The sequence below is a fragment of the Anabrus simplex genome, chromosome X, assembly GCF_040414725.1.
Source record: "Anabrus simplex isolate iqAnaSimp1 chromosome X, ASM4041472v1, whole genome shotgun sequence".
Classification (NCBI taxonomy): domain Eukaryota; kingdom Metazoa; phylum Arthropoda; class Insecta; order Orthoptera; family Tettigoniidae; genus Anabrus; species Anabrus simplex.
In genome coordinates, this window is record NC_090279.1 from 201,068,355 (window position 1) to 201,356,712 (window position 288,358).

At 40.3% G+C, this 288,358-nt stretch overlaps 1 protein-coding gene across 1 annotated transcript; it reads left to right on the forward strand.

The window, feature by feature from the left end:
• Positions 1–53,058: 53,058 nt before the first annotated feature.
• On the forward strand, positions 53,059–218,585 carry LOC136885954 (uncharacterized). Its single transcript, XM_067158653.2, has 2 exons — positions 53,059–53,196; positions 214,399–218,585. The coding sequence occupies exon 2, from the start codon at positions 214,449–214,451 to the stop codon at positions 216,825–216,827; it is 2,379 nt and encodes a 792-aa protein (XP_067014754.2). The 5' UTR covers positions 53,059–53,196; positions 214,399–214,448; the 3' UTR covers positions 216,828–218,585.
• Positions 218,586–288,358: the final 69,773 nt, after the last annotated feature.

Here is a 288,358-nt window from a genome sequence, read left to right on the forward strand (position 1 = left end):
AAATATAGTAATAGTAGGAATCAAGATAAAATGAGTACCCAATAGTTGCTGGTGATGGGAAATACGCACACAACAGAAGTAATGAGAGTTAATGGCAAACATCTCTGAGTGTTAATGGTACTGAGAGATTTAGCTACGAACTACAACGGAAAACTTACAAATACATTCTTATAGAGAGGAAATTTGGCAGAACTGTTGTTAACAGGTGAATTCTCTCTTGTGTGAGCATGTGTTAGGCACAGAAGAGGGTCGGAAATTCCTGAGGCGAGATGAGAAAGCTTTCTTTTCCTGTCCGAGAGTAAAGGTCACGAGGAGGAAGTGACGGATCCTCTGTATCATGTTAACAAGTAGAGAATTTTTAGTGAAGAGACAATCCTTCTGGAGATGTAGAAACAACTATTTATCAAATCCGCTTCTGAGCTGCCTTCACAATTAACATTGAATGCAGGTGGAACAATCATTCGAATGCTTTCTTAGAAATACTCTCTCTTTCAGAAACTGTTTTATAGCTATAAGGGCGTGATAACCGAGTAGGATAATCGTTGGCCACCACAGTTCGAATCCCGGCCATTGCATATGAGCAGATATACAGTAAATTAGTTAGAATGCAGTCTCACTGAAGCGAGTAACAAGAATACTCTACCTGCACAACGATTATGCTATGAGTTGTGCATAAACATTAGGGGTGCGGCCTGATAATTCATGTTCTTTTCGCTGCATTACGAAAGAGATGGCTAAATGACAGTTCCTAATAACCAAAGTAGTTTTAATTCCAACCTGTCATAGCTTAGAAATCTGAGGCAAACCTGTGAGATTTTCTAGATGAACTGTCATATACATTTGGTTCATATTCCACACGAAACTACAGATCCCCAGGCTATAATCACGATATCACCAGGCATGTAAATGTAAAAGCTTACTTAGTATATAATAATAAATATACCTGATGAGATGGCCTCGCAGGACGATTGATGTATGTGTAAATTTGCACTCGGAAAATGATGCGTTTGAATCTTACCGTAAGAAAATCAGGCAAATGGTAGGGGAGTGCATCAATATAAATTCAGGGTACTTTCGCAGTCGTAACCCTTACCCATAACATAATCACTGAAGTGGTTCGTTCTTTAAGCTTGTGTGACGTAAAACCGATGATGATGATGATGATGATGATAATAATAATAATATACTGATCAATTTTGAAGACCGGTCTAATTCCATTTGGGAATGTAACGCTCATATTTTTTTTAAAAAAAGGCCACTTAATTTACTCTTTTTACATACAAAAAGTAACTTCAAAAAGTGAAATCCAAATTTTTGTATCGTAAAATCATGTGTTAAATCATTACGAAATTAGACGATCACTCACGGGCATCACAGCAATATTCATTCCTTGTTGGGGCAATCCATCTTGGAATGTTGTTCGAGATTTTAACGCAAGTGTCTGTTCGTTTATTAATAATTGAAATACAATGTTTAGACATTATAATCAAATCCAATATACTGAAACGAATAACAAGTATGCTCTATCCTGCAGAACAGTTCCGTTACGAAATTGGCATAAATAGAAGGGGTAGTAGTGCGCATTAGAACCCCTAAAAGTTATGTCACTGAACATTTCTGCTAAGAAGTTTGCATAAACATAAGGGGCCCAGCCTATTAGAACCGCTACGAATTATGTTACTTTCACTGCACTACAGAAGAGCGAGCTACACGATATTTGGTAGCAGCCAAATTAGCTGGCATTCTAACCTAAACATCAGGGCTCTGTTTATAATATATTGCAGTGCTTGAAATAGAAACATGAAATACGCAGCATACGTATACTTTGTAATTTATACAGAACGCTATACATTGATTTTGAAATCAATGGAACCAAGCGAACTGCGAAAATCAGAAGACTCGAGGTTCGCCATCAAATTGAAGTGACCCTGCCCGTTAAGGTCTCTGAAATTCTGTACTACCATGTAAAGGCACTAATTCAAGTGGACATGGGTTTTGACCCCGTGGTGTGCTGAAGACTTACTCAGGTACATTCCACGACGTTGTCGACTCGTTTCCGGTGCTCATGTTCTGTGCCAGTGCGCGGGTCAGCACAGATAATCACATGACCTGAATACCGGGTGCGTGGCTTCAGATATTATGTGGTCGTCTGCTCGAGCTGATGAGTGGCGAAGTCCGCCCACAATTCAGTGAGGCTATCGTTTAGTCTTCTCTCGCAAGATAGCAGCTTCGATAACAAGTAGGGGGTGAAAACCTCTATCGTTAGGGAAATTCTTCGTAGGGTAACACATTGCTGATCCCACTCCTAATCACAGATGACCATGAGGAGAGAATATTTAAGGCTATTTACCACATCGGCTACGAACTAAATATCGGCCAATCCAATTGACAGTTCGTGTCAGTTTCAACCAATCACGGTCGACTAACAATGAAATATTATCGAAATGAGATTGTCGCACCTGATAGGGATATTTCTGGAAACGATCGAAGGTGATTCGCAGTTGTGTGAGGTTTGTAAGCTAATGCGTAGTAATTAGCGAGACAAATGCAAAGAGATGTTCACATCACATTACTATGCACATAAATTCAGGTAAATTCTTCTTCTTCTTCTTCTACAAACCGCTTTTTTTCCACACGTTGTTGGGTCGCGGGTGCGAACTGTGGCGCACAAGTAGATTTTGCCATGTTATGCGGCCGGGTGCCCTTCCTGACGCCAACTCTATATGGAGGGATGTAATCACTATTGCGTGTTTCTCTGGTAGTTGGTAGTATGGTGTGTTGTCTGAATATGAAGAGGAGACTGTTCAGACGGACACAAACAGCCAGTCCCCGAGCCAGAAGAATTAATCATCTCACCTCAACCTCGACCCGTATCAAAAAGCGGGACAAAGGGGTAGACATACAGATTTGTAACTATTAAGAAACACTAAACATTTTCCAATTAATAAAATGACACAGGAAATAATTAAAATATGTATTTTTGTATTTAATTTATTTATTTTCTAATACACTTTATATCTCATGAATGTTATTTAGACCTACATTTGAAAGCTGGGAAACCTTAACCTTGTGATGTATCTCCTGGGCTTCAATGAAGTCCTTATTGGCTGCAAATATTTTCTCAATATTCACCTTCTTTGCGTTGCTTTTCCCATATTCCTCTGATAACGTTAATTAATTTTGCTTCTCTTCCTAGTTTCTTCCATTCTCTGTTTAGTAGGTTGGTAAATATGTGAGGATCAGGTTCTTTTTCAATTTGACGTACTTCTTTCCCATCTTGTTCTTCTTTCTTCGTTATGCCCAATTTGAACTTTTTAGATTGGTGTGTCGCGTTCCCCTTCTTCATCTTTTCTTCCCAAAATATCTCCCTTCTCCCGTCCTCTATTTCCCAGTGGCGTTTTTAGCTTTTTCCACGAATCTGTGATTTTCAACCAGAATTCCGAATGCTTTACGATTTGTTATGTTATCGTCTGTAGCGTTTATTTCTTGTAAATCCTGGTTAATTTCTTCCAACCAGTTGATCATGACCTTGTTTGAATTGATTACAGTTCTTTTAGTTAATCTACTGTCCATTCTACAGTTGTGACCATAACATTCTAAGCGTCTCTATTCCATCTATGTATGTGTCTCTGATTTTATCTTTTCTTTACACTTTTTAGCAGATGTACCACTTCCATTTCTGAATGACATAAAACGGATTGATTTTCGTTACTTTTCCTCTTAAGGCTTTATTCTTGCAAACTCCAATCAACTAATAAATTATTCCTCTCCTACTCAACTTTGTTAACATTTGCGTCAACGTTGCCATAATTTTGCTTGTTTTACAAAATTCTACAAAAGTTCTCTTGCTATTACATTCGCTCCTTAGTATTTATCTTTCTATATCCCTTCACTCTACGCAATCTCCTATCATTCCTTAATAAATGTATTTCCCATTAGTACCTCATTGCTAATCGTCTAGTAACTTTTTCACCCCATCCACCCAGTAGCCCTCATTTGGTGAAAACAATAATCATACAAAATAAATAAGAATACGCTTCTATATTTGATTTTTATACTTTTTAAAACTTCTCTGTATTCACATCAGAAACGAGACCAAAGTGACATGCTTTCTGGAATGCAGAGATATTAATTATTTCACTGGCATTTTATGTGATATTGAGAAGGCGGAGTTCACTGAATCTGCATTGGGTTACACAGTCCTTTATATAGTCTATGTTCGAAAATGGTCACTCCATGGAAGATGAAGTGTCAGGAAGTGTTCGAAAGTGATAAAATAAGTCTTGAGATTATGATCGACTTATCTACGACTAATAGCTTTACATATGTTTACAATGTGACGTTTTGTTTTTACATTGTTTTGAGAGATGTCTGTGCTAGACTCAATAAAATATTAGTAATTGCAGCCAGTTGCAATAATCTGGCAATTTCCCTACTTTCTTTCTTAATTCGTTTACCTTCCAGGGTTGGATTTTCCCTCGGACTCAGCGAGGGATCCCACCTCTACCACCTCAAGGGCAGTGTTCTGGAGCGTGAGACTTTGGATTGGGGATATACAACTGGAGAGGAGGAACAGTACCTCACCCAGGCTGCATCACCTGCTATGTTGAATGCGGACCTTGTGGGGGATTGGAAAGCATAGACAAGGAAGAGGAAAGGAAGCGGCCCTGGCTTTAAGTTAGGTACCATTCCAGCGTTTGCCTGTAGGAGAAGTAGGAAACCACGGAAAACCACTTCGAGGATGGCTGAGCTTCGAATCGAACCACCTCCAACTCAGTTGACCTCCCGAGGCTGAGTGGACTCCGTTCCAGTCCTCGAACCACTTTTTAAATTTCGTGGCAGAGTCTGGAATCAAACCTTGACCTCCAGAGTTGGCAGCTAATCACAGTAACCACTACACTACGGAGGCGGACTTAATCCCTCTACTTACGAACTGTAAAAAAATCCTTATTCTCTCATACCCATTCAACAAACACATCGTGATTATACTTTCACTGTGCAGAATGACATTCGGGTGAACTTATTCATCTATCTATCAATTTAACTAATTAATTAATTTACCTATTTATTTATTTATTTATTTATTTATTTATTTATTTATTTTTTATTGGAGGCCACTGTGTATGTACGTTCTGAGGCAATTGTGTCATTTTTGTTTTTGTTTTTTGTATTTGCCTTACGTCGCACCGACACAGTTAGGTCTTATGGCGACGATGGGATAGGAAATACCCAGGAGTTGGTAGGAAGCGGCCGTGGCCTTAATTAAGGTACAGCCCCAGCAAGCATTTACCTGGTGTGAAAACGGGAAACCGCGGAAAACCAACTTCAGGGCTGCCCACAGTGGGATTCGAACCCACTATCTCCCGGATACAAGCTCACAGCCCGCGCCTCTAACCGCACGGCCAACTCGCCAGGTAAAACGCTGTATGTTCAGAATACTGTATTATCAAGATAACTTTGCTTATCTATTTTTACCGGGGATTATTATGCGTTCTTGAATTATCTGGAACTCAAATTTGGCTATTTCTTCAATATTATTACTAAATGACGTATCTAGTTAGTATCAAACAATGGAGAGCATTGGCCTTAATAGGTTACGGCAAAAATTTAAAAAACGAAAACATAGCTCATCTGGTTTTTCTCCCGGGATGAGTGAATTAGTCTGTTCACAGTACAAGTGAAATATTAATCAATCAATCAATCAATCAATCAATCAATCAATCAATCAATCAATCAATCAATCAATCAATCAATCAATCAATCAATCAATCAATCAATCAATCAATCAATCAATATTGATCTGCATTTAGGGCCGTCGCCCAGGTGGCAGATTCCCTATCTGTTGCTTTCCTAGCCTTTTCCTAAATGATTTCAAAGAAATTGGAAATTTATTGAACATCTCCCTTGGTAAGTTATTCCAGTCCCTAACTCCCCTTCCTGTAAATGAATATTTGTCCCAGTTTGTCCTCTTGAATTCCAACTTTATCTTCATATTGTTATCTTTCCTACTTTTATAAACGCCATTCAAACTTATTCGTCTACTAATGTCATTCCACGCAATCTCTCCGCTGACAGCTCGGAACATACCACTTAGTCGAGCAGCTCTTCTTCTTTCTCTCAGTTCTTCCCAGCCCAAACTTTGCAACATTTTTGTAACGCTACTCTTTTGTCGAAATCACCCAGAACAAATCGAGCTGCTTTTCTTTGGATTTTTTCCAGTTCTTGATTCAGGTAACCCTGGCGAGGGTCCCATACACTGGAACCATACTCTAGTTGGGGTCTCACCAGAGACAAATATGCTCTCTCCTTTACATCCTTACTACAACCCCTAAACACCCTCATAATCATGTGCAGAGATCTGTACCCTTTATTTACAGTCCCATTTATGTGATTACCCCAAAGAAGATCTTTCCTTATATTAACACCTAGATTCTTACAATGATCCTCAAAAGAAACTTTCACCCCATCAACGCAGTAATTAAAACTGAGAGGACTTTTCCTATTTGTGAAACTCACAACCTGACTTTTAATCCCGTTTATCAACATACCATTGCCTGCTGTCCATCTCACAACATTTTCGAGGTCAAGTTGCAGTTGCTCACAATCTTGTAACTTATTTATCACTCTATAGAGAATAACATCATCCGCAAAAAGCCTTACCTCCGATTCCACTCCTTTACTCATTTCATTTATATATATATAAGAAAACAAAGTTCCGATAATACAGCCTTGAGGAATTCCCCACTTAATTATTACAGGGTCAGATAAAGCTTCACCTACTCTAATTCTCTGAGATCTATTTTCTAGAAATATAGCAACCCATTCAGTCACTCTTTTGTCTAGTCCAATTGCACTCATTTTTGCCAGTAGTCTCCCATGATCCACCCTATCAAATGCTTTAGACAGGTCAATCGCGATACAGTCCATTTGACCTCCAGAATCCAAGATATCTGCTATATCTTGCTGAAATCCTACAAGTTGAGCTTCAGTGGAATAACCTTTCCTAAAACCGAATTGCCTTCTGTCGAACCAGTTATTAATTTCACAAACATGTCTAATATAATCAGAAAGAATGCATTCCTAAAGCTTACATAAAATGCATGTCAAACTTACTGGCCTGTAATTTTCAGCTTTATGTATATCACCCTTTCCTTTATACACAGGGGCTTCAATAGCAACTCTCCATTCATCTGGTATAGCTCCTCCGACCAAACAATAATCAAATAAGTACTTCAGATATGGTACTATATCCCAACCCATTGCCTTTAGTATATCCCCAGAAATCTGATCAATTCCAGCCGCTTTTCTAGTTTTCAACTTTTGTATCTTATTGTAAATGTCATTTTTATCATATGTAAATAATATTACTTCTTTGGCCTTAGTCTCCTCCTCTATCTCGACATTATCCTTGTAACCAGTGCTCAGTGTATCTGTATCTTGCACTTCGTAAATAAATAAATAAATAAATAAATAAATAAATAAATAAATAAATAAATAAATAAATAAATAAATAAATAAATAAATAAATCAATAAATCAATCAATCAATCAATCAATCAATCAATGAATGAATGAATGAATGAATGAATGAATAAATAAATAAATAAATACATAAATAAATAAATAAATAAATAAATAAATAAATAAATAAATAAATAAATAAATAAATAAATAAATAAATTCGCACAATCTACAACAAAAAATGCCTTTCCCCAAACACCAAGATACGTCACTATGAAACAGTTCTGAAGCCAGCAGTTGTATATGCAGCCGAAACCCTGTCTCTCAATGCTAACAAAGAACTCCTTGAAGATGTAGAACAAAAAGAGCGCAAAATTGAGAGAGGAAGTCTACAGCAAAATAGAAAAAAATTACCGACACAATCCGAAAAAGACGGGCACGATTTTATGGTCATCTGAAAAGAATGAACGGAAGAAAGTTAACTAAAGAGATCTTTCACTTTTATGATTCAAACCCCAAAACCACAATTCCCTGGTTTAGAAATACCAAAGGAGACCTGCAAATGCTACATATCTCAGCTGAAGATGCCCTTAACAGAGATCGCTTCCGCAAGAAAATATTGACGAACGGGCTAAACCGAGACGAGCAACTGAAGAGAAGACACGGTGCTCCTTGGACAGAGGAGCGTAAGCAGGCCCACTCACAAAGAATGAGGGAAATTTGGGCTCTAAAGAAGGCCAAGTTTAGTGTCAAATGCAACAAAACGTGGTCCTTGATGGCCCCAGCGAATTACATATATATAAATAAATAAATAAATATTGATAGATAACAAAGAAACAAACAAACAGACAGAAAGACATACACGTATGCAGTGAACATTCACATGTATGGGAGATAAAGTGCGCAGACAGGAAAATTTAAAATGCCCTTAATTTAGTTTCAACAGATCAGAAAATCCTCTCAAAACGATTGTCAAATACCACTCGAATATGTAGAACTTGATAGAAGCCGAAGAATTGAGCCAGGTCATTGACTTATAGGAAGGGAAAGTGTGGGGTGCGCACAGCTATGAATTAATGCGCGCTTCTTCTGGAGCGCCAAGGACAAGGGCCGCGGGCTACACTCGAACCCGGGACACCAGTAATTATATGGAAAGTCGACCAGCGGTGGCCGGCAAGCCACTTTCTAAACAAGTCAGAATGTGTTGTCTGCTCGATAGAGAAGGCCGCGCAACCGTTACACTTAATCATTTGTCATGGCTTCCCCGCTCATCGAATACTTCAATATTCAGCCTCACGTTTGTGCGCTAACAACTCCAAGGCCCTCTACACAGCCAGTGTTTATTCAGTTCCTTTGCAATATTTCTCTACCTCTTAGTCTGGAAAAAAGACCTTGGAATAATTTCCATAGTCAAATATACCGCCTTGGCATGACGTTCCTACAGTACATACTGGATTTGTGGCCATGATACTGATTTTATCTGTTTACAAATAGTGGTTTGCGTAGCAATACGGTGGCTTCGAAACATTTTAAATGTTTTTTTATTTTTTATATCGTGTCAGAGTTACATATAAAGATGTACATAAAATAAATAACCATAAACTGTGCATCAAAGGTTCATACTGCAGTGCACCAGAAATTAGTAACGTCGAGTGAATTCCTTGTCGCCTCAAGCAGTACATGTGGTAGGACAAAGATGAGTCGTAGTCTGCACTTCACCACCGCCACACAAAACAGAATCCACCGAATATCCCCACTTGTGTAGATTGGTCTACCTAGTAACACCTGAGCGCAGCTTATTTAAAGATCTCCAAGTCGTCCAGCACTTCATAAATCCGGCTAGTAATTGAAGACATGCTCGCAAAAACGGTCTAACCCTCACTTTGCTTGAAAGGAGAAAATTTAAGTTTTGTAAATGGAACAAAAAAATTTACTGCATTAATTTTACCTGATGTATTGCACATCAGATCAAAGTATACATTCAGGAAAATCTTTTCATAGCAATTTTAAGTTGTTTTATTGAAAACTAGCGACGCAGTAACTAATTGAACTCAAGGGAAGTTGTATACTCAATGTACATGTGTTAGTTTTATAACATACCTACCTGACTTTGTGAAATGAAAGGAACTACAAATAATAATGGCAACACATTATATAATATAGATTAGGAAAGTGTTGTTACAAACAAATAATACATAATATATCAACAAATGCAATAATGAGGTTGGCCTACAGGTACTTAATCCTGTACCTTCACCTAATTATAATCACAAATATCAAAACATTGATGCACTTCTTCCTCTTGCAGCAGTATGCATGATACACAGGATGTATGTAATCTAATAAGTCTGAAATATCCTTCATTTTTGCAGGAAGTACAAACCTAGGTCTGTCGTACTTGCATGGTTGGTGTTCTATACCGAATGATGGTCTACCAGGTACTTTCTTTCTGAGATCTACAGAATCATTATGAGTACTTGAAAAGTAACATAAATGGATCCTCTTTACTGATTTTACAACATGTAATCTTGCTAAATAATACCTTTTGCTTCGAATCAGAGACTGTTCTTTTCGTTATCTCATCCAGTAAAGGCGAAGCAGTGATAAACATGTCACGTGTCATCTTTACCACTGCAAACGGCTTCTTAACCCCAGTCTTCCTAACAAGTTCCATCCATTGATCTGGAATTAAATTGATGACACTTGCCTCTTTTTCTTCGCTATTAGGCCAAAGTCTCTGTCACATGGCAAATACGTGTGACCTGGCACTAAATATTTATGTTCTATTATATTCCACTCTGGACTAAAAACATCCAAAAGGTAACTAAAGAAAAGTTACAAAGCTACATTTCAGCCCATTTTTCCATTCTGACAAAGGCTCTCAGATTAGACACTCGAATTCTCACCCACTGTATTTCCTCTAAATGATTCCTGCCGATATTAGCGCATGAAGGTATAGTTACTACTCATGTTGCTCAATAGATAGCAGCACCTAACTCACTTTTTAATTTTGAAGGTTAGACAGTTTTTGCGAGCATGTCATCAGTTCTTTACGAGGTGTTTTGCATCGTCCAAGATGCTCAACCCTAGCTCGCCACCAAGTGCTCTTATGGTCCTTGAAGTTTTTGTGTGTTTTTTAAGCACCTTTTGCGTGATATTAACCGTGATTATGCTGGTTGGAGTCCATACAGATGACGAGCTTGGGATTTTAATGATGGATTTTCGCTGAATTTCCGGGAACGGTACAAAAAAGAAGCATAATAAACGAAGACTGTATTTACGAGAAATGGCTGTTCAACTCGTTAAGCCCTGCATTGAGAAGCGTGTTCAGAATACTGAGGGTCTGAGAAAGTCAGTAATTTTTGGTGCAATGTATAAAAGAGTGCAAAAAGCTGATTGTGGCCATCTTCAAGTGCGCCTCTTTGTGGAATATTTCCGCAGTATCTTATCCACGATGCCATTTCTCCCTGTGTCCCGTTGTAATACACATGCTCTACCACGGGGAAGTCTTTTGTGCCCACCAAAATAAAATTGTTAATATCTTTTACTAGAATTAAAATTTAAAAATACAATTATTTTTCTCTGTCCGACTCGTTGGCTGAATGGTCAGCGTACAGGCCTTCGGTTCTGAGGGTCCCGGGTTCGATTCCCGGCCGGGTCGGGGATTTTATTCGGTTGTGATTAATTCTTCTGGCTCGGGGACTGGGTGTATGTGTTCGTCCCAACACTCTCCTCATCATATTCAGACAACACACTACACTACCAACCACCACAGAAACACGCAATAGCGATTACATCCCTCCATACAGGGTTGGCGTCAGGAAGGGCATCCGGCCGTAGAACAGGGCCAAATCCACATGTGCGACGCAGTTCGCACCCGCGACCCCACAGGTATGGGAAAAAGCGGTAGAAAAAGAAGAAGACAATTATTTTCTCTAAGGCTAATAAAAACATGACTAAACTTTATACAATTGAAGTGCCAGGGAAAAAATACTCCCCCAACGCCCCGCCAATTGATATTGCTAGGGTTAATGAATAATGATCAGAAAAATATTATTAAAATACTTGAGGATCAATAACGGAAAAGGCTGAAAGTGCCGAAATATTAAAAACATGTGGGTTTTTTAATAAGGGGATGTATTAGGCCTTGTAAATGTGCCTGAGGTAATTAGTTTAGTTGGTAGGAAGTTGAACAGTCCAATGTGCCCAGCTGAGTTCGGTGGGGAAGGTTGAATGTGCCAGCGTCTCGCGCTGTAATTCTTCTGCGCTGTCCATTGTGCCAATTTGCTATCACTCAGGTATTTTCTAATTTCTGAGCCATTTAATTAAAGAAATGAAATATTTAGAAGTTAAATAGTGTTATGTAATTATACACAATGTATTTGATGTAGTATGCTTGCAACCGAGTTCGGTAGCTGCAGTCGCTTAAGTGCGGCCAGTATCCACTATTATCGGGAGATAGTGGGTTCAAACCCTACTGTCGGCAGCTTGAAGATGGACTTCCGTGTCTTCCCTTTTTCACACCAGTCAAATGCTGGGGCTGTACCTTAATTAACGCCATGGCTGCTTCCTTCCCACTCCTAGCTCTCTCCTGTCCCCTCGACGCCGTAGGAGCTGTCTGTGTCGGTGCGACATAAAGCGAATTGTAAAACAAGTATACTTGCACTTCAAAGACCGTAGGTAATCATGAATCCCTGGTCTCATTTGGTATAAAAGGCTGAAAGTGCCATTGTGCTCCAGAACTCTAATATTGGCGCTTCTGGCACTTTCATCCTTTTCCACCTTTCGTCCTCATTTGTCAATTCAGAGTTAAAATGAGAGTTCGCAATGTTTTGTATATAGGTCTATGCTTTGCTATACAATTAACTACAGACGATGCTACCAAATAAGTGAATCCTAGCAAGATCTACGCTCATGAACATTCTCAAATGAACAACATGCTGAATTTACTTTTGCTGTTTATAGTTTACACTTCGGTCAATTAGCATGAGAGTTCTACAAACAAAAATAGGTTCATTATCGCTGCACCAGCGGCACCTAGGTCATTCATCGGCAAGGTCAAACCAGATACACACTTTGCAATCTGTAAACAACACTCAACTGTCCAACAGAATCAATATGAAGTAAGCAATTTCTCCTTTTCACATATCTAATATCGCGATTTAACGCTTATTTTAATACTAATAACATTAAATTCCTAAGATTCTCATGCCAAAATGAGAGAAAACGTTCATTACATCCTTTCCTTTAAAACAAACATGTTTTCATTGTTGTTTTGGTAATCAGTGCATAGACCGGTTTAATGCAGCTCTCTATGCCACCCTGGCCTATGCTAACGTTTTCATTTCTACGTAATACTATATCGTATATCGAATTTGCTTGTCATATGCCTTGGCATACCTCTACCGTTCTTACCGCCCACACCTCCCTCAAAAGATAACTAAACAAGTCCTGGTTGTCTTAAGATGAGTCCTATCATTCTCGTCTTCTCGTCAAATTTACCCACATCGTTCTCCTCTCACCAATTCGATTCAGTATCTCTTCATTCGTAATTCGATCTACCATCTCATCCTTACCATTCTTCTTCACATTTCTCAAAGCTTCTAATCTGTTTCTTTCTCAGCAAATTATCGTCCATGTTTCACATCCATACAATGCCAATCTCCAGACGAAAGTCTTCAAAAACATATTTCTAATTCCTTTATCGGTATTCGAAGCGAGCAATTTTATTCCCTTAAGAAAGGTCTTCCTTGCTTGTTCTAGTCTGCATTTTATATCCTCCTTACTTCTGCCACCGTTAGTTATTTTACTACCCAAGTAACAATATTCATTTGCTAACCTAATATTTCCTGCATTCGACTGCACTCCATTACTTTTGTTTAGGACTTATTTATTTTCACCTTGCACTACTTCTCCATACCATTCAGCAATTTCTCCAGATCTTCTGGAGACTCAGATAGAATAACAATATCATCGGCAAATCTCAAGGTTTTGATTTCCTCTCCCTAGACTGCGATTCCTCTTCCAAATCCCTCTTTCATTTCTTTACTGCCTGTTCTACGTAAACATTGAAGAGGAGAGGGGACAAACAAGAGCTTTCTCTCACTCCTTTCTGGATTGTTACCTCTTTTTCAAAGCCTTACATTCTTATCACAGCATACCAACTTTTTGTGTAGACTGTAGATAATATTTTATTTAACTGTATCCATTAAATTTATGATGCCGATTCAATGACTGATTTCCTGGCAGGATGCCACTGTTTCCAACTTCCTTAAATATTAAATATATGGTATAAAACGTGTTGAATAGGTGGAATAGGGGAGTAGCTCTCCAGGGTAAGTTAGTGTTCTCTCTTATCTGATCAATCCATCTATTTGCGACACGTCCCCTTGAATTTTTTCCATGAACTCCTCCATGGACAATTCCATTTTTCCACGTCGTCATTCTTCCTGGTCATAATGCGATCAAAAAATTGCAGGAATCTCTGGTATAGAACTTGGCATAGACTGTCTTGTATTCCAAAGTTCCTGGATGGCGAAATCATGTGTGCGACTGTCTGAACAGGATACGTCTCTTGTTTTGCTTTTATGGTCAACACTTCGCATCCATACAGGAAGGCCTACAAGACTAGTGATACTATTACATAATTTTGTTGCTTTCCCTGGTTTATTTTTAGTTTCGCCCATGTTTTCGACATCTAGACATTTCTGTCTGATTATTCTTCTTTCTGTACAGTCCTTTAATAAGTGTACCACTTGTATACATATATTGCAAAGGCTATAGTACATTAACGTTCCTTGTTCTTATATATGAGCGACCGTTTTTTATAACTACCGTATGCAATTGCGATGATAAGTATGAGCACTGGCTTCCTTCGTCTCTTGCCACGCCATCCACAACTTTGGAGATATTGATATTGTGTGGCCATCTCATAGTGAGTGTGTTAAAAATGATTAAGACAAGAGATCAAACTGCCGATTGTGAAATACGGCCCGTGATTCGTTTCTTGAATGCAGTAAATACCGTATTTACGCGAATAATCCCCGCACCTTAACTTTAGGAGGGCTCGTTTTGAAAAAATTACCAACACTGACGCAATTAAAACTCGCACCCCAATTTCGTACGTCAATTTTTTTTTTTTAAATGTGCGGGGATTATTCGCGTAAATACGGTATTAAACCAGCTGAAATTCATCGCCAAGTGTGTGAGGGGCAATGAAAATGGGATCGAATGTTCAATGGTGGTCGCCAACAAGTGTATGACGTCCCGTGGAATATCTCTCATCTCGCATGATTTGTTGAAGCAAAGGTAGGTGAGGACAGGATGTACACAATTTCGTACCTCTACTTGCTCTGGGTGGCTTTCGTCACAGGCGGCGTCGTTCAACGACGAAAGCACACACACATTGTTGCCCCATTGCGACAAGTGCCTTAATAATAATGGTGATTATTTGGAGAAGTATTTTAAGGAGTATAGAACCCATCCAAAATTAGACGTTTTCAAAATAATGTCATGTTTGTTTGAAAATAATATGTTGGTACTTACTTAAAAGAGCCATGTCTCGTCCTTCAATCAACGTATAGGCGACTAACCCCAGACTGATCCATGGTGCACTGTGTTGATGGTTTCCATCTAGAACAATCAAAGAACGTAGATCATTATTGAAAATCGTCATCTAGCAGAAGCTTTAGCAAGATCTGTTTGTTGAGAACTGCTCGATGTCGCATCATTTTACATTGCTTTGGCAACTGGAAAAGAAGATATAACAATGCGGGTATTATTGCAAGGTTTTTTCTGTGTGTCACAGCACACCTTTGACAATCACTTGCCTAGATGGTCGAATATAGTGAGAACTGCACAAGACAGAATATTTTTTTTTTATTTCTAAATTTAAATTTCCTTTACGTCGCACCGACACAGATTGGTCTTATAACAGCGATGGGATAGGAAAGAGCTAGGAGTGGGAAGGAAGTCTGGTGTGAAAATGAGAAAACACGGAAAACCATGTTCAGGGCTGTAGAACAGTGGGGTTCGACCATGCAACCTCACGAATGCAATCTGACAGCTATGTGACCCCTACGTCGCAGCCACTAGCACGGTAAGACAGAAAAACCTGCAAGACAATCAGAGAGGCCTTTGCTCCAAAAGGAGTTGATCAGCCTCTGATGATGACGATGATGATGATGATGATGATGATGATGACGACGTTAAATATGGTAACATGCCGAGAGTTCCAGAATTAATATAGATATAATCTGGAACCTAGGTTGTATTAGTTTGAACTATTTGGCGAATAACTGCAAAATTAAATACAGTAAGTAATGAAAATAATTGTGCATAAAATCAATCAATCAATCAATCAATCAATCAATCAATCAATCAATCAATCAATCAATCAATCAATCAATCAATCAATCAATCAATCAATCAATCAATCAATCAATCAATCAATCAATCAATCGATCAATCAATTAATTAATTAATTAATTAATTAATTAATCAATTCACATATCAATCAATGATGATCAGCATTTAGGGCTATCGCTCAGGTGGCCGATTCCCTACTCATTGTTGAACTGTTTCTTACTTAAATGATTTCAGCCTACATAAATACAACTTCATTATAGACTCGTATGCCGTCCAGCGTTCAGTCTGCAACCCTCTGCGAATCTAATATATGCCGCCACAATACCCTGTTTGTAACCAGTTATGTGGCCTCGTTTAGTTTTATATCTCTTATCTTTAAATAATTAGAAACTGAGTCTAACCATGGTTCCTCTCTACTTGTCCTACCCTTCATTACCGTGTCCATTATTCTCCTCCATTCGCCGCACATGACCCCCACAACGTGAGCCCGTTGATGCGTACAGCTTCACCAAAAGAGTCCATTCCTAACTTAGCCGTCATTTCCTCATTCCGCGTACCCTACTGCCATTGTTCCCACCTGTTTGTACCAGAAATCATTCTGTTACTTCTAACTTCAGAATAACATATCCTGAGTCCACCCAGATTTCACTCCCAAATAGCAAAGTTTGTCTGAAAACAGACCGTTGTAAAGATAGTTGGGAGCTGACTTCCTTCTTACAGAATACTGTTGATCGCAACTGCGAGCTCACTGCATTAGCTTTACTACACCTTGGTTCAATCTCACTCACTATACTACCATACTGGGAGAACACACATCCTAAATACTTGAAATTATCGACTTGTCTCAGCTTTGTATTACCAATCTGACAATCAATTCCCTTAGGTTTCTTACCTACTGAGATCAATTGAATGTTAGAAAGGCTAATTTTCATACCATACTCATTACAGCTATGTTCAAGTTCCAAGATATTATACTGCAGGCGTTCAGCACAATACGCCATTAATACCAAGTCGATGGCAACGCGCCTTGGCATCCTTTGGCAAGGTACTTGTCGCCCGCCTTATATTCTCTAAGTTTTGTAATAGTTTCCTTTCATAACTATTAATTATTTAAATCTCAATTTATTAGTTAAGCAGTTATCATTGAAACATTTGAAACTTCATTATAGTACTGGCTCTAGTGTTCTATCAAAACGACCAGGAACGCCGTGATTGTGCTCTATAGTGATGGGGTAGAGACGGGGTTGGCAAGACTGTCTTACGATAGCATACTGGCCGGCACGCAATTGTCAGTATTTTATGCTGTGACGGAGAGTGCAATATGTAGAATGCAGAATGAGTAATACCAGGAGACGGAGAACTTAGAGAACTTGTAATGTTAATAATGAATGGGAGCAGCAGTTCTGTTTTTTAAATGTAAAAGGTAAGTGTATGTGTGTTTACTTTGTAACGCCAGTGTATCCATCCCCAAGAGGCATTTTAATACAGTTCACTGATCTTCAAACGATAGTTTTCCTGCGGATTCAAAAATAAGAAAAAGAAAATATGGTGATTTCAAAACCAAGTTGAAATCTCAACAGTCAGTTTTAGACCACAAAACAAGCTATCATCAACAATTACCTCCTTTAAAGTTTCTCACATATTACTGAAAAGGAAGAAAATATTTTGGTGAGTTTTTATTTTCATGCTAATTTTTTTTTTTTTTTTTTTTTTTTTTGCTAATTGCTTTACGTCACGCCGACACAGATTGGTCTCATGGCGCCGATGGGACAGGGAAGGGCTAGGAGTGAGAAGGAAGCGGCCGTGGCCTTAATTAAGGTACAGCCCCAGCATTTGCCTGGTGTGAAAATGGGAAACCACGGAAAACCATTTTCAGGGCTGCCGACAGTGGGGTTCGAACCTATTATCTCCCGAATACTGGATACTGGCCGCACTTAAGCGTCTGCAGCTATCGATCTCGGTCATGCTAATTTCAATTTCAATTGTTTATCATTCAGTGAGACTATCATAATAAATAAGATTTTAGGCTTATTTAAATGGCATTCTCCTTCACGCCCTCATGATGAACCTCATTTTTTAATAGCTCTTCATGCTTAAAAGGTTGCCGACCCGTAGCTTAGATCGAACACCTCACTACATTTGAACACAACTGAATCATTGCAGAGAATGAGTTTCATTTCACTTTTATGGTCTGACTAACACTTAAACAATTTCAAACATTATTGCCGTGTTATTTTAATAATAATGTTATATGTTTTACGTCCCACTAACTACTCTTTTACGGTTTTCGGAGACGCCGAGGTGCCGGAATTTAGTCCCACAGGAGTTCTTTTTACGTGCCAGTAAATCTACCGACACGAGGCTGACGTATTTGAGCACCTTCAAATACCACCGGACTGAACCAGGATCGAACCTGCCAAGTTGGGGTCAGAAGGCCAGCGCCTTAACTGTCTGAGCCACTCAGCCCGGCCGTCTTATTTTAAAAGCATAAGTTTAGTCGTATATAATGAACTCTTCTCCCTGACACTTTTAAATCATTTGAAAGAGCTTGGGAATTTCATTCTTCTATATAAATAAGAATCTTGGAGCGGGCTGGTGGGTTTCCTGGGTAGCATAAATCCTGCGGAACAAAATTCCGGCACGTAGGCGTTTCCGAAAACCGTCAAAGCAGTTAGTGGGACGTAAATCCAATATTATTATGAGGAGCACAAAGAAAAGAATTCTTTCCTCTACTGCTTCTGAGAAGAAGGAAGGAAGAAAGAAGATTGAAATCGTTTGATATGTGGGTATGGAAGAAAATGGAGAAGATCAACTGGCAAGACTAATTAAGGAATGAAATAGCATTGGGAAGAGTAGGTGAAGAAAGGACGGCAATACTGGAAACCATTTAAAAGAGACAGAAAAATCGGTTAGGTCACTGTTTATGAAATAAAAGTTTATTAGTACAGGCTGTACCTGGAGGTACACCTCAACCCCGCGCATTCAAAAGAAGCGCCTTAATGAACTCTATCTATCCAAAAAAATCTGAAGTTGGGACTTTAACCAGAAGATGTCACTACTGAAGTATTGAGTAATTGTGTTATTGTGAAGCTGCCTAAACTGACTGGATTTATTTGCTTTGTGTTTGCTTACTTCAAGAAGTTTGGACATTTCTCCATAGATGTCACTACCCAAAACTGTGGTCATGCACTCTGGTGCAAGGTAAAATAAGTTGTTACTGAAAGAAATTTTGTGTTCATGGGTTTTCTCTAGTGAATCAACTTTCATTTGTTTGTCTTATATATTTCAAGCTTCGCAATACTTCTTTATCGTCCCGCCACTTTTGAAGCTAGCCAATAGGAATTTTCCGTAATTATTTTTCAGCCTATCACAGGTTTCATGTTTGTTCTTTGGGTGTAACTTTTGATTTAACCAATAAGATTGAGAGGGTGTATCGCGTATATAAGTCGCGGCTTTTCTCGCTACCTTGTTTCTTGATCGCCGTATTTCTGAGTGTGTGTTAAGACAGGAGGCGGGGCGCCTAACTTTTCGCCAGGCAGACCAGCAGCCAAGGTAATGAGCACCAGACTTATTTTTCTGTAGCTAACTCCACAGACTTACACGAAGGGAATGTTCTAATTTCTAATTATGAAACCTTTTCCTAAAATGTAAATTTTTGTCAGCTAATGTAAAAGTTCATAAAGTATTTAACTGTAAATCGGGGGATAGAGAGTGCGTTCCCCTCTCGAGTTCCCCTTCAACTTGGTTCGAGGTGACTACGACTTTGTAACTGTTTTTCTTCTTTCCTGTAATACATAAAATGAACTTTAATTCGAGTCACCTCAGAGTTTGAGATTAGCCTCTGCATGTCTGACTCGTTAGCTGAATGTTCAGCGTACTGGCCTTCAGTTCAGAGGGTTCCGGGTTCGATTTCCGGCCGGGTCGGGGATTTTAACCTTAATTGGTTGATTCCAATGGCCCGAGGGCTGGGTGTATGTGGCGTATTCAACATTAGAAATCATCCTAGGTAGAGCGCTCATCTTCACAGACATGCAGGTCGTCTACTAGGAAAAGACCTACACCAGGCCTCTCCGGAGGCCATACGCCATTGTTATAGCCTCTCCATCATCGGGTCGAGAGCCCAGGCAGGGTTTTATATTAAAGTTTCTGTTTTTATGTTTCGGGCCATTAATTTAACCAATTCATTTTCCACAAAGGCCCGGTAGGTTGGGTACTAGATACCCCTGTGTACTAACGTTTGTTAAGTGGATATTGTACCTAGAGAGCTCAGAGATTGTAAGATTGTGACGTAATGTTGCCTTGAGTAGGCTGTAAGAAATTTGTTGACGTTTGAGAGAATGTAGCTTTTTTCTCTGTTTTCTGAATCCAATTGCAATATTGAGGCGCGCCTCTGGAAGGCTGTAAGGTGTTGGAGCAAAGTGATCTTAAATTAGAATATTCCGGTTCTTGTCTAAAATTGAGATTTTGCAGAATTTTTGTAACCTGGATCTGGTATCTCAGAATTTGTTAACTAAGGGCTTGAAGCCCCAAATAGGTAAAATTCCCTTACCTTGGGTTTTCCTAGTTTCAAGATTTATATTTGTATCTGTCATGTTGTTATGTTCACTCAGTGGAAAAATTTGTTAAGTTTGAAATTCTAAAAGAAATATAACCTTTATTTTAAGTATTAATTCAATTTTTGTTATCGTAGTTGGAGCCATTCAAGCCCACACCTTCTTTCACCTCTCTGCGTTCCACAGATACCCCGGAACACACGCATTGGAAGGAAAAGTTGCAGGCAGAAGGTTGAGAGGAAGAAAGACATAAGAGACAGTGTGAAAATTAGTGGAAGATACTGGAAGACTTAAAGGATGGCAGAAGACAGATCGGTATGAAAAATGCATACGAAAACCCCGATGATAACTACTTCAAATATTGCTTGATGTCTTTTATTTTTTCTCTCATTTCTAAACATGCAAAGGTTAACTTAGAAATTTTGAGCCGAGAAAGATGATGATGATGATGACGATTGCTGTTTAAAGGGGCCAAACATCGTGGTCATCATTCCTCACGGGAGCACAAGAACTCCTTACAAGAGAATGTTCAGCTGAAGGAAGGCAACACCACAGTCTACAGATGTATATCTTTTAAACAGCCCAAAAGGAGTACAAGTGGAACATTTATGATACACTTCCAGGTTTACAATATTTATAGCCGATACTAGTGGCAGCAGTATGACGTATGTGTCTCGCCCTGGTGGCAGCATCACGAATGATGACGTGACAAGAGTGTATCGATGTCCCCGCAATGCAGATACGGGCTATTTCCAGCTTGTATTATTACATGATATTATGGGTGTCGCCTTCTCAGCCATTGGTTTCAAATTGACGTATATGACACTTCGACACAGACAGATCTTATGGCGACGATGGAGCCGGAAAGAGCTAGGAATGGGATGAGCTGCAACAGTGGGCAATTCGCTCGGCTCATCTTAACCCAAGAAGGCGCTAGGATGGACAACTTTTATTTCCCTTCCTTCCCTAAAATCTCTACCCGCCTTTTGGGTGGGGCTGCTAGAATAACACCCGTGGTGTCTCCTACCTTTCGTAAGAGGTGACTAAAACGGGCTTAAAGGGCTCTGAACATGGGAGCTTGTGTTGGCGACCACGGGGCCCTCAGCTGAGTCCTGCCATTGCTTCCACTTACTTGTGCCAGGCTCCTCATTTTCATCTATTGTACCCGACCTCCCTTGGTCAACTCTTGTTCTTTTCTGACCCCAACGCTATCAGAGCATTCGAGACCTAGAACTGTTTCATTTTCACGCCCTTCGTGGCTCTTGTGTTTCTTTGGCCGATCTCTTCATTTTTCTAATTGTCAGGTCCCTTCCATTTTTTCCTCTCTGTTTTATTGTTATACAGAGGTTGGTTGCCCACTTGTACTTCATCTTAAGACAATAATCACCACTACCACTAACATCTCTACTGCTAGCTGTCAGTTAATGTTACGTACACCTCAACATTCCTCAGTAAATGCTGAGTAGAAGGGGTTCGATTCCCACCTCAGCCATCCTCGTAGTAGTTTTCCGTAATTTCCCACTTCTCCAGGCAAATGCCAGGATGGTAGCTTATTTAAGACCACGACCGTTTTCTTCCATCCTCCTTGTCTACCCGTTCCAATCTTTCCATCTCCCCAGAAGGCCCCTGTTCAGCATAGCATGTGAGGCCGCCTGGGCGAGGTAGGGTCTTCCTTCCCAGTTGTATCCACCCGAACCAAAGTCTCACTAGAGAGCTGGGATCCCTCCCTGAATCGGAGGGAGAAACCAAACCTGGAGGGTAAACATATTAAGGAAGAAGAATACGCCGAACTTTGCGCTCATGGATCGTACAATAAACCAACAACTACGAAGAATGAAGATAGAATTGGGGTAATTACGGTAAAGCGCACCATTCACGATATTTCGTGGTTTATTGCATAAGTAGATCCTGCATGATGGTAAATATCATTCAATGTTCGTGATAATTAGTTTGTTACGTAACTAATGCGGGTTTATGACAGTCTTGTGCAACGTCCTGTATCTAACGTGGGCCCGCGACCCTCCCGGGAGCGGGAGGAGGCCATGACCGGCGAGCTTCTTTCGTAACGCGTACAGGTGCTCTTGTTTAGTAGCAGAGAACATTTATCAAGGAATAAATAAAACTGTAAGGAAGTTGAAGAATGTGTGAATATGGCGGACTGTTGAGGAATATCACCAACGTGACATCAATTATTATTTCTTTTACGAGTCCAGTTTCGAGCTAGAATAATAATAATAGTAATATTTAAAGGCCGGATTTTTATGCAGTATCAGGTTAGACTGCAAATTAATTTGGTTAGTAGGAAGTGTCGCCCACCCGCTCTTCCATAATGTAGCAAGAGTAACATAAATTATAGGGGTTCTGATGGGCCGCACCCCTATTGTTTATGCAAACCCCATAGCACAGTCGTTGTGAAGGCAGACTATACTTGCTATTCGCTTCAGTAAGTTTGCATTCTAACCTATTAATGCATAAACATCCGGGCTCTAATAATGGAGGAGTTTGGAACTGACAAAAAAAAACGAGAGAGATCATGAAACTAACACTGACGGACACCATTTTGGAAGTGAAGTTCTTAGGAGAAATGTCTACACCGTTTGAAATAACGAGAGGAGTCAGACAAAGAGACGGATGATCCCACATCCTCTTCAACGTTCTGGAGAAAATAATGGAAACCTGGGAAGAAGCTCTGAAATTGGAAGTAATAAGTGGAATACACCTGGGAAGGAAGGACGGAACCTATGAATCAAGGGGTTTAGCTTTTGCAGATGACTGGGCCAACTTAGCCAAAATTGACAAGAGACTCAATAGATGCTGGAGAGCCTGCATGAAGTATATGGAGAACAAGAAGCAAAGCGAGAAGTTGGAGGTAAAATATGGCATGACAAGTTCAATTACCTGGGTGAGTGGATCCAACCAAACGGACTGGATAAAGAGGCAAACAAGGCAAGAGCCGGATAATTAGATCTGGCCTACAAGCTAACACAGGACAGGTGTAACAAACGGGCAATATCCTACTAGACCAAAACACAGCAATAAAACCGGAAGGATTGTACGCTTCAGAGTGCCTGATTAAATATAAAAATGGGAGCTGCAAGAACTCGAGAAGAAGGGAAGGAAGATTCTCGGAGCACAGGAGACTACTGATGGGACTTGGAAGAAAAGGAGAAATGAGGAGCTCTATAAGTACACTGAAACATCACGGACACAGTGCGGAAAGAAAGGCTTCGATTGCCTCCTCAGCCAGCCTCGAAGTGATTTTGCGTAGTTTCCCCACTTATCCAGGCAAATGCCGGGATGTCAGCTAACTTAAGGCCACAGCCGCTTCCTTACCTCTTCCTTGTCTATCCGTTCCGATCTTCCCATTCCCACACAAAGTCCCTGTTCGGCATAGGAGGTGAGGCCACCTGGGGGAGGTACTGGTCTTCCTCACCAGTTGTATCCCCGACCCCAATATCTCACGCTATAGGACACTGCCCTTGAGGTGGTGGAGGTGGAAACCCCACTCAGTCCGGGGAAAATAAACCCTGGACGGTAAACATATAATGAAACAATAATAATAATAATAATAATAATAATAATAATAATAATAATAATAATAATAATAATAATAATAATAATAACGTTTGGCTTCCGGAGAGGCGTTGTGCAGATCTTTTCTACTAGATGCCCTATAGGCGACCTGCATGTCTATGAGGAAGGGGCCGTACCTGAGATGATTTCTAATGATGAAGATATCACAAAAACCCAGTCCCCGAGCCAGGAGAATTAACCAAAATCAAACCAAACCCCATAGCACTACAACCCTTGAAGGGCCTTGGGCTACCAAGCGATCGCTACTAAGCCCGAAGTACTGCAGATTACGAGGTGTCGTGTGGTCAGCACGACGAATCCTCTTGGCCGTTATTCTTGGCTTTCTAGAATGGAGCCGCTATCTCACCGTCAGATAGCTCTTCAATTCTAATCACGTAGGCTCAGTGAACCTCGAACCAGCCCTCAGGTCCAGGTAAAAATCCCCGACCCAGCCGGAAATCGAACCCGGGGCCTCCGGATAAGAGGCAGTCACGCTACCCCCACACCACGGGGCCGGTGGAGAATTAACCAATTAAGATTAAATACCAGACCCCACCGCGATTGGAATCCACTACACGACACCCTGGACCGAAGCTCAGCACCCTTACCATTTACCTATGGAACTGGGAATAATAATAATAATAATAATAATAATAATAATAATAATAATAATAATAATAATAATAATAATAATAATAACTCCAGCTCTTTTTTTGAATGGTTAGGATACTGGTCTTTCATTTAGAGGGTCCCGGGTTCGATTCGAGACGGGATCGAGGATTTTAACTGCGTCCTTCGACTCGGGGAATGAGTATTTTGTGTTTGTTTCAACACTCGTTTTCGTATCCACAAATAAATTAATAATCGTACGCCTCAGCTTCCATGACGGGGCATTAAACTTTGGCACAATTTATGCTGCCTGGGTCTCAATTTTTAGGTTCCATTTCCCCCCAGCAGATGGCACCGTAAACCAGATTTATTTTCTTTCCTGGCAGTCTATCATTGAGATTTAATATTTTTGTCGGGTATGAAATGGAAATGGCGTATGGCTTTTAGTGCCGGAATGTGTCCGAGGACTTCGGCTCACCAGGTGCAGGTCTTTTAATTTGACTCCCGTAGGCGACCTGCGCGTCGTGATGAAGATGAAATGATGATGAAGACGACACGTACACCCAGCCCCCGTGCCAGGGCAATCAACCAATTATGGTTAAAATGCCCGACACTGCCAGGAATCGAACCCGGGATCCCTGTGACCAAAGGCCAGCACGCTAACCACTTGGAGCCGGATTTTTTCCGGTAAACACCACATATATTACCACCCCCACAACAATCCTGAGGGCCATGGCGCCCTCTGCTCAGCCCGAAGGCTTGCAGATTAGGAGGTGTCGTGTGGTCAGCTCGGCCGCTGAAATGGCGTATGATTTTTAATGCCGGGAGTGTCCGAGGACATGTTCGGCTCGCCAGATTCAGGTATTTTGATTTGACGCACGTAGCCGACTTTCACGTCGTAAAGAGGATGGAATGATGATGCAGACTACACATAAATCTAGCCCAGAAAAATTAACCAATGATAGTTAAAATTCCCGACCCTGCTGGAAATCGAACCCAAGACCCCTTGACCAAAGGCCAGCACGCTAACCTTTTAGCCATGGATTCTGCCGCTATTCTTAGCTCCCTAGACCGGAAATGTGTCACCTGAGATCTTTTACATGCCGACATCTTACAATATGGGGTGTCGAATTGGCTTTTCTTCCACCCTTTCACAATCCAACTTCCTCCACTGGGTTTGAACCTGCCAACTTTGAATTCGAGGACCAAAGCACTATCTCTGAAGAAGAAGTTTACGGCTACAAACACTTATTTGTTTTTAAATATTGAATGCTAAAGAATGTGATAATGTTTCCCGAGAACTTATTACCTTTCAGGTTTTATAACGAACACAATAAAAAATCTCAAGCTGGATTCTGACATCAAACCGAATGTCGTTCTTTCTTTCTTTCTTTGCTATAAGAAGCGTATCCTATAAAGCGAACGAATCGCCGTCATTATTACGAGGCAGAACGGAAATTATATTTAGAACGTACAAAGAAAAGAAGAGCCTCCTGCGCAATTAGGTAGAGACACAACACGCACGTCTGGCGCCGTAGCATGGCCCTCTTTATTGCATCGTCCTGCCGCTATTTACTGTTATTATGGAGTGTGAACTGCACTTAACGACGTCCGCGGTGCACTTTACTACATCGTGTGAGGTATTTTTATCCGCTATCTTTGTTTTTCTTCCTCCCCATCACTTTACGATCTCCAAGCCTATCATCCCACACGGCATTTGATGCTTATTTGAGTAATCTTTGCAATCTCAGTATTTCAAGCCGAGCTACGGACCATCAAGTCTGCTGTGGGGTGGTGTGAACACAACAGAGCAGGCTGCATTGAACACAATCAACGACAAGCACAATGTCCAGCTGCTAGTAAAATCTACAGCAGTTGTTGATGAATATTGAATTTTCACGACAGCATTGTAATCGAAACAGACTTTCAACGTATTAGGTCGTGTTGCGTACATATAGTACGTGTTGAAAAGATGTTAAGTACAGAACAAAAATGGCCAGCTGGACACCAGTGGGATCCGAACCCACAACCTCCCGATTTCGCGTCGGTTGCTCCACCAATTGAGCTATGGTGGCCTAGGCCATCTTTGTTCTGTTTGAAAGGATCTGAGCTACAGGTCTGGCACTGCTGCTAGCACACTGTAGAGTGCGTTTAAGTCGCCCGTTGTGGGGCATGTCAATGAATATTGAATTTTCACGGCAGCATTGTAATCGAAAGAGACTTTCAACGTATTAGGTCGTGTTACGTACATGTAGTACGTGTTGAAGAGATGTTAAGTACAGAACAAAAATGGCCAGCCGGACACCAGTGGGAGGTTGTGGGTTCGGATCCCACTGGTGTCCGCCTGGCCATTTTTGTTCTGTACTTAACATCTCTTCAACAGGTACTATATGTACGCAACACGACCTAATACGTTGAAAGTCTGTTTCGATTACAGCAGTTGTATTCAAACTTTTGGTTGGATTACCCCCAAAATTCAAATGTTTTAATTTGAACCCCGCGAAGTATGAGTACATTGCGATCATACCAGGAATTATTGTTGGTGGATGCCAACAGTGGCGGTTCGTGCATGAAGGGCTTTTGGGAGCCGCCCGACGGCCTTTTCAAAAACATTTATCGTTATTTCACTCTGTAATTGATTACATAAAGAGGTGGGCAAATGTAGCGAAGTCGAACTTATAGTGGTGTGCTGTTCAGTTATACAATGGTATCTTTATTATTTCGGCTGTAAACATTTTGCTTTTCTATTTTCAGGAAAATGGCAGCGGCTTTCAGACCGTGGCCGCTCGAGGTTTTCTCTTTAGTCGTGAGGCGTTCGGACTGTGGCAGCAGAGTCCTGAGCTGGTCCCGCACTTTGCGGGGTGCGGGAGGAGCCTGTCGGCTTGTCAGGGGAAGGAAGAGCGGAGGCGGGTGTAAGTGCTGAACGACGGAGCCCTCAGCACATCGCTAACACTTTGCAATGTACCTAGGCTTCTCCCCCCCCCCCACACGTCATATATTAACTGTTGTTAGAGATTAAGGTAAGACCGAATCTCGCCATTGTTAATTTTGTATAATTTATGTTCTTTTTTCTCAGAAACTGCTAAAGATAAATACATTAAATGTTTGCAGTATATTCCTCAACTCTTACTAAGTGCTGGGATCTACAATCGGAACTGTGGTTCAATAAATGTGGGAGCAATAATTTTTTTATTGAAATGATAATTCTAATTTTAAAAAAATCATGAACAATAAGGCATAACTCTCAAAGTATTAGTCGCAATGACCTGATTGTAGATCCCCAGCTCAATTGTATACACATTAAGTACCTGTCAAAATTTCATGGTTATACATTGTATAGTTTTGAAGAAAAAGGAACATTTATTGAGATGTTTTTTACTTTCAAGAAAATCAACTCCAAAGTTGAAGGGTGAAAAAAGTATCTTAAAAGTTACCCAATACGTTTTCCAAGACCAATTAGAAGAATCCAGCACCATAATCTGACTCTTCACTGGCTAATCTACTCCTTTTTTTCTTCTTTCTTGCTTCCTTTGTTGCCAGATTTGCCGCAATTTGTGCCTTTTGCACCCTTAACCTGTCAAACACTTTCAATCCAGATGCTGTATGCTTTCCCATCTCTACTCCCAGTTCTTCAAGAACCTTAAGTCTGCCTGAATTCCCATGATTTAAGGTTATTACAGCATCTGAGACCCCTAACTTTAATGTATTATATCCCACAAACCCTCGTCCAGATGATATTACTAAAAAACTGAAAGAAATGTGAAACCACAACAAGGATTTAATAAACATATAACTTTATCGCCACTTATTTGTTTGTAAACAACAGTAGGCAAACATCTTAGAGCGCAACAGTATAGCCAACTTCCGGAACTTTAAAATGAGCCAAACCACAGCCTTCTAGGTCAAGAAGTTCCTGATATATCAATGATTATACCAATCGATGCAACATGAAACGAAAATCCGTGTAGTGTAGATGTAAGTTTAAAAAATAATTAAAAATACTTCTAGGACGAATTTCAATATAAATGATACACCAAAATGTTCGATAAAGTCCAAATTGTAACATAAGTCAATAAACGAAAAAAGTCATTTTTATCAGATTTTGGCGTTGGGTCTTACCCTTAATTCCAAAACAATGAATTCCTTTATAGTGACTGTTTACACAATTCGGAACTATAAAGAAGCTAAAATAAAGACTTAAAATGTAACCATAACGAGACGGCGCTATTTGTAGTGTGATCAAATTGTTAAATACGTTTTCATGCTTTGAAATTTGAGCAAGGAGAGAGAAATTCGGGAGTGCACTGATTATTTGTTTTCATGAATGTTGTTATTATCACTTGTGATTGTGATCAGTGAAACAGTACAGTGCCATAGTAGTCGGGATTGCATTAGCTGTTGGCCTGTTAATGTGTGTGCATAAATGCCATTGTAGTGCGGTTAACTCAATAATTAATGTTGTAATGCAAGCAGATTTCTGTTTAGCTAGTGCCATCGGATTATTATTATTATTATTATTATTATTATTATTATTATTATTATTATTATTATTATTATTATTATTATTATTATTATTATTATTATTGTTACGGATTATAGTGGTTGTGCAGAGCTGAAAGAAGGTGCGGGGGTGAACAGGTCTCAAAATACGAAATTAAAGTTAAGATAAAATTTAACAAGGTTATATTTTCTTTTCAAAATCAAGAAATAACAAATAGAACAGGTACTCAGTAGCCGAAACACAAATCGATAATGTATAATTACAGAGTTACAGAATTTGGGCTCCGAGAGCCAGACACACAATTCTTGAGCTATAAGCCCAACCTTACTATATACAGAATTCAACAAAGGGGCCGAAGATTCCTATCATGCCCAAGAGCACTTGCTCCCAATTACACAGTAAAGCCTCCTCGAGGCGCGCAGAAAATAAAATTTTAGAAAGAGCCACCCGCTCGTAAGTTCAAGCCTATCAAAGGCCACACCAAACTCCACTTTCAAGTTGTCCTCCAAGGACATGAAAACAGGGGTAAAAATACCCAACCTACTGAGGCCTATTAAGTAAAGAACCAGGTCAATTATATGGCCTCTAAAATACCAACTTGAGAGGAGGCGTTCTTGCACTCCTAATACACTTTATATAAAACCTACTTGGCACTAGGCCGTTACTGCAAGGGCTAATCCCATACTAGAGAGGTGACTTATAGAAGGAGACAATTTACATTACATTAAGGAAGAAACGGTTGAGGAAATAAGTTCACCTCAACGCAACATGTGTGGGAGCTCGAGAGGGTTAAGCACTCTCTATCCCAATATGTAGTTTAAAAGATAGAATTGATACTAAGTGTCTTTACATTTAGGGGAAAAGTTACATGGTAGAAAGGCTTCGGACCCGCCCCGAGAGTTAAACTGCTGAGCTAGCCAGAAAATAAGTTATTAAGCGGCCATTACCTGGTGGCTGAACTGCTGCCCGAAGAAAGAGGCGCTTCCCGCCCCCTGCTACGTACTTTACACACTGATAGATGTTACGGAAGTGGCCCGGAGACCCGAAAATCAGCAGTTTATATACCCTCGTGGAAAGTTCGAGGCGTTTCAGGAATGAGAACACCCTCCCACAAGAATTTTATTGGCTAACAACGAAAACCCCTACACTAGATGAAGAAGAAACACATTATTGGTGGAAATTAATTACAGAAATTTCTTATTGGTCAAATTCAAAACTGGCGGAAAAAAGGGTTAATATTGCCAACTTAAACAATAACTGAAAGAAATTTAACAAAGAACAAACTTATGAATTCAAAATTTCTCCAAAAACACAGTTCTTTCACTTCGCACTAGGGTGCATAATTGTAGTCCTTCAGTAGTGCCATCTGGAAGAGAATGTCCACACTTCTTACTACAGGCAAAACAAAAATACATCGAAAACGACCCAGTTCAGAAACTTCAAAATTTACAAGTAGTGACATCTTCTGAGAAACCTGAAAATTAACACAGCAGATAAAGTTCAGACTTTCTCCAGTAGAGGAGTTTCAACTGGCGCAAAGTTTGAATTAGCGGGGTGGAGGTGTACCACCCGGTACAATTATTATTATTATTATTATTATTATTATTATTATTATTATTATTATTATTATTATTATTATTATTATTATTATTATTATTATTATTATTATTCATCTAAAAATATCGTGGTGCTGGTCAGTGAAAACTCGACCGATAGGGGAGGGGAAAGAGATGGCGACACGGCCCTTCCAGAGTAAAATGTCACCAACCGCCACTTGATGCCAAATAAACAATAATAATCATCATCATCATCTTCCTCCACAGCTTATCCCGCTTGCTCAGGGTCGACAATTTAAGGTCCCATTCCCTTCCTGACACCACGGGATTTTCAATTGAAGACCCCAGGAATCAAACCCTGGTTGCCGAGATGACAGCCAAGCAGCTAAACCACTACACCAACCTGTTCCCAATAATAACAGTAATACCTTGTACATATATCGGAGAACTTCTCCTGCCATTTTCATTGCTTAATGATAGCCCAGTTATTTGCCCATTGGAGTCTTCTGTTCCCTTTTCAGGTAACGCGACAAGCCTTCACAAGGCAGATGGAGAAATTTGGTTTTCTCATGAGTAGAATTACGAGGTATCCATTGCCTGGAAACAATGCACCTAGTCAATGGGAGTTGCAAACTGACCCATACAACCTGTGACAATGAAGTTCGGTGAATGAAGTCTGAACGGTCGAACCGGCAACAATGGCGACGCACAACGCTGCACCTGCGTAGCAGCAGGTTTTGACCACCTGCTCCCAACGTTGTTCAGTTGAGCATCGTGTGTATGCCGTGTAAGACCTGTTTGACACAGTGCGTTGGATCTGAACTGCGAACAGGAACATGACAGACCAAAAGATCAATGTACAGTTTTGTTTTAAGCTTGGCAAGACACCGAAAGAAACGCTTCCGATGCTGGTACGTGTTTATGAAGATCAAGCACTGTCCCTGAAGTGTATGTACGAGTGGTTCGCCCGTTTTCGAGGAGGCCGGGAAAGTGTTTCTGATAATCTCCGTAGCGCAAGACCAGCGACTGCCGTCAGTGACGAAAACATTGAGAAGGTGAGGACATTAATCATGAACGATATGCGATTTACTGTGGGCATGATAGCGGATGAACTGGAGATTAACCGTGAATCCGTGCGACAAATCGTTACCCAGAAGTTAGGGAAGAGGAAAAAGTGTTCTCGTCTTGTGCCACAACACTTGACTGATGATCAGAAGCAGGCACGTTTAGAGGCTTCACAGGATTTTGTAGAAACGGCGGATGCGACACCAAATTTCTTGAAGTGTATTGTAACTGAGTATGAAACCTGGTGTCTCACGTACGACCCTGAAAAAAACGGCAAAGCATGGAATGGCGTTCTCCGGCATTCCCTCGTCGGAAAAAGGTCACAGCCTATTCGCGCGACTCAAACTCGCTTTGAAAGGAAAGAGATTTGACGATATTTCTGCCATCCAACGAAACGTGATGAGGCTTTTGAACACCATCTCAAAGGAAGCCTTCTAGCAAAGTTTCCGGGACATGTATCGCCTATTTCAGCAGTGCATAGTTATGGGAGGGAACTATTTCAAAGGGCAGTAAGGTCACTGTCGTGCATTGTTCATCTATGTTGATAATACAGGACTTTATTTTATCTTCGTAGCCCTTGAGACGACTTCGCATACCACATATAACTGATGTACATAAAGTGCACCCGTCAGCGCTCCCTGCAGCCGGACAATGGGGCCAAATTGTGAGCATAGAAACGCCGCCCACACTAGCAGATAGCCTCCAACCCTCTGGACACAACCTTGTTAGCACGCAGGTTAAATAACTTCATGGGGCATACGCCACGCTCTCACGCGCCCTTCAGCTCGATACAACGGGAACCGGGATTCATCGGACCACACCACACGCCGCCACCGTTCCATTGTTCATTGCCGAAGTTCGTAGGCCCATGCACGTCGTTGAGCTCTGTGTCGAGGTGTCAGCAGAGGGACAGGAGTTGGTCGTCGGATGGAGCAGTTGCCTCCTTACAGTCCTGGTAGAAATGGGTTCCTGACCCCAATCATTAAACTGGGCGGTGATCTGACTCACAGCAGCCCGTCGTGCACCCGTGTCCGTGTGGCGGTTTACGCGGGTGTTAACATTCTCCCTACAATATTGATGATCCATTCTCGACACTGTTCACCTCGCAAACCCGAATTCGCGAGTAATCTCCGCAATACTGTGACCCATGCGCCGTGAGCTGATGATCATCCCATGATCAAAGTCGGTTATCTCGCGATGTGTTGCCATCTTCACGATACTGGTGTCTGTGCTGTGCTGCGCTGCAGCTAGCCGCAACACTCAGGTGTCATACACGGTGCATTGTCTAAGGGGACCTGTATATACAGTGAATACATATGACGCCGTGTTTTGAACGAGTTTCCACTGTCCTTGACTGACATTTCGTCTAGGTCGCGGCAAAGCCCCTTAACACATGTTAACGCCACCAAAGGCAGCATACTTTATTTCTGATAATACGTATTTATGTCCATACAATTGTGTGCTAAATCAGCAAGTATTTTTTTTCGGACGTAGGTCAAGATGCTACAATTTTCTTTCAATTTAACGGAACTGTTTATCTTTACTGTGGGTGGAGTGAAAGGATGCATTATCTGTACCTCTACGTGTGGAGATAGGCTACTAAGAGGGGGGACAACCAAATATTCTTTACCGTGCAGTGGAGAAATTTACATCTATCTTTTATTTCCTTGAGAGCTCTTGATACCTTATTGCGTAAAGCCACCTTTTTTGTGAGTTGTTACAAACACTTTGCGTATACGTTAAAGGAATCTTTCATTTGGTTCGCTCTCAATACATAAAAATTACTAATATGGCTTAGTTTATTAACTCAAGGTTTTCCGCCACAAATATTAATTAACAATTTGATTGATGTCAGTTTCGACAGCGCGTGGTAGTAGCACTCAATGGTGCAACGGCTCGTTTGATCATGTGTTTACGAGCGCCGTGACACACATTGTAGCCGTAACTTGGAAGTGTTATTAAGCTCTTGCTAATGTGGAGTGTTAGGACGGCCGAATGTGTCAAGTAGTGCTGTGATCCAATCAGTAATTTCATTGGGTTAGACAACATAACTAGTTTGCAATCTAGTTTGCAAATCCGAAACTTTGTTCAGGAACTAACCAGTATGTTGATTGGATAAGTCAACAGAACTAGTTCGCAAATAGTTTGCGAATACTAAAACATTGTTCACGAACTAACCACTACGTTGACTGGATAAGTCAACAGAACTAGTTCGCAAATAGTTTGTGAATACTAAAATATTGTTCACGAACTAACCACTACGTTGATTGGATAAGTCACCAGAACTAGTTCGCAATCTGGTTTGCAAATCCGGAATATTGTTCACGAACTAACCAGTACGTTGATTGGGTAAGTCAACAGAACTAGTTCGCAAATAGTTTGTGAATACTAAAATATTGTTCACGAACTAACCAGTACGTTGATTGGGTAAGTCAACAGAACTAGTTCGCAAATAGTTTGTGAATACTAAAATATTGTTCACGAACTAACCAGTACGTTGATTGAGTAAGTCAACAGAACTAATTCGCAATCTAGTTTGCGAATACTAAGACATTGTTCACGAACTAACCAGTACGTTGACTGGATAAGTCAACAGAACTAGTTCGCAAATAGTTTGCGAATACTAAAATATTGTTCACGAACTAACCACTACGTTGATTGGATAAGTCACCAGAACTAGTTCGCAATCTGGTTTGCAAATCCGGAACATTGTTCACGAACTAACCAGTACGTTGATTGGGTACGTCAACGGAACTAGTTCGCAAATAGTTTGCGAATACTAAAATATTGTTCACGAACTAACCAGTACGTTGATTGGGTAAGTCAACAGAACTAGTTCGCAAATAGTTTGCGAATACTAAAACATTGTTCACGAACTAACCAGTACGTTGATTGGGTAAGTCAACAGAACTAGTTCGCAAATAGTTTGCGAATACTAAAACATTGTTCACGAACTAACCAGTACGTTGACTGGATAAGTCAACAGAACTAGTTCGCAATCTGGTTTGCAAATACTAAAACATTGTTCACGAACTAACCACTACGTTGATTGGATAAGTCAACAGAACTAGTTTGTAATCTGGTTTGCGAATACTAAAACATTGTTTACGAACTAACCAGTACGTTGATTATAAGTCAACAGAACTAGTTTGTAATCTGGTTTGCGAATACTAAAACATTGTTTACGAACTAACCAGTACGTTGATTGGGTAAGTCAACAGAACTAGTTCGCAATCTGGTTTGCGAATACTAAAACATTGTTTACGAACTAACCAGTACGTTGATTGGGTAAGTCAACAGAACTAGTTCGCAATCTGGTTTGCGAATACTAAGACATTGTTTACGAACTAACCAGTACGTTGATTGGATAAGTCAACAGAACTAGTTTGTAATCTGGTTTGCGAATACTAAAACATTGTTTACGAACTAACCAGTACGTTGATTGGGTAAGTCAACAGAACTAGTTTGTAATCTGGTTTGCGAATACTAAAACATTGTTCACGAACTAACCAGTACGTTGATTGGGTAAGTCAACAGAACTAGTTCGCAATCTCGTTTGCAAATCCGAAACTTTGTTCAGGAACTAACCAGTATGATGATTGGATAAGTCAACAGAACTAGTTCGCAATCTGGTTTGCGAATACTAAAACATTGTTCACGAACTAACCACTACGTTGATTGGATAAGTCAACAGAACTCCTTTGTAATCTGGTTTGCGAATACTAAAACATTGTTCACGAACTAACCAGTACGTTGACTGGATAAGTCAACAGAACTAGTTCGCAAATAGTTTGCGAATACTAAAATATTGTTCACGAACTAACCAGTACGTTGATTGGGTAAGTCAACAGAACTAATTCGCAATCTAGTTTGCGAATACTAAGACATTGTTCACGAACTAACCAGTACGTTGATTGGATAAGTCAGCAGAACTAATTCGCAATCTAGTTTGCGAATACTAAAACATTGTTCACGAATTAACCAGTACGTTGATTGGGTAAGTCAAGAGAACTAGTTCGCAAATAGTTTGCGAATACTAAAACATAGTTCACGAACTAACCAGCACGTTGATTGGGTAAGTCAACAGAACTAGTTCGCAAATAGTTTGTGAATACTAAAACATAGTTCACGAACTAACCAGTACCTTGATTGGATAAGTCAGCAGAACTAGTTTGCAATCTAGTTTGCAAATACTAAAACATTGTTCACGAACGATTGACCTGTACTTTGATTTTAGATATTTTCATATCTTTAAATTTAATGTATTCCACCGATTTAAAAATAAATTACGCTATTGAGCTTTTTCTTTATTTTTAATATACCAAGTGGGCTGCCAGCGCCGTAGTGTCCACTTGTAAGCGTTCCGCATGCACAAATGCCGAATTGGATGTACAATAACTGCTTTTCACAGGGGTATTACTGCCAGCAGAGAGGTTACGTCAGAATATGAAGAGACAACAACCGGATGGCCGCTCGCAGCATGTTCCTGAGCGCTACCCGTCTAATGCAACCTCTTGCGTTAGTAAGGCTCGTTTTCGAACGGTATGTAGTAGGCTGGTATTTACTACAGTAGCACTACAGTTACCGTCTACATATCGACAATGGCTGATGTGTTCAACAACGAGGAATACAGAGACTTAATTTATTTTATGGAGAATCTGGCCGGAATGCAGCCGAAGCTCTCAGACTGTATGCACAGGAGTTTACAAACAGCTGCCTGCCTTCTACACACGTATTTCGCCGAACAGAGTTGCAGTTAAGAGCTAATGAATCGTTCAAGACACACACAAGTAACTCTCTGTTAGAGTGGAATGTCTGTAGGTGTGTATTTTATTTTCTGCGTCTTTGGCGTGTTTACAAATGCACTCTGTTCCAGAACGATGTAGTAAAATGGCTGCAATTTGTTTCCCATACAGCACATTGTAGCGCTCCTTTGTAAACCAGCGAATAGGCATCCCATGCATCACTAGTGCATACGGGACATTGTAATTAGAAAGTACGGGGTTGGAGGGCCAACTGGAACATTTCAGAATTACTTTTACTTACAAAGAGTTGATATTAATATACGGCTTGCGTTTGCGAAGTAGTTTTGTTTTCCCATTCATTAATGATCATTTCTTCAATTGCCTGCCAGTTGTAATCTAACATGTTTGCTATGATTTCTGGTACAAAATATATCATTGGTATTTCGATATCTTAATACGTAGATTTTCACAACCAGTAAATGACATCATAATACTTAATATGGGGATATTAGGTCGCGTATTGACAAGTGTCGCTCCATAGTAACTAGACTCAAGATAGAGAGACCGTGTTAAAAATATAGTTCATTCCATGGCCTCGAGTTGGGGCATAACTGAAAATGAAAACCTACAACCTGTTTTCCAGTCATTGACCGGGTCAGGGATGGAATGAATGAAGCAGATATAGGCTATTCCCAGTCGATTGGAGCCCTGCAAACGAAGCAGACGTGTGTGCGGAGTGCTGAGTGTTGTGGAGTAAGCATAGAACTCTACCGAGCGGTCATCGGCCGATGGAACAATCGAATAAAATATCAGGTATGTATGTTTAGTCATCAGCCCGAAGGCTGGTTGGATCCTCAACAGCTCCGCCATCAGCTGTCATAGATGGCCTAGGCATCACTGGAGAGGCGTACTAGGGATATGAGGAGTGAGGTAGTTTCCCATTGCTTTCCTCACTGAGCCAGAAGTTGCTATTACATATCAGTCTGCCAAGCCTACTGAAATGCATGCACCAATCGACCCTATGAGCAATAGTTTCACACCATTCATAGCAGGGACTGGCTGCATAAGGAATGGTATTACTAGCATCACTCATACCTCAGTCACTTTCATATTGTCAAAGCCAAGGATACGACAGAGACAGATCAATGAAAGTAACAAAATTGCTCTAGCCTATACCAGAAGACATAGTGCACTGTAAACACTAGGTCTTGCCAGCAAAGGCACAAGTGGTTTAAAATGTGATATAAAATACTCTGAAATCGTGCTGGCAGCGTTAGTGATTGCTGCATTATTAGTAATTGGAGGAGTGGAAAGCAACCCTGGGCCACTGAATTGGGAAGATATAGCTAAGATCAAGGAGGTGATAAAAGAGGGCAGCCAAACAGACAGAACGAGGGACCTCATTATGGCACAGAATAAAGATATTCAGGATATGAAAGACAGCCTTCGGGGTGATATGGCAGGTATAAAAGAATCTCTATAGGCTATTAGTACGATGGGGTCGCCACTCCCAAAGTGATTTATTAATGAGTGATAGATGCTATGAAATGAGAATGGAGAATGTTGCTGGAATGAAAGATGACAGGGAAAACCGGAGTACCCGGAGAAAAAACCTGTCCCGCCTCCGCTTTGTCCAGCACAAATCTCACATGGAATGACCGGGATTTGAACCACGGTATCCAGCGGTGAGAGGCTGACGCGCTGCCGTCTGAGCCACGGAGGCTCCCTTGGGGCATAACTAAAACTTTGAATTATTAAACATAATGCTGGGAGTGACCCGAAGTTTCACCAGGCATAAATATTGGAAGGATCAGGTAAGTCAACTAGGGAGTCGTTTGAAATTTTTAATAAGGTATGGGACACACGTATAAATTTATCCATTATTTTTTTTTTATCGCAGGGGTCCTTGAAGCATGTTTGTGGCTTTTACGTTAACAATTCGGGTAAACAAATAAGTCATTTACTAGTATTAAGTGTTTGAGTTTGACGCCTCAACTGAAGTTGATAGAATTTCCAGGAGATGGCAAATAAGACTTACTCGAGTGGACGAAGTATTCGACTCATCACATCGCTAAACAAGGCTCGGATGTATGTAGCCTCATTTGAAAGAATTGACATGTAATAAGTGTATTTTAATGTTGAAAATATGTCTTAGCAGACAAAATAGAGCATCCTCGTACCATAACAAAGGTAACATTAAGCAATTTCCTGCCGGGATGAGTGGCTCAGACGGTTCAGGCGCTGGCCTTCTGGCCCCAACTTGGCAGGTTCGATCCTGGCTCAGTCCGGTGATATTTGAAGGTGCTCAAATACGTCAGCCTCGTCTCGGTAGATTTACTGGCACGTAAAAGAACTCCTGCGGGACAAAATTCCGGCACCTCGGCGTCTCCGAAAACCGTTAAAGAGTAGTTAGTGGGACGTAAAGCAAATAACATTATTATTATTAAGCAATTTCTTCAATTGTGCCTAAAGTTAAAGGGGGTAAAGGGCCCGGAATTGTTTCAAATTATGAGTCATAGATAGTTCTATCAAACTAAAAAACAAATTTACAAATTGACTTTGGGGCTAAATTCAGTTGCGGAAAAAAATCACTTGTTTCTTTACTCGTTTTCTCTTTCATTAAAATCTGAGCCAAATTACATAATTCTTTATGTAATATATTCCTCGGTTCAATAATCCCAGGCGTTTTTTTTAATTTTTGAAAAATGTCCAAACCGAATTTAATTACACGAAAGTAAGTGAAACACTGCATTGACTCACATTAGCGCTCGTAGTGGTAAAAAAGGCAAGCTGCTAATCTAATCACTGGATAACGATGATTAAGAAAAGGATTGTAATTTTTAGGAATAAATAAAGAATATATTCTCATATTTTATTATTTTTTATTTACCTAAAATTCGTAGCTCATATCCCCAGGATGTTTTCAACATTGAGTTGCTTGCCTAAAGTGGTGGAACTGTGGATTTTTTTGTTAAACAATGACAGTCATGATAATGATGATGAGGATGCTTGTTTGAAGGGGCTTAACATCTGGGTCATCGGCCCCTAATTGTACGAAATGTAATGGCAATTTTAAAGTAAAAAAATCATCTACTGACCAGGATTCAAACCGTGATGACGAAGAATGAATGGATATCAATTTAAAACAGTTTGTGGATCCGACACGCACTGCCCTACTTTCCCAGAAACTAGCGTTAAATAATAGTATTACTGACCAAGGAACCGCTTCTAAAGCACAGTCCTGAATCGATGATGCCTGTAATCTAAAGGGGTTCAAAATCCAGGTCCCCGGCCCCTCATAATGGTACTTATCGCTCGAAAAGTAGAACCGTGGTATTTGTCATGTTGCGGTACTAATCAAAACTAGCGTGGACTCGCGGTATTCCACACATTATGGTACAACTCACAGGTAATGTAATGCGCATATGTAACACAGACCTATGGCGTTTTTCACATTGCGGCGCCATTTACAAGCAACACAAATCTATGGTGTTCCTCACATAGTGGGTACAAATAATAGGCAAGGCAGAATCATGGTGTCACTCATATAGTGGTAATAATCACAGGTACTGTAAAACTCCCCTTGATTGACACACTGTCGCTACTAACCACAAACCTGTTGTGTACCTAACATAGTGGTACTACGCGCAAGTAAAAGCGACCCATGGTGTTCCCCGCGTGGTGGTACTAATTACAAGTAGTCTCATGGTTCTAAGTCATTCATCCCTTGGTCGCCCCTTTTAGTCGCCTCTTACGACAGGCAGGGGATACAGTGGGTGTATTCTTCGCTTGCGACCCCGACCCACAGGCGGTTGTGTGTTTGGTCCGCGAGAGCTATTTTATTTCGCTCAAGTCCGCCGGCAAGCCGGTTAGGACTCCCCTATTCGCCACCTGGGACGCGCCACGTGGGAGAATCACCTCTCCCCCTGCTACGCCAGCGTAGTAGGTTCGTAGAAAACAATGATATTGTAATCGGAGTTAATTTAAATGAAGTTACCTTTGCACCTTGTAACCGATCTTATAACGACATTATTATTGTCAGGAAATGGAGGTAAGCCCATAGCATGCTTGTCTAGATGGAGTTCACTGCTTCAGGCTTTCGAGCTTATATAAAGCATTGCGTCGATCCATCTCCGAGAAACATATGCAGGGGGTTTAGAGAATCTCCTGGCATAAGAACTAGGAACTACACTGGATCATGTCGTGGAGAAAGTTCCTAACGTAACAATGAAGATGATGGTGTACCACAAGGCTCTGCTACATGCAACGAAAGATAAAAACAGTCTTCCGCAATGTTAACATCAGGCCAGGAAAGATAGACATCACGAAGGAGTGAACATTGGTGCGCTAAATACGAGAGTTCCGTACAAGCATTGTGTATGCCTTTCAGGTCATCAACACTCCCCCTCTTGTCCGTTCCCATTCATCACATTGAGACCGCCTGGTGGTCTCTGATAGCTAAGGCATCACGTCTTCGAATCCCGTTGGCGGAAAAAGTGTTCAGCATCAGAATGATGTCCGGTAGGCTTGGAGAGGTGGTGTTATACAATTTCTAATCACAAGATTGCGTGGCAAACACGGGTTCAATTCCAAACGTCTTCGCAGGTCGAAAGAGTGAAAGACACAGAAAACTACGTACCTACTACTACCGGGCTGAGTCTCTCAGACGGTTGAGCCTTGAGCTGCTGACTTTCTGAGCCCAACTTGGCATGTTCGATCCTAGCTCAGTCCACTGATAATTAAAGGTGCTCAAATACATCAGTCTCGTGTCCGTAGATTTTTCGGAACGTAAAAGAACTCCTGCGGCAAAAAATTACAGCAATTAAGCATCTCGGTATTTTCATTATTATTATTATTATTATTATTATTATTATTATTATTATTATTATTATTATTATTATGTCCGACTCGTTGGCTGAACGGTCAGCGTACTGGCCTTCGGTTCAGAGGGTCCCGGGTTCGATTCCCGGCCGGGTCGGGGGTTTTAACCTTAATTTGTTAATTCCAATGGCACGAGGGCTGGGTGGATGTGCTGTCTTCATCATCATTTCATCCTCATCATGACGCGCAGGTCGCCTACAGGAGTCAAATAGAAAGACCTGCACCAGGCGAGCCGAACCCGTTCTGGGATATCCCGGCACTAAAAGCCATACGACATTTCATTTTCATTATTATTATTATTATTATTATTATTATTATTATTATTATTATTATTATTACGATGGTACTGAATTAGAGTGTAAAAATAATTAGCCAAGGGATTTGTTACAACGTACATCTCCAGTAATTTTAACCTTAAACTGGGGAGATCCTTGATTCAAAACTCGACAACAAATTTAAAGATGGCTTTTATCCGTGCTTTCCCATTTTCACACAGCAAAACCCCATGCCTCAACTTTATTAAATGACAGATAGAGTTGTAAAATACCGCAGTATTTTACTTAGTAGAGTAAGAAGCAACCTTTCTTACCGGTATGTTTAGCTTGTTGCCTGCAGATGAGGCGATCTCATATCTATTGATTGCATTGCAGACATTTTAAATTCATCTCATATTCGATTTTTCTAGTGTGTCCAGATCCATGCCTGAATTGTCAGCGTAGTTACCTTTGGTTCAGCGGACCTGGGTTCGATTCCTAGCCTGGCTGGTGATTATGTTCGTGTTAATACAAATCTTCCACTACACACATTACGCTATCAACCACCACAGAAACTCGTGATAGTTAATATATTCCTCCACATAGGGTTGGTGTCAGGAAGGGCACCCAGCCATAACACTGGAACACATCAGCAAGTGTCACCCAGGAAGCCGAGAAAAGGCCAGGAAGAAGACTCGATTTTTCTACAAACCGGAATGTGTAAAGTTCTGGAAACTGAGTGGGGGAATAGAAACGATGACTTAGCACAGAACAGTTGTATTCCATCACAATTCTTGTAAATCCCTCGGCCAAGTCGAGAATCGAACCCCGGACCCTATAAATCAAAATCACTAACGCTGACCATTTTTAACCAAAATTACAAATAAGAGAAAAATTAATAGTTGCACTCTATGCATGTGAAATGAAGTTTAATCACAGCCAAGTCATTTTTTCAAGTAAAAAGTTCCGCTCCAGTGCTCCAGAAGGCCCCACGTTTGATTCCCGGCCGGGTTAGGGATTTTAAACTTCATTAATTAATTTCGATAGCTCAGGGGCTGGGCGTGTGTGCCGTCTTCATCATTAGAAATCATCATCGGTAGGGCCCCATCCTCATGAAGGCTCAGGTCACGAAAACGAGTCAGCTCCAATGACCTGCATCTGGCTTCTTCTGAGGCCCCATGTCATTAAAATTTATCAAGTAAAAACAAAAATGTCCGCCTCTGTACTGGAGTAGTTAGTGCGATTAGCTGCCTCACCCGGAAGACGGGTTCGATTCCCGGCTCTGCAACGAAATTTGAAAAGTAGTATGAGGAATGGAACGGTGTCCACTCACCCTTCGGAGGTGAACTGAGTTGCGAAGTGCTCGATTACCGCCTCAGTCATCTTCGAGGTGGTTTTCCGTGGTTTCCCACTTCTTCTTCAGGCAAATGCCGGGATTGTACCTAACTTAAGGCCACTGTCGCTTCCTTGTCTAGGCCTCCCAGTCTTCCCCCACAAGGCACTGTTCAGCATAGCTGGTGAGGCCGCCTGGGCGAGGTACTGGTACTCCTCCTAGTTGTATCGCCCGACCAAGAGTCTCACGCTCCAGGACACTGCCCTTGAGGTGGTAGAGAAGGGATCACTCGCAGAGTCTGGGGGGAAAACTAACCTCGGAGGGTAAATGGATCAAATAAATAATAAAAACAGAATTCCTGTTAAAAACACTTTGTTACCATACACAATATAGTACCAAACAATAAACGGGTTATAGAACCTCCGTTGCTCAGGTGGCACCAGTGGGTTCCTTGGTTCAAATCCCTGTCACCTTGTGAGGTTTATACTGCAAAAAGCGGAATTGGAACAAGTTTTCCTCCGGGTGCTCATATTCTCCATGCCATCTTAAATTGCAGCAACAATCCCCAATATCATTTCATCTGTCAGTGAAATCATTGCCCCAGAGGAGTGCTACAGACTTCGGTAGCCGGCGCTGTCTTCATCCTCGTCACTAGATGGGGACTTTATTCATTTCATTTCTGTCTGACTCGGTTAAAACTGCAAACAGGCTGTGGATTCTCATTTTCATACAATTATTAATATACGGACTATTGTTGTTGTTGTTTCTTTTACGTCGTACGGACACAGATAGGTCTTATGGCGACGATGGGACAGGAAAAGGCTAGGAGTTGAAAGGAAACCATCTTCAGGGCTGCCGACAGTGGGATTCGAACCCACTATCTCCCAGATGCAAGCTCACAGCCGCGCACGGCCAACTCGCCCGGTATTATTATCTTACGATCTTCCATTGCGTAAACAATGTTCAGCCGATGTTTAACTAGACATCGTTTAAAGTTTCAATATTGGTTAGAAAATGGAGATTGAAGTATCTTTCATGCAACTCTTTGCTTGTCGCAACCAATGAAATAAATAATAATAATAATAATAATAATAATAATAATAATAATAATAATAATAATAATAATAATAATAATAATAATAATAATAGTAATAATAATAATCATTTGTTACCCCACGTCTCTATTCTACTTAAAGTTACCGAACCGGTAGAAATCAAGAGCACGGCTCTAATCACAGCCCGTCTCTATGTTATCACAGCGTCGCCAATTTCCTACCTTTGCTACAAACAAGGAAATGAATTGTGACAGCTGAACAGATTAATGCAAACATTTGTCACGATACCCGGAAGTGGATGGTACTGCTGTACTTCCGTTCTCTCGCGACCTTGTGGAGAACACGGAGTGGCACAAGGACGTATATTGGACGATATATCGGGGGAGACCTTCATTCACCGCTCATCTGCGGGTCGCAACAGTGACCTTACGGGCCTGGGGGTACAGCAGTTGGTAATTTTGGTAAGTAACTTCTTGGAGAAGGTTTTGTTGTTCTACTGACAATACGTCCTTGGAGAACTCGCTACCTTGATCTTCGCCTGACATCCAGTCCCACGTCGCAATGGATACAGCTTTAGGGGATCTAGAAAAGGCATATCATAGTAGAGAGAGAAAGTCTCCTACAGAACACATTCCACAGAATGAAGTCACTCCTTTGGGAAGACAACTTCAATCTATTACGTCGATCATGCACCTATTTTGTATGGATCCCTTCTCGCCACTAACATCAGGCTGCGGTGATAAGAATTGGACGCTACGGAAACGAAACAACAGTCCAAAAAGGAGTGAGACAAGGTTGCAGTTTGCCTCTGCTTCCCTCCATGATTATATGGAACAAACGGTAAAGGAAACCAATGAGACATTTGTAAAAGAAATCGAAGTTCAAAGAACGGAAATCAAAACTCTGAGATTTGCTGATCATATTGTTATTTTATCTGAGTCTGCAGAAAATCGGGAGAAATTGTTGAGTGGTAAAGACACACTCTTGGAGAAAGTGTACAGATCAGAAATAACGCAATGTCTATCGGCCACATACGTGGACAATATAATGTGTTTTCAGTCTCATGCGGGGACAGTACAGATTCTCCTTCAGATAATCGTCCTGTATCCATCCTACCACCCTTATCCAAGGTGCTTGAACGTCTAGTTCATACACAAGTTACTGAATACCTTACCAAGCATTCCCTCCTTAATCCCTTTCAATCCGGCTTCAGGAAAGGACATAGCACTGCGACAGCTTTACTACGAGTGACAGATGATATTAGACGTGCAATGGAACAACGGGACGTGACTGTACTGACATTATTAGATCTCAGTAGTGCCTTCGACACTTTCAATCCTCGATTACTACTGCAGAAACTTCGAGAGCTAAATTTTAATAGTGTATCACTTCGTTTCTTTTCACCTTATCTTGAAAATCGCCGGCAACGCGTGACAGTTGGAATTTTGAGTTCAGGATGACAAAGTAAGACCCTCGGTGTCCCTCAGGGGTCAGTTCTAGGACCACTTATATTTATCATCCAAATTAATGATATATCAAAAGCTCTTAAATTCTGCAAATTGCAAGTGTACGTGGATGATGTACAGATTTACTATCATTCAAAACCGAGTGATATTGATACTGCAATTACTAAAATAAATTCCGACCTTCAACATCTTTGTGACTATGCAAATAAAAATAGTTTATTAATGAACCCAAATAAGACTCAAGTTATTATTATCGGTACCAGTAAAACCCTACATTCCCTCAAGCAAAAGGACATCTCCCCAATAATTGTAAACAAGAAAATCATACCCTACTCTACTTCAGTGACTAACTTAGGAATTATTATGAATGATACCCTAAATTGGACTCAGCTGGTGATAAGCACATATATCAAAGTACAATAATGCTCATATCCCCTGAAACTGTTCGCTAATGTATTCTCTGTTCGAATTACAGTACAAATAATTTGCTCTCTGATACTACCTATATTTGACTACTGTGACACTGTGTTGACTGAAATAACCTGCGACAGTAACAAGAAACCGGACCGGAGCCTGAACAGCTGCGTAAGATATACATTTAATCTGCGATATGATGGTCATATATCACCATATTATAAGGAGCTGCCGTGGCTCCGAGTGCACCAGCACCATGAACTTCACATGCTACAACTTCTGCACAAAGCACTCTCCACTAATACTCCCGACTATTTGTCCTCATCTTTTTCTTACCTCTCGTCCTATCATGAACACAATACAAGATCTGGCTCCTCTCTTGCCATTCCTGTAAACCACACTGCTGTGTACAACCGCTCCTTCATAAGCTCTTTATCTAGGTCATGGAATTCGCTACCTGCGAACGTTAGAGACAATCCTTCTCATCGCACGTTTAAAGTGGCTTGCCGCGAGCATTTGCTGGGTAGATCCCGCAGACTTGCTGGATAATTGCTGAGTGAATGAAGGAATTGAATGAGTTGAATGAATGGATTACTGTAGTCATATAATTTAAGTGTTCCTTATTTTGTGTTTTTTAAAGTTAAGAATTCTTTCATTATTATTATTATTATTATTATTATTATTATTATTATTATTATTATTATTATTATTATTATTATTATTATTATTTGTTTTATTTGTATTCGAAATTATAAGTTATGTAAATGTTTACTCATCTAGTGGTTAAGTGTAAAAGAGGACCTTGAGCCCTAACTTCGCCACCAATAAAGGCATTATCTGTCTATCTACAAGGTATTTCAGCAACATTCCTGGACAATACAATGCATTATGCTATTTGCTTTAAGTCGCACCGACACAGATAGGTCTTATGGCGGCGATGGAGCAGGAAAGGTCTAGGAATGGGAAGGAAGTGGTCGTGGCCTTAATTAAGGTACAGTCCCAGCATTTGACTGGTGTGAAAATGGGAAACCACGGAAAACCATCTTGAGGGCTGCCGACAGTGGGATTCGAACCCACTGTCTCCCGGATGCGAGCTCACAGCTGCGCGCCCCTAACCACACGGCCAACTCGCCCGGTCAATGTATTATGAGCCAAATATATGAACAATATGCCTTTGCTGGCAGGACCTAGTGTTTACACTGCACTATGTCTTCTGGTAAGGGTTAGAGCAATTTTGTTACTTTCATTGATTTGTCTCAGCTTTATCCTTGGCTTTGACAAAAGGAAAGTGACTGAGGTATGAGCGATGCTAGTAACGCCATTCCTCATGCAGCAACTTCTGGCTCGGTGAGGAAAGCACAGGGAAACTACCTCACTCCTCATTTCCCTACTACGCCTCTTCAGTGATGCCTAGGCCATCTATGACAGTTGATGGCGGAGCTGTTGAGGATCCAACCAGCCTTCGGGCTGAGGACTGAACAAACATTCGTGGGCAATATAAAGAATTTTGAGTTTCATACGAGGTCAATAAAAAGTAATTGAGCCACATTCCTTGATAATGCAATATACTATCTCCATATTCTTGCACAATGAAATAGATTTTAGCATCATACATGGACAATATCATGTTTTTAGCCACAAATAGACATTCTTATCCTCGACTATTTCCTTCTTTGACCACTATCTTTCATTTGAAAATGAAAACCTACAGCCTGTTTCCAGTCATTCGACTGGATCAGGGATGGAATGAATGAAGCCCCCATCTAGCGGCGAGGATAGGAATTGTGCCGGTTGCTGAATCCTTGGGCAATGATTAATGACTAACAGATGAAATGAAATGCTATTGGAGAGCGTTGCTGAAAAAACGATAGTGAAAACCGGAGAACCCAGATTAAAAACCTGCCTTGGCTCCGCTTTGTCCAGCACAAATCTCACATGGAGTGGCCGGGATTTGAACCACGAAACCCAGCGGTGAAAGGCCGGCGCGCTGCCGCTTGAGCTACGGACGCTTCCCATCTTTCATTTAGTGGTGTAAATGATTTCCTTTTCTTCTTTGCCTCCTCCAGTGATGGAACCGCTAAGGTCTATTAATTATTCCTCTGAAATAACAATCAAGGTCTTTCAGTTACCAATCACAATATGACCTACGGTCGTAGTGAAGATGCGTCCATGACGTCACTCTCTGCAGGTGTGTGTCAGCTGAAAGGTGCTGGTCTAGCTAAGGTCAAAGAGAGTTCATGGAGGTCTTCCTGTCCCACTGAAGGTCGCTAGAAGATTGTGTCAGCTGCCAAACATCACGTCTTTCCTCTAACATCAATAGCGAACAATCAGCATTATTTTCGTGTAAGTCAGGTCGGTCATCCGGCTTAGTTTTTTGTTGCATGTTTACACAGGTTGTGAGGGACTTCGCTACTGACTGATCCTTCTGCGAGTTGATGTCTTCTTCCCGCCCTAGTTTCAGTCTAAGGGCAGGTGATACTGGAATCACACGGTGTCGAAAAATCTTGACACTGAAAGACAGCTAACATTCAAATCTACATGATCAGCGTTTGTTTTGCCTGCGTCGCTCCTAGTTTTTCAGCGTCTGTGGATTTGTGTTAGAGTGTCGGCCTTCAAATCCGAAGATTGCAGGTTCAAACCCAGCGGAAAAGAAGTAAATTCAGCATTGGTAGTCATATGATATTGCCATGTAAAAATCTGTAGCGAAATATTCGGTGTTCATCCGACAAAATTAATTAAAACTCAACCAAAAGTCACCCAAAAGAGACACGTTCCTCTGCCGTCTGCCGGAGTAAAACAGAACGATAAAATTGAAACACAGGCAGTCTAAATGGCATCATATAAAACATGTTTGCAACATGGCAGTTGAGGTCATTATGATTATGATTATTATTATTATTATTAGTATTATTATTATTATTATTATTATTATTACTTGCGGACCCTTGGGTAAATAGTCAGCGTAGTGGATTTCAGTTCAGAGCGCTAAGGGCTCGATTCCCAGCCGGTCCAAAGATTTTAACGTTAAATTGTTAATTCACCTATCTCGGCGACTGGGTATTTGAACAGTCCCCAACATTCCTCAAATTCACACAACACTGTTCTCCATACAAGGCAGATGGTGCCCACCCTAGTCGGTGGGGTGCCTCACGAAGTTCTTCTTCTTCTCCTTCTTACTGTCAGACCCACAGTGTACGGGTAGCAGGCCTGATTCCTACTCGGAAGCGCTGGGTTCGATTCCCGACCAGGTCAGAGATGTTTACCTGAGTCTGAGGGCTGGTTCGAGGTCCACTCAGCCTACGTGATTACAATTGAGGAGCTATCTGACGGTGAGATAGCGGCCCCGGTCTAGAAAGCCAAGAATAACGGCCGAGGGGATCCCTCGTGCTGCAGGCCTTCGAGCTGAACAGCGGACGCTTTGTGGGCCATGGGGTTTGATTTTTATTATTATTATTATTATTATTATTATTATTATTATTATTATTATTATTATTATTAAAAATGAATTGCCGTGTGGCCTCCGGAGAGGCCTGGTGCAGGTCTTGTGATTTCACTCCCGTAGGCGACCTGGGCGTCTATGAGGATGAAATGATGATGAAGGCGACACAAACACCCAGTCCCCGTTCCAGCGGAATTAACCAATTATGGTTCAAATTACCGACCCTGCAGGAAATCGAACCCGGGACCCCTCTGACCAAAGGCCAGCATGCTAACCATTTAGCCATAGAGCCGCACATTATTATTATTATTATTATTATTATTATTATTATTATTATTATTATTATTATTATTATTATTATTATTATTATTATTATTATTATTATTAGACGAGAGTCGTGACCAGAATAAAAATCCAGTACAGGGGATGAGACTGCGAGACACGGTCCTCCAAGGAGACAATAACGAGAATAGTCTCGATAAAGAAGAAAAAGAAGAGGAGAAGAAGCAGTATATTATGTGTATGAAATCAAGAATTGTGCAGAACTAGTTGACAAAGGAGATGGTGAGGATGTACCAGGCTAATCCAGTCGGAGTAACAGCAGCTCCTGTCGTGCTGTTATAGGTCAGTAAGGAAACGAGAAAGCTTGTGGGAAAAGAGGAAGTGGTGTAGAGAAAGGTCCCCCACTGTGACTATTGTATATCACCGTTATTGTGTGTTCTCAACACGGTATAGCGCAGTCTTAGACCTGAGAATAGCCTTCTCTTAGTGCAGGTTCAACTCTGTCGTGGAGAAGCGATAGCTGTTTGGTGCCATTACCGCAGGCTTCACACAAATGTGAGATTTTCAAAATAGAAAAGTCACTTGGTCCGCGTCTGTGGTGTAGTGGTTAGTGTGATTAACTGCCACCCCCGGAGGTCCGCGTTCGATTCCCGGCTCTGCCACGAAATTTGAAAAGTGGTACGAGGGCTGGAACGGGGTCAGATCAGCATCGGGAGGTCAACTGAGTAGATGGGGATTCGATTCCCACCTCAGCCATCCTGAAAGTGGTTTTCAGTGGTTTCCCACTTCTCCTGAAGGCAAATGCCGGGATGGTATCTAACATAAGGCCACGGCCGCTTCCTTCCCTCTTCCTTGCCTATCCCTTCCAATCTTCCCAGCCCCCCGCAAGGCTCCTGTTCAGCATAGCAGATGAGGCCACCTGGGCGAGGTGCTGGTCATCCTCCCCAGTTGTATCGCCCAACCCAGAGTCTGAAGCTCCAGGACACTGGCCTTGAGGCGGTAGTGGTGGGATCCCTCGCTGAATCCGAGGGAAATACCAACCCTGGAGGGTAAACAGATAAAGAAGAAGAAAAGTCACTTTCCATTTCACATTCCCGCAAGGTGGGAAGTTCCATGGTTAGGATCACGATATCAAGTATCATGAAAAACCAGCCAACAAATTTGTTCTTACTTCTTCTTAGTTCTTCTTCTTCTTCTTCTTCTTCAACTTTTTCTTTCCCTACCGCTTTTCCGATTTGACCATGTTCCACTCCCGTACAGGAATATTGTGCTGAAAACACACCGATGTAACAACAGTTTCGTCCGGGAGCTGACTTCATTCTTACAGACTGCCGTTCATCTCAACTGCAAGCTAACGGTATTGTCTTAGTTACACTTTGATTCCAACCTTTAAATCATTCAAGAAGAATATCTAATGGATAAGTGAAGGTATTGAAATGTGTTTTTACAGAAGAATGCTGGAAGTGGGATTGGTAGATCAGGTCACAAATTGAATTGGTGGCAGAAAAACGAGTTACCGGCATTTCACAAGGAGAATACAGAAATTCATAAACCATATTTTGAGAAACCTGAGACTTCAGTTATTATTAAGAAGTGGTGAGGGTAAAACAAATGGGGGTACACCAAAGTATGTGAATATCATGTTAGAGTAGACGTATGAAGCAATGCTTATGTAGAAGTAGAAAGCCTAGAAGAGGACGGGGTGGCGTGGAGGGCTGCATGAAATTGCTCTATGGACTGATGAGCCAAACAACAAAGAAAGCGAGTTTTATTCATGAACTAATGTCCTAATGCTAAGATAACATAGATTCCGAAGTGGGAGAGAGGAAATCTCTGGATCTACTGCCGCCACCATCGCTGTAGACTACAGCCTGACGGGTAGGCAACCTTCCACACACTTAAGCAATGAGGGTGAGGCTCTGCTAGGCACTTCCCTTGGCATTGGCTCCAATGTGAACGGTGCAGAAGTGGGGGCTGGTAGGGACCACATATCATTTTCAATTCATCCTTCCTTGTTGTTTCTTCTTCCATTCTTTCCAAATTCCTTCATTATTGCACTATCTTTTATTCTTCCCTCCTTAGACCAATCTGGACAGGGATTCCTTTTCATTCTTCTTTGGAATTCTTCCATTTATCTCTTTCCATAGATTCCTCTTCCCATATTTTATTTCTTTCTAAATCTTTCCTGACCTCTTATATCCAGCTTCTTGTTGACATTTTCTCCTAAAAATACTTAGATATCTGTTTCACAAATCCGTTGTCAGTTCTATAAATATGTCCAAAAATAATAGCAGTCTCCTTTCTCTCAGTTTTCTATGTTCTTCTAGTATAGTTACCAATTATTATTATTATTATTATTATTATTATTATTATTATTATTATTATTATTATTATTATTATTATCGAGCGTGTTGGCCGTGCAGTTAGGGGTGCGCAGCTGTGAACTTGCATTCGGGAGATAATGGGTTCAATCTTCAATGTTGGCATCCCGAAGATGGTTTTTCGTAAATTCCTAATTTCACACGAGGCAAATGCTGGAGCTTTACCTTCATTAAGGCCACGGCCACTTCCTTCCCACTCCTAGCCCTTTCCTATTTGATCGGCATTATCTGTGTCGGTGAGACGTACAGCAACTTGGAAAAAAACTATTATTATTATTATTATTATTATTATTATTATTATTATTATTATTAGCCAGTCCTGTAGTGTGGAGATAGCATGCTTGTCTCTTATTCCAAAGTCATGGGTTCGTTTCCCTGCCAGTTCAAGGATTTTAATTTTGGAATTTATTCCTTTGCTGACAGCTCTCACCATTGTTGACAGTTTCACTAGTTGAAGATAAGAAACACCTAACACTACCATTTGGAGATAGGAGTAATGAATGTACTCCGTTCATTCACAACACCACCACCACAGCGTCTCCCATTGGCGCTGCTGTAGGCTCAACCTGCCTTGGCTTCTCGAAGCAGGCAGGCAATATTGTTTTCACCTACCTCGCACATCTCTCCAGCGTTCGCGCATGCGCGGTAGCGTCATCAGAGTCACAGTAGCCTACTTTACGTCTGTTAGTAGCGCGCAGGTGGAATGAAAGGTGGTGGGGGGAGAAATTCCCCTTCGAACAGTTGTGCGTGTTGTAGCGTGGCAGACAGGCAGTTGAATGTGTTGATGTGCGCCGAGTGGTTGTCGCTATAGTAACGTACAAGCCGGCTGCAAGTATCAGGCGGTTTTTATTACGCAGCAATTAAATTAGGCCTGCTTCAGTGTTAAAATTTCATAACCTAGAAGACTTGTTATCAATTCCCCTTGATAATATTCTTGACTATATAATTTGTGTATATTGTAAAAGTGACACGCACAATTTTTGACATTTCATAACAATAATAATTATTGGATAATTACACGAAAATGTGAAGATGAAAAGTGGAGATATTCCTTTATTTTACTGACATGAAGTGAAGTGTTTTATATCGTTATTTCTTTTAAATTTATCAGTGATGTGACTCGTTTGAGGATTTCTATACAGTCTAACTATAGAAAAGAAATAGTGCTTTCGGGTGAAGTTTGTGGAATACAACTACGCTGTGCCAAGGACACATTCAAACGAAGATTATTTTTTGGATACGACATCCTTTCATCCTATAAGGTAAGAATATTTCTTTAGTAAAATTTTAGTATAATTTAGTGATTGAAACCAAGTAAATGTTTTGTTTTCCAGCTAAAATTTGGAAAGCCTAGTTCTGGAGAACTTTCCAAATATCCCTTTGCATTTTTTGAAATATTAAACATTTGGCTTTGAAAATGATTGAGGATGAAAGAGACAAAATAAAGAGAAAAAGTGTCTTTTGCTTAACATATCTGAAAAATGACATTAAATCACAGTATATAGACGAAATAGGAGGCTTCTTAAACAGTTATGGGAGGAGACATTTTTCATTTGGAAATCGTCCCATAAGATCTTGCAAAATACTACTCTGTAGTCTACTACTAATCTTTTCTTCACCGGGCGAGTTGGCCGTGCGCGTAGAGGCGCCCGGCTGTGAGCTTGCATCCGGGAGATCGTGGGTTCGAGCCCCACTGTCGGCAGCCCTGAAGATGGTTTTCCGTGGTTTTCCATTTTCACACCAGGCAAATGCTGGGGCTGTACCTTAATTAAGGCCACGGCCGCTTCCTTCCAACTCCTAGGCCTTTCCCGTCCCGTCGTCACCGTAAGACCTATCTGTGTCGGAGCGACGTAAAGCAACTAGCAAAAAAAAAAAAAAAAAATCTTTTCTTCTTTCTTAATCTGTTTACCCTCCAGGGTTGGTTTTTCTTGGGAATCAGTGAGGGGTACCACCTCTACCGCCTCAAGGACAGTGTCCTGGAGTGTAAGACATTTGGTCGGGGGTAAAACTGGGGAGGAGGACCAGTACCTCGCCCTGGCGACCTCACCTGCTATGCTGAACAGGGGGCTTGTGGGGAGGGGGTGAGATTATTGGAAAGGATATACAAAGAAGAGGGAAGGAAACGGCCGTGGCCTTATGTTAGGTACCATCCCGGCATTTGCCTGGAGGGGAAGTGGGAATCCACGGAAAATCATTCGAGGATGGCTGAGGTGGGAATCTATCCCCCACCCCATACTCACTTGACCTCCCGACTTTTCAAATTTCGTGGCAGAGCCGGGAATCGAACCCGGACCTTCAGGGGTGGCAGCTAATCACACTAACCACTACACCATAGAGGCGGACACTAATAAGATTATTAATAATAATGTTATTATTTTTACGTTCCATTAACTATTTTATCCCGTTTTCCGGAGACATCGAGATGCCCGAATTTAATCCCGCAGGAGTTATTTGCCGTGTCAGTACATCTACTGAAACGAGGTTGCGTATTTGAGCAAGGATCGAACCTGCGAAGTTGGTGTCAGAGGACCAGCGCCTCAACTTTATAAGCCACTCAGCCCGACTTACGTTTCTCTAATCAAGTTGTACTAGTATTTGTACGAGGCAACGAGTGTTTTGTTTTGAATGCCAGGTAAAATTTGGAAAGATTAGTTCCGGAGGGCCTTTCAAGTGCCCCTTTGAATTCTTTGAAGTGTTATACAATTGGCTTTCAAAATTATTGAGGCTCAAAGATATACAATTTTTTTTGTTGCAAGAATAGACATAGCCCGGAAAATGACAATGAACTGCTAATCGTAAAGCGTAGACAAAATAGAAGGGATCGTAAAAGGTAACTGGGAAGAGATTTTTTTTTTCTTTTGGACATCGTTCTAAATGATCCCTTATATTTTTTAAAGATTTACAAAATTCTACTCTATACACTTCTGTCTTTGTAATAAAACTAATGACAGCTTCTTTGCACACGTACAGTTAAATTAATAATTCAGAATCAGTTCTCTTCTTCATTTCGCTAGTGGTTTAAAGCTGCTCTTAACTCAGGTTTTTCGGTGACGATTGGTCTGGATATGCCTAGGATAGATAAGCAAGCGGTATAGTCATTTGCCTGGTACAGAAATGGAAAACCACGGAGAACTATTTTCAGGTATGTCGTTGCCGAGGTTCGAACCCAAATTCAAGCTTAGAGCTACGCGACTCAACGCAAATATGTATAAATATTTTAAAATCATCTCACCCTTTCAATCGTGAAATTAGTAGCGATTCGCCATAGTTTAGTAGTGGGCTCATCAAGTGTGGCCATACAACTGATGAGCCCACTGTTACTCTGGGGAGAAATGCTGGTAATTTCACAATTGAAAAGTGCTAAAGATCTTAAAGGATTTTACCATTTGCAGTCGGTGAAATTCAATTATGGTTTCCTTCTAGGAAATTTATGTTATACGGTGAATATTTTGCTAAATAGACATAGGTCTAACACTCGCAAGAGACTACCAATCATTGTGCCTAGACAAAATATGAGGGCGTAGAATGTTTTGGGGTGAATTCATTCCTCGTTATTACAATGTAATCAGAACAAGAAACTGGAAATCGTGCCGGGATGATCCCTTACATTTATCACCGATCATATAAACCCTGCTCTGTCTACTTCTGACTGTAATAAGATTGATGGCGGCCAAGTTCCCTACTTAAATTTAAATGTGTAATTCGTTATTCAAAACACACGCACCCAAAATTGCTTTAAATATTTGTATAGATCCACTGTGCAATCAATTTTGTTTAGGTGACTAGTCCATAGATCGGTTATGAAGTTCTTCATTCCAACCTATCCTTTGCTAACCTACTCATTTTTACGTATCTTCTCTTAATCTGTTTATCATAGTCATGCCTCGGTCTTTTACTAATGTTCTTACTGCTTACATTTCTCTCAAAAACTGAGTGAACAAGTCTTTGATTTCACAAGTTGTGTCTCTTTTCCTGCCTAATGTTAGTTAATACATTTACGGTAGATATGTATATTATTTTAGTCTCTGCTGTCGTCACTAAAAATTCGAGCACCCCATTTTTTAACACCCTGTGATGTTTATACCTACAAGCGATGCAAATACTTTGGTGGATGTTAGCGCGGACCATTTTGAATGAAAAAGTTTCTGTACATGCCTATCCCATTCTGAGATCTTTCCGAGTGAGAGCAGTTTGAAGGTTCGATTGTAAAATGACCAGTAAATTAAGATAAAGTCATTAGTCAAAAATCAAATAACATATGGACAGCAGTTACATTATCTTTCTCTATAATGTGGGTAGCTAATTCCTTCCCAGACGGAAACACTTCGCAGGTCTCCTAATGGGTCTATAAATTACGAGATGAGTTGAATGTTGCAATCAAGACACCTTGATCTACGATCGCTTCTATTTACTTCGGCCAAGCTTCACTGTTTCATACTTCCTAGCTCTGACTGTCTTCCAGTTTGAGATTTCAACGACTGTAAGTTTACTGCCTTTTCTTCCTGTTACGTTTGATACTAAAATATGCTGATGTTCTTGCCGTTCTGCTCTTTTGAAACAAAAAATTTACAAAGAAAATGGCAAGTAACAAGGACGTTCGATGGGCGTACCCCTTATGTTTATGCAAACCCCGTGGCATAATCGTTGTCAAGGTAGACTATACTTGCTACTCGCTTCAGTAAGTTTGAATTTCTAATCTATCAATGCATAGAAATCCGGGCTCTAATTATTTGTCCTAAATCAGGACACGGGGCCAGCAGTAGTGCGAGGAATCTGAACCATTGACACATACTTGTCCATTTGGCAAAGCTCACTTACTTTGATTGAAGGCGAAACCTTAGCGGTTGTGGCGTCAAGCCAACGTTAAACACCCTCCACTTACAGGCTCGAGCAGGCTTATTCATTCATAAATTCTACGGAGTGATTTGTGTTACTATGACGTCTGTATTGTGGATTGTAGAGAAATAAAATCGTATCTCTGAAAAGGGCAGCGTCATAGTATTGTAATGGAATCCAAGTAAAGGATTGTGCAGAACCATTCCGAGTATATGTGAAGTCTGTCTGTTAAGTCTGCTAGACGGAGGAAGGCTGGGTCCTCAAAATAGCATCATCATAATATGTTATGCAGTTACACAAGAACACCTCAAAAGCCAATGGTGATGCCATAATAAGGAATGCAAGGCATAACGAGAAATGAGCTGTTTTGCCGTTCCTTTCCTCACATAAGCAAGCATAGGATAATAATTCACGTTATTATTATTATTATTATTATTATTATTATTATTATTATTATTATTATTATTATTATTATTATTATTATTATTATTATTATTATTATTATTATTTCAAAGATAGGAACTAACTTTTCACCTTGTAGATTTCGTAACTGTCAAACAGGACATGAGTAATTCGACTGATGTTTCAAGTGATCATTTATGACATTTTCAGTACCTTTCATTCTCTCTCTCTCTCTCTCTCTCTCGTTAATGCAATTCTACTGCGTTACATCACTTTCTGACGAGGTTATTAAAGCCTAAGGACATCGTTTTCTGGGAGCTTCGTGTGAAATATCAATTCACTATCGGGCATTCGAATGCTTAGATTGTATTGAGAGTTGAGAGACTGTGAAAACTGAATAATCAGTTCAGTTACACATGTACTGTTACGAAATATGCAAGGTAATGTCATACTTTGTATAAATAAGAATGCTCGTATTTCTTTTAACAAAGCAGCGTCACTTAAAATTGGATAAATATCAACTGGATTCCTCGTGGTACATTTGACGATTACATTGAGGCTTCTTTCCTATATTCGGTATGTTCATAATAATAATAATAATATGGCCATATTTTACACTCTCTACAGTGTGAATCCACTGCAGGAGAAATACTGGACGGTAACAAAAGATGGGACAGAAATGAGTATTCTCTGTACACATTTTAACACCAAACTCCTCGCTCGTAGGCAACTTGCATGACACTCGCGACAGACGTTTTGCCTACCATTTCATCGAAACGACACCTACGACGCAAATCTTCATCTTAGTCTGTTCCAGTGATAAACAAGCTGACAATAAATAATTTTAACCAGTCGGATTTCCCATTTCCTCATTAAACTGCCATAAATATTATGATATCGGCTCATGATTTCTATATTCGATATATTTAAGTCGTGTACCATTTCATTGTTATTGAATTGCGAGGTATAGTGGTGGTTTCACTTAGACAAACTTAATTCGTGCCCCATTGATTATTATTAAATCTGAGGGATATAGCGGCGGCTCCCATATTCGATATCTGTAACTGCCCCTCTATTTGATTTTGATATAAACTCCGGGAGAGAGAGGGTACTTCCAATCTTAACTGCAGCCCCACTTGACTGTTACGAACGTTGCAACGTAGAGGGGTGGTTCTTGTATTAGACCATTCAAACAATCAATCGTCGGTATTGTTATACCTGCGTTTCTCTACTGTGCGGTAAAACTTAAGTCTTGTGATTTTCCTGTGCGCTTTAGGTCAAGTAGTTGTAAACTTGCATTTGGGAGATAGTGGGTTCGAACACCCAAAGATATTTTCCCGTGGTTTCCCACCTCCACATCAGGTAAATTCTGGGGATTTACCCTAATTAAGATCCCGGCCGCTTCCTTCCCAAACGTATTATTAGTGTGAAAATGTGAAACTACAGAGACTTATTTTCAGGGCTGCCGACAGTGGGTTCGAAACCACGATCTCCGAAATGAATATGAAAGCTGCAGATACAGACCGTCACTCTTATTCACTAACTTGTTCGTCGCATTCTTCTGAAGATTTCAGACAAGTTTTCTTCTTTCCAAGGAATTTCACTTTAGATGTCATGTTCGTGAGGATTTGAGGGATCAGTTATCTGGTCTTGCTGTTCACCCTTGAGTTGTTTTAACTGCCCAACAAGATCTCTCAATCCACCACAGAATCATATCGCTTCTTAAGGATAAGATACCTTTGTTGAATCTTTCTTTCTTTCTTTCTTTCTTTCTTTCTTTCTTTCTTTCTTTCTTTCTTTTATACTTATTTTCTTTCTTAATCCGTTTATCGACCGGGATTGGTGTTTCTCCTGGACTCAGCGAGGGATCCCACCTCTACCGCCTCAAGGGCAGTTTCCTGGAGGTGAGACATTTGGTCGGGGATACAGCAAGGGAAAGAGGACCAGTACATCACCCAGCCGGCCTCACCTGCTATGCTGCACAGTGACCTTGGGGGAGGATGGGAAGATTGGAAGGGATATATACAAGCAAGAGGGAAGGAAGCGGCAGTGGCCGTAATTTAGGTACCACCCCGGCATTTGCCTGGAGGAGAAGTGGGAAACCACGGAAAACCACATCGAGGATGACTGAGGTAGGAATCGAACCCCCCTTCTACTCAGTTGACCTCCCGAGGCTGAGTGGACCTCGTTCCAACCCTCGTATAACTTTTCAAATTTCGTGGCAGAGACGGGAATCGAGCCCGAACCTCCGGGAGTGGCAGCTAATCACGCTAACCACTCCACCACAGAGGTAAACGTTTATCATTATTATTATTATTATTATTATTATTATTATTATTATGATTATTATTATTATTATTATTATTATTATTCCTGCGTTCCGGCCTTCTAAGGACCACGTTACAATTTCAATTGTTCCTCCTTAGTTGTTCTTTCCTTTTCTTCCAGTATTCTTTCATTGTTTCACTGTTTCTCTTTTTCCTGTCTTCCGTCCACTTTGTGCCTGTTTTATTTTCCTTCCTCCCTTGGAATCCTTCCATTTGTAAGACTTTCTTCCTAAAAATCTTTCTTTCCAATAGTTCTTCTTCTCGTACGTTGTTCCTTACCAGGTCTTTCTTGACTTCTTGAATCCAGGTGGTAGTTGATTTCTTTTCCCAAAGGTACTTGAAGATTCGGTTAGTTAGTCTATTGTCATCCATTCTGTAAATATGTCCAAGAAATAGCAATCTCCTTTTTCTTATTGTTTCTGATATGTTTTCTACGTTCTGGTAAATTTCATTGTTACTTCTTAATTTCCAGAACTCTGCAATTCTTATAGGACCTAATATTTTCCTTTATTATTATTATTATTATTATTATTATTATTATTATTATTATTATTATTATTATTATTATTATTATTATTATTATTATTATTATTATTATTATTATTATTATTATTATTATTATTATTATTATTATTATTATTATTATTATTATTATTATTATTATTATTATTATTATTATTATTATTATTATTATTATTATTATTATTATTATTATTATTATTATTATTATTCCATGTTTAGTCGAATTCGGCTTCTATTGGTAACACTGCTTTCGTAAGACAAGGAGTTCTGACGGCGCTAAGATATTCGCTGTTTTCAAGTCAGGAAGTACTGTAGCTGTGTCATGAAAAGGAAAGCAAGTGATAAAAGGTGTGGGTGACATTAATAGACGTATGTGACATTGAGCCTTGATCTAATAAAAGATTGTCGGGCTTACTTCCTGAACGGGAGCTCGTGAGTTCGAAGTCCGTCCTCGGCCATGAAAAGAGGTGCCAGCCAGCCTGCTTGAGTGGGTGGGTGTATTGGTAGTGCTATTCAATCTGCGGGCAACGAAATCACGATCTATATTCATAAAACCTATATTGTTCGAGGTCACTTGGCTTAATCTGTTATTGTCTGGATCTGTCTGGAGAAAACAGCGACAGTTCCTTTCTTCATATATAGGCTATGGACACTTAATAATAATAATAATAATAATAATAATAATAATAATAATAATAATAATAATAATAATAATAATAATAATAATTGTGAATATCGCAATACTTCCTTTATTGGCCGTATGCATTAAATGCGTATATTACTTTTTGGCTAGTGGCTTTAAGTCGCACAGACACAGATAGGTCTTATGGCGACGATGGGATAGTAAAGGCCTAGGAATCGTAAGGAAGCGGACATAGCCTTAATTAAGGTACACCCCCAGCATTTGCTTGGTGTGAAAATGGGAAACCACGGAAAAACAATCTTCAGGGCTGCCGACAGTGGGATTCGAACCCACTATCTCCCGGTGGTTGCAAGCCCACAGCCGCGCGGCCCTAACCGAACGGCCAACTCGCTCGGTCGTATATTACTATAGGCTATGTTATTACTGTTACCCGCGGCTTCGCTCGCGTGGAATTCAATGAAACGTGCAGGAAAATGAAACCAATTTCTACGTCTATAATATCTTCAGTTTTCCAGATATAAATATCCTCATAAAAATAATTCAAATCCCTTTCACTTATTTTCGCCCGCCTTATGTTGATTTTCCGAAAATAAAAAAGCGTATTTATTTTTTAAAGAGATTCCAAATACCAGTTTCAGCGTCTATAATATGTTCAGTATTTTAGGTATAAGTATTAACATAGAATGAATTCAAACCCTCCGAAGTCCTCTTCAAACCCCACCCCCCTCCATTAAAAGAATTTTCCGAATACGAAAAATACGACTTCCTTTATTTTTAAAGGAGTACCAAATACCACTTTTTATGTGTGTAACATCTTCAGTTTTTTAGTTATAATTCAACAACGTTTTCACTTACTCACCCCCCCCCCCCCCCGTGTGGGATTGTCCGAATATTAAAAAAATACGTATTTCTTAACTTTTAAAGCAGATTCCAAATACCAATTTTTAGGTCTGTAAACTGTTAAGCTTTTGAGATACAGATATAGTCATTTTAACAATTCATCCCCAATTTCACCCCGTTAGCAATGGAATACCACAAAACCTCCCTTAATGTGCACCTACACTGTAGTTTAAATGTTTCCCCAAAATTTAATTTCTTTACGTCCAGTAGTTATGGCTCGGCGATGATGAATCAGTCAGCCAGTCAGCCAGTCAGTCATGTTATTTTATATACAAAAGAGTATAGATTAAGGGGCTTTGAAGAAAAAAGAAGAAATTTATTTGTTTGATACACACATTATATTATCTTCCTTACAACTATTTTTCTACCACTACATTAAATATTATACTTAAACCTAGCTGTGTTTATGTCCATTCTACACATCGTCACTTTTTTGTCTCAGGTGTTTTAATACAATGCTACATGTTCTATCTAATACACACATGTATCTTACCCTTCATTTACTTTAGTCAGTGCTTATTTCATTCCTTTGGCGTCCACCTCTGTGGTGTAGTGGTTAGTGTGATAGCCGCCAACCCTCGAGGCGCGGGTTTCATTCGCGGCTCTGGCACAAAATTTAAAAAGTGGTACGAGGATTCGAACAGTGCCCACGCAGCCTCGGGAGGTCAACTGAGTAGAGAGGGTTCAAAATGTTGGGATGGTACCTAACCTAAGGCCACTTAAGGTCACTTCCTTCCCCCTTCCTTGTCTATCCCTTCCAATCTTCCTTTCCTCCCCCCCCCCCAACAAGGCTCCTGTTCAGCATAGCAGGTGAGGCCACCTGAACGAGGTTCTGCTCCTCCTCCCCAGTTGTATCCGCCGACCAAAATGTCTCACGCTCCAGAAAACTGCCCTTAAGGCTTCAGAGGTGGGATCAACTCGCTGAATTCGGGGGCAAACTAACCCTGGGCGGTAAACGCATTAAATAAAATAGAAAATAAACAAGTAAAATACAGAAAAATCCACTGTTTATTCAATTATTTTACACTTGTTTGGAACTCTTTCTCCCTTTCTCTTTTCGTTTTATATTCACTCCTCAGATATTTAACCCTAAATGAGTCATTCTCCCTACATGCTCTCAATAGATCCGCCACTTCCATTGTTGCCGCATACAATGTAATCATTCTTTGCTTATTTACTTTATAACAACTTTTGGATAATTTCGGAGAATTCCCAAAAATATTATTTTGGTCTTACATTCTACCTTGATCATCTGCTTCTCAGTACTTTCACTTTAATTGTTACTTTCTTCCTCACATTTCTTATCTTCGTTCCGAATCTCTTTCTCCCAACACTCTCCCATTCCCATTCTGTCTATTATTCCTTTCACTTTCATTACCCCGTAATCATCACATAAATTTCCGACTCGTTGGCTGAATGGTCAGCGTATTGGCCTTCGGTTCAGAGGGTCCCGGGTTCGATTCCCGGCCGGGTCGGGGATTTGAAACTTCATTGGTTAATTCCAATGGCCCGGGGGCTGTGTGTTTGTGCTGTCCCCAACATCCCTGCAACTCACACACCACACACAACACTATCCTCCACCACAATAACACGCAGTTACTACCTACACATGGCAGATGCCGCCCACCCTCATCGGAGGGTCTGCCTTACAAGGGCTGCACTCGGCTAGAAATAACCACACGAAATTATTATTATTATCACATAAATGTATCATCACTGAAGTCGGTAAGCCAAATTCAACATTTCCCTCCAGTTTCCTATAAAGCGGCTTTGAACACTAAAAAATAATATTCACATTTATTTTTTAAATTCGTCTGATACATTACGTCTCCATCAGTTTCCATGCTGAAGTTCCCAGTAGTTTATTTCAGAGATTTGCATTCTAGTTGTACTGTATGCTCCAGTCAGATCATTTGGCGTGCTGTATGAGCACAACATAGTTTTGCACATCGGACGATGTTTGCTGTTTGAGTTGTATTTCTTTCGTCTTACTCGTTGGCTGAATGGTCAGCGTACTGGCCTTCGGTTCAGAGAGTACCGGGTTCAATTCCCTGCCGGGTCGGGGATTTTAACCTTCACCGGTTAATTCCAATGGCTCCGGGGCTGGGTGTTTATGCTGTCCCCAACAAACTCACACACGACACAGAACACTATCCTCCACTACAATAACACGCAGATACCTACGTATGGCAGATGCCGCCCACCCTCATCGGAGGTTCTGCCTTACAAGGACTGATCTGGCTAGAAGTAGCCACACGAAATTATATTATACTGCATATAGTATTTCTTTCAAACTTGATCAATCAAATTATTCTTTGACAATTTCGCAATTCAATTGAATGACTCTCTTCCAAATTTTGAAGAATTCCAATGTACCTATTCTGGAGGATCGACAAAAATGCTCACACTTTATTAAAAGCTGAATGGGCAACAGATGAATAAATCATCGAAAATATCTATAATTTTAAGAAATTGAACTTGTGTTTTTCTACAATCTGTGTTCAGTAAGTTAATACCATGGTGGTGTATCCTCTAGATTAAAATTTCATCTTACTTTGGGAGATATTTCGTGGGATTTTTTTTTTTTTGTAAAATATGGAAACAAACTTTTAAAATTCCATTGGCAGCCAATCACATCATGCAAAATTGTTATTTTTCACACCCTGGAAAACACTCGAAGATAGAGTGTATGTGGGCTAAATTTGAAGAAGATCACTTGAACAATGACATGAAAATAGGTTCCTTCCCCGCGTACTGCGTGGCTTAAGACTTGGCGTCATTTCCTGGCACGACGGACTATCTCCTTGTTGGTGACATGGTTTTCCAACATTCTGCGATATTTTATTCTGAGTAGATTTGACACGTTTGCGAGTCAGTCACCATACGTTTCGTTTTATTCTAGATACCAGAAATCAATTGGGTGACATGTTGAATTTATATAATAATATAAATAATAGCCGGATTGTAAATAATGGTTACAGCTCTCTTCATATGTTATTACTAGTGCCCACACGTTTTGGCATTAATAGGTTGCAATGCAAATTTACTGAACCGAGAAACAAGTATACCTGCACAACAGTTCTGATATGAGATTTGCATAAACACAAGGGGTTCTACGTATTAGAACCCATCGAAAGTAGGCTACTCTCGCTATATTGAGGAAGAGTGGGCTAGTCGATAACTACTAAAAGCCAAAAAACTTTGCATTCTAATCTATTAACAGCGTAAACATCTGAGGGTATTTAGGGATTGTATAAAGAATGCGAATGAGAGGGCATATTGGTCTCTGGTAAGACCCCAATCGGAGTGTGGTTGTAATGGGACTTGATTCGAGAGCTGTTAAAAGTCCAAATGATTGCAGTTCGAGTTGTTCTGGGTGATTTCCAACAAAAGAGTAGTGTTACCGAAATATTGCAATGTTTGTGCAGGGAAGACTCGGGAGTAAGGAGATGAGCTGCCCGACTAACGGAATGTTTCAAGGGGACAGTGGAATATTATTAGTAGACGAATAAGCTTGAGTGAAACTTTTACAAGTAGGAAAAATCATTAAATGAATATAACCCAGCAGAACAAATTGGGACAAATATTCGTTTATAGGAAGGGGACTAAGAGATTAGAATAATTCTACAAAGGGAGAGGTTTGTTAAGGGGCTTTAAGATGGTAAAAGCGGAATTACACATATTCGATTCCCCATCACAAATTCGTAAAATTTTAAAGCGTGATTTCCATTTCCGGAGGTGCACCTTTCCCTGAGGTTCACTCAGCCTATACCAGGAACGAGTACCAAGTTCATTCCTGAGGGCAAAGGCTGCCGGGTGTAGAGCTAACCACTTTACTCCACGAAGTGCCTAAGTTAGGGATAGTGGAAGCCTTTACCTTCCACCACTCCAAGGGCCTTCATGGCCTGTACGGAAATGACTTTTGACTTTGCTTTCATAAATTTCCAACTTCTTTCATATCTTTTAAGGAAAAAGGTAGGTGAACAACAGATAGGGAGTCTGCCACCTGGGTGACAGATCTAAATGGTGATTAATTGATTGATTGATTGATTGATTGATTGATTGATTGATTGATTGATTGATTGATTGATTGATTGATTGATTGATTGATTGATTGATTGATTGATTGATTGATTGATTGATTGATTGATTGATTGATTGATTGATTGATTTCTTACACGTATTTTATGGAGTTCTAAATGTTCCGTTCAACAGAATTAAAAGCTTATACATTATATTAACTACGTTGACACTGAGAAAGAATAGATTCATTATTTCGATGGCCTAGAATGAAAACCTCGTATCTCACAAAGTTCTTCCTATCCATTATTTCCCTTAAGATTGGTTACGCCTCCCAGCCACACGTGAATATGCAATCCATCAGAACGATGTACGTTGTGTTCTTTATTCCTATGCCGACGTGTGAAGGAAAATGAACCTTACCGTACCGTACTATAGGAAAGTATGTCTGCGTGACGTATTTACTAACTCTTAGAGTATAATTCTTATAAGGTTCATTTTCCTTTACGCGTCAGCATAGGAAAATAAACCCAACGAACATTGTTCTGATGGATTGCATATTCATGTGTGGCTGGGAGGCGTGATCAGTCTTAAGGAAATAATGGATAGGAAGAACTTTTTGAGATACGAGGTATTCAGTCTAGGCCATCGATTTGTACATCGTATATGTCCTGCCAGACAATGGCCGTTCTTTCTATTCTTCAAAATTTCGACTCTATCCGTTGGGTTTCAGAACACACCCTTCTTGGGACAGGATGTCCTATATTTCATCACTGATCCAGAGAGAATACAGCGAGCTGTTACTTTGAGCAAGAAGTTCACTTACCCTGTTTTTAACAGAACAAACATTTTCCGCCGTTCTAATTGTTGTTAAACACCCTCCGCGTTTCATGAACCGCTATGATACACCGGCTTCCTTATACTTTTTTTAAATGCATAAAGTATACGGTACTTTCTCTGTTCCCGGAAGTTCATTTTACTTATCTTCGCCAAGCGCCTGCCTTAAGTGCAGTCATTTTATTATGCTGATGATGTCCGTGAGAGGGCACGCCTTCTGAAAGTGAGAAAAGAAATTGAATAATTAGATTAACAAAGGAAAGTTTATGATTAATGGTCGGGTGAGTTGTTAACATGGGTATTAGCCATAGCGGTGGTGGCGGTTATTGCTGATTTTGTTATTGTTCAGTTTTAGGATAATAATAATATTCATAATAATAATAATAAATAGGAAACGACAACCTTTAGGAAAAAAACTGCGGGAATGAGGAATGCGCCGGAGAAACTCCTCAAGTTGCGCAACATCTCGGTTGAAGAGCGATAAAGGAGAAGTAGGAGACTAAAGGACATCTCGAAGAAGTCCAAGGAAAATTCTAAAAGTGGTACGAGGTCCACATATCCTCGGACACTCCCGGCACTAAAATTCATACGATAAATAAATAAATAAATAAATAAATAAATAAATAAATAAATAGTCATCCTCTGTGGTGTGGTGGTTAGTGTTATTATCTACCACCTCGGAGGCACCGGTTCGATTCCTGGCTCTACCACAATTTGAAAATTGATACGAGAGCTGCAGCGGAGTCCACTCAGCCTCGGGAGGTCATCTGAGTGTAGGGGGTTCGATTCCCACCTCATCCATCCTCGAAGTAATTTTCCGTGGTTTCCCACTTTTCCTCCAGACAAATGCCAGGATGGTACCTAACTTAAGGCTACGGCCGCAACCTACCCTCTTCCTTGTCTATCCCTTCCAATTCTCCCATCCCCCACAAGGCTCCTGTTCAGCACAGCAGGTGAGGCCGTCTGGACAATGTACTGGTGCTCCTTCCCAGTTGTAGACACCGACCCAAAGATCTACAAGACAGAACATTGCCCTTGAGGCGGTAGAGGTGGGATTCCTCGCTGAGTCCAAGGGAGAAACCAACCCTGGAAGATCAACGGATTAAGAAAATAAGAAAATTTATAAATAAGTCCTTAAAGAGCTTCAGATACCCCTTTATCGTACTGAAGATATCCGGAAGTCTGTACATCTGAGCACCTGTAGATTTAAGTGCAAGTTCCTGAAGGAATTCTACTTCAAACAGAAACCTCTCTAAATTTACATTCTGCGCATTTACGTATGTCTATCACCCACGCAACGGGTCCTGTGACCTGTCACATCCCATGCACATGTTCCCAGTTTACTGCAAGAACCGTGATAACTCTAAAAGTTTTTAAGACATTAAGATGAAATTTTGCATGCATGTATATTTCATAGACAAGAAGACGACATAGTAGAATTATTGAGATAGCTTCATTGGTCAATTTAAAAAATATTTTCAAATGAAAATTAATTAAAAAATTACTACTTGAAAATAACTTTATGAAAGAATATGTATACTTGATGGACTTCACTGATTCTAGTTTATGTTGTAGCTTTAACCTTTAAAAATTCATACCCTTTATATTTTCCTCAGTTGTAGCATAGCAACCAAGCAGTGGGACTGCTGTACTAGAGAAGGGCCTTGGACTATTTTAACCTTCAATGACTGGGTATTGACCTAAGCGGAATACATAAATATTGACGTGAAACAGAGAAAAACAAGTTAATATCACTCACGTCAATTACGTTAATGAGATAATTATATTTAATCACCGACTTAGTCAATATATTCCATTGAATTAGTGATTCACAGTCTAATGACATGCTGATGGATTTCAGAGCGGCACCTGCAAGACACAAAGATTACACTCAATCTTGAGCAGTGATCATTTTCTTAATGGTTCCGCGTCGTTCATTTCTTCAAAACAGCGTCCCGTTAGCACAGAGACAGTAAGCACCATTAAGTGCAATTCACATTCAGAGTTACGTAAAGGGAGCCGCAGGCAAGTGCGTAAAACAAGTGAGTGGTGTTGTTGAGCAACTTCACTGCATGTCATAGGCGGTGCTTTTATGTCCTAAATTCTCCCATTGTCCTCCATCAACTTTATCTTCAATACTGATAATGACTAGAGTCTACAGGTTTAGGTAGCAATACGTTAGAACGCCAACTAATTTGACCAGGAGGAAGTGTCGCCTAGCCTGCGCTTCTCTAGTGTAGGGAGAGTTACATAACCTCAAGGGAGTTGTAATAGGCCGAGCCCCTATTGTTTATGCAAATCTCATAGGAGGACTGTTGACTGGGCTAGTATACAGGTCCTTGGTACGCGCTTCGGTAGGTTTGCATTCTCATCTATAAATGCCTAAACATCCGTGCTCTAATAACAGTCATCATCGTCATCATATTCTATTGTCGCCGCAGCCATAGATGTCTGTCTATCTTGAGCCAGACTTTTCTACTCAGCGTAGGTGTTGTAGTTCATCCTCAGAACCAGGTTCTAGAAATATTACCCTATGGGTCATCCTCTTCCTATTTTCCCTTAAAATCTTCCTTCATTGATATTACAAAGGAACTCCTCATGCCGCAGAATGTGACCAATAAATGTTATTCTTCGTTTTTCATTTTCACTTACGAGACTCTCTTTTTCTCCTACCTACCCAACGACTTCGGCATTGTTCTTCATTTCAGTCCAAGTTATCCTCTCCATTCTTCTCCATATCCACATTTCAACTGCCTCTAGTCTCGTGTAATGTCCAGCTTTCGCAACCGTACAGAAGCACGCTTCATACAAAGGTTTTTGCAAAGGCCTTCCGAGTTTGAGCTTCTATATGTCTTGTTGGCCAGCAGGTGCTTTTTATCTTGGAAGGCTCTCTTTGCCATCGCTATACTTTTCGCGACTTCTGATATGCTCCGATTATCTCTCGTGATTAGGGTTCCTAGGTAGCAAAACTGTTTCTCTTGTTCAATTTTACCAAGGCCAATTTTGATGTGTGGATTTTTTGGATTTACATATTACCATGGTTTTTGTTTTCCTTGCATTAATTTTAGGTTGCATTTCTCTAACGTTTCTGCAAATCTTATGGAATGTTTACCATTAATTTTCACCCCAGTTGTTTTCTCTTCCATGACTTCGATGAATATATTGAAGAGATAAGGAGAGAGTGGGCATCCTTGCCTAAATCCTCTGCCTATTTTGGCATGTCTCTTTGCCCCCATTGATTTCGAAATCAATCTTCGATAGTGTATAAATTTAGTATGAGGCGTCTGTCTTTCAAATCAGTTCCTGCCTTTTACGTGAAGAGGAAAAGCTGTTTCCAGTAATAATAATCATTGTTTTATGTCCGACCTAAGTGCTAGTTCTTGACAGACGCCGGGTGTCGGAATTGTGTCCCGCAAGATTTATTTAACGTGCCGGAGGTCAAGAACAGGGAGTTGTTACTTGTAAGGGAACAGCTCTGTATTTATTACGTTCTGTACTGCACTGACAAAACAGATTCAACAACATGTGACAAAAGTGTACGCGTTTCATCTGAGGATTGTTGCATTCCTCTGTGTCCTGTGTTGTACGTTTTGGTTATTGCATACTACAGGCTTTTTCACTGATATGAAGGTATTTCCACAGAAACAAGGATGATTGGGGTAACAAACCAAATAAATCATAATTACATTATAACTTTGTAATGAGCCATCGGAAAGCACTGGTCCCTTATGGGGTGGGGAGGACCACCATCCTTAAGCAACCAAAACTGCGATGTTTAAATATTGTTAATTTAAAATTAAACTTTTTATATTTATAACAGTGCAAAATGTTCGTTGATATCTCCAGTACGTTCGAAGTTATCACCAAAAAACCTGAAACCATGTCACCCAAGCAAGAACCGTTTCCCTGATAACTAAAACCCGGATTTTTATGCAGTAACAGGTTAGATTGCAAACTAATTTGGTTAGTAGGAGGTGTCGGCCACCCGCTCTTCCGTAATGTAGCAAGAGTAACATAAATTATAGGGGTTCTGATAGGCCATACCTTTAATGTTTATGCAAACCCCATAGCATAATCGTTGTGAAGGTAGACTATTCTTGCTACTCGCTTCAGTAAGTTTGCATTCTAACCTATTAATGCATAAACATCCGGGCTCTACTGATAACTAAAAGTTTTTTTAAGATATTAAAATCAAATTTTTCATGCATGCATATTTCATAGAAAAGAAGAAGTCAAATTTTAAGAAAATTTTCAAATGAAAATTAATGAAAAATTGACTGCTTGAAAATAACTTCATGAAAAAATATTTGAACCTGATGGACTTCATTGATTCTAGTACATGTTGTAGCTATAACGTTACTAATTACAATAAAAAGGAATCATAGAAAAATATTAATATGTTTGGATATTATTATGGAAATGGAAAAATAGTGGCCATGTTACACCGCCATTTTGAATAATCAATATCATTTCTACATATGTAAACATATTATTAAGAAATAATGTGTTTGTTATCGAAAGTTTCTTTTTAGTATTCATTTCCGCTGCTGCGGAAGAAAAAGTTTACACACCTCATTTATCTGTGTCCAGAGCTGTAGTTCCCCCTCATAGCAATATCATCACCTCTAATGTCGTGGCCCATAAAGCAAGGTTAATGATCGTGGAGGCAGTGGCAGCACGTTGAGCGGTACAGTAGATATGTCATATTGCAGGTGCACACATGTCTGCAGTGTGGCCTATTAATAGGCGGTCGTAATGAGAATTTGTGTGCGAGTTTCACAAGCAACTTTGTCCTCGAGCTTAAAACAAGAAACGACATATTAATTTCACAACCGGCACGTGAAGGCAAGTTCGGTAAAGATTTGCCTTTTTAAGAAGTTCGTGCGATTGAGGTTAGAGGGCAAACTTATATTAATTTGCCTTACTAGGTGCTGGAACACTTTTCTTATCACCCAGTTCTTTACACGTATATGTAGTAATTGTAAAACGACCTGTGTTTTTCTACAGTTCTAATAACACGTAACTGATAATGCCCTTCCTATCCACTATTTCCGTTAAGGGGGCACCTAGACGTTTAAACATAGAAAAATATGGATATGCAGTCTAACAGAAATTGAGGAAATTGCTTAATTTTACGCTTTTTGTGCTATGGGGACCTCTACTTTGTCTGTTAAGAAATGTTTTCAGCATTAAAATATTAGACATTGGGGAAGTATAGAATCATGGACTTGTTTCGGGGTTAAGAAGACAAGAGTCAAGTACAGATACTTTGGTTGTTTCCCTCTTAGTAGCCTTTTACGACATGAAGGAATGTGTAGCATCATGATCTACGTCCAAGAATATGCCAGCTGATCAAGCACACAGCATTCTCATGCATTGTCACAAAATACTCGCTGATTTAGCACACAATATTTGCATGACATGTCACAAAATACTCGCTGATTTAGCACACAACATTTCCATGACATGTCACAAAATACTAGCTGATTAAAACACAACATTCCCATGGCATGTCACAAAATACTCTCTAATTTAGCACAGAACATTTCCAAGACATGTCACAAAATACTCTCTGATTTTGCACACAATATTTCCATGTCATGTCACAAAATACTCCCTGATTAAAACACAACATTTCCATGCCATGTCACAAAATACTCGCTGATTAAAACACAACATTCCCATGGCATGTCACAAAATACTCTCTGATTTAGCACACAATATTTCCATGCCATGTCACAAAATACTCCCTGATTAAAACACAACATTTCCATGCCATGTCACAAAATACTCGCTGATTAAAACACAACATTCCCATGGCATGTCACAAAATACTCTCTGATTTAGCACACAACATTTCCATGACATGTCACGAAATACTCGCTGATTAAAACACAACATTCCCATGACATGGCCAACGGCCGTAGCCGTGTTGAAACACCGGATCCCGTGAGATCTCCGAAGTTAAGCAACATTGGGCGTGGTCGAGAAGTGGATGAGTTGCCACGCGCTGGTGGTGGGGGTAAGGGAATGGAGGAGCGGAAAGGAACTGGCCACCCTATCCGGCTCAGGCACACCTCTGCGGAGGTTCGGACCTGCCTTCGGGCAGAACACACCCTTACCTTTACCCATGACATGTCACAAAATATTCGCTGATTTAGTACACAACATTCCCATGACATGTCACAAAATACTCGCTGATTTAGCACACAATTTTATGGCCTTAAATATTCGCAAGATACGTATTATTAGAAACATTCTGCTGCCTTCGGTGACGTCACCGTGTGTAAGGAGCTTTGCTATTACCTGGACGAAACGCCAGTCAGACAGTAGAAACACGGCGCCACTTGTATGCAGTGTAATAATGTGAGGAAGAAGGTGACGAACACTGGTTGCCTGGTTACCGCACTGTCTGTTTTCTCTCAATACTAATTCGAGATAGACCACCAGCCCAAAAGTATATCCATTTTAATTTAAAATGAACCCTACATGGACTATTATTTTTCCTGCTGGTTACGTTACTATTCACAAAGCACTGACAGAAAAACTAGGTTTTATACGAAGGTCATCGAGAAATTTAGCTTCCCTATTTAAAGGAAAAGACAACATAGTTACATCAAAAATCTCTATTGTCACCCGATAAAGAAATATTGGAGCTATTTTTCGATATAATCTCCAGCAGAATTGAGACACTTGTCATTTCATGGGATCAACTTTTGTATGCCGGTGTCGTAGAAGTCTGCGGCCTGGGAATGGAAGCAACGTGTAACATTAATCTTCAGCTCTTCGTCCTTGTGAAAATAATGACAGGAGGAGAGGAGTTTTCCGTGGTGTAGGGGTAGCGTGCCTGCTTCTTACGTGGAGGCCCCGGGTTCGATTCCCAGCCGGTTCAGGGATTTTTACCTGGACCTGAGGGCTGGTTCGAGGTACACTCAGCCTACGTGATTAAAATTGACGAGCTATCTGACGGTGAGTTGGCGGTCTCGGTCTAGAGAGCCAAGAATAACGGCCGAGAGGATTCGTCGTGCTGACCACACGACACCTCGTAATCTTCAGGCATTCAGGCTGAGCAGCGGTCACTTGGTAGGCCGAGGCCCTTCAGGGCTCTAGTGCCACGGGGGAGGGGGGGGGAAGTTGCTTGAGGTGCAAGAAAAGATTAATATCACTGCGAGCAAGATCAGGACTGTGCGGTGGATGATCAAACACCTCTCATCTGAACAGTTGCTGAGCGCCGAGCATTGCCATGGATCAGCACAACACTTGTACTCAGCATTCCACGCCTCTAGTACTAAATGGCCCATTGCAATTTCCGAAGAAACTTGATTACAGACCGAGCCTCCAAGCGGCGGGAGAAAGAATGCGAGCCACTGTTACTACGCTACTGACACCAGGCGGGACTTGTCCGGCCGGTATATGATTGCTACGTCATAGATCTGTCGCGCATGCTCATATTTCCCAGATAAATACGTTTACTTTACAAGAAAAAATAGGGAAACTTAATTTCTGATTGGCCTACGTATATATAGGTAAGATGTCAAGGCATGGTACGGTTCAAGTCTTGTCTGAATGGGCCCTGACCTAAGACATCGAAAACAGAAATGGAATCACGTTAGCTGTATGTTCAGTGATAAACACTTGGGAGATTACAGCGGTACTTATCTCGTTGGCACAAATCGATGTAAGGCAGTCAGCAGGTGGGAGCGATGTAAATGGAATTCGTGACGAATCTGACGAGATTCAGTAAACGAAACGTGTGATAAGTACAGATGAAATCACATTGCGCTGGCTGAAGAGTTCTATTAAGAGCAAGAATAAGACTAACTAGGTCAAGAACGCTATTTATAACGCGCGAAAATTGACTTCTGGAACAAGATGGATGCTAGTGGGTATTATTGAAGATGTTATTTTTCCAGGACTGACACCTCTCGGTAAGGGCTGGTACGACTTTAGAGAAAGGAGATGAGCAGATCGACTAAGTGGTATGTTGCGAACTATCAGATGAGTGGTGGCGTGGAATGACATTAGTAAACGAATAAGTCTGTGTAGTTTATTTAAAAAAAGAAAAGATCACGATATGAAGATGAAGTTCGAATTTAAGAAGACAAATTGGGACAAATATTCGTTTATAATAAGGAGAATTAGGGACTGGAATAATTGAGCAAGGGAGATTCTTTTAAAGTCTAGCTAAACAACATATAGGGAACCTGTCTCCTGGATGACTCCGCCCCAAATGCTTATTAGCGGTGATTTATCGAACGCGGCTTCGAATAACCAACATTTCGGATAATAATAATATCATTTTGAGAAGTTTCTGACGTTTTAGGTGAAGGTAAATTAGTACATACACAATGTTAACAAAGTATTTTATAAATCGAAACTCTGAATTTCCTTCTCCGTCTTTTGCGTAAGCCACAAAAGAAGAGAGTCTCACTTACCTTCTGATTTTGTTTACTCGTTAGCCCTTTATGAAGCATGTTCTTCAAACATTTTTTTTTTTTTTGCTAGGGGCTTTACCTCGCACCGACACAGATAGGTCTTATGGCGACGGTGGGATAGGAAAGGCCTAGGAGTTGGAAGGAAGCGGCCGTGGCCTTAATTAAGGTACAGCCCCAGCATTTGCTTGGTGTGAAAATGGGAAACCACGGAAAACCATCTTCAGGGCTGCCGATAGTGGGATTCGAACCTACTATCTCCCGGATGCAAGCTCACAGCCGCGCGCCTCTACGCGCACGGCCAACTCGCCCGGTCAAACATTTTCTTCTTCATGTTTATCTTATCAGAAACAGTGGAAACGACAATATTTAAATCACCTGGCACAATACGCAAAATCTCACCATTTTGCTGCTAATTTTTCTTCTATCGTTATCAGGGCCCGTTTCTGCTTTCTTTACGTGACGCACAATAAATAATAGTCGCAACAAAGTACAAATACCACTGCACAGGCTGTTACTAGCGCAGTGATGAAAGAGCCAAAACAAACTGAGATGGCAGTAGAGAAGGGAAAGAGGCAGTCAAGGTCAGAGTCCACGCATTTGTTACTCATCCTCTTTGCCATATAAAGCCGGGCTTTTTATGCAGTAACATGTTAGATTGCAAACTAATTTGGTTAGTAGGAAGTGTCGGCCACCCGCTCTTCCATAATGTAGCAAGAGTAACATAAATTATAGGGGTTCCGATGGGCCGTACCCCTCATGTTTGTGCAAACCCCATAGCGTAATCGTTGTGAAGGTAGACTAGTTACTTGCTTCAGTAAGTTTGCATTCTAACCTATTAATGCATAAAAATCCGGGATCTAGTCATAACATAACACAAACGACGTTTCTTTAATTCGTTTGAACCGAAAATATATATATTTTTCGTTCGTTTAAGTTGAGGATATTTCTGTTAAAAGTGCTTCGGTTAGCAGAGGTTCTACTAAATGACTTTATTACTTTTATGCTGTCTATTTTACGTCGCACCGACACAGATAGGTCCCATCGATGGGGTAGGAAAGGCTTAGGGATGAGAAAGAAGCGGCAGTAGTGTTCACTAAAGTACAGCCCCAGCATTTGCCTGGTGTGAAAATAGGAAACCACGGAAAACCAACTTCAGGGTGCCGACAGTGGGGTTCGAACCCACTATCTCCCAGATGCAAGCTCACAGCTTCGCGCCCCTAACCGCATGGCCAAATCGCCCGGTTTTTATTATTATTATTATTATTATTATTATTATTATTATTATTATTATTATTATTATTATTATTATTATAGTCGATCCTCGATATCTCGAACCTCGATATCTCGAACCTCAATTGCTCGAATGTTCAGTATCTCGAAGTAACTTCAATTTCCCTGCCTTTTGTCCTATTTTTCATGTGTATTTATTTCACTATTACTCGAAATTCGGCTATACGAATATCTCGAAGCAAACGTTTACTCCCTTGAAGCAAAAAACACTCTGTAAGTCGAATTTTGTACAACATTAACTGTGCAATACGGCATTTGTGTTTTGTGAGGAACAGTTAACAAGTAAAGAAAGGATTGCAGTGATACTGGGAGCTAATATGAAGGGAACCGAAAAACAAACTTCTCAGTGATCGGAAAATCGGCGAAGCCTCGCTGTTTTTTTGGGTGTGAATTAATTACCGGTCACGTACGAAAGCAACCCCCCGAAGTCGCGGATGACAAGCTCCATTTACGAATCTCGGCTGCGTGGTTTCAAACCTACATACAGAGTCAGTCGAATATAAATGACAGTGTTTCTTACAGCAATAAATGTTGCTGGAAAGTATGTGGTAGAAAAGAAGGTTAACGGTAAAATACAGAAGGGACTAACGAATTTTTTTCTAAGTTGTTAACGAAGGTATGTTTGTCTCACTACTGTGTGTGCTGTATTCTATCTTCTAAAAAGTTACTTTAATAAGGGTCATAATTAAAGCGATGCCGCAACATAGAGTTAGTTTGTATATTTTTAAATACTGTGAAAAAAACACTGTATTCAGTATAAGCTCATAGATACATGCGCTATATATTCTCTATACCTAGAAATGTCGGTAACTTGAAATAAAATTTAGCTCTCGAGGTGATTTGAGATATCCAGGTTCCACTTTATTATAATCATCATCATCATCTTCTCTTTGATTGGGTCAAAAAGTCCTCCATAACTTTCTTTCTGTTTATTTACCTTTGCCGTACATATTTTCGGTATTCCTCTCTAGAAACAGTGTATTGACGGAAGCTACTCGGACATGGCCGGCTGTGTGTAGTCCGGTTGGCAAGTGTGTCATATCTGAAAGTCCGCTGGAGAGCTGCTCATTGCACTGACCGGCCAGCCAGAGCCCCCTGGCAACCGGCTCGTTCCATTTCGATACACGGCCTGAGGTGGAGCGGCGTTCTTAATAAACCAAGCCTTCACTGCCTTCTCAATCGTGCCCGTTTGTTTACAAGAAAAAACTAGCCTTTTTGTGGTTGTTGTTTTGGCAGACACTGTGATTAAGTGATTTGAGCATCGTTGGCTGTTTTATCAATTCAGATATCTCCACAAAAATATACCTTATTAGCTGTTACCAGCGGCTTCGCTCGCCTGGATTTCAAGGAAACATGCAGGAAAATTAAACCAATGTCTACGTCTGTAACATGTTCAGTTTTCTGAGATATAGTGTAGATATACTCATTTTAAAATTTCACGCCCCTTTCTTCACTCCCCTTAAGTGGATTTTAAGAATAAAAACTACGTGTTTCTTTATTTTTAAAGAAGATTCCAAATATCAATTTTTATGTCTGTAACATCAGTTTTCGAGATATATGTATCCTTATAAAAAGAATTCAACCCCTTTTTTCACTTATTTTCGCCCCCTTAAGTGGATTTTTTGAAAATAAAAAATATGCACGTTTTTAATTTTTAAAGGAGATTCCAAATACCAATGTTCATGTCTATAACATCTTCTGGTATTGAATTATAAGTATCCTCAGCTATTTCACTAATTTTCGCACCCCTTCCCACGTAGATTTTCTGAAAATAAAAAAATACGTGTTTCTTTATTTTTAAAGGATATTATAGGTCTGTAAGCTTTTAAGTTTTTGAGATATACTCATCTAAGCAATTCACCCGTATTTTCACGCTTCTTAGCGACGGAATATCCAAAAATCCTCCCGTAATGAGTACCTACAATGTAATATAAATGTATCCCCAAAATGTAATTTCTTCAAGTTCAGTGGTTGAGGCTCAGCGGTCGGTCGGTCGGTCGGTCGGTCGGTCGGTCGGTCGGTCGGTCGGTCGGTCGGTCGGTCGGTCGGTCGGTCGGTCGGTCGGTCGGTCGGTCGGTCGGTCGGTCGGTCGGTCGGTCGGTCGGTCGGTCGGTCGGTCGGTCGGTCGGTCGGTCGGTCGGTCGGTCGGTCGGTCGGTCGGTCGGTCGGTCGGTCGGTCGGTCGGTCGGTCGGTCGGTCGGTCGGTCGGTCGGTCGGTCGGTCGGTCGGTCGGTCGGTCGGTCGGTCGGTCGGTCGGTCGGTCGGTCGGTCGGTCGGTCGGTCGGTCGGTCGGTCGGTCGGTCGGTCGGTCGGTCGGTCGGTCGGTCGGTCGGTCGGTCGGTCGGTCGGTCGGTCGGTCGGTCGGTCGGTCGGTCGGTCGGTCGGTCGGTCGGTCGGTCGGTCGGTCGGTCGGTCGGTCGGTCGGTCGGTCGGTCGGTCGGTCGGTCGGTCGGTCGGTCGGTCGGTCGGTCGGTCGGTCGGTCGGTCGGTCGGTCGGTCGGTCGGTCGGTCGGTCGGTCGGTCGGTCGGTCGGTCGGTCGGTCGGTCGGTCGGTCGGTCGGTCGGTCGGTCGGTCGGTCGGTCGGTCGGTCGGTCGGTCGGTCGGTCGGTCGGTCGGTCGGTCGGTCGGTCGGTCGGTCGGTCGGTCGGTCGGTCGGTCGGTCGGTCGGTCGGTCGGTCGGTCCATGTTATTTTATATATTAGGCTATATAGATTTCTAAGCCCTTCGGTTAATGGCGAATGTCTTCAAGACGTGTATAGAAATTAAAGTTGGAACAAGTATAATAAATCAGTAATCTCTATATGCGGGGATGTATCAACTATAGCGTGTTTCTGTGGTGATTTGTAATATAATTGAAGATGTGTTTAAGGGGAGACGTGCTCGAAAATGAATTGGTATTTCTATATTGTCCGTATCCTTGGCATTATTTGAGTTAGAATCATGAAACTTTTCACAATGATTTTAAATACATTGTTCTTAGCTATCGTCCGGCCTTAAGGTGCAGGCCCATCATTTGCCTGGTGTAAAAATGGGAAACCACGGAAAACGTCTTCCAAGCCTGCCGACGGTTGGATTCGAACTTACCATATACTGAATGCAAGCTCGCAGCTGTGCGACCCTAACCGCGCGGCCAGCAGGCTCAGCCTTAGACGTTAATATAAGGAAAGATTAAAATATATAACATTGTTAACGTCTAGGACAAAATCAATTCTCTTTAGTTGTAGCAAGAGTCAGATAATAAAGAAGCATAATGTAATGCATGTATCAAATTTATTTAATGAATTTCAATGCTCTCTCCCCAATTTCATGCAATCCGTAACCAGGGGATGGATTCTATACGGAATGATCTTCATTGGGGTAATCATATTAATGAGGTTTGTGTATCAGGCCTCTTCATATGGTTATGAGGGTATTTAGGGGTTGCAGTAAGGATGTAAAGGAGAGGACATATAGGTCTCTGGTAAGACCCCAGTTAAAGTAAGTTCCAGTGTACGGGACCCACACCAAGGCTACTTGGTACGAGAACTGGAGAAATCAAAATAAAAACAGCACGATTCGTTCTGGGTGATTTCAAACACTCCAGTATTCTTTTAAGAAAATGTTGCAAACTTTAGGCTGGGAAGTAAGGAGACGAGCTGCTTGACTAAGCGGTACGATCCTAGCTGTCAATGGAGGAAAGGTGAGAACTGAAATTAGTAGACGAACAGGCTTCATTGGAGCTTTTAACATAATAAGAAGTTCGAATTCAAGAGGAAAAATTGGGGTAAATATTTATTTATAGACCAAGCAAGAGACTTCGCGGTTTGGGACATGTAGCTCTCAGCTTGCATTCCCCCACTGACGGCAGCCCTGAAGATGGCTTTCCGTGGTTACCTATTTTCACACCAGGCAAATCTGACTGGGGCTATACATTAATGCTGAAAACATTTCTTAGCACACAAAGTACGGATCTTCATATTACGAGAAACGTAAAATTAAGCAATTTTCTCAATTGTTCCGAAAGTTGAAGGGCTAAAGGGCCCTGGAAGGCTTCAAATCATGAGTTTTTTAAAAAGTTCGAAAATCACTTCTTTTATAAATGCAGTTCCGGAAGAAACAGATTAAGATCTCTCGTTTCTTTACTCGTCTTCTTGTTTAATGAAATCCTAGTCAAATTAACTTACTTAAATAACTACTTCCGTAATGTGTTCCTTGTTTCAATGACCTCAGAGCTGGGTCTGTACCTTAATTAAGGGCACGGCTGCTTCCTTCCGATTCCTAGGCCTTTCCTGTCCCGTAGTCGCCATAAGACCTATCTGTGTCGGTGCGACGTAAAGCAAATAGAAAAAAAAACTCAGGCATTTTTTTTTAAATGTCTACACCGAATGTAGTTATAAGGCCTGTGAAACTCTGCATTGACTCACATTAGCGCCCGTAGTGGTAGAAAAGGGCAAACTACTAAACTAATCGACCAGATAACGATGGTTAAGGAAAGACTGTAATTCTTTCTTAATCTGCTTACCCTCCAGGGTTGGTTTTTCCCGGCGAGGGATCCCACCTCTACCGCTTCAAGCGCAATGTCCTGGAGCGTGAGGCTTTGGGTCGGGGGATACAATTGTAGAGGATGACCAATACCTCGCCCAGGCGGCCTCACCTGGTATGCTGAACGGGGGCCTTGCTGGGGGTTGGAAAGAGTGGAAGGGATAGACAAGGAGGAGGGAAGGAAACGGCCGTAGCATTCAGTTAGGTACCATGCCGGCATTTGCCTGGAGGAGAAGTGGGAAACCACGGAAAACCACTTCCAGGATGGCTGAGGTGGGAGTCGAACCCACCTCTACTCAGTTGATCTCCCGAGGCTGAGTGGACCCCCTTCCAGTTCTCGTACCACATTTCAAATTTCGTGGTAGAGCCGGGAATAGAACCTGGGCCTGGCAGCTAATCACACTAACCACTACACCACAGAGGTGGACTATTATATCTTAGTTTGCTAAAATTCGTAGCTCATATCCCTAGGATGTTCTCAGCATTGATTTGCTTGCTAGAACTGTGGATCTTTATTTATAGGAAAAGGAGTAAGGCATTAGAAAGATTTATCAAGGGCAATGATTGATATATTTTAGAGTGATATAATTATAACAACTGAGACAGTTCTAAATGCAGGTCAACGATATTGAATGCCTGATCTATTGTTAGCCTCTTTTACTGTTATCATCTTATGCTATCAGATCTTCGTCCCTTATTTTATAATCTATGCCAGGATACGTGCTTTTCACTGTAAATCACTGTAATTCACTCATCTGCTATTGACACATTGACCACGCACCTGCTGCGCTAGGAATAGAATCGTTGTTTATAAACATTTGCTATCCCATAACGGTAGATCCCATGACTATGTCAGAGTGCACACATAAACACTATTATCCAGACGGACATGCTCTGCGCCCGAGAATTAAGAAGGCCATGACAACAGGTAGCGTGACGGAAAAGAAAACAAGCGAACTACGATGCAAGACGAATGAATTCTCGACGCGTCTTTAAACCCGACTGTGAGTATTTCACTTAGTCATTCTTCTCTCTTGGAAATAAAAAAAATAGAACTAGTATTGCCTGGTTCTTTAGATTATTGAATTAGTGCTTTAAATATTCTTACCACACCCGTAGAGTACTGGTCAAAAGATGAAGATTATATTCGAATACAGTTAAACTTGCTCAAAGCGGAATCTCAAGGGACAACATTTTTTTCGAAATAAGACAAGTTTCCCCATTACACAAAACTTCGTCTTTTTGCCTTAAAACACCAATCATGAGTACTGCTACACAAAACACGACATATCATTCAGAAATGTATATTACGAGTATTTAGAACTTACCTCTAACTGCCTACGCATGACACTCGATTTTTAGTTAAATGAAAATCCACAGCCTGTTTCCAGTCATTTGAGCGGGTCAGGGACGGAATGCTTTTAATTTTATATGCGGCCGTGGCCGTAATTAAGGTACAGCCCCAGCATTTGCCTGGTGTGAAAATGGGTAAACCACGGAAAACCATCTTCAGAGCTGCCGACAGTGGGGTTCGAACCTACTATCTCCCGAATACTGGATACTGGCCGCACTTAAGCGAAGGGACGGAATGAATGAAGTCCCCATCTGGCGGCGAGTGTAGGAATTGTTCCGGCTGCCGAAGCCTGTCGCACTACTCTGGGGCAATGAATAATGACTAACAGATGAAATGATAACGGAGAGTTTTGCTGGAATGATATATGACAGGGAAAACCGGTGTACCCAAAGAAAAACCTGTCCGCCTCCGCCTTGTCCAGCACAAATCTCACATGGAGTGACCGGGATTTGAACCACGGAACCCAGCGGTGAGAAGCCGGCGCGCTGCAGCCTGAGCCACGGAGGTTTATTTGTTATCTATTATTATTAATAACAGTATGACACACAGCATGTCTTATCAATCCGACACTATCACAACACAACATTACACTATTTCGCAACACTGGATACAAGCTCCTTAAACTTATATCCACCATAAAACACTATAGAGTACTTCACAACATTAAGCTTTCTTCCACAGATCCAACCAAGCAACTTGTTTCCTCTTCTTTCTAACCGTGACTTTCTGAATGTAGTCCTATGGTGAGTACATTAGTTCAAGATAGTAATGGCAAATTTCTTTATGACACAAATGCTCTGAAAGGGCCTGTTCGTAGATTTGAATATTGATTTGATCTTCATTCTCTTGCTCGTCTCCTTCTTTCGTTTGCTCCCCTTTCTCGGCCTCTCCCACTGGTAGAAGAGCTGTAGCTGATTCGAAATTGTGATGTGTCGTAATAAGTTGTTCATCACATCGAATAAAGTTCTTTGTTTCTCAAAGAACGTTTCTTGCTTGACACAGATCGATTGCCGATACCTTTTCAAGCGCTTCATTCGTTCCATCATTTATATCACTTTACCTGTTTATCTTACAAGACGGATTACTGGTCTTTCCCTCACAACAGTTCAGAAGTGTCCCTGTGAAGAAATAGAAAGGCAGGTGCTCTGATGGTAGGGATATATGCTTCATTTTGTCCACACAATAACATTCATTATATCAAAGTAAAGCGAAGTAAAGCAAAATCACCTCCGTACAGACCATGAAGGCCCTTGGAGGAGTGGAAGGTAAAGGCTTCCCCCATTGTTAACCTCGGAAGCTGATGGTGTAGAGTGGTTAGCTCTACGCCCGGCCGCCTTTGCCCCCAGGAATTAACCTGGTACTCATTTTGTTGTATGATGAGTGAACCTCAGGGCCACATTCACCTCCGGAAGTGGAAATTTCTTTTCTTAAATTTTACGACTTCCTGACGGGGATTCGAACCCACATCCTTCCGGCCAGGCAGCCTCTATTCGTTATATCAGCAGCAGCAATGCACAAATATTGTACATACGACTGCATCATATCGTAATGTTTTGCGCATTATAAGAGCAGATTTTAAAACATCATTTCATTAGATACATTCGTTTCCATCTCAGCGTTGAGGAGATTCCGCCTTATACAAAAGTAAGGACAATATAACGTCACAACGTTTGCTGGGACCAAGAAAAAATTATGCAGTGGACAAGTTTCCGCTTTATTCAAGTTCTGCTTTGAGCAAGTTTTACTGTAGAATGAAATGTCACGTAGAACCTAAACATGTACCAAAAAATATTACGATTTATCTCTGAAGACTTGTATTTAATTGTGTATATTTTCCTCGAATGCACTAAGTTTAGGTGAGTATAGTAGGAATTACGAATGTATAAAAAGACAACGAAAAACCGAACCAGCCTGTGTTCAGTACATAGCGACGTAGAAAAGTTACTGCGTGATAGTTAGGGTAGAGTGGGGTAATTGGGTTGTGTGCGGTAACATGCTATGGTATGAAACTAAGTTTCAAATTTACCATCTTTTAATGGAAATTTTAAAGCCCAACAATTTTATTGTGAAAAGCATATCACTGCAAAAATCTTACAAAATCACGCGGAACAGATACAACAACAACAAAAATGTATAAAAATGCAAAACTGTGACACTACAACATAGTCATCAGACCGTAAGCACTTCATGCAACCAAAGCCCTGATAACTGGCGGTATCTCACAAATGAAAAACATAGGAGAACAAGAAAGGAACATGCTTCGAAAGATTCTAGGACAAAAATACTAAAATCGACTTTGGATGCAAAATAAACAACATAAAATTTACCTACTCACTGAAAAAACGAAGAAATAATAATAATAATAATTCAAGCTGGTAGCCGATGGACAAGCAGAGATCAAGAGGACATGTAAGTTCAAATACCTAGGCGAATGGATAGAGCCCAATATCTCCGAAAAGGAAGCCTTCGAGTCATTGGCGAAAAAAAAATGGAAACAGCATATCAGTTAACCCCAAGGGCATGCACAGCAAGAAATCAATATCGCTAAATGCCAAGCTTAGACATTACTGCGTAGTCGTTCGACTGTAAGCCTGATAGGCAGCAGAGCAAAGAAAAGGTCTTACAGAGAAACTCGAACTCAGTGAGTGAAAGAAAGATTCTGAGAAAAAATAGAGTCGGTGATTAAATATGATGGAACAACTTAAAATCTACACACACATGAAAAAGACCTGACGTGATGTGGAAAAGGAGGATTACAGATTATAGTCACAAAGCATGAATGATATTGACAATCAAGAACTTTACCTACTTTCTGGAAATGAAGACAGGTTCACGGTGGTGGGTGGAAGAGCCAATATTCGGTAGGGTATCCCCCTTAAGATTAAACTTTAAGACCACCAGAGTTTCCAAGGAAAGACTAAGCATAAAACAGGCAAGACGTGGAGTGAAAGAAGGTTGCAACAACATGGGGAACGAATGAGATGTTACTTGGGAAATGTTAATGCTGGAGGAAGAAAACAATTGGATTAAACGTGGCCCCCAGCTGGCCAAAATGACAAGAAGAAGAATAAAAATAGACTCACAGACAAAAGGCAGAGAATCACTGAAACACAAATTGAAAGTGAGCCGAGATGTCATTAAATTGAACTCCAGAACAACTTGTTCTGAAGAAAGAAAGGAAGCACTCAGTGACAAGGTGAAAGAAGTGTGGCGCCGGAGAAAATGTCATATAGAACAAATGTGTTACTTTCCTCGACCTGTCTCAGTCTTATCCGTGGCATAGACAATACGAAAGTGACCGAGGTATGAGCGACGCTAGTAATACCATTCCTTATGTAGCCAGTCCCTGCTATGAATGGTGTGAAAATGTTGCTCATAGAGTCACTTGGTGCAGGCATTTCAATGGGGTTGGTAGACTGATATGTAATAGCAACTTCTGGCTCGGTGAAGAAAACAACGGGGAACTACCTCACTCCTCATTTCCGTACTACGCCTCTTCAGTGATGGCTAATCCATCCACCACAGCTGACAGCGGAGCTATTGATCGTCAAACCATCCTTCAGGCCAAGTACCGTACCCAACATTGTCTACGTGTAATAATAATAATAATAATAATAATAATAATAATAATAATAATAATAATAATAATCGCACAAGTCAATCACTAGGAAGGGATAGATAACATAGCCGTTTTAAGAATTTCTGTATAAAAACCCAAATTTATGGCAAATATATAAAATGCTCCCGAATTTCTAATAACAGGAATTAAATATTTCGGAAAAGATGGTTTAGAAAAAAATCCACTATAGAAGAAAGGATACACAAGATGGAAAAAGCGTACGATAGAACTAGGAATATCTACAATACAATGTGTTTATCTAAAAATACTATAAAATAAAACTGTACAGCACAGGAGTCAAGCCGGAATGCCTATAGGGGTGAATGTCTAGTACTGAATAAGTTAGAATTATACCATATATACTCAGTCCGCTGTGGAAATCGGAGTAATCATAAAATATATCGTAACATAGAAAATATAAGAGAAACAATACGGAAGAGGTGAATGATATTTTTGGGAAATTTGTACAGAATGGATGGAAACAACAGGTTAACCAAACTAATCTTCAAATATATTTCCTAGAAGAAGTCAGGGTCAGCCTGGCCGAGGTGGTAAAGGCGTACTCGGTTCACCCGGTAGGACATGGGTTCGATTACCCGTCAGGGAATCGAAAAATTTAAGAAATAAGATTTCCACTTTCGGAGGTACACATGAGCCCTGAGGTTCACTCAGCCCACACCAGAAATGAGTACCAGGTTAATTGCTGGGGAGGAAGGCGGCCGGGCGTAGAACTAACCACTCTACCTCACCAAGCGCCGAGGTTACGGATAGGGGAAGCCTTTACCTTCCACCATTCTAGGGGCTTCATGGCCTGTAGGGAGATGACATTTTTTTATTTACAAGAAGTCAACAGCAACCGGGATTCATGACGTCAAAAAAGATTTGGAAAGAGACAATATAGGAGAGGAAGAAGGAGAAGCAACAGAGCGAGAGAGAGAGAGAGAGATGTTTAGAAATAAAATGTTAAAAATGGAAGGTGTGCAAGATCGAAAGAGAAAGAACGCAGACTGAAAACGGTCCGAAGAGAGGAAAAAGAGACATAGTAAGAAGATGGGGCCGATGACCTAGATGTTAGGACCCTTTAAACAACAATCATCATCATCAAGCAAGATGAAGGAGTATTGGAGGAAGAAGATAATAATAATAATGTTACTTGCTTTACGTCCCTCTAACTACTTTTTCGGTCTTCGGAGACGCCTAGGTGCCGGAATTTAGTCCCACAGGAGTTCTTTTACGTGCCAGTAAATCTACCGACACGAGGCTGACGTATTTGAGCACCTTCAAATACCACCGGACTAAGCCAGGATCGAACCTGCCAAGTTGGGGTCAAAAAGCCAGCGCCTCAACAGTCTGAGCCACTCAGCCCGGCGGAGGAAGAAGAGTAAACAACAAAGGATGAAGGATTGTATTTGGTACGTAGTGTAAAGAACCCCCTAACGAAGAAAGAATGGTCTCAACTACGGAGCTGTGCCATCTACGGCGCCTGCATACCAATTTCGACTCTCCGATTGTGCTACTATCTAGCAACTAAATCGGGGATTTTACAAGAAGATTCCTGTGCGTGAGTTCATTTAACGTTTTCAGGTGACAGTTGAGTCGCTGCCAGAGATCTTTAACTGTGTCAAAAACTGTGACATGAAGTGCCATCGAATTCCACGATACGGGAACCGTGATATGGATACACAAAACAGAAATAATTATTCCAACCTTCAATGAGGATGTGGAGTCAAAAACCAAATCTCTGTTGAACGGAAAAGTGTAGAATCATGGTTTTGTGTTTGGGTTTAGAAGCGCGAGAGCGAGGACAGGTTCCCCTCTTAGTAGCCTCTTACAACAATTCATCCTTTCATTCCATCCCACAGGGAAAATAGATGAGTTCCGATAAAATGGAAGATAAATTAGTGTATCCATAAATGAATTGAAAGAAAATGGAAGTCATTCCAGACCTCGTATATATAATACTGATGATGATTAAAGCCCGGATTTTTATGCAGTAACAGGTTAGATTGCAAAATAATTTGGTTAGTAGGAAGTGTTGGCCATCCGCTCTTCCATAATGTAGCAAAAGTAACATAAATTATAGGAGTTCCGATGGCCCCTACCCCTAATGCTTATGCAAACCCCGTAGCATAATCGTTGTGAAGGTAGACTATGCTTTCTACTCGCTTCAGTAAGTTTGCATTCTAACCTATTAAACCAAAAAATCCGGGCTCTAATGATAATTCTTGTTGTTTAAAGGGGCCTAACATTTAGGTCATCGGTCCCAAATGGTACGATATGAGACGAAATGCAATGACAATTTAAAAGTCCCAAATTCATCCACTGACCACACCTCAAAACATGATGGTGGAAAATGAAAGGATAAATATGAATTTAAAATAATCAGCGGAGCCAACTTACAACACTAAAAGAAAAATAATTCCAAAATCGATCTCTGCCTAGAATTCAAATATATGACAATGAAGAATGATTATGAACTTAAAGTAATCAGTGGATCCGACCCCCAATGCCTCACATTCACAGAAACTATATTGGAAAATTAGTATTACTGACCAAGGATTGCTTACAAACCACAATTCTGAATCGATGATTCTTGTTATCCAAAGGGGTCCAAAATCTATGTCAACGGCCTCTCATAATGGCACTTATCGCTAGTAAAGGAGAACCAGGGTATTTGTCATGTTGCGGTACTAATCAAGAGTAGCGTAGGCTCACGGTGTTCCAAAAATCATGGTACTATTCACAAGTATTTTACGTCGCACAGGTGACGCAGACCAATGGTGTTTCTCACATAATGACGCCACTCGTAGGCAACGCAAACCCATGGTGTTCCTCACATAGGTGGACTAATCACATGGGCCCGAACTATCCCATGGTGTTCCGCACACAGTGGGTACAAATCACAGGCAATGCTGACCAACAGTGTAGCTCATATAGTGCTAGTAATCACAGGCAACGTAAGCCCGTGGTGTTCCGCATATAGTGGTACTAATCACGGGGACTCTAAACCCATACTGATCCACCCACTATTGCTACTAATCACAAACCTATTGTGTACCTAATATAGTGGTACTACTTGCAAGTAAAGGCGACCCATGGTTTTCCCTGCGTGATGGTAATAATAACAAGTAGCTTTATGGTTCTAATTCAATCATCCCTTTGTCACCCATTTTAGTTACCTCTTACGACAGGTAGGGGGTACCGTGGGTGTATTCTTCATCTGCGTTCCCCACCAACAGGGGGTTATATAACACTAATCTAATTATTATTATTATTATTATTATTATTATTATTATTATTATTATTATTATTATTATTATTATTATTATTATTATTATTAGCCAGCATGGTGGTGTAGAGATAAAATGGCTGTCTCTTATTCCAAAGCCCTGGGACGTTTTCCGTTCAGTTCAAGGATTTTAATTCTGGACTGTGTAGCAGAGCGTGGTTTACTTGATACGAGATTTTCTCAAGGTCTTAGTTACAGGAAGAAAGCGTACAGTGAGAAGATGACGCTACTGACCTAGTGTACATAGAGGAACCCTGGTTGCCATGGTTACAATACTCTAGGGAAATTGATGACGTAATTCCAGATAGATCAAAAACATATCAATCTTCCTAAAAAAGGTAAGACTCTCAATGCTGAAAATACCCTATGGATGTGAGCTACGAATTTTAGGTAAATAAAATATAATAAAATATGAGAATATACTATTTATATAATCCTAAAAATTACAACCTTAATCATCGTTATCCAGTCGATTAGATTAGCAGACTGCCTTTTTCTACCACAGTGAATGCACAATTTAACTTAAGTCTGGTGGTATTGAACCAAGAAAGAATTATGTAAATAGGTTATTTTCACTACGAATTGAATCAGAAACGAAAACGAGTATAATATAAGCGGTTTTAGGCTGTTCTTTCGGAACCGCATTTAGGCCGGAAATGGTTTTCGAAATTTGTGCTTTTAGTTTGATAGAGATTTCTATGACTCACAATTTGACACCTGACCTGGCCCTTTAGCCCCTTAACATGAAGATCGATCGCCTGTTTCCAGTCATTCAACTAGTTCTGGAATAGAAGGGAATGAATCCCCATCTAGCGGCGAGGATAGGAATTGTGCCGGCTGTCAAAGCCTGTCGCACTCCTCTGGGGCAATGATTATTGACTGACGGGATGATATTGGAGAGTGTTGCTGGAATGAAAGATGACAGGGAAAATCGGAGTACCCGAAGAAAAACCTCTCCTGTCTCCGCTGTGTCCAACACAAATCTCACATGGGGTGACCGGGATCTGATTGTATGAATGCGACATTTCCCGGATATAAACATCATAAGCCTATACATAATGTACTGTTTTTATTATTATTATTAATTATTTGCGTATGGATCCTGTTGGATCGCGCATTACATTTATGATTCGCCTTTCTAACAGACCATATTGCTTTCATTCTTCCACTGTGTGCCTGTTTTCTTTCCTCTGACCACTTGGTCCCCGATCTATTAGGGACTTCATGTAAATGTTTCTGTCCAGTATTTCTGATGGTTCTATCTGGGCCTTTTCCAGATCATTTTTCACATCCTGTATCCATGGTACGTTCTTCAGTTTTTCAGTATATGTCAAAATCTTGTGGGTTAGCCTTGAAGAAAACAGTCTGTGAACGTGTCCGTAGAATTTCAGTCTGCGGCAAGGTTAGACAGTCTTTCCGTAGCTTTGCGTGACTTGAGTCTATACCCTTCTTCTTTTTTCTCTGGGCCCAGAATTTTCCTCAAGATCTTCCTTTCCTCTTTCAGGATGTTTTCCAGATCACCTTTATTATTAAGTACCAAGATTTCACTTGCGTACAGCACTTCAGGTTTAATCACCGTATTATAATGTTTGATTTTTGTATGTATGGACATGCATTTCTTGTTGTAGATGTCACGGGTTCTCCAATATGCTCTTTTGAGTTTTTGTAATCGAACTTTTTGTGCTTCCTTTTTCCAACCCTGTTGGTTCTAGGATCTCACCGAGATATTTAAAGTATGGAACTCCTTTGAATGCCCATATTTTGTTTGTTTTATTGAAAACATTTCCTAGAAGACAAATTGGGGGTACCCGTACTGCGAAGAAAATAAAATTAAGCAATTTCCTCAATTGTGCCGAAACGTGAAGAGCTAAAGGGCTCGGAAATTTCAAATTCTGAATCTCGTATAGCTGTATCAAACTAAAAAACAAATTTCGAAAATCATTTCCGGCCAATTCTCGAAAAAGTACCAAAAATCGCTTGTCTTAACTCGTTTCCTTTTCTTCTATTCAAATCTTATCCAAATTAACTTATTGACATAATTATTCCTGTAATAGCTTCCTTGGTTCAATACCCTCATGCGCTTTATATTTTTTTTAAAGGCCACACCGAATTAGTTATAAGGGCTTAAGTGAAACAATGCATTGACTCACATTAGCGCTCGTAGTGGTGGTTAAGTGAAACAATGTATTGACTCACATTAGCGCTCGTAGTGGTACTTAACTGAAACAATGCATTGACTCACATTAGCGCTCGTAGTGGCTCTTAAGTGAAACAATGTATTGACTCACATTAGCGCTCGTAGTGGTGCTTAAATGAAACTCTGCATTGACTCATATTAGCGCTCGTAGTGGTGCTTAGGTGAAACAGTGCATTGACTCACATTAGCGCTCGTAGTGGCTCTTAAGTGAAACAATGTATTGACTCACATTAGCGCTCGTAGTGGTGCTTAAGTGAAACTCTGCACTGACTCACATTAGCGCTCGTAGTGGTGCTTAGGTGAAACAATGCATTGACTCACATTAGCGCTCGTAGTGGTGCTTAAGTGAAACTCTGCATTGACTCATATTAGCGCTCGTAGTGGTGCTTAGGTGAAACAATGCATTGACTCACATTAGCGCTCGTAGTGGTGCTTAAGTGAAACTCTGCATTGACTCATATTAGCGCTCGTAGTGGTGTTTAAGTGAAACAATGCATTGACTCACATTAGCGCTCGTAGTGGTGTTTAAGTGAAACAATGCACTGACTGACATTAGCGCTCATAGTGGTGCCTAGGTGAAACAATGCATTGACTCACATTAGCGCTTGTAGTGGTGCTTAGGTGAAACAATGCATTGACTCACACTAGCGCTCGTAGTGGTGCTTAGGTGAAACAATGCATTGACTCATATTAGCGCTCGTAGTGCTGCTTAGGTGAAACAATGCATTGACTCACATTAGCGCTCGTAGTGGTGCTTAACTGAAATAATGCATTGACTCACATTAGCGCTCGTAGTGGTGCTTAACTGAAACAATGCATTGACTCACATTAGCGCTCGTAGTGGTGCTTAAGTGAAACAATGCACTGATTCGCATTAGCTTTCGTAGTGGTGCTTAAGTGAAACAATGCATTGACTCACAGTAGCGCTCGTAGTGGAGCTTAGGTCAAACAATGCATTGACTCACACTAGCGCTCGTAGTGGAGCTTAGGTGAAACAATGCATTGACTCACACTAGCGCTCGTAGTGGAGCTTAGGTGAAACAATGCATTGACTCACATTAGCGCTCGTAGTGGTGCTTAACTGAAACAATGCATTGACTCACATAAGCGCTCGTAGTGGTGCTTAACTGAAACAATGCATTGACTCACATTAGCGCTCGTAGTGGTGCTTAACTGAAACAATGCATTGACTCACATAAGCGCTCGTAGTGGCGCTTAAGTGAAACAATGCATTGACTCACATTAGCGCTCGTAGTGGTGCTTAACTGAAACAATGCATTGACTCACATAAGCGCTCGTAGTGGTGCTTAACTGAAACAATGCATTGACTCACATTAGCGCTCGTAGTGGTGCTTAAGTGAAACAATGCAATGACTCACATAAGCGCTCGTAGTGGTGCTTAAGTGAAACATAGCATTGACTCACATAAGCGCTCGTAGTGGTGCTTAACTGAAACAATGCATTGACTCACATAAGCGCTCGTAGTGGTGCTTAACTGAAACAATGCATTGACTCACATAAGCGCTCGTAGTGGTAGAAAAAGGGAAACCCGTAATCTAATCGACTGGATAACGACGAGTAAGAAAAGGAATGTATTTTTTAGGAATAAATAAGGAATATATTCTCCTAAATTTTTATATTTTAATTTACCTAAAACTCGTAGCTCATATCCCTAGGATGTTTTCAACATTGAGCTGTTTGCCTGAATGGCTAGAACTGTGGAGTTTTGTTATTGATACTAATCACTCTGTAAGATATCCTCATAGCGTGTGTTAGCTGTCTTACTTACGCTTGCTTGTGGACTCAATAGGGGGCTGTGATCAGCTGAGAACCTGCTAACCGGGTCAGCATCTCCAAACACTTTCAAACGGTGCAGACATACCACTCCACCTGTTTGAGGAAGGTTAACTGTCATTAGAGAGTTGGAAAGAATCTGGAATTGTATCACATACTCAATGCAAGGAAATGGTACGTTAAGGAAGATACTTGTTCACGTTGCGGATAAGGAAAGGGAGGAAGGTCTTACTGTCAAACAGCGTCTCAGGTTGACAGACACTGGCATGCTTGTCACTGAAAGACACAGAAATGTGAAATCATGTATGTATGTATGTATATTCAGTCGTCAGCTCTAAAGCTGGTTAGATCCTCAACAGCTCCGCCAACAACTGTCATAGATGGCCAGGCATCACTGAAGAGTCATACTAGGGAAATGAGTAGTATAACTGCAGCTTTTAAGAACAAATTTCTGACATCGCAGTTTTTTTTAAAGTTACCATATATCTCCAGCTGTTGCCGAACAATGACATTCGTAGTACAATTAGTTCGTCTAGGTTTTATGTAATGTGCTACTCACAGGTCCGAACGTGCTACAACAGTACGTTCAGGCGCAGTGAGGAAAGCAACTGAAAATTACCACACTACTCATCATTAGGGCCCAGAAGTATATGACGTAAATTTTTTAGAAATATGCAAGTATTTATGACTTCAAAATGTATTAAAATATGACAATAAATATGACATGAAAATGTTTTGGTCACATTTTGGAAATCTTCAAAATTTTACCGCTGTTTAAATTAACACTATATTGAAAATATACTTTAAAAATCTAGAACATACACTAATAATAAGTAATAATATTAATTTTTTATTATATATTTTGAATGTATATGCTTACTCATTCCAAAGGTAACTCTCGACGCTGCACAGAATGAAATAAGGGGCACATTTTGATGGGCGATCAGAAAGAATTACAATAGTAAATTTCATATATTTGAAAGTTTTCAAATCGGAACGATCTTCTATTTTCACGGAACATTGTTACGGGAAAAAAAAGATCAACATTGCAGGATGTTATTGGGCCATATTTGAAGCATGTCATATCATTAGAGTTCAATTGAGGCTCACCTTTCTGTCGCTTTCTATACAGCTTACCCTCCTAATTCATATAAATATATATTTCTAAGAAGGATAATGTAATAAATAACAGACAACAATTAGGAGGTGTGAAAAATCCGTCTTAGAGACGTCTGCAAGCACGTATGCGAAAATAGATTTAAAAGATAAAAACACGAAAATTCCCAGGGAAATACAACCATAATATGAAAAATTACCGGAAAATGACAAAAAAATTTTTTAGAAGAGCCAAAATATAACTTTATATGACGCGTGGAAATTGCATAATTTTAATAATAATGTTATTTGCTTTACATCCCACTAAGTACTTTTACGATTTTCGGAGACGCCGAGGAGCCGGAATTTAGTCCCGCAGGAGTTCTTTTACGTACCAGTAAATCTACCGACACGAGCCTGTCGTATTTGAACACCTTCAAATACCACCGGACTGAGCCAAGATCGAACCTGCCAAGTTGGGGTCAGAAGGCCAGCGCCTCAACCGTCTGAGCCACTCAGCCCGGCTTTGCATAATTTTCGTCACCTTAGATAAAAACATCTTAACTTGTATTTTCGATGGAAATAATTCAAAGAAAAGCAATGACACGTCATAAATATCTCGGGTCTACTCATCATATCTTGTACGCCTCATTACAGCGCCAGCATCAGTTTTTTTTTTTTTTTTTTTTTTTTTTTTTTTTTTTTTTTTTTTTTTTTTTTTTTTTGCGGATTGCCTGTAACTGCTTAAATTTGTGTGGTAATTTTTGAGAATTACGTCCGTAAACAAGGAAAATCCAGTGATACTAATATGTACAGTATAAATCAAATTCTCTCGTCGGGCTGAATACTGTATCTCGGAGGGGAGCGCTTGCCTTCTGCCCCTACTTGGCAGGTTCCAGAATAATAGTTCGTGTGACGTAATGACAACAACATTGTTACTATATTCTTACATTGTTAGATGTCCGACTCGTTGGCTGAATGGTCAGCGTACTGGCCTTCGGTTCAGAGGGTTCCGGGTTCGATTCCCGGCCGGGTCGGGGATTTTAACCTTAATTGGTTAATTCCAGCGGCACGGGGGCTGGGTGTATGTGTTGTCTTCATCATCATTGCATCCTCATCATGACGCGCAGGTCGCCTAAGGGAGTCAAATAGAAAGACCTGCACCTGGCGACCCAAACCCGTCCTGGGATATCCCGGCACTAAAAGCCATACGACATTTCATTACATTGTTAGATTAAGGCGACACTCCGAATATAAAAATATGTATGGCTTTTCAGGAAACATTGTGGGAATGTTACCTACATAATAGTAGAGGATGAATGAATGAAAACCTACAACCTGTTTTCCAGTCATTGACCGGGTCAGGGATGGGGTGAATGAAGCCCCCAACTTGCGGCGAGGATACGAATTGTGCCGGCTGCCGAGACCTGTCGCACTTCTCTCAGGCAATGATAAATGGCTGACAGATTAAATTAAATAGTAATGTAGAGTATTGCTGGAATGAAAGATGGCAAAGAAAACCGGAGAACACGGAGAAAAACCTGTCCCGCCTCCGCTTTGTCCAGCACAAATCTCGCATGGAGTGACCGGGATTTGAACCACGGAGAGAGGGTGATGCGCTGCTGCCTGAGCCATGGAGGCTTCCAATAAGTAGAGATACCACGAATATTTCTTACATATACAAATAATAGTTTTTCCAAATTTCTTTTTATTTTGACACTTTAATTCCATTTTTTCACGAAATATAATTAACATGTTATTGTAATTTCCAAAAGCACTACCTATGATTTTCTGTACATAATTTATATAAGGAGTTTGTGTAATTTTTAGTTCTAAAATTGTTGACTCAAAAATACCTCCTACTTGAAAAATATCTTCAATCAAAAATTCCATAGGCAGGTTTGTTAATATAGCTGCGATACATATACCAAACGAATTTTGTTACATTTGGTAGAATATTATGGGAGAAAATGGGATTTAAATATAAAATTGCAATTGGCAGGCAGTGTATTATTAGTGATAAATTGTTTGAATTCAGCGGAATAACTTCGTGGTAAGAAAAAAGAAAATGAGTCCTTTCAATTTCAGTCAAAAGAAAATTTCACCAGAATGGCCAAAATATCGATTTTTTTTTTCTCCGTAGTGTCGCCTTAACTCCTAAAATGTCTTATAAATAGGTTTAAAAAAGCGAAAATATACAAATGTCGGTAAGATTCCCTGAAGAATGCAAATCAACAGAAGACGATTTTTAATAAAGAAAATAATACAGTCTGTTTAAGAAAAAAGAGTCCCATATTCCTACAGGAGGCCGCATTGGTCAGAACTAGAATAAACGTTCCTATCATTACATGTCCAGTAACCAGCACCTGTTGAGATGTGGGTTATTTTACCTGTGATGAGAGTATGTGTAGTAATCGGTAGTAAAGGCTGTTTTCACTTGATGTTTATTATTCACTTATGATTGCTTGTGTTTACAGTGCACTTATGGGAATACAACAGCCGTGACCTTAATTAAGCTTCACCCCTCTGCATTTGCCTGGTGTGAAAATGGGAAGCCACGGGAAACCATATTCAGGTTGCCAAAGGTGGCAATCGAACGTACCATTTCCCGAATACCCGCTCGTAGCTAAGCGACCCTAATCTCATAGCATAGAAATCTACACTCCACTTCTTTTTTCTCTTAAAAATTATTAGCCGATAACCACAGACCTCTTTTTTTAGTCAATGCTGTATCTCGAGTAGTGAAGTCCTGTAAAATCAGAATATCCTGATCGTGAAATGGCGTGTTATTTCACGCACGTACTTTCCAGTGATACCAGAGTAAACATGAATATTAATAAGACTGTGTTGTATTGATCGTGGTTATTTCCTACCCACTCATTGGATTCAGAAAATAAAAAAAAAGGAAAATAAAAGACTAATGCTGTGGGCGACGTTATGTCGATGGTGTGTTGTTTCGGACAAGTTCCGTTGCCATAGCGACGAGAATAACAGTGTCGTCATGGCCCCCTCTTGTTCGTGACAGGAGAGTTCAGACACATTATAGTGTCAAAAGTGGCGGTTGTGAGGCGGTGGTGATTATTTTTTTTAGGGGAAGTACAACTGGGCAAGCATTCTCTATTAACACTAATCAGAGCAAAAAATGTCCACCTCTGTGGTGTTAGTGTGATAAGCTGATAAGAAATACGAAAAGTGGTACAAGGGCTGGAACGGGGGTCCACTCAGCCTGAGTAGAGGCGGATTCGATTCCCACGAAGTGGTCTTCCGTGGTTTCCCACTTCTCATCCAGGCAAATACCGGGATGGTACCTAACTTACGGCTCTCTTCATTGTCTATCTCTTCCACTCTTCCCATCCCCTCACAAGGCCCCTGTTTAGCATAGCAGGTGAGACTGGCTGGGCAAAGTACTGGTGTTCCTCCCCAGTTGTATGCCCCCACCCAAAGACTTACACTCCAGGACACTGCCCTTCAGGCGGTAAAGTTGGAATCCCTCGCCGAGTCCGAGGGCAAAACTAATCCTGGAGAGTAAACAGATTAAGAAAGTAAGAAAAGAAATAAGAAGGTGTCGAATGAGAAGATTCGTATCCAGAAATACAGTGGCGTCGTGAGAAAGTTTTTCGTGTATTAATTATGTCACATCTATTATCTGACACAAACATTTCATTTTAGGTATCAAATTGGCAACACCTCGCCGTACCACCACCTGTCAGTATTTTCGTCATTGATTATTCTATAAATCAGGGGCTGCACAACTGTTCGCTAACACGAGGACTTGAACTAGGGACCTTCTTATCACGCGCCCTGTTATAGCCGGTGAACACGGAACAGCAGCTGCCATCGTTCATCTCGGATGCTATTTTGGCTCCCACACCAGGCCATGTGCACGGCCCCCTGTAGTCGTGTGTAATAACTAAAGCCCGGAATTTTATGCAATGGCAGGTTAGACTGCAAACTAATTTGGTTAGTAGGAAGTGTAAGCCACCGGCTCTTCAATAGTGTAGCAAGAGTAACACAAAATTGTAGGGGTTCTGAAGGGCAGTACCCCTACTGTTTATGCAAACCCCATAGCATAATCGTTGTGAAGGTAGACTATAATTCAGTAAGTTTGCATTCTAACCTATTAATGCATAAATATCCGGGCTCTAGTAATAACAGGCTCCCGCGTACCACGGAATAAATAAATTTTATGTCATGCCATGACGTAATTGACTTCTTTCCGTACCAAAAAATCAGTACGGAAAATTGCACTTTACTGCAAACACCTTGCGCACTGTATTATTAGAAACTGTCTCTGATTGATTGAACTCCGCTTTACAGTAACATAAACACATAGCCGTCTCCAGTGCAAAACATCAGTTTCTCTTCAGCCATGGAAAGTTTAAGTGCAACTTTGAACGTTTCAAAATGAACATTGCAGACGTTTACAGTGGAACTTCGATATATCGACTTACCTCGCGAGCTAAATTTTATTTCGTGGTATCGAAATTTCGAGATATAGAGAATACCATTTTCGAGCATGTATAGCATATTATTGAATCATATGTAACTAAGGGCTTATACATGACGGAAGTGCGATAACAGGTATAACTTGAAAATAAAATTCTCTCAGCCATGTGTAACTAATGCAGATACCAAACTCGAATTATTATTATTTTACGATCGAATTATCATTATTATTTTACGATTATTACTGTTATTATTACTTCTATGTATAGCTGTGAAGTGTTACATTGTGTTGTGTGTGAGGTTATGTCATGAAACATGCACTGCATATAGACATTTACACCAGTTCCGTTAATGTAAATACCTGTAAATTAATATGATAATTTATTCTTACTTGTATATATAAATGGTAGTCCATAATTGTGAAACATACTGTAACTTCCAAAATGGTATTGAGAATATTCTGTACACTATTTCTATGTATTAGGCACTCTGGAATATTCAAGAAGGGAGGCTTTTTTTTAACGTGTCTTTCTGGAAACCTGGCCAGGATATATATAAATAGCCGAGCTTGACGGTGAAGTTAGTTACTCCTGAGTTATTGTTTGGAAGTTATTGGTTGACGAGTTATGGTTTAACAAGGAATATATACTTGTGACTTCGTGACATGCGGTAAACGCAGTCTCCATATTGAAGTGGCATGCTTGTACGCAGTCAACTGTTTTATTTGTTTTCCAAGGTTGTAACCTCTATGTGCTGTGTTATTCAGTTGTTTTTAATAACAGCACCTTTGTTGATATCCTCAAAGTGAACTGTTTGTTGTGATTCGGGTTGTGTGTGTGCGTGTTAATTTGTAAATACGTGTAAAAAGATAATTGTACCAACTGATAGTATCTAGTGTCCATCTTTGTGGATACGTTAAACTGAATACATTATTTTTAACGGTATTTAAAAATATACAAACAAACTCTATTTTACATCACTTCAATTATAACCTTTATTATACGTAACGTTTTAGAAGACAGGATACAGCAGTGAAACAAGAAACATACTCCGGTAACAACTTTGGAAAACGTCCCTTACCCTCTTCTGTTTGTTACTGTTAACCTTTCCTCCCTTCACGTTGAAACTTCTCGTCAATACCACGCAGCCGAGATTCGTAAATGGAGCTTGTCATCGGGACTTCGGTGATTGTTTTCACTTTTCAATTCCCATCATATTAGCTCCCAGCATCATTGTAAACCTTTCTTTTCTTGTTAACTCTTCCTCACAGAACACAAAGGCCAGATTGCACAGTTAATGTTGCACAAAATTCGAGTTGGAGAGTATTTTTTGCTTCAAAGGAAGAAATGTTTGCTTCGGCGAGAAATTCGCGTAACAGAATTTCGAGTAATAGAGAAATAAATACACGTGAAGAATAGGACAAACGGCCGGGAAATTCAAGTTACTTCGAGATACTCAAAATTCGACTAATCGTGGTTCGAGATATCGAGGTTTGACTGTGCCTTGTTTGGAAGGACAAGATTCGATCTTGAGTATCACATGAACAGTTGTAATGTGAAACTCTCAAAGCCATTATACTATATGTTTATGCAACCTTGCTGCTACAAACAGTTCCCAAAGTTCGTTCGTTATATCTTCAAAAATTTAGTTTCCTAATTTTGTGCCAAGGACCAATAATTACTTGAATAATCAAAAGTATAGCCCTAATAAACTCATGTAAAATAGGGTTCAAACTTTTAGGATATTAAATAAATAAATAAATAAATAAATAAATAAATAAATAAATAAATAAATAAATAAATAAATAAATAAATAAATAAATAAAAATCCACAGCCTGTTTCCAGTCATTTAACCGGGTCGGGAATGGAATGAATGAAGCCCCCATCTAGCGGCGAGGATAGGAATTTTTCCGTCCGCCGAAGCTTGTCGTACTCTTCTGGGGCAATGATTAATGAATGACACATGAAATGGAATGATATTGAAGAGTGTTTCTGGAATGAAATATGACAGGCAAAACCGGAGTGAACCGGAGAAAAACCTGTCCCGCCTACGCTCTGTCCAGCACAAATCTCACATGGAGTGACCAGGATTTGAACCACGGAACCCAGTGGTGAGTGGCCGGCGCGCTGCCGGCTGAGCCACGGAGGCTCTTCAATCAATCAATCAATCAATCAATCAATCAATCAATCAATCAATCAATCAATCAATCAATCAATCAATCAATCAATCAATCAATCAATCAATCAATCAATCAATCAATCAATCAATCAATCAATCAATCAATCAATCAATCAATCAATCAATCAACCAATCAATCAATCAATCAACAAATAACGTAAACACGGATAGTCAGAGTGATCATGAATCAAGGAACACCAAACTTCAATTTGTTGAAATTTGCACCGCCTGATTGCAGCACTGTAGTTCAGTACTCATCTGCACAAAAACTGGCGTATCTGCATTCCCAGTTCAAGTAATTTTCCGGCATCACAGTAGTGGCCAATGTAAGTTAGAGGTTAATCCATTTCCAACAGATAAATATCACATATATCATAGTATATCATAAAGTTCATATACGAAAGGAGCTCAATATAAAAAGCAACAATTTTTTCTCTAAAAGCAGGTTGGTTTTAATGAAGATTCAAATACACCAACCGATTTGCTACAATACCCTATTTTTCAACATGATCTCCATTCAATGCCTTATGCCTCCGCAATGTGAGGGCCTTTGTGCTTGCATGGTACCACTCGACTGATCGATGTCGGAGCCTACGTCGTGCTGCATCGATAACTTCCCCATCATCCACGTAGCCCTTCCCGCGGAGTTCATCCAAACAGATGAAGTCAGAAGGCGCGAGATCCCGGCTGTGGGGTGGATGAGGAAGAACAGTCCACTGAAGTTTTGTGAGGTATTGCGTTGTCATGGAGAAGGTTCGCCGTGCCGGGTCTCCGTAGACATTCTGCAAGCGCCTCTGAATATCTGTGATGCTCTGGTTTTCGGCCAAAAGAAACTCTATAACTGCTCTCTGATTGGTACGGACCTCCGTTACAAACGCCATTTTGTAGCGCTGCCACCTATCGGAAGTTAATGAAACTCTACGAGACGAAGAAGGAATATTCAAGGATGTCCCAAACAAAATTCCATTTTTTAAAACCTAAATTGGCCGAGAAATGAAATGTCTTGCGTTATGGATTGAACGCACCTCGTATGTTCTTTCTTTCTTTCTTTCTTAATCCGTTTACCCTCTACGGTTGGTTTTTCCCACGGACTCGGCGAGAAATTCCACCTCTGCCGCCTCAAGGGCAATGTCCTGGAGCGTGAGACTTTGGGTCGGAGGAATACAACTGGGAACGAGGACCAGTTCCTCTCCCAGACGGCCTCACCTGCTATGCTGAACCGGGGGATGGGAAGATTGGAAAGGATAGACAAGGAAGAGAGTAGGAAACGGCCGTGGCCTTAAGTTATGTACAATTCCGGCATTTGTCTGGTTAAATAAATTTCGTGTGGCTATTTCTAGCCGAGTGCAGCCCTTGTAAGGTGGACCCTCCGAGGAGGGTGGGTGACATCTCCAAGTGTAGGTAACTGCGTATTATTGTGGTGGAGGATAGTGTTATGTGTGGTGTGTGAGTTGCAGGGATGTTCTGGACCCTCCGAAGAGGGTGGGTGACATCTCCAAGTGTAGGTAACTGCGTATTATTGTGGTGGAGGATAGTGTTATGTGTGGTGTGTGAGTTGCAGGGATGTTGGAAACAGCACAAACACCCAGCCCCAGGCCATTGGAATTAACCAATGAAGGTTAAAATCCTCGATCCGGCCGGGAATCGAACCCGGGACTCTCTGAACCGAAGGCCAGTACGTTGACCATTCAGCCAGCGAGTCGGACATTTTTGCCTGGTAAAGAAGGTGGAAAACCACGGAAGACCACTTCGAGGTAGAGATTGAACTCTACTCGGTTGACCTTCCGAGGCTGAGTGGACCCCGTTCCAGCCCTCGTACCATTTTCCAGATTTCGTGGCAGAGCCGAAAATCGAACCCGGAGCTCCTGGGGTGGTAGCTAATCACACAAATCACTCACCACACAGAATAAATTTCGTTAATCCAGGAACAGAGGACCATGTTTATGACTCTGGTAGTTTCGTGGACAGTTCGCTGCTTCAAATAACACTTGTTATGTTTTATTGCAGCATAACATTACTCTCCATGTATATATATCTTATATCTTTCATAGCAAGACACTAACGACAGAACAAGGAAACGTCAATGTATGGATCAAAAATGGACCATTTGCGTTGCTATAAATCAAAATTATTTACAGTCAAATTCATTTAATTCATTCATTTAATTTAAAATAAAAATGAAATAAAATATTACACTCAACAGCCACGGATACGAGTTGTAGAAGGATACGTTATTTCACACTTCTCGAACAGAGTAATGAATATTTTTATGTTCGAGTATTCTCGTATATTGGAAAGTTGGATAATTATTCAAATAAGTTGATTACCCAACGTAAATGCATAAAACATTACTAAACAATTACGCAGAATAAAGAACAATAAGGAGTAATTGCCGAGAATGACAAAATAATCCAGCAAAATAGAAAAAAAGACATTAAAAGAAATTGAAAAAAATGACGACAAAATGACTTAATAAGTACGCATATATATGTAATCGGGGGCCATGATTAGAATTTATGTGTAAGTTAGCTACATGTATGATGCACCATCATAATTCCGACACTGTTTATGAGTTTCATTACCAAAAGGAACCTTCTTGTCAAGAACGGGCAATTCCCCTAGCGCGCTTGTAAATCAAATGACAAGTGTTATTTTTTTATCAGGGTTTGAGCAGCGTGGGATGCAAGCTCCTGCGGAAGTCTCCACCGCACTCACGTAAAAACTTCCCCTCTTCCCATTGTCCGTGAAATTATGGGAGCCATCTTGCTCACAGAACTGCTACCGACATGATAATCTTATCTTTAACATTAACATTATCTGCATACGGCTTCTTAATGAGTTATAATGGACTTATAATGAGGAGGCAGGCACGCATTCAGCTTTGTTTACATCGGAAATAAATATTTATAAACCCATGGAAATATTAATCGAGTTAACTCTAATTTATAAAATATACAAGGAAAGTTACCAAGGACTGTGATAGACGAGGCCAAGGCATGAGTATGAATATGATAGAGGAGGCCAAGATATGAATATGGCCGTGGTTAAGAAGGCTAAGATATGAATATGGCTGTGTAGAGAAGGCTAAGATATGAATATGACTATCGTAGAGGAGGCCAAGATATGGACATGACTATCGTAGAGGAGGCCAAGATATGAATATGGCTATGTAGAGAAGGCTAAGGTATGAATATGGCTATGTAGAGAAGGCTAAGGTATGAATATGACTATCGTAGAGGAGGCCAAGATATGAATATGGCCGTGGTTAAGAAGGCTAAGATATGAATATGGCCGTGGTTAAGAAGGCTAAGATATGAATATGGCTATGTAGAAAAGGCTTAGGTATGAATAAGGCTATGTAGAGAAGGCTAAGGTATGAATATGACTATCGTAGAGGAGGCCAAGATATGGACATGACTATCGTAGAGGAGGCCAAGATATGAATATGGCTATGTAGAGAAGGCTAAGGTATGAATATGGCTATGTAGAGAAGGCTAAGGTATGAATATGTTAGAACAAAGATGACATGAATATGACTATGGTAGAGGAGGCGAACATATGAATATGGCTATGTAGAGAAGGCTAAGGCATGATTATGACAAAACAGATTGGACTATTGTCTACAACGATTTTGTAGAAATGAAGAAAATATAGCAAATGAGTTAGTGGTATAGATTGATATATCTGAGGGATGTGCCGATTATCGACATTCAGCTATGTATTTCTCAGCGATTTCTATTCGTGTGCTAACGCGGCCTATATTGAACATTACCTGAGCCAGTACCTGGTAGAATGAATTGATTGGTTTGCTGGGCACATCTTAATGGCTTCCTGTATCTGTGGTATGTACGTCCATTCAAGAAGAAGATGGAGAAGGCTGCTTGGACTTGAAGGCACAAGTTCAAACCTAGTGTTCCTGGTTCGCTTCCCGGAATCTTGCCGGTTGGCCTACAAGCCTAGACTAACCTAGACTTGTTATGGCACGTGTTCTGGCGTGCTTGATCGACAGTTGACGGACAGACCTCCGCTGAATTACGGCGGTAGAGTGTTCTTGTGTATTCCTTCGTCCTACGGTGAGAGCAACGTCAGGTCTTTGCTGAACACTAGCTGTATCTTAGGGGAGATCACAAACTGTCTATTTTCCTTATCAAACGATCAAAATGTACTGTTCCATATTTGACGGCTTAATGTTCATAACAGTTGATCGTGTGATCTTACTAGGAATATTCAAAAAATATTCTAAAGTTCGGAATTTAAAAAAAAATCATTACCTGCTTCATCTTCTATTCTTTCCTCCTTCTCTACTACTAGTGCTAATTGTTCTCGTGTTAAACCCCGTACTCATTCTTAATCTTCCTTTTCCCTTTCTCATCCTATTTCTTCTTTTACGCTACTTGTTCTTATGATTATCCTATTTCTTATTTTTTGTCTGATTCTTTTTCTTATCCTAATTCTTATACCTGCACTATATATAAAGCTATTTCTTGTTTTATCCTATACCTATTGTTATCTTGTAGTTCTTATCATATTTCCTATTTTATCTTCTAGTTCTTATCATATTTCCTATTGTTATCTTCTAGTTCTTATCCTATTTCCTATGGTTTACTTCTAGTTCTAGTTTCCTATTGTTATCTTCTAGTTCGTATCCTATTTCTTATTGTTAACTTCCAGTTATTATCCTATTTCCTATTGTTATATTCTAGTTTGTATCCTATTTCCTGTTGCTACCTTCTATTTCTTATCGTATGTCCTATTTTATCTTCTAGGTCTAGTTTGCAATTGTTATCTTCTAGTTCCTATCCTATGTCGTATTGTTACCTCCTAGTTCTTGTCCTATTTACTATTGTTATCTTCTACTTCTTATCCTATTTCCTATTGCCATCTTCTCGTTCTTAACCTATTTTCTATTGTTATCTTCTAGTTCTTATCATATTTTCTATTGTTATATTCTAGTTCTTATCGTATTACCTATTGTTATCTTCTAGTTCGTATCCTATTTCCTAATGTTATCTTCTAGTATCATCCTATTTCCTGTTGCTATTTTCTAGTTGTTATCCTATGTCCTATTGTTATCTTTTAGTTCTTATCCTATTTCCTATCGTTGTCTTATGGTTGTTATCCTATTTCCTATTATTATCTTCTAGTTCTTATCGTATTTCTTATTTTTATCCAATTTCATTCCTCATCTTTATCTTATTTATCGTTCTGTTTCCTGTTCTTATTTTGCCCTATTTCTTATTCCCTTTATTCTTACTTCCTTTACTATATTTTTTGTCTTCATTTTTTTCTTTTTGTTACTTGGTAATCGGCGCAATAACACATCGAAGGTTCTCGGCGAGGCAAGGGTAAGAAAGGGCTAGGAGTGGGAAGGAAGCGGCCGTGGCCTTAATTAAGGTACAGCCACAACATTTGCCTTCTGTGAAAATAGGAAACCACGGAAGACTATCTTCAGTACTGCCGACGGTGGGATTCGAAACCCACCACCTCCCGAATGCAAGCCCACAGCTGCGTGCCCCCAACCGTGCGGCGAACACGCTCGGTCCTTTATTCTGTTCTCCGTTAGCAACGAGCTCATTAACTTCACTTCTATGTCTCTCACCATGAAATCTTAAATAAACTGAATCTGACCGTCTCCACCCTGATCTCCTTCTGGTCCAAGTCTGTTATTCTCCTAAATAACCTACCCTCCTCCATTCACCTCACATGACCCCACCATAGAAGCCGGTTTAGGGGTAAGGCTTCACCCATCAAGTTTATTCCTAAGTTAAGAAATAGGATAAAACCTAGAAGATAACATTAGGAAATAGGATAAGAACTAGAAAATAGTAACAGGATATAGGATACGAACTAGAAGATAACAATAGGAAATAGGATAAGAACTAGAAGATAATAGGAAATAGGATCAGAACTAGAAGATAAAAGTAGGACATAGGACAAGATCTAGAAGATAACAATAGGAATCTTCTAGTTCTTATCCTATGTCCTGTTGTTATCTCCTAGTTCTTATCCTATTTCCTATTGTTATCTTCTACTTCTTATTCTATTTACTATTGTTATCTTCCAGTTTCTATCCTATTTCCTATTTTTATCTTCATCTATCAAGTTTATTCCTAAGGCTTTATCTCCTCATTTCAAGTACTCTCCTGCCATTGTCCGCACCTACATCCACGTGCCATCATCCTCCCTACTTCCTTGTCTGTTTTCTCCAGCTTAAGGCATCTTTAGTCCACCCAGCTGTCATTCCCGTACAGTAAAATAGGCCTGAAAAACAGAGCGATGCAGGGAGAATCGCATCTGAGAACTGACTTCTTCCTTATAGCACACTATTTATCGCAACTGCGATCTCCCGTCATTAGCTTTGCTACACCTTGTCATACCAAAATTCTAAGGTATTTATTATTGTTACGTAACAGTGACTGTCCCTCATACTTGGCAGCAGCCCCAGCCAGTTCTACCTGCTCCACATTCGAACGCTCGCCTGGAATTCCAAACGAGTACACGTTACGTCTTGGCTTTGGTTCTTACAACAGAACACAATGTTATGATCTTACGCGGGCTGAATAACTACCTGTACTTTATAGGCTGCAGGACTGTGCGGCAAGACAAGTGAATATCGCCACGCGGGGCGCTGGTTACCGTAGTTACGGGGCCCCATAACACTGGCTTGTTTAATAGAAATTCGTGTGCTCTGTCGGTTATCCCCTAGCAAGAGATTCCATTGAATATGGATGAAGGTCACCTGAAATTAGCGATACAAAATCTGTGACCCAATGTTGCCTAGCAGCCTTGAAGACTGTGATGTGAAGTATTCATGGATGGCAATGACTTAGATACATATTATCAAGGAGGGGCCATAGAGTAGGGCCTACAGATGGTCGATGTGATCTTGCAGGCTGTGATGTGAAGTACTGATTGATGACCATGACTGAGAGACATATTATCAAAGAGGGGCGTTAGAGTACAGATGGTCGATGTTATCATGCAGGCTGTGATGTGAAATATTGATGGATGGCCATCACTGAGAGACATATTATCAAAGAGGGGCGTTAGAGTACAGATGGTCGATGTGATCTTGCAGGCTGTGATGTGAAGTATTGATGAATGGCCATGACTGAGAGACATATTATCAAAGAGGGGCATTAGAGTACAGATGGTCGATGTGATCTTGCAGGCTGTGATGTGAAGTATTGATGGATGGCCATGACTATGAGACATATTATCAAAGAGGGGCGTTACAGTACAGATGGTCGATGTGACCTTGCAGGCTGTGATATGAAGTACTGATGGATGGCCATGACTGAGAGACATATTATCAAAGAGGGGCGTTAGAGTACAGATGGTCGATGTTATCATGCATGCTGTGATGTGAAATATTGATGGATGGCCATCACTGAGAGACATATTATCAAAGAGGGGCGTTAGAGTACAGATGGTCGATGTGGTCTTGCAGGCTGTGATGTGAAGTATTGATGGATGGCCATCACTATGAGACATATTATCAAAGAGGGGCGTTAGAGTACAGATGGTCGATGTTATCATGCATGCTGTGATGTGAAATATTGATGGATGGCCATCACTGAGAGACATATTATCAAAGAGGGGCGTTAGAGTACAGATGGTCGATGTGGTCTTGCAGGCTGTGATGTGAAGTATTGATGGATGGCCATGACTATGAGACATATTATCAAAGAGGGGCGTTAGAGTACAGATGGTCGATGTGATCTTGCAGGCTGTGATGTGAAGTATTGATAGATGGCCATCACTGAGAGACATATTATCAAAGAGGGGCGTTAGAGTACACATGGTCGATGTGATCTTACAGGCTGTGATGTGAAGTATTGATGGATGACCATGACTGAGAGACATATAATCAAAGAGGGGCGTTAGAGTACAGATGGTCGATGTGATCTTGCAGGCTGTGATGTGAAGTATTGATGAATGGCCATGACTGAGAGACATATTATCAAAGAGGGGCATTAGAGTACAGATGGTCGATGTGATCTTGCAGGCTGTGATGTGAAGTATTGATGGATGACCATGACTGAGAGACATATAATCAAAGAGGGGCGTTAGAGTACAGATGGTCGATGTGATCTTGCAGGCTGTGATGTGAAGTATTGATGAATGGCCATGACTGAGAGACATATTATCAAAGAGGGGCATTAGAGTACAGATGGTCGATGTGATCTTGCAGGCTGTGATGTGAAGTATTGATGGATGACCATGACTGAGAGACATATAATCAAAGAGGGGCGTTAGAGTACAGATGGTCGATGTGATCTTGCAGGCTGTGATGTGAAGTACTGATAGATGGCCATCACTGAGAGATATATTATCAAAGAGGAGCATTAGAGTACAGATGGTCGATGTGATCTTGCAGGCTGTGATGTGAAGTATTGATGGATGACCATGACTGAGAGACATATTATCAAAGAGGGGCGTTAGAGTACAGATGGTCGATGTTATCTTGCAGGCTGTGATGTAAAGTATTGATGGATGGCCATGACTGTGAGACATATTATCAAAGAGGGGCGTTAGAGTACAGATGGTCGATGTGATCTTGCAGGCTGTGATGTGAAGTATTGATGGATGGCCATGACTATGAGACATATTATCAAAGAGGGGCGTTAGAGTACAGATGGTCGATGTGATCTTGCAGGCTGTGATGTGAAGTATTGATGGATGGCCATCACTGGGAGACATAACATCACAGAGGGGCGTTAGAGTACAGATGGTCGATGTGATCTTGCAGGCTGTGATGTGAAGTATTGATGGATGGCCATCACTGGGAGACATAACATCACAGAGGGGCACAAACGTCGACATGATCACTGAACGATACAACACAGACGCTAGTGTTTGGCGGACTCAACTTGTGTGTGTTGCCAGGTTAATGTCAGACGACCAAACTGACGTATGTGTCAAATTCGTACGCGGCGTAGAGTTCGCTGGCGCCATCTCTTAGTGAAACCGGAAATGACTTATGCACACAACTGGTAGAAGGTTCTTTTTATCAAAGAGGCCTCATTTCCTCACACTCTAGAGAACTGATTTCTTTATTCGTGGTAGTTTCGCAGGTCCTGAGTCAGTTTTCCGCTTTCAATTCCCTGAATCCTACACTTGTCCACTCCCCATTCCATGCAGGTCTGTCTCTCTCGAAAACGATTCTTTCCATGCAAATAAATTATTCGTTGTCAATTTGAGTTTAAGTTTTGAAAGACATACTTATAAACATTTCATTTTCGCAGAGGGAAATTTTAGACCATTTCTATTACCCTCTATGACCAAATACATTATATCTAGTAAGTAAAATTATTTCTTGATTCAGAGTAGTTCCTAGAGTTGGGCAAGGTTGCAGTATTTCACTCTCATTGCTCATCGTCCACTTTGATCTGAATGTATAATAATGGCAGAGTTCGCTTCAGTTGCGTAGTAATGTAGCAAGCATTTCGGCCTATGCAGAAGACTGGGTCTTGATGACAGACTGTGATGGTGCACTGATTATGATGAGAAAATTAGCATTTTCAAGACCAAAAGTGATGTCTCTCGGCCATTTGTGTTGTGGAATGAAATTTGTAAAATACGTAAATATCATTCGTGCATAAGTTATGCTTGTATCCAATAAAAGTGAAATTGAGTTCTTCAGTGTTCAAACAATGCATTTGAATTATATTTCCACTGATTAATTTTAATGAAAATCCACAGCCTGTTTCCAGTCATTCGACTGGGACAGGAATGGAATGAATGAAGACCCTGTCTAGGGGCGAGGGTAGGAGTTGTGCCGGCTGCCGAAGCCAGTCGCACTCCTCTGGGGCTATGATTAATGAATGACAGATGAAATGAAGTAATATTGGAGAGTGTTGCTGGAATGAAAGATGACAGATAAAACCGCTGTACCCGGACAAAACCCTGACCCTCCTCCGCTTTGTCCAGCACAAATCTCACGTGGAGTGTGATTAATTTTAATATATTTTAATATGTACCTTCAGTAATAGCAGAACATATCCATAATTTTAAGAAAAATCAAAAGACGCATTGAATTTTCGATTGGACAAGGGTAACTAAAATAGACTAAGAAAAAGGAAAAATAGACACCCCCCCCCCCCCCCCGAAGAAATGAACCAATTTTGTATAAATACGTCTGCCAGTCTTGACCAATCCAACAACATATGTCAGTAACAATGCCCTACCATTCCCAAGCCTATCTCTCTTCGACACTCCGTTATATCGACCCAATTAAAAAAGACATTTTGTTTTAACTTCCTGGCTCTAGTAAAGACATTACAGTCTTTGGAGTTACCTTCTGATCCCAGCTCTGCACCTTCCCAAACTAGCTGAGATATGACATTTCTACGTCATGAAAGACATTTCTAATGGTTAATTTATTAACTCTGCCTGCTGTCATGACTTTTGATTTGTGAGTCTTCACGTTTCTGACGCGAGAAAGTAGTGTTGCCATTTCTGTTTCATCCTCAGTGATGAATGCACAGCCATCCGTATATTGGAGATCGCACAGTATTTTCTCACCCTCAAACAAATATCTGCCATTCAATCCATCAAATGCATTTCCCTTGATGTATTTCTGAGAGATATTAAAAGAGCTTTGGCAAGCATCTTTTTAACCTGAAATTTCCCGTCACGTTGTCTTTAATTTTGAAGAATATTTTGGGCTTTATATCCTATATTCTGGTATTCGGAGAAAGACAGATTTTGTCCCGCAGGCGTTCCTTTTCACGCCGGTAAATCTACCATGTTGCACTGTCTAACGAATCCAGCCCTATTCAGAGAGTAAAGAAGAGTATCAAAGTGAAAGCAGAAAGGATCATTATAGCGTCAGAATTGAGAGTGTACGTTCAAAATACCTGTTATGTAATATTTTATTTTTGACTGCGAATAACGTCTTTAAAAAACACAAACTAAATTATAAATAATCCAAATTGTTCTCTATGAATTACGTATAAAACAAAACAGTTCTGCTGTTCCTACATGTTCAGTTACTGCTGGCTGGTCTATTGTCCTTCATTAAAATCTTCATTACGTTTCCTATTCTGTCAGTAACAGCACCAATGCCGCCTTCCAGTTCACATTAATTTGAAAGCACATGAAGAAGAGGACGGGACAGAGAAAGCTAGCAATTCGTCTCGTCTGCAGGTGACCATCACAACATCCGTAGTAGAGTTTCTTCATAAAGAAATGAAAGCTATATGTCACGAACAATAATATAACAGAAACAATAAGAAAAAAGAGATTTGAAATTTATGGACATATCTATAGAATGGATGATAACAGATTGACAAAACAGATATATTCAAGTACCTCAGGGAGAAAGGTCAACAACAAGCTAGATACAAGATGTTACAAAAGATGTAGAAAGAAATGAAATACGAGAGAACTATGGAAAGAGAAATTAAAAAAGAAGGTGTTAAGAATGGAAGGATTCCAATGAGGAATGAAAAGGTACGTTGATGAAGGAATACTGGAACGAACGGATGAGAAAACAGCAAGGAGGGATGAATTGAAATTGCACATGGTCTTTAGCACGCCTCATCATAAATAATAATAATATAGATGGTGGACATTTTTTCAATCCATTTTTCCCAACCTATAATTCATAAGTAATTTCCCGAATAAATACGTATCCCCAAGAAAAAATCGTCAGACACTCGTTCCAGATCCCACTATTTGGGCGTTACCCCTTCATGTTTATCTCTTTGATCCTTGTTCTTATATATACCCATTAGCCACCACACCATACCTCTTACTTCTCTATTCGTAAAACTTTCTTTCATTCTTTATTGACATTTTTTCTCGATAATTTCACATAATTCTAATAATGTTCTTTTAGTCTTACATTCTGTCATAATCATCTGCTCTAATCGTTACTTTCTTACTCAGCTTCTTATCTTGGTTCTAAACCTCTTTAATCCAACAGTCTGCTATTCCTATTCTGTTATTCCTTCACTTTCATTAGCCAGTATTCATCATTGAAATGCTTCATCTGATATTGAAAAGCTAAATTCAAACAAATGCCTATTAACAACTTATCTTCGGTGAAGTTGAAGCAAGTCTTCTTTCTCTGCCATTTTTCCCACATTCCGATGGAGTCACTGATGCGAACTTTGAATCCCATGTGGACTTGGCCTAGTTTTACTGTTAGATAACCTTCATGACACCATACATTCACTATTCGGTGTTTCTGTGCTAGTTGGTAGTGTCGTGTATATTATGATTAATACCCATTTCCCGAATCAGAAGAAATAATCAGAAATCTCGAACACATGACCCTCTGAAATGACTTGACCATTCTGCAAACGAAACGGGGTTGAACTAATAGTCTACCTGTACCACATATTATTATCTCTACATATAAAATAAGAGTTTTGTCTGTACATTGCTCAGAATTTAAAAAGAATTGTATTTCTGTATCGGTCGTGTCCACAGTAACAAGGAAATGCACGTTTTAATTTTCCGTAATGTCTGTCTGTCTGTCTGTCTGTCTGTCTGTCTGTCTGTCTGTCTGTCTGTCTGTCTGTCTGTCTGTCTGTCTGTCTGTCTGTCTGTCTGTCTGTCTGTCTGTCTGTCTGTCTGTCTGTCCGTCTGTCCGTCTGTCCGTCCGTCCGTCCGTCCGTCCGTCCGTCTGTCCGTCCGTCCGTCCGTCCGTCCGTCCGTCCGTCTGTACGTGTATCACGAGGAAACGGCTGAAGAGAATTTAATGACAACCGATATGTAAAGTCGGGGAATAAGTCGCTACAATCTAGGCCATAAATAATTTTATTCACGCTAAGGGAAATGGTTGTTTAGGGGAAGGCATAATATATAATACTCAAATATTTTTGTTATTAGTGGTCCTATCGATAAATACTACATACCGTAAGTAAAGTTATATAGTATTCACTCTCCGATCTACGCTATAAATATTATAACATGCCCTAATATCACAGAGTCGGAATAGAATTAAATGGGATGACCTACAATATAGAAAGCTCATAAAATTGATCAAAAATAGCATTTCAATGACCGTTGTTTGTTGTGATGTGCTTTGTGCCCTCTGCTGCCACTCATCTCCGATAGGTGGGATTACTGCTTTGTAATGAGCAAAACAGCCTGCTCGACTATTGGCGGGTTGTAGATGGGGAGTTAGATCCCCCTCTTCTTTAGCATGCCATTCCTCTGGTTAATAAATTTTCTGATACTACTGGTACGTAACACACTGGTTCATCATTGCATTCTTGCTATTCAATCCCTACTATGAGCCACCTATTAGAATGAGCATTGTGCACATTTAACGGCATAATGGCAGAGAAGTGTTCGTTCCAGCACTGAAACTTTGGACTGATCGTTAAAAGTCAGAAAATGTGCAGTTTTTCATTTGATCGAGATTTTTGTATGATAACATTGCTTTTAATCGCTGCATTCCTACTGACGTCATTGTAGTGACCTATGTTGACTTCAATTGGGACAATCTCAAAGACAGTCTTTCAAAGAATTCCGTAGCGAAGCACGGGTACATCAGCTAGTTTAAAATATAATAGAAGAATACAGTCGAAAAACGTGGACATTTTTATTAAAACTCATGAAATCCTGTTATTAATGTCGATCTTCATAGAATTGGCAGTAATAATTTCACGTATGTGCTCTGCCAAAGGAGTGTTTTTATCATGGTCTCTTGGTGAAGAAGGCTGCTCAGCCACCTGTAGAGCCTCACTCGCCGCTCGTTGAAGAAAGTAGGTCTGTGTCTCTCAGGGCTGACCATAACTACGGAGCGTGGCTTCTTTCAGACTGTAATCATAAATAATAAGGGACCTAGGTATGCGCCTTGGAGAACACCGGAATGCCGTTACGTGGTTAGCCATATTGTTCTGTAGTTATTTAACGGACAATGGCTAGTTCATATCATTCTATGTAGAGCATCCCGCTAAACTGAACGACTGCCTTACTGCCCTTGCCAAGTGCAGTCTCTTAGCAACTAACCCCGTTGCTAGGCAACTTCCCCACTGTCGTCAACATGCAAGTTTATTGCTCTTAATGAGGAATAGATTTCTTCAAAGGAGCTCCTAAAAACAGCTTATCAACAGCCGTATGTGTGTAGTCTGCCATGGTCACCATTATAATGTATAACTTCAAAGTGTGGGAAAATAATCCGGTTCATATTTTACGTATGCCCGCCTCGTCTCCATGATCGTTAAGTCAGTATGGTCTGACATCGCGGTTAGCTGGTTCGAGTCCGATTCGTGGGAAAAACAGCCAGAAATCTAGCCCTTCAGGCAAGCAACTCAGTGTTGAATACATCCTAGGGATATGAGCTACGAAGTTTAGGTAAATACAATATAATAAAGTACGAGAATATATTCTTTATTTATTCCCAAAAAACAATCCTTTTCTTAACAAACCGTTATCTGGTCGATTAGATTAGCATGTTTTCCTTTTTCTACCACTACGAGCGCTAATGTGAGTCAATGCTTTGTTTCACTTAATCTCTTATAACTACATCCAGTGTGGACCTTTTTCAAAAAAAACCGCTTGATATTGAACCAATGAAAACATTACAGAATAATTATAGAAATAATTCAATTTGACTAGTTTTTTAATAAAAAAGAAAAGTAGTAAAGAAATAAGCGATTTTAGGCTGTTTTTTAGGAACTGCATTTACCGAGCGAGTTGGCCGTGCGCGTAGAGGCGCGCGGCTGTGAGCTTGCATCCGGGAGATAGTAGGTTCGAATCCCACTATCGGCAGCCCTGAAGATGGTTTTCCGTGGTTTCCCATTTTCACACCAGGCAAATGCTGGGGCTGTACCTTAATTAAGGCCACGGCCGCTTCCTTCCAACTCCTAGGCCTTTCCTATCCCATCGTCGCCATAAGACCTATCTGTGTCGGTGCGACGTAAAGCACCTAGCAAAAAAAAAGGAACTGCATTTACGCTGGAAATGATTTTCGAACTTTGTTATTTTTAGGCTGTTTTTAGGAACTGTATTTACGCTGGAAATGATTTTCGAACTTTGTTATTTTTTAGTTTGATAGAGCTATCTAAGACTCACAATTTGAAACCTTTTTCGGGCCCTTTAGTTCTTCAACCTTCGGCACAATTGAGGAAATTTTGTTAATTTACGTTTTTCCTAGTATGCGTACTCCTACTTAGACTGCTAAGAAATGTTTTAACTATTAAAACTTACCATCAGAATGTTAACCGCCAGGGTAGGAGAGGTGGGGGTATATAGTTCCTAATCACGAGATTGCATGTTAAAAGTCTACGTTCTATTCCAAATCTCTCGTATGGGCTCATATCGTGTGAGGACATATTTCGCTGTTGCTGATTCTTACGTCATATGGAGACGTTAAGCTTTGAGCACCCTTCATGTTATTCCACAAGAGTAGGCAATGTGCCGTCAACGGGTTTCACCTTCTTCCTATCTCACTAGCGTATCTGCACAACAGTAATTTCTGCTGTGAGTTATGCATAAACATTAGGGGTACGGTATATTTGAGCCCCTATAATTTATGTTACCCTTGCTGCATTATAGAAGAGCGGATGGACGGCATCTCCTTCTAACCAGATTACTTTGAATTCTAATCTATTACCGCCTAAATATTCGGAGTGTAGTACTGACATTCACCTCTGAGGCCAAAAGAAACTACAGTAACTCAGTGACGAATGATTGAACACAGAAATATATGAATATCCCAAACCGCCCATCATCACAGCCTGTGGGCTCGTACTGATGTGTCCGAGCATTAGAACATGCACGTATAGCATATCCTTCGTTTGAATTTTGTGAACGTTAAACACAAATAATTATTTACTAAATAAATAACATACTAAAAATATTAGTCGTAATTACGAGAGTTCAATATATAATACAACAATTTGATTTTCTAAAAGTAGGTTGGTATTAATGAGAATTCAAATACATCAAGGTATTCCCCAATCCTTTTGCTAAATAACCTATTTTTCAACATAATATCCGTTCAGTGTTAAGTCCTTACGTCACCGCATGTGAGAGCCTGCCTACCTGCACGGTACCACTGGACTGGTCGATGTCGGAGCCTACGTCGTGCTTCATCGATACCTTCCCCACTATCCACGTAGTGCTTTCCGCGGAGTGCATCCAAACATACGGAAGTCAGAAGGCGCGAGATCCCGGCTGTGGGGTGGATGAGGATGTATGGTTTTAGTTTTTCCGTTCCCGTCCAGCATCACTGTAACCCCTTCTTTACTTGTTAACTGTTGCTTCAAGGGAGGAAATGTTCGCTTCGAAAAATCGACAAAATTTTGAGTGACAGAGAAATAAATACACGTGAAGAATAGGGCAAACGACCGGAAAATTTAAGTTACCTCCAGATACAGAAAATTCGAGTGATGGAGGTTCAGCATATCGAGATTCGACTGTATTGCGTGCTTGTGCGGTGATTTGCAATGTGATGTGGTGTATATAAATGAAGATAAGATGAGCACGCCGTCTATACCGCTACCTGGAGGTATTCATCAGATGGGATTTGATCCTCAGCCAGGCCGAGAAAAGAACAGAATATTTTGTGTCGATAGAAGGGAGAGTAATTTCTGCGAGATTATTGTCGAAGTAGCGAACAACCTGAATCATAGATAAGGCTTTTTGCGAATGATGTTATACGATATGGATTAGTAAATAAGTTCCATGATTGTGACTGACTGCAGAGAGACCACGACACTGTTGTGATATGGACAGCAGACAGTGGTATGATGGTAAACGGTATGAAAGGCCGGGTTGGGTGAAAGTCTTTTTCTTTTTTCTTTTCTTTTTAAACAGCCATATTCAATCGTTTCTACGATTGACTTCTTTAAGCCCGAAGCAAGGTAGGTTTTCATGAGGTCTCTCCATCTGAGACGGTCTTGAGCGATGTTCTGCCAATTGATCCCAGTAATCTTCCGGATGTCTTTATTCCATCTGTCCGGTGGTCTTTCCCTAGGTCTCAGATGATCTTTCGGACTCCACTCAAGCACTCCACCTACCATCAGTTCTCCGAGCAACATGACCTGCCCACTGCCATTCTAGGATAAACACCCATTCTAAAATGTCACTGACCTGATGTAATCTGCTCTCTTCCTGTCTTTCTTCGTGAAGCCTAGCATAAATCGTTTCATAGCTCTTTGGGTTGTTCTGAGTTTTTGCTTAACAAACTCGCTCAATGTCCAGGTTTCACAACCGTAAGTCAGTACAGGGAGAACACACTAGACTTTGACCAGTGTGTTCTCCCTGGGTGGGTGAAAGTATCTTATGAGAATTCCTGCAAGTACTCAGTTGTTAAAATATCTTCATTGGGGTATTCACATTAACGACATGGTAATTTAAGGTTACAGATCTCTTCGTATAGTTATTATGAGGGTATTCAGGGACTGTAGTGGTGCCATCGCGATTGCGAATAGCTTCGATTGTGGACACCCAATAACAGTCTCGATGTGCCTCGATTGCAGACACTATTTTCTACAGATAAGGCTTCGTGAAATCAAGCATCTCTACTGTACTTTTATAAATAGTGCAAGTGCGTAAAGGTTCATTGTTAGCAGCCACCGGGAGTGGATGGCCTTTTCGTTTTGTGTGTACAGCATCTTGCTTATTTGCGAGGTAGGCCTGCCGTGTGGCTCAGCATATAAAGTTAAGGGCAGGAGGTCGGAAGACCCACGGACGCCATCAAACCTTACGGTTATCCGTTCTCGACCTTTAAAACAATGAAGACCTAGTCCTATTATTAGCCTTTTCTTCTTTTTTTGGCAGAATAACCGTTTGCACTCTTTAAGAAGTTTGTCGTTTTTACTATTAATTATTTACGTATAAATTTAAGCTTAAAATTATTTCTCATCTACAAAATTCGTCATAATTTTAACCCGCGAGTGGTCGCTATATGAGATTTTCTCTCACATTATTTTTATTGTGATATTACTTCACAGTGATGAAAGGGAGGTGACTGTTCCCTCTTCTAGCTGAGTTTATAACTGTAATGAGTAGAGCAATTCACATTTGAAGGGTAAGCACCTCCTTTCCTAGTCAGAACAAAGGTTCCTATATGACCGTGCGTACTGCGTGAGGGTTTCTCTCATCGCGCGACCAATGGCGTTGGTGTTATGTTGAAGTGGAGCGGAAAACTTACTCCTGTTGTACGCGTTAGTATAATGAGCACTTCTTGTTTTTGAAAATGTTATTGTGTTCAGAAAACCTGCTTTTAACGTAAATATTATTAGATGTAATTCATGTGTGAAATTTTATTTTTTATAACTCCAGGACGGAAGTTATTTTTATGTACAATGCATATCTTATTTTAAGTAGCAATTTGTGTCTTTAATAAACAGCTAATCATTTCATATTTATGTCCGGCTCCATGGCTAAATGGTTAGCGTGCTGGCCTTTGGTCACAGAGGTCCCGGGTTCGATTCTCGGCAGGGTCAGGAATTTTAACCAAAATTGGTTAATTTCACTAGCACGGGGGCTGAATGTATGTGTCGTCTTCATCATCATTTCATCCTCATCACAATGCGCAGGTCGCCCACGGGAGTCAAATAAAAAACCTGCACCTGGCGAGCCAAACTTGTCCTCGGCACTAAAAGCCATACGCCATTTCATTTTCTTTATTTCATTTTTATCTAAAATATATAAGGTAGAACTTGCGTTTCATTTCAGTGGTAAATTTCAGCCTTACGCCCTACAAAAAAGTGAAAAGTGTCATATTTATTTTAATGTGAAAGAAAGTCTCACGCGCGACCACTCGCGGGTTAAATACGTACTGCTAATAATACACTCTTATTTACAACATATGTGTTTTGATCGAACAACACTTACTCCATTGTGGGGACTAATAACGTTACGTCCAAAACTCGTTATTTATTTTACAAGTTGGCTTTTAGAATTAACTATATATAAAAATTATGAAACTAAAGTCAGTCCGTACGGCCATTCTATCCGGTCGAATTCCTTCATTTTTAACTGAAAGGTATACATGCACAGATTTGTCATCAGGAACTATAAATCACTTAACTTCCGCCTTCCTCAAATTATTTGATTTTTCAATTTTTTTCTCATTTTCGTTCTAATTGAGGTACGCAGTTTATTTGGTCTAAAAACACTCAGTGGATGAAGCGATTTCTTTAGAGATAACAACTACTTGAATTGGTAGATTCTGAGAAAAGTTATGAGTACATTTGTCTCCATGACGAAGATCTTTGAAGGACTTTTTAACAGTTCGGCGCGTAGTGTTGCTCCAAGGAACGTTTCATTCAATTTCTTTGTGTGATGTATTTTCAAGTGTTTTGTTGACATAATATTACATTCTATTACCACAGCAGATCCTGTGCTTTATTTCATTGACTCGAAACTTCGCAAATACATCCGTGAGGATAGTAACGAACAACACCAAACTTTGTACATTGCGGGCGGAGCCAGCGGGAAACTGCTAGTAAAATGTTATTTACAACCACCTATTCAATAATTTACTATATACTCATTGGATTATAGTATAATCATTAAGTATCTTAAATAATGGGACACGTTTCGTTCGGCATAACGAGCATCATCAGGCATTAATGCACAGGGCCCTGAGTTTAAAATGAACAAAATAGTATTCTCATATGAAATGAGTAATCGTGACGTACTAAAAGAGTGATCATCAACGATCAACACAATATAAATAATAGACTTGAGATTGTAACAAGATATGTACAAATTAAAAACAAGCATTTATCGTGAAATGCATTAACAATAACCAATCTGAAAATTAAAAGAATCATGGGGTTGTTAAAGTATGACATTAGACGTTGTGAACATTAAAATATACATCAATGCGTGAAGCGTGGATTAAATTAAGGAATTAAGGAATTCCAACCTTAGACGGTTGAGGCGCTGGCCTTGTGACCCCATCTTGGCAGGTTCGATCCTGGTTCAGTCCGGTGGTATTTGAAGGTACTCAAATAACTCCCGCGGGACTAAATTCCGGCACCACGACGTCTCCATTATTTTTTTGCAGTAAATCATATTTTTATTGACCATTAGTTAGCAGATTATAAACTAGTTACAAATATGTATCATAAACAGTGGCGTATCCTGGAATCTCCACTGAGGCATGCAACTAGTAACCATGCAGTTAACACAATGTATTAAGTAAATTTCAATTCTACTCACCCTAATTACATGTAAGTGAACTCGAGCCAAACAGTTTTACTGTAAGTTCCTGGATTGAACGTGCGTACACAATTCTTGTTTTCTATTTTTAAATTTACGAGAGTCCGCCTCTGTGGTGTAGTGGTTAGTGTGATTAGCTGCCACCCCCGGAGGTCCGGGTTCGATTCCCTGCTCTGCCACGAAATTTGAAAAGTGGTACGAGGGCTGGAACGGGGTTCACTCAGCCTCGGGAGGTCAACTGAGTAGAGGTGGGTTCGATTCCCACCTCAGCCATTCTGGAAGTGGTTTTCCGTGGTTTCCCACTTCTCCAGGCAAATGCCGGGATGGTACCTAACTTCAGGCCACGGCCGCTTCCTTCCCTCTTCCTTGTCTATCCCTTCCAATATTCCCATCCCCCGCAAGGCCCCTGTTCAGCATAGCAGGTGAGGCCGCCTGGGCGAGGTATTGGTCATCTTCCCCAGTTTTGTCTCCGACGCAGAGTCTGAAGCTCCAGGACACTGCCCTTGAGGCGATACAGGTGGGATCCCTCGCTGAGTCCGAAAAGCCGAGGGAAAAGCCAACCCTGGAGGGTAAGCAGATTAAGAAGAAGGAGAAGAAGATTTTTTTGCTACGGGCTTTACGTCGCACCGACACAGATAGGTCTTATGGCGACGATGGGATAGGAAAGGCCTAGGAGTTGGAAGGAAGCGGCCGTGGCCTTAATTAAGGTACAGCCCCAGCATTTGCCTGGTGTGAAAATGCGAAACCACGGAAAACCATCTTCAGGGCTGCCGATAGTGGGATTCGAACCTACTATCTCCCGGATGCAAGCTCACAGCCGCGCGCCTCTACACGCACGGCCAACTCGCCCGGTAAAGAAGAAATATACGAGGAAAGGTAGAGGTCTCCCGGCTTGAACTATTTGAATCTTTTCATCAAACGAACGGCCAGTAAACTGATTTACAATTATATCCGTTTTAGACTCATCCATCGTTAATACCACAATAAGCGCAAAATATAATAAAAGACCGAAAACGACGAATAGCACAGGAACAGCACACACAGAATGAACTCACTAATCAGCAAAACACACAATGAATTAACTCACTAGTTAGCCACAACTGAAGCACTGGAGGAAAGTCACCTCAGTGGCATTGGTCAGTTTCGTCACGTTGGGTTCTCGCTGGGGGATAATCTGTGGGTCCCGTTCGCTGTAAACATGTCGACTTTCTCCAAGTTGCTAACAGATGGAAGAGGGTAGCACGGGTATGGGGTGACAAATTCTGACCAAGTTTCAATTGCAGCGACATCGTTCGGAGGGTTTCAGAACTACGTCTGCCACCGAATGCAATTTTAAGATTGAATGCCTTGCATCCTAAACTCCGCCATGCTGTCTCTTTCTTCCTAGAGAGGAGTAGACGGCGAGACTACACCAGCACCACACGTAGTCAAGCAACGGAACTAGTACAGTTGCGCGGACCTTTTGAACTTCTGAGAGATTAAATCGTTAATATTTGACTTAAAACAACCTAAAATCGTACATCAGATAGTTCTTTGTGTTATCATAACGCATGCAGTGAATGCCTTGCATTCAAGGAGAATACGCCCCTGATCATAAAACTCTGCAAAATATCTTCATCCAAATATCAATCATGTGGCCATCCATTGTTTGGATGGCAATTAACCGCTTGGAGAGTGCCGCATTACGTTATAAAAATATGTTCGCTTCTATGCACTAATTCGCATCCGTAATGTACTAATTCTCATGCAGTACAGTATGCTATTTCCAGTCATTCTCGTAATTACAGGTTTAATAAAATATTTGAAAAATAACCGTTACGCAATTTTATGTATGATATCACACATGCTCAATCATTATATCAGCCTATTTATCTACATTACAAATTGTTTAACTATATTTTGTTGTATTCCACTCTTATGCCTTAAAAGATAAATGAATCAGTGTGTTTTCATTCCGAAGGGTAACAATTCTCCAGGGAACACTACTCAGATATAAATTATATAAACCTTTACTCTACAGAAAATGGCATTTTAGTAGTGAAATGGATACAAGTTAAATGTTCTGTAGTATTTAAGAGGAGATAGAATGGTTATTTTGAGATATAAAAGTGTATAAATTAAGAATGTATTCAACGAAAACCAGCCCCGTCGTGTACGAGTTGTGTGCCTGTTTACATTCTCAGCCAGGCCACATATTTTAATTCTAGACTGAGGACTAGAAGGTGGTTTCTTCAGCCCCTTTTTTAACTGATTTATTTACAAACAACAGTTAATAAATAGATAATACTTTCCAATCATTATTGATTGACAATTTGTCGATATTCCGTGAAAACCTCCGTGAAAACCGTACCTAATGTTCTCGCAGAAATTTCAATTTTTCATTTTCATTTGTTGCTATTTTCATTTCTGTTGATGTGAGAGAGATAGTTGAAATTATTAACGTAGTTTTCTCTAGTTGATGTTGAGAGGTCAGCAGTGTTTGTTAGTCTTAAAACAAACAACTTCTTGGGTATGAACATCAAAATAGGCCTTACAGTAAGACCTGTAATCTCTCTTGTAAGCAACTTCTAAGAAAGTGCAGGTCAAACACTGCTTTTTCACTCAAAGTCAAGGTTGGTACCGATAGACTGCTATGTTGAAGATAGCCCAGGGGCAGGCTCTGTTTCCTTATGGCCTCTCTAACTGATTTACGGACTATTGTATCCGTTATTACAATGCTCATAGGAGACTTCTACAGGTTCTTTATGCTATTATAAGAACCGTTTATGCAAGAGCCGTTAAACTCCCATACCGTTTATTTAAAGAGCACTTCTTCCTCTCGGGAATATGCGGCTAATGTGATGACTAGAGCCCGGATTTTCATGCAGTGACAAGTTAGACTGCAAACTAATTTGGTTATCAGGGAGTATCGGCGACCCGCTCTTCGATAACGTAGCAAGAGTAACATACATCATAGGGGTTCTGATGGACCATACCCCTACTGTTTATGCAAGCCCCATGGCATAATCGTTGTGAAGGCAGACTATACTTGCTGCTCGCTTCAGTAAATTTGCGAACCTATTAATGCATAAAAATTCGGGCTCTAATGATGACCCTCCCTCTAATAATAATAATAATAATAATAATAATAATAATAATAATAATAATAATAATAATAATAATAATGTATAATTTCAATTATCGGACTTTACAGAGGAATTGTCATTTATCCGGGTATCAACTAACAGTGGTCATTCTAACCTATTAATGCTTTAATATACAGGATCTATTGATTACTGTTGAACGTTTCAGTTTTGTGTGATTCAGTAATGGTTCTGTGCACTTTGAATTCTAGAGATGTATTCACCGTTACATCCACCCTTAACAATAACTATGACCAGGACAGAGTACACACATGCACCATACGACTGTTGATAACATTCTCCATGTACCGCTTTTGATCATTTACATCCTTTGAAAGAACGTATTCTTGTGTTAAAACTAACAGAGATGTTCAGTTCAAAAAGGAATATAACAGCAGTGGGTTTAGTGCAGTTCCTTGAGGAGCACGGCCGGTCGGAGACCTCACATTCCTGAACCGCTCACAAGTTGAATGTAGAATAAGCGCTTGTAAATTTGATGTAAGCAGCTTACTGCCATCTCTCATATCTCTGGTTCTCCAGAGGACAGACAGATTGTGTTATGAACCTGCTCGCCTGTCACCTGCGATCACGTGAACACTCCGTTCTCGTAGGATCTGCCACACTGTATGATTGATGGCATTCCTCTAAAGGGGACAATTTCTGCTAGAACGGGTCAGATGAAAAATAAAACCACTACTAATCTAAAGAAATTTGACTTAGAATAATCGCGTAATTGAACAGCGCATTATTGAATTAATTTTATTTCTATATCTCGCTCAAGAGGAAGGGAACCAGCAAATGGTCACCATTCAAAAATACATTTAGCATACTAACGTCAAATATTACATTTAAATGATGATCACTGGCTAATGAAAGTTAAAAGGATGCGTGAAAAATAAGAATGAGACATTACGGAGATAAAGAGATTCAGAACGAAAATAAGAAGAATTTATTTATTTTCAAAATCTTCCTCCACTCGGAAGCTTCCAAAGACAAAGAATACAAAAAGAGTTTTATTCAAAAATAAAAAAGTAAGTAAATTATGCCTCATTCTGGCGAATATAAGTGGTGCCTGAGTATCAAAAGAGTCGATGAACTCTTTGGTACTGATGATAAAAGCCTTCATCGGTTCTATCGTATTGTACTGTCCCTCTCGCACAGATTATGAGACCCCTCACTTCTATGTCGTCCAGTTCGTATTTATTCTCATAATACGGCACTGTAGGCAGGTAGATAGACTTCTTTCCAGGGTCCACTTCATCTGGTTGGTCGAAGTGTGTTTCAAATCTTACTGTGGGCTCTAATATATATCCTTTCTACCCTTTAATTGCGATCATATCCATCTTTTCGTGCTGCCATTTGCTCCAATGCCTTGAACTTCCTCATGCACTTGAAATACCTTCGCACGGAGCACCTGTGCTATGAATGACCTGATGTTGTAATGTCTAATGTTTCGAAGAGCTCCACCGAAGGCACAGGAACCCAAGACGTGAGGTAATGTTTCAGGCTTACTACATCTTCTGCAGCGGTTACCATCATGAGTGAAAGATATTGAGAAGCAAATGATTATGACAGAATGTAATACCAAAGTAACGCTATCAGAATTATGCGAAATTATCGAAAATTGTTCAATAAAAAAGGTTTACGAATAGAGAAGTAGGTATGGCATGGTAGCTAAGGTATGAACAGTACTTAAGAACAAGGGTCAAACGGAGAAAAATAGCGAAATCGTTGGTTTTTATGTGGAGAAGCAGTGGGAGAGGCTCATCTATTGAGAGTATGTAGGGGAACGTAGAGTTAAATATCTTAGTAGTGAAAATAAAACAAAAAATAGAGAATTCCATATAATTGTAAAAGTATTTGATGAAGAGTGGGTTGCACCAGAAAACAGCCAATTCATTTCTGTATTTTCTGTATGGCAGAAGAAAATGAGCACTAACGAAACTAATGAAGGATAGGATACATGTGTCTCTTGAACATGTAGCATTGCATAACATCTAAGGCAAAAAAGGAAAAAAGTGTGATAACTTATAGAACGGATAAAAACATCTTCAGGTTTAATTATAATATTTAATGTGGCAATAAACAAATAGTTGTAACAAAAATCTAATGCATCTATCAGATAAATGGATTCCTCTTTAACCAATTTCAGGTGATCCGCAACTAGGGGATTGGAATTTTCTATTCCAGAAGTTCTGAATGGTCGCCTATCTCAGTCCTTCCTTACTTCCTCGTCCACACTTCTCCATCTTTGGCCTTTCTATTGTTCTGCCCGTGGGGTTCCATTTTTTATCTTCTTTCTGAACGGAGTTTTCCTCACGAATATTGTTGTCAAGCTTTCCCCCCTTTTCTTCGCCTTAATCTCCGTATCCTTTCTTCCTCTTTTGCTCTTTTCCCCATATCTTCCAACTTGAAATTCTATTTGGCCACCAAAAGTTAAGCAGTTTATAAAATTATGATGTCTCCTTTGCATGCACCGTTGGTGTTCCTCAAGGAGCTGTAATAAGCCCACTAATGTTCTATTCGTTTTTTAACTCTGCATCGTTGTTCGTTTTATCTTCCATACCTCAAATCCATACTCACGCCATATGATAGCAAAACTTCCTCCATGCAGGCCTCGAAGGCCCTTGGAGGGGTGGAAGGTTATGTCTTTCACTATCCGTAACTTCGGCACTTGCTGGGGTAGAGTGGTTAGTTCTATACCTCGCCACTTATGCCTCCAGGAATTAACTTGTTACGGTACACGTTTTTGGTGCAGTCTGATTGAACCTAGAGCTATATATCCTCAACAAGTGTAATTGAGGTCTTTTAATAGTAATGCGTTTTTTAATGAGTTGTTTTTCTGGTTAATGGAACCTTAGTTCTCTCCTTTGCGAACTTGAGAATCGTATCACCCGTATGACTTCGGTGTAAAAAGTGATGCATAAAATAAAATGAAGTTTGCATCATAGTATGTTCCAACGTGTGATTGGATTGTGATGCAATGAATGCTTCGAACTCTGCTTCATGACATAGATGTAATCATTCTCTGAAGATGGTGACATGAGAATAATGATGATGTTACTAACTTGTTATCCCTTTGAATTAAAAATAAAAATGCAGTACTTTTAAAAAGTTCAGTACAGTAATGAGGTGATTCCTTATCATGTAGGTAATTACTTTGAATCACTGTATATATTTTGTTACTGGCGAGGATACATATGAACCTTTGCAGTTTTTCCATAACCGACTTACATAAACACCAAAACGTAATATTATATACAAAAAATGTAAGTACTTCTTTATTCCCTGTGAAGAAATAAGAGTACAATTCTTTTTTCTTTATTTTTCGGCTTCATGTCAGGGAGCTGAATACGTGCTCGCCCTGGTGATCCTATCAGTCGAGCATGCCTCGGCTAGAAGGCACCATATTACTACGTAAGGCACTGCAAACAACAAACGACTGATTCGCAGAATTTGAACGTGGAGCTTCTACCGTCTGTAGAGGTATTTAGTTCCTTTTCCGGGTTGAACCGTGTTTTTGTTTTCTGTGCATGCCGTACAATTTGCCGACGTTTCGAATACATTGCAGTATTTTTTGTGAAGGCGAGTGAAATACCTCCTCTCGATCGGAGGTAATCAGTAGTGCCCGGATTTTTATGCATTAATAGGTTAGAATGCCAACTTACTGAGGTGGGAAGCAAGAATAGTCTACCTTCACAACGATTATGCTATGGGATTTGCATAAACATGAGGGGTACGGCCCATCAGAATCCCTATAATTTATGTTACTCTTGCTACATTATGGAAGAGCGGGTAGGCCGACACTTCCTACTAACCAAATTAGTTTGCAATCTAACCTGTTACTGCATAAAAAGCTGGGCCTTAGTAATCAGTCTCCCAAGCACTAATCGACTGGTTCAATCCGGAACAAGAACTAAACAATAACTAATTAATTTCGTTCTTACCAATTTGCCCTATCGACGATGGCAAAAGTACTTTAGAGCTGTCTCATTCTAATATTCCTAGAAAGATACCGCAAATATCTGTATTTTTAATTTAACATTTTTCTTTCTTTCTTGAGATTATTCGAGTTATTGCTGGGGTCGCTGACGTCATCTTGGCTCAATTTTTGTTTTGGCTGAGGGTGGGAGTTAAGATCGGTTGCCCTTCCTGACGAAAAGTGATTCTTGAGATAAAAACCTTAACCTAAGATTGAACGGGATTCCAACCTGACCCTTCCGCGTGGAAAGCTAGCAGCTAAACCACTGAGTTAATCACGCCGGCTTTATGTAATATATTCCTTGGTTCAAAACCCTCGGCCGATGTTTGATTTTTGAAAAAAACGAATGTAGTTATAAAGGTTTAAGTGAAGCAATGCATTGACTAAGATTAGCACTCGTAGTGGTAGAAAAGGGCAAACTGCTAATGTAACTGACCGGATAACGATGATTAAGGAAAGGATTGTAAATTTTAGGAATAAATAAAGAATATATTCTCATACATACATGATCATTATAGACTGTTATACCTCTCAGCGTTCAGTCTGCAAGCCTCTGTGAATCTACTAAACGTCTCCACAATTCTCTATTTGCATCCAGTACTGTGGCCTCATTTAGTTCTATACCTCGTATCTTTAAATCGTTAGAAACTGAGTCTAACCATCGTCGTCTTGGTCTCCCTCTACTCCTCTTACCCTCCATAACAGAGTCCATTATTCTCCTAGGTAACCTTTCCTCCTCCATTCGCCTCAAATGACCATACCAGATAAGCCGGTTTATGCGTACGGCTTCATCCATCGAATTCATTCCTAAATTAGCCTTAATCTCCTTATTGCGAGTATCCTCCTGCCACTGTTCCCACCTGTTTGTCCAGCAGTCATTCTTGTTACTTTCATGTCTGTTACTTCTAACTTATGAATAAGATATCCTGAGTCCACCCAGCTTTCGCTCCCGTAAGCCCGCTGTCACACAGGGCATCGAACGATCAAGAGCGACCAACTGGCATCGAGTACTAACGACTAAATTCATTTACCTTGTCACACTGCTCATCGATCGAGAGGGATCGACTGCACGGAAACAGCTGATATTCCCGCCCAGTACCGTACAGGCTACAGACGTATTCATATTCACGGGAGAAAAAGAATGTGTTGTGAAAGCGATAATTCGGGTGGAAATATGATTCTAACCTATGAATATATTAGGAGAAAGGAAAGAACCAGACGATCGCAGTGGACAAGGTAAAGAGCCATGGAGAATTCCACCAAAGTGTGCCTTCGTTGTGGAATGACGAAGAAAAATTCAGGAACTAGTACCGAATGTTCATCAATAATTACGGTATAAGGAATTAGAGGAAAAAATGTAGTCACTAATAAATATCAGGCAAACAAATCACAGGAAAAGTATAAGTTCTGAGGAAAGGCTGACACTATCGTTAAATTCAATTTTCACAACGATTTTTTTAGGTTTAAAGTCAGAAGTGATGTTCACCTCCGAAACAACTACTGTATGTCCGTGGCAAAATAAGATCAAATAAAGGATTAGTGGCAGGTACATTTCCTTGCATTCTGTAGGATTCTAATAAAGTATTGATAAAAAAGGACTGAAAACGGTTATGTAGCCTACATCAATTTGAATTCATAATTTGAAGGTGCTACAATGACCAGTGGAAATATATTTATTTAGGCCTACAGGTTTCTGGACATTGGTGACTCATACAGATTTAGGATTGCTCACAATACATCAGTGGATTTGTTCCTATTATATGTGATGCCATTCATAGAGCACTACAGCCAGAATTCTTGACAGGGTCAAAGTTCCAACAAAAGCCTCACAACAGTGGCTCATTGTACTTCAAATATAAGACTAATACCATTTATGCTTATTTGTTTTAATGATGCTGGATCTTGGAGCATAATTACTGTCTTTTCAAATGATATTTTGAGGTGTTTATTAGATGGAGGTTAACAGCTTTTTTTTTCCATACCACTTGGTGAGATCCCACCTACCAAAACAATAGACATATCAAGAAATGCTTCCAGTCAAAATTTACATTACCTAATGTAGAAATAATGTGTCAAGTTTCATTACAATCCTGTAAATAATTTTGAAAGAAAAAAAATGCACATATGCTCTGAATATTGTGAAAATGATAAAAGTATTGGAGTTCCTTACACTGTTTCTCTCCCTCATGATCCTCTGCAAATCTCTTGTTGCCTCTCCTCTTCTTTGTTAATGTGCCATGTTCAGAATAGTATCATATTGCTTTCATGACAAAGATGTTGCTGAATTTCTGTAGGCCTACTGTGTTTTGTTCAAAGAATCTAGGTCCATATCCAAACTTTGCAAGAATGACAATCCTGTCTTAATTTATATCATTGAAGACTACAGCAGCTTCAAAAGCAGCTAATTTTACCAAATGGCTGTGAAGAAAGATTGTCTATGGACATCTCTTCCAAAGTAAATTCTCTTTGGGGTTCTGTGTATTCACATATGTGTACATTTCTTGAGGAGTTCAGGTGAGGCTAGTGCTCTACACTAGCTTAATAACTATAGGAAAAGCTTCTGGAATATTGTTCTAATAAGTTGGCAGTGTAATAGACTGATACTTGTCACAACTACATGTAAATTACACACAAGATCTTGTTTATTACCCTCATCACTAAGCATAAAGTACTGTCCCCCCAAACTTTGCACTGGCAAGCTGCTCTAATTGCTCACTTGACAATAATAAACCAATTAATATAAATCCTGCACTTCCATGCAAGTTACTGGTAAACTCCTTGGTACAGAGTAACAACTTTTTCCGCAAAGGTCTGGTAGGACTCTCTTTCTTACCTCAATGTTGATTTTGCCTTTCTGTGTATTGTTCATATGTAACTTCTTTACTGATATGAACAATACCAAGCCTATCTATCCATCCTGAAATACTTTCCTTATGAATCAGTTCAAGGAAAATGAAAACTTTGCCTTCAATTTAACCCAAAATGAGAACCAAACACTGCAAAAAATAATAGGTGCTAATAACAAGCACCTTGCCTTCTATTTTTAGAAGTGAAGAGTGTGCCTTTCTAACAACTAAATACTATTGCCATCTATAGTAAAATGTTATTTAGGCCTGTTGCTCAGGTGGTAAATGATTTAATTTTGCTATATCTTACATTGCCTGTCAAAACTGTTTGTAAATACCAATTATATAAATTAATGTTTGACAGAGTAGGGTGTATGGGTCTTTTAAGATCTTGGATTGACTTACAGGGTAATTAATCTACTCAACCTTTTATTACAAGCATGTAACTGTCATATGGATATGCTTTTTATAAATATGTACATGTTCTGCCATCATATCCCCTTAATATCACATCCCACAAAATACAGTTTTTTTTATGTTGTAGATTAAAATCTACAAAACTTTGGTAGAAACACCTGTCAAAATAGTTACAAATGAATTTTTCATCTTTGTTTTTCATTGTTTATATGGATCTACAGCACAAGAAATAAAATAATCGGTCTACCTTGATGCCCCCTGTAGGCCTATATGTTATTAATAAATTATAAGTACGGTAACAGACATGAAAGTAGCGATTGCTGGTGCAGACAGGTACCAATGGCAGGAGTGTACTTGGAATGAGGAGATAAAGGCTACCTAAGTTACAAAGGTATAAGGTGGCAGGGAGGGATTCTGTCAGGTATAACTCTAGTAAGAATTTTGTCCTATGCATACGACTTGGTCTATTGAAACTGTGCAATCTAATATCTTGCAACTTCAAAAAGGATGCAATGAATATGACATGAAAATTAGTCGTTTCAATTCTAAAGTGATGGCAGTAGGGAAGAGTAGTAGAACTGAATGTCAGGTTGAGAATACAAAATTGGAACAGGTAGATAATTTCAAATAGGTATTTAGGATGTGTATTCTTCCAGGATGGCAGTATAGTAGGCAACATTGAATATAGATGCAGTAAACCCAATGCAATGAGCTTGCAGTTGTGTTCAACAGTATTCTGTAAGAAGACAGTTAGCTCCTGGACAAAACTACTCATGTCTTTACACTGGTCTGGTTTCAGACCACCTGTGCTGTACATACCTAATGCAATGAGTTTGCAGTTGTGATCAACAGTATAGGTACCAAAAGAAGGAAGTCAGCTCTTGGACAGAACTATCAATACGCCGGTCTGGTTTCAGACCACCTGTGCTGTACAACTGCTTACTACATACACACAGAAGGGACCTACTACATGTATTTCAAAATACTCCTTTCCTTGTAAACCATACATGTTCTACCACATAAAATATACAAATTAAGATGTTGTAATAATGCTGATAATTTTAAAAAATTGGAGTTAAGGTTCTTTCCCATCAGGTGCTAATACACATAACTCACTGAGGATTCAAATAAATATTGATAGATAAGTAGTCTATAACAAAAACTGATTTAATTAAAAAAGTAGAACATTTCTCAAGAACATAAATTTTATTTGATTCTTTCTTGATCTAACACTGTATACAACAGTTCCTGAATTTTAACTTTGAAAACCCTTCGACCTAGTACACTCATTCTTTCCATGTCATCACAAAGACACTAAAAAATAACACTGATTACATTTTCTTTTCAGTTTTCAGTATCTTTTCTAAATATTCACTTAACACATCACTGTCACTGTCACTTTCACATTTCTGTTTCTTTTATTTTTAACTGCTGGCAGAGCTGTTTGTGGAAGCAGAAGCCACTGGACTGGAAGTTGAAGTCCCTTCAGTAATTTCTGATCTGTAGGAGTAAGACCCCTCCAACACAAATTATTTCTGCTTCCTCCTCCTCTATTTCAGCTTGGTGAAAAGGCTCTCACACATCAGGTGCCACTTCCATAGATGTGTTTGTTACAGAACTGAAAAAAATGAACAACATATTAATGCAATTCTTCTAAATTGGAGCTATATTTTAGTCTGGACACAAGCCTTCTGCTTAAGAAATTGTTACTTTCAATAATTATTTTAGTAAGATGATTGTTAGGTTGGATTATATTATATTACTTTCAGTTATATCTGATAAATTAATGAACAGATGGGTGGAACTTATGGCCTACAGACTGAATCTTCCCCTCACTCTTTCACAACTATAACACTGGTCTGTAGTGTAGGCCTACTTTTAAAAATAAATATTACAGAATTGTACCTTTTTCCAGCAATGAAGAGTTCCAGAAAGTTGAGAGCATTGAAGTAGACCCATGTTATGTTTTCTGTACAGCAGAACCTGGGAGGAGAGGGAGGATGTTATCTCTCCAAGTTCGATATCCAGCCTTCAGAATTTGCCTTGTTTTGGCACAACTTTTTCCTGAAACAATGAATCAGAATATTGTGACATATACATGTAGTAGGCCTACTTATGGCATAGGCCTACACTTATTTGTCATTAAAGCGAACAATGGTAGGCCTATTCATTTCATTAGGTACCGGTACGAGATGGAGGTTAGGAAAGCACTGCTTATGTTTTCCAAACATTTCTTCAATTAAGTTACAAGAATGATAATTACTAATTCTCCTAGTATAACTTTTTTTACCAATCTATTCCGTATAATATATTTTATCAATAAATAATCTAAGATAACACTATTCATAAGATAATCGTAAAAATATAATAAGTACTTACCAGTTTTTGTCCCAGTTCTCGACGCTATAGAATGCCATACAAAATTCACGGTCTCCCAATTACTATATCCAGGGAGTCTAGGATTATACACCACTTTGTTTTCATACACTAAGCAAATTAATCTTTCGATTTCATCAACAGATGACAATGTTGCGTCCGCCATCATCGAACGACTGCGACTGAAAAACGGACACGTTTGTTTTCACAAACCAGTCGATCTTCATCGCTCGTAGTTGATCGCTGACGATCGATGCTGTGTGACTGGTGCCACTGCCCTCTGTAGGTTTGTTTTCTTAGTCGGTTGATCGCAGTCGTTCGATCGAGCCTGTGTGACAGCCCCCTAAAGGAAAGTTGGTCTGAAAACAGACCGATGTAAAGATAGTTTCGTCTGGGAGCTGACTTCCTTCTTACAGAATAGGCCTACTGTAATATTCTCATACTTTATTATATGTTATTTACCTAAAATTCGTACCTCATATCCCCAGGATGTTTTCAACATTGAGTTGCTTGCCTGAAGGGCTAATTCTGCTTTACGACGCACAGACAGAGATAGATCTTATGGTGACGTTGGGATAGGAAAGGGTATGAAGTGGGAAGGAAGTGGCCGTAGCTTTAATTTAGGTACAGCCCTAGCATTTGCCTGGTGTGAAAATGGTAAACTACGCAAAACCATCTTCAGGGCTGCCAACAGTGGGCTTTGAAGCCACTATCTCCCGAATTCAAGCTCACAGCTGTGCGCCCCTAACCGCAAGGGCAACTCGTTCGGTGTTACAAATTCTGCCCTGCCGGGACTCGAACCAGCTAACCACGGTGTAAGACTTGCAACCGGAACTATCTCGGCCACCAGGTGGGCCACCCATTGAGTATGAATACGTAAATGAACGGTTACGCTTGCCTAGTGCGTTACGTGAATTGGGCCGTCCGGACCTCCTTTGTACGGATCATTGGTTCCTCACTCGTGGGAGACAAACCAGAGCGTTGAGCACCAGGAATCTGGGAGAAGCTCCTCTGTGGGTCAGCAGTGGTTTGTCTTCAGTTCGGGACAATTGACTGGTTTGACGAGCGAATCATTCCATTATTCAGACTGACACTTCAAATGAGGAGAAGTCAGTAAAATAAAATTTTTCTTTAAACGAAGAAATCTTGTTTTGGTTGTGGTGCTCATTTATCCTTCTCTTTTTGCTGTACATATCCTCTTTCGTCTCCTTTCTCTAACACACTTCTGGCCCTCATCTCCCTCACCTACACCATTCTCTCTCTTTCCTTCCTCTCGATTCTTCCGTCTCTCCATTCTTCCTTCTCTCTTTCCCTACTCTCCTTTCTTCTCTCCCCCTCTCTTTCTCCCTCTCCCTACTCTCCATCCCTCTCACTTTCCCTTCTCACACTTTTCCTTCTTCCTTCCTTCCCTTCTTCCTTCTTCCATCCCCTTTCTTCTATTTCCCTACTCTCCACTCTTCCTTCTCTCTCTCTCCCTCCACCTACTCACCCTTCTCTATCTTCTCCCCTCTCTCTTTCTCTCCCTCTACTCACGCCTCCCTCTCTTTTCCTTCTTCTTCCTCATTCTCTCCCTTCTTCCTTCACCGTTCTCCCTTCCCTCTTCCCCCTTCTTCTTTCTCTCCCTTTCCCTTTTCCCTCTCTTCTTCATTCCTCACTTCTCCTGTTCTCTCCCTTTCTACTTTCCCTTTCTTCTCCCTTCAGTCCAGAGAGACCTGAGTTCAATTCCCCTCCGGGCAGAGGGTGTTACCTGAGTCCGATTAATTCCTCCAGCTCGGGGACTGAGCGTTTGTGTTCGTTTCGGTGCATATCACACTGGCAATCACCACAACATGAAGCAATAGCGAATACACCACTTCACATAGGTTTAGCGTCAAGAAGGGCAACGGGCCTTAAAACTAAGCGAAATTCGCGTTAGGAGCTTCGCCAGGTGACTGAGAAAGAGGCCAGGAAAGAGGAAAACTGTTATTATTTTACCCTAACTGCTACTCTTCCAACCTAGCACTGAAATCATCAATGATATTCTTCTTCTTTTCTTCTGCTCCCGAGGCAGGGGAAGTTAACCAGACACGGATAAAATCGCCGTCCAGGTCATAAATCGAACCCAAGACCCTCTGAACCGAAGGCCACTGCGCTGATAATTCATCGAAGATCATTAGAATGGTAAAAACAGGTCGACGGTGAGTTACTTGTTTAATAGAGCGTTGAAGTCTCCAAACATTTTCATTCGAAGTCCATCTTCATCAGGATGATTTTCGTTTCAGGAAGTGAAACAGCGTTATTATCAGTCTAGCACACTATAATTTGAAGGAGGAAGACGTAAGGAGTAAATATGATTTCCAGAAATCGGCAAAAGAGGGAAAATGAACATCTTCCAAGATCTCGCATACATAAAACTGTAGTGCTTGAAAATAATTAGCCGTGAGAATTCAGATTTGAATAGTATTAGTACATTAATTGGAAGCAATACAGCGCTCGACCGGGGTGTAGTGATTGTAAACTGTGATGTGAGCCCTTGAGACAAAATTAGAATATTACTTACTGGACGAAGTATGGAAGTTACTACTCGTTTGTGTCAATTTGCTTAATACTGCAGAAATGTGTCGATCGATTTTGAGCAGAGCGGTTCGACAATACTTCACAGGATGGTTAGCTGATTTCCATAATTAGAGTACCGCAATCAGTTTTAAGCTGCTTAATGTTCTGTGGTATAACACCTGATTTCATAAAGTTTGGGGAAAATGTTTACATCAGTTCCTAAACGTATGGAAAGGATGCTAGATGTGGACTTGACGTGGAGATTTTAAATGACATCATTTTTTTTTGCTAGGGGCTTTACGTCGCAGCGACACAGATAGGTCTTATGGCGACGATGGGATAGGAAAGGCCTAGGAGTTGGAAGGAAGCGGCTATGGCCTTAATTAAGGTACAGCCCCAGCATTTGCCTGGTGTGAAAATGGGAAACCACGGAAAACCATCTTCAGGGCTGCCGATAGTGGGATTCGAACCTGCTATCTCCCGGATGCAAGTTCACAGCCGCACGCCTCTACGCGCTCGGCCAACTCGCCCCGTAAATGACATCATGAGTACAACAGTTGATATGATAGAGTTTTAATATGGATATGTTTTGGGGGAGCCGCCGTGGCTCAGTGGATAGCTCGCCGGCCTCCCACCGCTGAGTTCCGTGGTTCCAATCCAGGTCACTCCATGTGAGATTTATGCTGGACAAAGCGGAGGCGGGACAGGATTTTCTCCGGGTACTTCGGCTTTCCCTGTTATCTTTTATTCCAACAACACTCTCCAACAATTCCTACTATGCTCGCCGCTACATGGGGGGCTTCATTCATTCCATTCATGACCCGGTCGAATGGCTGGAAACAGGCTGTAGATTTTCATATTCATATGTTTTTGGACTGGGGTCTATCTTGGAATTACCGATACCATTGTTACCATGGTGACCAGTGCTCGTCATCTGTACGTTGCTATAAGAACGAGTACCTATCGTACTTAGTGGTGATTTGAACATCAATCTGAAGTCAGCACCTTGTCCTTGATGTGTAATACGATCACCCTCGAATTAAACAATGACCCAGCCACACCCACTACGAGGAGTAGTACGATCAGCCCCCACGTACACCACTTTAAAACTCAACAGTACGTTACATATCACCGTCCATTACTGAGTATAGCTAATTTACATTAAAGTGTAAATACACTTTTCGTTCATTCCATTAGTATTATATCCCTTCCTTCACGAGAAATACTTCATTGGACCTCTACTTCCTGTACTCGATTGCAGACACCCGTACATTTCCTCCAATACACGAAAAGGCATAGAGTCGTGCTTAGGTTTTTGAGCTTAGAAAAACCCAGAGAACAAGTTCATATCCAAAAAATGTGCGAGTGTGGTGTTTCTTTTTCTCTTGGTTCGAATGGGCTTACATTGGACCACTCTTGTTCTACTGTTGGGCTTCGGTCTTTGCCCAGTATTCTCTCAATTTCTGAGGGTGTAACTCCTTTCTCTCATCTGTCCAGGAGGTCCCTTTCTTCCGAGGATTTTCCTGAAATCCATGGACTCATTTCAGGGCGTGTAGAATAGACCGTCTATCTTGAAGATCTGATGTTCCTAGTTCTTCAATGTCCTTCTCAGATTCTGTCAGCCACGTGGTACCAATCTTCTTGTTCTGCCAGAAGATGAACAGAGGATTGATCAGGCTTTTGGGAGTCAGTCTTACTGTGTGGCAATAGAAAGCTACTCTCCTTTTCCCAGAATAATCACAGAGCCTCTACTTATCTTCGTAGAGCTCGGAATTGTGCCGTCTATGGAATTCCTCATCTTCTTTTACCAGACCTAAGATCTTCCTGAGAATTTCCTCTCTCTAACTTCCAGTTTCTCCATCAGCCCTCTTCGGTTCAGTGAAAGACATTCCATGGAATACAGAGCTGCTGGTCGTATGACTGACGTGTATTGCTCCAGTTTCATGTTGCTTGACAGGCATTTCTTGTTATATGTGTTCTTTATGCGGTGTTTATTTTTCAACTTAATCCTCTTTCCCAAACCATTTCCTAATCTCTCCATCTCTGTAATGTAACGATTATTAAGCTGCCGTCTTCGGAGGCTTAGGTGCGATTCCTGTCTATGCCACACGGCGCGGCGCGGCTATTATTAAAGTTAATTTCACAGTCCAAATTGAGAACAGAAACCTACACGGAAGACAAGACAAGACAGCGTTTATAGGTCTCAGTAACTAAGCATCAACTTCCGAGATTACTGTTGTAGACGAGAGAAAATTTTAATTCCCTCGCGGCTTTCTTCCTCAACGCGCCACACTTAATATCTGTCTCTGGTAGAAATTCCTGTAAAATGAGTATTTTGTCTTACTGTATACTTTCTCTTCCATGCTAAAATAGTCGCACAAAACGTGCTATTTGTCGAAGCTGGAGAATGGAGTCAGCAACATGACGGTAGATTTACTGACACCTCGGCGTCTCCGTAAACGTTAAAAGTGGTTAGTGGGAGATGAAAAAGAAAATGTATTGTTCATTTTATTGATGACAATAATAATAATAATAAAAATCCACACTTCTAGACCTTCAGGCAAGCAACTCAATGTTGAAAACATCCTAGGAATATGAGCTACAATTTTTATGTAAATAAAATATAACAAAATATGAGGAATATATTGTTTATTTATTCCTAAGAATTACAGTCGCTTTCTTAATCATCGTTATCCCGTCGATTAGATTAATATTTTACATTTTTACCACTACGAGCGCTAACGCGAGTCCGTGCATTCTTTCATTTATTATTTATTATTTATTTATTTATTTATTTATTTATTTATTTATTATCCATGAAAAAGCCCTACTTTGTCTAGCATATTAGCGCTGTAGGTTATAACTAGTTTCCTAAAATACAAACAAACAATACAACATTTTTAAAGTGATTGATTACACACACAAATGAACTAAACTGGGGAAAAAAGGAAAAACTATTCTTAATTTTTTTCTAAAATAAACTGCATAAACTTAAAAAAATAATTCAAACAACAGATCTTGTGAAATATCATAGAAATAGGTTTGAATAACGTTACTCTACAACAATTTAAGTGTTGTTCCAAAATATACCTAGCTTTGCTGAAGAAGGGGCACTTAAAAGATAAGGCGAGCTACAGTTTCTTCATCTACACAAACACAACTGTTAATACTACAAATTTTAAATTTATATAAATACAATTTAAATTTTCCGTGACCCGAAAAAATTGAGTGCTAGTGAAGTTTGGTTTCAATAAAATGCAGTCCAAACGGTTCTGTACCGTGGGAAAAAAATTGTACTTGTAACTTCACACTTATTACTTGAGTTCCACAGCTTTGACCATTCACTGATTGTTAATTTATACAATTTACGTTCACTTTTGATATAGGGGCTCATAAAGCACATAAATCCAATTGTAAAATTGTGAATTAAATAATAATAATAATAATAATAATAATAATAATAATAATAATAATAATAATACCGAGCTCGATAGATGCAATCGCTTAAGTGCGGCCAGTATCTGGTATTCGGGAGATAGTGGGTTTGAACCCCTGAAGATGGTTTTCCGTGGTTTCCCGTTTTCACACCAGGCAAATGCTGGGGCTGTACCTTAATTAAGGCTGCGATCGCTTCCTACCTACTCCTAGCCTTTCTTGTATATCAACTTGTAAAATTATAATAATAATAATAATAATAATAATAATAATAATAATAATAATAATAATAATAATACCATAATGTGCGTCTACAAGAAAAGAGTGTGCGGTTGGGAAAAGAAGATGACATCTACCCCTCGGAGGTTCGCGTCCTAGTTAGAGGTTGCGTTTTCTCGCTTTCTCCTGCTAACACAAGTGGCCAAGGGTTCAGAACTTGTGTGACAAGTAGTGTGGTGATCATGCCGTCTCTCCGGGAGCAGATCTCATCGGCAGGGTTTAGTTTAAGGTCATGTCGGAACAAGAGCTACTTGATCCTCGTGACGTAACCCTTGCTGTGATATAACAAGGTCAGGGTGACCTCCTCAAGGTCAACACCACCCACAATTATTAACAAGCTGATGCACAGTATTCCGCTGTTAAGTTTCAGCTCGTTGAGCAGCAGACATGGAGTATAGCTATAATTGAGTAATGCAGGGTTTCAATTGTAGCTTGTTAGGAACTTCCATAGCTGGTTCATTTGGAAGAAGAAACTTGGCTAGTGCCTAAGAATAGACAATGTACACACATGCATTTCTTATTTGCTTCCGATTTTTTACGACTTTGGACGATTTTGGACGATTTTGGATGACTTTGTACTGACGAGGAGAACCCGCTAATTGCAGCCTAACAACCCGATTTCCAAGAAATTTCGCTCAGCGAAATAGAGTCCGAAATAAGCGAACATACAGTATGTTACGGCTTATCTGTAGACACTCGATCGTGTCCGAGAAAATGACGGACGAAATTTCGGGTTGCCCTCGTGAGAAAAACGCAATGGATTCCTGACCAAATACGTCTCATTTTCCCTATTTCCCAGAAATTCCTCATTCTTGAATATTTCTTTGCTCCTCGGATATTATCTTCTTTTTTTTTTTTTTTTTTTTTTTTTTTGCTATTTTGCTTTATGTCGCACCGACACAGGTAGGTCGTATGGGAAAGGGAAGGCCTAGGAGTGGGAAGGAAGCGGTCGTGGCCTTAATTAAGCGACAAAATTCTGGTACCTCGTCGTCTCTGTAAACCGTCAGAATTGTAGTTAATGTGACGTAAGAAAAGTAACATTATTATTAGTTGTCTGCACCTAAGTTTCACAAAAGTATAGAGCAACGTAGGTAGCTAGAAATCTGTCTTCTAAACTGTGTTAGCCATGGTTGAATGTACTACGACTCAATGCGGGAATCGAACCCGGGACAAACTGTAAGGAAGCTATTATGTTTATCCCTGCATTAAAGCTGTGAGGTAGGTTTCCTGATTGCGAGTCGTCCCTCTCTCCAAGAGATATTTAGTCGTTATTTTACGAATAATATAATGAGGAGCACGTTATCTAATATGTCTCTCCCCTTGGAGAAACGACTAATCCTATTTCAACCACCACATGTTAGGATATATTTTCGGAGACCTCAACGCTAGATTCAACAAGTAACTCGTCTCTGACGTTTGTACGCTTACCATGTATGGAGACTGCAATGCTGGGGTGCAACGGTAGCTACTCCATGCTCACTGTTAACACAGGGCAATCTGATAATTATTAGGTATGGGATTCAATTGTGTCATGATCGTTGTTTCAAGGGACAAACGAATGATATTATTGGGCACTGGGTTTTATTATAAACTGTGAAATGCGCTCTTCCGGATCACATTCAAAAAGACAGCTCGTAAAAATCAGAATAACAGTGGAGGACATTGTAATGAAATACCGGTAATGGTATACAACAGATAAAAACTAGCTTAGATAGTGGCATCATGTGAAGAGAATGGAGAAGGATGGGGTAAGGAAAAATGCACGTAGACCTGGAAGATACTGTATATACTACATCTTGAAAGATTTCAAGGTAAGATTTATGGAAGCAGAAGCCACGGTTTAACCTATTTACATCTGAGTACGGGACATTTAAATGTCTCCCTAGATCCGCAGGATGGTCAAAGTGACAGCAGTGTATGGAAATTGAAGTAACTTCGACAATTTTCATGATAATCGTTTGAAATATAAATATCCGCTACTTTCGTTATGAAAGACTTTTCCTTCTCTGGTGGTTGCTAAAAAAGCTAATAATTATGGAGCATGTAATATGGCTTGAAATGTTTGATACAGAATGTCGTCCCACATATATTACATAACTGCTTCGTCTCTTACGGATTCGAATTGGTTTAATTGTAAGCTTGCATTTAGAAGATATATTTATTGTCCAAGATTTTGGCACCCCTATAACCTGCGTGGTGGCGCGAATCGCTCACTCTTCAAGCCAGCCTTGCAAGGCGGTTATCTTTAGAGTGTCAGTTGCCACTTCGCTGTAATCCTGTGATCATGATTCCTATACCAAACCTCATCGAGCGAGCTGACTTGTTAGCTTTAGAGAAGATCACGACGTAACGTGATCCTACTCTTACTGACAGATCAGAACATGTTCCTCTTCAAGAACATATGGCAGGTACTATTATCTGTGAAGCGTTGCACATTGCACCGTTAACCGACACCTTTCTTGGATGTAACTTTCTCCTCGCATCCTCAGCCCTCCTTACAGCTAATATCCGTCTGCAGAATAAGCTCTTGAAGTTCCACCTAAGTATAGCTGCTAGCAAAAAAGCAAAAAGAGGTATTCTACGTCAAAATGCAAGGTGTTGATGCACTTGCCTCCTATGACTTAGTTGCCCCTTTCATATCGTTATAATATTTGCAGGTTATTTCGCTATACTTTCTGAAAACCTAACAAATGCAGTAATATAAATCAATCTCTTGGAAGAAATAGCCAACAAAAGAGGTTTGATAATCTCTGTAGAGAAAACCAAATTTATCACGGAAGTAGGGGTGTAGCCATGGGGGGGGGAGGGGGGTGTTCTCGGCGTTAGAAAACTACGCCCCACCCATGGAAATTTTAGAAAATGAAATAAAAAGAAACTGGCAATAAACGAGTGAAAGTCAACTCAATGTGTTGGCTCTTTTGAATGCTCAGAGACATAATTGTAGAACCAACAGAGCTCTTGAATCTATTTTCTAAGAAGCCTTGAAAGTTGGATTTTAGATTGTAAAACTGAATATACCAGTCACTGTAAAACTGTTGACGTGCATTACATGGTTCTTGTTCAGTATTTTAATGTAAGATACTGCAATATGAATATCATAATTCACTTGTACCAGTGTCCATGCTGCATGCACCCTTACGCACTAGCATTTTGATAATGTTCTAGGCCTATCGCCAGTTTGTAAGTATAAACCACCTTCCCCCCTCCCCCGCCGGTATTGGTCGACTAGAGAAAGTGAAGAAATTCAATATATGAGAGAGACAACTCAATAAATTGGCTTAGAAAATCTGCTAGAGAATAAAGGACACGTATGATTTTACTAAGAAATGTTACAATAATAAGTCCTTATCCAGAAGTCTTAAAAATTATTAGAAAAATCCTGGGTGCAATTTATTAATGGAAACAATAAAAGAAACATACTGTTATTTTTGGGGCATATGTTTAGGATGGATGAAAGCAGATTAACAAAGAAAAATATATTCAAATATATTTCGGAGAAGAAGTCAAGAAATATCTGGAACAAAATAATATAAGGGAAGGAAAATGAAACAAATAGGTATTTTTAGAGATAAAATATCAAATATGGGAGGATTCCAAGGCAAAATGGTAAAGGAAACTCATACAAAGTAGTATGAGGAGAGAAAGAAGGAATGCAGCCAAAAGAGATGGAGTATTGGAAGGAAATCAAGAAGAATCATGGAAGACTGACCAATTAAAAATTAGCATGTAGTCCCTAGCAGACGAAGATGTGAAGAGAAGGAAATAATAACAGAAAAAAACAAAATTTTTAACAAATATTTGGGATGCACCAAAATTTCTGAAAACAGATATTGGCCAAATAGAGAGGGTAAAAAAATTCAAATATCTAGGGGAAATAATCCAAGAAAATGGTTTAGAAAAATCTGCAGTAGAGGAGAGGGTACATAAAATGGAGAGAGCTTATGGTGTCACCAAAGATATCTACAATAAAAGATGCCTATCCAAAAATGCAAAAATAAGGCATTACAACACAGTAGTGAAGCCAGAATGCCTATATGCAAGCGAGTGTCTGGCATTAAACTATAATTTAGATAAGCTAGAAATACTAGAAAGGCGAATCATGAGGAAAATATTAGGCCCACAAAACACAGCAGAAGGTTGGAAATTACGAAGTAATGCTGAAATATATCAAAAAATAGAAAATATATCAGATGTAATGAGGAAAAGGAGACTTATGTTTTTTGGACATTTATATCGAATGCAAGATAGTAGATTAACCAGTAAGATTTTCAGATATTTGTGGAGTAAGAAATCAACGACAAGCTGGGTCAACGAAGTAAGAAAGGATTTAGAAAAAAACAATATAACAACAGAAGAAATAAATAATAGAGAAGGCTTTCGGTTAAAAGTATTGAAAATAGAAGGATTCCAAGGTAGGAAAGTAAAAACGACTGGTTCAAAGTGGTCTGAAGACAGAAAGAAGAAACATAGTGAACAGATGAAAGCGTACTGGAAGAAAAGGAAAGAACAAAGAAGAAGGAATTGAAATTGGCACGTGGTCCTCTGGTGGCCCATTCGAAAGAATAATAATAATAATAATAATAATAATAATAATAATAATAATAATAATAATAATAATAATAAAAACATCATCATCCTTTCCCGTCGCATTGAAAGCCGCGAGACTGGCATTCATCCAAACGGATCATTTTTCATTCGATAGAAATTATTTGTTTTGCTTTTCTTTGCTACATTCTAGTTGTATTCTCTCGCTTCCTTTCCGTTTTTCTTTGACGTGCGAGAGAAAGAAATGGACGAATGTAAAGTCAGCTCAAGCGAGCACGTGAAGAACGCTTTTTGGTGGAGTTTCAGGGGCCCGAGGATTGGTGTATACTCCCTGGCACGTAAGCCTATACACTAAGGGAACAACCTTACACTTTCCCCCCTGTTAATACTGGAGGTAGTGATTTTTCGTTATTTTCTAACTGTTGGGTTTGATTCAGTGTCGCTAACCATACAGTTTAGGGACCCTACTCACCGATACGACGTCTTACAGTTACTGTTAATCTGGCACTATACAGTCATGGTTCATTACGTGATTAGCGAGAATTACGTATTGTCACTGTCGCATTGTTAAAATCACTGGCGCTACATTTGCGGGTATAAATAAAGGATATTTTCTTTTTCCGTAGAATTGTGGCATGTTCAGGAATAATGCATTTAATATCGTAGTTGGTTTGAAATGACGAACGCAGCATTTTATTAATTACGGTCTTATTTCGTCTGATACTTACGTATGCTATTCGTTTAGGATGTCTAAGAGGAAAGAAAAATCTGCGGAAACACCTCCGAAAAGGAATGCGGTATCATTTCCTGTACAAACATCAGTTCAGTTCAAATGGAATGGAACTTCATTGTGAACCTAACCTAACCTAACCTAACCTAACCTAACCTAACCTAACTTGTCTTGTCTTGTCTTAACAAAGGTGAAAACAATGAGTGTATCCTCCTAATTCACTACATCATATATTCCATCATTAGACGGAATAATCAAATTCAAACACGTTTCGGCTCGTTTAAGCCATCTTCAGTGAAAAGGGGGGGGGGGGTTGAAATAATTTACATAATACAAGCTAAAATGCCACATAACATAATGAAGAAACAAATAAAAAACAAAAGTGAGCCTAGACGGAAACAAAATTAGCACAATATACAATATTTACATCATTACGTGGAGCAAACATAACTGAAACTAAAAACTGTGTTAACCTAAGAACAAACGAAATGAAAACAAATGATACAGATGGAAATGAACAATAAGTGCGCATGGTGAGGTTGCGGACCTCTTAGTCTACAAAATATTGGTTTTGTAACAATAACAAAACAGGTTGAAATCACTGTCGAAAATTCTTGTCACGACTTTGCAGACTTAACCTTTGTGTATTCTCATTGACTTACGGCATATGTACATGTAATATATTTGCTTATGTGTATTATTACAGTGTGGTTTCTCTTCAAGGGGCTGCCTGGCCGAGGCGGTAAAGGCGTGCTCGGTTCGCCCGGAAGGACGTGGGTTAGAATCCCCATCAGGAAGTCGTAAAATTTAAGAAACGAGATTTCCACTTCCGGAGGTGCATGTGGTCCTGAGGTTCACTGCAGCCTACACCAAAAATGAGTACCAGGTTAATTCCTGGGGGCAAAGGCGCCCGGGCGTAGAGCTAACCACTCTACCCCATCACGTGCCGAGGTTAACAATGGTGGAGGCCTTTACCTTCCACTCCTCCAAGGGCCTTCATGGCCTGTAGGGAGGTGACTTTGCTTTGCTTTGGTTTCTCTTCAGGCTGACCAACAATAGCACATTTTAAGAAGGGAGTTGAATTATTTACACCAGGCAAACATTGAAGAATATGGTTACAGTAATGCGTATAGGCTATCAAAATAAAGGCATAAATATATGATTAAATTATAACAAGGAAAGCATATAAAGACAGGCCATACTTAGACACTACAAAACAGTCGTATTACCAGAAGCATATAGTATGCGTCAGAAATGACCACAATTGGAGCATCACAGAAACAGAAAAAATTAAACGTACAATTCTCAGGATAATATTTGGACCAATACACTGAGATGGCATATGGATGAAACGACCTACCGAAGACCTGAAACGCAGACTAACTCTCTATGGGCACATACAGTGAATGGATAACAACAGACTTACAAAGGAAATCTTCGATGTAGTAAACAGTTCAAGCAAGAAAAGAAATTGGTATCATGAAACAGAGGAAGATTTAAGGCAGGTGGGGATCAACAGGCAAATGATAGAGGAGAGAAAAGAATTCAGAAACAAATTTAGGAATACAAAATTTATAGTAAATGAGAAGAAGAAGACAGGAAAATTCTGGACAGAACAAAGGAAACAGGAGCACAGCCAAAGGATGAAGAGATTTTGGGAAGAGAAGAGGAAGAAGGGAGAGAAGTGAAAATTGTGTCATCATGAGATATTCGAGTGCAAACACTGTCCATAAGGGCAAAAATGATTTGAATGAATGAAGATTAAATTGAGTGAGGGTGACATAGAGATTTTTTGTTTTGTTTTGCTATTTGCTTTACGTCGCACCGACACAGATAGGTCTTATGGCGACGATGGGATAGGAAAGGCGTAGGAATTGGAAGGAAGCGGGCGTGGCCTTAATTAGGGTACAGCCCCAGCATTTGCCTGGTGTGAAAATGGGAAAACAATCTTCAGGGCTGCCGACAGTGGGGTTCGAACCCACTATCTCCTGGATGCAAGCTCACAGCCGCGCGCCCCTAACCGGACGGCCAACTCGTTCGGCGAGAGAGAGTATATTTCCTTAATTCCTCACTAAGCTTGAAAACGACGTAATTATGAATATCTTCACCTCCATTAGTGATATTTACATTGAGGTTAATTCGTTTGATAGTTATGTCTCGTTCTTTCAATAGGTAACTAGTCAAGTTGGCAGCAGTGATGAGGCAGTAAAGAAAGGGAATAGGGTGGCGATATTTGCCTTACGAGCCGGGGAGTATACCAGTGCAATGTGCAGCCCTGGCGTTGGGCCAGAGAGAGAGAGAGAGAGATTTGTGTCCAGGAAGCTCCCAGCCGGGACGTAACAGACATACCGGAAGTTTCGGCCGTTGCACATGACGACAGAAGCCTTGCTTGCGTCACACGAACCACGTGCCTCGTGAATCAGCCGTCTCCTCTGGGAAAGACTCGTAAATGATACGGGAATATCGTTTGTCGTTATTATGTTTCATAGCCGTGTGAGTCATGGCCAGGACACCTGTCCTTTTGTTGTTCTTATGTTGGCGAGGTTCGGGTCTGACGTTGAACTTCAGTGGCTGGCTTACAAGATTCGGTGGAATCCTTTTTTGTTCAATTAATTTAATTAATATTCAAATCAAATCAAAATGAATTCGCGTCAACCATCGTTTCAAACAGAGATTTCCGTTTTTATTTATATTTTATTTCTTAACTATTTGTTGTTTTTTTTTGCTAGGGGCTTTACGTCGCACCGACACAGATAGGTCTTATGGCGACGATGGGATAGGAAAGGCTTAGGAGTTTTAAGGAAGCGGCCGTGGCCTTAATTAAGGTACAGCCCCAGCATTTGCCTGGTGTGAAAATGGGAAACCACGGAAAACCAGACTATTTGTTTTACGTCGCACAGACACAGATAGATCTTATGGCGAAGATGGGATAGGAAAGGGCTAGTATTTGGAATGAAGCGGCTCTGGCTTAACTAAGGCACAGCCCCAGCAGTTGCCTGATGTGAAAAGAGGGAAGTAGGGAAAGAAACATATTCTGGGGTGCACCGACATCTTCCAAATGCAAGCTACAAGCAATCCACGCAGTCACTCGCTTGGTTCTTCTTCTTCTTCTGCTTCTTTTTATTATTTTTGAATTGAGCCTCTAGGGACTGCGTGTTAACAACCAATCTCATTTTCAGTGACCGTGTCTTGTTCGTCTGCCGGCTTTGACGTCCTGCCAGTATCTCTTGAGCCCGTCCATCACCGCCTCCTTCAGCTCCTCTAGTAAAGGGTCTCTCCGTCTTCTGGGTTCTGTCTCCACCATACAACCCTGAGATCTTTTCACCATCCTTCCTGTTATTGTTTTTATACTTCCTAATGCTCACCTCTTTCAGATCTTTCTCACACTCTTGGAACCGTCTCAACTTAGATGCCTTTGGTTTTACAATCTTCTCTTTCTAATATTGTTGTTGTTATCGGTTTCATCTTGCTGTATATTTCTTTATTGGATTTCCGTTGAATCTTCCCGTCGGCCCATCTGTTGCCTAAGATCTTTCGTAGTAGCCTGCGTTCTATTTTAAATAGTTGATTCACTTCTCTTTTTATATTCATGTACAGCGTCTCAGAATCATATAAGCAGCGCTGTAATGTCTTGATTTGGCTCCGAAACTCAGCATCTTCTTATTATAGATGTTTTTAGTCAACTGGAACGCTCACTCTAATTTCCGGATGCGGATATTGGTTGCTTCTTGTTCTAGCCCACTCTCTCGCATTACTTCACCCAGATACTTAACATTCTTGCGTCTTCCAACCTGTCCATGGTCTGTTAACATCCATTCTGGACCATCACTATTTCGTCTTCTCAAAGGGGATTTGATTTCTTAAATTTGATTTGATTCGTTGTTCAACAGGCATTTCTCCCTACTTACAGAACATTTCCATTTCTTACTTCTAATGTTATAAATAATTTACAATAAAAATTAAAGTATGAACCTAATACTATACTTATGAACTATGGGCAGTAGTAGGTGTGCGATTCAACTTAAATTTGTCCTAAAATATACATTGCTGATCTAAATTAATCTAAGGACTAAATTATTCATGGTACACAAGTATGATACTCTATTTAATTTATGTTTTCTCTCTGTGTGGAGACACTCTAAGAAGACACTCTACCAAGGGCGCCCATACCTGGGGGCAAGGTGGGGCCGGGGTCCCCCTCTAGCTCTCAGGGAAAGGCAAAAATCTAGTGTAGTCACCTGTATTCCTTTCAAGAAAATGATTTAAAAGTCAGTATTACGTAAAAGGGGTAGTACCGTCCCCCACCAACAGGCAGGGGATACCGTGGGTTATTCTACCGCAGAATACAAATCGCCATTTATCTTACAAAATATTAAAATTACTACGTACCCCCAGGTCTGGGCCCCCCTCTAGAAACTGTCATATGGGCGCCCATGCACTCTACTCGTGAAATATGTCTACGTTTGGCACTTTATTAATTGACTGACATATTCAGTTTAATGGTGAATTCATATGGTGGTTTGTGTTCGACTTTTTAATAAAGAAAGTTAAATTATTTCTGTTACTTCCAAACGGTGCATACAGGTTCATTTGGTGGAGTAACTCTCGGTTATCTGCTTTACCTTTGAGAATTATATGTAGGTATTTTACACTCGCTAATGTCCTCCTACTATGCAACTTATCTATCCCAAAATTTGTTATTAAGTCACTATATGCCACATATTTTGCGCTAGTTTTAGATAAACAGAAATACACATACCTTTGAACACTTTCTACATCTTTTAAACGTTTATTACATGATGGATTCCATACTACATATGCATATTTTATTTCTGTCCTAACTAGTGAATTGTATACCTGTATAATGACTTTGATATTTTTGAATTTGTTTGTGTTTCTCCTATAAGCTCTACTTACAGCGTCTTACTTTCTCTGCTGTTTCATTAAGAAGGTTTAAGTTCCTGATTGCTGAACTCATGCTGTTGGCAAATATGGCTAAGTCATCCGCAAAAGTCAGACAATCAACATACACTCCTTTGTGTTTGGAGCCTAATCGAAACCGATCTTATTTTCCTTCTTCTTCGCGCAGCGATTTTCTCCATTCTCGTATTACCTTTTCCAAGATACAATTGAAAAGAACTGGAGAAAGTCCATCCCCTTTTCTGACCCCAGTTTTTAACTCGAAGGGCTCTGAGGATTCATTCTTGAATTTTACCTTTGATATTGAGTAGTTGAGAGTCTGCTTAATCAAGTTTCTGGATGTAGCATCCACCCCAAACTCTTCCAGAACATTCAATAACGACTCTCGGTCAGTCCAGTCGTATGACTTTCTCAAGTCCACAAATAGGCCACATAATATTCAAACCTCCCAGTTATCTTGTATCTGATGATGATCTTCGGATTGAGAATTTGTTCCGGAGAGGGATGACTCTTTCAGAAACCATCCTAGTATTCCCCAATGTGATTATCAAGATGAACTTCGATTCTGCTTAGGAGTGCTTTAGAAAGCACATTTATTATTATTATTATTATTATTATTATTATTATTATTATTATTATTATTATTAAGCATGTTGTACACGATCAATTTTGTCAAATTCAAGACTTCACTTGAATGTTCAGTACTTCACCAGTTTAATTGTCAAATCGCTTGCAATAATTGAGAAGTCTTGAGAAGTCTTCAGGACCCTTAGTTTGAACATGTTCTAATCCAGGGCCTCTCAGGTTGCACGCACCTGGTGCATTTTCTGTGCACTGTGCAAAAGACGGCTTCGCTTGGCTGAGCAGAATGCAGACCCCGACTCCTCGATTTGGAGCAATAGCGCTGTCTCTCTCTTTCCCCACGCCTGTCTCCCCCTTCCTCCCTTGTTCCGCAGTGCTCCGAATCCGAGCTGAGTTGAGCCGAGCTTACCTGAGTAGCCCAGAGACGAAGCGTTGGTCCGAGCCGAGCCGAGCCGAGTAGGACCGACGCACTGTGCACAGGAACTCTGCGCCTCATTTGCACGTGTGAGATTGTGGGCGTTTGAGAGTCCCTGTTCTAATCGATCAAAGAATTGCCAGGTCTTTGACAGAATTGACCAATGGAATTCAAGCATTGATGGTGCGCGTTATGCCGCTAGGCATGCTGGGATTGCCAGAAATCCAAAGAACAAAAATTGCTTCGTCTTCATGACCAAGGGATGTTGCGTGTGTATTAATTGCTAAGTATGAGACACATCCCTCCCTATATTCAGCGTACTCCGTGGAGTATCACAATAAAATGAATGAAACGGCAGCTTACGAGGAGATTGCAAGAGAAATATCTAAAGGAAGTGGACAGCTTTTACGGTAATCTATAAGTAAACACTGTCAACAATGATCGATTTATGATTATCTTTGCAGATTATTATTATTATTATTATTATTATTATTATTATTATTATTATTATGGAATTCCTAATATGTTTTCATATAATAAGATCTGAATTTCCGTTGCTTAGCTATTACTTTTATTCAATCTGAGTAAACGTAATATAACAAAACCTCTGAAAGAAAAGATGTTATGGTAGTAAATAAATTGGAAAAATTACGTTGAAGATAACACATTAATAATTTCCCCATCTACATTATTGCTTATTGCGCATTTGTCTTCTTTTAAAGAATATATCTCCAGAAAGTCCAAGAACTACAATTGCTGTTTGCCTTTCCTCAATATTAAAAGAAAATGCTATCAAACCTTCAGCAATGTTGAACAATCTTCGACAAGACTTGTCGATTTTTCTTCTAGGTACTGAAATGAAAGAAAAATCCACAATTCCAACCCTTCAGGCAAGTAACCCAATGTTGAAAACATCCTAGGGATGTGAGCTACGAATTTTAGGTAAATAAAATATAATAAAATATGAGAATATATTATTTATTTATTCCTAAAAATTAAAATCCTTCTCGTAATCATCGTTATACGGTCGATTAGATTAGAAGTTAGCCTTTTTCTACCACTAAGAACGCTAATGTGAGTCAATGCAGAATTTCACTTAAGCTCTTACAACTATTTTTCAAAAAATTAAAAAACCCGTGAAGGTATTGAACCAAGGAACACATACAGAAACAATCTGTAAATAAGTAAAATTGGTTAGGATTTGAATTTAAAAGAAAACGAGTAAATAAACAACTGATTTTGGGCTGTTTATCCAAGACCCCCATTTTTAAGCCTTTCCGCCCCCTTTAGACCTTCAACTTTCGTCACAACTGAGGAAATTGCTTAATTTTATGTTTTGGGAGCCTTATCTTGTCTGCTAAAAAGTGTACAACAGGCATTTGATGAGACACAGTTCCAAGAGGTGTATATCTCTAAGACGCACAGTGCAGATTTGTTACCGTCTCGGGTAACGGACTGGGAAGCAGGGGCCTTGGGCGAACGAACTAACAGCAATCTTTTGTTTCGTTCATTTAAAGCAAGCGGGATTTATGACTTGTTGTTTGTACCGTTGGCGTGTTCCATGGCCCTCAGGGAATCCTCAAGAGTACCGCGTTGTCATTCACAGTTGGCATTTCCTTGTCATCATGAGTTTCTAAGGCTTCTGTTCTTGTTTAAATAGAGCGGTAACTACCTCAACCTTTGACCAAACAGCGGGTTTTCTGGATACATAGCGGGCCATGGCCTATTACAGTTTGAAGCCTTTTGATTAGAGAAATTGAATATGACAGCTATATGAGAAAAAAAACATTCTTAATATTTTGCGCCCGTAGTTTAGTCATTGCGGGGGAAAAAAATAGGATTTCTGTCAGCTTCAAGTGAAATATAATTGATGAAAAATAAAGTATACAAACGGGCATCGCTGATATGGTCATCATCATCATCATCATCATCTACTAAAGGCACTTCATTGTCGCTGTAGCAACATGTGACGATCTTCTGCTAGCCTTTATACCAGTTCACCGACGGAGTTCCAGATGTATGACATCCCTCGTCGTCTCCTGTGTCCCAGTACTTTACCCTCAACGATGGTTTGGAGAAGAGAGTCATGTCTCAGTACGTGTCCAAGGAACTTTGTTTTCCTTTTCTTTATCGTGCTTTCTCTTTTTGCTAGTTGCTTTACGTCGCACCGACACAGATAGGTCTTATGGCGACTATGGGACAGGAAAGGGCTAGGAGTGGGAAGGAAGCGGCCGTCGCCTTCATTAAGGTACAGCCCCAGAATTTGCCTGGTGTGAAAATGGGAAACCACGGAAAACCATTTTCAGGGCTGCCGACAGTGGGGTTCAAACCTACTATCTCCCAAATACTGGATACTGGCCGCACTTAAGCGACTGCAGCTATCGAGCTCGGTTTATCGTATTTAATAAACATCGACCTTCTATTACGTTCCTTAAAACAAGGTAATTTGTTTTTTATCCATCCAACTTGTTTTTGTAATTCTTCTCCAAAACCCACATTTCTCTAGCCTCAAGTTGTGTTTCTTCCTGCTTCCCTAATGTCCAGGTTTCGCATCCATACAGTAGCACACTCCAAACAGAGGTCTTGAGGAACTATTTTCTGGTGTGCAAACTAGAGTGGTTGTTTAGCAATAAGTTTTCTTATTTCGCAAGGCTTGTTTTTGCTACAACTGTTCTTGATTTCCGAAAAGGACCTGTTATTAGAGGTAATTGCACTACCGAAAATAGGAAAATTGTGTGAATTGTTCTATCGATACCGTAATACTCGTAAAATAAAATAAAGAATAAAGAGGGGAAATGGGTGAAAAATATTGAATTTAGCGTTCCAAATTAAGATGAACCTTCTATAAGGAAATTAGGGGGGAAACAAGGTAATGATAAATTATACGAATTTCGCATGGCTGTTACTAGACTTGTAAGACAGACCCTCCCCTACGGGGAATAGGAAACTGTGTTGCACTGTGACCGTGATATTCCCTATCTTGAAGTCGTTTTCTTGAGCACATTTTCTTATGTAGATCTCGTTTCTTGTAGGTTGGGCCACCGAGCTGGATAGCTGCAGTCGCTTAAGTGCGGCCAGTATCCAGTATTCAGGGATAGTAGATTCGAACCCCACTGTCGGCAGCCCTGAAAATGGCTTTCCGTGGTTTCCCATTTTCACACCAGGAAAATGCTGGGGCTGTACCTTAATTAAGGTCACGGCCGCTTCCTTCCCACTCCTAGCCTTTCCTTGTCCCATCGTCGCCATAAGACGTATCTGTGTCGGTGCGACGTAAAGCAACTAGCAAAACAAAAATGTAGTTTGGGCCAAGGATATCGCGGAGAATCTTTCTCTCTTTTTGCTCTAACAGCGATCGTACATTTCTGAGAGAGGATAAGGCATTGTGACCCATAGAGAAATGCCAGCTTGACGACAGTGTTGTAATGACGAATATTGGTATTTAGAAAAGCAGTTGTTGTTATTATTATTATTATTATTATTATTATTATTATTATTATTATTATTATTATTATTATTATTATTATTATTATTATTATATATCTTCCGGCTGATTTACAAAGTCATCTCCATTTTTATTTACTCTGGCTGCTAAGACCTCTGTTTCTAGTCCTTTTATTGGTTTATTGTTTAATATTAGGTGTTTAGGAAGCCTCCGTAGCTCAGGCGGCAGCGCGTCGGCCTCTCACCACTGAGTTCAGTGGTTCAAATCCCGGTCACTCTCCATGAGGTTTGTGGTGGACAATGCGGGGGCGGGGCAGGTTTATCTTCCGAGTACTCCGGTTTTCCCTGTCATAGTTCATTCCAGCAGCACTCTCCAATATCATTTCATTTCATATGTCAGTCCTTAATCAATTCCCCAGAAGAGTGCGACAGGCTTTGGCAGCCGCCACAATTACTATTCTCGCTGCAAGATGGGGGCTTCATTAATTCCTGGTCACTGACTGTAAAATAGGTTGTAGCTTTTAATTCATTCGGTGTTTACATGGGTCGTATTGTATTTCATAGAATACATTATTTCATTCTTTTCAAAGGATATCCGCAAAGCTGTTTGTTCTGCTATAGGTGTTACAGCGACGATGGGGTAGGAATGGGCTAGTAGTTGGATGGAAGTGACTGTGGCCTTAATTGAGGTACAGCCCGAGCATTTGTCTGAATGAAAATAGCAAAATCATGGAAAACCACTCTCTCTCGAAGGCAAGTCATCATCACCATCATCATCATCAGGAGCAACAATGGATAGGCAGGAATAAACGTGAATATGCAGACAATTCGCAGTCAAATAGGACAGGACAATCGACACAGGCTTCTGGGAAAGAAGATGGCAGAATGTGCACTTTGTTTAAGAATTTTGATTTTGTGTAGTAGCATATCATTGATTACAACATTGCATCACACTGTGCTCAAATTATTTCATCACAATTGCATCCAACTTCATTGGTAGTATCACGCCGGTCTTATAACAGATCATACTCACCAGTTTCAGTGCAATCGGTCTGAGACAGAGCGGTTATTTCTTTCCTTGCTTGTACTGCTCTGCATGGTATGTCCTCCTTGCTATTTTACTATCTAAATAACAATATTGATCTACTTCTTTTAAGACTTAATTTACTAACTTGATATATCCTGCATCCTCAGATTTCGTTCGACTGCACTTCATTATTTCTGTTTTGGATTGATTTATTTTCACCTTGCACTCTTTCTCCAAGACTCTATACCGTTCAGCAATTCCTGCAGAACTTTTGCAGACTCTGATAGGATAACATTATCATCGCCAAATCTCAGAGTTCTTATTTCCTCTCATTGGATTGTGATTCCCTTTCCAAATTCCGCCTTGATTTCCTTTACTGCCTGCTCTATATAAACATTGGAAAGGAATGGGGACAAGAAACAGCCTTACCTCACTCCTTTCTGGATTGCTGCTTCTTTTTTCATAGTTGTTGATTCTTATCATTAAAGCCCGGGTTTTTAGGCAGTAACAGGTTAGATTGCAAACTAATTTGGTTAGCAGGAAGTGTCGGCCATCCGCTCTTCCATAATGTAGCAAGAGTAACACAAATTATAGGGTTTCTGATGGGCCGTACCCCTCATGTTTATGCAAACACCGTAACATAGTCGTTATGAAGGAAGACTATATTTGCTACTGACTTCAGTAAGTTTGCATTCTAACCTATCAATGCATAAAAATCCGGGCTCTACTTATCATAGCAGACTGATTTTTGTACATGTTGTAGATAATAATCCTTTCTCGGTATCTGATCGCGATTACCTTCACTTCTTGGCAACAAAATCCACAGTTCTAGCGCTTCAAGCAAACAACTCAATGTTGAAAACATCCTAGGGATATGAGCTACGAACTTTAGGCACATAAAATATAATAAAATATGAAAATATATTCTGTATTTTTCCTAAAAATTACAATCCTTTTCTTAATCATCGTTATCTTGTCGAATAGACTAGCAGTTTGCATTTTTCTACCACTACGAGCGGTAATGCGAGTCAATGCATTACTTCACTTAAGCCCTTCCAACTACATTCGGTGTGAATATTTTTCAAAAATTAAAAAACTCCGGAGGGTATTGAACCACGGAATACATTACAGGAATAAGTATGTAAATAAGTTGATTTGGCTATGATTTGAATAAAAAAAGAAGAAGAGTACAAAACGAGCGATTTTAGGCTGTTTTCCGGAACAACATTCAGGCCAGACGTGATTTTCGAAAATTGTTTCTTTAATCCAAGATTCACAATTTTAAAGCTTTGCGGGCCCTTTAGCCCCTCAACTTTCGGTACAATTGAGAAAATTGCTTAATTTTACGCTTTTCGTAATTTAGCGACCCCTACTTTGTTAAGAAATCATTTCAACATTAAAATGCCCTGCTCTCGTCACACTCTCCCAAAGTATTGGTATGAATCCATATTTTTATATTCTAAATGCTATAAAATAGAAAATAACAAAATTTTTATCTCTTCCCATCAGAATGTTTGATTCTCAGTACTCATTGTTGTGTAAGCCCTGCGGCTGACTGGAAGTGGAAATCTTGTTTGTAAATATTTCAACTTCCTGGCGGAGAATTGATCGCGTGTCCTCGTGGATGAACCAAGTACGCCTTTTACTTCTTCGGCTAGGCAGCACGTCTCACATGATCACTCCGATAGAAATAATCAGGTGTGTTTTTAATTTCTAAATGGACACTATTTCCGTGCGTCATGTCAGCGAGAGTTATTATTTATTGACTCCATTACACTGTCGGATTCATCTTTCTCCTTTCACATTTTCTCAGATTGTAGTCTCGAAAACTAATGAGAGGGACAGGTTTCGTTTAAATAAATACGTCTTGTCGTGAGAGGAAAAACAAATGACTCAGCTGATGCGTACGAATTAACGGCTCTCCTCTCTCTTTTGTTTTGGTGTCGTGACGTGGCCGACCAAGGCCCCCCAAATACAGCACCACTAGCTGGACCTATGATCAATAATTGCTCCTTACTCCAAGAATGTCTTTGGACAGATTCATTATTGCCTAAAGCGTGTTTATACATTTCTCACGCAGTTGTTTGATTGTGTACTCTTAATAACTCAGCACATTGTAATCATTCACTGTAGTTTTTTCTATTAGAGTTAAGGTATGCGGGAAAACAAATGACACTCAAATTATTGCTCATCTGCTTTCCGCTTTTCCCTAGCAACGAAGTGTTTATTTATTAATACAGGGTGGTCACAGACAATGTTGAACCGGATATACAGTACCTAACAAAAGTTTAAGTCCACTAGCGAAAATCGGTTAATGAACTCCTGGTCTTAGATTTATTGAACGAATTGGTCTGCATAGTGTTTTGTTGTTGTTGCTGTGGTTTGAGTCATCAGTCCATAGACTGGTTTGATGCAGTTTTCCATGCCACCCTATCCTGTGCTAACCCTTTTAATTCTACGTAACTATTGCATCCTTCATCTGCTCTAATCTGCATGTCATATTCATACCTTTCCTACCGCCTAAACTTCCCTCAAAAACCAACTGAACAAGTCCTGGGTGTCTTAAGATGTGTCCTATCATTCTATCTCTTCTTCTCGTCAAATTTACCCAAATCGATCTCCTCTCAGAAATCTCTTCATTCGTGAATCGATCCATCCATCTCACCTTCAGCATTCTTCTGTAACACCACATTTCAAAAGCTTCCATTCTCTTTCTTTCTGAGCTAGTTATGGTCCATGTTTCACTTCCATACAATGCCACGCTCCAGAAGAAAGTGTTCAGAAGCATCTTTGCTGATCCCTATATCAATGTTCGAAATGAGCACATTTCTTTTCTTAAGAAAGGTCTTCCTTGCTCGTGCTAATCTGCATTTTATCTCCTCCTTACTTCTGCCATCACTAGTTATTTTACTACCCAAGTAACAATCATCATCTACTTCCTTTAAGACTTCATTTCCTAATCTAGTATTTCCAGCATCACCCGAATCCCATCGACTACACTCCATTACTTTTGTTTTGGACTTATTTATGTACTCCTTACTCAAGACTCTGTCCATACCATTCAGCAATTTCCCCAGATCTCCTGCAGTCTCAAATAAAATAACAATATCATCAGCAAATCTCGGGGTTTTGAATTCCTTGGGATTCTCTTGCCAAATTGCCTTTGACTTCCTTTACTGCCTTTAAAAAGAGGGGGGAGGGTAAACTTCAACCTTACCTCACTTCATTCTGGATTGCCGCTTCTTTTTCAAAGCCCTCGATTCTCATCACTGTAGACTGATTTTTATACAGGCTATAGATAATTTTTCGTTCTCGGTATCTGATCTCGATCATCTTCAGAATCTCAAATAGGGTTTACAAACGCTATGTATTTGGGCTTGTCTGCATAATACGAGGGCTGTTAAAAAAGTATTGGCAACGTAGTCCAGACACTCACAGGAGATCGGGAATGGCGCAACTAGGATATGGGAGTGGTCAGGTGGCGCTGTTGTTGATGAGTAATGTGCATTTGAAGGCCATCCAGTTGGGAGTGTTGTTGCTGTGTGGCGTTGAAGTGAAGAGTGTCAATTTCAGCTCTATAAAGCATGTTTTCAAATGGTGATCAGATCAGCGTTCGTGGATTAAAATTAAGGTTGCCCGTGGCAAAAATGCATCAGAGTGTTGTCGAGGATTAGTTGAAGACTGTGGCGGGAATGCATTACCGTATAGGACGGTTGAAGGGGGGCTCAAGGTTTTTTCGTTTCGGTCGCAGTGAGACTGCGGATTTGCAACGTACAGGTCGGCCGTCCATTCCTCACGACCAAATTCAGTGGACTGTCCAGGAATTATCTGTTGAGGTTGGTCTCAGTCATCAAACAGTGTGGCATATACTGAGGAAATGTCCTAACATGGGGAAAATTGCCCCCCGTTAGGTTCCACATCAACTCACCGACGTACAGAAAACGCACCTGTATGCACTGGCTGGCATCCACCTGGATAGATACCGCAACAAAGGAGAAGCATTTCCCCAGCGTATTGTCACCATTAACGAGCCTACGTGCCTGAATTAAAGCGTCAATCGAATGAATAGCGTCACCCATACATTTCTACAGGAACCCTGTCGGGTGAAGCTTATGCTGATTGTGGCATACAACTGCGAGGATGTTATTCTTAGGCCTGCTGTACCTGAGGGACAAACCGTCAACAGTGGCTATTATTGCCGATTTCTGGAGCGACATCCACGTTTATTGCGAGAAAATCGCCATATCGTATTGCAACGCTTTCATTGGGAGTGTTGTGTGTGTGTCCTCCGCGCCTGCAATCTCCGCAGCCCGCCCGACACATGATTGTTTCCACAGACCAAGAGGCAGACTGCAGTGCGCTGACATGATCGTCGGTGACGTCAGCCAGCGCTATAAAAGGAGCACCGTTTCTCGCCTCTCCAGGACTCCTACAGTGTCCAACGACCAGACTACACCGCAAGTCAGACACGGAGGCACCCTCTTAAAAATGTGCTCTGAATAGGTGGACTGATTCCTGGCCGTGAGGTTTCACCTCTGGACATTGTCTCATTCATCCTGCATCCCGTAGCCACGCCGAGCACCCATCCAAGCATTCTGCTATATATGAATATTAGACGCAAGTTCCTTGCAAGTAATGCGCCTCCTGTTAGCATTCTGCTAATACGAACTCTCTCTACAAGTTCCACTTGTTATTATACATGACCGATAGTTTTCGACTATCAAGAATATTCTCTCATTTGAACAGACTGTCTCATCAAGACAAGATTGAATGTATATAGGAATCTCAATTTGTAAATATTATTCAGGCCCTCAGCCTATTACCTTATATTAACAGTAAACGTGTGCAACTCAACAAGCTTCAAGAAAAGTTTCGATCTATTTCATGTACATATTGTATAAATGTGTTGAAGCAATAAACTTTTATGTTGTGCCTTGTATACCAAGTTCCTTGTATACAAGAGGGAGATCTTGGAGCACCCTCTGTATTCACCGGACATGAGTCCTTGCGACTTCACCTGTTTCCGATTTTGAAGGAATCCCTCCGAGGGCGCCGAAATTCTGACGAGGCATGTGTACTGCGCTACGAAACTGTCATCAACAGCCTTGCCAACGGTTCCCCAACAGCTTCCCGACATTTGGCACAAGGTAACAGGGGTTTACTTTTTTTTTTTTTTTACAATTGGCTTTACATCGACACAGACAGGTCTTATCGTGACGATGGGACAGGAAAGGCCTGGAGTGGTAAGGAAGCGCCCGTGGCCCTAATTAAGATACAGCCCTAGTATTTGAATGGTGTAAAAATTCGTAACCACGGAAAACCATTTTCAGGGCTGCCGACAGTGGGGTTCGAACCCGCTATCCCCCGGATGCAAGATCAAAGCTGTACACACCTAACCGCACGGCCAACCCACACGGTAAAGGTAATGTAATGTAATTGTACTTGTTAGTACCTTAAATATTGCGTACTATCAATATTGCCATGACTTTATTTCCAGTCCTCGTATGTTGTGCCTCGTTCGTGTTAATGTATACATTATGAACAACAACAACAACAACCTTTGAAATATCGAATTAAGTTTTAGAGTTATAATTTTTGAACATTTTAAGAACCTAAACAAGTACCCCATTTTTCGGTGTAAACACCATTCTGTTCACCAAACTACAGAAGATATAGGGCTACTTTATTTTTAATAACTATTCAATAGGCTGCATATTGACATAAAAGCCGAAAGATGAACGTATCATAGGGTCGTTTCTACTGGGGATGATTTTTTTTAAATTTCGAACTTAAATAATAAAAAAATACCACCGTATTTCGAAATGCCTGAAAATCTTTGGAATCAGCTACCATCACCGAACTTCAACTCTTTATGTAATACATGCTTCGCTCGACAGATCGCAGGGGTCGATGCACGTTACAGATGGAGAATTATCGCTGACTGGCCTCTTGTCTTTGAGATTTCAGTTTCCGTCTGAATTCCGAAGTGAGTGTCGTGAAAAATGCAGAAAAACAATGCTCGGTGATACTTTCATCTTTCGGCTTTTATGTCAATATACTGTCTGAGATGAGTACCATTATCTGAGCGACACCGTGGGTCTGCGTTGCCTGTGATTAGTACATCTATGTGGAGAACACCATGGGTTTCCGTTGGCTATGAGTTGCGCCATTATGGGAGAAACACTTTAAGTCTGCGTCACCTGTGCGACGTACAGTACAGTACCATTGTGTGTGGAACACCGTGAGTCTACGTTACTTTTCATTAGTTACTTTACTAGCGATAAGTACCTGGATTTTGGGCTCGCTTTAGGCAACAAGCATCATCGCTTCACCATTGTGCCCTGGGAGCAGTCCCTTGGTCACTAATACTAATATTTTAAGATAGTTTCTGGGAAGGTGGGGCATTTCAGATCAAATCCACTGATAGCTTTAAGTTCATAATCCTTGTTCGTCGTCGTCTTTTTGAATTCTAGTCAGTGGATCGAGTTTTGAATTACTTTTAATTTTCAGAATTTTGAGTTGGATCTGCTGATTATTTCAGGTTCATATTCATCCATTCAATCTTCACGATCACGTTTTGAGATCTGGTCAGTGGATGAATTTTGGACTCTTAAATAATCATTATATTTCGTACTATTAGGGGCCGATGACCTAGATATTAGGCCCCTTTAAACAGCACCATCATCATCATCATCATCATCAATAATTTCACTCCATTTCAATCACCGTGCTTATCTCGTTTCACGCTACCACGTCTTAAACATATTTGAAGGAACATTCTTTCGCTCTCCCTTAATAACTCCGCGTGATGCTCGAAAGCTTCCAATTTATGTTAGAATTAGTGTGGCATTGGGAGGAGGACAGCAGCCTCCCTCAGGCGATCCTCCACTCTACCGACATGTAGACACGCGCTGCGTTATTCCTCCTTTTTCTTGAAGCTTCTCTTGTTTCTCAGAAAGCGTGTCTATGGCAACCGACCACGACCAGAGAGTATCAGCTGTCGACAGCAGTGGATTCTTAGAAAATACTCACTAATAATAATTGAACAACATTTTCTGGTTAGTAAAAAAAGAAAAGAAGTTCATTTACTTCTCTTCCCGGAGTAAGTGGGTAATAAATAAGGACTACTCTCCAGTTCTTTGCATGTGTTGAATTTTTAAAAAAAATAGTTACACCTTTTAATTATTTGCATGCAATATTCCTTTTTCTCCTTTAAGTTAATTGAGATAATCTTTTTGTTGTATGAAGGATTAGCTTAAGATTGAGGGCACTGAACGGGCGGTGTTCGTTTCAAAGAGAAAAGACATGCAGTGACCTGAGGGTTTACATTATTATACTAGTTCACACCAAGTTGTATAATTGTGTGGCCCCACGGGACTTTGAAAGTATGCCGCCATCGATCTCGTGTTAATTTGAATATATCCTGAGTCATTGTCCGTTTATCCTGTCCGTATGAATTGCCAATGACACCACTTATCGGTGGTATACTTTTAATTTGAGGTTTTGCGAGAGATCATCAGATAACCATAAACGTAGCACCATAACAAAATAACAACAAATCGAGTCAAATTTACCTGTCGGAGTGGGGCGGTACAACCGCGGTATCCCCTGCCTGTCGTAAAAGACGATTTAAAGAGCCCCCTGGTAATGAAATTCGGAGAGTGGGTTGGCGATCAGGCTCCTCAATTTTACCTATCCTTTCCGACGTCCGTTGGCCGACGTTTGCTCCTTTCCGAGCCCGACGGTATTTCTTTGGCCGATGTCCTGATCTTTCGAAGTGTTATTCCCTCTGATTAGTGTTATATAAAGGATGGTTGCCTAGTTGTACTTTCTCTTAAAATAATAATCACCACCACCATTGTCTTATATGTTTCTCGGTCATTAATGTCTTTCAGTGGTTAAAAACTTCAGATCACCGCCAGCCATAAGACATAGCCTGCACGGTTGCTAGGTAACATTGTCTGACCATCCATTCACATCTTACATCAGAGCCTGCACGGTTGCTAGGTAACATTGTCTGACCATCCATCCATACCTTACATCACTGCCTGCACGGTTGCTAGGTAACATTATCTGGCCATCCATCCATACCTTACATCACAGTCTGCACGGTTGCTAGGTAACACTGTTTGACCAGCCATCAATTCACATCTTACATCACAGCCTGCACGGTTGCTAGGTAACATTGTCCGACCATCCATTCACATCTTACATCAGAGCCTGTACGGTTGCTAGGTAACATTGTCTGACCATCCATTCACATCTTACATCACAGCCTGTACGGTTGCTACGTTACACTTCTGTCACACATTTTGTTGCAGTTACACTATTTCGTTAACCAATCTTTTGGATACCCCGAAGCTCCAGGACATATTTTTATCAATATACACCTCAAGAAATGTTTTGGAATATTGTAGGTTTGAGCACTGTTGTAAGTGGTAGAGAGAAAAAGTATGCACAGAAGTAATCCAGTTGCTTGTTTACAATACAGCAGCTATCGCTATCTATGGTGTGTGTTGAGTCTGAAGTAAACTATGCCATTTCAGGTGAAGACTGGTAGAAGTATATACAGTGCGTGATAGCTTGAGAGAATGTACGGATTATGTAAGTTTAGTTAAGGGTGTCTAGGTACTTACTCTGCATGTATACACGGTGTAACAATATTGTAAGGCACACGTTCAAGACACATTCCTCACACGTAGAAGAATATTTTTTCATTGCCCGCCCTGAGGGGGTGGGTGAAAGTTACGCTTTCACCCTGGCTCAGACGTAGAAGAATGAAGTATGTTGCATGACATGGATCCGGAAACACTTTACTGCCATGGTAGAACTAATTTTACAGGACTCTAAATGGTGCATTAATCATTGGAAACACAGAAACTCTCTCTCACATGAAGTAATGAAGCGTTGGTATATGTATCAACCAGCAATCACGTTGAATCCTAAACGCTACGAAGGAGAGAGAGAGAGAGAGGGAGATACCAGAAAAATAATGTGTAATGTGTGATGAAGAATGAATGGATGGATAGCATTTAAACTAATCATTGGATCCGACCCAGAAACTATTATAAACAATAGTATTACTGACCAAGGCACTACTTCTAAAGTACAATCCTGAATCAGTGACGCTTGTAGTCTAAAGGGGTCCAAAATCCAAGCCAACGGCTCCTCATAACGGTACTTATCGCTAGTAAAGTAGAATTTTTTTTGCTAGTGCTTTTACGTTTCACCGACACAGATAGGTCTTTAGGCGACGATGGGAGAGGAAAGGGCTAGGAGTTGGAAGGAGGCCTTAATTAAGGTACAGCCCGACCATTTTCCTGGTGTGAAAATGGGAAACCACTGAAACCCATCTTCAGGGCTGCCGACAGTGGAGCTCGAACCCACTATCTCCCGAATACTGGATACTGGCCGCACTTAAGCGACTGCAGCTAGCGATCTCGGTGAGTAAAGTATAACCATGGTATTTGTAATGTTGCGGTACTAATCGAAAGTAGCGTAGACTCACGGTGTTCCAAACGTTATGGTATTATTCACAAGTATTGTACCTCGCACAGGTAACGCAGACCTATCGTGTTTCTCACAATGGTACTAATTTCGGATACTGAAAACCCACAGTGAACCACTCTCTGCTGCTACTGATCAGAAACCTATTGCATACTTAACATAGTGGTAATACAGGCAAGTAAAGGCGACCCATGGTGTTCCACGCGTGATGGTACAAAACACAAGTAGTTTCATTGTTCTAATACAACCATCCCTTGGTCGCCCATTTTAAGTCGCCTCTTACGACAGGCACGGCATGCCGCGGGTGTATTCTTCATCTGCATTCCCCGCCCACAGGGGATAGTATTGGAAGAAGTGTGAAGTAGGGTTGTTGTATGTCACCGACACATTTTTCTCTTACCCACATGTAAGATATGGAACGCTCCTCCATCTGTTGACTATATTTGGAAGCTGGGGAAGGTTAGAGAATCAAATAGTATCTAGGAGGGAATAGTATTCTTCGGTGGTCGAAGCAAGTGTATACTCTCTGTCTTGACAGGTAGTAATCAAACGTGGCTACAAGCAATGACATTACTAAAATAAAAATCGTATATCAGAATATTAATGAACGAGCTGTTACCCACAGCTTTTCACTCGCGAGAATTTGTTACGTTGATAAAAATTTTGATTCCTCGCTACTGCACTAAGACATTATCTGAAAATCCCCAAAGTATTAAAACTAACAGAAAAATTGCATTTTATCTACGCCAGAACCTCTTTGTAAACCACATTTGTGGTATTGCTTTTTGGGGCGAAGATGACCAGGCTACTGGCAGAGCTAAACCTGGTCATGCGACATGGAACTCAGCGTCTGAGAAACAGTCCTTTTAAGTCCTCTCTTAATACCGATTTTCACATCTTAGTTTTTGAAATAAAGGTATCCTCATCAAGAGAATTCAATTCCTTCTTCACTTATTTTCGATCTCCAGCTAAAGTTGATTTTCCGAAGACAAAAAGTAAGTGTTTCTTTACTTTTAAAGGGGATTACAAACATTAATTTAAGTTTATGAGATATGCTGTAGATATGTTCATTTTAAAAACTGCCCCACTCTTTGACTGAGTGGTCAACGTTGAAGTCTTCGGTTTACAGGGTTCAAGCTTCGTTTTGTTCTTTGTGTCAAGGGGCCTAAAATGAGCTTTGTCTCGTCCTTGTATGACAAATTCGACTTCGTCTATATTGGCCTATTTTATATCTTCCCCCCTCGACCTGTGGCCCTGCTCCTGTTGTGGTTGGTAAAGTGGTGTGTTGAGTGAACATGAAGAGGAGAGTGTTGGGACAAACACAAACAACCTGTCCCCGAGCGAGAAGAATTAATCAGATGCGATTTAATTCCCCGACTCAGCCCGAAATCGAACCCGGAACCCTGTGAACGGAAGGCCTCAACGCTCACCACTCAGCCAAGGAGGAGGAACAGTTTTTAAAATGAGTATATCCAGAGTATATCTCATAAACTTAACATGCTAAAGACGTGAAAACTAGTATTTGTGATCTCCCTTAAAAATAAAGAAACAGATACTTTTTGTTTTCGGAAAATCAACTTAAGCTAAGAGATCGAATATAAATGAAGAAGGGGTTGAAATCTCTTTATGAGTATACTTACATCTCAAAAACTAAAATGTTACAGATGTTAAAATTGGTATTTGGAATCTCCTTTAGAAATAAACAAAATTCTTTTTTTTTTCTTTCGACTTTAAAAAGGACTGTTTCTCACATGTAGAGTTCCATGTCGAATGTTCAGATTTAGCTCTGCCAGTATCCTGGTCATCTTATCCCCAAAAGGCAACGCCACAATCGTGGCTTACTAAGAGGTTCTGGCGTAGATAAAATGAAATTTTTCGCCGAGTTTTCATGCTTTAGGGATTTTCAGATAATGTTTTAGTGCAGTACAGATGCCAAATTAATTTTTATCAACTTACGAAACCATCGCGAGTGAAGCCGTGTGTAAAAGCTAGTTGTAGATAATCTCGCTGGAGCTGATGTTGCTATGGTTACGGCAGTTAATTCCTTTTTATCCGATTCCTAGAGCAGGGGTAGTGTGGTACCAATATCTCCATAACGGTTGGTTTTAGGGCCTTGAAACACGGTACCGAGTTTTGTTCTTTGCGTCTCGTCCTTGTATGACAAATTCGAGTTCGTCTATATTAGCCTATTATTTTTATAATTTTTATATCTCCCTCCGCCCCCCCCCCCCCCCGAATTGTTTTGAAAATAAAATACAGCCCATGTTACTCACTGGCGAAGTAATTTTTAAAATCGCTTCACTAGTGTTTGAGTCTATCCGTTACAAACAAATATACACATTTTTCCTCTTTATAGTATTAATATAGATGTGTTTATCGCATAGCAACCTGCTAAGTACAGAATGTATTGCGGGTTAGGGTAAGCGTTCGCCTGCAATTATTGGAGTGATTATTTAATGATTTAATTTTATGATCACTCAAAGTTGGGTGAACTTAGAGACTTATCAATGAGTCATGATTCACCGGTAGGTAATTCCGGAGAGGATGAAACAAAAATGAGGCAAATCGGTCCAGTAGAACAGAATGTATTGCGGGTTAGGGTAAGCGTTCGCCTGCAATTATTGGAGTGATTATTTAATGATTTAATTTTATGATCACTTTTAATATATTTATTTTGTTATGTTCATCAGATAAGTTGGAGTCTGAAAGGAAGCAGTTATGGAGCAGGGGATCACCTCATACCATCCCATCATTTCCCATGAGTTGAAGTAGCAGTTAATAGAAACACACCTTTTTGTCTCTCGAGGCTGTGTGGGCTCTGCTGTCGCCGAGTGCATTAATCATTTCTTCCGTTCTATTGTCGCTAAGTATATTCTTCCTCGCACACGCATCCTTCATATTAATAAGCCACTCACACGTATGTATTGTTCATTAAGCCATTCACTCATTCTCACAATCACTATTCAGATTCTTGTCTAGGAGGACAAAGAATAAATACATATTGTCTACTCTGTAATTGCCTGATAGAATCTCTTAGCAACTACTGTTATTATCAACAGTAGTCGGTTTGTGTCAGTTGTTAATTTACGGCCATGGAATGTGTAACCGCGCTGTGACGGAGTCAAGGCCGGCTAAAATGACTCGTATCTAACGTGAGTAGAAGAATGAAATTGATCCTTATTATGAAAATATATTACTATTACTGTTATTACACAATATATGCGCGAGTACGCCCTTTAAATACTACACAAAATACTTAGAGGTATGCATTTGCCTTCTTTCGTGCCCATATCAATCAATCAGTCACTAAATCAATCATACAAACATCAATGATCTGCAGCTTGGGCTGTCGCCCGGGTGGCAGATTCTCTATCAGTTTTTCACCTAGCTTTCTCTTAAATATTTTCAACGAAGTTGGAAATTTATCGAACATTCCATTTGATATATATATATTTGCTATTTGCTTTACGTCGCACCGACATAGATAGGTCTTACGGCGAGGATGGGATAGGAAAGGCCTAGGAAGTGGAAGGAAGCGTCAGTGGCTTTAATTAAGGTACAGCCCCAGCATTTGCCCGGAGTGAAAATGGGAAACCACGGAAAACCATCTTCAGGGCTGCCGACAGTGGGGCTCGAACCCAGTATCTCCCGATTACTGGATACTGGCCGCACTTAAGCGACTGCAGCTGTCGAGCTCGGTGATATTTTATTCTACTCTCTCACTCCTCGTCCTATAAATGAATATTCGTCCCAATCTGTCATCTTGAATTCCAACTTCATCTTCATATTATGATCTTTCCTACAATTAAAAGCTCCAGTCACGCTTATTCTTCTACTTATATCATTCCACGCCAACTCACCACTGACATCTCGAAACATACCGCATAGCCGAGCATCTCGTCTTCTTACACGCAAGTCTTCCCAGCACAAAGTTTGCAACATTTCCGTACCACTACTCCTTTTTCGAAAATCTCCCAGAACAAATCGAGAATCCTTCGATTTTTTTCCAGTTCTCGTATGAAGTATTGCAGGTGAGGGTCCCATACACAGGAGCCATATTCTAACTGCGGTCTTACCAGAGACTTATACGCCCTCTCCTTTACATTCTTACCACAACCCCTAAATACTCTCACAACCATGTGAAGAGATCTTAAAGCTGTATTAACAACCTCGTTAATATGATTACCTCAGTGAAGATCATTCCTTCTATTATAATGCACATAACTACTATTCTTAAATTGAATAGTGCCAACGTCAATAATAGCGTTCCCGAGCACAGTGGTACTTCCACCCGTCTCTATCAAAGAAGACCAGGAATTACGGCCTTTAAAGTGCAAGCATACTACATCCAATACATATTATATAATTACATAACAATATTTAGCTTCTACAAATTTCATTTATTTAATTAAGTGGCTCAGAAATTAGAAAATATCTGAGTGATAGCGCACTGACACAATGGACAGCACAGAAGAAATACAGCGCGAGACGCTGGCACATTCATCCTTTCCCACCAAACTCAGCTGGCCACATTGGACTGTTGAAATTCCTACCAACTAAACTAATTACCTCAGGCACATGCACAAGTTACCACGATATGCAGCATGCCTAATTCACCCCCTTATTACAAAAAAACCCCACATTTTTCATATTTCGGCACTTTAACGTTTTTCTATGATTGGTCCTCAACTATATGTCACCATTTCACCTCCTGGCGATGGAACAAAGTTTCTGAAATGCGTGTAGAGTAGAACATCTAAAAAAATTGTGTGACTCGTAATAGTTTATATTAACCGGTCAAGATGCTTTAGACAATTAATCGAACCGATTAAAATTATAGTGTAGTGAAGGAAGAATAGGGGCCGATGACCTTCGATGTTAGGCCCATTAAAACAACAAGGAAGAAAAAATAACTATTTTTCGTGGCAAAAGACCTGGGTATTGTATTATTATTTGCCATTTAGTGTGCTAGCCTCAGCTACTGTGTGAGGGACTGGTCATTAGTTCATATCTTTCTCTTATACTATTGTAGTATATTTTTGGACCTTAACAGAACACAGTCAGGCGGAATAATGGAAATGATGTGGGGAAGGTATTTGAAGCGACTTTCATTAAGAAATTTCCAGGAATTTTCAGGTAATGTGAGAATAGGCAGATACCAGTTGCTAGAAAGACACAGCAGAAAATGTGACAACTTAAATCTCAGTTCGTGTGCGTTTGTTATACTGCAGACAGTATTAAATCCGCATTCAGTGTTTGTGAATTTCATTTACAAATACGGCTTATGAATCAATGCATTTTTATTTATATTTTTGTAACCCCTCAGTTTATGGTACACTTAAGAGGTAAGTGGAATATACTAGAGTGTCTTCCATTGAGTAATCTCTGACAATTTTATACATATTGATCCTTTCCAAAGTGTACCTGCATTTATTTATTTCTCTACCAGTTCGTTTTCTCAGTCAACGCTGGGGCACCTAAAAACGTATCCACAAAGATGTACACGAAATGCTGTCAGTTGGTACAGTTACTTTTATTCGCATACACTACCGCTCATTAATTTCAATACACCCTGGTATTTCAGATTTAAAACAAAAATCAAACGTTATTTCTCACAAAAGATAATTAAATTAACTTACACATATATAATACAATCACAAACATTATATTTTACTTTCATCAAAGTCTCCTCCTTTGGATTTAATGACTGCCTCACAAACTCGAGGCATGCGGTCAATCAGTTTTTGTAGGTATCGTGAGTCTATATGATTCCACACATCCTTAACAATATTCCAGAGATGCTCCTTGCTGGATATATTAGCTTCCTTGACACGTCTGTCCACTTCGTCCCAGACAATTTCAGTGGGATTACAATCGGGCCTTTTGGACGGCCATACCATATCTTTCAGTACTTTCTGTTTTTCCTTTGATGCAATGTAGTTCGTACAGTATTCTGATCGATGTTTTGGGTCATTATCCTGTTGTCAAGTGAACCCTTTCCCTATTAAGCGCAATCCACTTGGTACTGCATGATACTGAAGTATGCGGTGGTACTGCTTCTGATCCATACATCCTTCTATTTTCATAATGTCGCCAACCCTATCTCCAGCAAAACATCCCCAAACCATAATAGAACCTCCGCCGTGTTTAACTGAAGGTAGAACACACTGCTGGGATACCCTTTCCCCTACGAATCGGCGAACAAATTTTCTCCTTCTGGTTCCCAAAATCTCGAACTTCGATTAATCGGTGAATAACACTTTCGCCCACTTTTCTGATGTCCAATTACGATGTTTTCTAGCCCATTCAAGACTCTTCTGTTTATTTATGGGCCTTAGAAGGGGTTTTCTTGTTAGACACATCCTTTCAAGCCGGCTTCAATCAGTCTCCTTTTCACTGTTGCAACATATATTTTTGTCGTATTCATTTCTACCAATTCTGCACGAATTTGGGGCGCTGTTTGGAGTCTACTTCTCTTACTGGTAATTCTGATATATTTATCATTACTTTTAGTTGTTTTACGAGGTCGTCCTGGTCGTGGTATGTCCTTATTGCTACCTGTTGTCTTCTGGCGGTGAAGGATGTGTAGGGTGTATTGCACTCTCCTATAGACGCACTACACTCTTTCGCAATTTGGCGAATAGATAAACCTGCTTGGCTAATTGCTACAATTGCAGCACGTTTTTCTATGGATATCTCCACTCGTGGAGCCGTACTAGCGATGTGCACACTTCAACTGTCACGAAGGAACTGACATGCAGGAACCACATGTTATGTATCGTAGCAATGTTTGCCGTTCGCTGCAGATATCACATCACTACAGGGAACAACAGAGATGCACCAAATGCGGCGTCCGTCGGCAAATAGGTAAACAAACATATCCGATAGGTACACAACATTGGTTGTTGGGTACTATTGTATCTCAATGACCACAAACAAAAATCATGTCATTTATACAACTGTTGTACTATTCCTTTGCCTTTGCTTCCTCAACCGTACCCACGGTATTAGACCTTATCTACAGAGAATGAGATGTCAATTATTGGGTGTATTGAAATTAATGAGCGGTAGTATATATTCACACATTAGCAGACACATAACCTTAATCACAGTATCAAAACACTTCAGTTCAAGTATATCAACAAAGCCGCCATTATTTAAAACAACTGAATAGCACAGCACATAGAGGTTACAATCTTGGAACACAAATAAAATAGATGACTGCGTACAAGCATGTCACTGCGTTTACGGCATATCAAAGCAACAACTCTCTTCCAACAACTACCAATGACTAACTTCAGTAACTCACTTCACCTTCAAGATCATTTCTTTATATATATGCCTGGCTTCCAGAAAGATACGTTGCAAAAGCTACGTTCTTGAATATTCCAGAGTGTGCAATACATAGATTACAATGTATAGAATATTCTCAATCGTTTTTGTCACCTATTACCATTCTGGAAGTTACAGTGTGTTTCACAATTATGGACTACCATTTATATACTGTATACAGGTAAGAATAAATTATAATATTAATTTACATGTATTTACATTAACTGAACTCATATGAATATGTATATCACTTGTTTCATGACATAAACTCACAAACAGCGCGATCATATCGTCCGTACATATAACTTAACCATGTAAATAACACTAATAATAATAATAATCGTAAAATAATAATAATAATCACGATCGTAAAAATAATAATAATAATTCGAGCTCGATATCTGCATTAGTTACCCATGGGTGAGAGGACTTTGTTTTCAAGTTATACCTGTTATCGAACTTGCGTCACTAATAAGGAAGCCTCTGTCCTCTAATATAGAAACTGAAAATACGAATAAACTAGTGAAGTGGATTGTGCAGGATGGCAGGCCACGTTGTTCCTCATCGTGGTTTCGAAGAGGTTTTGCAAGTAGCTCTCATTTATCATTATTTTCTCTCTAGAGACACGGTAAAAAAAGAAAGAAAGAAAGAAAGAAAGAAGGAAAGAAAGAGGGACAAGTTGTATGACGTAGAAAGGTCGAATTATTATATGAACCGAAACTATGTAAACCCGATTAAAATTCGTTTAACCGATCAAAGTTCTTAATCGATCGATAGCTCTAGTTTATATTATTACATACAGAATACACTTGAAATGATTGGCTTGATTAGTTTCAGAGCGTGCAGGTGTAATTCTTGCTCAAGTCTTCACACATTACTTTAATCGCTGAAGTTATGTTTGCATTTTTAATTTTTATTTTTGTAATCCCTCATTTTATGGTACACTTAAGAGGTAAGTGGAATATACTAGAGTGTCTTCCATTGAGTAATCTCTGACAATGGAAACCACTCTCTCGCGAGCGCACACACATACACACATTCCATTAAGTAGAGTCTGTGATATTCAAATCAGCCCACATGAGTGGGAGGGAGGGCCATGGCATACCTCGCTACGCTATGTGCAGAGGGCTTAGAAAGCAGAACGTGCCAGACGGTGTTTCGACTTCACGCTACAAACACTGCAAGAGTAAGGAAAGACTGGACGATACAATCATTGTAGTACGCAATTTTAACGAACCTCGAAAACTTGTACATGGAAAGGAAAATTTTAAGAGGATTTTAGTGTTTGGTTAGAGCGCATACATCGCCGAGAATATGTAACTTCCTATTAAGTTTAGTGTCTCATAAGAGGACGCCACCTGTCGCTAGAAAAGTTCACAGTTCTAGCCCTTCAAGCAAGCAATTCGATGCTGAAAACATCCCAGGGATGTGAGCTACGAATTTTAGGTAAATAACATATAATAAATAATGAAAATAAATTCTTTATTTAATCCTAAAAATTATAATCCGTTTCTTAATTATCGTTATCCGATCGATTAAATTAGCAGTTTGCCTTTTTACTACCACTATGAGCGCTAATGTAAGTCAATGCATTGTTTCACTTAAACACCACTACCAGCGCTAATGTGAGTCAATGCATTGTTTCAATTAAACACCACTACCAGCGTTAATGTGAGTCAGTGCATTGTTTCACTTAAACACCGCTACGAGCGCTAATGTGAGTCAATGCATTGTTTCACTTAAACACCACTATGAGCGCTAATGTGAGTCAATGCATTGTTTCACTTAAACTACGAAAATATTCGGTGCGGACATTTTTAAAAAAATTAAAAAACGCCTGAGGGTATCGAACCAAGGAACACATTACAGGAAGTTAATTTGGCTAGGATCTGAATCAAAAAGGAAACGAGTGAAGAAACAAACGACTTTAGGCTGTTTTTTTTTTCGGAACTGCATTTAGGCCGGAAGTAATTTTAAAAATTTGTTAATGAATTAGAAACCTTTCCGGCCCTTTTAGCCCAATTGAGGAAATTGCTTAATTTTACGTTTTTTGTAGTACGGGGACCTATGTCTTGTCTACTAAGAAATGTTTTCAACATTTAAAAAAATTGAAAATCTGAAAAGTAAATTTCATGAAATAAGGCTTCAAAGTTCTAAATATGTGACGTCACACGCATACTCTGTTACAAGATGGCGCTGTGTTGACTCGCGCGCTTAGTTGGAGGTTTGCTGTCGTTGTGAATAAATCGTGGCCAGTTTCTAAAAAGTAAGTCTACGAAACTCGCAAAACTCTGCGGCCATTAAAATAGTGACAGGCTACCGCCAATTGCTTTACCATGGATATGTTGTTGGGCTGTGGGTGTATCTGGAATTAGCCCGGGCAGAAAACCGACAGTGTGGTAACCTGGCAACCAGTGTTCATCATCTTCTCCCTCGCGTTATTACACTGCCTTTCCCACTGTCTTTGACTGACGTTTCTTCCAGGTCACAGCAAAGCCCCTTACACACGATAACGTCACGGAAGTTATCAGAATTATTCTAATAGTACGTACCTTGTGAATATTTATGGTCATAAAATTGTGTGCTAAATCAGCGATTTTTTAACATGTCATGGAGGTATAATGTGTTGGATCAGCTGCTATATTGATCGTGAGAGGCTACTAAAAGGGGTACTACCAAAGTATCTGTACTCATTCTGTCGTCGTTTAAGTCTAAAATCACATTAATCATTCTATGCATTTTCGAGTAGCGAAAAAATGTACCTATATATTCCTTTGTTATTTTACAAAACTGCCTTCCAAACGAGATAGCCCCCGTAGGACTCAGTAAACTAACATACATTTTATGTAACAGCCATAACAAATATTTGGATTGAGATGGTGATTTAAGATTTGGCCGGATTTCTTCAGCACCGTCGCGCTAATCACATTTCTAGGACACGATGGAAAGTCGAATCTCTTCCTAAAATCTTCAAGAAAACCTTGAGCTCCCAGGAAAAGACCACAAACCTCGTTTGACTCCAAGTTTCATTTGAATGTCCCCTTGTATTCAGTTTCATATATTGTTCAGGGAGTCACTTCTTCCTCTAGTACAGGATGTTGATTAAACTGTATTGTGCAATGCGCATTGCCAGTATATGCATGGGGGAATCCAGAAGCAATTATAAGTAATAGAATATACTTAAATATATTGTTACGAATAAACCTCCATCTGTTTCATTACTCCAATTTATTTCAGGATAACCCAATAAATGCACGCGCGCACACACACACACAGAATTCTAATTAACCACGAATAGCCAAACGTACTAATTACTGTCTGTTTACAAGTCTCTTTTCCTTACGGCACAGCAGGCGGTCCAGTCCGTTGCTATTCCTGCGGACGCTTAATCGTTAATTTCACTTACCCAAGCCCAGTCACCACATAAGCAGTTGTGTGTAGACAGCTGAATCTGAACACATGGCTACGGGTCATTGAACACACGACGACTGTTCGTTGGTTCGACTCCACAGATAGTCCAGTAATTCACACAGTCACATGCAGCGAACAACTAAACAGCTCAACAGTACTCAACAGCAGGACGATACTCACAACAGCGAACATTAACACAGGTCTATTTATCCTCGCGCTCACGATAGCGGGTTTCCTCGCTGGTTCTCGGTGATCCTCAGTTCACAGTGTTACACGAACACCCGTTCTGTCGTCTCCAGTTCACGCACTGGACTCTCCAACACCACGACAACAGCTCGCTTGCAGGGGCCTTGTATTTATACCTTGATGTTGCGCCACGAGAATATTCAAGGTACGGCTGGAGATCGAACTTTCCTGACGTATCTTCCAGAAATTGCATGGAGGAGCAAGATGAAGAAAACAATAGAGAAGGGCCGTGGCATGTCCTCGGGCGGGCTGAGAAGTTCCCCGAGCTGACTTAGTCATCCCCTTTCAGGTAATACCGAAAGGGCTGCGACAAGACTGGAGGTCTCTCGAGCATGTAACAACATGTATAATATAGTGATATCCATCTTAAATATCCACAATGCTCTTCAGGTTTGGAATCTAAAGGATTAATTTATCTTTGAAGACATTTTCTTGGTTTGCCTTTGTATTCTCTTCATTTCCCAACTGAAATATTTTTCGGGGATCCACAATCACACCTCATCCTCCGAGTTGATCCATTCAAGGCAAGGCAGGAAATTTGCTCATCTACTGTGCGGCCCTTCTTCCTCAGGGCGTCAGCTATCTTTGACCTTATAATGTGATGACGTGAAAATATGCAGACGGGTTTTCAACTTGCTGCCTATAATACTGGTTTCACCATGCAACTCAGCATTACTGATTTATCGGAAGCAGAGCGCAAATGATCAAGTCGCATTATAGCTGCAAAATAAATAAATAAATAAATAAATAAATAAATAAATAAACATTTTTTCTTTTGAATTTTTAAATACTTTTCCGTTTCAGGTCAACTGAAGACTGTATAATGTAATAGATCCCACAGTTCATTTTGATTTTTCCACAGTCAGAAGACATTAATTGGGAAAAGAAGCTGATCTTTTAAAACGACCATAAATTATTATAAAGATAAATATCTTGAGTCCACTACGCATGCACATCCGTAGCTTAAATTCTGTTTGGTAAACAGATCAATGTACAGATATTTTCCCACTCTAGAAAGCGAAGAATAACGGCCCAGAGGATTCGTAGTGCAGACTTCGTAATCTGCAGGCCTTCCGCCTGATCAGCGAACGCTTGATAGGCCAGGGTCCTTCGGGGCTGTAACATCATGGGTTCATGCAGACACTTCATTTCATTCATACTTTCTTCCCTTCTTTCTTTTTTTCCTTACAAAATACCGTTAGCTTTACTACACCCAGATTCGCTTTCACTTACTGTACTAACATAACTTGAAATGATTCACCTGTTCCATTTCTATCCTTATAGTTCTCTTACCAACTGACGTAACTTTAGTCTTGGAAAATTAATTTTCATATAATAACAGTAATGCCAAATTATCTTTTGGGAAATTCAAATTATCATAAATATATGTCCTTCAATATTTCACATCACAGTCTTCAAGATCACATCGACCATCTATACTGTAACGCACCTCTTTGATAATATATCTCTTAGTCATGGCCATCCATCCATACTTCACATCACAGCCTGCAAGATAACATCGACCATACATATTCTAACGCACCTCTTTGATAATATGTCTCTCAGTCATGGCCATCCGTAAGTACTTCACATCAGAGCCTGCAAAATCACATCAACCATCCGTACTCTAACGGCCCTCTTTGATAATATGTCTCTCAGTCATGGCCATCCATAAGTACTTCACATCAGAGCCTGCAAAATCACATCAACCATCCGTACTCTAACGGCCCTCTTTGATAATATGTCTCTCAGTCATGGCCATCCATAAGTACTTCACATCAGAGCCTGCAAAATCACATCAACCATCCGTACTCTAACGGCCCTCTTTGATAATATGTCTCTCAGCCATGGCCATCCATCAATACCTCATATCATAGGCTGCACGGTTGCTAGGTAACATACCGTCACACCTTATGTATCGCTAATTTTCAGATTTCCTCGGCAATAACAGATATTTATGTTCGTAATAAAAACGTCATTTATGTGCTTCCACTCAGTATGCAGGCTCGCGTTCGCTACCGGCAGGCTGTGTTCTGACGTGTTATTATTTCCATGTCGAGTTTCTCAACGCCTCCTTCATGTACTCCACTCCCGCTTGTCTTATTTCTCATCCAGAAGGCAGTGACCTACCGCAGGTTAATCTGACGTGCAGGCGGCTTTGGTCGGTTCTTGTAGTAATGGTTTTTATGTTCCCAAGCGATAGGTTTCTTTTAAAATATGTGAAGCTATTTTTAAAATTCAGAAAAAGAACAGTACAACATCATGGACTTTATTAATATTTTAAAATTAGTTAACAGTAAGTTCCTGGTATGTTGATTGTTTTCTTAGCCTGAAATGCATTTAAAATTATAGTTTACAGCAAGTTCGTATCGTAATTGAAAATCAAATTATGTAGTGCTTTTTTAAAAATGAAAGTAAGTGTTTATTACAGAGGAAGCATTAAAGCAGATGATAAGATGATTAACATGGGGGAGACGTGGTATTTAAAATGTGATTCTCTTGCTGAGGTCAGTGATCTTACAACATTATCAAGTTGATGGCTTTGAAAAATTATGATTAGTCAGAATGTCATAAAAACAAGACTGGACACTTCGCCTAGTGTCCACGTCCCTGACAGCCAAGGTAACGTATTGACATTGCTGGTAAAAATAGTTAATATCTCTGGAACTATACGCTTGATTTGCACCACAACAACAAACCCAGCTGTCCTAATTAGAGCAAGGTTCAAGAAGGCCACAAAGAAAATGTGGAACCTCTGTTATGACTACCGTAATTGCTAGTTGACCCAGAGTTTATTAGACATCTATTTTGAATATTATTCATGTTGTTTTAAATCCAGTTTTGAGCACATCAGTGTAACATTGGCCGCTAAGAAGAACTCTGGAATCCTTACATAGTTTGAGTTAAAAGAATATACACAAGATCCTTGTTTGTCCGGCCCTCATTAATCCGGATATCCGGTTTATCCGGATCGAAACTTATTTAAAAAAATTACTTGTACAGTATTTCTTTTACGAAACGAATGGACCAGGGTGTATTTCAAAACAACAAGCGGTTTTACAGAAAGCATCTGCTCAGCAAGCTGATTAAAGAAGAGGGGGAATATGGTGTAATTTCAGTACTGAAAACAATGTATGAAAGACATTATTTGTATGATCGCAGCTGTATGGGATCAAGTTAGTGAAATGTCTTGGAAACATCTCTGATCATCTATCTGTGGATCTACCACCCGAGGTTTGTGAAGTTATGGACAAATTTGCACGCATTTCCGGATGCCCAGACGTAGATGAGAACGACGTAAATAACTGGTTAAAAAATGACTGTAGTTCCGGCTACGGCATAATGACAGGTGAATAAATTGTTGCCTCTTGTTCTTCGGCAGGTAATGAAGAGAGCGATGGTGAATTCGAAAATGAAACCGGAGCTCCATCAGAAGAAACAATGACTCATGGAGAGGCAACACTGCAGCTGGACAAAGTGATGGCCTATTTAGAATACTTAACTGAAACCACACCGGCAGAACTGATGTTAGTAAAAGGTCTTCGTGATCGTGCTCCACGCAAACGCTATACAAATGTAAAACAGAAATAGCTCACACATTATTTTAGTGCATAAAACAGAGTCGTAAATGTAAGAAAAGTGTTCTTTTATTTATTGTACAACTGAAAAAAGTATTACTGTACAATTATGTTAATAGATTATATAACATGTACTGTAATTTTTTTTTAATTTTTCCGGATTTTCGATTATCCGGATCAGTTCCGGCCCCACTTAATCTGGATAACCGAGGTTCTTGAGTACTAGTATTAAGTGGCTGGATATCGCCGAATTCTTAGCGAAATATTCAGCGTTCGGTTCAGATAGCATCAACGTCTGTTCCAGATCGGAACAGACATTTCAGCCACTCTGCAGCACTACAGAGATGTCCTAAAAAGAAGACAAAGTTTCCACCAGCGGAAGATTATTATTATTATTATTATTATTATTATTATTATTATTATTATTATTATTATTATTATTATTATTATCTCCTCGGCTCACAAAGCAGCGCGCCGGCCTCACACCTCTGGGTTCCATGGTTCAAATCCCGGTCAGTCCATGTGAGATTTGTGCTGGATAAAGCGAAGGCGCGACAGGTTTTTCTCCCAGTACTCCGGTTTTCCCTGCCATATTTTATTCCAGAAACACTCTCCAATATCCTTTCATTTCATCTGTCAGTCACTAATCATTGCTCAAGAGGAGTGCGACAGCCTTCGGCAGCTGGCACAATTCCTTTCCTCGCCGCTAGGGGGGGGGTCGTTCATTCCATCGTTGACCTATTTGAAAATGGAAAGAGGCTGTGGATTATTATTATTATTATTATTATTATTATTATTATTATTATTATTATTATTATTATTATCGTATTATAAAGATACAGGTTTTGGGAAGAACCGTTTAATTATGCATATATAACCTATAATTATATATTTTACACTTTGCTTTACGTCGCATCAACACAGACGGATCTTATAGCGACGATGGGATAGAAAAGGTCTAGGAATGGAAAGGAAGCGGTCGTGGCCTTAATTAAGGTACAGCCCCAGCATTTGATTGGTGAGAAAATGGGAAACCACGGAAAACCATCTTCAGGGCTGCCGACAATTGCTGATTCAAATTTCATTGCCGGGTCGAGTGGCTCAGCCGGATGAGGTTCTGGCCTTCTGACCACCAACTTTGCAGGTTCGATTGTGGCTCAGTCCGGTGGTATTTGAAGGTGTTCAAATACGTCAGCCTCGCGTCGGTGGATTTACTAGCACTCTAACTCCTGCGGGACTAAATTGCGGCATTTGGTCCTCTCTAAAATGCTTAAAAATAGTTAGTAAAACATAAAAGCAAATAAAATTATTATTATTATTATTATTATTATTATTATTATTATTATTATTATTATTATTTGAGCATTAGTTCATAGATTGGTTTAATGCGGCTCTCCATGTCACCCTGTGCTAAACTTTTCATTTCTATGTAACTCCTGCATCCTACATTTGCTCTAATCTGCTTGTCATATTCATACCTTGGTCTACCCCTACCGTTCTTACCACCTACACTTCCTTCAAAAACCAACTGCACAAGTCCTGGCTGTCTTAAGTTGTGCCCTATCTTTCTGTCTCTTCTTCTTGTCAAATTTAGCCGAATCGATATCCTCTCACCAGTTCGATTCGGTATCTCGTAATTCGTCATTCGATCTATCCATCTCACCTTCAATATTCTTCTGTAACACCACATTTCAAAAACTTCTATTCTCTTTCTGTCTGAGCTGGTTATCGTCCATGTTTCACTTCCATACAACGCCACACTCCAGACAGAAACAACTTTCCAATTGCTACATCAGTGATCGAAGTGAGGAAATTTATTTTCTTAAGAAAGGCCTTGTTTGCTTCTGCTAGTCTGCATTTTATGTCCTCCTTACTTCTGTAATGGTTACTTATTTTACTACCAACTAGCAACATTCATCTACTTGCTTTGAGACTTCATTTCCTAATCTAATATTTCCAGTATCACCTGACTTCGTTCGACTCCACTCCATTACCTTTGTTTTGGTCTTAATAATAATAATAATAATAATAATAATAATAATAATAATAATATTATTATTATTCATATTTCAGGTTAGACGAAGGAGTAGTCAAATTTTCCTGGTCGCCATAAGACCTATCTGTGTCGGTGCGACGTAAAGCCCCTAGCAAAAAAAAAAAATTTCCTGGGGGTTTCTTTTGGGGCACAGCTGTACCGCGGAGAAGCGTTTCAGAAATTTTTAGGAGTACGAATTAAATTGCGTACTCTGCTTTCCTAAATTTCCATATATACGAAGCAGTAACCATGTCTTCTTGCTGATTATTTCATCTTTAGAGCAGTTATCCAATTATTACTGCTTTAAAACAGTACATGTACAAGTCTGTAAATTAGGTTGCGTGACTTAAATTGCTACGCGTCTTAACGCATGCTTTTAGGGTGGCGCCATTCAATTGTCTGAATAAAAGGCACTTTAAAAACAATTCTTTTTATTCTCATAACTCTGCTTAGTATTTGCATAGAACAAAGCGTGCGTACCGCTACAAATTGTTAGTGAATGCTAATGAAAAACAATTGACGGTAATTGCCGTTGTCATAGATACACACTCGCTGAATGTAAAAAAAAGGTAAATATTCATGTCGTCCGCTAGATAGTTCAGCGACCTGCTGATGTTGTTGTTGTTGTTGTTCTTGTAATCTCTTTGCACTCAATACATCATCAGGCTATATACAGAAGGCCATGGACAAAAGGCAGTCTTTTGTTTTCCCCCCTCTTCATTGTGCGCACTTTTCTCCCACGCACACCACAATATACACCCACCCACGGTTTGTTTGTCTGGATATACCAGTTGGAAGGTCATTATCTCCAAACAAGTACCTTGCTCTTTTTGAATCTCTCTCCTTTTTTTCTTCTTTTCAACCTTCATTATATTTCCCTCTCTGCTTGTTGTCAGTGTATGATATCGTAACTTGCGTTATGAACAGTGACGACTCTTGAAGTTTGGAGATAGGGGTTCACATTCTTTCACTTAAAATATGTATAGCATTAATGTTGATTTTTCCCCATTAAGGAGACCGATTTCCTTACAAAAAAAATCGATTTTCGGAATTATTGTTAAAAAGACTCCAATCATTCTATTATCAGAAAATGGCAGAATATATCCAGTTCCGCCAATTTTAAAGGCCGTACGGACATTTTAAGGGGCTGCCATGTGCGTGCCTTCGCCAAGCCCACCTCACAGTTAATTCACCTGTGGGTATCTCATGCCTGATGTAAGAGGCGACTAAAAGGGGACCCAGGGGCTCTGAACTTGGGAGCGCGGGTTGGCGTCCACAGGCCCTTGAGCTTATTCCTGGCATTGCTCCTCATTTTCATCTATTCTATCCGACCTCCCTTGGTCAAATCTTGTTATTTTCCGACCCCGACGGTATTGGAGCACTCGAGGCCTAGGGAGTCTTTCATTTTAACGCCCTTCCTGGCCCTTGTGTTCCTTTGGCCGATACCTTCATTTTTCGAAGTGTTGGATCCCTTAAATTTTTCCCTCTGATTAGCGTTATATAGAAGATGGTTGCCCAGTTGTCCTTCCTCTTAAAACAATAATCATCACCACCACCTCACATTTTATCGCATATTATGTCTGTATTTTGCCGTTTCCGTTTGAATTTGGCTCCAAGGTTTGACAAATGACAGTGATATGGCGTCAGCGCTTTACGATGTTCCACTCTTTACCTCATAATCTTGAAAAAATAACAGGCGCATTAAAAACTTCAGACATCTTTATCTCATCTTTCATTTTTCAGTGCTTTGCTTCGTGCGAAATATTCATGTGCTACAGATCTTGTCTGATTGATATGAAATTTTCAGGAGTTATATTAATATCTTCAACTAATAAAACATACTTATAAAGAATTTTACTTGTTGATTGGAAGCAACGTTACATGCATATCATTACACCAGTATATTATTTTTACATAGAAGTTAGTAAACCAGAAATTCAAAGGTTTCTAGTCTGATAAATATTTCAGGAGTAATTCATTTTAAGTAAGTTATGTTTACTATGTTAACAGCATTATCAAATTTTGAAGTCATAAAAACCAAAATTGTGTCTCAGGGAACCTTTTTCAGTAACTCGTAACTAGAGCCCGGTTTTCTATGCAGTAACAGGTTAGATTGCAAACTAATTTCGTTAGTAGGAGGTGTCGACCACCCGCTCTTCCATAATGTAGCAAGAGTACCATAAATAATAGCGGTTCTGATGAGCCGTACCCCTAATGTTTATGCAAACCCCATAGCATAATCGTTGTGAAGGTAGACTATACTTGCTATTCGCTTCAGTAAGTTTGCATTCTGACATATTAATGCATACAAATCCGGGCTCTACTCATAACTAAATCAAAAATAATAGTAATTGAAGAAGATTGAATCAACCCACTGCTTTGAAATTTGTTTTAATAGGTCATATTTAATTCCTGAATGTGCTCACAAAATTTCATGCCGGTATCTGCAAAATTGTAGAAGTTTAAAATTTTTGTCATCCGTCGCCTTTATGTTAAACAAACATAAAATTAGATTCTGAAGATAAAACAAACAAACAAGCCAAAAACGTAGAAGTTATTGGTATTGCTGCTGAATATTCGTAGCGAAAAATAAATAAATTTGAGGCTTAAGTATTCTACCAAACTATTTACCTTTACGGGATGGACCTGATAAATGGTCAGGTGCGGTATTGGCCATGATTTCAGGTAGTTGTTTTCTTTTCCTAATGCAAGACTTGAAAATTTTGTGTTCTACGGAACCATAACTATTTTCTGCCGCTATGAAACGCACTGTTACAAACTTACGTAAGATATATTCGCAATAACACTGGGTTTCACAAATAAACAGAAATCTACACCACAAGAAAGCAACATTATAACTGCTAGCGAGAACAATTTTCTTAGAAATCCATCGGGCAGTTTTCGCCACCCTCTTTTCAAAGTTCACAAGTTGCAAGTTTACAAGTTGCTTTACGTCGCACCGACACAGAAAGGTCTTATGGCGACGATGGGATAGGAAAGGCCTAGGAGTTGGAAGGAAGCGGCCGGCTCCAATACACTTAAGGCCAAGAAAGCTGAATAACAGGCAGTATTCTTCCTGATTGCTTAAGTAAAATAAGAGAGCGAACTTAACAACACCATAAACTCCATCATAAGACAACATGCCTACGTTTTTACATCGTTTTCTCTCACCCCCAAGAGCCTAAGTTTAATCGACCATTTCAAAATTAAATATTTCCACGAAACACCAAATAAAGACACCAATTCTAAAAAGGATTATTTCTAGCATACAAACCAAAAAACCGACACTTTTACACGTTGTGTCACAACATCGCAAAAATTTGAAACAGAAGTGCCCAAATACTCCTTTACACAACTTCACAAACTACTTCTTAAGAGGATGCGTTAACGCGCACCGGAGACGAAAAGAACTCGAGCACATTGCCCTCTACTTTAGGAAAGGCATAGGCCGAGAAACACTGATGACAAGAGTATATATAAGAAAATAATAAGCAAGAAAATAAGTGACCTCTTTTTGTGGTGGCAGATCGTTCAGTAAACTATTGAACATAATGAGACCCTGTGTGTGGTGTACGATATCGATACCTGCGTTGTTGCCCGGTTTAGAGAAAAACATGAGTTCCCAAATATCTGTTGGGATAGCTTCAGCCCAGTAGCATTGTCATTGGCTCCTCACTAAGACGGTCGGGCATAGAAATAACCAATAACCAAGTTATTCCCTGTAGTGAGGATAGTGGAAGCCTTTACATTCTACGCTCAGTACATTGCCATAAACAATGAACCAGGCATGAGACCCCACCGTGCTCAAAATGCATGTATCAGATAAACATTGGACATCCACCCACCTATATGCCCACGTCTCTCCTCAGTCAGTTACCTTGGTTACGACTGAACGACAGCATGCGACTACTTTAGTGTTCCAAGTGCTTTCTGAAAACACTCCTGCAGATTTCACTGCCTGCTCATTACTTTGGTCAGGCCGTAACACTACGAATCCTCTACAGTGAACCACAAGATATAACAGATGATTCACTGCCACGAGCTGGTGAAATGACGTTCCTAATTACGTTAGGGACATAACATCTGAACAACAACAATTAAAATCCTCCTGCCAACGTCATCTTATAAACACTTTCAGTCTAACACGCGAGTGTGAATGGGTGCCTGAATGAGAGTGAAAATCGTTCTTTATTATTTAGAGCCCGAATTTGTATGCATTAATAGGTTAGAATGCAAATTTACTGGAGCGAGTAGAGAGTATAGCCTGCCTTCACAACGATTATGCTATGGGGCTTGCATAAACATTAGGTGGTATGGTCCATCAGAACCCCTATGATTATGTTACTCTTAGTACGTTATCGAAGAGCGGGTGGCCGATACTCCCTGCTAACCAAATTAGTTTGCAATCTAACCTGTCGCTGCATAAAACTCCGGGCTCTATTTATTATCATATGTTACAGAATGTAGTTATGTAACTTATAATTTAGGTTCTCAAAAGTTTACATATGATTTACGTCACTGACATTTTCATTTAATTGTATTTTACTTCACGCATTAACGTTACCGTAAATTACGTTTTCTTGCTTATATAATTAGTAATAATGATCTTATTAAGTTATACGTTTATATAGTTAATAGTTTATTGTTTCTGTTTATGTAATTACTCTGTTCATGGGATGATAGTAATTCATGGAGATCACTGAAAGTACCTAGGTATCAGTATAGAGAATGGTCTTCATTGGGGTAATCATATTCACGGTGTTGTAAACAAACGTTACAGATCTCTTCATATGATTATGAGAGTATTTAAGGCTTGTAGTAACGCTGAAAAAGAGAGGGAGTATAAGTCTCTCGTAAGATCCCAGTTAGAATATGGTTCCAGTGTGTGGGACCCTCATGAGGATTACTTGATTCGAGAACTGGAAAGAAATCCAAAGAAAAACAGCTCAATTTGTTCTGGATGATTTCCGACGAAATGCTGCAAAATATGACGAAAATATTGCAAGGTTTTGGCTAGGAAGACTTGGGAGAAAGGAGACGAGCTGATTGACGAAGTGGTATGTTCCGAGCTGTCAGTGGAGAGAACGAGTGGAATGTCATTAGTAGACTAATAAGTTTGAGTGTAGCTTCTAAAAGTAGGAAAGATCACAAGATGAAAATAAAGTTGGAATTCAAGGGGACAAATTCAGGTAAATATTCGTTTATAGGAAGGGAAGTAGGGGATTGGAATAATTTATCGAGAGATTTGTTTGATAAATTTCCAACGACTTTTAAATCATTCAAGAAAAGGCTAGATAAAAATCTGACAGGAAACCTGTCTCCTGGACGATTGCCCTAAACGCAGATCAATGATGATTAACTGATATTGGCTATCATTATCATTATTATTGCGTAACTTCACTTCTTAACTCTCCTATTGACTGTCGGAAATGTGATATAAAGGTCATCTTCTACGTGAGATTGAACCATATTCTATTTTCTCATGAATAGGCTGTGGCTCGTGATATTCTATAGATCTGACAGGAGTCGTTCCTCTTCACAAACAATGCACTCTACCTCTCATCCTCATTATTTGTAACACATTAAATAATTGCAGTAAGTGTTTCTCCCTTCCTAATTAAGGAGTCTGCATCTTATTCTCATAAGAAGTTATTTCTTCAAGTGAAAGAATCCTCCCGTAACATGTGTAATGTGTTAGGATACACCGAACTTTCACTGTTCGCATACTTTCACCCCAGCGTCAAAAATTGCTTTCACAGCCGCAGCGTCTGTCTGCGTTATTAAAATAGTTTCTCTCCGGGATATCGCTACCATGTTCATCATTAAGTGATGTTCACTTCCTCCTCGCCTGCCTTTTATTTGCAGAAACGTGAGACTATTCCGAGAATAAACATCCGAGACACATGGGGTAAAATTACCCACCCCTAGGTTCAATTTTTGTAACGCATATACATAGAAATAATACCAATTGAATCGGTCGGTGGAGGCAGGAACTACGTCCTTTTACTACGTATTCAGTGAAATGAAAAACTGTATGTCCGCGGAAGTTCATCCATCTCCTGCGGCTTCGTTGTCTTGTTGGTGTGAAATACCATCTTCTGTTAATAGGACCAATAGGTGTAAATGGAATATTAAAGAACAGGTTTTTTTAGAAATAGCCAGCCGTTTTCTTAAATCTAATAATTAACCGTAAGTATACCCATAGTTTATTATAATAATACAAGAAACGCGCACACTTGTGCTTACAAATGTTGCTAAGAATTACAAAGTTGGCTTTCTGAGATTTTTTTCTTTGACCACTTAATGGCGTGGTACCTGTCACAGTATTCAGTGCATATCTCACACACACATTCACGACTTGGTTGATGGAATGTTTTAGTCCTACAAAACTCAGGACAGCTATGTACAGCTAAACCTGTGATAACGTATCCAAGTGGTTGGTTAGATTGTATCCATGTTTTCTCCATAGTTGCACTTGTGGCGTAGAATTCTGGCCATATTTCTTCTCTCTTTTGTTTCCTTTTTTCCAGTAATTTTGACCAGTTTACTCTTGATGGGATTGAGAATATTCGTCATAGGTCCTCCATTAGAAAGGTTCCCCTTGCGAGTTCATATGCGACCCTCGATGGGGCAAATTCGGATAGTCCAAGTGTAATTTTCAAAAATCTTGAATTCACACTTTCCAATGTCCTGAGATCTGATAAATTGAGAATTTCCCAGGTCAGTTCTATGCCATAACACAATATCGGGATAATATTGACTTCTAGAAGTTTTATAGCGTTGCTTAAACTTAATTGTCTGAGATTCTTAGTATCAAATATTGCCTTGGTTGCTGCTACAGCTCTCTCCTTAGTATGTACACGGAATGATTTAGATGTTGGTTGTAGGGTCACTCCTAGGTATCTGAAACCGTTGACAATTTTCAAAGGTTTTTCTTCGAAACGAATAGTGTAATTCTCTGTAGTTCTTCCACCTTTCCTAAATATCCATAGTTTATTTAAATCCTCTAGAATTTACGCCTATTTCAGGTTGTAAGTTTCACCAAGATAAGAAGTTCTCGCAGTTGTAATTACAGTGCTGACCAGGTGAAAGTACCGCACGGGGTTCACTGTAAGTACGTAGTGTTAAATATTTTCATCGGGGTAATATCATTACCCAAGTGCTAAATAAAAACTACAGACCTCTTCATTTGGTGTTGAGGGTGTGTAGGTTGCAGTAGGTATGTGAAGGAGAAGGCTTATAAGTCTCCATTGTAGTATAGTTCCAGTGAATGGAACCCACACCAGAATTACTTGACAGTTTTGCTATGAAATTTGCATAAACGTTAGGGGTCCGGTCTACTACAACCCCTAGATGTTATGTTACTCAACGGGTCTGTTATCAGTTATCAAATTTGCATAAACATTAGGGGCCACCCGTTAAAACCCCTAGAAGTTACGTTACTCAACGGGTCTGTTGTCAGATTTGCATAAACATTAGGGGCCAGCCGATTAGAACCCCCTAGGAATTATGTTACTCATCAGGTCTGTTAAGAGATTTGTATAAATATTATTGGCCAGCCGATTAGAACCCCTAGAAGTTACGTTACACAACGGGTCTGTTATGAGATGTGCATAAACATTACGGGCCCGGCCTATTAGAACTCCTAGAAGTTATGCTAGGACAATAGCTCTGTTATCAGATTTGCATAAACATTAGAGACCCGTCCTATTAGAACTCCTAGAAGTTATGTTACTCAACAGTTCTGTTATGAGATTTGCATAAACCATAAGGGCCCGACCTATTACAACTCCTAGAAGTTCTGTTAGGACGACAACTCTGTTATGTGATTTGCATAAACATTAGGAACCCGGCCTGTTAGAACCCCTAGAAGTTATGTTACTCTTGCTACATTACGACACCTCCTACTAGCCGAATTAGTTGACGTTCTAACTTATTACTGTCTAAATATCCGCGCTGTAATAATCACGCACGTTGTAAAAAGAGCACCTGGGGAGGGGTAAACGCTCCGCGCGACTCCTTGAGCGTAAATAAGAAGTCAGTATTACTGAACTAAGAAATTGTTCTGAACCACACTAACAATTCACTGAACACAAAACTCGACATCAATCAATCTGAGGTACAAGTGGACTTTAGTAATCAATACCTGAAGGTATTAGAGTTCTCTATCAACTTAGTTCATGATTCCTCGGTATGAAGCGAAGCTTCGTCATGTTTCCCGCAGAAATAACAGGCGGACATGGTTCGTGTCACCACTAGGTTTACCAACTCTCACTGAAAAGACATCCGAGCACAGACAGTGTGTCACGAGTTTGTTAGAGATGGAGTAAGAGTGCGAGGTGCGAATATGTGATGGTACCGCACCATTTTTATTTTTAATATACACCTAATTGTTAGGCAGTAAGGTGTTAGAATTCAAAGTAATTTGGTTACCAAAAAGCGTCGTCTACCCTGTTCTTCCGTAGCGTATGTAGCGAGAGTAACATAAATTTTAGGAGTTCTAATGGGCATAACCCCCTGATTATTATGCAAAACTCATAGCATAACTGTTGTGCAGACTAGTATTTATTCGTTACTCGCTTCAAACTATTGCTCTCTCCAAGTAACAAAATACACTGCGCCTTATTGAAAATTGATTACTGTATCGCTCTACTCAAGATTTTTCCTTTTTTTTTTTTTTGGCTATTGGCTTTACGTCGCGCCGACACAGATAGGTCTGGTACATTTAATCAATCATTGCCGAACGAACAGAAACGCTTTCGCCTACTTTTAGGCATTTGAAGACTACAATAATTTTTACTATCCATTACTGTTTCTCGGTATCCTCCGTGGCTCAGGCGGCAGCGTGCCGGCCTCTCACCACTTGGTTGCGTGGTTGAAATCCCGGTCACTCCATGTGAGATTTATGCTGGACAAAGCCGAAGCGAGACAAATTTTCTCCAGGTGGTTCGCTTTCCTCTGACATCTTTCACTCCAGCAACACTCTCCAATATAATTCCATCTGTCAATCATTAATCATTGCCCCAGAGGGGTGCGACAGGCTTCTGCAGCCTGCACACTTCCTATCCTCGCCGCTAGATGGAGACTTCATCCATTCCATTCCTGACCCAATCGAATGACTGGAAACAGGCTGTGGATTTTCATTATTGTTTCCAGAAACTAACTAACCGCTCGCTTGTATTTCGATACCTGGAATGATTTAAAAGAGAAATAGAAGTTGTAACTTGACACAACATTGGAGAGTTAGTTGTCGTATGTTCTTTTCTTTCGTGGATTAGGGGCCGATGTCTTAGATGCTTTGGCGTCTTTAATTAACAACCATCAATCACAGCTCGGATGTTTTGGTAATCTGCCATAGAAATCGGTAGATATCTCGAACAAAGTCTAGCCTATCAATGTGTGGATGATGGATATCAGCATGAATGGCAAGTTGGTGGATTTTTCAAGACATTTTTTCCTTCATGAGAGTGTTGTATCTTTGTAGGTGTGATGGAGGAATACAGCTTAGTATTCAAATATTAAACAAAAGTTGATATTTAGACGGGCAATCGATTCTGAAATCTGTGTGATACAATCCAAACCTTTCAGTTGTAAAACTGTAAGAGGTCGTATTTGCAGTCCTCAACCTTGGCACTTACAGGAATGGATAACGTGTTGCACAGCTTTCATATAATCCGATGATCGGCTAATCACGATAAAGTAAGTTCCATAAGAAAGTGGATATTGAGGTTATGGTCGTCTACGGGTCAAGTTTGTGGTCACCTGTGGGTTGCTAGCTTATGAGTTGTTAATACATCTGGGGCACGTTCGCTTGTTTCATGATCGATAGAAGCCTCCTGACACTGATACAGAATGCGTTACAAGATTTCGCTCTCTCGCAGGTGGCATGGCCACCTGTGATGAATCAACACGCATAATTCTCAGCGCAAATGGGCGGGGAAAGATGCTAATGTTGTTAAGTCTGAACTGAGGTTCCAAATTTACTGCCAGTGACACACACGTAGTAAATTGCTCGCGGTAATGTATCTCGTGCCTGTGTATACAGAGTGTAAAATAAATATACAGCCAAAGTATCACACAGAGAAGAAGAAAAGTAGAGTCTCGTTAATCCGAACTAATTGGGACCGGTGTCTGTTCGGATTACGAAATTTTCGGATTAACCGGAAAATATTTTCTAATAATAATGTTATTGTTTTTACGTCCCACTAACTACTCTTACGGTTTCTGGAGACGCCTAGGGCCATTTTCTCTCGCAGGCGTTCTTTTACGTGCCAGTAAATCTACTTACACGAGGCTGACGTATTTGAGCACCTTCAAATACCACAAGACTGAGCCAGGATCGAACCTGCCAAGAAGGCCAGCGCCTCAACCGTCTGAGGAAAATAGTTTCTATAATACAGTACAGTACATACTGTAATTTTAAAAGGCCATTATTTAGCAGTTACATTAATAAAAAAACTGTATAACAGTACAGAGGGTAGTTACGAACGACTAAAAATAGATTAAAACTTGTCTCCTAAAACTGCTAAAATACGGTAACGGGTTACACTAGTCTCATATTCAGATGCCGCGGCCGCCTAGAACTTGCCGTACGCTACGTCGAGTAACACTCCGCTACTACGCCCATTGATGTGATGTTTTTGAGATTTTGGTTTAACACTGCATCTTCGAGTAGGTCCCAATCACTACGGCAAAAGAAACTAACAGACTTTGTAAAGATGAACGCGAAGTGATTGATGGTTTATGAAGTGTAATTATGTTTACATTAAGTTATTCTAGAAAAATATGACTAATAAAGTGCAAGTAAGTCTTCATTCTATAATAGGTTCGTTAATTTCAATAAGGGGAACTTAAAAAAATGAATATTTCAGTTCGGATAAACCGGACTTTCCGATTAACGGGGTTCGGATTAACGGGACTATAGTGTATGTTATATGGTCATGGGTCCGAAAACGCTTTATTTCCATGTTAGAACTCATGTCCTACGCAGTACACTACTACTAAATGTTTTCATTCCTCCCCTGAAGGGGGAAGGCGGACCTCTTTTATGGTGACGCCGTCTCTCAGGCCAGGAGATTTGTTACGGTAAACAAGATGCTCGGAGAAGGTGAGCGGATTGGCAGCCGTGGATTATACTAGGAACTGTTCCGGCATTCGCCTTAGTGCAGGAGAATGGAAAACCACTGAAAACCATTCTTAGGACAACCGACGGTGGGAACCATCCCTTCTCCGTCTCCTGAATACAGAGAATAGTGACACTTCTGATTATATTTACGTCGAAGTTTAGCCACCATCTCCATGGTGGTGAGAAGGGGTGAAAAGGAAAATGTCCCAAATGACCGAGATTATGTATGTGTGTATGTTCCAGCGTAGCTCTCAAACAAACTTGGTACACATATGACTTACTATCTGGATAAAAATACTGCCAAGGTACAAAACCCCTAGCACCATTACGGTTGGGGGTTGAGAGGGAGTACCATGTAAAAATAATCGAAAACTACCAATAATATTGTTGAATCTTAGGGTCGCAGAGATGATTTGTGACACTCTTCATGTCGTTTAAACTCATGTTTAGCCACCATCAGCACCGCAGTAAGGACAGAGCTCCACGCGAAACAGAATAATCTAGAACAAGCAACGATAACAGCTGCTCAGTATTTCGAGCCGAGATATGGGCCATCAAGTCTGCTGTGGAGTGGTGTCAACACTATAGTACTAACAAGGGAGCATTCCATACTCGTCACTGCCGATTTCGCTCAAATTTATAGAATATGCAGGGCTTGGCTAGAAATGAAAGTACCCGAAGTAGAAACTCCAGATGGCCAAGCGTATAAAAAAATAAAAATTAAAAATATGTTGACACGGCTCTCGCACCGTATAACCCACTTACGTTAGTGCGCACGCCGAGCAGTTGTTGGCGTATCGGTAAGAGCTCGGACTGGTAATTCGATGGTCGTGCGTTCAACTCCCCGTGTGGAGACTGGTTTTTTCTGTCAACTTTTAAATTATTCATTTTCCAATTAAGCAAAGAGGTGAATAAATCATTTTAGTTATGTATACGCAAAAGGCATAGAAGAGGTAAAAATTTGGGATTTAACTGTCAGACTTTTTTCTACCTGCGCCCAAAAATCTATTGCTTGTATACATCCGCCAGGAGCAACCTTCACTTGTCAGGTGAAAACGAATCTTACATCGAAACGACTATTCACGTTTATGGAACATTCCCCAAGGAGGGGAGATGGCCAATAAAGGAGGAAAAAAAAATTCTGTTTGGACGCTTCGGGAAAGTTCGCGACTCCAAATTTTCTACAATTATGCACTCATTAAAATATGACATCCTATATGCATTTTGCATACATCATCATCATCATCATCATCATCATCTGTTTACCCTCCAGGTTCGGTTTTTCCCTCGGACTCAGCGAGGGATCCCACCTCTACCGCCTCAAGGGCAGTGTCCTGGAGCTTCAGACTCTTGGTCGGGGGATACAACTGGGGAGTATGACCAGTACCTCGCCCAGGCGGCCTCACCTGCTAAGCTGAACAGGGGCCTTGTTGAGGGATGCGAAGATTGGAAGGGATAGGCAAGGAAGAGGGAAGGAAGCGGCCGTGGCCTGAAGTTAGGTACCATCCCGGCATTCGCCTGGAGGAGAAGTGGGAAACCACGGAAAACCACTTCCAGGATGGCTGAGGTGGGAATCGAACCCACCTCTACTCAGTTGACCTCCCGAGGCTGAGTGGACCCCGTTCCAGCCCTCGTACCACTTTTCAAATTTCGTGGCAGAGCCGGGAATCGAACCCGGGCCTACGGGGGTGGCAGCTAATCACGCTAACCACTACACCACAGAGGCGGACATTTTGCATACAAATAAATAAAATAAAAATAAATGAATAATATAAACATTGAAAAAAGTATTCTCCACAAAGGGAGTCGAACCCACGACCATCGAATTACTATTTCAAGCTCTTACCGCTACGCCAACTACTGCTCGGCGTGTGCGCTAACATAAGTGGCTTATACGGTGCGAGAGCCGCGTAAACATTATTATTTTTATTTTCTATACGCTTCGCCATCTGGAGTTCCCACTTTGGATACTTTCATTTCTAGCCAAGCCTTGCATGTTCTATAAATTTGAGCGAAATCGGTGGTGACGAATAGGGAATGCCCCCTTGTAAGTTATTCGTAGGATGCCTTGAACGCAATCAACGACAAGCACAAATCCAGTAGCTGCTTCTATAAGATCTAGAGGACAGCAGTGCCCCCACATCTGACACACCGGTTTTCCTGGAAATGAAAAGGCAGACATCTTCACAAAAGCAGCCTCCTCATCCAATGTAGAAATCACCTACAACAAATCACCCCCAAGCTATACAAAAGCCCAAATCGAAACACATCTAATAAGACAGTGGAAGAACCCCTGGACATCAAGTACAAAAGGGTCTGTCAGAAGATAATTATTTTTTGGCGACATATATAGCCGACTCCCGTGCCCGAATTCATTCTCACTCACTTTCTCTCCGGCGATAAAAAGTTTAAGTGCTATTTTGAGCGCTTCAAAATTAACATTGCAGGCGATTACTTGTACTTTTGTGGATCATAACAAACGGTGGACCATTTACTGTTCGACTGTGCCGCGTTTGGAAGGACAAGATTCGAAGTTGAGTGTCACAGAGACAGTTGTAATGTGGAACTTTCAAAGCCATTATACAATCTGTTCAGGAAATCCTGCTGCTACAAACAGTTACGTAAGTTTATTCACCACATTTTCAATAATTTAGTTTCCTAATTTTGTGTCAAGGAAGAATAATTTTAAAACCTGATCAAAACTATAACCCTAATATACTCATGTACAATAGGTTTCAAACTGTCAGGATATTTAATAAATAATATAAGGGTAAGGGTGTATTCTGCCCGAAGGCAGGTCCGAACCTCCGCAGGGGTGTGCCTAAGCCGGAGTTTACGTACGGTAGAGTGCCCAGTTCCTTTCCGCCCCTCCATTCCCTTACCCCCTACCAAAAGCGCGTGGCAACCCATCCAAAGCTTGACCATGCCCAATGTTGCTTAACTTCAGAGATCTCACGGGATCCGGTGTTTCAACACGGCTACGGTCGATGGCTTTAATAAATAAATAAATAAATAAATAAATAAATAAATAAATAAATAAATAAATAAATAAATAAATAAATAAATAACTCTAAAACTAAAAAGTAGTTAATAAAATATCAATAAACTTCACAACTAAAAATCTATAAAAATGACTCCACGTAATTAACAGGTAATATAAATCCCAAAAGTAGACATTCAAAAAGATGAGGAGCAACGCACGTTACGTGACCTATTTAAGGCGAATACTGTGGGGCACCGCTGGTCCTCCAGTGACATACGAATCTTTACAGAACACAAACACAGATAGGTCTTATCGTTACGATGGGATAGGAAAGGCCTAGGATTGGGAAGGAAGTGGCCGTGGCTTTAATTACGGTACAGCCCCAGCATTTTCCTGGTGTGAAAATGGTAAACCACGGAAAACCATCTTCAGGGCTACCGACAGTGGGGTTCAAACCCACTCTCTCCCGGATGCAAGCGCAAAGCTGCGCACCCCTAACAGCACGGCCAACTCGCCTGGTCTTTATAGGAATTAGATTGGATTTATTATATTCGACAGTTCCAGAGGAACCAGGATGTACATCTGTTCATTTTAACCTTACCAGGATAAGCCTTTTATACTCCCCTTAAGGGAACGGGGAAGTGTTAAACTATAGAAAAATGTAACTTGCGATGTTCAGTTACATATCTTAGAAAATTCCTGAACGTTCTTTTGATATATTCATAATACATTCATCGTTACTTGGTGGAAATATGAAGCTTCTATGTTTAATATTTTGTGCCATAAATAACATTATAAAAATAATATTGTTTCAAATGTTGTTAAAAATTCCCTCAACTGGTGTGCCTTTTTCTGAGAAAATACTGAAATGAGACCAAAGAAACCTTGCATGCATAATATCTAAACCTATTTTGAGTTGATGAATTAAAATCATTACCCTATTGCATACAGAAAATGAGAAACCATAATTTTTGTGTCCTAGTTGAAAACTGAAAATTTATGTAAAATTTCTAGTGCTCTTCAAGCTGGCATCCATGAACTAACTACGATATCTCATTAAATTTACTTCCACAAGCAGATCTATATACTGTCTAAGAGTCTACCAAGTTTCAAATACATTGATGTGATAGTTCCTGAGAAAAAAAGCACATAAAATTTCTAAAAGCCAAAAAGAATTATATTCAGCGTGCAGAGGTGTCTTTAAACCTAGTTTTATTGCCTCAAGTATAACGTCAGCGCAATAACTGATACACCAAATTCCTCAGGGATGGTTGGAGATTTTTTAAGCTCATTACGAAATTTGTAAATTTTGAGCCTATCACACCTCCCGATTCCCCTAATACAATTCGTTCACAGCGCATACAGAAGATAAAGTGCACTGTAAACACTAGGTTTCGCCAGCAAAGACATCCGGGTAAGAGCACGGCTTTGCTATCCCTAGCTCGAGGGGCTGGTTTTTCATTCCTTAACAAACTATAAATAGTTTCAATAATAGGAGTACGCAAATGATTGATCTAGGCAATAATGAATGTCCTTAAACCTGCCAATGAAAAGATTGTAATTCTAGATTCTCTCATGTGGAATATCCTTGAGAGCGCATTCAGTTACAAGAAATAAAGTTTATCTGCACAAGTAACACAATACATAATTAATTTGTGTGACACAGCTTTGTAGCAGCTGTTATTCCCCTTCACCGTGTGCGGCACAAGCACTGTACAGTACGTTGTGGTAAAAGAGTGACGGCCCCAGAACGGATCCTTGAGGAACTTCTCCGCAGTTTTATATGCAGTAATAGGGCATACATTAAAAACATTTCAAGTGTGACACAGCTTTGTAGCAGCTGTTATTCCCCTTCACCGCGTGCAGCACAAGCACTGTACAGTACGTTGTGGTAAAACAGTGACGGCCCCGGAACGGATCCTTGAGGAACTTCTCCGCAGTTTGATATGCAGTAATAGGGCATACATTAAAAACATTTCAAGTGTGACACAGCTTTGTAGCAGCTGTTATTCCCCTTCACCGCGTGCAGCACAAGCACTGTACAGTACGTTGTGGTAAAACAGTGACGGCCCCGGAACGGATCCTTGAGGAACTTCTCCGCAGTTTTATATGCAGTAATAGGGCATACATTAAAAACATTTCAAGTGTGACACAGCTTTGTAGCAGCTGTTATTCCCCTTCACCTTGTGCGGCACAAGCACTGTACAGTACGTTGTGGTAAAACAGTGACGGCCCCGGAACGGATCCTTGAGGAACTTCTCCGCAGTTTTATATGCAGTAATAGGGCATACATTAAAAACATTTCAAGTGTGACACAGCTTTGTAGCAGCTGTTATTCCCCTTCACCGTGTGCGGCACAAGCACTGTACAGTACGTTGTGGTAAAACAGTGACGGCCCCGGAACGGATCCTTGAGGAACTTCTCCGCAGTTTTATATGCAGTAATAGGACATACATTAAAAACATTTCAAGGGATACACAAAATTCTAACAGATGTTTAATATCAGACCCGGCTGACGTTTTACTAGAAAATCATCGAATAAGAAGAAATTATATTTCCTCTTCTTGTACCATATCCTCATTGAATGTCGGCTGTCATCAGGGCAATCTGATTCTTGTCCTCAGCAACTCGGAAAAGAGTGGGGGGTACTGATCCCATACCATTCTCGTAGATTCCACAGCCAAGATATACTCCTTCTTCCCCTACTTCTCCCTCCTTCAGTTTTACCCTGTAAGATAAGCAGAAGGAATGCACCTTTATCATTACGTATGATATGACCAGAGTACAGAAGTTTCTTTTTTTTTTATGTTGTGCATGACCTCTAGATCTTTGTACAGTGTTACGTATTCTGTCAACTCATGATATTCTGAGCAGGCGTCGCGTCGGTAGCACCACATTTCAAAAGATCGAAGTTTTTTGGGGGTGCTCTCTGTTAGGGTCGAAGTCTCGCCACCATAAGGTAAGACAGGAAATGCATAACACCGAGGTAAACGGAGATGGAGATTGATCTTAAAGTCCGTGTTAGAGAGGAGTTTGCTCATTCTTTTGAATGCCTGTTCAATTCGGGACCTAATTTCAACACCGTTGTGTTTAGTGGTATTCTCTATTATTCCGTTCGTGCGAAAATTAGTTAGTTTCGTTTTATTTCAGATTTGTGTTGAACTTCTCTCAACTCAGTTAGATTAAACGATCTTCTCTAAAGCTGAGATTCAGTTCTTTTAACAATTATCAATATCACTGGTTTCTGTAGTGATAATATGATGTACTGTTGTCCTCACCCTGAGTCAGTACAGCTTTTTTCATGAAGCATTTTAACCATATACCAGTTCTCATTCTATTCTTAGTTTCTGGCTGTAACAGGAATCAAACCCTAGCCACCGAGGACGGCAGGTAATAGAGATAAATATTACGCCACGACAGTATTAGGTCAGTCTGCAAACTAACTTGTTGAATAGGAAATGTAGCCTAGCCCGCTCTTGTGTCATGTAGAGACAGTAACATAACTTTTGGGGGTTCTGAGAGGCCGAACACCTGATGTTTATGCAAATCTCATAGCAGGACTGTTATCCCTGCTAGAATATACTCGTTATTCGTTGGACACAAATTATATGGTTAGTTTACACAAAATTTTAAATTATATTTTAGAAGGAAAATCGGAAATGATTTTAAGTTTTAGGAATCTCTCTCCTCTTAAAGACATGTAGACTCGACACCGGCATATTTTAAGGCACGTTTTGTAGTTTCATGTCTAGGAAATTATATGTTTAATGACGCCCACCTTTTAAGAACTAGAACAAAATACAGCAGAACCGCAATAAACCGCCATGCTCGGGGATCTTCCAATGCCGGATTATCAAAGTCTTTTTTTAAAAAACTTGTTTAAACAAGCGTATATAAATAAAATCTATTTAACGTACAAAAACGAATAATTGTTATTTATTTTGAACACGCCAGAAGATATTACAACATCAAATAAATAAAAGTATGCAGTACTGTAAAAACAAACTTGAATCTAAAATCAAATATAATACTGAATGAAATCACTGTAAGCCACAAAGCTTTAACAAAGTTCAATACAAATCATTTTTGAAGGCCTGTTATGAAATCAAATAGCATCACTGGTTTGAAAAACCAACAACAGGATAATTTTAATGAAATAAAAATATATTAATTAAATTCCAAGGATTTGGTACAGTTCGACCTGAATCACTGTCTGATGATGTCCAGGGCGTGGAACATGTCGGACTGGTATCTACCACTGATGGGATAGTTTGAATTTTCTTCTGAGCCCTTTCAAACATTGTAGGGATGTTAAATTTTTTTCTTGAATTGAGCTCTTTTTTTGACAAATATTATTTTGTATAATTTAGTGTGGAGTTTCAAACAACGTCGTATTGTTGGTTTCTCTCTGAGAATATCACAAAAGTGTCTTAAGGTTTGCGAAGTGTCAGCCCAAGAGAATTGCGTCATACGGCAAAAATCGATCTCTAATGCGTGCTGGACTATCGCGGACTTACTGAACATGCGTAACATCATCTATCGATCTTTAGTCATTCCAGTCCATCTCTCCACCCAACATACCATCCGTCCGCTTAATGCAAACAGCATCAAATCACAGTCAAAAATTCACATTTCTGCCATAGGTTTAGAAATAATTTTCACAGAAGGTATTGAAGGCATACTTTGAGACATAATTATTGTTACTCAATTTATGGTACCCACAATAAAGACTTACAAGTGTATCCAAAAAGAATTTCACTCCCTTACTGGACTCTAAAAAATAAAATATCATTCCCCTCAAAAATGTAGTGCTGTAATGCGTCCGTTTTAGCTTCTGTAGCATTTTAGGAAATTTAAAGGTGGAGTGAATTTGATTGCTCTAATTATTTTAGTGCGTGAGAAAAGTGTACGTAAATATTAAATAGTGTTAGCTGAGGAGGAGGAGGAGGAGGAGGAGGAGGAGGAGGAAGAGGAATGGTGTCGCCATATTTAAACAACTTAAATCACAGGTTTTTTCCAGGGACATATCATTTTCTTTATCCAGTAAAGTTTTACTCTATTTAAAAAGTGAATAAACACAATTATTTTTTACATGACTGTTTGCGTCATTATATCTATCGATTATCAATATTCTGCAGATATTGACAGATTCCCTATCAGTTGTTTACCTAGCTTTTCCTTAAACATCTTCAGGGAACCTGCTATTTATTGAACATTTCCCTTCATAATTTATTCCAATCATTTACTCTTCGACCTATAAATGAATATTTGCCCAAATCTGTGCTCTTGAATTCCAACTTTATCTTCATATTATGCTCTTTCCTACTTTTAAAAGCTCCGCTAATGATTATTCGTCTAATTATGTCATTCGACACCATCTCTCTCCTGACACCTCAAACATACCACATAGACGAACCTCTCGTCTTCTTACTCCCAAGTCTTCCGAGGCCAAAGTTTACAACATTTTAGTAACACCACTCCTTTGTCGGAAATCATGCAGAACGATGTACTATACTCTAACTCCGGTCTTACCAGAGACCTTCGCGCCCTCTCCTTTACATCCTTACTATAACCACTGAATACTCCCATAAACATGGAAAGAGATCTGTACCATCGTAACGTTGCAATCAAATCTGTATGTGCTTATTCATACATAAATCAGCTCCATTGTTCGATTACCTGATTAATGAAGTCTGGGAGAAAATCCATTTCCAGTTGAATGTGATGTTTTTGGTATTCCTGACACTTGTACTTGTTAGGTGTATGGTATCCCTCACAAGGTTTACTTGATTCTGGAACAGAAAGAAAAAAAGTTTTATTCTGGTGATTTCCGACAATGGAGTAGTGTTACGAAAACGTTAAAAACTTTGCACTGGGAAGACTAGGAAGTAAGGAGACGAGAGCTTGACTAAGCGGCATGTTCCGAGCTGTCAGTGGAGAGTTGGAATGTATTGACATCAGCAGACGAATAAGCTTGAGTGGAGATCATAATATGAAGATAAAGTTAGAGTTGGGGACATAATCGTTTATAGGAAGAGGAATAATTTACCAAAGGGGATATTTCATATATTTCCAACTAATTTCATATCATTTTAAGCAAAGATCAGGTAAACGGTAGCCAATTTGCCACCTGGGTGACTACCCTAAATGCAGATTAATATTGATTGATTGATTGATTGATTGATTGTGATTGATTGATTGATTGATTGATTGATTGATTGATTGATTGATTGATTGATTGATTGATTGATTGATTGATTGATTGATTGATTGATTGATTGATTGATTGATTGACATGGAGTTCACGAAACTCTATTTAATTTAGCAGTTAAAGCAATGTTACTGTACAAAGTAGAAGATGGATTTGTAGCATTGGATGTAAATTGGTTACACGCGAAATTTATTATTCTAATTGCAAATATATATATTTTTTTCTATTTCCTTTACGTCGTACTGACACAGAAAGGTCTTATGGCGACGATGGGATAAGAAAGGTCCAGGAATGGGAAGGAATCGGCCGTGGTCGTAGTTAAGGTACAGCCCCAGCATTTGCCTGGTGTGCAAATGGGAAACCAGGGAAAACCATGGAAAACCATCTTCAGGGCTGCCGACAGTGGTATTCGAACCCACTATCTCGCGGGTGCAAGCTCACACCTGCGCGCCCCTAACCGCACGGCCAACTCGCACGGTATTCCAAATAGACAGCTAGCCCAAAACCATACCCATGTTAAATTGAATGGAACCTACTTTTGTGCATCTAATTCGAGATGGGAATGAAATATGAAGTAAAACGTTAGAGAATACAGGCAAAATGAATTATATCTATGTAGATCACACCAGTATCTGACAGGCACAGAGCGAAACGTTCCTTGTTAGCAGAACAGCGCGACAGACTCTTGTCCCAGTGACCCTGTACTTAGCGCATCGCTAATCACACTCACACATACTCAGCTAGAGCAGTAGGCTCTGGCGGAACACAGACCATGGCCTGCTGGTTTCTATTACAGAAGACCACCAAGTCCTTCATATAAGTGCTTTTTGTCCTCGTGCTTGCTTAGGGTAAACAAAAATGTTGCGCCGAAAAGAGTATTTCGTTGGTATGTAGACAAACAAAATCAATGCAGACCTATATAAGTAATAATCCCATACATTTGTATCAGAATATGTTTTACAAAGATGTGAAAGGCAATGTAACCAATAAGAAAGTACAAAAGAAACAAGGGAATAAGAAATGCTGTCCGTTTTAATCACATTCACTTATACTGATCCCATTGTTGGACTAATTTTCAGTATTTCAAATGAAATTATACATAGTTTAGATCCACAAGCCTCTCCATTTTCTTGCACACCCGCGGTTACAATCAAGAACTTCGTTGACCATTCGAATAAATGAATGAATGAATTAAATACTGTTCTCACAGGTAACCACTAACTGGAGAGAGAGATTCTGTTCGTTTATGCAATCATTACTAACACTTGAAGTTCGTTTTTGATAATGTAAAATACTTCAGATAATCAAACTAAGAAAAGGTTAAAAAAAAATGTGTCTCTCATAAATCCTTCTTGGCTGTATCTTAATAATAAGTCAAACGTAGACTTTTGAGGTAAATACTAGATTTTATCTAAGCCATATACAGTAGTCTGTGGCACTTCCACGTGGAATTCCTTACTAACAGTTACTTGTCTCTTGTCTGTCTTCACGTTTCTTAGATTTACTTTCTCACATTCCTCTGACAATACTGTATTACATAGTTTTACTGTTCTCCCTGGGTCTTCCATTCTCTTTAAAATGTAAAGTTGAGCTTCATTTACAATTTAATATATTTCCGATCTATATATTTTTTCTACTTCTTTGCAGTCTTTTGTAGGTGTGTACTTTCACATGTTTATTCCATAAAACACATTGATTTTATTTACTTTCTCATCTTATTACTTTATTCTTATCTACTCCAGTTAACCGTCAAATTATCTCTGTTATTTCCCTTTTAGTTAATATCTAGATCTTTATTGTCACATTTTTACTTATTTTACAGAATTTTACTGGTGTTCTCTTGATGTTACATTCTGCCGTTATTGTCACTCTCCCCGTGTGTTTCCCACGTCGGATCACCTTCTGACACAATCTCCTGTCATCCGTTTATAAATTCCTTTCCCAGCTGTATCCCGTTCCTGTGTCATCTAAGTAGTTCCTTCACCCCATCCACACAGTAATTAAAACTGAGAGGACTTTTTCTTTTGGTGAAACATATAACCTGCCTTTTCACCCCTTATTATACCATTATACTACTGACAACTGTCCCTCTCACAAAATTGTTGAGGTCTTTTTTTTGGTAACTTATTTATAACTCTATACAGTATAACATCAACCGAAGAAAAACCCATATCTCTTATTCCAATTGTTTATTCATATCATTTATATTTACTAGTAAACACAGTGGTCCAATAATAGTTGGAACAGACAATGCTTCACCTACTCTAATGCTCTGAGTTCTGTATTCGGCGTTCCGCAAGGATCAGTTCTTGGGCCGATCTTACTTTAGTCCTACTTGCTATGAAGACAGTTTATACTGAGAAGAAGTGAATAGAAGCAACACTTGCTACAACTTTGTTGTTTACTATCGGCCGAATACCGCTCCAGTTTGCACACTTACTTCCGATATGGCTGTTTGTTTGAACTGTTGCCCGTGTTTTCATGCCTGAACCATTTTCGTTTACGACGCCCATGATTCGTAAATCGTTCTGGAGCTTCAAGTACTTCAAGCATTGGATCATAAATTTTTATTGGTGTTCCTTCCGTGGTACAAAGAGAGCTGCAGCACCTAAACAGCGTGCTGATTGCAGTTAGGATTTGGTCTGATTCACCTTCCCCACCTCCTTGCTTGTCTGCTTGCCAAGACTACTACAGTCGAGATCAGTGGTGCCAAACTTTACAAATAATTAGCCACCCTACACGTGCTCCAGAACTCAACTACATAGGGCAAAAAAAGCGGCACCCTAACGTTAATAACCTAAGAGTAATGATGGTGATGAAAAACAATAATAATAAAAATAATAATAATCCGGGGTTGATAGCTCAGACGATAGAGCGCTGACCCTCTGACCCCGTCTCAGTACGCTGATATATGGCAGAGAGGAAATACGTCGGCCTAGTTTCCGCAGATTTACTGACACGTAGAAGAACTCCTATGGGTCAAAATTATGGCACATTGGCGTCTCTGGATGCTAGTTGCTTTACGTCGCACCGACACAGATAGGTCTTATGGCGACGATGGGACAGGGAAGGGCTAGGAGTGGGAAGGAAGCGACCGTGGCCTTAATTAAGGTACAGCCCCAGCATTTGCCTCGTGTGAAAATGGGAAGCCACGAAAAACCATCTTCAGGGCTGCCGATAGTGGGTTTCGAACCTACTATCTCCCGAATACTGGATACTGGCCGCACTTAAGCGTCTGCAGCTACCGAGCTCGTTCGTCTCTGGATGAAAGCCGTAAAAATAGGTAGATGTACGTCATCATTGGTTGTTCTGCCTATAGATAGATAGATAAAGGATGGGTGAACCCTGCCTTCGCAGGGCTCCACACGTAGGTCTGTGAAGACCCTTTGTGTCCCTTAAACGGGTTTGCCTAGTCCAGACCTAGTGCTCCTATAAAGGATACCAGTGTCCGGATGTTGGCATTCCTGATGTCTTCCAGGCTCACGAAATGTGAGCCAAGGTATCGATGTCTAGTGCTTGCAAGAGCCTCACACTGACATAACACATGCGCGGAGGTCTCCTCCTCCCTACCGCATCTTCTACACATCGGATCCTGACTGATTTTCATGATGTGTAGGTGTCTCTGTAAGGTATTGTGGCCTGTCAACAGTCCAACTACCATTCGCATTCTGGTCCTATTCAAATTTATCAGGACCTTTTTATAACTTTGGCTAGGCCCTTTGATAAGTTCACGTGCCTGCCTTGCTATAGTTAACCTCTTCCAAATGTCTAAGTGAGACTGGTTTGTCCACTGGGATATTACCAGTTTCACGCTTCGGAGTGACACTCCCAGGAAGGGCTCTGGTCCTATAAAAGGACCTTTTGAGCCTTGTTTCGCTAGTTTGTCAGCTTCTTCATTTCCACTGATACCTGTGTGCCCAGGGACCCATAATAGGGTAACTGAGCTAAATTCACACAGCTGATCTAACATCCTTTGGCATTCCCATACCATTTTTGATGTTGTTTTAACTGCACATAGTGCTTTTAAAGCTGCCTGGCTATCGCTGCAAATAGTGATACATCTTCTGTGTCCAGGCATTTTCCGTATATATACAGCACAGGCCAGTATTGCATATACTTCGGCCTGGAAAACAGTAGCGTATTTACCCATAGGTAGGGAGAGCCTTGTCTTAGGCCCCCAGACCCCGGCGCCTGTGCCCGTCTCTGTCCGCGAGCCATCTGTGTACCATGTACAGCCCCCAGACCTAAGACGGGCCCCAGCATCCGCGGCCCACTCCTCCCTTGTGGGTATCACCACTGTGAATTTATAGTTCAAATTAAAGCTAGGCTTCATCAGGTCCCCAATCATCATTGTCATATGGCAAGTCTGGTGAAGCCTTGTGAGAATAGAGGCATGACCTCTATTCGGATTCTTGAAGGACCATCCTCCGAGTGACCAAAGGCGGTAGGCACTCATTCCCGCTATTTCCTTAACATATAGATGTAAGGGGGGAAGACCTAGGATGGCCTCCATTGCACATAATGGTGTAGTATCCAGTGCCCCTGTTATTCCTAGACACGCAAGTCTTTGGACACTGTTTAACTTGGTGGTCACAGTTTTACTCTCCGAGCCTGGCCACCAGACTAAAGATGCATAGGTGATCGTGGGCCGTACAATAGAAATATAGAGCCACTGGACCACCATAGGTCCTAGGCCCCAAGTCTTTCCAACGGCCCTGCGACAGGCCCACATAATCTTGCGAGCCTTATCCACCTTATGGTCTATGTGTTTCTTCCAGCTCAGTCTTGCCTCAAGGATTACCCCTAGGTACTTAACTGAGGTTGTCTTAACTAATTTTTTCCCAAATAGGAAAGGCTCTGACAGTCCGTCTAGCCTCTTCCTCCTGGTAAATACCACGAGCTCCGTCTTGTCGGGATTAACCGACAAGTCCGTGTCGTGGCACCATCTTTCCACCCTACGTAGGGAGCTCTGTACGAGCTCTGAGACCGTACTGGGGAAATTTCCAACCGCCATCAGGCTAATGTCATCTGCATAGCCTTGGGCGTAAATTCCTCCAACATTTAACCTGGTAAGTAGTTCATCCACTACCAGACACCATAATGTTGGTGATAATACTCCTCCCTGTGGACACCCCCTGTCTATATTAGCTCTCAACATAACTGCGTTGAGGGTAAACAGAACTTGACGGCCCTGCAGCGAGGCCATAATCCATTTTATGAGCATCCTGCTCACTCCTCTTCTCTCTAGACTAAGTTCTATGGAGCCCAAAGATGTGTAGTTAAAGGCCCCTTCTATATCTAGGAATACAACCATAGCAAGTTGCTGCTGATCCAAGGCACTCTCCAGCCTAGAAACTAGCTGGTGTAGTGCCGTCTCAACCGACTTCCCTGGTTGATATGCATGCTGATGAGGATGCAGGGGACAGTCTCTTAAAACTTTCTCCCTGATATGTCTATCCACTAGTCTTTCCAAGGTCTTAAGAAGAAAAGACGTTAGACTGATGGGTCTATAATCCTTAGGTCTAGTATATGAAGACCTTCCGGGTTTAGGTATATATACTACCTTCGCCTGACGCCACAAGGAGTACACGTACCCCATAGTGAGACAGGCTCTAAAAATTCTGACCAGGTATGGTATAAGGACCTCACCCGCTTCCTGAAGAAGCGCCGGGAAGATCCCATCCATTCCTGGGCTTTTGTAAGGGGCAAAAGATTCTAATGCCCACTTCACCCTTCTGTGGGTAACAATCTCTGCGGCTTCCTTCCAGCCACTTCTATCGGGTCTGAAGGATCCGCTCGATTCTACTTCACTATTCGTGACTGCTGAACCTGGAAAGTGGGCATCAAGCAGTAGGTTCAGGGTCTCCCTCTCTGTGGATGTGTATCCGCCCGAAGGTGACTCCAGCGAGCCCAGCCTTGCCCTTCCATCCAAGGTTAGAATTTTATGAAGCCTTGCCGCTTCATGTTGACTTTCAATGGAGTCACAAAACTGTCTGCAAGATTTCCTAGAAGCCTTTTTGACTTCTGACTTATACCTTCTTTGTGATTCTTTATAAGAATCTAGGCTTTCTTGATCCTGAAGTTCCCTGTATTTATTCCAGAGCCTTCGTGTGTTTCTCCTCAGGTGTTCAAGATAACTATTCCACTTGAAACTTCCTGTTGCTCTTTTTGCCTTAACAACTGGGCAGTTTAATTCATAAGAGGTAACCAGTAATCTTATATTACTTTGTAAATCTTATTCATGTAGTCTTTGCTCGCTCACATTCTTACTTGCTGGTCGTGTCTTTCTGTTAATCTCCAGACCTCACTGATCCATTTCACGGGAACAGAACTGCTGCGAGGAAGACAGGTATAGCCTTTACGAGGAGTGAATGACTTCAAGACGATAAAGTTGGTGAAAGTCGGTCATGAGTTTCGAACTAGAAACCTGTGGTGTCTTCTCCCATTGTTGTGCGTATGTGAATATTCTCTTTAACAAGGTCGTTGGTTCCCAGCCTCGTTCCCACACTGTCTCGTCCCGTCCTCAAGGGTGGCGTTGCCACGCGACAATAGCGACGGGCCTGGCCTGGAACCCTGCGGGACTCTTAATTTTTATCATTCTTCATTCTTGAAGGATTCATCTTATCTCATGAGTGTTTAGGTATTTATCTTATCGGTTCGTGGACTGTCTTGCTCCCGTCTGTAACTATTCCAGATATTCCACAGTGCATTCTATTTATTTATTGTTTTCATAATCATATAAGACCTACCCAATACCATAGTAATGCGATGCACTTGTTTCCGACTGAGTATCGCATGACTGTTTGCATTTAACCATTCTTTGGTTAGTCATTTCTGTTATTCCCCTTTTGTTTGTTCTGTTGAATAAATTTGTATGCTTTAAATAATTTTAGGACACTTTTTAGCCATTATTTTTCAATTTCCTTTTTGTAAATGAACTGGGCGAAATGATTTTTTCCTAGTTGTTTTACGTCGCACCGACACAGATAGGTCTTACGGCGACGATGGGACAGGAAAGGGCTAGGAGTGGGAAGGAAGCGGCCGTCGCCTTAATTGAGGTACAGCCCCAGCATTTGCCTGGTGTGAAAATGGGAAACCACGGAAAACCATGTTCAGGGCTGCCGACAGTGGAGTTCGAACCTACTATCTCACGAATACTGGATACTGGCCGCACTTAAGCGACTGCAGCTATCGAGCTCGGTCGAAATGATTTTCATCAGATAGTAGAACACTGGCCTTCTGAGCTCAATCTGACGGGTTCGATTCCCGCTCAAACCAGTAATATTTGATGATAATAAAGCAGTACGTCTGCTTCATATTGGTAGATTTACTGGCAATTAAAACAACTGACGGACAAAATTCTGGCATGTTGGTGTCCCCGAAAACCGTAAAACTAGCAAGGGGTACATATAACCAATAACATTATTTTAACGTGATTGTTCGGTTTCCTGTATCAGTAGACATCTTAATGGCTTTCGGTTCAGAAGGTGAGTGATTCGATTCCCGGGCGGACCAAAAATTAAAACGCGCTTGGTGTTAAATCGTCTATCTCGCAGTATCTGTGTTTGTGTACACATCACACTAGGTTTGGAATTGAATCCAGACGCAATCCAGCAATGAGAAATTGTATACCACAACATCCCCTACCCTGCCGGCGAACATTCTGAGAGTGAATTTGTTTTCGACCATCGGGACTCGAGATCTTAACGAACATAGCCACCTGGCGGGCTATATGTTTAACCTTCTTCTTCTTCTTCTTCTTCTTCTTCTTCTTATTATTATTATTATTATTATTATTATTAATATTATTATTATTATTATTATTATTATTATTATTATTATTATTATTATTATTATTATTCAGCTGTTTTTCCCACGCTTTTAGAGTCGCGTTTGGCTCTGTTTTAAGGTCGGATGCCCTCGCTGTCGCTAACCCTATATGGAGGAATGTAATCACTATTGCGTGTTTCTGTAGTGGTTGGTAGTGTGTTGAGTTGTCTGAGGATATGAAGAGGAGAGTGTTGGGACAAACCAGTCCCCGAACCAGAAGAAATTAAAATCAACGATCCGGTCGGGAATCGAACTCGGCATGCTTTAATCCGAAGAGCAGTCGCGTGGCCATTCAGTCAAGGAGTCAGTCGCTACATGTCTAATAATAAATGGAATTGTTAATTGTACAATTTGTACATGGAACTATCTTTCTTTTCCCTTTCTTAATCTTTTTACCCTCCAGGGTTTGTTTTTCCCTCGGACTCAGCGAGGAATCCCACCTGTATCGCCTCAAGACCAGTGTCCAGAAGTGGCCTCATCTGCTATGATGAACAGGGGTCTTGTAGGGGGACGGGAGGATTGGAAGGGATAGACAAGGAAGAGGGAAGGAAGCGGCCGTGGTCTACTCATTTGACGTCCCGAGGCTGAGTGGACCCCGTTCCAGCCCTCGTACCACTTTCGAAAGTTCGTGGCAGAGCCGGGAATCTAACCCGGTCCTCCAAGTGTGGCTGCTAATCACACAAGACAGAGGCGGACACCTGGAACTATACAAAAGACAATTCGTTCTTCGGCTTGATACTTGCTTAACATAGAAAGTCTTTCTTTCAAAATTGCCAACAAAATTGTTTTATCAAAATACAGACAACAAATAAAATAAATAAACTATAATTTGATTGTTGTTCCAGTAACACAGTCTAATACTTTGCTGTACTTATTGTCCCACAAACACATTTTTCCTCAGTAAGTCTCATATTTAGTGCATTAATATGTATTGGCTGTCAACCATCTGACCACTCCGTACTGCATTGAATGGGCTGTCTTCGCGGCATATACGAAAACAACAAATCTACAGACCAGTCGATGATACCTTCTCTAGAACTTCAACTAAGAGATTGTTAAAGACTAGTTTTGTGTCTAATTTAGCCGTGAAATGTCTGTAATACACCACATCATTACCTGTGTCTACTGGGAAATTATCAGGGAAGATGTTGAGTATCCATTATCTTCTTCTTTGTTGCCGGTCGAGCTTTCTCCAGCTTGTCACGACAACTTTCAGACCTTCTTTACCCGGTCTGCGCATGATTAAAGTGAATTAATTAACTGGCTACGTAGAATGTGTTTGGAGGACACACAATGTAACCTTACGGATCTTAGTTAATTGAAAAGGAAAGCCAAGAATTTGGTTGAGAGCTGAGCATCTTGTAAACGAAACCAATGTCAGCGGACAATGACATTCGGTCCGAAAAACAATACTGTCAGCTGTGTCGAAACAGAATGTGGCGTTCTAAAACTTCGCGCCATGGGGCCTACCGTGGTGACTTCCTCTACTGGACATCAGGCCACGCTCAAGGGAGATGGTGATGATTGAGAACATTTTAGACAAGTTGAGGTTATCCTCGATTAAAAACTAAGACTATATAACGTTGTATCTTGGTATCAGAACATAAAAGGCAGGGAACTGACGTTGGTAGGAGTACATGCAATTTTGTCAGCGCATGGTACAAATTTACTTTCTGCTTTGAGTATTTTCTACAAGCCAATATTAGGTGATGCAGATCTCCAATCTCACCCGGATCTGATGGACAGATGGGCGATACAATAACATTACTTCTAAGTAAACGGCTTGGATAGCATTCGTGTGCAAGCCTCATCCTAATGATGGAAGTAAGTGACGTGTCTTCGATTAAGAGACAAATACCGAAACCATTTTTTACGTTGGATGATAGATTCATTGCTTGCGCAGTGGGTACCTTTCGATGATGACATGTCATGGAAAACGCATATTACGAACATCACTCAGAAAATATTCTCTGCATTGCACATGCTGAGCGGGTATAAATACTTATTTCCTGAAAAACTAACAAAAAAAATGTTGGTAGAAGCTCTGGTTTTCCCTCCTTTCGACTGTTGTGACGTGATTTATAGAGACGTTGGGTGCAAGTTATTGAGCAGATTACAACGTGGTCAAAATGCATGTGTGAGATACGCCTGTAACCTACGGTACTATGACCATGTAACTCCTTCGTACAACCACCTATCTTGGCCCCGACTAGAAATCCGTCGCACTGTTCATACCCTATGCCATCTTCATAAAATCATTCATTCTTCACAGCCATTTTACCTTACTTCATATTTCAAATACCTACCTTCTTATCACAGTCTTAACACCAGATCTACTAATAATTCCATCCTTGCTTTACCTAACCATAGATCTACCATCTACGATAAATCATTCACGGTAATTGCCTGCCGGGAGTGGAACCTCTTTCCCGAAAGTATCAGAGGGTTAAGCGCTATTCGCACTTTCAAGGAAGCTCTGTGGAGACATTTTATGCATCAGTAAGGTTCATCTTTAAACTTGATGCTGCTACTTACTACCATTCTATTGTTATGGATGTTCTGGTAGAAGATTAGTCTAAAATTTTTACCTGATTTGTTTTCCAAATGTTATTAAATTTTATATACTACCTCTTTTTACAAGAAGGATATTAGTTTTAAGAATTTATCCTTTTATTATACCTACCTTATTTCATCTTGATTTAACCTTATCACTCATCATTCTCATACAACTATTAACTTGATTAGTATTAAATCTATTATTGTAAGTAATACAATGTAATATATGCATATTTCAGTGCCTGGGTAGATGAAAGAGAAAGCTCGAAGGCCTTAATCTTGCCAGGTAAAATAAAATATTACTAACTAACTACCTTTCGTATGTATATAAATGAGAGTCATTAATTACGCAGAGGGAATATATAGAGTTGACATTTTTCATAACTTTGTTATTAACAGTGCAGAATTTTTGTTGAACATAAAATTCATCGCCGAAGTGTCCGACTTGCGGGTGCATCATCTGTTTATTGTACACGTTCACGCACATTGGCACATGAGACCTCGCATTTAATAAGAATATGTGAGACAATAAGTCGAGGCCTAATGTTGAAGCAGTAGTGCAAACTAAATTTGGCTGGTAGGAAGTGTCGTCTACCTCGTTCTTCCTTAATGTAGAGAGAATAACACAACTTCTAGGATATTCCCATACGCCAAGCCCCTAAAGTTTATGCAAGCCTCACAGCAGAACTGTTGAGTAAGATAACTTCTAGGCGTTTTAATAGGCCGGGCCCCTAATGGTTATGCAAGTCTCATAGCAGAACTGTTAAGAGACATAACTTGTAGAGGTTCTAATAGGCCGGGCCATTAATGGCTATGCTAACTCAGAGCAGAGCTGTAAGGTAACATAACTTGTAGGGGTTCTACTAGGGCGCCCCCTAATATTTATGCAAATCCCATAGCAGAACTGTTGAGGAATATAAATACTAGGGGTTCTAACAGGCCAGGGACCTAATATTGGAAATATCATAGCTAAAAATTCTCCGGGGTACAGCATACCTGTTACTGCTTGTGCAAGTTTGCATTTTTACCTATAAATGCTTAAACATCTGGGCTCTAATCGTAAGTTAGAATCATCTGGGAATCCGGGGGGGAATACGCTATACCATTAAAGAATCTACTGGATTGCATTGATATAATTTAGCTCCGACAGAGACCTACAACAAGCTCTGGATGTTAATCCTGGAAAAACAAGCAATGTTTCACCATGTCTGCCCTATCTGTCAACCAAATATAATATTCATTTTTAGTCAATAGGTTGTCTGAGGTGTCTTATTTGGATCCAGCGGTACCTTGCCGAAGAGCTCAGACACTATCCTTCAAATTTTAAAAATTCCTTTTTATGACATACAGAAAACCTTATTACAAGTCATAAGAGTTTCTTTGCAAAATACACAGTTGTAATTTTACCTGAAATCGTAATCTCCTTACGATGAATTTTCCAGAAAAGAAAGGATGGATGATTTACTTTTAATGCATCTTACTACTATATCAATCCATTGTTAGAGGTTATTTTTCAGTGCATGACATTGTATATTTCAATAATAATCAATTGAATTTTATATTTTTATATGTAGAAATGTATTTTCTAATTTTCCATTGCTTCAGTTCCATATATCTTATAGAAGTTTATTTCTTCTTACATTCAATACTGTTGTAATTGAAGCTTTACTCTGTTAAAGACAATAAATAAACAAAACTACAGCCGAATGTTCACTATAACCGAGTTCACTCTAACCGGAGTTTACTTACAGAGAAGGTTGATAACATTTGACTCAGACCTCTAAAATACATGGCAGTTCAAAACTATTGCAGATAAAATGGTAATATAATGATTTTTAGATCTTAAGTAGATTTAAAAATCCAGCTGAAGAATTTTGGACACCTCCCATAGATAACCCACAATAAGCATGTTTAATGTTGTGTCTTCATCATTCGCTATTGTATCACTTCAACATAGGCAAAAGTTTCGACATGGAACCACTAAAGTGTTACTTTAGTCAAGTACTGAGTTTCAATAGACTGCTACTGTAGGCATCACACTGAAGATGAAATTAAAAATACGATGTATCATAACCATCTCTTCATTGTTTATTAGTTTTGTTCATATTTTTATATAGAAAAGTGATACGATTTATTTTCTCTCTTTCAGGATTGGGCGGTTAAGGACCGCACCATGCTGTGGTGACGTCGCCACTTCCCATGATGCAACAGTGTGAGGGCGTGCTACTCGGTCGGGAACCAGTGGATGGCACAGTGAACGCGTCTTCACTTGCCACGCTGATCCGAACCTTGCTGGCGTCCAGGGAGCGTCTGTGTCGCAGCGTCGGCACCTCCAGCATTTATGGTGAGCGACGTCGCTTTACCATAAGATGTCGCGACGGCATTGAGATCATCCCTAGCAAGACGGCGAACCGTCCCAGGCGGGTGGACGATGAAGGCTTTGAATCAGATGACGATACATCTTCGACGAAATCTGCAGCATCTTTAGATGATACGATTAGCACTTCTTCGTCTTGTTGTTTCGTTGATGATCATGTTTTTAAATTCCCAACTAACAGTAATAATTCCTCCAGAGGTGTAACCAATTCAACATCGTCAACTTCGTCGGTTGCGACGGACAGTGCGAACAGTTCTGGTGCGTCCGACACGGATGACGTCGACACGTCGGCGTCTCCATCGCCGTCGAGCGGAATAGGATCGGTATCAAAACTAGTCCAGTCCCTCAGTCTATTTCAGAGTAGATCAGGGGTAACTGGAGCGAACAAAGACAATCACGAAAATTCGGAAAGCAAAGCCAGTGAATCATACTCCGTGTCCGATATAGCATTTTGTCACACTGATCCGTCGTTCCCTAAAGTTATCGTGTGGGTGGTTAAGAGACGTCGTTTGCAAAGGCTATCAAGCACAGGTTCTGAGAATGGCGGTCTGGAAGCGCTAGTGTTCGAGTGTTTGAACGAAAGAGGACTCAAAAAGATCTATTCTAGTTATCAAGAAGTTAGCCGTAGGGCTAAGTTAGATCAGTACAGACATCCCCACAGACGGAAAGATCTGTATCCTAGCAACGTCACCCCACAGTCATACTCGCAGACCCTGTACAGTAGTAAACACTCGGAAAAGGAAGGCTCTCAGAAAGCGACGATACTTTATTCATCCTCAGCTTCAAATGAGAGTTCTGAAGCCTCAAAGTCTTACGCTTCCAAAACAACGACATCCTATCGACAATACAACGATGGCAACAACAATGCAAAACCTTATGTTCATCTTCAAGATCCACCTTCGAAAAACTTTCTGACGTCTCCTAAAACGCTGCCTAAACCAACATCAAGACCGGCATCTCAAGTGGATGATGTTGATGCAACTCCCCTTTCAGTGGCGAATAAATTCAATTTAGTTCAGAGAACGGACGGAGATGGAGTCACTCACATAGAGGTTGCCAGAGGAGTAGTGCAAACTTCAGTTCCTACGGATACCGTTGGAGATCCTGGGGTTACTTCTAGCATTATCAGCATCAGCACTCCGGATGTTGGGAATATGCTATCTTCGGCCACAGGATCTCAGAAGTCGAAACTGTGTAAAGAAATTGAAGGAGTGATAAGGAGTGATATCGACTCAGCAGGAGGAGTAAGACGGGAGCCTACTTCACGTCAAAGAGAGCCGGCAATTCTGGTCATGAACGGGGGAGCCGAAGATGTGGCAGGGAGTGAACTCCACAAAGTCTGGTCTCCTCCTAAGGTAGCGGAAGAGGAGGAAGATGAAGACCAGTTAGATGTCATCGTGAGTGAACCACCACCGCAGAGACCGGAGCGTCGAAAACACTTGAAGAAGAAGTCGCCCGCACCACCACCACCTGTAAGTGCGAGGCCATCTCCCGACCTTGTCGTGGAGAATTCTAAACGCCTCCACATTCCTAGCAGGTCTGAGGTGTTCTTGAAGAACCAGCAAAACGGTCAACAGAAAATTGTCCGCGGACAGTACATCAGGGTAAATGTAGACCAGCCTTCACAGCAGCAACAGCAACAACTAGGTGTTCCTATGCCAAGAAGCAGTTCTCCTTGGATCTTGAGCAATGCCAGTGGTAGTTCCAAGATGGTAACTTACTCCTCTCCAAGTTGGATACCACTGTCACCTCCTTTGAAGAGCAGCAACACCAGCAAACACGAACACCGCCGAGTTCTTGACGACCTCTTCACGTTGCACTCTAGCGGGCAGAAGCAGCACCGTAGAAGTCGTAGCAGTGGTGGAACTGGGCGGAGTAAAAGTCCTCCTGCAACTCGCAGACCTATGGCATATCGATATATCGACGTTGGTAATCCTCCATCTACAAGTCATACTAACACTCTGTCGAACCGTTTCTTCGGCTTATCGCAGAAGCTGAGGGATATTGGGAGTTCATCTGCTGGTTACCCTTACGCCACGACTGGACGACGAAGAGTGGGCGAGGATGATGGGCATCTGTCCTCGAGCGACTGCAAAGGTAACCTCAAGAGCGTAATAAAGAAGGGGAAGCGAGCAGGCGAATACGTGGAGCCCAAGAAAGTGACGTTTAGTGCTTACGCGACTGTCCAGGTAGTGGACTGAATAACGGACTTGTATTCTTTTATATAACACAGTCATTAGATTGGGGAGAATCAGTTGCTGCTGGGATAGAATAATACTGAATCTTGCTTGAAACACACAACCATCTTGATCTTGATTCAAAGTCACTAATTAGGACCAAACATTTATGTATTATAGATAACAGACAGGGGCGGTGATTTTTTCGGTTAGCCTCTTTATTCGGAATGATTATAAAAGGCTTGTACTTTCCTATTTTAATTTTTAACAACATGAAATCAACGTTTTTTGTGCACGGTAAAATGCGGGATTTTTCTCAAAATCCTATTTATACTAAAATGATGCAAAATTGATTATATTTTTAAATAAAACTTTAATTTAGTTTTATATTTCTCTTCTGGAAACTTTAGTTCAGGAGGTTGTTCACCCCTGTAACGTCATGCAGAATTTAGCAGAGAAGCTCTACATTTACATAGGGGCCAACTAACACTGTAGAATGTGCTGAAAGGCATTTCAAGTAAATAAAATTTAATATTGTAAGTGAATAGAAAACGGATGTTTAGGCAGTAATAGGTTAGAATGAAACTAAATTTTACCAGGAGGAAGTGTCGCCTATCCCGCCCTTCAATAATGTAACGAGAGTAACATAACTCCTAGGGGTTCTACTATGCCGGGCCCCTAACGCTTATGTAAATCTCATAGCAGAATTTCTGAGTATCATAACTTCCAGGGGTTCTTATATGTCGGGCCCCTAATGTTTATGCAAATCTCATAACAGGGCTGTTGTCCAGGCTAGAGTATACTTGTTAGTCGCTTCTAAAAGTTTGCATTCTAAACTATAAATACCAAAACATCCAGCTGTAGTGATAGAACGCGAACGACGGAACAAAATATTCGGGTATGTTCTATCATTTGCTTCAATAGTACCACTGATTCATGAACATGATCAGTTAATTTTGTATGTTTTATCATTCTAAATAATAATAATAATCAACTATCGTGTGCAGGCATTTTATTCGACACTATCTAGGCTGATTTTGTACTAGTACCATTTAGTTATTATTTTTATTTGTTATATTTTAGCCTACATTGCTAAATACAAAATGTTAAATATACAAACAAAGGATGCAAAATTTCTATTTTAGAGCTCTAAAAAGTCATCGCCCCTAAAATACGTACTTCTAGTAAACTTCGCACTTATGTTTTTCCTTATGACAACTAATTACACAGTCAAATTTTGTAGAGTCCAAACTGAATTAGTAACCTCACTAAAAAAGGACCAAATCTCCAAAGTTTTTCTCCTTCTTTTTCAAATGAAATCAATCTGTAGACATTAATAACAAATACCCACTTTTATAGTGAAGAGACATTCAATGTTACCATGCACTGAGATGGAAAGATCACTCAGATTAGTCCATTTGCATTGTACAGGTGCGTTTCTGGTTTTCTGTATTCCATTTTCTGGTGCAAATAAGACACTGGGTACGTTTGTTTTGTCAACTGTGCACACAAACATCATATACATTATAGAAATAAAATAAGTCATGGTAATTCATGGGCTTGGATACATGAATTTGATATCCCATAATTATTTTCAGAATTTTTGAGAAACTGTGCTCGTAGGAATATATTGCTAGAAAGACTATTTGTTATTTCAAAAAATGCCATACATCGGCAAACATATGACCCTAACAAGAAAAAACAACAAACTCCATGTACTTTCTTTCTCAGCAATTAATGTATACTTCGGTATAGTCACTTGTGAAAAGAAATATTAAAAATTTGAGGTAAGGAATTTTCCATTATACTTTTTGTGAAGTCTATTACACAAAATTTTGCGTTTCCAAAAAACTATGATTTTCCAAATGACACTTTTTGTATTGTGTCACAAAAATATATTCGTTTGATACGACGCAGTGGGAGTTTAAAAAACGTAATACACTAGAAAATGTCTTCTTATGGTCGAAATTAACTCATTTCTCTCATATCGAATTACATTGTGAATATAATAATAATAATTTTGTAATGCAGACACGTTGTTCTTACACACCATTCTTTTGTTCTTATCACGCAATTTGACCATAACCTACTAGTTTCGTGCTGGTTCCTTTGTTGCCGACAGATTAGATCCCTACATTCCTGGCCTAGAAGGACGTAAAAAAGATGTAACATGAGTACTTCCTATCGTTTACTCAGCGTTGATAAATTGTCTGTATTTCGTTCAAAACAAAATCCAAAATATTACACCTCTTGCAAACTGTAAGTATTTCACTCATCTCAGAAACGTTTTGGAATTCACAACATTCAAATCTTGTTTACACTTCATATTAGGTATATTAGTTGAGTTTTCCGTATGGCAGTATTTTTTTTTTTTTTTTTTTTTTTGCATTTATGTTGTTATACTTCAAAATGAGCTTGAATATCATAAATACGAGATACAGAGGAGATTCCTTAGCATTGCTGTATCAAGCGAGAATTTTAGATGATTTTATGAACAGACGAAGGGGGGAACATTTCGGTCTAGTAACTGAAAGTTTTTCTGGTAGGTTGCAATAAACCCTAGATGGCTCTGTAGTCACAGGTAGGAACTTTAATACGTTAATGTATTTGTATGTTAATAAATGGGAATTTGTTTTGGGGGTGAGAAACACAGCACTGAAACACCGCAAAAAGGAGACCAAGATGAGGTTTTAGTTCTATGTTCGCCGTGTCGACTAAAAGGGAACATATAAAGCAATTTGTAAACTCTATCGCTGTTTCATTGCCCGGACACCACTCGATCAAAATATTTCGGAAACAAACTGTAAAATATATTTTAAAATTGTATTTTTGCAGGTTAGCTTAATTTCTAAAGAATTTGTCGTAAATAATAATAATAATAATAATAATAATAATAAAATCCAACACGACTATCGAACCAAATCTTCACCTAAGAAGACCCAGACAACTTGATTCAAGGAGATGAAAAGGGACCTACAGAAGATGGTAACCCAACCCACTCAGGAGGAAACTATAAGACCACATGAATTTTCAAGAAAGGCCAAAGTTGAAGACGGGAAAGACATGAACAGAGGTAAGAAAAGAGCAACACCGGAAACGAATGAGGGAACACTGGGCGGAGATCAAAGCCCAGAGAAGGCAGCTGAAATAACGTGGTCCTTAGCAGGCCGATACGAATACTAATAAGACGCTGGAATAATGGAAAGTAAAAGCTTCCCCTTTACGTAACGTAGGCACTAAGTGTAACAGAATGGTTAAGCCCTTTGGCTATCAGCGATTGTCCGACTTGTTGGCTGAACGGTCAGCATACTGGCCTTCGGTTCAGAGGGTCCCGGGTTCGATTCCCGGCCGGGTCGGGGATTTTTATCTTAATTGGTTAATTCCAATAGCACGGTGGCTGGGTGTATGTGTTGTCTTCATCATCATTTCATCCTCGTCACGACGCGCAGCAGGTCGCCTACGGGCGTCAAATAGAAAGACCTGCACCTGGCGAGCCGACCCCCTCCTGGGATATCCCGGCACTAAAAACCATACGACATTTCATTTTTACCAGCGATTAACCTGTTACTCATTCTTGAAGTAGGCTGAGTGAACCTTGGATGACCTATTTAAATTTTCTTTTACTTCCTGATCGGGAATCGCGCCCACATCCCTACACGGCTGACCGAATGGCCTCAGCTACCGTGTGCACAAATTTTGAATTGAACCCATTTAGAATGACCGTGAGTCAATTATCACGTTTCGTTTTATTCTACCAGATGGCACGAAAATGCCTCTTTGACGTTCTCTGCCTGTCTTAATTAATTTTGTCAGGTTAACATCAATCGAGGATCATTTACATGCTGATAAGTTAAAGCCCGGATTTTTATGCAGTGACAAGTTAGACTGCACTCTAATTTGGTTAGTACGGAGAGTCGGCCACCCGCTCTTCGACAATGTAGCAAGAGTAACATAAATTATAGGGGTTCCGATGAGCAGTACCCCTCATGTTTATGCAAACCCGGTAGCTTAATCGTTGTGAAGGTAGACTATACTTGCTACTCGTTTCAGTAACTTTGCATTCTAACCTGTTAATTCATAAAACATACGTGATAACATACGAAATGGAATGCCGAATGAAAATTTAAAATTCCGACTACGTCTGTCCAGTCTGAATCCGCAATCTTGTGATCCAAAGGCCGCCATTTTACCACTTATCCACAGAGCTAAAATGGGCATTAACATTCCGACACTAGATGCAGAAATGTACAGCCCATTTTCTTGTCACAGGGCATACTTCAGATGTGTTATAACAGCCAATAGAAGCAGTTGGAAAAAAAGGCATCGTTGCATTCTATGGTGAGGAGAATCGTAATAAAGTACGTAGGAATTGACGTCATGTTAGTCGTAGGAGCAGGTCATGGCCCCCTTAGACATGACAACGCCAGAGCGAAGACCTGCAAGACAATTGAATGAGAGACCGCGATATGGTTACACGATTAGACGTTGTAATTCAGGGGTTTTAAGAAGACATACTTCCAGGACGACTACAAACTTCCTTGCTCAGAGAAGATTTTAAAACTAATAAGATGACGAACAACAATTCTAAGGGGCTTTCGATAGGTAAATCTGTATCGTTACAAAATTAACACCATACATACTTGTAATTTTTTTCGAGTCGGCTTTGATTTTGGAGATTTTAGTGTTTCATTTCTCATACACCAGTTATAAGTAGTCATATATAGGCTGGTATTTATAGAAGTGTTATCATAGGATAGTGATCAAGGCAGTGGGTCCGTAATGTATGGCATATGGGTTCGAGTCTTTATCAAGTCACTTTAATTTCATTTGGAATAGTTTCTATTATTTTTTTGCTGTCCTTTTCAACTGTGTTCATATTGTTTCTAATACGTTTATCGTCGAGGGTTGGTTTTTCCCCCGGTTTCTGAGAGGGATTCCACTTCTACCGGCTCAAGGGCAGTATCCTGGAGCGTGATACATTTCGTCCGCGATACAACAGGGAGAAGGACAAGTACCTGGTCCAGGCGGTCTCACCTGCAATGCTGAACAGGGGCCGTGTGGGGGTATGGGAAGATCGGAAGGGATAGACAAGGAACAGAGAAGGAAGCGGCCGTGGAGGAGAATTGAGGAAACCACGGAGAACCACTTCGAGGATGGCTGAGGTAGTTGACCTTCCGAGGATGAGTGGAGTCCGTTCATTCCAGAGCCGGGAATCGTACTCGGGCCTCCAGCGGTGGCAGCTAATCACACTAAACTGTACACCACAGAGGCGGACGATGATTATTATTTCTTGGTTCTTGTGCGTCTCTTTCTAACCAGGGATTTTATCATACTGTCAGATATCCCTCAGTTGTTCTCCACCTAGGTTGACTAGATCTCGAACCAGCCCTCAGACCTAGGAAAAAATCCCTGACCTGTTCGTGATTCGAGACGAGTAAGACTAAACCTCGCTACCCCTAGACCGCAGAACCGGCTCTCTCTATTGAAAAAATTAACGTTCGATGGTCACTCGAACCCATCCACCTTACATTACCGTTATGCTAAAAAAAAGATGAAACGCTCAAATTTCGAACATTGAAGGCGATTTAAAATAATTTCCAAATAGGGTTCTGGGAAGTATATTCGTGATACAGGTAGGCTATACTTAGGGACAAAATAAGCCGCCTCAGTTCCTGGAAGAGAGCTGGAAGTCAGCTGTCAATCACGCCCTGCACTCTGCTGAGTTAACGAGTTCTAAGTGATCGTTGTTTGGTGTGGAGAGGGTCTTATAGGACATTTCGTACCACTTGATCGGCTGATTTCCTGCGAAGTTTCAGCTAATCATTTTAAAATATCTAGGAGAGGAGATTCCCTACCACTTGAAATAATGGGACGTAAAAACGATTTCCTAATGAATTAATCAATTTATCTATCCATTGTCCGCTACTGGCGCAGAAGCCTCCGCACGCTGCCACCACTACTGATGTTAACCTTCCCTCGCGCCCAACTGATCTGACTGGCACACGTATTAATTCTTATCAAGTATTCCTCATTCGCAGGGACCTAGCTACTTCCACCATTCAGTAGCTTCCTGTTTCCGCGTAACCTTCGACCCCACATCGCCAGTTCGTCCGAATCTTTTATTTTACTTAATTGATACTGAAATAATGCAGTACTTTATAAATATTCACAATAACAGTAATATTATCCATCCTTACGCTCGTCGGGCACATTGCGCTCAAACACAATGTATTGTTTTGTTTTAGGATTTATATTTCAAAAATCTACTTTCTTATGATAATATTTACGTAAACATAAGTGAAAGTAATTATTAAAATAATATAGAAGTATTCTTCAGCAAATGTTGTTAATTATTTTATGCTCGACGATGCCGAAATATAAATATTATAAGCCAGAAAACTGAATCTTAATGGGGCTCATTATAGTTCAAGTTTCATTATACTACAAGTTCTCCACCAGCCGAAGTTCATATTTTCATTATGATACAGCTGTTTGACCAATTAGATAAGGATAGCATCGCAGCTGCGCTTAACGCACTAGCTTCGCACTTGTTTCCAAAATCGAACATGTCGGACACACATGTTCTTGTACTTCCAATATTCCACAACCACACGGCACGTTCCCGTAAATGCACTTCACCTAGAGTACTATAAACAATTTTTATTTGAAATAAATCTAGGTTATGATGACCTACTATCAAAGCTTTGGAAACGTATGACATTGTCAAGGTCTCTGATCTACTCACGGAAAGTCAATAACCTAGCGCATGCCCTCTGTTCAGTAAACTCAACTGTCAAGGGACATCTCTACAGAAATTTATGAATATTAAAAAATGGAGTTATAATTATCGCCTGAGCATAAACAGTCGTATGCAGCTCGCCTATAGTGGTGATTATAGGCTTGTTGGATAATATACTATTTCTTTCTGCTTTCTAATGTATATTTCTCAGGCTCATTACACCCGCCTGCGTGGAAATAGCATTTCAATTTGACATCAAGTGGTACGGATTGTCCTGGCGTAAATATTTGAGGATTACGCGAAAACTATTCGCAGGTAGATAACGATCTAGGTGGTGCGAAATGTCCGGACACCGTGAAGAGGTTGCCAATCCAATTTCTTCAGTCTTTTCCCTTTCTTCGTGTCAAGTGCAGTGTAGTGATCCTTTTAGCATTATTAATAGCTGTATAATAATACCGTAATATGAAGTACATGACTCAGTTTTCATCGAAATGACAAATAATGAAGTCCATAAAAGATTTACCTTTCTTCTGGTTCTTTTGTGCTAATGAGGTGCACGATTTGGCAACTCCGGCTACAATAGACGCAGTAAATCCTAAAAGCCGCTGATAGGCACCGGGCTGCCTCTGAAGAGTACTGGTGTGAGGTGAGCTCGTCATCTTTTGTCCCAAAAGTTCGTGATAAATCTTTGAATAAGTATTATGAATGTTCTTGTTACAGAGTAACTATTTCAACTTCATAACCAGTTCCCTGAGTTCTCAACAGATGTCTCTAGCTACTTGAATTGCTCCAGCGGACACATCATACTTATTCAAAGATTTATCAACAGCTTACCCCCCTTTACCTTACGTATCGGGTTAGCTCACCGCTCCACACACTCCTCGCACTAAGCTTCAGACAATTTATCTGTGTGAACAACGCTACATTAAGGACTTGAATCATGAGAAGAACAGAATGCAGAAAAGAAACTCCATACAACTTTCACCAGTGTCGTCCACGTACTAATGTAGTGTTGCAATGTAGTCGTCGCCGGTTACTAATTACTGAAGCGAAATGATAACTTACATTCTAAAATTCCAGTCAGGATGGATCATGTTTCTAGAATATTGCGTAGGATAGATTTAAAACTTGCACAATACATTTTTAATTAACATCATTGCATTCACCTGTGTTAAACCGAAATTTGACACGTATTAAAGTGTAAAGTACTTAACATTTCTTTTTTCACTACGAATTCCATTTGCAGTTGATTTCCACCAGGTGAAAGGGTGGAATAATTACTTCCAATTACCTCCTAGGAGTAAATTACAAGAGGATTAAGTGTGCTAACAAAAAGTAATACATACGCCTGTCTGTTGAGACATCACCTCGACGAGTTGTTGAATCCTCGGAGGCCAAAAGATCATCATGTGTTTGAGTGAGAAAAGAGATTGTATGCGTCAGTTTGGTAACAAAATCTCCAGATAAAGTCATATGTTAATTTTATTATCCTGAGTACCTGTGCCGTCATGTTAGAAAATTTCACATGAATTGAGAGGGAATCAAAGGAAGAAGTCAATGCCAATGCGAAATAAATATCATCTGTCTTATTTCAGTGTCTGTAGAAGTGTTATTAGTTGGGGCTAATTCAGGAATAGTCGAAGTACAACCCCCAGAATTCGACATGTTTTGATTTTGCTGTATATGATTCATGGATAGTGTATAATATCGACAATATTGGTTTTTGGTTTCTTCCGCATAAAACAAAATTTCAAGGGGAAAATGCCAGTTCGAATAAACTTCAGATTTCCCTTTTTTTTATTTTCTCACATATGTTCTTTCCTGGAAAGTTTGCTTGAAATAGAAGAGAATTATAAATCATTTTGTTGATATAAAACACACAATACAGCCACTGGCAATCAAAATTTAAAGACCTTCCAAGTCTGGAGTGTACTTCAACTATTCCAGGCTGAAAACCGCTCCAGCCTTCAGTTCACGATTAAATTTCCTTCAACAATCTAGATATGAACCAATAGCCTCCAATTAATAGGCAGTTACTCTATCCCGCACTCCCTGGAGCATTAAAAAATGTTGATGATTTTAGCAACTTGTTCCTTGTCGTCTTCTATGGCAGGAAATCATCTATACAAACGCTTAATATATAACACAAATTGCATACAACGCATTATTTGACTTGCTTCTGCTGATGAATATCCTATCCTTCGTTTTTAAACATGAGTCGTGACTGAAGAAAGTATTCCATAATCCATGTGATCGTTGTTATTAGAGCTCTAACATATGCTGCTATGAAGGAATTTGCACTTAAATTGAGGCCGTTGACTTCAAACTTACAAGGTTACTCGCGCAATATATGGGATATGCAAATAGGTTCTTAGATAATACACAGAGATTATATTTGCATAATTATTAATACTAGGAACATGTTATTGTAATGTGTTTACTCCTTGTGCAAAATCACTTTGTGTACTCTTGTCACATTGCTTCAAATCAATTTGCAATTCCTAAATGTGATCACCAATATTGAAGACGTTTCCACTGTTGTTGTAAATTGATGCATTTACATTCCGTCCAAGGGTCACTTTCATTCATAAATATTTAGAAGTTACACTTTTGTTCACTGTACTGATTCGTATGTATGTTTACTGAGCTTCAAAAAAAAGAAGTGGATAAGTGATATAAATTCCAAACTGATCAAGTTGTAAAAGATAGATATTTGTGTATGTGATTTTTTCTTTTGTTTGGTTCTAACACTGCATGGATGGATGTGTTACTAAAATTATTAGGTTCTCTTGCCGTAACAATTCTATTTTAGCTTTCGTACATAACGCAGCAAATATTTAATAGAACAAAAGACTTGAACACAGTACATAAATGTATTAAAGTAATAATAATAATAATAATCTTCTCAGAATGAACTCTAATAGATTAAACGAACAAATCTTTGACTTCTTGCGTAACTACAAAGTAAAACCAAACTTGTTTAAAGAAACAGAAAATACCTACTAGAATTAAGAATTCCAGGAAATTCGTTATTTATTTATTTATTTATTTATTTATTTATTATGCCTTTGTAGGTGGCGAAGTTAGGGCTCTTGGCCCTCTCTTACACGAGCAGATAACGTAATGACCAAAGATGAAAATATAAGATTCCAAGACAAGTTTACATTAAAATCCAAACCTATTATCTCGGAAGATGAGAGGAAATGAAGAAATACTGGGCACTAAGAAAAGAAAAACAAACAGAGAAATAATTGATTCAACGTACCCCAAAGAGGGTGAAAGAAGAATGTTAATAATAAAGAACGGGATAAAGATAGGATGTGGAAACGATGCAATCATAGTTGATTGCCTAGCCTTCGCGGATGATGTAGTACTCCTAACTGATAATTTACACTCAGCCGCAAAACAAGTAGAGGAATTACAAAATGTGGCTGCCAAAACTGGTTTAAGAATATGTTTTCAAAAACTGCATATTATAGACTCCGACGAAACGGATCTCACAGACAGGATGAAAACCAAATTTTGGGAAATCCACCGTGTTTAGTAATTCCAAAACCTTGGAGAAATTCTCACCCAGAAACAAACTATAAATACAAGGGAGGGAAATATGGAAATGGCTTTCAAACTATGTCATGGAATTTTTAAATCCAAATCCATATCCATACAAGCAAACTTAAAACATCAGTTTGTACAGTGGTGAGAGCACAGTGTCTATATGCTGAAGTAACCATGACGAGAGTAAAGGAGCCAGCCATTGAAATTAGGGACAGGAGAATCCTTGTTGTTGTTGAGTCATCAGTCCATAGACTGGTTTGATGCAGCTCTCCATGCCACCCTATCCTGTGCTAACCTTTTCATTTCTACGTAACTATTGCATCCTACATCTGCTCTAATCTGTTTATCATATTCATACCTTGGTCTACCCCTACCGTTCTTGCCACCTACACTTCCTTCAAAAACCAACTGAACAAGTCCTGGGTGTCTGAAGATGTGTCCTATCATTCTATCTCTTCTTCTCGTCAAATTTAGCCAAATCGATCTCCTCTCACCAATTCGATTCAGTATCTCTTCATTCGTGATTCGATCTATCCATCTCACCTTCAGCATTCTTCTGTAACACCACATTTCAAAAGCTTCTATTCTCTTTCTTTGTGAGCTAGTTATCGTCCATGTTTCACTTCCATGCAATGCCACGCTCCACACAAAAGTCTTCAAAAACATCTTTCTAATTCCGATATCAATGTTTGAAGTGAGCAAATTTCTTTTCTTAAGAAAGCTCTTCCTTGCTTGTGCTAGTCTGCATTTTATGTCCTCCTTACTTCTGCCATCGTTGGTTATTTTACTACCCAAGTAACAATATTCATCTACTTCCTTTAAGACTTCGTTTCCTAATCTAATATTTCCTACATCACCTGCCTTCGTTCGACTGCACTCCATTACTTTTGTTTTGGACTTATTTATTTTCATCTTGTACTCCTTACCTAAGACTTCATCCATACCATTCAGCAACTTCTCGAGATCTTCTGCAGTCTCAGATAAAATAACAATATCATCGGCAAATCTCAAGGTTTTGATTTCCTCTCCTTGGACTGTGATTCCCTTTCCAAATTTATCTTTGATTTCCTCTACTGCCTGTTCTATGTAAACATTGAAAAGGAGAGGGGACAAACTGCAGCCTTGCCTCACTCCTTTCTGGATTGCTGCTTCTTTTTCAAAGCCCTCGATTCTTATCACTGCAGACTGATTTTTATACAGGTTGTAGATAATTCTTCGTTCTCGGTATCTGATCCCTATCATCTTCAGAATCATAAATAGCCTGGTCCAATCCTTAGGTCGACAAAAATCACTAGATTCGCAACACATGTTCCGATTGAGACGGAATCGAGAAAAAGTTGAGAAGATTACAACTACAATGAGGATGAATCCAAAGAGCCTGACACACAGGATACTTAGTCTACAAGAAAAGTGTAAAGCACAACCTCTATGGCTTACGGAGGTTCAGAAGAAGTGGGAATCCACAAGGGAGATGAATAGGAAAGAACAACCTTTGGGAAGAAAATTGTGCGAATGAGGGAGAAACTCGTCAAGTCACGCAACATCTCGCTTAAAGAGCGACACAGGAGAAGTCAAAGACTCGAGAACATCTGGATGGAGTGCAAAGGAAAGGGACCTGGTGGAGTGTGCAAAGGTGATCCTTAGATGACTTTAGCTATAAAATAATAATAATTCTAATAATACCCGTAGCTAAAACGGTTCCTATGCCTAGATATTGGAGGAAGAACAGTCGTGCTCTCCCTCTAGAAGTCCAAATTTGATCAGTTTTATTTTTATCTACCAGTTAGAGAAAAAACAGATCTGAATGAGCATATAAATGAAATCAACAAATATACGCGTTCTCAAAACTAAATTGCCCGGCTATTATTCAACTAAATAGATTTTCAGAATTCTAAATATCGTGGTGCACCACCATTTGTGTGTTTATCCACTCAACACATGTTCTGCGAGGTGCAAAATCTGGTGTGCAACTACTAACTTGCAAATGTACTTCATCCATTACAATGCACTGTTAAGATCAAAGAAAGAAAGAGTAGACGTATTCATATACATCTCCTTGCTATTATATTACCGTCACGTCTTTTAGTTAAAACCTCTATCAATATTCATAAGCTACTCACAAAGTTGAGTTAATAGCCTGGAGCTCAATAAAACATTATTTACTTGAAGAATTGCACGTGTGTTATTTTATGAAGCACACAATTTTGTAAGAAAGTGTGCCTTGTCTGTGTTTTTGAGATAGACCCTAGGTTTTACTGTTACTGTTTGGTGCTTTAAGTGTTGTGAAATACACATATGATCTTTAATTTTCAAAGAATTAAGACTTGCAATAACAAAACTATATTGTATTTTTACAAATACCTTGACTTGACTTTCTGTATTTCTGTTCCTTGTTTTCTCTCTAACAAAAGGAATTTAGGTGTCGACGATAGTCAGATGTTACCAGAATTATTTTTATTTAAGGGGAGTTAGGACTGAATGTTGACACTTTTGCAGTTTTTGTCCGATTTTTACCGAATTTAGTTGTGGCATTTAGGTACAAATAAACACATATTTTACCAGATTAGAGGTGTGTAGCTGTGTTGGTGCAAATGTTATTTCAATATTTTATACTTAGAAACAGTCCCGTAATAAAAGTTCATTGCGTAACAGGTTTTCTTTTATCAAGCTGAAATGTTGTTGAGATCTAACTAATTTATATAGAAATAATAATAGGTTTTAGTATCAGATGAATAATATTCTGTCCAGATAGGTTTACAATGTTGTTTCTATTTTTTAAATTCAATATTAATCCAACACTGAACATGAAAATTCATATTCAAACTTAAAATAGTTCAAAACTCATTACAAATTTAAATACTTGTACCTTTGAGAACAATGTCACCAGGTTAATACAAACTCTCATAAGAGGGAGGGAACATGGAGCCCCCTGCTGATAGGCTCAACGCACAACAAGCACGATACGGTGGCATTGGCTAAAACCCAACGTGTGTTAGTATTTGATGGCATGGCTCTCAAGCCCGACCAAGCTACGGGCAGATTTGGCAACAGCGCCTAGTAAAGACCATTTGAATTCGCCTGCGAAACGATGTGATTGGCTGACTTCAGCAGCTAGTAAAATAACAACGGTGCGAGGTATGGACGTAATTCTTTTTTCAAATTGCCCATCATTATGACCAACGCTGTAACTATCTCGGTTCACGTAGTTTCTGTTTTCAACAGATGGGAAAGCCTTAAAGCTGCATTACCCAAGAAATTGCCTGTTACTTCTGTCAAAGTTACACTTTGCTTAATAATAAATATCAGTTAAAACAGCTTTTTCCAACCCTTACTAAGGAGATCCGTTACAATAAACACAGATCTCCTTGAAAGAGGCTCACAATATATTGTGGGGGAAGAAATGTGTCAATGGTACTCATTTAAACACCTTATTCTTGGACATCGATCTAAGTTTATTGTTCAGTGTCAGTAGCGTGCTGACGTTATTATACAAGACACAGTCGGCCAGGAAATTATTCTATTTCGACCTCATTATTACTCAAGCGGCGAAGACACGAACCACTTAGACGACAGTCAGTGACGTCACGATGCATGCGTGACATCTAACGGCCAGTGATCCTCTATAATATACAAAGAGCGCTTGTCGTCTTCTCAGAACGAATTGCTTGCAATCATACCACCAACATTTTAACGCATCGCGAACATGGGACGTCTTGAGACACTCGAGTTGAAATAATTCATAACTTCCTCCCACGGATACTGTCAGCAAAATCTCTTATAAATATAGCATTAAAATATTTAATGTTAGACAGTAAAATTAGTTATATAAGTTATGTTTGTCCTTCCCATTAAAATGACTCCAGTTGCATCTGTGTGCGTGATGAACGTGATTTCGTTTGTCGCTCTTTTAGTATTGAAACCATTTCTTAGCAAAATTAAACAATTTCCTCAATTTTTCCAAACGTTGAAGGGCTAAATGGCCCAGAACGGTTTCAAATTCTGAGTTTTGGATAGCTCTATCAAACTTAAAAATCAAATTTGGAAAATCACTTCCGGCCTATATGGAGTTCCTACAATCACTTGCTTCTCTACTCGTTTTCTTTTTTTATTCAGATCCTAGCCAAATTAACTTATTTACATACTTCTTTCGGTTATGTGTTCCTTGGTTCAATACCCTGAGGCGTTTTTTAATTTGTTGAAAAAAGTGTACACCGAATGTAGTTATAAGGGCTTAAGTGACACTCTGCATTGACTCACATTAGCGCTCGTAGTGGTGCTTATGTGAAACTCTGCACTGACTCACATTAGCGCTCGTAGTGGTCCTTAAGTGAAACTCTGCATTGACTCACATTAGCGCTCGTAGTGGTACTTAAGTGAAACTCTGCATTGACTCACATTAGCGCTCGTAGTGGTGCTTAAGTGAAACTACGCATTGACTCACATTGGCGCTCGTAGTGGTGCTTAAGTGAAACTACGCATTGACTCACATTAGCGCTCGTAGTGGTAGAAAAGGGCAAACTGCTGATCTAATCGACCGGATATCGATGATTAAGGAAAGGATTGTAATTTTTAGAAACAAATAAAGAATATATTATCATACTTTATTTTAATTTATTTAGCTAAAATTCGTAGCTCATATCTCTAGGATGTTTTCAACATTGAGTTGCTTCCTGAAGGGATCGAGTTGAAATAATTCACAACTTTGTTCCACAAATACTGTCAGCAAAATATCTTCCAAATATAGCATTAAAATATTTAATTTTAGGCAATAAAATTAGTTATATAAATTATGATTGTCCTTCCCGTTAAAATACTTCCAGTTGCGCTCTACTTCAATGAGTCATAGATGGTCACTAAAACGGTAATATTTTGGCTATACGCGCACTTGCGATTTATAATCGTGCGATTGTTTGGGCATAAAAATGAACTGCGTTGCCACAAAGGGATCACTGTAAGTGCCTAGGAAAGATCTTCATTAGGGTGATCGAGATAGCTATAAAAATGTTGTTAAGACTCCCAACTAGAGTATACTTCTAGTGTGTGGGACCCTCACCACGATTACTTGGTTCGAGAACTGAAAAAAAAAATCTACCAAGTGCTATGTTCCGAGCTGTCAGCGGAGAGATGGCGTGGAATGACATTAATAGACGAATAAGTTTGAGTGGTGTTCTTAAAAGCAGAAAATATCATAATATGAAGATAAATTCATCATTTCATCCTCATCACGACGCGCAGGTCACCTACGGGTGTCAAATCAAAAGACCTGCATCTGGCGAGCCGAACATGTCCTCGGACACTCCCGGCACTAAAAGCCATACGCCATTTCATTTTCATGAAGATAAATTTAGAAAAGTTAGAATTCAAGAGGATAAATTGGGCTAAATATTCGTTTATAGGAAGGGGAGTTAGGGATTGGAATAATTCGTTAAGGAAGATGTTTTAAATTTCCAACTTCTTTGCAATTATTAAAGAAAAGTCTACGTAAATAACAGAGAGAGAATCTGCCACCTGGGTGACTGCCCTAAGTGTAGATCAGCTGTGACTCATTGCGACTGTGATGAATGAATGCACGATCATGCGATTGTACGTATGATCACAGCGATTAGAGAGATGCAACCAGATCTATTACGCGACTATCCCTGTTTCAGAATAAGTCCCATAGGTGGCGGCGAACCTGCACTCACAAGCAACCATTCAGACGCGTTTAGAGGTATTCATAGGCATTTATCAAAATCACTTATGATCAAAGCTTATTCAATGAATATGAAGCTTTACTTACCTCCACCTTACTGATAAACGTTCCTTAGGCATCAGTAATTCCCCATCGTGTGTATTTTTAGTATGTGTACCTAATGTTTAGTCCAATCACTTGAAGTAATTCGTCAAAATTATTTTTTACGCATTAGATAATACTGAAAAAATTCACGCGGATACTACATTCCATATTAGATGCAAGTGTTCTAGGTCACATTTGACGGTGTTCGAATGTGAACTTAAACTTGACTGTAATCGTTCCGAACAACTCATCATCCTGTGAATTAATATCTCGCAAAAGTTGGCCTGTAACAATTATTTTTCATAAGAAGTAAGAGGGAAAAAAATGGTTGTGTATTCTATGCATCAAGATATTGAAGATTCAAGACTGAAACACAAGTTAATTAACTTCTGTAATTCTAATTTGATAATTAACAGCAATAATTTTTCAAAGCTGTTTTAATCATCCCAGAAAGTTATGATTTCCACCGCCTTGTACGTGAAGTTACCTTCAATTGTCTTAAGAATGACAGCTGATTATTTAAAAACCAAGTCAAGGCCATCTGATATCTCACGTCCCTCATTTGAAATGCACTGTCCTCGACAGTTATATTATTATAATACACTGAAGATGTCTCGTAAGTCTCTTTAACTCTTCTTTTTTTTTAATAGTTCATTGTATGTCTTGAACGTTTTTGTACTAATAGCGGAGTAAGTTGTTTTCATTTCACACAACTTGAAAGGAGAAGTTGCTACGCAGAAAGTATGACACTACGTATGATGTTTATCTCTGGAGGATGTTTCTTTTTCTTACCACGCTTTCCTCACGGCTTTATAAAACCATGACATTCTTAATTACAACGAAATTATATCTTTTTCGTAAGCAGAATTCTACAAGTCTTCGACGGCATTTTGCACCCATTTACAGAACTTTCCGGTTGATTTAACACGGATTAAAGCGCGCATGTGTGATGTATAAGTTGGGTATGGTTTCGACACGGCTTTCTGAAATGATGTGTTGCTACAGTCCTCACTCTGACCTGTAATAGAGCAGGTTTTGGATGGTTTCGTTTTGGCACAAAACAAGCAAAGCCCTCATCACAAAATGTTACAAACAATAGTTACTAATGCTTATAGTAGGCCATGATCAGCCTTCTATTACAAATCCACTTTACCTTTATTGATTATGGATATTGCAACCTATTTTAAAAATTGACGAATCCCTTTTGATATTAATATGAGGGGTCTAGTAACAAAACTGTCAATGTCCAGTCAACCCAGTTTTGTAGGAGATACTGAATTATTAGAACTATGTAACTAGAGGAGATACATGCATTTAGTTTTACAGAATATAACTCTTCCTCTTTTAGACATTTTCAAATACATCATAACCTAACATGTACGAAACACTGGGCACAGGCGTGATTAAATTTGGAGATTGACAGGTTTGCAACTAACAGGTAGAGATTTATTTCCACTTCTGCGTCCAACGTTCTTAGCAGATTGCCATAGTTGCAAGTGACATAACAGAAAATCATGATCAAATAAGAGTTCAGTGTATATTAACTGTGCTTAACCATATAAACAGAACACCTAAACCATCAAATCATCTGTTTCAACAAAACCTTCCTCTCCTTTGATGACTTCTTCCTCATTTTCTGTCACATCATTCTCCATTGTGTAAAACTGGTGGCTGTCAAACATTTTTCACCGATTGCTGTAATGTTTAGTCAACAATTTGTTACGCCTCCCACTCTCAAAGCATTTACTTTAACACATCTTTCAATTACAGTGGGGTTAATACAGTAATTCTTATATTTTTGCCAGTTTTCCAATCACTTCTTGCCAACCCCACGTCACTTCGATAATGAGGCTCTAACACATTGTTCATTGGATTTGTTATAGTTATCCTTCATCTAGCTCATTTGTGATTGGTCAACATGGAGATTCCCGACTTTGCAACTAAGCCCAATGTTTAACGTTACATTTCAGCAGGATTTTGTTGGTTACACAACTCAACAATTTCGTCATTTCATTTCATTTCATTTACCTCGCAGAATGCTATCCATACTTTAACTCATTTCCACCAAGAATTGGAGATTGCCAGTTTTTATTCTTATGGCTAGGGGTAAATCAAAATTAGCGATACAATGTGACGCGGTGTTACCTAGCACCGTGCAGGCTGTGATGTGAAGTAGTGACGGATGGCCATGAGTGAGAGAAAATTCACGCGCCTCCTGAATACAGAGCTTGGATCCATAACCGTGGTGCGTTAACACGCAGAGAGCCAATGTTTTGTTTAAATTCTTGGACGAGCAAAGCCTACCAGTAACAAAGGATCAAGCGTCATTCACGTCATCTGAGTAACCACGGCAACGTAAGAATAAAAGATAATAATTACACCTAAAGTTTCCGACAAATGGTTGAGGGAGGTAAGAAAGGATTGTGAGCAGTCTGGATTCAATCGGGAAGACATCCTAAACCGAACAAAGTATAGATCAGTGATCGACAGCTTGAGAGACGTCCGTGAGGAAAAGAAACTGAATAGGGGATGGACAGGGGAAAGAAGACAGGCTACCAGAGGAAGAACGCAAATATTTTGGGCTGCAAAGAAGGCTTCCAGTAATGTGTGATAGTTGCTCAACGTGGTCTCAAATGGTCGTAAACTAATATATTAATAATAATAATAATAATAATAATAATAATAATAATAATAATAATAATAATAATAATCGCATGGCCTCAGCTACCATGTATATACATTTTAATTTGACGCCATCTGCCTGTCTGCTCGTCAATTTCGACGTTCTGTTTTGCTCTAAGGCTACTTGATGTAATCAATCAATCAATCACTACTGATCTGCATTTTGGGCAGTCGCCCAGGTGTCAGATTCCCTACCTGTTGTTTTCCTAGCCCGTTCTTAAATAATTGCAAAGAAACTGGAAATTTATTGAACATCTCCATTGGTAAGTTATTCCAATCCCTAACTCCTCTTCCTATAAACCAATCTGTCCTCTTGAATTCCAACTTTATCTTCATATTGTGATCTTTCCTACTTTTAAAGACACCACTCAAATTTATTTTCGTCTACCAGTGATATTCATTCCACGCCATCTCTCCACTGACAGCTCGGAACATACCACTTGACAGAGTAAACGGATTTCTTTTGGGCGTCTATGGCTGACTTCTCTTTTGCAATTTGCTGTACGTCGCACCGACACAGATAGGTTTTATACACAAGATGGGATAGGAAAAGACTAGAAGTGGGGAGGAAGCGGCCGTGGCCTTAATTACGGCTGCTGACATTGGAGTTCGAACCCACTGCCTCCCGAAAGCAAGCTCACAGCTGCGCGCCCCTAACCGCACGGCCAACTCCCTCGGTGTCTATGGCTGAGTTTTCACGAATCTTGTCGGGCGAACACCAAATATTTTAGACATGATATAGAAATTCTTTACGTTTCGCAGAGAACTGTGCTCTGCGTCATCAGAAGAAAATCTCGACTGTCCACGAACTGGGCCGTGAAAGCATCAATGGCAACAAGAAGTATTTTTCGCGCTTCAAACATTCTATTACCTCTGCCGGTTCTGAACCCACTATCTTTGGATTCGGAGTCCAACACCGATCCACCGAGGCAGTTCCACGATTTTAATGAATAATTTGATTTATAGCCATAGTCTTGATTAATAAATCCCATCTCAACTTTCAAGCGAAGCCCATTGATTTACCAAGCAACGCAGTGAAGTGAAACATTCATCGTACCGATGATGGTTCGGAGTCAATCAATTTGAGGGTTTCGTTCCGCTCTAGGCGAACAGAAATAAGGTATGTGTGGCTGGTACACTTAGCCTGAATTTTTAAATGTTAAGTATGTTGTAGCGCAGGTCTTCCTTGCTTCAGGCGGATTAGAAAGCGTTTGAAATGTACGCAAGGCTCCTTCTTTCACCTCCTCCGAATTAAACAGTCTACCATTTATGTATATTATTAAAGCATATTCCTAAAATATAAATATTGGCCGTGCAATAAAATACTTCGAATTTGATATCTTTACATTAGATTAAACTAGACTGAGTTGTGCGCGTGAGATAACACGTTTGTTAATTTAATTGAACATGGCCTCCTGGACATAATACAAGAATTATACGGAAGTCCCGATAGCAGACATTGTTATGAGGGCCTTGATCATCAAAACCAGTACATCGTTATCTCTTGAATATAATCTCAGATTGAAGTATATGATAGATATTTTGGTAGTTAAAGCGATCATTTAAATGCGTCTTCTCTTTTTAACATGAGCTTTGAAACGGTTGGTTTTCTCAACTTGATAGGGTCATTGATCATTTATGACCTCTTGTCGTTTTCTATCCTGTGACGGACACCGACTCTGTCCAACTTCGCTGATCTTAATCAGTAATGGACATAAAAACTCCACAGTTGTAGCCCTTCAGGCAAGCAACACAATGTTGAAAACATCCTAGGGATATGAGCTACGAATTTTCGGTAAATAAAATATAATAAAGTATAAGAATATATTCTTTATTTATTCCTAAATATTACAATCCTTTTTTAATCATCGTTATTCGGTCGATTAGATTAACAGTTTGATCTTTCTACCTCTACGAGCGCTAATGTGAGTCAATGCATTGTTTCATTTAAGCACCACTATGAGCGCTAATGCGAGTCAATGCATTGTTTAATTTAAGCACCACTACGAGCACTAATGTGAGTCAATGCATTGTTTCATTTAAGCACCACTATGAGCGCTAATGCGAGTCAATGCATTGTTTAATTTAAGCACCAATACGAGCGCTAATGTGAGTCAATGCATTGTTTCACTTAAACACCACTACGAGCGCTAATGTGAGTCAATGCATTGTTTCACTTAAGCACCACTACGAGCGCTAATGTGAGTCAATGCATTGTTTCACTTAAACACCACTACGAGCGCTAATGTGAGTCAATGCATTGTTTCATTAAAGCACGACTACGAGCGCTAATGTGAGTCAATGCATTGTTTCACTTAAACACCACTACGAGCGCTAATGTGAGTCAATGCATTGTTTCATTAAAGCACGACTACGAGCGCTAATGTGAGTCAATGCATTGTTTCATTTAAACACCACTACGAGCGCTAATGTGAGTCAATGCATTGTTTCATTCAAACACCACTACGAGCGCTAATGTGAGTCAATGCGTTCTTTCATTTAAGCACCACTACGAGCGCTAATGTGAGTCAATGCATTGTTTCATTCAAACACCACTACGAGCGCTAATGTGAGTCAATGCGTTATTTCATTTAAGCACCACTACGAGCGCTAATGTGAGTCAATGCATTGTTTCATTCAAACACTACTACGAGCGCTAATGTAAGTCAATGCGTTGTTTCATTTAAGCACCAATACGAGCGCTAATGTGAGTCAGTGCATTGTTTCATTTAAACACCACTGCGAGCGCTAATGTGAGTCAATGCATTGTTTCATTCAAACACCACTACGAGCGCTAATGTGAGTCAATGCGTTCTTTCATTTAAGCACCACTACGAGCGCTAATGTGAGTCAATGCGTTGTTTCATTTAAGCACCAATACGAGCGCTAATGTGAGTCAGTGCATTGTTTCATTGAAACACCACTACGAGCGCTAATGTGAGTCAATGCGTTGTTTCATTTAAGCACCAATACGAGCGCTAATGTGAGTCGGTGCATTGTTTCTTTGAAACAGCACTACGAGCGCTAATGTGAGTCAATGAATTGTTTCATTTAAACACCACTACGAGCGCTAATGTGAGTCGGTGCATTGTTTCTTTGAAACAGCACTACGAGCGCTAATGTGAGTCAATGCATTGTTTCATTTAAGCACCACTACGAGCGCTAATGTGAGTCGGTGCATTGTTTCATTTAAACACCACTACGAGCGCTAATGTGAGTCGGTGCATTGTTTCATTGAAACAGCAATACGAGTGCTAATGTGAGTCAATGCAGAGTTTCACTTAAGCCCTTATAATTACATTCGATATGGACATTTCTTCAAAAATAAAAAAAATATCTGCGGAAAATGAACCAAGGTACACATTACAGAAATGATTATGTAAATAAGTTAATTTAGCTAGGATTTTAATAAAAGGGAAAACGAGTAAAGAAACAAGCTATTTTGGGCTATTTATCCGCAATTGCATTTAGTTTGACAGAGATATTCAAGACTCACAATTTGAAACTTTCGGCACAATTGAGGAAATTGCTTAATTTTACGTCTTTTGTAGTATCCCCACTTTGTCTCTTAAGAAATGTTCTCAACATTAAAATCCACAGTGTGTTTTCAGTATCAACTTTGTCAACACTGGAATGAATCAAACCTCCATCTAGCAGCGAGGATAGGAATTCTGCCGGCTGCGGAAACCTGTCGCACTCATTTGGGAGCAGTGATTAATGACTGACACTTGATATGATATGAGAGAGAATTGCTGGAATGAAAGATGACAGGGAAAACCGGAGTACCAGGAGAAAAACCTGTGCCTCCTCCGCTTCGTCCAGCACAAATCTCACACGGTACCCTTTCAGTCATTAATCAATACAATTTGTTTTTCCATGGCGCATCAAGGCATGTTTTCAATCAGATTACAAAATACACTCGTTTAAACACACAAAACAGAGATTATAAACCCCCTAGTTACAATATCATGATGAAAATACCTAGAATATTAGGAAACCCCTCCTCCAGCATTTATAATGTCTATGGTTAAGCAAAAAATACATATCCTTATATATTAAATTTCGAGACATTTTGTATTGCCGTGACGTTGTAACAAAGACAGAAAGAAGGATTGAAATTGACTTATTTTCAACTTGTGTAGGTACATCTAATTCAATAATTCAAAAAAATATTGTACAGAAAAAAATACATTTTCAGTTATATAGATGACAGAATTTAAGTGTTATTGGTCTATATGAAATGTCTGTCTTATGAGACGAAAAATAGGAACGCCAAATCTTTGAGATTTATATTTGTGTTCTTTGAAGGAAATTGTACGTTCATTAGCGAAGTTGTTCATGGCCTCCAAAACAAAGAGGAAAAATACGGAACCCTCGACAGAAGACATTTAATGGTGGAGTTTTTGGATGACTTGGAGTAATATAAACGATCTAAATTCTTCATAGCCTCCTAGACAAAGAGAATGAAACGGAAGTTTCGATATAAAATTTAATGATGAGGGCTTTGGGGAAGTCTTATAGCTGTACAAAATGCATTAACTTACAAAAATCACAATAAATTCGTGGAAACAAGAACTAATCCTTCAAAACTGATTAATTCTGTTAAGATTGGACCATTTGTCGACGACCCAAACCTTTTAATCACTGCATTATTATTATTATTATTATTATTATTATTATTATTATTATTATTATTAGTAGTAGTAGTAGTAGTAGTAGTAGTAGTAGTAGTAGTAGTATTGATTCGTTATTCACAACTAAGAAGCGCGTTTTAATTTATTAGCACGTTCTTCTTCTTCTTCTTCTTCTTCTTCTTCTCTACCCAATCTATCTTCATCCTTTCGTTGTGTTCCTTTTAACGTTGTCAGTCCATCCTGTATTTTTCCGGGTGGGCTTTACAGAAAATTTGCATTTGTGAATTAAGGTTTTAGGTCTTCACTAATTTATTTTAGGGGCTGGCTGGCCGAGGCGGTAAAGGCGTGCTCGGTTCGCCCGGAAGGACGTGGGTTCAAATCCCCGTCAGGAAGTCGTAAAATTTAAGAAACGAAATTTCCACTTCCGGAGGTGCATATGGCCCTGAGGTTCACTCAGCCTACACTCAAAAATGAGTACCAGGTTAATTCCTGGGGGCAAAGGCGGCCGGGCGTACAGCAAACCACCATACCCCATCACGTGCCGAGGTTAACAATGGTGGAAGCCTTTACCTTCCACTCCTCCAAGGATCTTCATGGCCTGTGCGGAGGTGACTTTGTCTTTGTTGACTAATTTCTTTCAGCCAATTATTGCGATTTCTCATTAATTTGACTAGGTTTAAAATTTTCTTTGTGAGCCTGTTATTAGCTATTCTACATAAGTGGCCATAAAATTGCAATCGCCTCTTCCTGATTGCATCTGTGATTTTTTTTCTGTAACTTGTGAGATTTCATGTGATTTCCTTTTTCATCCAAATTCTATTTTCGGATTTTGGTCCTAAGATTTCCTGAAGATATTTCTTCCTTCCTTCTTCTTCTTCTTAATATTTTGCTCAGTGTTTCATTTAAGTACGTAAAGTTTACTCTGTACCACAAAATAATCTAGCTATGTAACCAAAATCCTGTTGATGATTTTTCAAGCCTGTATTTCGTTATTATTTGTCTCGTCAACACTGTATGATTTATACATAATAATAATTATTATTATAATAACAATTAATTGTAAATTGTAAGAAATATACATATCTAATAATGTAGTCATGTTCCCTCAGCACTGTATCATATAATATAATATAATGCACTTAATTTTAAGTCATTTATATTACTGTATAATTTCCTTCTTCTACTATGTCGAGATCTATTTTCCGCCCATCAGAACACCATTCTACTTTATTACAATTTTTAAAATAAAATAGTTATGGTGTTCATCCTATAGTGAAGAAGGGAGAAACCCAGTCTTGTTACACATGTTTTTGTTCTTAACCAAATATTATTGTTACTGTTTTAAGTGTGTGTTTTTATTTTCAGATTTCAACTTTTATTTCTTCATGTGACTGATTTTATTGTACGTATATTGTAGTCATTGTGATTATGATGATTTATCATAATAAAAAGTTATTTTGCCAGTGTGATTCTATGTCTTTATTTTCCCTGTTTTAATCCTTTCACAGCCAATTTAAAAATGAATTTTGGTATAGTGCTGAAATGTCAACATATGCTTTCCTAATTTTTCAAAAATCCAAACCGTGTTAAAAATGTGGAAACACTAGACGGTGCATCAGCTATACTTTTTATGAAATCACGACGGTCATCTTTGAATGAATAGAACATAGACTGTGCAAGATTCGCATAAGAGAAGTACATTCCAACTCACTTTATTGGTCCCGGTCTTATACTTCTTTCTATATCACTTTTCTGTTAATTAGGCAATGATTTTGGTAAATCAATCATCAATCACCCAGGAAGCATAATCCCTACCCCTTGATTATCTAGTGTTTTCCTTTAAAAATAAATAGAATATGGAAAATCATTGAACATCTCTTTAGTAAATTTAACTCCTCTTCATTATAAACGAATATTTGCCCCCTCTTCAATTCCAACTTCATCTTCATATTGTGATCTTTCCTACTTTTAAAAACATCACTTAGACTTATTCCTCTACTAATGTCATTCCCCGCCATCTCTCCGCCGAGAGCTCAGAACATACCACTTAGTCGAGCAGCTCGTCTCCTTTCTCCAAACTCTTCCCAGCGCAAACTTTGCAACATTATCGTAACGCTACCCTTTTGTCGGAAAAAAACCAGAACAAATCGAGCTGCTTTTCTTTGGTTTTTCCAGTTCTTGAATCAAGTAATCCTGGTGAGGGCCTCATATACTGGAACCATACTCTAGTTGGGGTCTAACCAGAGACTTATATGCCCTTTCCTTTACAACCTTAATACAACCGGTAAATACCGTGATAACCATGTGCAGAGATTCTTTTATGAGATTACCCCAATCAAGATCTTACCTTATTCCTATCAACACCTAAGTACTTACAGTGATCCCAATAGAAAACTTTCACCCCATCAACGCAGTAATTAAAACGAAGAGGACTTTTTCTATTGGCGAAACTCACGACCTGACTTTTAACCCCGCTTAACTCTAGTTGAACGATTCAAAAGTTATATAAACATGTATTTATATTTTAAGAAATAACACAACATTGCACACTTCTTGAAATAAGAACTTAATAGTTCAAAAATGGGATAAAATAAAACTGTTATTTTTGCATTTCTTAGATGTCTTACAAAGTATTGGCAAAAAAATACAAAGAATATCAACTACCTATTTTTTTTGGGGGGGGGTAAATGAATGGGTATGAAATTATAACTAAATGGAGCAATATTGAAATTTTCTTTGTTAGTGCGTTTCAAAATGGTGGTAATTGGTGAAGCAGTTTGGCCAACTGACTCATAGAGTTCATAACATCAGACGGAACACACATTGTCATCCTATGTGGAAGGCGCGGAATTTCTATGTACTAAAAGACAGCACGTGCACCGAACTGCATCTGCGCCAGCGCTGCTGGGGTAAATAACTTTGTATTAACATTTTCGTATTAGTCCTTAGAACGCTTTTTATAAAGTTTAAAAACTGTAAACATCTGAGCCAAGCCAAGCCAAGTAGAGTACAGCTGTCTCGACAATCCGCTCGCACTACCGTAGTTTAGCTTCTCCAGCAAGCTGGCCCGAAAGAGAGCTACCCCAGCGAAATTTAATTCACTTGGTTCGCTCATGCACCTGAAGCTTCCTTGTTCTGGGAGCGGGGCGGGGCTGTGGCCCCTCCCCCGACAGAAATTTACGGCGACAGGCCAGCTAGCTTAGGTAAGACATGTTAGTTTTAATACTTGACACTCTAAGTGTTCAGCGCCACACACTAGAGACTACAAGAAAAATGTCAACATGTTAACAGTATAGCCACTTGCACATCGTCTTGCTAATAAAAATAGAGCCAGTTTATGAAATCAATTGTAATACAGAAGAATATATTGTATTTTTGGATTTCGGCATGTATATGGCAAGCGTAGTGTATGTTTTCCAATAGCCGCAGAAACGTATTTAGGTTGCCCACCATGAACACAGAGCTAAGCGCGAAGTAAACGAATTTTGTATTGGGTTGTCTGTGATGGTGGTATATATTGAATTTATGTACTGATCCTCTTGGACTGAAATGGCGTATGGTTTTTAGTGTCGGGAGTGTAATGTTTTTTACCCACAGTAAACACACGAACATTCGTCAATGTGATATACACTGACTGACAGAGCAAATGCAACACCAAGAAGGAGTGGCTCGAAAGGGATGAAAGTTGGGGAAAAAACAGAGACGGCACGGACGAATAATTGATGTTTATTTCAAACCGATATGCAGGTTACACAATGCGCACGGCATCGACTCAGTAGGATGTAGGACCACCGCGAGCGGCGATGCACGCAGAAACACGTCGAGGTACAGAGTCAATAAGAGTGCGGATGGTGTCCTGAGGGATGGTTCTCCATTCTCTGTCAACCATTTGCCACAGTTGGTCGTCCGTACAAGGCTGGGGCAGAGTTTGCAAACGGCGTCCAATGAGATCCCACACGTGTTCGATTGGTGAGAGATCCGGAGAGTACGCTGGCCACGGAAGCATCTGTACACCTCGTAGAGCCTATTGGGAGATGCGAGCAGTGTGTGGGCGGGCATTATCCTGCTGAAACAGAGCATTGGGCAGCCCCTGAAGGTACGGGAGTGCCACCGGCCGCAGCACATGACGCACGTAGCGGTGGGCATTTAACGTGCCTTGAATACACACTAGAGGTGACGTGGAATCATACGCAATAGCGCCCCAAACCATGATGCCGCGTTGTCTAGCGGTAGGGCGCTCCACAGTTACTGCCGGATTTGACCTTTCTCCACGCCGACGCCACACTCGTCTGCGGTGACTATCACTGACAGAACAGAAGCGTGACTCATCGGAGAACACGACGTTCCGCCATTCCCTCATCCAAGTCGCTCTAGCCCGGCACCATGCCAGGCGTGCACGTCTATGTTGTGGAGTCAATGGTAGTCTTCTGAGCGGACGCCGGGAGTGCAGGCCTCCTTCAACCAATCGACGGGAAATTGTTCTGGTCGATATTGGAACAGCCAGGGTGTCTTGCACATGGTGAAGAATGGCGGTTGGCGTGGCGTGCGGGGCTGCCACCGCTTGGCGGCGGATGCGCCGATCCTCGCGTGCTGACGTCACTCGGGCTGCGCCTGGACCCCTCGCACGTGCCACATGTCCCTGCGCCAACCATCTTCGCCACAGGCGCTGCACCGTGGACACATCCCTATGGGTATCGGCTGCGATTTGACGAAGCGACCAACCTGCCCTTCTCAGCCCGATCACCATACCCCTCGTAAAGTCGTCTGCCTGCTGGAAATGCCTCCGTTGATGGCGGCCTGGCATTCTTAGCTATACACGTGTCCTGTGGCACACGACAACACGTTCTACAATGACTGTCGGCTGAGAAATCACGGTACGAAGTGGGCCATTCGCCAACGCCGTGTCCCATTTATCGTTCGCTACGTGCGCAGCACAGCGGCGCATTTCACATCATGAGCATACCTCAGTGACGTCAGTCTACCCTGCAATTGGCATAAAGTTCTGACCACTCCTTCTTGGTGTTGCATTTGCTCTGTCAGTCAGTGTATTTCTGAAATTGAAGGAATTAATGTAAATATTAGTAGGTTCAACTATATAATAATAATAATAATAATAATAATAATAATAATAATAATAATAATAATAATAATAATAATAATAATAATAATGGTTAAAATTCCCGACCCTGTCGGATATAGAACCCGGAACTCCTGTGACCAAAAAACCAGCACGCTAACCATTTACCCATGGAGCCAGTGAGATAACGTTCCTGAGGAGTATGGAAAACTGAGTGATAGGATGAAGAAGAATAGATTGAGATGATTTGGACATGTTATGAGAATGGAGGAGGGCAGGATACCTAAACAAGTGTTCGAGGCTAAGGTAGAAGGTGAGAGGGCAAGAAGGAAGCCCAGACCAAGATGGATGGACTCTGTCAAGAACAGTATAAGATAAAGAAGATTACACTGCAATAAAATTACTGAAGAGGAGTGGTGGAAGGAGATGCAACGGTGGAGAAGTACCATCAACACCCCAACCTGGCAGGAGCTGGACAAGGTGAAATGAAAATAAAAATGATGATGACTATACAGAAATCCTACTTCCGTGCATTAGAAACAGCGCTATTCGATTCCAACCGAGGTTCCGAGCAAAATACAGGGTGTGAAGAAAGATGATGGCAAATCACTTGAATACCGAGCTCGATAGCTGCAGTCGCTTAAGTGCGGCCAGTATCCAGTATTCGGGAGATAGTGGGTTCGAACCCCACTGTCGGCAGCCCTGAAGATGGTTTTCCGTGGTTTCCCATTTTCACTCCAGGCAAATGCTGGGGCTGCACCTTAGTTAAGGCCATCGACGCTTCCTTCCCATTCCTACCCTTTCCTGTCCCGTCGTCGCCATAAGACGTATCTGTGTCGGGACGACGTAAAGCAACTTGCAAAAAAAATCACTTGAATAATGTAGCTGAAATGAAAAGGGTAATCTTAAAAGATTTTCCACCCCATTTACTATCATACTAATGTATGTTGCCCATCTCACAACATTGTTCAGGTCTTTTTGCAGTATATCGCAATCCTGTAACTTATTTACTATTCTTTACAGCAGGGCCTCTCAAACGCCCAAAATTGCATGCGTGCAAACTGAGGCGCAGAGTTCCTGTGCACAGTGCATCGGTCCCGCTCGGCTCGGCCCGGACCAACGCTTCGTCTCTGAGCTATTCGGCTAAGCTCGGCTCAACTCGGCTCGGATTTGGAGCGCTACGGAGCAAATGAGTAAAAGGGAGACAGGGGGAGCGAGCGAGAGAGGCGTGGGGAAAGAGAAAGACAGCGCTACTGCTCCAAATCGAGGAGTGGGGGTCTGCACTCTGGTTAATCAAGCGAAGTGGTCTTTTGCACCGTGCACAGTGCATGCACCAGGCCCTGCTCTACAGTATAACATCATCTGGAGAAGCCTTATCTGTGATTCCAGTTCTCTACTTAAGTCATTTATTCACTATATGATCAAAGGTATCCCTACACCTATCTGAAATTGCACGTACACTTTACCGTGTCACCTTCCCTATTATTGGACGTTAATATGACGGCTATTACTCTGCTACGGACACTTTAAGTGAGGTGTCTGAATGTCTGTGGAGGAATGGCAGCCCACTCTTCCTCAAGAGCCGAAACCAGATAATGTAGTGATGTTGGGCGATGGGGTCTGGAGCGAAGTCGACGTTCTAACTCATCATAAAGGTGTTCGAGTGGGTTCAGTTCGGGACTCTGGGCAGGCCAGTCCATTTCAAGAATATTACTGTCCACAAAGTTGCTTCACAGATGCAGTTTTATGGCAGGGTGCATTGTCATTCTGGTACAATCAATCGTCGTCTCCGAATTGATGGAACAATGGTTTAAAATGTATTCATGTCATTGCGCATTTATAGATTTCTGAAGGGCAATAAGGGGACCACACCCTAACCACTGAAACCACCCACATACGATAACACCACCTCCTCCATACTACACATGATCGCAGGTAACATTCTCCAAACCCAAACACTTCCATCGGATTGCCACAGGGAGTAGGGTGATTCATCACGCCCAGTGGCGTTGCCCTTTACACCACCTCAAGCGACAACAGAAATGTTTGGCTTATGGGCTCGACTATTCTACTCCATTCTTTATAACTCCCGACGCACAGTTATTTTTTTGGCTGGACTTCTGGTAGCACTTTGGAACTAACGAGTGATTCCTTCCACCGATTTCTTGCGATTTCTTTTTATAAGCACCCTCCTCAATGCTCGACGGTTCCTATCCGTCATTAAGCGAGATCTGCCTGATCTCCGCTTACTCCTTCGCATTTCCACTTCACAATCACAGCACCAACAGTCGACTTGAGTAGCTTTAGAAGGGATGAAATTTTCCTAATGGAATTGTTACTCGCGTAACATCCACTGAGCACTCCTGACCGACCCATTCTGCTGTTACTGCTTCTCTACTGACAACACAATACTCCCTGCCTCTCATGATATCTAGGGTTAAATTCAGCATTGCATAGTGGTGCCCGGATACTTGTGATCAGGTAGTGTATATCATCATCATCCAGGTATGCTGCCTTATGGCAGGTCTTGTAATGGGATGAACCTCTTCCAATTTGGCCTGTCCTGCGCTGAATATTTTTTTCCTTTGATATTGTCCAACGTTTGATATCTTTTCCTTCCTCTTCCTCGTTTTGCCTTTCACCATTCCTTCCATTCCTCCTTTCAGTAAACAGCCCCTCCTCAAACAATGTCCGATCCAGTTCATTTTTCTCCTTCTTATGATTTGCAACATACTTAGTTCTTCTCTAACTCTTCGTAATACCTCTTCATTCCTTACCCGCTCTTCCTTCACTTTTTCTATTCTCCTCTATACCCACATCTCTAGTGCCTACAATCTTCTCTCATCTTCCTATCGCAATGTCCACATCTCTACTCCATACAACGCTATGCTCCAAATAGCAAGTATTTTCCTCAAATCTTTGTTTAGTGGCCCACAAAGTAATTTCTATTTTCTCCTAAAGTCCTCTTTTGCCTTGGCGATTCTTTTTTAATTTCTGTCGTGCAATATATATCATCTCCGATCATAGTTCACAAATACTTAAAGTTACTGACTTGCTCTATTTCTTCTCCCCCTATACTAATATGCCAGCGGCCGTAGCCGTGTTGAAACACCGGATCCCGTGAGATCTCCGAAGTTAAGCAACATTGGGCGTGGTCAGGAGTTGGGTGGGTTGCCACGCGCTGTTGGTGGGGGGTAAGGGAATGGAGGAGCGGAAAGGAACTGGCCACCATACCGCACGTAAACTCCGGCTCAGGAAAACCTCTGCGGAGGTTCGGACCTGCCTTCGGGCAGATTAACCCTTACCTTACCTATACTAATACGACAACTTCTACCTTTTCCTCCAATAATCATACCTAAGTAGTGTATATACTGAATAAGAAAACATAAACGTTCAAAAATACTGAAATGTATGGCCCCTGTCTTTAATGTTAGGGGACCAGATAATGTTTCACCTATTCTCATTCTCTGACTCCTATTTTCGAGAAATTTAGCCACCCATTCAACCACTCTTCTCTATTCCACCCAGCTTTCACTCCCAAACTGACAGTTTCTTCCGAGAGCTGACTTCTTTCTTACATATTATTGTCGATCGCTCCTGTTAGCTCACTGCAATAGCTTTGCTGCACCTTACTGTACTGCCATCCTGGAAGATTGCACATCTTAAATACTTGAAATGATCTACGTGTTCTAGGTTTATACCCCCTATTTTACATTCATTTCTATTAGGTTTGCTCCCTACTGACATCACTACAGTCTTGAAAGTGCTAATTTTCATATCATACTCACTGAAATCTCCATTTACTTATTAATTGTCCGCCTTCGTAGCGCAATGGCTAGTCCACAACAACATTTATAAACAACTAGAGGACCCATACTGCTCGGGAACATTCGTTATAAATAGGTCAGATAACTCGTCTTGATAACCTGTCGTTTTTTTAAATGCTATTTGTTCGGGGCGTCGACCCATGTGGACCCTTTGCCCCTACTGCCACCATATTGTATGAACCTGCGTGTAATTGGAATGGCGGTAGTGTGGAATGTTGTGTTTGAGGAAAGGAAGATTAAGGATGTCACAAACACCCAGGCCAGGGATATTATCATTACAATTAAAAACACCTGACCCGGCCGGGAATCGAACCCGGGGCCGCAGGGTGACATGAGGGCGCGTTGCCCCCTACACCACGGGACCGGACAGGCCTGTCGTAGTCAATTTTTTCTGCCTTTTCAATGATTTTATGAACATTTAATAACAAGCGCGTAATCGTATGCCGCAATTCATTGTCAGAATTCATCCCTTCGTGCCGTCTGTTCGGTGAAATATCTATCCATATTCGATTTTTTATCCTGCAGTTCTAGATGCAAAGCTCGATATTGTGTCGTAGAAGGCAATGGTATTTGTAATCGTATTTCTCCTATACAGAACGGTTGTCTTGTTAGCTCATAGGTTAATCTCGAAGGAGCGCTTTTTCCAGGCAGAGAACTGTTTTTAAGATACATGGCCTTCATTCTTTCTAGTGTAGCTAGGTTATCCTTTGACAGGTGTTTCCAGATAATGTCCAAAACGTATGTCATGATGGGGTCTGTTTGTACGTAGACTTTTTTCCTTAGCAGCATGTAAGTTATTAGAAGCGCTCTGCCATCTGTTGAATATATTTGGAAGGTGAGAAAGGTTAGAGAATCAAAGAGTATCTAGCAGGGACAGCGGACTCTGCTCCATTAAGGCACAGACGCTAAGAAGATGATGATGGTGACGGAAGGTTAGGTTATTCAGTGAGGAGAAAAGCTAGAAATGAAACTATGTTAGAACACAGCTAAAATATTATAATGCAGAATTAGGAATACTGTATATCAGAACTTTCATTTGCGATTTGATAGTCAATTTTTAGAAGAAATGAGTAATCATCGTATTCCGCGCTGCGAGTTTGCATGACCTAATTGTGTCTTCGAGTATGTGCGAACCCAAATATTGGCGAAAACACGAAAAGTAAATGCAAAGTTTCGTTCAAGATATTTGGTTTATTAACAGACTTGACCAAAACATCTTAGTGTCGATGCACCTTAGTGGATAGCACTATCAGCTGCCATCCTCGATGGCCTGGGTTCGTTTCCCGGTACTGCCAGTGATTTAGGAATGCCAGAAGGAGTGGTACGTAATTGAAATGGTATGGTACATGCAGCTCCCCTCCATCATTGGGGAATGAGCCTGTAAGAGAGCTTCAGCACCTCGGGACGATGGATGGATGGATGGATGGATGGATGGATGGATGGATGGATGGATGGATGGATGGATGGATGGATGGATGGATGGATGGATGGATGGATGGATGGATGGATGGATGGATGGATGGATGGACGGACGGACGGACGGATTTATTTATTTATTTATTTATTTATTTATTTATTTATTTATTTATTTATTTATTTATTTATTTATTTATTTATTTATTTATTTATTTATTTATTTATTTATTTATTTATTTTGCATTTCGTCCCTGTGAACTTTTCCTCGCATTAGTGCTCCTATGCCTTGTCGCTCACGTAGGCCAGCCCTTGCATGTGACTTAGACCTGTAATACCTGAACTACGATCGTTTCAATGCACCTCAGAGGAGTTAGTGTCAGTTTTTTGTGTTTTTTCCAATTAAATATTTCTTTGTTTTGAAGGCAATGTAGTATGATATATCGACATAAGTTAAAAGAAGTCATGTCAAAATTAATTGCATTCGTGAGAAAGCGAAAAGCTGTATCCATCTTAGCGCTTCACTTAACTGTTTCGCTGCGTTTAGCACGCGAAATCTATCCTTCAACTTGTGTTTAAAGTACGAAGACCTGGGAAGGCATATTTCAAAAATTAATAAGCAACCGCGCTGTGGATTTATTGACCATGAACTCACCGCAAGGTACAGGAAAAAGCCGACCCGCCAGAATATTAAAAACTTTGCGCTGGGTGAATGTTCTTTATTCCACAATAATTAATAACCTACAAGAAAGTTCGCGTAAATCTGCCGCTCAAATTATTGCAATATTTCTCGATAAATTGCAGTGGTCATTTCCGCCCATTCAAAACTGAATCCAACCTATTTCGTTCTTTTATATCATAGTCAGTCAGTTGGAAATATTACTCGTTGTCTTAAAACTATAATAATAATAATAATAATAATAATAATAATAATAATAATAATAATAATAATAATAATAATAATACGGTAATCTATACTAACATATAAAGAGGTACAGTTAGTTTGTATGTAATGGCTAATCACAGGAACTAAAAATTATTTTAGTACTGTAAATTCTCATTATCCCTGAGAGACATGGGCTGTATTTTACTTTCAAAACAATTCGAGAGCGGGGCACGGGGGGAGATATAAAAGTACTAGGCTAATATAGGCGAAATATCGAATTTGTCGTACAAAAGCGAGACAAAGCTCAATTTAAGCCCCTTGAGGCAAAGAACAAAATTCGGTAATCCCTACAGGTCCTAAAACTATGTTTTAAGGCCCTAAAACCAACCGTTTCCGAGAGATTGGCACCTCAGTACCCCTGCTCTAGGAATCGACTAAAAAAAAATGAACTGCCGTAACCATGGCAACGTCAGCTCCAGTATTCTTACAGCAGCGAGATTATCTATATGTAATATATTACAAAACCCTAACATGTTACAGACATTATAGGAATCTCCTTTAAAAATAAAAGAACACATATTTCTGTTTTTAGAATATCCACTTAAGGGGGGCGTGATAATAAGTGAGGAAGGAGGTTGAATTCTTTATGTGAGGATATATGTATCTCAGAAACTGAAGATGTTACAGACGTTAAAACTGGTACTTGGAATCTCTTTTAAAAATAAATGAACACGCGCTTTTCGTAAAATCCACTTAAGGGGGTGAAATAATAAAAAAAGCGTGTGAATTTTTAAGATAACTATCTTCTTCTTCTACCGCTTTTTCCACACCTGTGGGGTCGCGGGTGCGAACTGTGTCGCACATATGGATTTGACCCTGTTTTACGGTTGGATGCCCTTCCTGACGCCAACCCCGTGTCTAGGGATGTAATTACTATTGCGTGGTCCTGCTGTGGTCGGTAAAGTGGTGTGTTGAGTGAATATGAAGAGGAGAGTTTTGGGACAAACACAAACGATCTGTCCCCAAGCCAGAAGAATTAATCACACGCGATTAAAATCCCCGACCGAGCCCTTAATCAAACCCGGAACCCTGTGAACCGAAGGCCTCAACGCTGACCACTCAGCCAAGGAGTGGGTCAGTTTTTAAAATGAGTATCTCTCATCAACTTAACATGTTACAGATGTGAACAATTGGTATTCCCCTTTAAAAATAAAGAAACACGTACTTTTTGTTTTCGTAAAATCAAGTTAAGCTGAGATCGAAAATATGTGAAGAAGGAGTTAAATTCTTTATGAGGATACTTATATCTCAAAAACTAAGATGTTACTGACGTGAAAAATCGGTATTTGGTATCTCCTTTAGAAATAAAGAAACCCTCTTATTTTGTTTCTCACATGTAGAGTTCCATGTCGCGTGTTCCAGATTTAGCTCTTCCAGTAGCCTGGTCATCTTAGCCCCAAAAGGCAATGCCACAAACGTGGTTTACAAAGAGGTTCTGGCATAAATGAAATGCAGTTTTTCGGTGTGTTTTTATGCTTTAGGGATTTACAGATAATGTCTTAGTGCAGTATGGAGGAACAATTAATTTTTATCTACTTACCAAATCCTCGCGAGCGAAGCCGTGGGTAACAAGCTAGTAATTTAGAAAATGCTTTCCATAGTATGCACAGAGCAGAAGTAAGGAATGCACTAGAACGGATTTGGGAAGCAATTGATAGAAGCAAGCAATGCGCAAAAATTGTTGCAGCAATATCCATACACGGTGGTGGTGTCGACAGCGGGCGATATTTTAGGAGGAACAAATAAGATTAAAATACAATAAATCTATTTATTCAACGGAGGAATTTGAAACTGAATACAAATATTTTAAAAAGTTGTATTATTAAGCCGAAATGGTCACAAACTTATCATAAGGGAACGTAATTACCCTTGAGCAACAGGACACTTGAAAATTATAAAAGACAAAGACAAAGTCACCTCCGTACAGGCCATGAAGGCCCTTGGAGGAGTGGAAGGTAAAGGCTTCCACCATTGTTAAGCGCGGCACGTGATGGGGTAGAGTGGTTAGCTCTACGCCCGGCCGCCTTTGCCTGGTACTCATTTTTGGTCTAGGCTGAGTGAACCTCAGGGCCATATGCACCTCCGGAAGTGAAAATCTCGTTTCTTAAATTTTACGACTTCCTGACGGGGATTCGAACCCACGTCCTTCCGCTTGAAAATTATGCCCTTGATTAATCCAGTGTCACACATAAAGCGAATGACAAAATCAGCAATATTCAGAGTGGTTTTTGGAATGATGCCGGACTACGAAGAGAAACTCTGTGGTCACCGCTCTCATCCATAATGGGGTTTTTTTTTGCTAGGGGCTTTACGTCGCACCGACACAGATAGGTCTTATGGCGACGATGGGATAGGAAAGGCCTAGGAGTTGGAAGGAAGCGGCCGTGGCCTTAATTAAGGTACAGCCCCAGCATTTGCCTGGTGTGAAAATGGGAAACCACGGAAAACCATTTTCAGGGCTGCCGATAGTGGGATTCGAACCTACTATCTCCCGGATGCAAGCTCACAGCCGCGCGCCTCTACGCGCACGGCCAACTCGCCCGGTCATAATGGTTATGAACATAATTGTGAAGGAGACAGAGGTAAAGTATGGGTCAGAGAGCTTAAGTTAATGAAGATGAAATTGCAGTGAAAGGTGCAAACAAAGAGGAAGTACATGAGCAACTCGACATGTTGAGTGAGATTATTAAAAATTGTACAATGGAAGTCAGCGTAGAAAAGGGTAAGAGATTGGTGTTGCCTAGAGCAGAAAGAGACAAAACCTTGACACTGAGGGGAGCTTCAAGTGATTCAGGATGCAAGGCTGGACATGGAGACTAGTAACAGGATTCAACAGGAAAATGCATTCTGCCAGAGTGTCAGCAACCTGGAGTGGAGGAAGGTAGTACCACTTATATCGCTCCGACACAGAGAGGTCTTATGGCGACGATGGGACAGGAAAGGGGTAGCAGTGAGAAGGAACCGGCCGTGGCCTTAATTCAGGTACAGCCCCAGCATTTGCCTGGTGAGAAAATGGGAAACCACGGAAAACCATATTCAGGGCTGCGGACAGTGGTGTTTGAACCCACCATCTCCCGAATACTCTATACTGGCCGCACTTAAGCAACTGCAGCAGAGACCTGGTTACTGACAAAAAGACACGTGAATAAAATTGTGATCAGTGAAATGAACTTAATAAGAAGTCTGGTAGGAAAAATAGAGTAAGAAATCAGGACATTAGGAAGGAAACCAAAAAGGATAATATTTACGATAGAATGGAGAGGGATAAACTTAGATCATCTGGACAGGTTAAGAGGACGGAAGAGTGAAGAATGCTCAAGTGGATGCCGGATGCTGGCACCCAGACTGAAATGGTTGAAAATGATCAAGTCTAGTGAACCTGGATCGGAACAGAGTTAAGGAGAACATCCTGGTTGGAATACCAAACTGGAACAGGCAGATCATTTCAAGTATTTATGATGTATATTCTCCCAGGATAGCAGTATAATAAGTGAGATTGAATAAAGGTACAGTAAAGCTGAACCAGATATCCTAGAAAGTGAGGTCAAGTGGGCCCTAGAAAGTATTGCAAACAATAAGGCAAGTGGTTATGATGGAATCCCAGCAGAACTATTCAAAATCCTAGGAGAGGATGCTGTGAAAGTCCTACATTCAATATGTCAGAAAATATGGAAAACCCAGCAGTGGCCAAAAGATTGGAAAAACTCAGTGTTCATCCCAATTCTAAAGAAGGGCAGCGTTAAAGAATGTTCAAACTACCGAACAATCGCACTTATATCGCATGCTAGTAAGGTTATGCTCAAGATCCTGCAAAATAGGCTTCGGCAGTATGTAAATCGAGAACTACCTGAAGAACAAGCCGGTTTCTCCAAAGGCAGAGGAATCAGAGATCAAATTGCTAATATTTACTGGATTATGGAGAAAGCAAGAGAATTCCAGAAAGACCTATACTTATGCTTTATTGACTATGCTCAAGCCTTTGACTGTGTTGACCACAATAAATTGTGGCAAGTACTCAAGACTATGGGAGTACCAGATCATCTTATTTGGCTTATGAGAAATTTCTACTCTGATCAGGAAGCTACGGTGAGAACCCTATATGGAACAACTGAATGGGTCAAGATTGAGAAAAGTGTACGTCAAGGCTGCATATTGTCACCTTACTTATTCAACTTATATGCAGAGTATGTGATGAGGGATGCCATATTAGATGAAACAGAAACTGGAGCTAAAATTGGTGGGATACATATAAATAACCTTAGATAAGCTGATGACACCACCCAGTTGGCAGAAAGTGAAGAACAACTTAAGTATCTACTAATGAAGGTGAAAGAAGAAAGTGCAAAAGCTGGACTAAGGTTGAATTTCAAGAAAACAAAGATCATGGCAACTAAATCTATCACCTCCTGGAATATAAATGGTGAAACAATGGAGATTGTTCCTTGTTTCATCTACTTGGGCTCCAAAATATCTGCTGACGGCGATTGCAGCCATGAAATTAAGAGACGCTTGCTCCTTGGGAGGAAGGCAATGGCCAACCTTGATGACATTTTCAAGAGTAGAGACGTAACTTTAGGAACGAAGATTCGTATAGTGAAGGCTATGGTCTTCCCAGTAGCAATGTACGGTAGTGTTGGCTACTGAATGTATGATTCGAAGCAGTGTATCGATTCATTCAAGTGTCCGAGTGAATCGATTCACAGGAACGGCGAGCTCACGGCACACGATTCAGCTTACTCCCAGCGGACAGTGCTGAGTGGCGCACTCACTGGACGTTGACGGGGAGCCGAGCTTCCGCTGCAGCGAGACAATGAATCATGACACACCGAAAGAATCGTGAACGAGCGCGGCTCAGTGAGACACATGATACACACGGCTCCTTATCGGCTCACTGGACACGCGGAGGTACGGAAGCGAGACCTGGACAGTAAGAAAGGCTGAGCGTCGATGAATAGACGCATTTGAACTATGGTGTTGGAGTGAACTCCTTAGAGTTCCGTGGACTGCGAAGAGATCTAATAAGTCCATATTACAGGAAATCAACCCAGGCTGTTCAGTGGAAGGTCATATACTCAGACAAAAACTAAAGTACTTCGGTCATATTATGAGCAAACATGACTCACTGGAAAAGACCTTAATGCTGGGGAAGACTGATGGTAACAGGAGAAGAGGGCGACAACGGATGAGGTGGATTGATGACATCAAGGAAGCCACGGCTCTCAATTTAGAAAGACTTCGGAAAATAGTATACGACAGGAAGAAGTGGCGCACTTTGGTCTATGGGATCACGGAGAGTCGAAAGCGAATAAACGACTAACAACAACAACAACAACAACAACAACAACAAAGCTAATGCAGTGAGCTCGCAGTTGCGATCAACAGTATTCTGTAGAAAAGAAGTGAGCTATCGTATGAAACTATCCTTACATCGGTTCGAGTCCCGTTGGTTTAAAAATATCACCATCAGAATACTGGCTGGCAGGGTAGGACAGGTGGTGGTATACAATTTCTAACCACTAGATCGCGTGCCGAAACCTTGGATTCAATTCTAACCTCTCTGAAATGTTGATATTTAGTGAAGGCAAATGGCGCCGTTTATAGTGATACGTTCGTCGGATGGAGACGTTAAGCATTGAGCAGACCCCTTGGTGTGCTACGTGCGGACACCACGTTCCACCCTCTGCCTTACTCATCATATCATAATAATTTCATACCCACGCCCAGGTCGCCCGCGGCCAACAAACTAAGACGACCTGCACCACAGAAAATCTTTAAAAACTGCTCAAAAGAATTCATCTCAGTGGATTAAGACATGTTGTAACATCAATGACACCAAATCTAAGCTCGTGATATTCAGACACAAACAACCATGAACGTGCCTCCATTTCCATAAATTTAGAACGAGTAAGACAGTATACACATACCTTCAGAGAACCATAACAGATCCTTTGGAACCTGAAAAGGAGATCAGACGCTTTAGTGAGATGTCTAGATATTTTTTCCAAAAGATAATCTCAACATCAGAGTTATACTACACTACTTTACTACCAGTCACGAGCGAGACATCGGGAAGTGCGGACGTGTGAGTGAGCTGAGATGCGCAATATGGGCATAACGATACAGCAATACAGGCTAAGAATTGGAAGATGGCATGGTGCAAGGCAGTGTTGGAAGGAAGGTGGAGTTGAGAGAGGAAGAGAAATTAGTGGATATAAAGGACTGTTGGAGATTATGTTGTGTGCGACGGTTATAGCGACGCTGCTGGTGGTAGGAGGTATAGAAAAGAATCCGGGTCCAAACCAGGGACCGTTCGGCTGGGAGGAGCTTGAAGAGATCAAGAGAGTGGTGAAGGAAGCAAGCAAAGGAGAAGAAATTAAGGAAATGATGCAGGAACACCAGGCAACCCAAATGAAGGAGATGAAGGACTTAAAAAGTTTTATAAAAGAAGAAATTGGAGGTGTAAATGTCAAGTTAGCGGAGATAGAAGATGAGGTAGGGAGCTTGAAAAAGAAGGTAGTGGTACTGGAAGAGGAATTAACAGCAATGAAGAGAGAAGTGAGGTTAGCGAGGAACGAATCAGCAAGAAAAAATGTGTTTGTGTATGGTGTACCTGAGGAAGGAACAGAATCAAAAGTGGAATTAGTATTGAAAATGGTGGACATAATTTCGAACAAAATGAAGATAAACTTTTCTGAAGTTGATATAGATGATATATATAGAGTGGGAAGGAACAAGGGGCATAGGCCGGTGAAGTTAAGATTAATATCAACCCTGATGGCTGATATACTTCTGAGGAATGCTGGAAATTTGAAAGGATCGAACATTTATTTGAAGGCTGAGATAGAGAAAGAAGACAGGATGCGGTTGGATGTCTATAAGCGGCATATGTGGCGTGCTAGAGCGCATGGATTGCGAGTCAAGATAGTGGGGAGGTGTCTGGTAACTTCAGGCAGAAATTGGTCGCGATCGTGGACACAGGAGGAACTGCTGAGGATAGAAAAATGTGAGGAGGAAATGAGTTGCAGAAATCGAGAGCAGGGCGACATCAGTACGGAGAAGGAAGAGAGAAGACGGGACTGCGGTGTCAGCGAGCAGGTAGCGAAGACAGCAGAGTCCTTGGTGAGTCAGAACAGCCCAGGAAGGAGTGAATCAACAAGTAGGACACTAAACCGAAGTGAAGTGGATACAGGTAGTGAAGAGGTGACGGGAAGGGAAAGGAGTCAGGGTAGTGACTCAACCTCCCCGAATAAGAGTAGTGCAGAAATAAACCTGGAGAGAAAGCAGGCGTTAAATAAGGCGAGATCCTTAAGTTTAAAAGATCTATGGGGTGGGAAAAAAGGCTCTGGCACGGAAAAGGGGAAGGATGGGGGTGAGAATAAAGAGAGGGATGGGGTGGAGCCAAAAAGAAGAATCACGAGAAGTAAGGGGGGAAGTGGTGAAATGCAGAAGTATAGGGAGGGAGGGGGAGGAAATAAATAACTAGATATGGTGATAGGGATGCTGAATATTGAGGGGTTGATGGGGAAGTTAGGGAATAAGGAAATTGTGGATTTAGTGAAAGATTTTGAGATTATTGCTCTAGTAGAGACGTGGTTAGGGAAGGGGGTTGAAATTACATGGGACGGTTATAGAGTAGTTAACGTGTTAAGGAAAAAAATAGGGAAGAGGGGCCGAAACCCAGGGGGCATAGTAGTTTTAATAAGAAATGAGATAGCTGAATGGGTGGAGACGTTACAGACTAGGGTAGAAGAGGTAGTGTGGTTGAGAGTAAAAATGGGGAAGGGGGCAGCGGAAGCAATTTGTCGGGCACTGCTTTATAACCATCCGAGCGATTCAGTGTATGCAAATAAACATTTTTTTGACGAACTGATTGAAGAAATAAACACAATTAAAGGAATGTATGTAGAAGATGGGATGATTTTATTGGGGGATTGGAATGCGAGAGTGAGCAATAGAGTACCGGTATACGGGAAAGAAGTAAAAGTAGACGGGGTACTGCAAAGGAAGAGTAAGGATAATGTTATAAATAGTTATGGAGAAAGGTTATTAGAGTTATGTGCTCTAGAACATTTATTTATTTTAAATGGGTGGATGAAGGGGGATAGTGTGGGAGATTTGAAGTATATTACAACAAATGGAGGGAGTGTGGTGGACATAGGAATAAGCTCAGAGATAGCGTTAATGAGAATAATAAGTTTTGAGGTGTTAGAATATGGGTTGACAGAACATATGCCTATCAAAATAAAATTGAGAACTTTGGTTGCTGATGAGAAGGGAAAGATGGAGGAAAGTAAGGAGAGGTATAGGAATGGAGGATGGAAGTATGTATGGGATGATAATACTAAAGAGAAATTAAGACGGCATTTGAAAGAGGAGGGAGATATATTAAGGGTAGGAATTGAAAGGGCGGTAGAAGGGAATGATATGGATAACGTGCTAAAATTAATTGAACTCCCTGTATGGAGGGTGGGGAAGAAAGTGAGGAGAAGGGTAGAGGGAAAAAAGAATAAAATGAATGGATGGTTTGATGAAGACTGTAGGAGAAAACGTGAGGTTGTAATGAGAGCCCTAGCGGAGTTTAGGAAGGAGGGTGTGCAAGAAAAAAGGAAGGAATATTGTAAATTGAGAAGGGAATATAAGGAGGTATTGAATGAGAAGAAAAGAGGATGGAAGGAGGCGGAAGCTGAAAAAATAAATATATATTGTAGAGAGAAGAAATTTGAGAGGATTTGGGAGTCAATAAACAAGATCAGAAGAACGAAACCGGAGGGTAAGGGGGATAAAATAGGAGAAAACGAGTGGGTTAGGCATTTAAAAAGGCTTTTAGAAAGGGAGAGGAAATTGGGTAGAGAAATAGACAAGCCACAAATTGGAAGGGAACTGGAAGTAGGCATTACAATATTGGATGGGGAGATTACAAGGCAGGAGGTAATTACAGTATTAAAAAATGCTAGACCCAAGGCTGCAGGAGGTGTGAATGGTATTTCCAATAGTGTATGGAAAGAGGTAGGGGCAAATGAACCGATGTTGAGAGGGATTGTGAAATTCTTTAATAGGTTGCTGGAAACGGGGAAATTTCCTAAAGAATGGAGGAAGGGGGTATTATGCCCTATTTATAAAAATAAAGGAGCTAGTAGTGATCCAAACAACTATAGAGGAATTACACTCCTAGACTCGCTGTCAAAGGTGTACACAGGGGTTTTGGCGAATAGGATAACAAATTGGGCGGAACAGTACGGTAGGATATCTGAGTTCCAAAATGGATTTAGGAAAGGATGTAATACAGTTGATAATGTCTGGATTCTGGACACTTTGATTACAAAGTATGTGAGGATAGCAGGGCGTAAATTATTTATAGCAGCGATTGACTTAGAAAAAGCCTTTGATACGGTCAGTAGCGAGGCGCTATTTTTGAGATTAGAGGAGGTTGGAATGTCGAAAAAAATGAGGGTGGCAATTGAAACTATTTATGAGGAAGTGTTTGTGATGATTAAATTGCAGGATGGAAGGTTGAGTAAGTGTTTTGAATCGAAAAGCGGGGTGAGACAGGGATGTAAGCTATCCCCGATATTATTTATATTATTTATAAATAATATTTTAGAGGGTCATGGTGGAGACGCATGGCAATGCCCTTGGGTAGGGAAAATGGAGGTTCCGGGGTTGCTATTCGCGGATGACCTATTGATTTTGGCTTTGACGGCAAATGGGTTGCAAAAAGGGTTGGACAAGTTAGTTGAATATACTAGGAAATGGTCTCTCAGAGTAAATGTAAGAAAGACTCAGATAATGGTGTGTAGAAAAAGGGGTGGGAGAAAGAATAAGGAAGTCTGGAGGCTGGGGCAGGAAGAAATTAAACCAGGGGGGAAAATTGAGTACCTAGGTGTAATAATTAGTAAGAATGCTTCTTGGAAAAATCAGTGTAAGAAGACAAAACTTAAAGGAAGAGGAGCGCTTGCGGTAGTAGGGGTATTAGAAAAGAAATTTCCAGACGTTAAATACAAAATTCAGAAAACGGTGTTTAAATCACTGGTAATAGGCAAAATGCTATTTGGGGTTGAAGTATGGGGAATGGAGGAAGACAGGAGTGAACTAAACCAGGTGGTGGCGAAATTTAGCAAGATCATGATGGACCTACCGAATAGTACAGCCAATGCCGGGGCCAGATTAGTCTGTAAAGAATCGATAGAGGTTGAAATAGCTAAGAGGGTGTTCAAGTACTGGATTAGATTGTAGGAAGGGAAGGGTGGGGCGTTAGTACAAGAAACGTTTAATTTTCAGAAAGGCATGACGAATGAAGGTTACTGGGTGAGTAAGTGCAAGAAATGGTTACAAAAGATTGGATTGGGGGTATATGGAGAGGTCTGGGGGGATGGTAGGAATAAATGGGTATGGGAAAGGATGAAGGGAAGACTACTAGATATTGAAAGACAGAGCTTAATAGGGGAATGTAGAGAGAGAGTCTCTTTATCAGTATTAAATAAATTGGTGGAAGTAATAAACCCGAAAACGGAGTTTGAGGGTAGAAGGGATAAGAGAGGTTTGTATTGGTGGGTATTGGGTGTTCCGAGGAATAGGGGATGGGTAGGTAGTGAGAATAGGGATAGATGTGTGTTATGTGGAGAGAAGTGGGAGGACCTGCATATTTTTAATCAATGCCGACCTTTGGCGGAGATAAAGATCAAACTACTAAGTAAGAAGGAGCTGCATATGGTAGGGGAAAGCTATAAGATAACATCTTGGTTATGTAGAGAGTGGGAGAAAGGAACGAATATAGCGAAATTCTTAAATGTGGCCAGAGCTATATTTATAAAGAAATAGAGGGAGTAACAGGGGTTGTGCAGATAATGTGGTTCGTGCTGAGGGAGAAAGGGGGAAGGCATTCTGCTCAGAGGAATGGATATCCGCCCTGAGCAAATGCGGGAAGGGTATCATGGTAATCATGATATCAGAAGAGGGGGCTGTAGTGTTAGGGTAAAGGGGGAGAGCACCTTGCCCTGTGGAAAGGTGATCCGCCTGGGGCAAAGGGAAAGCCTGAGAAAATTAGGTAAGCGTTGAGAAAAGGGGAGGTTGAGTAGGTTTGAGGGTAGTGTAAAGCTTAGGTGGAAGTAAAAAAAAAAAAAAAAACGAAACAAAAGCGAGTTGACTGAGTGAACTAATGGACTTGGAATGGAGTACTGTCTGTTGGTGTGTAAATGAGGAGTGAAAAAAAATGGATTGTTTAAGTGTATTTGTGTGAGGAGGGAGTATAAATAAGGTATATGTGATAGAATTGAGATAGATTAAGTGGGAATGTAGTTAAGGAGAAAATGTTGGCAGTATGGAAATTATGAAAGTAGGTCAAAAAAATTAAATGGTGTAGATGCCTTGATGAGGGGTGTAAAATTGAGGGATTCTTGATGTTTATGTATTAAGTTTAATAGGATGGAAGAAATGGGATCTAACAGTTTGATGTAATTGAGGTGTTGTAGACTGAGAAGACGGAGTGAACTAATGGATTTGGAATGGAAACTGTTTGTTTGTGTGTAAGTGAAATGTTAAAAAAAGTCAAATTGTTTTAAGTGCGATGTAAAATAATTGTTAGTTGATGTTTAAGTCTGAAGCTTAATAAGGTGAGACGGTTTGATATGTGAAGTGTGGTGCGGTAGGTGGAGAAGACTGAGTGAACTAATGGACTTCGAATGAAAAAAGTTTGTGTGTAAAAAAAAGTGTTAATTGTTTTAGGTTCGCTGATGAGGGTTGTTAAATGGTTGTTAGCTGATGTTTAAGTCTTAAGTTTTATAAGGTGAGATGTAGAGAGCGGGAGTAGTGCGTGAGAGATGAGGGTGACGTATCAAGGGAAGAGGGAGGGGTGGGGACTTGACCCCACTCCAAAGAAGTTAGACTTGAGCATGTCTGCACGGAAAGGAAAAGGATTGGGAAGGTAGTGTGCTGACAATGGACAAGAGTATGTGTGACGTACATAGCGGAAGTGTGTTGCAGGCCACCTGTTGGGTCTGGTTTCAGCCAGGGTGGCTTGTAACACATGATAAGGAAAGGAACACAGTGTTTGTCAGCGAGGGTCGGTGAGATACGATACCAGTTCTCACGTGGCAAGGCTGGTGGCTGCTGTAGACGGGTTGGTGGGCGTGTGTTCCATGCCAGGGCTGTTGCAGCGACCAGTCTAATTAATTTTTTTATTATTTTTAGGTGGTAGTCAGGGGTTGGGCTTTGGGTAGTTAGTAGTGCGGTATCGTCCTGCATGTGTGCTGGCTATCCGCGTACGTGTGGGATGATACTGAGTAGATGTAGAGGTAGTAAATGAAGTTAAGTAGTTTTAAGAGAGATGTAGTTGCTATTATTGCTTGTTTTCCTTTGTTTCGCTCTGTCTGTCTTTATTGCCTGTAAGCCGATGGTGTACACTAGGGTGGGCAATAAAGATATGTATGTATGTATGTATGTATGTATGTACTTTACTACTTTGCGGAAGAAGGAGCTGGATAATCAAAACTTCCCCTATGAACAGATTAAAGGTATTTGAAGTGAGCTTACACAGGAGAATGCTAAGAATACTTTAGACAGATTTTGTAACAAATAAGCTACAACAGAGAAAGTACAGGCTACTACAACGCAAGATAGAAGGCAGGCCAAAAGCTGGTGGACCACCAATGTTATGGCCCCAAAATATCAAAGACTGTACTGACATGAATAACAGCTCGGACAATTCGACTTAGAATATTTACGAGGGTTGTAAATAAAGTATTGGCAACATAGTCCAGACACTCGCAAGAGATCGGGCAGGGGAGCGGTCAGGTGGCGCTGTTGTCGATGAGTAATGTGCATTTAACAAGCATCCAGTTGGGAGTGTCGTTGCTGTGTGGCGTTGAAGTGAAGAGTGTCGATTTCACCGCTCTAAAGCATGTTTCCGAGGTTGCGCGTGGCAAAAAATGCATCATAATGTTATTGAGGATTACGTGAAGACTGCGGCGAGATAGCATTACCGTAGAGGACGGCTGCACTATGGGTCGAGGAGTTTCGTGCTGGTCGGAATGAGTTCTTGGAACATCTTCCGTACTCACCGGACATGGGTCCTTGTAACTTCTGTTTCCGAAGTTGAAGGAATCCCTCCGAGGCCGCCGATTTCCTGACGTACTCCGCACAGTAGGGCGCAATGAAGCTGTCATCAACAGAGAACGCCTTGCTAACGGTCCCCAACGGCTTAGTACTTCGCGAGTGACAACATCGAAGGAATGTGATGTAGTCGTACTTGTTAGTTCATTCAATATGGCCACTATTTTATTTACATTCCTCGTATTAATTAGATAGACAAACTCATACCGAACATCTCACAAGCCCGTTTATTTGTTGTTTTGTTTGTTGTATCGCGATTGACCTATCTAAGGCATTTGTTAGGGTGGACCACGGGAGACTGCTGGCAAAAATGAGCGCAATCGGACTACAAATAAGAGTGACTGAATGGGTTGCTATGTTTCTAGAAAATAGGTATCTGAGAATTGGAGTAGAGAAGGTTTATCTGACCCTGTAATAATTAAGAGGGGAATTCCTCAAGGCTGTATTATTGGACCTTTATATTTTCCTTTAATGTATCAATGATATGTGTAAAGCAGTGGCATCAGAGATAAAGCTTTTTGCAGATTATGTTATACTGTACAGAATAATAAATTAGTTACAAGATTGAGAAACAACTGCAAAATGACCTCGATAATGTTGTGGCATGACCAGTAGTTTTTCATTTTCTTTTGTTGCTAGTGGCTTTACGTCGCACCGACACAGATAGGTCCTATGGCGACGATGGGAGAGAAAAGGTTTAGGAGCTGGAAGGAAGCGCCCGTGGCCTTAATTAAGGTACAGACCCAGCATTTGCCTTGTGTGAAAATGGAAAACCACGGAAAACCATCTTCAGGGTTGCCGACACTGGGATTCGAACCAACCATTTCCCGAGCGCTAATGTAAGTCAATACAGAGTTTCACTTAAGCCCTTCCTTATAACTACATTCGATATGGGCATTTTTCAAAAACTCAAAAACGCCTGAGGATATTGAACCAAGAAACACATTATAGAAAGAAATAAGTTAATTTGGCTAGGATTGGAAAAAAATAAAACAAGTGAAGAAACACGCGATTTTAGGCTTTTTTCCGGAACTGCATTTAGGCCGGAAGTTATTTTCGATTGTTTTTAGTTTGGTAGAGCTAACCAAGACTCACAATATGACATCTTTCCGGGCCCTTTAGCCCTTCAACTTTCGGCAAAATTGAGAAAATTTCCTAATTTTACGTTTTTCGTAGTACGGGGACCTACTTTGCTAAGAAATATTTTCAACATGAAAATTGAATTGCTGTATCTATCTGAGCCTGATATTTGGTCACTATTGCCTGCGCACCGCTGTGTTATGTGCGTTTACAATACATAGAGAAAAAATCCTTGTTTAATGTTATTAGTGAAGTGTAGTTGTTTTTACCCTGTAGCTCGGATGACACGGAACATCGGACAATCGAGATTCTACTCATATCTGCCAGATAGCGGTGGAGTAATGTAGGACAAAGAAGATCTGTGAGAGAGGAATCTGGCGCTAGTTAAAGTGGCACAGAGATCTCGCAGTATGTTGACAGAAGACAAGCCTATTAGCACTGGGATGATGTAACGAGATCACGTGATCGGAATATTCAACTCACAAGAGTGGTAGGAGTCAATAACATGTAAGTCTAGAGTTGTGTATCCTACTTTCCTACGTAGATAGATAGATAGATAGATAGATAGATAGATAGATAGATAGATAGATAGATAGATAGGTAGATAGATAGATAGATAGATAGATAAATAGATAGATACATGTATAGATAGATAGATAGATAGATGGATGAATAGATACATGTATAGATAGATAGATAGATAGATAGATAGATAGATAGATAGATAGATAGATAGATAGATAGATAGATAGATAGATAGATAGATAGATAGATAGATAGATAGATAGATAGATAGACAAAAGCCTTTATTATCTGTGGCGAAGTAAGAAAGAGGTAGAAAGTACGGGCCCCTACATCTCATACTTCAGGCGAGGAGCTGGTAGACCACCGATGTCATGACTCCGAAACATCAAAGACTGGACTTACAACAACAACAACAGCAACAACACCGAACAACTCTTCAAGTTAGCTAAAGAAAGGGGTGCCTTCTCCACGGTGATTGTCTGGGGGGCCGGATATGACACTTTATTATTATTATTATTATTATTATTATTATTATTATTATTATTATTATTATTATTATTATTATTATTATTATTATTATTATTATTATTATTATTATTATTATTATTATTATTATTATTATTTCCGATGAGGCCTGTAAGGACCACGTGCCAATTTCAATTCAGTTCTTCATACTTTGTTGTTTTCTCTTCCGCTCCTTCCAATATTCTTTCATCTTTTCGCTATGCCGTTTCCTTCTGTCCTCGGACCACTTCGCACCAGGCTTCTTGTTCAATCGTCTTTGGAATCCTTCCATACTTACCACCCTCTTTCTAAAAATTTATCTGTCCATAGTTCCTTCTTCTCTTATGTTAGCCGTGCTGAGTGGCTCAGACTGTTGAGGTGCTGGCTTTCTGACCCCAACTTGGCAGGTTCGATCCTGGCTCAGTCCGGTGGTATTTGAAGGTGCTCAAATACGTCAGCCTCGTGTTGGTAGATTTGCTGGCACGTAAAAGAACTCCTGTGGGACTAAATTCCGGCACTTCGGCGTCTCCGAAAACCGTAAAAGTAGTTAGTGGGACGTAAAGCAATTAACATTATTATTATTATTATTATTATTATTATTATTATTATTATTATTATTATTATTATTATTATTCTCTTATGTTATTTCTTTCTAAATCTTTCTTTACTTCTTGAATCCAGATAGTTGTTGCCTTTTTGTCCCAAAGGTACTTGAAAATCCTTTTTGTTCATCTGGAATCATCCATTCTGTAAATATGTCCGAAAAATTGCAATCTCCTTTTTTTTTATGGTTTCTGTTATGTTTTCTATGTTCATGTATATTTCATCATTAGATCTTAATTTCCACACTACTGTTGTTTTCACAGGGCCTAAGATGTTTCTCATGATTCTCCTTTCAAGTACCTCAAGTTTATCTAATCTATAGTTTAGTACCAGGCATTCACTTGCATATAAGCATTCTGGTTTCAAAGCTGTGTTGTAGTGCTTTATTTTAAGATTTTTAGATAAACATTTTTGTATGTATTTTTTTTTGTTATACCATATGCTCTTTCCATTTTGTGTATCCTTGCCTCTAGAGAAGATTTTTCCAAACCATTTTCTTAGATTGTTTCTCCCAAATATTTTAATTGCTTTACCCTTTCGATTATTAGCATTATTATTATACGTCTCATATTCTTCACACAATTTCCTTAAGCCCTTTATTATTTCTTCCGCAGGACCAATGACAGACTGATTTTCGTCCCATCTAGAAATTCCGTGATGTTCTCATTTTCCCTTGCCATGACGTAAGCCCGCACGGCACGGCACGGCAGATGTGTTCTTGGAAGTGACGCAAGTGCTGTGAATATGTCACTGAACCAAACACAAACAACTAGCAGATATTGTCAAGCAAAGAGAAATCTGCGCCTCTCCTAGTACTGTATTCTGTGCACATATTGACAGGCAGCACGCTTATATAAGAAACACACATAAAGAGGACCGTGCGCTAATACGTGAGCCAGGCGTGTCCGATTACGTAACAATGGCCTCTGCCTTCTCAAATGAACTTTAAATCGTACTTTCAAAAAGCCATTTCTTCAATATACAACCAGAATTCCTCAGAGAGTTAGAGCAGGTGAAGCATTACCTGAACTTGTAATGATTAAGAGGGGAGTTCCTCAAGGTACTACTATTGGGCCTTTCTAGTGGGTGACTGCTCCAGTAATTTTCTTTTTTCAAACCCATCCTTAATATGTCGGGTTTTTGTTGTTGTTGTTGTTGTTGTTGTTGTTGTTGTTGTTTGAGTCATCAGTCAATAGAATGGTTTGATGCCCTCCATGCCAAACTACCTTGTGCTAACCTTTTCATTTCTACGTAACTGCTGTATCTTACATCTGCTTTAATCTGCTTGTCATATGCATACCTTGATCTACCCCTACCGTTCTTACCACCTACACTTCCCTCAAGAACTATCTGTCAAGTCCTGGGTGTTCTAGGATGTGCCCTATCATTCTATGTCTTCTTATCGTCAAATTTAGCTAAATCGATCTTCTCAAACCAATTCGATTCTATATCTCTTCATTCGTGATTCGATCTATCCATCCCACCTTCATCATTCTTCTGTAACACAACATTTCATAATCGTCTATTCTATTCTCCTGCTTTCTAAGCTAGTTATGGTCCTTATTTCACTTCCATACAATACCACGCTCCATACAAGAGTCTTCAAAATCATCTAATTCCTATATCAATGTTCAAAGTGGACACATTTCTTTTCTTAAGAGAGACCTTCCTTGCTTATGCTAGTCTGCATTCTATGTCCTTACTTCTGCCATCTATAGTTATTTCATTACCCCAGTAACAATATTCATCCAGTTCCTTTAAGACTTCATTGCCTAATCTAATATTTCCTGCATCACCTTCGTTCGACTTAAGAACAATAATTGTCAAGTAAACTCTTCCCTGGTCTAAAACCTACCCGTTCTAGGATCACAAGTTGGGTAAAATTCTTCGAACAAATCCGTTAAGGATTATTATCTCAAACACTTCATGGCATAGCAATGATACTGGTCCGTGGCTCTTATGGTCAGATGAATATTTCCCAGGCTTTATAATAGTTCCATTAACAATAATTACATAACAGAGTTGAAAAATCGGATTAAGCACCAAGTAATTAGATCCAAATAACACAAACTTCAGACTCAGCTCTTTCTAATAGAATCAGAAAGACAGCCGTGATAGATGGCAATCTGATGAATGTAACATGATAGGATAATTAGAAATTTAACAGTATTTGAATAGATGGATAAGTAGTATTAGTTTTGACATATTTTTACTTTCAATTAGCGAATTTTAACGTGGAATTTGGTGATTTTTTACCAGTTGTAGTTGGCAACACTGAGAATGGGAATTTGAAGAGCTTGTGCTGATAGGGTCACGTGCGTAGGGTGGGGAATGTGATGTTTATGGAAAGAGGGTGCGGTACGTCCAGTGAAGTTAGATGTAGGTGGATATGACGCGGTTGTATTTTCGTTCGCTGCAGGTGGACGATGGAGATGTGGTGTACAAAGTTATTAAGAAGGGGAATTCAGTCATTAATCGCTCCACGCAATAGTGTGATATCAGCGACACTGTAGGCATCATCAGTTTCTAAAACATACAAAACCCATTTTTACTCCTTTCTTAGTCTCATCTTTTTTTCTTTTTTGACATAAATATATCTAATGGCTGGGTATCCGAACATTTGTGTAACGTAACGGGACAAAATGTGTAACTGAAGTGTAACGCTAGCAACCGTGCAGGCTGTGATGTAAGGTAATGTTACCTAGCAACCGCGCTGGCTATGTCTATAGCTATAGTTGCGGGTAGTCCAACAACTTCACCCAAAATGTTGCTAAAGCTGAATGAAAAGTCAAGGAATTTGGTATGAAAATGAATATTAATCAAACAAAACTAATGATGTTTAGTACGAAACCACGCCCATTGAACGTGATGATCAGTGATGAGCACAGTTCAAATACCTTGGCCAGATCAAAACAGAAAACCTTCAGTGTCACACTGAAATGAAAACACGAATAGCAATAGCAAAGCAAACCTTGAGGGATAAATAGTCTCGTCTATGTCAGAAAAACAATGTCCCTCATCTTATGCAAAAAATAATGAAATCTTATGTTTGGTCTGTTGCGCTGTATTGTGTTGAGACCTGAACGTTAACCAAGAGGTTAGAAGCCTTTGAGATGTGGTGTTGGCGTCGGCTGCAACGGATAAGCTGGATGGAAAAGAATACCAACAGTGCGGTATTGAGTATTGTTCAAGAAAAGAGCCAGTTGTTGAATCAGATTGGGAAGAGACAAATTTCTTGCTCGACATAGGAATGTGCTGATGAAAATTTTGGAAGGTGATATACCAGGAAAACGCCCTCGTGAAAGACCAAGAAAAACATTCATGATGACATTTCTTGTGAACTCACGATGCAGGAGCTATGCTGACGCAAAACGTACTGCACAGGATCGACCCAGTTGGAGAAGACTCATCGCAAGGGCAAACAAGTCATTAGACTGAATAACTCTTAAGGAGAAGATGGATGACCATGACCGGGAGACATATTTATAACGATTTGATTTTCACAAAGGGAAAAGAGGTTGTTTTTTTGTTTGTTCAGTGTTTCACTGCAAGTTTGACTCACATCATGAGAGGTTCTTCCTCTCCATTCAGAAATTCCATATCGTTGGAATAACTGAGTGCAGTACAGAAGTACATGAGTGATTTTCTTTAGAATGAACTGGGAGACTCCGTGATATACCTATCCATCCTCATATAATTAATCTAGACCTGGGATCAATAGGCCACTTGGTAAACCGTGGAATGCTTCAGAACAGCAACAAGGCTATACAAGAAATATTATTTTTAGAAAAGGAACCTGACGTTGATGACTTCTTCTTCTTCCCCCGATACTCATTTATCTGCTCACTATGTCTTCATTTTAACAATTTGCTTTACGTCGCACCGACACAGATAGGTCTTATGGCGACGTTGGGACAGGAAAGGGCTGGTGAGATGGAAGCTACCGAGACCTTAATTAAGAAACAGCCGCAGCATTTTCCTGGTGTGAAAATGTTAAACCACAGAAAATCATCTCAGGGCTGCCGACAGTGTGGTTCGAACCCACCGTCTCCCGAATGCAAGCCGATAACTACGTGACCCAAACCGCCCACCCACTTGCCCGGCTGAGGTTAGCCAGTAATGACCATTTACTTCTTCAGACATTTTCTCGATATAGAATGCTACTGTAACATTCAGTGATTTTTACTGGAAGAAATGCACGTGAAACCTAAAAGACTGGAATTGTTCGCGACGTTGTTCCCAATTAAGGATTGATATTGAACTTCATTAGCAGATTAATTTGCTATCTTTTATTCCCAAAATCTCTTCATCCTCTCGCTATGATTTTTCTTTCCTTCTTCCTTCCAAGCAGTACTGGTTCTCATCTTACATTTTTCAGCAAAAGTATGTTTTGTTCACCAGCGCTCTAAAGCTAGGCCTGTCCCATATACAGTCAACCTCGATATCCCGGATCACCTCGGCAGCTAAATTTTATTTCAAGTTATCGAATATTCGAGATATAAGGAATACCGTTTTTGAGCATGTATAGCACAAAATTGAATCACATTTATCTACGGGCTTATAATGATTGAATTATTTTTAACAGTATTTAAAAATATACAAACTCTACTTCACGACATCACTTCAATTATAACCCTTATTATGGCAACTTTTTGGAAGAGAGGATGCAGTACATACAGTAGTGAAACAAGAAACATACCTCCGTTAGTCTCTTCTGTTTGTTACGGTCAACCTTTCCTCCCTTCACATCGAAGCGTCTCGTCAGTACCACGCAGCCGAGATTTGTAAACGGAGTTTGTCATCCGCTACTTCGGAGGTTACTTTCGTACGTGGCCGGTAATTAATTCACCCCCGAGAAACTTGGAAGCTTCGCCGATTTTTCGATCATTAGAAGCTTTAGTTTGATTTGATTTGATTTGATTTGATTTGATTTGATTTGATTTGATTTGATTTGATTTGATTTGATTTGATTTGATTTGATTTGATTTGATTTGATTTGATTTGATTTGATTTGATTTGATTTGATTTGATTTGATTTGATTTGATTTGATTTGATTTGATTTGATTTGATTTGATTTGATTTGATTTGATTTGATTTGATTTGATTTGATTTGATTTGATTTGATTTGATTTGATTTGATTTGATTTGATTTGATTTGATTTGATTTGATTTGATTTGATTTGATTTGATTTGATTTGATTTGATTTGATTTGATTTGATTTGATTTGATTTGATTTGATTTGATTTGATTTGATTTGATTTGATTTGATTTGATTTGATTTGATTTGATTTGATTTGATTTGATTTGATTTGATTTGATTTGATTTGATTTGATTTGATTTGATTTGATTTGATTTGATTTGATTTGATTTGATTTGATTTGATTTGATTTGATTTGATTTGATTTGATTTGATTTGATTTGATTTGATTTGATTTGATTCTATACGATTTGATTTGATTTGATTTGATTCTATACGATTTGATTTGATTTGATTTGATTTGATTTGATTTGATTTGATTTGATTTGATTTGATTTGATTTGATTTGATTTGATTTGATTTGATTTGATTTGATTATTTATCATGAACAGAGTTATTGATTCTCCAATTACAGATCATATAATACATTCAAATAATAACAATATTAACAAAACTTAGCCAACGGCCGTAGCCGTGTTGAAACACCGGATCCCGTGAGATCTCCGAAGTTAAGCAACATTGGGCGTGGTCAGGAGTTGGATGGGTCACCACGCGCTGTTGGTGGGGGGTAAGGGAATGGAGGAGCGGAAAGGAACTGGCCACCCTACCGCACGTAAACTCCGGCTCAGGAACACCTCTGCGGAGGTTCGGACTTGCCTTCGGGCAGAACAACCCTTACCTACCTAACAAAACTCACTACTACCACTAATTATAACTAAGCAATATATAATATATACATATTTACAAATCACATGAGGAAGGGGAAAAAAGACATGAAAACAGAAAAGTGTTGATACATTTGAAATGAGGGAAGGAGGGAAGTATAACTTTCAGTTACTAAATGAGCAGAACAAGATACAAGGAACACTGTCTATGAAGCGTCCATAACATGTCTACGAATTTCACTAGCTGACGAGTGAAATATATCCACTATCCCGCTAATTTCGTTCAGGGATCTTAGGGCCTGCATAAACCAAGAACTCCTGTGTGATTCCGTTCTGCACCTGGGTAAGTGAAAGGTGACAGCCTGTCGGGTATTGCGGGAAGGAACATGAATTGGTAGCAACTGGAGTAAATTGGGACAGTCAAGGAAATTACCTATACATTTCTGTATGAAACGTGCGTTCTTCGGTTCCCAGCATCACTGTGATCCTTTCTTCACTTGTTAACTGTTCCTCACAAACCACAAATGCCGTATTGCACAGTTAATGTTGCACAAAATTCGAGTTACACAGTATTTTTTTGCTTCAAGGGAGGAAATGTTTGCTTCGAGAAATCGAGAAATTCGTGTAACCGAATTTCGAATAATAGAGAAATAAATACACGCGCGAAGAATAGGACAAATGGCCGGATAATTTAAGTTACTTCGAGATACTGAACATTTGAGATATGGAGGTTCGACTGTATTATTGTCTGTTATGCTGATTTATTGAAGGTCTTTTCCAATTTTGATTATACAATTATTCTTGACATTCAGTGAGGAAGAATAGTTAAATATCCTTTTAGTAAATCTTTCCCAGTCCCTGGAATAACTCCATAAGTTGTATCTAAAAGAGCACTCCAAATGAGAAAACCCTATATACGGAAGGATCTCCTCAATAATTAGACAAACCACTTCTGGTAGCTCAGTTCGGCAAAATCCCTCAAGGAAATAATTTCAAATATTTAGGGGCGTGCGGCTGTGAGTTTGCATCTGGAAGATAGTGGGTTCCAACCCCACTGTCAGCAGCCCTGAAGATGGCTTTCCGTGGTTTCCCATTTTCACACCAGGCAAATGTTGGGGTTGTGCCTTCATTAAGGCAACGGCCTTTTCCTTCTCACTCCTAGCCCTTTCCTATTCCATCGTCGCCATAGGACCTATCTGTGTCGGTTCGACGTAAAGCCAGTTGTAAAAAAAAAAAAATCGTGAAGGAAACAATAATCTTATTCTTATTCTTTATCTGTTTACCCTCCAGGGTCGAATTTTCCCTCGGACTCAGCGAGGGATCCTACCTCTATCGCCTCAAGGGCAGTGTCCTAGAGCTTCAGACTCTGACTCGGGGGATACAAGTGTGGAGGATGACCAGTGCCTCGCCCAGGCGGCCTCACATGCTACGCTGAACAGGGGCCTTGTGGCACATGGGAAGATTGGAAGCGATAGATTAGAAAGAGGGAAGGAATCGGCCGTGGCCTTCAGCTAGGTACCATCCCGGCATTTGCCTGCAGGAGAAGTGGGAAACCACGGAAAACCACTTCCAGAATGGCTGAAGTGGGAATCGAACCCACCTCTACTCAGTTGACCTCGCGAGGCTGAGTGGACCCAGTTCCAGCCCTCTTATCACTTTTTAAATTTCCTGATTGAGCCGGGAATCGAACTCGGGCCTCCGAGGATGGCAGCTAATAACACTAACCACTACACCACAGAGGCGGACAGCAAACAATAATAATAAAAATGTTATTTGCTTTACTACTTTGACGGTTTTCAGAGACGCAAAGGTGCTGTAATATTGTCCCGCAGGAGTTCTTTTACGTGCCAGTAAATCTACCGACACGAGGCTGACGTATTTGAGCACCTTCAAATACCACCGGACTGAACCAGAATTGAACCTGCCTAGTGTAAAGCGAACAAAGAGAGAATTTTTAAATTATATAAAGGTTATGGAATCACATGGAACAGGTTCAGCAAAACAATCAGAACACTAAATTGAAACGCTATAACACTGTAATTACACCTGAAGCATTATACTCACCAGAAAACCTGATCATTGGAGGCAGATCACTAACTAAAACTTTTGAAAAACAAGAAACGAAAATGACTAGGATGTGCATGGAAAGGAGGATTCGTGAGTTATACCAGCACTCTGAGAAAATATCAGACACTATTAGAAAACAAGCAATGCTATATTTATCTAATTTCCAGCTCTGCCTGCAATACAAGTGTAAAAACATATCATTCTAGTACCAAAACAGTGTGTCTAACAGGCGTGGAAACACAATGATTCATCAACTCCGTCTTTATTTGCTGTCTCCCATGTTAGTCATTTCATTTAGTATCTTGAATGACACCTTATTTCCAGACTCATTAGAGATCCGCAGCGTCACGTGTAAAGGGATATTTAAAGTTGCCTCTAAACGACAGTTTATAATTTATCACTGGTTTTAATATCCAGGAATTAATTGCTGTCTTAACTAACCCATGCTCAAAAAGCCCGTTAAAAGAGCCTAATAAATCACGAGACTATCCTTGCTTCTTAATTACAGGTTAGCATCTGATGCGTGCTTACGTCAAGGCCGCTACAGAAAGCTGCCGTGGGAGGCCAAGGATTTCTCAGCGATACGCAACAATCAATAAACACCACACTCTTTGTTTGGTAGCGATTGTTATAATACATAATGGCCTTAAAAAGGGGGCTGTAAAGAGACCTAAACTAGCGTGATTAGCTGCCACCTCCGGTGGTCAGGGCTCGATTCCCGGCTCAGCCACGATATTTGAAAAGTGGTACCAGGGCTGGAACGGAGTCCACTCAGCCTCGCTAGATCAATTGAGTCGAGGTGGGTTCGATTCCTACCTCAGCCATCCTCAAAGTGGTTTTCCGTGGTTTCCCGCTTCTCCTCCAGGGAAAATGCCGGGATGGTACCTAACTTTATGTCACGGCCGCTTCCCTCCCTCTTCATTGTCTCTCCCTTCCAATCTTCCCATCTCCTCACGAGGCCCCTGTTTAACATGGCAGGTACGGTCGCCTGGGTGAGGTACTTGTCCTCTTTCCCAGTTGTATATTCGACCCAATGTCTCACGCTCCAGTAAACTGCCCTTGAGGTGGCATAGGTGGTATCCGTCGCTGGGTCTCAGGGAAAAACCAAGGATTAAGAAAGAATGAAAGAAAGAAAGAAAGAAAGAAAGAAAGAGACCAAAAAATATCCACAAAAAAGTACGGAAAATCTGGCAAGAAGGACGTAAAGATGCGATCCAAATTAATTCATAATTTTCGTTTTAATTATTTAATGAAGGAATATTTAAAAATGCGAAATTCTGGAGAAATGCAACACACCGCGAAAAAATATGTGAGTGAAATACTTCTTTGTTCAGGCATTATATATATTTTAGATTAACATAGTTTGAGAAATGGAATCCCGTGTTTGTTAAAGGAAATATTGCAGAATTTAGAATGGAATATTTTTTCCACCTACAATGAATTCAGCGAACCCGCAATGAACATCGTGGAGAAATAAATTGGAATCATATTTGGCTTAACCACGCTAGGGTTACTGAAACAGGAATTAAGAAACTTTACCTCAGTTGGCTGTGCTGTATATCACAATGGCCATCTCCAGGATTTTAGATATAAAGAATCGTCAGTTTTCAGACAGCACGTTGCCAAACATCTAGAAACTTCACTCCGCATTAACGGATGTTAAGGAGTAGTATAATTGGATGGTTCGGTCGCCGCCTCCGCCTCAGGGCTCCCAGGGGCCCCTCCGCTTCCGCCTCACGGGTGGCCCTCCCAGAGGCCTCCTCCGCCTCCGCCTCCCGAGGGGCCTTCCCAGAGGCCTCCTCCGCCTCCCGCGGGAAATTTGAATTGGTAAACAAAGCCACGTGCTTCTTGACAGCTGTCATCGACAACAACGCATCGCTAACCTCACTGCTGCCATCTTGACGGGCCTAAACCTCAGTGGTACAAACTTAACCTAACTAGCGCGAGATTTGAATAGGTAAACAAAGCCACGTGCTTTTTGACAGCCACGTGCTTTTTGACAGACAACAACACATCGCTAACCTCAGTACTGCCATCTTGACGGGCCTAAACCTCAGTAGTACCAACTTAACCTAACTAGCGCGAGATTTGAATCGGTAAACAAAGCCAGGTGCTTTTTTGACAACCACGTGCTTTTTGACAGACAACAACGCATCGCTAACTTCAGCGTTACCATCGTGACGGACCTAAACCTTAGTGGTACCAAGTTAACCTAACTAGCGGGAGATTTGAATCGGTAAACAAATCCACGTGCTTTTTGACAGCTGACATCCGCCATCTTTTATCAACAGAGCACAGTGCTGCCCTCTTTAGCTACTTACCTTTGAAATGTGGTGGCGGATAATTTGAAAAATGCTTTTTGATAGCAGCCATCTTTAATCGACAGAGCACCGTGCTGCACTCTGGTGACAGACAATTCCACGTGACAGCAGCCATCTTTAATCAAGAGAGCACAGGGCTGCACTCTATGTGGTGGCGGCAATTTGAAAAATTTCACATGCTCTTGTTTGGAAACAAAGCCACGTGCTTTTTTGACAGCTACCATCCGCCATCTTTAATCAAGAGAGCATCGTGCTGCACTCTCTAGTTGAAATGTGGTGGCGGCAATTTGAAAAATTCCACGTGCTCTTGTTTGGAAACAATGCTACATGCTTATTTGACAGCTACCATCCGCCATGTTTAATCAAGAGAGCACCGTGCTGCATTCTCTAGTTGAAATGTGGTGGCGGCAATTTGAAAAATTCCACGTGCTCTTGTTTGGAAACAATGCAACATGCTTATTTGACAGCTGCCATCCGCCATCTTTAATCTATAGAGCACAGTGCTGCCCTCTATAGCTGAAATGTGGTGGCGGATAATTTGAAAAATGCTTTCTGACAGCAGCCATCTTTAATCCTGAGACTACCGTGCCGCCCTCTTCAGCTAGATACTTGTGGTGGCAGGCAATTCCACGTGACAGCAGCCATCTTTAATCAAGAGAGCACCGTGCTGCCCTCTTTGTGGCGGTGGCAAATTCCACGTGCTTTACAAACTCTCGTGTTTTTTTCTTACAGCTGTCATCCACCATCTTGCATCACAAACCTCAGTGCTGCCCTCTTTTGCTAGATACCTTTGAAATGTGGTGGCGGCAATTTGAAAAATTCTATGTGCGCTTGTTTGGAAACCAAGCCACGTGCTTTTCTGACAGCTGTCATCCACTATCTTTAATCAATAGAGCACCGTGCTGCTATCATGCGGGCAATTTCGTCAGCTGTCATCCACCATCTTTAATCTACAGAGCACCGTGCTCCCCTCTGTAGTAGCGGGCAATTTGAAAAGTTCTGCTAGCTGTCATCCGTCATCTTTAATCAAGAGAGCACCGTGCTGCCCTCTTTAGCTAGACACCTTTGAAATGTGGTGGCGGCAAATTGAAAAATTCCACGTGCTCTTGTTTAGTAAACAAACTCACGCGCTTTTTTTCAGCTGTCATCCGCCATCTTACATCGCAAACCTCAGTGCTGCGCTCTTTAGGTACATACCTTTGAAATATAATGGCGGATAATTTAAAAACAAAAATTCTACAGCAGCCATCTCTCGACGCTAATTGCACAAGATGGCTGCTATACATGACTCCTTAAAGTTGCTTATGCAAGATGGCCGCTATACATAGATTCTTATGAGATGTCCTTGGGATGCTTGCGCAAGATGGCGGTTATAAAAGGCTCCTTATGAGAAGCCCTAGGGATGCTTGCGCAAGATGGCGGTTGCTCTTATGAGGCGGCTTAAGGGTCCTTGCACAAGATGGCTAGAGACGCTCTAAGGAGGCTTGCACATGATGGCGGACACAAGATGGTTGCTATACACGACTCCTTACGAGACGCCTTAAGGGTGCTTGCGCAAGATGTCTGCTGCTATTATGAAGAAAGCTAGCTCAGGGGCTAACGTGTCGTGCAGGTTCGATTCATTAAATTTAGGGCTTAAATGCAAAATGATAAATATGTCGAAAACGGTGCATCGTAGAGCAAAACGGACAAAATTTTTCCGCCTAGTACGTAGGTTTGCAGTATCAGGAACAAGAAAAACATAGTCTAATGATGGGATCAACGGTTCGGTTCCTATTTAGGTCCTTTGGGATTTGCTCTGTTTTAGCTTGTATTGAAGCGAGTCTTCGTAACATGATCAGGTCTAGCTATGGTAGAGAGTATAACGTACCGTGCTGGATCGATTCATTAAATTTGGGGCTTAAGTGCAAAATGTTAAATATCTCGAAAACGGTGCATCGTAGAGCAAAACGGACAAAATTTTTCCGCCTAATACTTAGGTTCGCAGTATCAGGAACAAGAGAAACATAGTCTAATGATGAGATCAACGGTTCGATTCCTACTTAAGCCCTTTGGCATTGGCAGCTATCTAATTCTACAAGATGGTGGCTGCTCTTATGAGACACAAGATGACTTGAGACGTCCTAGGGATGCTTACGCAAGATGGTGGACACAAAATGGTGACTATACATAGCTCCTTATGAGACAGCCTAGGGGTGCTCGCACAAGATGGCGGCTAGTCTTATGAAAAAAGCTAGCTTAGAGGCTACTGCGCAAGATAACGGCTGCTGTTATGCATGCGGTGTAGGGCAATTTGAAATTCTATGTGCTAAAATCAACAGAGCACCCTGCTGCCCTCTTTTGCTGAAATGTGGTGGCGGATAATTTGAAAAATTATTTTGACAGCTGTCATCTTTAAACAATGTTGACTATACATAGGCTATTAAAGCCTTATCATTCTCCTCCTCCTCCTCCTTCTCTACCTCCTCCTCCTCCCCCTCCTCCGCCTCTTATGTCAAGGCATAGTTTTATATCGAACAAGTTTAAACCTGCATCGCGAAGGCAAGCGTGTGCAGCGATAACATTATTGTGCATCTTTAGACTTGCGAAACATTAGAAGAGTAGAATCAAACGCTGTACTCGATACAACATGTGATCAGAATATTGATTGATGTGTTCAGAACACAAAATAAGTGATCAAGACTAGAATCGAACACTGTACTCAATACATCATGTGTTTAGATCATGTCAGGGGATACCCTTGTTCTAAGAAGATCAGATTGAAACATAACAAGACTAGAATCGAACACTGTAATCGATGTTGTTAACTTCAACATATGATCAGAACATTGTTTGATGTGTTCAGAGCAAAAGTACAATTTTAATAATTAGCTTAGTGTAAAATCAAAAACTATGTAAACACACTGTGCACATATCGCGTAGCTAACTCGCTCAGTAAACGATATTGCAAAACTACAACTTCAATGATCCCAGGGGTTACGTCTTATCAGAAGGGCAAAAAAGGATGAAAGGACTCTTCCGCCTCCTTACTGCACATTCCTTGGCTAAAGGGCTAATGGGCAAAAGGGCTAATGGGCTAAAGGGCTAATAGGCAAAAGGGCTAATGGGCTAAAGGGCTAATAGGCAAAAGGGCTAAAGGACTAAAGGAGCAACAACCTCATCGATCGCTATCAGCAAGAACGCTTGTACTTTGTTAAGTGTAGAAAATTAATCTTTATTTGTAAATGGTTTCATGTTCAGAACAAGGAATGGAACGTAGGGGTTACGTCTTACCTAATAAAATCCCCGAGGTGCGATGAGTTACGTTTTTCGAACTAGTGTTTGGAACACTGAACTTTTCAAGATGATAACAGAGAGTTTAGCAATGTTCTGTTGTTCGATTATAAATTCCGCGCTACAACACGCATAAGGTGGCAGCCTTGAGGTTTACCGCCGTAAAGATGGCAAGAGTGAGGTTAGCAATGTCCGGTTGTTGGATTTTAAATTCCGCGCTATAACATTCATAAGGTGGCAGCCTTGAGGTTTACCGCCGTAAAGATGGCAGCAGTGAGGTTAGCGACGCTCTATTGTCCTTCAAAGTGAGGTTAGGGTTCGTCAAGAAGACAGCTGTCAAAAACGCACGTGGCTATGTTTACCAAGCAAGAGCACGTGGTCGTGACGTCACGGTCACGTAATCAATCCTTAGCTCTACGTCGTTAAGAGCAGCATTAGGATTAGCTATGTTTAAAAATCTTGGGAACAGAGCAGCAGTATGAATAGCCATGTTTTAAAGCGTGTACACATCACCTATCGATTTTACATGCATCAAATATCGGACTAATCTTCTTCCGCTAGATCGTGTTGCTATCTTAGCATAACCTATACGCATGAACTTAAAGTACGCAGAATAACGATATCGTTCACAAAGGGCAGAACATTTATGATAAAATCGAGCTTTCTCTACGCCTAGATGGTTGTGTATTTTAGTACTGAAAGTTCTCATGTAGAATGTGGTGTTCTGTGGATGTATCTTCTCCTGAGAAATGTGTTCTACACGTTGCAAAGGAGTTTTCCTGGATGATAACATATATGTTGTCTTCGGTTCCATTATGCTTCAACAAGAACTACTTCAAAAGATTCCACCCCAGTGCAGAACGTAAACGATATGTAAGAACTGAATTCCCTTTCATAACAGGCTGAAATGGTGACGCTGGTGTAACAAAATGTGGTACAAAGTAAGTGGTCAGTGCGACACAGGTGATGTTAATGAAGACGATACGGACGATGAAGACATGATTAGTCACTCTGCAGCCGGGGGAGCGTTCAAGATCGCGCTGAAATACAAAGAACATCAGGCCAAACCAAATCCCATGACGCAACAGCCTACCAAGCGACCGCTGCTCAGTCCGCATGCCTGCAGATTATGTGGTCACCACGACGGATCCTTTCGGCCGTTATGTTTCTTGACTTTCTGGCACGCCATCTCACCGTCAGATAGCTCCTCAATTGTAATCACGTAGGATCAGTGGACCTAGAACCTGCGCTCAGATCCAGGTAAAAATCCCTGACTTTGCCGGGAATCGAACCCGGGTCTTCCGGGTAAGAGGCAGGCACACTACCCCTACAACGCGAGGCCGGCTCATAGAACATCACCCATGGGCGACACCTATGGAAATGTTGAGGATAAAAAAAGAACTTGTTACGTTTTACGGCGAGATGCCCTTCCTGACACTAATCTTGTGTGGAGCAATCATACTCTCTATTGCGTATTTTTTAAAGGATCATAGTGTGGTTTGTTATATGTTGAGACTAACACGGACAAAAGAACTAACTAAACAAGGTTAAACTCCTCGACCCAGCCAGGAACTGAACCAGCGTCATTCTCAATCGAAGGCCATTATTATTATTATTATTATTATTATTATTATTATTATTATTTCGTTATGCCCAATCAAAGAGCGTGTTTGAACTTCAACTTGATGGCCTGATGGTTTTCGCCTGCTTATCCTCACAAAATTTCTCTATCTAACGTTCCTACAAGTATTCTTTTTAGATTTCTCCACGAATTTGTGCTTGGCTATTATTGTACTAAAGGCTCCACGATCGTCTATATGATGTCCGTGATATTCATTTCTTCGAGGTGCGCTTAGTTTCTTCTACCGAGCTCGATAGCTGCAGTCACTTAAGTGCGGCCAGTATTCGGGAGATGGTAGGTTCGAACCCCACTGTCGGCAGCCCTGAAAATGGTTTTCCGTGGTTTCCCATTTTCACACCAGGCAAATGCTGGGGCTGTACCTTAATTAAGGCCACGGCCGCTTCCTTCCCACTCCTAGCCCTTTCCTATCCCATCGTCGCCGTAAGACCTATCTGTGTCGGTGCAACGTAAAACAACTAGCAAAAAAAAAAAAAGTTTCTTCTAGCCAGTTACCTTCTTTGAATTGATTACTTTAAATAATCTTTTGCTGAGTCTGTCGCTGTCCATTTTATAGATACGGCCATAGAATTTCAGGCGTCTCTTGCGTACGGCATCAGTGAACCTGTCAGTTAATGAGTAGAGGTGCTCTTTTTTTTTTTTGCTAGGGGCTTTACGTCGCACCGACACAGATAGGTCTTATGGCGACGATGGGACAGGAAAGGCCTAGGAGTTGGAAGGAAGCGGCCGTGGCCTTAATTAAGGTACAGCCCCAGCATTTGCCTGGTGTGAAAATGGGAAACCACGGAAAACCATTTTCAGGGCTGCCGATAGTGGGATTCGAACCTACTATCTCCCGGATGCAAGCTCACAGCCGCGCGCCTCTACACGCACGGCCAACTCGCCCGGTAGAGGTGCTCTTAATCCACATTCCATTTACTCTCTGGGTCCATACATTGTCCGTAAAATCTTCCTTTTCTGCCTTTCACTCTATAACTTTAGAGTGATCTCCAAGAAATATGGTTTTTGAGGCGTATAAAGCTTCCGGCAAAACAACTATCTTGTACTGTCGCAATTTTGCATTACGCGATATGACTCTTTTGATGTAGAAATTCCACGTTAGTCTGTACGCCTTATGGAGTTAGGTAGCTCTTTCTATGTTGGCTCTACTGTCTAGTGTCGATTGTAGTATGATTTCTAGAGGTATTTGAAGGAAGACACCTGTGAAATTGTGCCGATTTCTATCTCTAGCAGAGTTTTCTGCTATGTCTATACAGATTTTACATGTACTGGATTTTTTCGTACTATATTCCTATTCCTATTCTTCTTCCTATTATCATTATTATTATTAGCCTAGAATATCAACTTAAATCATGCCAAGGAAGTATCTGTAGTTATAGGTTAACTACAGTAACTGCTTTTCGATGTCGGCACCTCTACAACGTCTACGGAGCGTTCCAAAATGCCTTCCGATGTATTAAAACTCGTGTATGTTCAATCGTGGTTCAATGCAATGCATGTTGAAAACACTATGCAGAAAAAAAAACATCTGACGCACTGCCTGCGCTAAGCCAACTAGATCCTTCCGAAGAAAAGCCTCTGTAATCATGTCACTAAGGTAAACGCCACCAATAAAATGGTTGTACATTACGTCTTGCATACCTGAACTAGTACCGCGTGTCAGATATGCTCAGTAATAAAGCTTTTTTAGAAATGTAGCGACTTTTACTCCATAAACTAGAATTCAACAACTCTCTCTTCGGCCTATTAAACATACAAAACGTTACCCTTCGCGCGAATATTGTGAAACTTCTTTGTATTGCATTGCGTTGTATTGTATTGTATTGTATTAACAATCGAATGTCATCTTTCACTTGAACCACTTTCTTACTCATCAAGTAGAAGCTGTCTCCATTCTCCCTAACGAGCTGACCTCGAAATGATTTCTCTCTCGACTTCCTCGCAGCTGCTGGTGTGTGTTAATGTAGCCAGTTCATCAGAGCGAACTTCGAAGTTTCCAATGTTACACGGTTTATTTTGACATAAATTTGTCTTATGGTTAGGGATCACCAGAACATTTGTGTGACGTGGCGCGACACAATGTGTGACGGAGGTGTAACCATAGCAACCGTGCAGTCTGTGATGTGAAGTATGGATGGATGGTCAGACAATGTTACCTAGCAACCGTGCAGGCTGTGTGTAAGGTACAGATGGACGGTCAGACAGTGTTACCTAGCAACCGTGCAGGCTGTATGTAAGGTACAGATGTACGGTCAGACAGTGTTACCTAGCAACCGTGCAGGCTGTATGTAAGGTACAGATGTACGGTCAGACAGTGTTACCTAGCAACCGTGCAGGCTGTATGTAAGGTACAGATGGATGGTCAAACAATGTTACCTAGCAACCGTGCAGGCTGTATGTAAGGTACAGATGTACGGTCAGACAGTGTTACCTAGCAACCGTGCAGGCTGTATGTAAGGTACAGATGGATGGTCAAACAATGTTACCTAGCAACCGTGCAGGCTGTATGCAAGGTACAGATGTACGGTCAGACAGTGTTACCTAGCAACCGTGCAGGCTGTATGTAAGGTACAGATGTACGGTCAGACAGTGTTACCTAGCAACCGTGCAGGCTGTATGTAAGGTACAGATGGATGGTCAAACAATGTTACCTAGCAACCGTGCAGGCTGTGTCTTATGGCTGGTTGCTATTTGAAATTAGCAGCCGTGGACTTAACTGAGGTATAGGCCCAACATTTGCCTGGAGAGAAAATCGGACACCAGGACTGCCGACAGTGGTGTTCGAACCCACTACCTCCCGAATGCAAGCTCACAGCTGCACTAACCTAACCGCACGGCCAACTCGCTCTGTCCTTGATAAAATATTCCAATGCCAAATTCTCATCCTATAAATGGGTATTTGCCCCAATTTGTCCTCTTGAATCCCAACTTTATCTTTCCCACTTTTAAAAGGTCCGCTCAAGCTACTAATGTCTCACGTATGCAGTGTGCTATTCTATGGCTATGAATCTTGAACAATCAGAGATCAGAACTGGAAACAACTGGAAGCGTTTGAGATGTGGGTCTGGAGACGAAAGCTAAGGAATAATTGGATTGAAAAGAGAACAATTTCTGCAAGTAATTCAAGGGTAGAAAGAACGGATGCTAACTATACAAAGAAGAAAAATTCACTGACCACATCTTGCGACATAATACCTCTCTTTCCAATTTGCTGGAAGGAAAAATCCGGGGAAGAAAAGTCGAGGAAGACCGAGGAAAAAATTCCTTCAACACTTGGCACAGAACCTTCATTATGGTTCTTATTATGAAATGAAACGATGAGTTGAGGACAAAAAAGAATGGTTACATGGACAAGGCATTGCTTGTAGACATTGATGATGATGATGATGATGATGATGATGATGATGATGATGATGATGATGAATATCATTCCACGCCATCTCTCCTGCAACAGCTCAGAACTCAACACTTAGTCGAACAATTCTTCTCCTTGTAGAGTTAATAAATTTTGAAATTGACTGGTATTTTTTTTCTTGTATATTTAGTTGTTTGTGGAGCCTCCGTGGCTCAGACGGCAGCGCGTCGGCCTCTCACCTCTGAATACCGTAGTAGCATAATTGGATGGTTCTGCGGCACCTCCGCCGCCGCACGCCTACGCCCGCCTCCTCCTCCGCCGCCGCCGCCCGCGGGAAATTTGAATTTTGGCGGGAAATTTGAATTTTGGCGCGAGATTTGAATTTGTAAACAAAGCCACGTGCTTTTTGACAGCTGTCATCGACAACAACGCAACGCTAACCTCACTGCTGCCATCTTGACGGGCCTAAACCTCACTAGTGCCAACTTAACCTAACTAGCATGAGGTAAACAAAGCCACGTGTTTTTTGACAGCCACGTGCTTTTTGACAGACAACAACGCATCGCTAACCTCAGTACTGCCATCTTGACGGGCCTAACCTTAGTGGTACCAACTTAACCTCACTAGCATGAGGTAAACAAAGCCACGTGCTTTTTGACAGCCACGTGCTTTTCGACAGATTTGTAAACAAAGCCACGTGCTTTTTGACAGACAACAACGCATCGCTAACCTCAGTACTGCCATCTTGACGGGCCTAAACCGCAGTAGTACCAACTTAACCTAACTAGCGCGAGATAAACAAAGCCACGTGCTTTTTGACAGCCACGTGCTTTTTTGACAGCTGTCATCCGCCATCTTTAAACTACAGAGCACCGTGCTGCCCTCTTTCGTCACCTGTCATCGGCAGTGCTGCCATCTTGACGGGCCTAAACCTTAGTGCTACCAACTTAACCTCACTAGCTCGAGATAAACAAATCCACGTGCTTTTTGACAGCCACGTGCTTTTTTGATAGCTGTCATCCGCCATCTTTAATCTATAGAGCACAGTGCTGCCCTCTTTAGCTACTTACCTTTGAAATGTGGTGGCGGATAATTTGAAAAATGCTTTTCGACAAGCAGCCATCTTTAATCCAGAGAGAACAGTGCTGCCCTCTATGTGGTGGCGGCAAATTGAAAAATTCCACGTGCTCTTGTTTGAAAACAAACTCACGTGCTTTTTTGACAGCTGTCATCTGCCATCTTTAATCTATAGAGCACAGTGCTGCCCTCTTTAGTTTGAAATGTGGTGGTGGTAAATTCCACGTGCTCTTGTTTGGAAACAAAGCCATGTGCTTTTTTGACAGCTGTCATCCGCCATCTTTAATGAACAGAGCACTGTGCTACTATCATGCGGGCAATTTCATCACCTGTCATCCGCCATCTTTAATCCACAGAACACCATGCTGCCCTCTTTGTGGCTACTACCTTAAGCACGTAGTAGCGGGCAATTTGAAAAGTTCTGTTAGCTATCATCCGCCATCTTTAATCAAGAGAGCACTGTGCTGCCATCTTTAGCTAGATACCTTTGAAATGTGGTGGCGGCAAATTGAAAAATTCTACGTGCTCTTGTTTGGAAACAAACTCACGTGCTTTTTCGACAGCTACCATCCGCCATCTTTAATCAACAGAGCATAGTGCTACCCTCTTTAGTTTGAAATGTGATGGCGGCAAATTCCACGTGCTCTTGTTTGGTAAACATAGCCATGTGCTTTTTTGACAGCTGTCATCCGCCATCTTTAATACAGAGAGCACCGTGCTGCCCTCTTTATCGTAGTAGATGTAAATTCGTCACCTGTCATCCGCAGTGCTGCCATCTTTAGCTAGATACCTTTGAAAAGTGGTGGCGGATAATTTAAAAAGAAAAATTCTACAGCAGCCCTCTCTCGACGCTAATTGCATAAGATGGCGGCTATACATGACTCCTTAAGGGTGCTTACGCAAGATGGCTGCTATACACAGGTTCTTATGAGACGCCCTTGGGATGCTTGCGCAAGATGGCAGTTATACATGGCTCCTTATGAGATTCCCTAGGGATGCTTGCGCAAGATAGCGGCTGCTCTTATGGGACGGCTTAAGGGTCCTTGCACAAGATAGCTTGAGACGCCCTAAGGATGCTTGCGCAAGATGGCGGACACAAGATGGCGGCTATACACAACTCCTTATGAGACGCTTTAAGGGTGCTTGCGCAAGATGGTTGCTACTCTTAGCTTAGAGGCTAACGTGTCGTGATAGTTCGATTCATTAAATTTAGGGCTTAAATGCAAAATGTTAAATATATCGAAAACGGTGCACCGTAGAGCAAAACGGACAAAATTTTTCTGCCTAATACCTAAGTTCGCAGTATGAGGACCAAGAAAATCATAGTCTAATGATGGGATCAACGGTTCGGTTCCTACTTAGGCCCTTTGGCATTTGCTCTGTTTTAGCTTGTATTGAAGCGAGTCTTCGTAACATGATCAGGTCTAGCTATGGTAGAGAGTATAACGTACCGTGCAGGTTCGATTCATTAAATTTGGAGGCTTAAATGC

What these genes read in the sequence shown, in the direction of transcription:
- LOC136885954 (XM_067158653.2), top strand. Translation starts at nt 214,449, where the DNA reads ATGATGCAACAGTGTGAGGGCGTGCTACTCGGTCGGGAACCAGTGGAT.